Source organism: Brachycentrus maculatus, unplaced genomic scaffold, assembly GCF_059751285.1.
Source record: "Brachycentrus maculatus isolate JH-2025_06_01 unplaced genomic scaffold, ASM5975128v1 h1tg000303l, whole genome shotgun sequence".
NCBI lineage: Eukaryota > Metazoa > Arthropoda > Insecta > Trichoptera > Brachycentridae > Brachycentrus > Brachycentrus maculatus.
Window position 1 is genome coordinate 207,805 of NW_028281053.1, and position 227,538 is coordinate 435,342.

Sequence of the window (227,538 nt, forward strand, 5' to 3'; positions counted from 1 at the left end):
TACAATATAATACAATAAATATTACACTTGAAATTTAGTCTTCTGAGCTAATTTGAATAATTTTTATTAAATTTTGCACTGACATTTTTTGATGGAACTGCATTTTTGACAAATAAAATTTATGTTGAGAAAACTACACAGTTCTTGATTCATTACATGTAATAATTTTAAACCAAAATAGGTTGAAAACAAGATAAATTTCTAATAAAAAGAGTTTATTTTTTACTTTGAAAAAATAATTTAAAGTTATAAAAGTTCGAAGGTCAATTTCCTTTCATAACCAATATTTTTTTCAGGGATTTATACAATTTTACATTTCGAAAAACCGATGTAAAAACAGAATGAGTTATCAGGAAAAGTAATAAGTTAAAATAGCATTATCGAATTTTCGAGGAAATCTCCAAAGCCTCAAGCTCCAATTTTCGCTAATGCATAAACACATTCGAGGATTTATTCAATAAAAAGATACGCTCTTTCGATTTTAATGCGCACGGAAAGATAAATTCAATTTTCTAAGACAAAATTGGTTTCTTTTCGTTTCTACACGGTTCTTCTGACTTTTTACTTATCAATTATTTTTTTTAAATGGTTTGGTTAGATCAGAGGTTCCCAAACTCTTTTATCTCGTAGACCCCTTGCCTTACCTGATGTTGATTTTTATCAAATTCATTAACTTCAAATGTATTTTTGACAGCCGGTATATGTAGTATTACTCACTTTGAACCACACATGTTAGGTTTTATACATTTATATTTTAAATTCAAATTAAAGCATAGACCCCTTGCAAGTTGTCATAGACCCCTGGGGGTCGATATAGACCACTTTGGGAATCACTGGGTTAGATTATCATACCTCGAAGTAAGCAATGCTTTAATATATTGTGTAAAACTACTTAAAAACATTACTTCATGACTGTCGTACTTGTCATGAAGTAATGTTTTTGTAATTGTCATGCCACGTCATTCATTGTCAAGTCATTTAATAATATGAAAAATAACTCCTATAATTAAACAACTTTGTTTTACAACATTTTGAGTGTGTCCAAATACTTGTTCACAAAATCTGGATTATCTCCAATTACAGGAGTTATATTATATATACATCTCACCAATAGATGTCTCTAGTGAAGTTCTAGTGATTCATGGACAAGGTTTCTAAATTGGTTCATATATATAGAACTTCCAAGAATTTGAGTAGTGTGGTTGTCAATAATGGGTAGAATTGGTGAATGTTACACGTGTGTAAAGTGATCACTTAAACTAGCCTATGACGGTCGTAAGCCCCGTAAATGCCCAGACTTCCATATTCTTCTTCATCTTTGATGAGATGTCAAAAAAAAAAAAAACTTTGTTTTAACCACTTTTTTATTATAAATACACTTTAACCTACCGGTTTCGACAAGAACCTTGTCATCATCAGGGTTTATTAAATTCTAAAACATTAAAAATATTAAAATACTCATAATTAATATCATTCCCTTCCCAAAAACTTCCACAAAAATTTTTGTGGAAGTTTTTTATTCAGATTTGTTAACAAGTATTTAGACACAGTCAAAACGTTACAAATTCATTGTCATGGTATTTTTATGAAATATTGTTTTTAATTGGTATTACACAATATGATGAATGATAAGTAGAGTGTAATATTACAACACCGCAAAGTTAACAATGTTTTGAACATAATGTGTAATACTACTTAAAAATATCATTTCATGACTGGCTTGTAATGAATTGTCATGCCACGCTTTTCACTGTCGTGAAGTAGTAATTTTTAAGTGATATTACTTACACAAAGTAAACGATGAATGATAAAGAGAGTGTATTATTACCATACACCAAAATTAACATTGCTTATAATATGTATACTACTTAAAAACACTACTTCATGACTGTTATGTAATGAATTTTCACGTCAAGTCATTCATTATCATAAAGTAGTGTTTTTAAGTGGTATTACACAAAAACTGAACTATGAATGATATGAGTGTTGTATAACAATACCACAAAGTTAACAATGATTTAAATATTCACAAAATATTGTAATTATTTCTTCATTCATACAGTGATTATTCGAAAATTATTATTAATCATTTTATTTTTCATACTTATGTACAAACTTCACTTGTCTTCTAATTATAAAAAGATGAATGATAAGGAGAGTGTTATATTACCATGCCACAAAAATAACAACGTTTGTAATAAACAGAATATATACATCTCTATAAGATTCAAACTTTTGAACAATATCACCAGTTAATTATTGGTTGTTCGGAAGATATTGCTTCTTTGCAATAAGCCCGCCAAATTACTATTATTCCGCACAAACACCTTTAATTAATAAAATAATGAAAATTTCACGACTACTTCCAACCTGTAGACTACTTTTAAGTTACTAAATATAATATTAAAAATTAAAATAATCCAGTCACAGACGAAAAACTTTCTGAAAACTTATTTGAAACTCACCCCTGATATTTCATCCCCTAAAGATGGATAATAAGGCCTTAAGGTGGCAAGAGGCGACGAGGGGTGGGAACGGTCGGCAGGTTTGAAACAATTTTCACCAAATCAAGAACGGTATTCGATCAATTTTCTTATATTCTTTTATCGCCGAAATTCCCACCGCGAAATCGCTTCAGGTTTGTGTTTATTGATGTTTATTTGTATTAACATGGGTAGCAAACCTTTTTAATATGTGATTAATAGTTGACAATTATATTTTGTTTGTAAAAAGCATTGCTAATTTTTTGTTATGATAATAAAACACTGTCCTCATCATTCATCGTTCACTTTGTGTTATACCTCTCAAAATGGTGGTATGACACACAGTAAACGATGAATTTTAAGGAGATTCTTAACATAAAATCTGATCGTAAAATTGAGAAAGGTGTGTTGAGATGGTTCTAACATGTGAAATGAATGAGTGAGGAAAGAATGGTAAAAAAAATATGATCGAAAAAGGAGCAGAGGAATATTTATTTTATTATGTTAATTGAATAAGTGATGATAGAATAGTAATAGAAATTCATGGGGTAAATGTGGTTGATAATATAATAGAAACAGAACAATACTGAGAAAAACTTAACATGATGAAGATTCTAAATACTCGAAAGTGGTAAAGTCAGGACTCGCAATAATCGGCAAATATGTATGAGGAGATGCATAAATCGCCCACTCCTTTCAAGAACGTCATAAATCAAAATACTTGATTTTTCAGGAGAACGATTTTAAAGTTTAAAAATATAACACAATGTATTAAAAATAAATATCAAGCCAATTATTGAACTTTTTACTGTGCAACTGATCTTTTTTGGTAAAACCTGAAGGTTTTTTCTACATTTGAAAAATATTTAATTTATTTATAAAAATAATTAAACAATACATTTTCTTCAAAATGCACAAACAACATTTTCTGCCCTGTAGCAGGTAAATATTAAGTTAAAAATATGCCTCTTTTGCTGGGATATAGTACATTTTCTGGGCATTCCGAAAACATGCACAAGTGAAAATTGACGATTTTTGATTTATGACGTTCTTAAAAGGAGTGAGCGAAATGTCAAAGAGTAAAAAATACTACTTTAGTCATTTTCCAAGACATTTGTTTACATTCAACTGGTTCACTATCCCTGTGTAGACTTTTGATTTAAGCTTTCACAAAAGAAAACGTTTTTATTGGAAAACAAATTAAGGAAGTCGCAGAGAAAATCCTTGATAATTTAGGCGTAAATATAATAAATATAATTAATCACAATTAGGCAGTACATTAATGGAAAATCAAATACTGCGGCAGTATTATGATTCCGTTTGGTACCTACCAATACATTTTATTAGGTACTTACATATAGTACCTACATAAAACAGATCTACCACCAGATGTCGCATGCGTCGCGCTAAATAAAACAAAAGACATCAGATAGAAAAAATATAATATTCTGAACTTTCAGAATCAGATAGATAGATAGAAATATATATATATATATATATATATATATATAAATATATATATATATATATATATATATATATATATTTATATACATATATATATATATATATATATATATATATATATATATATATATATATATATATATATATATATATATATATATATATATATATATATATATATATATATATATATATATATATATATATATATTTATATATATAAATATATATATATAAATATATTTATTTATATATAAATATATATATATATATATATATATATATATATATATATATATATATATATATAAATATATATATATTTATATATATATATATATATATATATATATAAATATATATATATATATATATATATATATATATATATATATATATATATATATATATATATATATATATATATATATATATATATATATATATATAAATATATATATATATATATATATATATATATATATATATATATATATATATATATATATATATATATATATATATATATATATATATATATATATATATATATATATATATATATATATATATATATATATATATATATATATATATATATATATATATATATAAAGGGAAGTCTGACTATTTACATTTTGAAATAACGGCTAAAATTATAAGTTTAAAAACAATTCACGATCATATTTCAGGCATCTCTTGTTATGTAAAATACTTCAGAAATAATTATACATGCATTTTTTAGGTCTCTACTAAATAAACTTAAAACTTGCCGCTGCCAAGAAATCATGTGATATATATAAAACTTCCAAAACATTTGAATGTTGTCTATCATGGATAGAATGGTGAATGTTATACGTATATTAAGTGATCATTTAAGCCACCCAATAACAGATTGTAAACCCTGTAAATACTTAGTCTTTCATATTCTTCTTCATCTTCAATGAGGTATCAATATTTATAAAATTATATGTGGATAAAAACAAGATATGTGAACGAAAATTTGGACAGACTCAAAATATTGGTATAAGTTCCTTGTTATTTTTTTTTATATTTATAATAAATTATAAGATAGTTTCAACTCCGAATATCGGTGGTGGTATATGTTTCAATTTAATGCCAAAACAAGCGAAAAACTTATTTTTCTCCGATATTACCGTCTTCAAGTAAAGTTTTTTTTCCGAAGCACCCAAAAAACTACAGTGATTGATTGTATTAATATAAAGGGTACCTTTCACCGGCTGCTGGATATTAACTGTATAACAATATTAACTTAAAAATTTCTCTTTGTTTCAGGAAAAATGAAATTGAGACAACGCCCCTCGTCGGAAATTCTATAAGCCAAAATTTTTACTAACAATCGAGGAAGTTTGGAAAATTTGAACATCACGGCTTAAAAAGTTTTGAGTAAGATAATGTAAACTCCGTGTAAAAATTATGTGCTGCCAAAAATCACGTGGCGTTGAAGCGGTGGTCGTTTTTTCACAATGTTACTGAAACGCTGAAATGGTGAAATCCTGAAATGCTGAAATTACACACGGTGTGAGAGTAAACGTCATGTCGTTCGGGGAGTACTTTTTCGACAATTCTTCCTTCCCTGGTTTCGCCTGCAGGCTTCTATCTGGTAGGCTTCGATCTTGCTCCTTGGCTGGAGCAGGATTAGACTGCCTACCAGACGCCGCAGAAAACCGGAGCCTCAGTAGTACAATAGCATATCCTTCTTATTCCTGTGATCTCAACGTGGATGTCCAGAATGACACGTTTTACAATTGCAACTCTTGCTCTTCCAACTGGAACATTTCAAACTGCCTGGATAGCTTTGATCTTTCGTTCACTGGTATGGTTTTTGAATCCGCGTTGCGAACGCTTTGGTTGAGGGTCCCTCTGGATCCTGGTGAAACATGCTTTCTCTCAAGAACGTCTGATAAGCTTACAAAGCATCTTGAGTGCTTCACGAGTGGATTTCAGTACTTAAATCAGAGTTATAGGCTCAGAGACGATCTGGAGTACGTTGACAGTGAAAGTGGGTCTGTGAGTTCTATGGACAAAGTGCAGTGTGTTTGGGGAAGCCACAATTCGACTGTCGATTCTCACGTTTTGGAATACGATTGGAGCTTCTTGTTCGTGATTGTTTTCATCCTTGCTGGAGGTCTTGGGAACATCTTGGTCTGCCTGGCAGTCTGCCTCGACAGACGACTGCAGAATGTGACCAACTACTTCTTGCTCTCGCTGGCCATAGCTGATCTTTTGGTCAGCTTGTTCGTGATGCCTCTAGGAGCGATTCCTGGATTTCTAGGTGAGTGATTTTAGTTATATTTATTTAACAACGTATCCTTCCCTTCATGTATTTCCGTTTAAACCATTTAATGCTTTTGAACGAACAGTGTTCGCGGATAGCGCATGTATCGTAGAACGCACTGCATGTGTGTTTCGACTTGTTTAGGTTACATAAGAAAAACAACTAAACCGAGCTCGCTAGTTGCCATTCGGCAAGAATTATTATAACATATTAGAAATTCTTCCACAAATGACGAAATTTTATATTTTTTGTTGTTGTTTTTCTTTATTATTAGGTAAAGTAAGACGTTTTTGTAAGGTAACCTTTTTTAAATTTTTCATTGCTTCTGTTTTGTTTTTTTTTTGAACTGGACAACTTTTAAATTATACATGAGTTATTAATGCGAAGTAATCGATAGCCCAGAACAAAGTTTTCTTTAAACCCAGGTAACATTTCACGTAATTGAATATTTTGGGTAAAACATCGTATTTGTATTGAAAAAATTAGTTTTATTAGAAATAAAAATATGGTGTTTGTAAAAAAAATTGGTTATTGAAAGAAATTAATTGAAAAAAAATTTTCATAATATTTTTTCAATTTTAAAAAAATTAATTAATTAAAAAAATTAAAATTTAAAAAATGTGGGCATACAATACGTCTGGCTTTTGGCACGGCCTGGATTGTTTATTTGATAGTACACCCTTAACTAGTTCTATACGCGAGAGGGTAATATTTGTGTCGTTCTTGTAAGGAAGCAAAATATCGTAAAGTTTATTGAGTTTTTCGTAACGACGATATTAAAATCCGAAAGATGGTGACGTTTTTACGTCGAGTATTCTCTTTGTAATTTTAAACATAAGCGCGTTACGGAGGTATTTTTATTGAAATTGTTTATGGGATACTAAAAACTTACGAGTACAGTCATGTTGACGACAAATTTTGATCCGAAATTACTGTAAAAAAATAATCAGATTACAGATTACAACAACAAAATATGTTAAAACGTTTTTTGATACTTTAAGCGGAAGGCTTTTATAAGTCTACTACTACATACTACTACTAACAAAATGACGTTTCCCCTTAAGGGTAGGCAGAGAGGATAGAATGCCTAACTCTTCTGTCCTGACATACACTTCTCGCTTCCTTCACATCCATTCATCTAGTCATACGTGCCCTTTGATTACGCAGACTTTTAACACCACCGGATTTTAGGTTCTGATTGATCTGATCAGGCCAAGTCATTCTCTCGCTATCCATTCGCTCCACATGTCCATGCCAACTTGAAGAACTCTTAATATTTTCATTTATCCCTTATTCAGCCTTACATTCCTTTCTTCCCTTTTATAAGTCCTATACGGCTTTTAAGCTACCGAAACATTAAATAACAAACTAATCATCACGCCACTTCCCCGCTGGGATAAGCAGAAAAAAGAGAACGCCACCCCAATCTGTCTTTGCATACAATATACCTACGTCTCTTCCAAATTCATACATCTACTCATGCATACTAACCAATTATTCCAACTCCTGACCTTATCTCTTTCAAGTATTTGAAATACTTGATTCATCTCGATAAAGATGCAGAAACCGGGGTTTTCCAAAAATTTGAGTAGTGTGGTTGTCAATCATGAATGTTGAAAGTCACTGAACCATCCCATGACAGGTCATAAGCCTTGTAAATACCCAGACTACCATATTCTTCTTCATCCATCTTGAGACGTCAAAAAAATAATTCGTAAGTGGAGAAAATCCAGATTTGTGAACAAGTATTTGGACACACTCAAAATGTTGTAATATAACACTCGACTAATATGTGATGGAAAAGCTCTAATCTTATATATAGACAAGCGGCAGAAACGCATATCAAATTTCCGCGTGACTTTGAATTTTGATATAAATTATAATTAATTGGAATTTGTAACTGAATAAGTTCGCTAGTTTAAACAATCAGGTTTAAAGATCTTACCGTATGTCTACCACGACAGTGGTCCCCAAACTTTTTATCGCCAAGAACCGGTCGACGTTGGGTAATTTATTTAATTTATTTCTTTTAAATATGCTTCTTATGCCTATTTATTAATCCTTTTTATTGTTTTTACATATTTCCATGTATTAGTTTTGGTTATTTAAAAAAATATTTTTTGTTTCTTTATTATTTGTGTTCCAGTCTTGTTAACCTTAATCCTAAAACTAATACATCGCTCACTCCTTTCATGAACGTCATAAATCAAAATTCGTCATTTTTCAGTTGTGCATGTTTTCGGAATGCCTAGAAAATGTACTATATCCCAGCAAAAGAGGCATATTGTTAACTTGATATTTACCAGCTACAGGGCATAAAATGTTGTTTTTGCATTTTGAAGAAAAGGTATTGTTTAATTATTTTTTGAAATAAACTAAATATTTTTCAAATGGAAAAAAACTTCAGGTTTTACCTAAAAAGATCTGTTGTACAGTAAAAAGTTCAATAAGTGACTTAATATTTATTTTTAATACATTTTATTATATTCTTTAACATTAAAAACGTTCTCCTGAAAAATCAAGTATTTTGATTTATGACGTTCATGAAAGGAGTGAGCGACATGTGAAAATATAAAAACAATAAACAGGTATAATAAATAGGCATAAGAAGCATATTTAATAGAAATAAATGAGAAAAACGTGAGGTAAGAAGCATATTTAAAACAAACAAATGAGAAAATATAAAAAATGAGAAAGTAAAAAAAAAGTAAAAGCAAAATAAAGAAAATATGACTAAAGACTACATGTATATCTTTCCATAAAGTATTTTTTTAGATCATTTATTATGGATCCCCGAATGGGTTCTATTTTTATGTTTGAGAAGCAGCACTCGAACTCTTTTGAAAACAGCGACTGGTGATCTTGCACCTATCAGGGCCCATACCAATCCGCGACCCAGCGATTGGGAACCACTGTTCCACGGCACTAAGAAAACGGGCTATCTTTATAACAATTTATGTGCTTAAAGAAAAGAGATAATTTAAAACTTTGTTTGAACATTTAAAAGGTTAAGATCATCGATCCGGATCCCAAGTATGTATCTCGAAACGTAACGCTATTCGTCAGAAGTTCGTAATCTAATTCTATGTCAAATTACAAAAGACAGTCGAAAGACTAGTCAAATTTCCTGAAGAATAAATCATTCATGCGAGACTCTTCCAAGAACATAAATACAAAATGTACTTGTAAAAAAATGTTGATCGCGTTTTAAAAGAAGCACTACTCTTGTATCATATAACAGATATACATGTTTGTATGTTATATGTTTTAAAATACGATGTTATTTTCATATGAAATGAAATAACAATCGTTTTTTATACACAAATAAAATCTAAGTAAATACCAATATTTACGAAAAATGGATAGATTTTACCACAGGTGTAAGTATTTACTAAGTAAAACTTATAATTTTTGGACATCTCATTAAAGATGAAGAAGAAGAATATGGAAGTCTGGGCATTTACGGGGCTGACGACCGTCATAGGCTGGTTTAAGTGATCACCTTACACACGTGTAACATTCACCAATTCCACCCATTATTGACAACCACACTACTGAAATTCTTGGAAGTTCTATATATTTGAACCAATTTAGAAACCTTGTTCTTGAATCACAGAACTTCACTAAAGACATCTATTGGTGAGATGTAAAAAAGCTTTTCATTAAGCAGAAACTCTTATATTAGTATGTGAGATCCGAATCCTGGATTATAATCACACACATGAGAAACGCCACAAAATACCATTTTCATTTTTATTATTAAGCTTATAATTTGACCACATAATTTATTTACAACATTTTGAGTGTGTCTAAACACTTGTTCACAAAATCTGGATTATCTCCAATTAATTGGAGATAATCCAGATTTTGTGAACAAGTATTTGGACACACTCTAAATGTTGTAAGTAAAACTTACATTCAAAATAGATAGATTTTACCATGAAGTGACTGCCAAATCAATTAGTAAGACATAAAATCTTCTTTTTCACGTATTATTTTTTGACATCTCATCAAAAATGTAGGAGAATATGGAAGTCTGGGCATTTACGGGGTGCATTAACGACCGTCATAAGCTGGTTTTAGTAAACACTTTACACACGTATTCATATTCATTTCCATATTCGTCTTCATCTTTGATGAGACGTCAAAAAATAATATGAAAAATAACTCCTATAATTGGATATAATCCAGATTCGTGAACAAGTATTTGCACACACTCAAAATGTTGTTAATGTCCAATGTATTAACAGAACATTCACCATTATACCCATGATACACAGCTAAAATTTCAGAAGTTGTATGATTAAAATCTTCAATATTTTTCTTCATCTATGTTAAAATGTAAAATAATATCTTCTTTAGGCAAAGACATGCCCAAACTCGTAAACAAAGATTAAGACACACTCAAGATATTGTCAACATAACAAAATACTCGATATACTGATTTTAAAACCCTTCTGATATGTTATATCGAGGTCCTATAGTAATTTGTAGTAGGGTGTCTTGTTTATATTATATCCAATTAAATTGATTGTATTATTTGGAGCAGTCTGAAGTTAGGGATGTACAGGAGCGACAGATCTCACCCTTGGTGACATTAAATTCTGGCTTGGCAACATCTAAATTGATTAATACCTACTTAGTATACAAGACTCACCTCTACTACAAACCCTCGCCCTCCCCTAACTTCAATTTAGATCAATATCACTCACTTGAAACTATAATGGGGTAACATCATTTTGAGTGTGTCCAAATACACAAATCTGGATTGTCTCCAATTAAAGGAGTTATTTCACATCATTTAAATTGGTAGAATTGGTTTATGTTACACTTGTGTAAAGTGATCATTTAAACCAGCCTTTGACGGCAGTAAGCCCCGTAAATGCCCAGACTTCCAAATTCTTCTTCATCTATGTTGAGATGTCAAAAAATACAATAATGGGTTAAATTTCGTCGTGCTATCTGTATGCAAGGTGTTTTTTGTGTCAGCTTATAATTTGACAAGTTATTTTATTTTCATATGAGTTCACATCAGCCATTCATTGACTAATTATTACAGTATTGAAAAAATATTTCAATTTTGTCATCAGTCGCTAGTAATATAAGTACTATTCGAACGCGATATTTGCATTAACACAACATACATGTGGTTGATTCTGAACCCACTCTGTAATGTCACTTTGCACTGCCTTTCAAATATGCTGTATCCACATAATATTATGATCCTGCAAATTGCATCGTAATTCAGAACGCAGTGTGTAACATCTCAAAGAAATATATGACGATATTAAAAACAAGAATCATAGAATAAGAATTATGGTTAATAAATAAATAAAAATTTCAGAGTTTGCTTACATTTTAACTACAACACAATCAACAACAATAACGTAGAAATCCTGAAAATATATTCTTCTTCTTATTATTTTTGTAGATCCTAAGGATCTGTTTGTGCCTCCGCCTGTCGCTCTTGGGATGTTGACTCCCAGCTGTCTTTCCATCTTTTTGGAGATCTGCCTGGGAGTCTGCGTCCTTCAGGGTTTCCTTGAAGGGCGATACGTGGAAGTCTGTCTTGTAACATTCCGTTAACATGCTCATTCTAGTATCGCTTTCGTTGTCGTCCCCACCTCACGATATCCTCCGTCTTACACATGCTCCGGATTTTTGTGGTGTTTCTTACTCGGTCTCGCAATGTGTTTCCGGTTATAGATCGGGGAGTATTCATCTCGGAGGTTCGAAGTCGAGATTTTGTTCTAGAATATGCTCTTGCTTCAATCCCATAATTGGCCATCGGTCGAAAACATTTTTTTGTATATCTTCATTTTACTTTCTATTCTCACGTGTTGGTTCCTCCACACCGAGTTTCTGAGGCTTGCTAACATAGCTGTAGCCTTGTTGATTTATTTTATAAATATACAATTTTTAATTAACAAAAAATATAAGATTATTAATAATAAATTCCTAAAAAAACCAGCTCCCTGACATATGTAAAATATAACCTAGTCAGTGATCCAAAATGAATTAACTGAAAAAATGTTTAATTGAAAGATATTTGTGTTGGTGATTAGTTATGTTCCCTCTTTTTTCCTTTAAACTTGCTTCTTACCTTATTTTTTGTATGAAATATGTCTATTTACTGTACCTTTTCGTGCTTTTTGCCCTGACATTTCTCGTTTGATATAATACGTTCTTATCTGTTTTTCAGTCTTGTTAAACTTAATCTCATATCTCAAAAAAAGTAGTGGCACATTTTTTCATGGATATTTTTCTTTCTATTATAATTAACAAAATCAATCAGACTAATAACAATCTATATTTATATAATTCGTCAAAATGGTCAAAAGCTTGACATGATTTGCGGGACCTTTTTTGTTTAAAAAAAGCCCTGTTTAAATATGTAAATATGTACCCATCATTGACAACCGCACAACTCAAGTTCAATATATACGAACCAATTTCGAAACATTGTTCTTGAATCACTAAAACGTCACTAAAGACATCTATTGGTGAGATTAAAAGAAGCATTTTATTGAGCAGAAACTCTTTTATTAGTATGTGAGGTCCGAATCCTGGATTTTAATCACAAACATGAGAAACGCCAGATAATATCATTTTCATTTTTATTTTTATAGCTCACAATTTGATCAGTTAATTTATTTTACAACATTTTGTGTATGTCCCCATATACTTGTTCGCAAATCTGGATTATCTCCAATTATAGGAGTTATTTTGTGTGCGTATATGATTACGGTGTTTTGGTATTACAGCGTCGTGTAGCCAGATACTAGGAATGAGTTAATACTTTAAAGCTTTCATCTGCAAAATGTTCAGGGGGAGTTAGTTCTATGAAACTTTATCATTCGAAACGCATTATGGTATTAAAATGTACTGCAATGTTGATTAATAACTCCCTGATGTAGTATTATGAAGAATGCTCTGCGAATTTTCATATCCAACTTTGTAGAACTTTTAATATTTAATTTACAGTGCAGACTTTATTAAAATATGAATAATCCGAGTTTAATATTTAAAGTCTCGTTTAATATCACTTTTTGTGTTTATTAATTTAAACACAACTATGTAGTTTCGACGACTATGAATGTTCTCATGGGAATATATTTTTATTTAGATCATCATGTTTTTCCACAAAAGTCATATCCTTTCAAGACACGTCATAAATAAAAAAAACTTGATTTTTCAGGAGAACATTTTTAAAGTTTATAAATAAAATACAATGTATTAAAAATAAATATCAAGCCACTTTTTGAACTTTTTACTGTGCAACAGATCTTTTTAGGTAAAATCTGAAGGTTTTTTCTCCATTTGAATAATATTTTGTATATAAAAAAATAATAAAACAATACCTTTTCTTCAAAATGCAAAAACCACACTTTCTGCCCTGTAGCGGGTAAATATTAAGTTAAAAATATGCCGCTTTTGCTGGGATATAGTACATTTTCTAGGCATTCCGAAAACATGTAAAACTGAAAATTGATGTTTGATGTGTCGCCTTCTTTCGAAATCCACCAGATCCGTGTTAGTCGATTTTACAAAAAATGTAAAATTCTCCGGGTAACATTTATGTTTAAAAGATTTGTCTATCTTTAGATAAAATATAATGAAATGGAGAATTTTCTCATTTTTTTTTATTTCTTTCAGTATTTAAAAAAAAAAAACACGAGACACAAACCGATAATGACGTCAACTTAATTTTTGACCTATCTCCGCTCTCTGATTGGCCGATATGGGTCAGAAGGCTAATTCCATGAATATAGGGGAATTCGAAATACAACGCCGTTTTTAAGTATTTTTTAGCAGGGTTTCCAAGTATATAAATATTTTAAACGATAAAACCCGCAATTGGCATTCCGATAGAGTATTTATTTCAAAATTTTATAAAATTGCATCCGCCGGATTTTGAAAAGAGGCGTTAATTTTGAAAGTAGTACACATATTGCTCACTCCTTTCAAGAACGTCATAAATCAAAAATCGACAATTTTCAGTTGTGTATATTTTCGGGATGCCCAAAAAATGTACTTTATCCCAGCAAAAGCGGCATACTTTTGACTTAATATTTACCAGCTACAGGGTAGAAAGTGTTGTTTTTGTATTTTGAAGAAAAGGTATTGTTTATTTTTTTTTAATATACCGTAAAGTGGGTATACTTTGCACCATGGGTGATACTTTGCACCACCTTCTGTAAAGAAATTGTAGAGCTGGTCATCTCTGATACATGTCATTTTTCATTCTACTTTCTATTGTTTCTGATAGATGGCACTTCAATCTACTTTTTAGTTTACAGAAGTAACAGTCGGTCGCTATTGCTTCAATGCGTTTTTCCTGTCCGAACGTAAAGAAAGTTTTCTGTCTGAAAATTGTGTCCGAAAAAATCCAGTGGAATCAGTATACTGAAACTAGTTACAACAAGTGAGTGGTCTCTAAATCGTAGGTAGATAGCCCCTGCTTTTCTCAAATGCTATATTTTTTAGTTACGTTGTCAAGTTTATGTAAAAATAATATTTTTTTAAGAACTGACTTGTATTGACCACATTTGGGGTAACATTGCACCAAGTGCAAAGTATCCACAAAAGGCCATAGTTAATTAATTTGATGAAAAGTCGTAAAACGACTAATACAACTTGACATGTTTGCTAAATATCTATTGGTTTTGTGTACTTACTTAATTCCTGATGGTATATTTTTTTCAAAAATGTCAAGAACACACAAACAGCGGCCTTATGCCAGACGATACTGCGATTTTACACCGAAGAGAGTGGAGCAGTGTTTGGAGGCCATTCGAAATGGTACAATCAGTCAAAGAAAGGCTGAAGAAATTTTCAAAATCCCCAGAAGGACGATTAACTATAAGCTCAAAGGTCAGCACACAAAACCTGTGGGAAAACCTCCGATATGTGACAAGGGCGAAGAGCAATCCTTCGTAAACTGCATAGTAGACATGAGTGAGTACGGTTTCCCAGTGAGTGCTTTTAACATTCGCTACATTCTAATAGCCTTTTTGGATAGATTTGGCAGAAGAGTACGAATATTAAAGAACAACGTACCAGGCTCTGAATGGATAAGATCATTTTTGCAAAGACATAAAACCTTGACTCTTGCTAAAACTAGTCAGTTGCTTAATCGGTTGCCATTAAAAGCGTATGACGATGACGTGCGCCAGAGTTTTCAACAGTTTTTGGAAGAAAACAGATTCAACCCAAAGAATTCAGTCTTAAAACGCAGGAAAACGATACCGATAGAACCAGGCAAGAGCATTGCTCACGATCCAAATGTCGAAATGAACGTTGACGAGACACAAATGCTACCTGAACCAACTACATCAATGATCCCACCTTATATCTAGCATTAACTGATTATAGTTCACACGGAAGCTTTGAGGAAGAGGGAAAAGAACAAAAACGATGACTGAAACCAGTTATCGTATTTGTTCTTCCGTTTCATTAGGACCAGTAAAAAAGAAGGTGGGAAAATATGTCGTATTTCATTATGAAGGAGAAAAATTTCTGGGACAGATTTTGGAAATAAAGAAAGACAGAGCTGTTAAATCCATGCAGGAGAGTCTCAAATCGTGGAAGTGGCCGATGAAGGATGACTTTCTTCAATATTCTTGGAAGGATGTAGCGGGTTCCATAAAAGAACCGAAAATGCAATCTAAAAGAGGTTTCTTTACCGTCCCGGAACTTGACCATATTTAGACCTATTTTAATTTTAATTCCTATTACCTATATAGTACGATATGTTTTAATATCCACCTTTTTATTTTATATAATTTTAAACCTTCAGTATTGAAAAAAAAAACATTTTTGTTAGATTTTTCAATATATATTTTTTTGAATTTCTATCAAGTGTCTTATTTTTCCATAATTATACAATATTATAATCTGCATTTAGTGAACTGTGAGCCAAAACCCTTCATAAGGTGCAACAAAACTTGTAGGATAGCCTTTACTTTGCATAAATTTGGATTCTAGTACGAAAAGTGTAGAGAAAATATCATGGTGCAAAGTTGTACTTTACCCCGGGATACTTTGCACCAAAATATAAATATAAAAAAAAAATACAGGCAAAATAGATAAAAATTTAAAAACGTATCAGACATGTTACAGGTATATGTGTTATTACATTGCAATAGTTGAAACCTCAGAAAAAGTAAAAAACCTGATCTGAATAGACAATTTTTTGAAAAAATGCAGTATTTTGGTGCAATGTATACCCACTTTACGGTACTTAATATTTTTCAAATGGAGAAGAAAAACTTCAGGTATTACCTAAAAAGATCTGTTGCACAGTAAAAAGTTCAATAAGTGGCTAGTAATTGATTTTTAATACATTGTATTATATTTTTAAACTTTAAAAAGTTCTCCTGAAAAATCAAGTTTTTTTTATTTATGACGTTCTTTAAAGGAGTGAGCGATATGTATATAAGTTTTAAGCCAGCCATATGCCTAGTCGTAAGCCCTTTCATATCAAGAGGAACGTAAGATTTTTCATATCAAGATGAGACAACTTTAATATTGACATCTCATCCGTAGTGTAAATAATCTAGTACCTGATATAATGAAAAATATTAATGTGTTAACAATTATCACTAGTAAAGCTTTCTATTCCTTTATTTTATCTTCATTTTTAATTCTGTAATACAATGTTTTCCTACACATTCGTCTGAGGAAACGCATTTCAGTGCATTAATTACAAAATATTATATTTACAGCTTCTATATTTTATTTATTGTTTCGGCATTAACTTTGTGGTAAGACATGTTACAATGATTAAAGAAAACACTTGTTTACAACATTTTGAGTGTGTCCAAATACTTGTTCACAAAATCTGGAAAAAAAGATAAGTGAGATGTAAAGCTTCTTTACATCTTACCAATAGATGTCTCTAGTGAAGTTCTAGTGATTCATGAACAAGGTTTCTAAATTGGTTCATATATATAGAACTTCCAAGAATTTGAGTAGTGTGGTTGTCAATAATGGGTAGAATTGGCGAATGTTACACATGTGTAAAGTGATCACTTAAACCAGCCTATGACGGTCGTAAGCTCCGTAAATGCCCAGACTTCCATATTCTTCTTCATCTTTGATGAGATGTCAAAAAATAATATGAAAACACTTGTTTTTTACCACTTGAGTTTTATTATAGACTACATGTTTCAGAAGTTAAACTTCCATCATTCAGGTTTGTATAATAACATTATACAGACAGTATAATGTTATATACAGTTATTATACAGACCTGAATGATGGAAGTTTAACTTCTGAAATATATAGTCTATAATAAAACTCAAGTGGTAAAAAACAAGTGTTTTCTTTAATCATTTTTTACAGCTTCTAGTGAATGATAAATATGGCATCTACATATTTATGTACAAGTTCCAGAAAATTATGAATGCAATATTTACATTAGAAGCTATTCACGTTCGCCTTATTTGTGTAAGTGCTTCCGATATTTATCTCTGGACGCCGAACGATTTTCAAGTTGCATTTCCGTTTTCGGACGCCAGTGCGCACGTGAGCACCATTTCACATCGTTCAAAAGCCAATATAATCGCGAGATATATTTATTTATTTATTTATTCATTGAACGGCTTATGCCTTTAACATAATACATATATACAGTATCTAATATAAAATACACTAATGAACACACTAATAGAGAAACAAATAGTCTTAAACATGAAATAATAATAATTTAACAAATAGTAAGCACTGGTAAATACACGAGAGTGAAATACAACGTTTAAATTTATCCATTATAACATGGAGAAGAAATGCTGAGGCAGTACAGACTTCAAGGTGAATAACAATATATAATATATAAATCTATACTTTCAAAAGCATTGGCTAACATGGGATTTATGGAAATCTCTCTTTATTCTAACCTGCATAAAGTAAGAAATTATAGCGAAATACACAAAACCCCCCTACTACGTTGTGATAGGTACCGTATTATCGGAGAGAACATTTTGAAGGGGAAATGTTTTTAATTTGTATTTTAATTTAAGAATGACAGATTTCAGTTATTTCCGCTGGTTCAAATGTGAAAAATCAATTTAAAACATTAATCCCTTTGATCGTTTTAAAATCAATTTAAAACGTTCCCTCCGATAACGCGATACCTATCTCAACGTTATAGGGGGGTTAACTCTATTGAGACTCGACCTTTCTCGTACATATCATTCAAACATTACACAAAAGACCCCAGTTCATATTTGTATGGAAAATGTAGTACGCAGCTCGCAGTCAACACCAACTCGCCGGAAACTGAGTCATACGCGGCACGTCTGTTCCAACGCACCGTCAGGCAGCGACTGAATTCCACCATCCAATAAGCGAGAAATTATTTCCACTGCTGATTCGACCACAATCAAGTATTTGAAATACTTGATTATGCCAAGTTCTTATAGTTCTTTTTCTTCCTTTTTTAAATTTTTTCTTCAAATTTTCATTTTACCGTTATTTTCACTCATTTATTCGTCATCTCATTGGATCGAAAAAAAAACATGTTTACATCAAATTAATAACAATGCTTAGAGGTATTGTACCTACTCGTATTTCTTCTTCGTTTTCTTCTTTAGCCCTCTGTCCTCCACCGCTGGATTCAGGTCTTTTCCGTACCCTTTCATTTTTTTGGTCTGTTGCTGCTTGGAGCCAGTTTCTACCCTCCCACAGCGGCCTTGTCGTTGGACCATCTTTTTTGAGGTCTTCCAACACCCCTCTTATTCTCCATCTTAAAATTTTAGTTGTCCATCTTGTGGGGTCTTGTAACATGTCTTGCCGATTGCCATTTGAGTCTAGATGCCACTTACTTGTATGTATAGGCGTTTTTTCTTTCGATCTAAAGAGATGTGGATTAAATAAGTGGAATAGTAACAGTGAAACAAAAATTTGAGGCATACATAGCTTTATATATTTGACTGACTGTACCCGACCATGAGTTGCTGTAGCGTAAGTGTTCCTCAGGGTCCGACAAGTTTCCCTATGCCTTCCTCTACATCATCCATTTACAGTATCATCAAGACTTGATGTACGTTTGATATCCTGAGGGAAGTCGAATTATTTTGAAAACAAAATTTTGTCAGTTAAGTCATAAAATTTATCTTTAGATCGACGTAAACTTCTTATCACTGTTATTTTAAGACAACCAACTAATCCACTTTGCTCAACTTAGTGTAATTCAAGACTTTATTATCTCATTCCCATATTAGCAATCTGGTGAGAATTCAGTGAACGTACATATATGTAAATATATATACATTTATATATATATATATATATATATATATATATATATATATATATATATATATATATATATATATATATATATATATATATATATATATATATATATATATATATATATATATATATATATATATATATATATATATATATATATATATATATATATATATATATATATATATATATATATATATATATATTTTACTTAAAAAGATCTGTTGCACGGTAAAAAGTTCAATAAGTGGGTTAATATTTATTTTTAATACATTTCATTATATTTTTAAACTTTAATAACGATCTTAAGCATTATTGAGGGAAACAGTATTCCTCATTATCCATTACTTGTTGCTTCTTCAAAGGAAGAGAAAAGAAGCCAACTGTATAAAAATCTTCATTGCTAACTAACTAACTAACCATCACGCCGCTTCCCCGCAGGGGTAGGCAGAGAGAATAGAACGCCACACCACTCTGTATTTGCAAACATTCTTCGCCTCTTCCACGTTCATGCATCTATCTCCTCATACATACGCGCCGATTGTTACGACTCCTAACCTGACCACTTTAAAGTATTTGGTATACATGATCGTGCCATGTTTTTCTCGGTCTTCCTCTGCTCTTTTTTCCACTTACATTCGCCTCATAAATTTGTTTTTCTTTCCTCGCTCATTCGTTCTACATGTCCAAACCATCTCAACACACCTTTCTTAATTTTATCGATAATGCTTATCTCAGCTTTGCATTCCTTCCTTATTTCACTATTCGAACATCTATCATACATCGTTTTGCGGCACATTCTTCTGAGAGATCGCATTTCGACTGCGTTCAGTCTACTTTCATCCTTCTTTTGCCAAATCATTGCTCATAGAAAAAAATCTTTTAAGGCCATTTTTACATGAATTACATCTCTGGGCATTTTATCCCTCAAAATATCAGCCTTCTGCCTACAACTCATCGACCCTCTGTTTTACCCATTATGCTTTAAAAAAACATTAAAAGCGAATATATATTATTGGTGCATTTGATGAAAGAATTTGAAAAAAATACCCCAAATCATAATTTTTAATAAGTCTTATGAATTCATAGAATAATGAATAAAAGAAAAAGATTTAAAAAAAAAACAAGTTTAATGATGAAAAAATTATGAGAAAATCTAAGTATTTAATTATTAGTTATTGTCAAACCTTTTTCTACTATTCAAGCTAAGTTATGAAGAGAGATTGTATAGTTTTTTTTATTATTACTATATTGTTCCAGAACATACTGAAAGTTCACTCGTGACAAATTGGTGCAATACGAAAAACCTACTGTTTTTACATGAGCGATATGCCTTTTTATAAGAAATATATGAACTTGGCTAAAACCCTTCTCTCTAAAACAGAGTGGATTTCTTTGGAACAATTTTATTATACTTTATGGCTTCCACTTTCCACTCGTGAAATATACAACTTTATGTTCTACGAAACCCCAAACTTACGAACTTTCAACTTCAGTTGGATATCTGATAATTTAAAAAATTTTATTAATACAAATAAAACAAAATTCAATGAAAATTGACTTAAATCATCGAATTTCAAGGATTGAATTTCAGGATCATTTACGTATTACAGAGTAAAGAAATATAGAAGCCTATTACGGAAAACCTTAGTGATTGATTTGGCATTGACTTTTTGGAATAACGAGATAATTTAATGATAAAAATGAAGCACTTGTTAAAGACTTTTTTAGTTTATTTATGCTAATATTGAGAACTTATTTGAGAGATATTATCATCAGGTTAAAATACGGACCTCAATAAATTTGTATTTTCAATCATTGATGAGAGCATCTGTAGTTCTCCAAACTAGTCGAGCTTTCATTAATAAACTTAAAGAAGTGGTCTTTTATGTGTATATATATATATATATATATATATATATATATATATATATATATATATATATATATATATATATATATATATATATATATATATATATATATATATATATATATATATATATATATATATATATATATATATATATATATATACATATATATAATATATATGTATATATATATATAATAGATAATATAACAACTGGTCAAATTATTAGTTACAATAAAATTTCAAAATCATGTTTTAAGGCATCTCCTAGTGTGTAAACTAATTCTGGAAGATTCTTACGTACATTTCATAAAGGTCTCTGCTAAATAAAAAAACTTACTTAACTGAATGTACAGATGCTGCCCAGAACTCACACGGGAAAGGACGTATTTATCAAAGTATTTATACGAGTACAAGTTTGCAGTCTGATAAAAAATGAATACCACGTTTTTAAAACGTCTCCTAACGATTCCGTTCAATTTTACGACTTGGTTTTTTTTAATGGCAGTCTTATTTTATCCTTATTTCTAGTAATATATCAACGTTTTTATCATTTAAAACTACTTTGTTCTTTAAATATATTGACATTTTTAATTACAAAAATAGTTAATTATTAGTATCTTTCTTAAGTAAATAGTTGCATTGTTCTCTCATTTTTTCTACATAACATATATATTTTTCTTTAGGTCTATTATAGCTTTATTTTGAAAAGTCTCCTATTCTTTTTAATTTCTTTTATTGCTCAGATTAGTGAATGTTACACTTTTATAAAGTGATTTTTAAAACCAGCATGTGTTGAGATTATCAACATCATTTAAAATATTTAAAACTTATTTTTTAAAACATGGTTTTTATAATGAAAATCATACTTTTATTTATGTTTTGTATTAAAAATAATTTAATTTCATGAGAAAATTTCAAAACGTCATATTCGCTGTCTCCACAAAAGCTCGTTTTGAAATCAAGTCTCACAGATGATCGAGAGCTTTCGGCCGAGACTGAACATCACCCAAACAGACCTACATACTCGTATTATGTCGGCATACAATACTACCTAATCCAATAGCAAGGGTATTACCGGCACTCGTGTAGGTACTTGTATAAGTAGAGATACCAAATCAAACACTGAATATTAATTTATTTGTGCTTGCGTGTATTTGGCCTGATTGCGAATAAGCGCGTTTGAGTTATTAGGCGAACAGTGCGTAGAATAGTAAAGTGCGTCTTTGTGAATCAGAATTAACTAACCAATCATTCCCCGCTTCACTGCAGGGGTAGGTAGAGAGAATAGAGCCCCAATATTTCCTCAAATTCTTAGCTTTTTCATATCAATGCTCTCCTCTCAATTTTACCGTCCGGCACTACAGTTAGGGCGTTTGTCCACTACACGGATTTCACCGTCCGGCAGTCCGGTTTTGAAAAATGAAAACGACTACGACAGTTTAGCGTGATCGAATTTACGCGCAACGCGTTCACGCACCGATCAAGAGCACCGATCCGAAGAAATATGGACAAAAGCACATGCCAATCCAAGCCAATCATCGTTTTAAAACTCTAACTGACGTGCCAGACGGTAAAATTCCGTGTAATTCCTGGTAGTGGACAAGCATTTAGTTTGCAGCCATGAAACATTTTCGCTTTCTTAATTTTTATCTGGTTTTTCATTATGTTATTTGCAAGTGATTTAAGATCTAACATATCGTTAAATCTTAATTCATTAACATTATATGGATCACACTTTTTTTAAATTTTACGTTTGTAACTTTTACGCCATTTTCCTGTACGTATTTTGCCTGTACGCTTTTTCCGGTAATCCTACATATACAGGGTGGGTTGAAACCCGACCGAGTGAATTGTACGCAGGTCTATATGAAACCGATCTAACCGCCACGATATTTGATCTAGGACTTAGCAATCCCATTAAACAGGATACATCTTAATTAATTGACGCCTTATTTATTGGGCCCATAAATGCTTCATTACCATGTATTAATTACCAAAGTGAAATATTGACGGCGCTTTAAGTCAGATCAATAACTCAAAGCACAAATCAAAATAATCTATTATAGGTTTGAGTAGGATGGTATTATATATAAATATAAATGTATATATACATATATTTATATATATATATATATATATATATATATATATATATATATATATATATATATATAATATATATATATATATATATATATATATATATATATATATATATATATATATATATATATATATATATATATATATATATATATATATATATTTATATATATATATATATATATATATATATATATATATATATATATATATATATATATATATATATATATTTATATATATATATATATATATATATATATATATATATATATATATATATATATATATATATATATATATATATATATATATATATATATATATATATATATATATAAAACATTATAAGTATTTAAAAAGCATTCTCAACGTTAGCTATATACAACACTTTGCTTGTCATTCATCGTTCATTTTGTACAATACCACTCAAAAATTCAATTTAATGCCTTGTAAATGATCGGTTTGAATGACTGCTGCCTTTTGTGTGCTGGCGATTATGTTCATCTTGCCGATAGTAGAGATGATTTGCAGGAGCTGGTGACAAAGGTAATGTGTGATTCTTTGAGAAATGTTTACAAAACATAAATTATGCTTTTTGTAAGAAATAAATATAGATCTTGATGTAAAAAAGTAGTAAATGGAGAAATTTTGAAACGAGTAGACAATCTTGTATATTTTAAGTAAATTAGTTTGTAAAAATAAATAAAATGTTCATACGTACCAAATTTGCAGAAAAAGGAAACCGAGAGAACGCGAATCAAAAATAGTTGTGAATCACTCTTTTCACTTATCTCTTCCAAAAGCTAAGTTTAATCTGAAACCATAAAAACGTGAAAAATACCTAAAGACTTTTAGAGTTATGCCCCGTGCTTAGTACGTACGTAAGTTTAATGCATATATAGATAAGGGACATTAAACGTGGAGATCGAACCGTGATACAATTTTTACAGCTCAGGATATAAAATCTAGTTTTAACACTCCCCGCCTTTCAACTCAATGCAACAATATTTTCGCCCTAAAGTTACATTATACCTTAATTGAATTGATAGTAGTCCAACCCGGCGAGAATGTCGTGAGAAAATGTACAACTAAAAATGTGTAAGGGTATAACATACCCAGACTTTAACAAACTATATATATATATATATATATATATATATATATATATATATATATATATATATATATATATATATATATATATATATATATATATATATATATATATATATATATATGTATATATATATATATATGTATAAATATATATATATATATATATATATATATATATATATATATATATATATATATATATATATATATATATATATATTAACCATATCCGCTCCCTAGGTGGAGCATATGGAATCCACTAACTATCTCCAGGCTTTTCTGTCGGCTGCCAGCTCCCTTGCAACCTCCCAAGTCAGATCCGCGTCCCGAAGTTTTGACGAGAACTGCCGACGAATTGTCAGCAGTGGTCGTCCTGGGCGGCGCGAACCTGATGCCTTGTAAAAGAGGCAAGCTTGATTAAGGCTCTCAGGAGGCATGCGGAGTACATGGCCAAGCCAACTGAATCGCCTTTTCTTGACGACAGTTGTGACCAAGATTTGCTGCGTCCTACGCCTTATCTCTTCATTCCTCACAAAGTCAAACCACCGCACGCCTAAGATTCTCCGCAAACACCTATTCTCAAAGCTTAGTACACGGCTGCTCTGGGCCCTTGTAAGGTGCCATGTTAAGAGAAGGTCACGAAACACCAATCCACATTCGTGAGGCCCTCGCTCGCAAATGAAGTCACATCCTTGGAGGATCACTACTGGACTCCGAGAAGGTGAAGCTCCTACCACCAAGACAGGTCGTGACCTACATGACTCATGTATATAGGTCTTGCGAGTGAGCTTTGATACAGAGGAAGGTAACAATAGACCTAATATGGTCGCAGTGTCATAAGGGATGCAAGATCTCTTGATCTCATAAAAAAAACTTAAAAAAAATAGTAAAGGTAGGCACAGAAAGTATTTGGACACACTCAAAATATTCTTAATGAAATTTTCTTCTTTTTCCATTTTTGCTCCTTAGGTGGAGCATATGGCCAATACGAGACGTCTCCAAGTCACCCTGTCACGCGCCATCTCCTCATAATAAAATATCCGATCAAATTATAAGCTGCATGAAAATTGAAAATCATGTGTTCATGCGTTTCCAGTAAGTAAAATAGTCTGGTTTGGACCTTGCATACATTCAAATAAAAGGGTCTCTGTTAAATAAAAGCTTTCCCCTTTCCATGCCTTCGCGCGCTCCTTTCCCTAGAGCTACTAAACGCGCCAGTGTTGCTAGACACATATTTTTTGAAAATATATTCTTCTTCCTCTTCTTGGCTTAGGTAGGCCTTGTGGCCTGTTTTTAAGAGGAGTTAGCCTCCTGCGATATCGATTCCCAGGATTTCTTTGTTGGTCTGTCTGGGAGTTATCTACCCTGGGTTGGCCCTGCAATATAATATGTTGAAGGTTTGATGGTTTCATTCTCCTCACACGCGCATACAATTGTTTTCTTCGTTGCCTTCCCCACCTAATGACATCTTCGATCTCGCATATTTCTCTCATCCTGGTGTTCCTTATTCTATCTCGTTGACTCGTTTGAGGGGATCCCGAGGGGTGGGCACGAAGTGTCGGCCTCTGTCCGTACATCCTCCTCCCCCCTCATTAATTGAATAGAGCATTATTTATTTCTTTAGAAATATCTTGAAGATTTTCCTCTATGTGCAGGTGACAGAGAGTCCCTCAGGACTCTATAACTGCTGCGGGTGGATGGCGGGCTCAGATTCCAAAATAAAAATAAAAATAAAATAAAATATCTCGTTGACTCTTGCCAGATACGCTTCTTAGAATCTTTATTTCTGACACCGTTAGCGCGTTTTTTGTTACTACGGTGTCCGCTCTGCATTCGATCCCATATCGCTCACTGCTTTCAAAAACGTCATAAATAAAAAAACTTGATTTTTCAGGAGATCGTTTTTAAAGTTTAAAAATATAATAAAATGTACTAAAAATAAATATCAAGCCACTTTTCGAACTTTTTACTGTGCAACAGATCTTTTCAGGTAAAGCCTGAATGTTTTTTCTCCATTTGAAAAATATTAAGTTTATTTAAAAAAATAATAAAACAATACATATTCTTCAAAATGCAAAAACAACACTTTCTGCCCTGTTGCGGGTAAATATTAAGTTTAAAATATGCCACTGTTGCTGGGATATAGTACATTTTCTGGGCATTCCGAAAACATGCTCAATTGAAAATTGACTATTTTTTATTTATGATGTTGTTGAAAGGAGTGAGCGATATGTCACAATGGCTCGCACACAGGTTTTGTGTTTGATTTTTTTAAGGTTTTAAAAAATATTTTTGTTTTAACTAGCGTCTGGGTATGATATACCCCACTACATTCTCACCGGGTTAAGCATAACACATTGTTGTCATACAAGTAAAATGTCTATGACAACTATGTATGTGTTGGGCTGTGGTCCCGTGGGTAGTACGGCGGACTTTGAGTCAGAGATTCCGGGTTCGAACCCACTGTACCACAACCATGCCAAGTTTTCCTCAATCTTTCTCTGCTCCTATTTCTGACTTAATTCACCTCATAATTTTTTGACTGTTCTTTCTTCACTCGTTCGATGTACATTCCAAACCATCTCACACCTTTCTTAATTTCATCGATAATGGGTATCTCAGCTTTGCATTCCTCCCTTATTTCACTATTCGAGTAGCTATCATACATCTTTTGTCACACATTTTTCTGAGAGATGCATTACAGCGGCTGGTAACAATGTGAATGTTGCACTGAAATCAGTTATAGCAAATAAAAACCCATCAGTGAAAGCTAAACTTTCGTTGATAAAGCTAAAGTTTTCTAATTGTTTAAGAATGCATTCTTTACTTATTTCACCATTCAAACATGTATCACACATCGTTTTGCTGCACATTCATCTGAGAGATCGTATTTCACTTTATTTTGACTCACTTCCATGCATTGGGACTTCGTTGTACGGTGCTTTTTTAGATTTCACTGATACGCTTTTATTTGCTATAACTGATTTCATTGCACCATTCACTCTGTTCCCAGCATTTACTTTCCTTTTTATGTCTTTATCAATTTTTCCATCCCTAGAAAATAATTTAATGAGCTTTTCATCACACGCTTATCAACAACTTGACTATGGTGCCGAAAGATAAATCCATGTATAAATTATGGTAGTTGCCAATATAATAAATCTTCTCTAAGTGGAATTTATGATAAGGAATGTCAATAATACTACTACTAATATTATAGGGTGATAGACCAGTAAATGAACATTTTATTTATTTATTTTTTAATTAAAATAAATCATCTTACATATCGCTCACTCCTTTCAAGAACGTCATAAATCAAAAATCGTCAATTTTCAGTTGTACATGTTTTCATGCCCAGAAAATGTACTATATCCCAGCAAAAGAGACATATTTTTAACTTTATATTTACCCGCTACAGGGCAGAAAGTGTTGGTTTTGCGTTTTGAAGAAAAGGTATTGTTTTATTATTTTTTAAATATCGTAAATATTATTCAAATGGAGAAAAAACCTTCAGATTTTACCTAAAAAGATCTGTTGCTCAGTTCAATAAGTGGCTTGATATTTATTTTAATTGTTTAATTATTTTCTGAAATATACAAAATATTTTTCAAATATAGGAAAAACCTTCAGGTTTTACCTAAAAAGATCTGTTGCACAGTAAAAAGTTCAATAAGCGGCTTGATATTTATTTTTAATACATTGTTTTATATTTTAAAACATTAAAAGAGTTCTCCTGAAAAATCAAGTTTTTTTATTTATGACGTTCTTGAAAGGAGTGAGCGATTTAATATATTTACAATTTCAAATCTACAATTAAGTCTTCTCTGGTTTTTCCCGTCCCGAGGGCACAATTTGCAATACGTGTTTTTTTTATTATTTATTACTGCTTACTTCAGCCTTCTTCTTGTGTCCAGTATTGAACAAAGGCCTCCCTCTTGGACTTCCACAGTTCTCTGTTGGACGCAACTCTCTTCCAGTTCAGGCCCGCCACTTTCCTAATGTCACCGGACCATCTTGTCTGGAGCCTACCTGCGCTTCTACGCCCTGTTCTAGGTCTCCAGTCAAGCACCGTTCTTTGAAAACCTTTGAAAACAATGATCAATTTGTAACAAAATGGAATCAAACAAAATCAAATGCCTCATATTTTATTAATTTATTTTATTATATACAAATGAAAAAATACAATATTGTGCTCTCACTGATTTTTCCCGTACCGAGGGCACATTTTACAAAATCTTTAAAAATTTTATGTAAGGAAGTTGTTTATCCAAGCGAGTGTTTTTGCCTAGAATTTTCACTCATGAATTACATGAAATTATAGTTACTTTAAACATAAAGAGTAAATCCACTCACGAGTAGGCATAGGCTTTTAAACTTGAATCCTGAATAGGGTCATAATAAGCCGTAGCTATAGTATATTTCAGAGTCACTTTGACGTTAGGTAATTTTTTTAAAAATTGTTCATACAATCCAAATCGACATTGCCGAATGATGCTATCTATTGTAGATCTGCCCACTTCCATTTTCCACTCATGAATAGTATTAGTTTATTTAGTTTATATTTTTAATGACTTTGTATATATTAGAAGCAGGCTGTACAACTTCATAGCTTTATTCAACTTTATTCATAGTGTGCAACAATTACCAAATAAGTATATTTTATATTTATATATGATTTATGTATGAATTTTTGTTTTATAAAATAAGTAAATAAGTAAAATCGTTGACATTACGAGTAAAGTCGTAGATATAAAAATTATCTAAAATTTGCATGATAATCGAATGCGTACCAGTTATTGGCCAGGTCTCCTTCGGCACCAAATTCAACAATAATCACGACATGTGATGAAAACGTGCCTTCCCCGCCTGACCGAGATAACATCGCATATTAGATTGTAGAGGGTCCTTATCAACCCATTAGAGCGACTCACTGGAACATTATTGAATGAGACAACAGTTTCATTGTGCATTCTAATAAAGCCCTTGTCAAATATTTAACCAGGAATATCATTATAGCACGCACTAATGCGTAAACAAGCTGAAGAATAATGACTCAAATTGATATACAGGGAGTATTTTTATGAATAAAACGAATCAATTCAATAATATATAATAACAATAATTAAGTTAATACTCATGAAATGAATTAAGTCAATAACAATTAATAACAAGTTTTAAGTTAATACTCATGAAACGAATTAAGTCAATAACAATTAATAACAAGAATTAATTTAATACTCATGAAATGAATTAAGTCAATAACAATTAATAACAAGTATTAAGTTAATACTCATGAAACGAATTAAGTCAATAATAATTAATAACAAGAATTAAGTTAATACTCATGAAATGAATTAAGTCAATAACAAGAATTAAGTTAATGCTCATGAAATGAATTAAGTCAATAACAATTAATAACAAGTATTAAGTCAATACTCATGAAACGAATTAAGTCAATAATAATTAATAACAAGAATTAAGTTAATACTCATGAAATGAATTAAGTCAACAATTAATATCAAGAATCAAGTTAATACTCATGAAAAGAATTAAGTCAATAACATTTTTTTTGACATCTCAACATAGATGAAGAAGATAATGGAAGTCTGGGCATTAACCGTCATAGGCTGCTTTAAGTGATCACTCTATTCACGTGTAACATTCACTAATTCTACCTTTGATTGACAACTACACTACTGAAATTCTGAAACTTCTATATACATAGTTCAAATTCGAAACGTAGTGTTTGAATCACTAAAATTTTACTAGTGACATCTTAAGTGAGATGAAAGAAACTTTTTTATTAAGAATTTTTATTTTTTATTTTTTGTTTTCATTCGCCTTCATCTTCTCTATTTTGAATTACCTAACATGCAAGTTACTCTGGCTATGGCTTATTTAATATCGCTTATCATAGCACAACTTATGACCACGATAAGCAGTATTGCATAAGCCGTAGCTAGATTTCAGACATACATAAATAAAAACATACATACAAACATACCTGTTTATACAAAAAAAAAATAATAGGAGTATTTGTGTTTTTTATTATTTACAAAAATACTTCAATTTCATACTATTTTTGTAAGCCTAAGCAGCTCGTTATTAGAAATAGGTATAAAATTGTGGTAGAGTGGGTTCGAACCAAGAAACTCTGACTCAAGAGTCTGCGACACTAACCATGGGACCACAACCTGACCTTTAAATATTTTGAATATATATGAAGGTAAAATACACCGTAAGTGGGTTTTTTTACATTTACACACATATTTATGGGTGTATTTTACATTTTTATGCACATAAAAAAAAAACACTTCAATCACGGTTAAGTATTGTTTCTGACTACACCCCAGTGATTCCGCAAGTAGTGCTCTCCCTCTCATTCCTTGCGCCGTGTCCACCGGGCGTGAAGAGACCCGCTGCATCTGACAGCTCGAGGACTTGGAAATGCGGAGACGGAAGACAGCCAGGGGCGTAGCCAAGGCATTACAATTATAAAACAAAGCGTTTTTGAAGCGTTTTGTCGAAAATTTTAATCAAGTGGTTTATTTCCTTTTTATGCTGACTTACCTTATCGCAGGTATTACGGTCCAATTAGAGAGATTTGGAAACGTCGTCTTTCTTGTTATATCTTTTCTTGTAATTTATTAATTTAATTATGTTTTTTTTACTTAAGACGCATAAAACAAATATTGTCACATATAAAAAAAGGAATTTCCGGGATCATTTATTATACTTTCGTATTAATTTGTTTTTATTGAATATTATTATTTTTATTAATTATTACATTCATAACATTTTACCCGCCTCCGTAGTGTTATGGTCAGCACGCTCGGCTACCGTTCTGGAGGTCCCGGATTCGATTCCCAGAAGGGGGTCTAATAAATATTAGTGATTTTCTCACTCTAATATTTATTCCATATTACCCTGGACTGGTACCTGAAGCGGAGGGCTGATCACCTTTTCTTCGTGTGTTAGCGATCAAGATAACACTGCGTTAATATGATGCAGTACCCTATGCACTATTGGGGTGCTGATAAGCGTTCGAATAACATTTTGAGCGTATCCAAATACTTGTTCATAAATTTGTTATTTTTTAAATCTCAACATAGAGAAAGAAGAAAATAGAAGTCAGGGCATTTATAGGGCTTACGACAGTCATAGGCTTTATTAAGTGATCACTCTTCACACTTGTAACATCCACCAATTCTACCCATGATTGACAACCTCCCTAACTCCTTAATATGTTAATCAAACTCGTGATATAATACACGTGAGTTCATAACAGATATCCATATTGGAATAGGGAAAGCTTATATTAAGCAAAGACTCTTTCTATTTGTATGCAAGGTTGGAATCTTGAATTAAATTCACATACTGAATCCTACCCATCATTGGCAATCCCGATACTAAATTTTCGGATGTTTTAATATGTAAGACTTCCATATTCTTCTTCATTTATGTTGAGATGACTATGGAAATAACTCATTATTGAACAAATACAGGACACACTCAAAATATTTCATATGAATACACTCTTTTTAACTTTTTTTTTTAACATCGCGATCCGAAATATACAGTAAGTTAATTTTTTTAATTAAACACTTGAATATACCACTTTAATGAGTTTTTTATATAAACTAGTTTCGAAAACTTACAGATATGCATAAATTCATATAAAACGTTAATTAAAAATTTACTGTTTCAAATAACATCACCCTTATTATCTATGTTTCCTTTTACAAAAAATCTTGTTCCTTAACCCCCTCTTCCCTATATTTATTAACCTTTATATACCCCTAAATATATTTTTTGTTTGTTAGTTTTAATTTTTACCACTAGATGAAAACTTTTTAAGTTTTCGAAACAAGTCGTTTGTATAAATAAAACTCATTAAAGTGGTATATTCAAGTGTTAAATTAAAAAAATAATAATTAACATGTCATTCCACAAAGTAAATGTTGAATCAATAAATAATATAATATAGTTACAACATTCTGAGTGTGTCCAAATACTTGTTCACAAAATCTGGATTATCTCCAATTACAGGAGTTATTTTCATATAAATTTTTGACATCTCATCAAAGATTCATCTTAAGTATTTGGACACACTCAAAATGTTGTAAATAAGTTATCTGGTCAAATTATAAGCTTAATAATAAAAATGAAAATGGTATTTTCTGGCGTTTCTCATCTGTGTGATTATAATCCAGGATTCGGATCTCACATACTAATATAAGAGTTTCTGCTTAATAAACAGCTTCTTTACATCTCACCAATAGATGTCTCTAGTGAAGTTCTAGTGATTCAAGAACAAGGTTTCTAAATTGGTTCACATATATAGAACTTCCAAGAATTTGAGTTGGGTGGTTGTCAATAATGGGTAGAATTGGTGAATGTTACACGTGTGTAAAGTGATCACTGAAACCAGCCTATGACGGTCGTCAGCCCCGTAAATGCCCAGACTTCCATATTCTTCTTCATCTTTGATGAGATGTCAAAAAATTATATAATATAGTTACATGAAATATCAAAAACTTAAATGATGAATATTAATAAAAATCAAAAATACACCACTGGTGCAAGTAAGATTAATGTTTGTTGAGAGTTTTGACTCTCTTTGATTGAAAGGAGAGGTAAAATAACAATTTGAAGTATTTTTTCTCAAGGATGGAAGAATCGAAAGGGTGAAAGGTAAAATTTTTCACTTTTAACAATGAAATGAAAAGATGAAACATCACTTTTTACTTAGTATTTTTGATACAATAATAATAATAACACCATTTTATATTATTATTGCACCGACAGGCACCGTGGTGTAGTTGGTTCGTGAAACTGGCATCGTGGGTTCGATTCCCACCTTTTGCAAAAAAAATTCAGGAAAGATTTATTTTCAATTAGTCTGGGTGTTTGTGTTGAATTTTTACATTTACCTCCCCTGTCTCATACTATCCTACCTGCAGACAAGCATCAAAAAGTAAAAAATTAAATAGGTTTTGCGGGTAAAAGGTAGGCATTTAAAAAAATCCCTGGATATAAAATATTAAATAAAACAGTAGAAAATCGGTTTACACTAAGTTGCTAACCATCACGCCGCTTCCTAGCAGGGATCAGCAGAGAGAATAGAACGTCATACCACCCTGTCTTTGCAAACATTATTCGCCTCTTCCACATTCATGCATCTTCTCATACATACCCACCGATTATTTCGACTCCAGACCCGGACACTTGTCAAGTATGTGACATACCTGATGTGCCAAAATTTTTTCAGCCTTCCTCTGCTTCTTTTTCCAATTTCATTTGCCTCATAAATTGGTTTAACCCTCTTTCCTCACTCATACGTTCCACATGTCCGAACCATCAAACACACCTTTCTTAATTTTATCGATAATTCTTATCTCAGCCTTGCATTATGTTTAAGACAAATAATAAAAATATATCAATCCTTTTTACTTTTATTTTGTCGTGAGATTTTCTTTGGAAACTCTGTCGTATTTATTTTTAAGAATGCTTTCCAATATTTCTTGACAACATTTTGAGTGTGTCCAAATACTTGTTCACAAAACCTGGATTATCTCCAATTACAGGAATAATTGAATTGAGAATTCTCCTGTAATTTGAGATAATCCAGATTTTGTGAACATGTATTTGGACACACTCAAAATGTTGTAAATAAATTATCCGGTCAAATTATAAGCTTAATAATAAAAATGAAAATGGTATTTTCTGGCGTTTCTCATGTGTGGTATTATAATCCAGGATTCGGTTCTCACATACTAATTTTCTGCTTAATAAAAAGCTTCTTTACATCTCACCAATAGATGTCTCTAGTGAAGCTCTAGTGATTCAATAACAAGGTTTCTAAATTGGTTCACATGTATAGAACTTCCAAGAATTTGAGTAGTGTGGTTGTCAATAATGGGTAGAATTGGTGAATGTTACACGTGTGTAAAGTGATCACTTAAACCAGCCTATGACTGTCGTCAGCCCCGTAAATGCCCAGACTTCCATATTCTTCTTCATCTTTGATGAGATGTCAAAAAATAATATACAATATTTCTTGGTTTGAACAGCTTCTAATATACCCATTTTTTCAACATGTCCATTCAGTTGTCCTTCAAATACCGTTGAAATAAATCCATGTTTCACCCTGAAAACTTTCATATAGATATTTATTATTTACCGAAATTCAATGTTTTATTCCATTCTGTTTGAGCATTACATCATTATTTGTGCGTTCTTCGCAAATCCTTTGTGCTGTGTATTTATAACATCTATTTTAAGACTCTATATATAGAATAAAAGCCTTTAGGCAAATAATATATCCTAGGCATGAAACACAGATTTAATACGAAACGGATTGTCAAATGGCTTACAAAATAAATTAAACACGAATGTAGCTTTATTAAGAAGGTTTATCCGCCATCTTGTTTAAAAAAAGGACCAAAAATATATAAATATTTTTTTTCTGAGATGATAATTGATATCTCAATTCAATTTATATCACACAGATTTAATACGATATGGATTGTTAAATAGCTTAGAAAATAAATTAAACACAATTGTAGTTTAAATTATTTTTTGACATCTCATCAAAGATGAAGAAGAATATAGAAGTCTGGGCATTTAGGGGGTGACGACCGTCATAGGCTGGTTTAAGTGATCATTTTACACACGTGTAACATTCACCAATTCTACATTTACATCTCACCAATAAATGTCTCTAGTGTAGTTCTAGTGATTCAAGAACAAGGTTTCTAAATTGGTTCATATATATAGAACTTCCAAGAATTTGAGTAGTGTGGTTGTCAATAATGGGTAGAATTGGTGAATGTTACACGTGTGTAAAGTGATCACATAAACCAGCCTATGACGGTCCAGACTTCCATATTCTTACTTATTTATTTTTTTACAAAAATGTTAATAAAATCAGTATATAACCACTCACCGAGATTTTTACGTCTACCGGTTTCGAGACATACCCGTCTCTTCGTCAGGACAATCACTAACACAGCATGCAAACAATACTACCCTTCACCACCATAGCACCAATTACACACTCAAAACTACACAAAATGTCTAACACATGCGATTTTGGTCAACCCGAAGACCAACATGCACTATAGTTTTCAATACAGACATGCGTTACGAGCCGAGGTTAAACGTAAATTAAGTTTTGAGTGTGTAAATGGTGCTATGGTGGTGAAGGGTAGTATTGTTTGCATGCTGTGTTAGTGATTGTCCTGACGAAAAGACGGTTACGTCTCGAAACCGGTAGACGTAAAAATCTCGGTGAGTGGTTATATACTTATTTTATTAACATTTTTTTTTTAAATAAATAAGTAAAAATGACTAACCACAAAGTAAATGCTTTAAATTTTAATAATATTGAGAATATTCCATATTCTTCTTCATCTTTGATGAAATGTCAAAAAATAATATGAAAATAACCCCTGTAATTGGAGATAATCCAGATTTTGTGAACAAGTATTTGGACACACTCAAAATGTTGTAAATTTATTATGAAGGTGTATTATCGGCCATCTTTTTTAATTGATTTTTTGTTTAAATTGTTATATCAAACACAGACTTTTTTGAGTCTACTAAGTTGTATTTTATTGTTGAAAAACACATAAAAATTAATATTGTGACAACAGTTTCGCCTAGTTACGACTTTTCAAACGAATAAAGTTTTTTTTTTAAATGTGTAAGTACTGTCTACCCTCTGATTGCAAACAGCTTTATATGGTATCAAACGTTTTTGAACAATATCACTAGTCTGTTGTTGGTTGCTTGGAAGATAATGCTTTTTAACAATAAGCCCGTCATTTTACTTAATTCTTTTCTGTACATGAAGTTTAAATAAATGAACATGTCATAAAAGTCTTTGCAAATAATAAAAAAAAAATGAATTTAACCATAAGTAGTCCCGGAGATGTGCTCCAATTGAAGTAGAAATAAAGCTCTTTTTAATAGATTTACATTATCCACTGACACTTCGTGATGGAATTGCATTTTAATATATTATTAGATTAAAACCAATATTTTTAGCTTTTCCACTTTATTTTTCTTTAACCAGCGACCGAGTTTCGTCGTAACCAGGCTGATGATGTCGGTAACGGTGAAACCCAGTCGCTGGTCAAATAAAAATAAAGCGGGAAAGCTAAAAATATTGGTTTTAATCTAATAATATAAATATAGCTTCCTTGTACACAGATACTACTCGGAATATTTAAATTATCAGAAGGTTTCATTTGTGGCCAGAATCGACCCTCAAAGTTTCCCAACTCTTCGGCCAATTAAACTATCCCCGTGCGGCTAATCAAATTCATAGTTTGGACTTTGTTGCAGAAGGGACAAAACTTACACCACAAGTAAATCCCACTTTGGTACAACTTAATTAGACTTTTGTACTACAAACACAGTATATATATACGTAGGTACTCTCGAACGCCTGCTAGCAAGTAACTAAAGACTGGAAATGAACGTTTAAACCCTGAAATATAAAAAAAATGTTAACGTCTAAACAATGATGCAAATGAATATATCATAGTCATACAGGAGAAAGTGACCAAGTGCATTTTTTACAAAAACGTGATCATTGACTGTTTGATATCTTACTAGTCTAATATTGCCCTGAGAAAAATCCCAAAGGATTTTAAACTTGGAAGTATAATATATTGATTTGTTAAAAATGACTAACTGCATTAGTGTTTATTTTCTTGCCAAGCAAAAGTGACTTAAATGGCCCTCCTGAACATTTTATGTTTTGGTAGTTGGTCACTTTCTCCTGTACAACTACGATATGTATGGGTATTTCCAGGGGAAATGGGATCACTTTATATAATGATTTCATTGTTATCCACGTATCAATTAAAAAATAAACAGATCCAAGCTCATGCAAAAAGATGCATTGCGTTTTAATTACAAACCAGTAAATCCGCGATTATCTGGAATAATTGAGTTTGAATAATTTCTTTTAATATTATGCCCAAATAATACGTTTTTAAGGTATAAATAAAAGTGGTATTACACAAAGTAAACAATGGATGACAAAGAGAGTGTTAGATAAATAAACCCTTGATATGTAGATATATATATATATATATATATATATATATATATATATATATATATATATATATATATATATATATATATATATATATATATATATATATATATATATATATATATATATATATATATATAAATATAAATATAAATATATATGTTTATATTTATATATATATATATATATATATATATATATATATATATATATATATATATATATATATATATATATATATATATATATATATAAATATATATATTTATATATATATATATATATATATATATATATATATATATATATATAAATATATATATATATATATACATATACATATATATAATATATATATATATATATATATATATATATATATATATATATATATATATATATATATATATATATATATATATATATATATATATATATATATATATGTATATGTATATGTATATGTATATTCATGTACATGTACAAGTCCTTGGAGCTTTCTAGAATTCTCGTCTTTATCATACAATACATACATACATTATTTTTTGTAAAGAAAGTATCCCTTGTACTCATTACGGGCAAAACATGACATTTTCAAAAACCCGGAAGGAAATAGTTAAGCTTTTACATCCGGAAAAGTCGCGTGACGTTGCAGGGAGATCAGAAGGTACCTTGCATGATATGAAAGGACTCTTTTATTGGAATGTACCTCCTTATACAAGTACCTAATATGTAACATACGACTGTATGGAGGAAAATCGATGAAAGTTGACAGAATGACACACATTCCTATGCATAAATGTGAAAAACTGTATTCAAGATTTTTTTGTATTCTGACTTATCATGTATTGTAACTGTTGTTTTTCCTTCTTATAAAAAAATAAAAATATACATCAAAACCTCAGTTATCCGGATCGTTAAAAACATATTTTTTTTAAAGAAGAGGCTTTAAAGATTTCTTTAATAGAATTGATGTTTTTGTGGGAACCTTTAAACTTGACGGTTTTGTGATGCACTTCTTCGGCACTATATAGTGATAGAATTCAGTTCAGATTTTAGTTTTTTTAAAGCAAGATGTAACAATGTAAGATTTTTTTATTAATTAGTTATAGATATGGAAATCTTATATTTATAGGGCTTACGACTTTTCATAGGCTGGTATAAGTGATTTCTTTATACATTTGAAACGTCCACCATTCTACCCATGATTAACAACCACCTTACTCAAATTTTTGAAACTCCTACATATGTATATCATAAATCTAATGAAGCTTTATGTTTGAGTTCAGCGGCTGATATACCATGTATAGAAGTTCCAAAAATTTGAGTTGGGTGGATATCAATCATGGATAGAACGGTGAATATAACGCGTGTGAAAATAGATCAATAAACCTACCTATGACAGGTTACAAGCCCTGTTAATACCCAGACATCCATTTTCTTCATCTATGTTGAGATGTCAAAAATGTACATACTTATCTTTCTTCGTCAATTATGTTTTTTTTTGTTTTTTCAAACACTTTACCACTTATTTTTGACATCTCATCAAAGATGAAGAAGAATACCGAAGTCTGGGCATTTACGGGGCTGACGACCGTCATAGGCTGGTTTAAGTGATCACTTTACACACGTGTAACATTCACCAATTCTACCCATTATTGACAACCACACTACTCAAATTCTTGGAAGTTCTGTATATATGAACCAATTTAGAAACCTTGTTCTTGAATCACTGGAACTTCACTAGAAACATCTATTGGTGAGATGTAAAGAAGCTTTTTACTAAGCAGAAACTCTTATATTACTCTCAGATTTTGTGAACAAGTATTTGGACACACTCAAAATGTTGTAACTTTACCACTTATTAAATTATTTTTTGACATCTCATCAAAGATGAACTTAAACCAGTCTATGACGGTCGTCAGCCCCATAAATGCCCAGACTTCCATATTCTTCTTCATCTTTAATGAGATGTCAAAAAATAATATGAAAATAACTCCTGTAATCGGAGATAATTCAGATTTTGAGAACAAGTATTTGGACACACTCAAAATGTTGTAAACCACTTATTAAGTTTTATTCCATTACACGTAACCATTATAGTTTCGAAAACTACGGTTGATTTTATTAAAACTTCAAATAAATCCAGTAATGTGATATCCAATTCCTTTTTTTTAATTCATTAACTCATCATTCCACAAAGTTAATGCCGAATCAATAAAAAATATGTTTTTTGTTGATGACTATCCGGATTATTCCTTATCTGGATTACCCTTATCCCCATTTTTGATAATAGAGGTTCTACTGTTTTGAAATTCAAAGCAATGCAGCTTTTTGTATGAGCTTGGATCTGTTTATTTTTTAATTGGTCCATGGCCAACAATGAAGGCATTGTGTGAAGATATATATGATGAAGAAAAATAATTTTTCTGTCTGTTATATATAAAGTTATTTTTGTCAGATAAAGCCCATAGATGATTCTGTAAATTAAAACTGTTTAAACCATTTTTTCGGCGGTAGAATATATATTTTTCCGTGGTATTAACCCTGAGTGATTTCTATTATAAACTCACTTTTCCTTTATACAAATAGACCCGAGCTGCTCAATTCGGGAAACGTACGGCTCTCCCGAAGGAATATATCTGCAAACCAGCCTAGTTTTTGTGCAAAGGAAAACCGCCATTATTCTAATAGTCCTCTGGGATTACTTTGCCATCCTTAAAGCGGCTTTTGTTGTCTGCGGTAATATTATTATAATTTGACAGGCGCAGCGGGACACTTGGTCAGATGGGTTGGCCAGATTGGCTTGGTGGGTTCATTTCCCAACTGTTACGTAGCAGAAGAAAGATGCAGAAAATCGGCTGCAGAGGCCTCTTCCAAAAAGCTCTTATATGCTTCGCAATACTTTATTCCTTTTCCTGACCTCACATCAAAGACTTAACAAAATGACATAATTCTGACATAATTTTCAACAAATTATTTCAGGAAATGATCATTTAAAAAATGTTTAAGTGAACTAAATTTACATCATTTTGAGTGTGTCCAAATACTTGTTCACTAATCCGGATAATCTCCAATTATAAAAGTTATTTTTAATATAATTTTTTGACATCTCATATTATTATAAGTATTTGGACACACTCGAAATGTTGTAAATAAATTAACTGGTCAAATTATAAGCTTTAATAATAAAAATGATTCTGGCGTTTCTCATGTATGTGATTATAATCCAGGATTCGGACCTCACACACTAATAAAAGAGTTTCTGCTCAATAAATAGCTTCTTTTCATCTCACCAATAGATGTTTCTAGTGAAATTCTAGGGATTTAAGAACAACGATTCGAAATTGATTCATATATTTAGAATTACCAAGAATTTGAGTAATGTGGTTGTCAATAATGGGTAGAATTGGTGAATGTTACACGTGTGTGAAGTGATCACTTAAACCAGCCTATGACGGTCGTCAGCCTCGTAAATGCTCAGACTTACATATCCTTCTTTATCTTTGATGAGATGTCAAAAAATAATATGGATTAAATTTGTTTGTCTGCCTCTGTTGTATGGTAATCGGTTTGACTATCGTGCTAGGGGTCCTGGATTCAATTCCCAGGGGGTCGAAATGAATCACCAGTGATAATTTTGGGTACGACGATATATATATTTATATATATATATATATATATATATATATATATATATATATATATATATATATATATATATATATATATATATATATATATATATATATATATATATATATATATATATATATATATATATATATATATATATATATATATATATATATATATATATATATATATATATATATATATATATATATATATATATATATATATATATATATATATATATATATATATATATATATATATATATATATATATATATATATATATATATATATATATATATATATATATATATATATATATATATATATATATATATATATATATATATATATATATATATATATATATATATATATATATATATATATATATATATATATATATATATATATATATATATATATATATATATATAAATATATGTATATATATATATATATTTATATATATATATATATATATATATATATATATATATATATGTATATATATATATATGTATATATATATATATATATATATATATATATATATATATATATATATATATATATATATATATATATATATATATATATATATATATATATATATATATATATATATATATATTATATATTTATATATATATATATATGTATATGTATATATATATATATATATATATATATATATATATACATTTATATATATATATATATATATATATATATATATATATATATATATATATATATATATATATATATATATATATATATAAATAAATAAGGATATCAACATATTTCCAGACTCATCAATTAGCTTAGAAAATTAAAAATTAAATTGAACACCTTAGGTTGAAAGTTCGTTGGTATCAAGTTATAAGGTATGGACCTTAGTCGATTAGGAGTGAAAGGAAAAATGAATTAAAAAGCGATTGAATATCTAAGGGAGACGAAAAAAATCTCTGAATATTATCATCAACGCCGTCTAGAAGAAAAGTTCAAGAATTTATAAGTGTAACTTTGTAATGGATGCAGACTTAGTGCATTACTGTTTTATTTTACAAACGAAGGATTAATGGGAGTTTATACTCTCTAAAAATCGATCGAACTATCGCGAAAAACCGTCATAATGTGTATTTTTTCCGATTTTTATAGAATAGTTACTTAAATAGTCATTGATATCGATTATACAAAACATTTTGAACGTGTCTTCAGTGCGCTTTCTCCACTTAGGGGTTATTTATACATTTATTTGGACACACTCAAAATGGTGTTTTTATGTATCGTAGTCGTACAGGAGAAAGTGACCAACTACCAAAACGTAAAATGTTCAGGAGAGCCATTTAAGTCACTTTTGCTTGGCAAGAAAATAAACATCAATGCAGTTAGTCATTTGTAACAAGTCAATATGTTATACATCCAAGTTTAAAATGCTTTAGGATTTTTTCAGGGCAATATTACGCTACTAAGATATCAAATAGCCAATGATCACGTTTTTGTAAAATAATGCACTTGGTTACTTTCTTCTGTATGACTACGATATATGTATATATATATGGTATGTGTATATGAAAATACTTTTTCGATTTATTAATTATTGATCTCACAAATAGTGTGTTAGATTTATGTTTTAATTTTTAAATCAATCACAGATTTTTGAGTCTACTAAGTTGTATTTTACTAACAAAAACACAATTTATAAAAAATATTTTGACAATTAATTCGCCTAGTTATGGCATTTTCATCATTCGTAAAATAAGACTCGAAAAATCTGTGTTTGATTTAAAAATTAATACATAAATTAAAATGGATTTTGATAAATACAACGCCAAATCGATAAATAAATATACTGTGTTAGATGTTTGAAGTGTGAAACAAGGTAAGAACGCGAGGCTATATTAAGCATTATAGTTAAAAGAAAAAAAATAGGGTGTTGAGATGGTTAAGTCTTGAAGAAAGAACTAAATATATGAGGTGAATGTAGTTAGAATAGAAGTACATATACATTTAATATTAATCTATATAAATCAGGACACAACTCGATTTTTTTTTAAATAATTACATTTTTATCTCAAATCAAATCACTTTTGGAATTTGTTGTTGAATTGGGGATGGCTAGACTACTAAAAAAATAATTGGATTTCAAAATGGTTCACGCAGGTTTTAATGCGTCTAAAAGGGTGTTGTACACACCATTCAAAAATACATTGTATTTTCAGTAATTTTAGGGAATTAAGGAAAAACACGGTAACTCGAAAAAAATACACAATGAGCAGTAAATTTCGTTTCTTTTTCTTTGACGGTAATTCTCTCTCGGATGGTGTATAAGGCACCCCATCGATCAAATCGATTTCAACTTGAACGACTTAACATACGATACATACATTTTTATATGCCTGTTAATTGTATCTTTATTGGTTTATATTAAACATTTATCGCTGTGTTTTTGTTATTTGTTATATTCTTAATTGTTTTTCAGTTTTGTTAACCTTTACGTTAAAAATAAATTATGAAAGGTACTCATCGGGAATATTATATATCTCTCACTCCTTTCAAGAACGTCATAAATCAAAAAACTTGATTTCTCAGTAGAACGTTTTAAAAGTTTAAAAATATAATACAATGTATTAAAAATAAATATCAAGCCACTTACTGAACTTTAAACTATTCAACAGATCTTTTTAGGTTAAACCTGATAGTTTTTTCTACAATTGAAAAATATTTTGTTTATTTAAAAAAAATAGTTAAACAATACCTTTTCTTCAAAATGAAAAAACAACACTTTCTGCCCTGTAGGGGGTAAATATTATATTAAAAATATCCCTCTTTTGCTGGGATATAGTACATTTTCTGGGCATTTGGAAAACATGCACAACTGAAAATTAATGATTTTTGATTTATGACGTTCTTGAAAGGAGTAGGCGACGTGACTTTTATATGTCATATGTTTAAAAAAATATATTAAATAAATAAATGCGTTCGCAAAACAAGCTTAGGACAAAGGATTATTATATTTATAAGTATGTAACGTCCCAAGGACCCATCTCAAAAATTTAGAGTTAGCTTCACATACGGTGTTTGAAAATGATGCGGAATGCATCGAAACACGTGTCACAGTAGATTTTAAGAAATAATGGTATTTACTAAGTAAAACATTATTTTTTGACATCTCATCAAAGATGAAGAAGAATATGAAAGTCTGGACATTTACGGGGCTGACGACCGTCATAGGCTGGTTTAAGTGATCACTTTACACACGTGTAACAGTCACCAATTCTAACCATTATTGACAACCACACTACTCAAATTCTTGTAAATTCTATATATATGAACCAATTTTGAATCGTTGTTCTTGAATCACTAGAATTTCACTAGAGACATCTATTGGTGAGATGTAAAGAAGCTTTTTACTAAGCAGAAACTCTTATATTAGTATGTGAGGTCCAAATCCTGGATTATAATCACACAGATGAGAAACGCCGGAAAATACCATTTTCATTTTTATTATTTAAGCTTATAATTTGACCAGACAATTTAATTTGGATACACTCAAAATGTTTTAACTAAAACATTAATTAAAAAAAAGTAATAAATATAATTTAATAATATAAATTTTGCTATGAGTTATCATAAGTTATGAAATAAATTAACACTGTTAAAAAAAGTTTTCACTTACACAGTAATAAACATTGGTAGAGGAAACTCTATATACCATAAAACCTTTTTTTAAGCCAATTTTCCCAAATATCAAGTTATCGAGGTATTCTCCAACACCATCAAATCCCACCCCTTAGTATTTTCATTATTTATTTATTTTATTTAACACGGCTCTTAAGCCTGGGGTCTTAACCCTTACATTGTATTTTATATTATTTTATGGTGTTAAAGGCAGAATTGAGAAAATACAAATACAATTGCCAGTGTCTACAAAACTTAATTAGTTTTATTTTGCAATTAATCGGAACAAATTAACAACGATATTAATACAAAATTAAAGTCATGTACTAATATTATTTTAACAGTATCTGTATCTAGAATGTTGTCTGTGCCTTAGTCTAGTAAAATGGAAAAGAAAGCAAAGCGTAAGCTCACTTTTCTGATTTCTTTAAATTTCACAATGCTTGTAAAGAAATAAAAAGTATAAATTCTTAGCCTACGACAGGTTATAAGCCCTGTTAATACCTAGATTTATAATTATAATAGATTCATAATCTTCTTCATCTATTATATGTCCAAAAAATATATCCACACATATATATATATATATATATATATATATATATATATATATATATATATATATATATATATATATATATATATATATATATATATATATATATATATACATATTCATGTACATGTACAAGTCCTTGGAGCTTTCTAGAGTTCTCGTCTTTATCATACAATACATACATACATTACTTTTTGTAAAGAAAGTATCCCTTGTACTCATTACGGGCAAAACATGACATTTTCAAAAACCCGGAAGGAAATAGTTAAGCTTTATATATATATATATATATATATATATATATATATATATATATTTCTTCTATGTATTATTTATATATATATATATATATATATATATATATATATATATATATATATATATATATATATATATATATATATATATATATATATATATTTCTTCTATGTATTATTTATTGATTCGACATTAACTTTGGAATGATATGTTGATTATTTAAAATTGTCTTTGTCACCACCTGTCGGTGAAAACAATTGTGGTTTCCGAAACTACTCGTGTGAAATAAAACTCAATAAGTGGTGTTTTACGAGTGTTTTTTTTTAAATATTAATTAATGTAGATATTTGACATATTATATATCCATATTCATCATTGATTTTAAATAAGACAGGCTTTTTTTGCTTCGTAATTCTTTAGAAACGAAGTAGTGAATCTTATTTCTCCCTTAAAAATGCACTCCTTTAATCAAATGTACAATAAGAAAGGGTTTATAACTAACATATTGCAATCTACAGTTCTTTATTATATAATTAAAATGTTACTTTGTTTCAAAATCACTATATATATTTAAATATAACTTAATTATAATCTACCGGTTTCGAAGCTAACCGCTTCTTTATTAAGACTTATTAATTATTAATCAGTCTTGATAAAGAAGCGGTTAGCTTCGAAACCGGTAGACATTATAACTAAATATAATAACATAAATAAATAAATAAAAGTATTTTTAGTGATTTTGAAACAAAGTTACATTTTAATTATAAAATGTAAAATTACAAAGTTAGTGCTTCAAATATAAATTATAGTTCTTTATTACTTCCCTTACTATGAATCAATGCAACTGAAAAAGTCCTTATCTGTACTTTGCGTCAAAACCTTATCAGCTCAGCATGCCTTGGCTTCGTGTTGGCAAGTTTAATTATCAATTTCAATAGCTAAACTAACGAAAATATCGATATCAATCAATATGTTGCTTTAATCGCAGCTACATATTATAATATACGCGGATGCTTGATTTTCAACGTGTTAAGCGATAAAAGAAAGAAGTGGGAGATAGTAAAATGACTTGACATCAAAATTAGATTTATTAAACCGAGTTTTGTGTAAAAACTTGAAGCTTAATTATAAATTAATTATTATTGCAGCTAAACTAACTTAAAAAATGAAGAAATAGGGTATTGACGTTTTTTTTCTTTACCTTATATTATTTGGCATTTCACAATATATTATAATTACAAGTACAAAAAATATATATATATATAATATTAAAACAAAAAAAAGATATCACAAAGGCATGGCCTGTGTGTGGTATATATTTTATTTTAGGTTATAAAAGGGCACTGTCGAGAAAACGATACACATATTTTTAACTTAGTATTTACCCGCTACAGAGCAGAAAGTGTTGTTTTTGCATACTGAACAAAAGGTATTGCTTAATTATTTTATGAAATAAACAAAATATTTTTCAAATGGAGAAAAAATCCTTCAGGTTTTACCTTAAAAGATCTGTTGCACAGTAAAAAGTTCAATAAGTGGCTTGATATTTATTTTTAATACAATTTATTATATTCTTAAAATTTAAAAACGATCTCCTGAAAAATCAACTTTTTTTATAAATGACTTTGTTCAAAGGAGTGAGCGATATGTTTGAACATATAGCTTGAGCTATATGCGGCGTTCTTTCCTCCTTACATGCATAAACTAACTTACTACCCAAGACGTATATGTATGTAATATGTTTTAAAAATAAATAAATAAATTTCACTTTTTTTAACAAACCAATCCTTTAGTAAAGCCAATATACACGCGTTGGCGTTTATATTGATTATGCCAAAAGATTAAAATAAATAAAACGTTAGAACGACCGCCCTAGATTCCAGATAATACAGTATCTACTCAATGAATTAGGGCCACCCATTATTTTTTTGAATACTCTGAAATCTTTTGGATTATTATATTTATTTTACATAAATACTTTAAGTTTTCTATTGACATCTAATATCATGTATATTACCTTCAATAATATGTTAAATATACCTGGATTATTTAAGCCTTTACAAAATTTCAAACCCTTTTTCTGAGAAAGGTCCCTAATTAGCACAGGTAGACAGATAGTTGAAAGTTCAAAAAATAGTCCTATCTCATTTATTAGTGAAGTTTCTTGAGTTCTGGTTGTTGTTTTGTTCAGAGAGGTTATATAGTTATCGTGTCTTGTGAAAAAAACTTAATTTTTAATTTTAGTTCATAAAGTATAATTTTTTTTTGTAAACACAAGTGTTTTTTTTGAAAAGGACAAAATGGGAAAAAGTAAAGACATTTCTGAGGAAAAAAAGTCTAGTGTTATAGTGATACTGAAATTAGGAATACTATCTAATAGAGAAATTTCAAAAAAAGAAAACGTTTCTCGTCAAACAGTGGACCGAATTTCAAAATCAATAAAAAATCAGTCACCCGCCACCAGCAATCGGCGAAAGAACTGTCGTAGGATTAGAAAAACAACACCGAGGACTGATCGAAAAATCGTTCAAAGTGCCTTAGAAAACCGTAGTGCATCAGCAAAAACATTAAAAATAAAATTGGAAGAAGAGGGTATAAATATATCGGTATCAACACTGAGGCGACGTCTTTACGAAGTAAATCTAAAATGCAGGCGCCCTGTAAAAGTACCAAAATTGACACCATGAATGAAAGCGGATCGATTAAAATGGGCCAGGCTACATCGAAATTACTCGGTAGATGATTGGAAAAAGGTATTTATTTAAATTGAATTTTCAACATATCATTTTAGTAAATAAACTTATATATTTGAATTAAACTTAAATTTTCATTATTTTTCAGGTCATCTTTAGTGATGAGTGCCAGTTAGAAGCCGCGACAGAGAGCCGTCGATTCGTCAGGAGAACACCAATGGAACGTTACAATGAGGCCTGTGTGGTAAAAGTTATCAAACACCCCCCTGCAACAATGATATGGTCATGTATTATTAACAATTTACCTGGGCCGTTGTTTTTCGTGGAAGGAACAATGAACCGAAATTCCTATAAGCAGGTCCTCGAACGAATTTTATTGCCCTTCTACCATACACTCGACCCAACAGAAGGTCCATACACCTTCATGCAGGATGGGGCACCTTGCCACCGGGCTAAATCAATAATAAAAATTTTGTCTAACAAAAATCTGCCCTTGCTCCCCTGGCCTGGAAATTCTCCGGACCTTAATCCTATAGAAAACGTATGGAGCATGTTAAAAATAAGGTATACTCATTTCCAAATCCGACAGTAGACTATCTAAAAAAAAATATTCAAAAAATTTGGTCAGAAGACGAAGAAATAAAAAACATGATAAAACAGTGCATTTTAAGTATGCCAAAAAGAATTGAGGCAGTTATTTCTGCCAAAGGTGGAAATACTAAATACTAACTATATTTATATGAAAATATATGCATAATTTAAGCGTAATAAAGTTTTCATGTGTAAATAAAATTCAATTTTGTTTTATTCAAGGTTTTCTCTGAGTTATTCCTGTTTGAATTGAGAAATTGCGTGAAATTCTGCGTGGCCCTAATTCATTGAGTAGATACTGTATTTGTCAAATTTTTCCGATATTCTGACCTTCGCAACTCCCAAGGAATTGTTGGCATCCCACCAACATAGGGTGTCAAAAATTCACTTGCACATATATGTAAACTTGACCGCACATGGAACAAATGTTGCAAGAATATAGGTTATTGCATATATACACATATCGCTCACTCCTTTCAAGAACGTCATAAATCAAAAATCGTCAATTTTCAGTTTTGCGTGTTTTCGGATTGTCCAGAAAATGTACTACATCCCAGCAAAAGAGGCATATTTTTAACTTAATATTTACCCGCTACAGGGCAGAAAGTGTTGTTTTTGCATTTTGAAGAAAATGTATTGTTTAATTATTTTTTTTAATTTACTTAATATTTTTCAAATGGAGAAAAAACCTTGGGGTTTTAACTTAAAAGATCTATTTCACAGCAAAAAGTTCAATAAGTGGCTTGATATTTATTTTCAATACATTGTATTATATTTTCAAACTTTAAAAACATTCTCCTGAAAAAATCAGCTTTTTTATTTATGACGTTCTTGAAAGGAGTGAGCGATATGCAAACTAATGAATGACAAAGAAAATGGTAGCCGAAAGAGGAAGTCCTCGTTTTATAACATAATTAAAATGTATAAAATTAATTAACATTTTGTTCACCACTTTTTTTATTGATATAATTTAACCTACCGGTTTCGACAATACCTTGTCAACATCAGGGTTTATTTCAAATCAAAAACATTAAAATACTCTCACCAAAAACTTCCACACACTCCATAAAAATCCCTAGGAGTCTACTAAGTTGTATTTTATTGTCAAAAAGACACATATTCTAAGAGTTCTACAAATCAAACGCCAAATCAATAAATTCTTATATAATAGTGTATGATTTGACATTTAGTACGCAAATTACAATGGAGTTCAAATTAAACGTCAAATCAATAAATACCAATATAATAGTGTATGATTTAATATTTAGTGCATAAATTGAAATGGAGTTCTACAAATTGAACGCCAAATTAATACAAGTATCAAAATAGAAGTTAAGTTTGAGTAACACTTGTGTTTTGTATGACTTTCTTCTTCTCACAGATGACACTACGAGCTTTAGGAGACCTCTACGTATACATACCTATATATGCAAATAGGTACAGTGTTCCTGTGAATGCAGTGTTTTCTTATCTCGATATCCCAGGCACCGCTGAACGGGATAGCGGAAATATTACTGTTCAAAGTGTGTTTACTCTACCGTGCTATCGTTATTGACTGTATTTAGGGAAAAGTCTGGCAAATCCTGAGATATCTATCTACATAAACTATAGATTCATCAACAGGAAAGATGTATAGGAATAAGTATAGTTTAAAGGGTTGAACGACTGATAAAGTTAGAGAATGGAGAGTTGATGCTGGCAACAGGGTCAATGGCATACTTAAATCAATTGTTTGTTTTTGACATCTCATCATAGATGAAAAAGAATATGGAATTCTGGGCATTTAAGGGGCTTACGACCGTCATAGGCTGGTTTGAGAGATTTACTTCACTTAAGACACTTGTAACATTCTCCAATTCTACGATTCCATGATTGACAACCACACTACTCAAATTCTCGGAACTTCTATATATATGATTCAAATACAAAAAAATTGTGCTGGATCACAAGAATTTCACTCAAAACATATATGATGAGATGAGTAAAGATTTTTAACTAAGCAGAAACTCTTTCATTTGTATTTTAGGTCCGAATCCTGGATTATAAACACATACGTAAGAAACGCTGGAAAATATCCTTTTCATTTTTATTATTTTAGCATTAAGAGGTTCAATAAAAAGGCTTCATTCAAATTACCAATAGATGTCTGTAATGAAATTCTAGTGATTCAAGAACTATGTTGCGTATTTCAACCATAAGTATAAATTGAAGTTCCAAGAATTTGAGTAGTGTGGATGTTAATCATGGGTAGAATTGGTGAATGTTACACTTGTGTAAAGTGATCACTCAAACTAGCCTTTGACGGTCGTAAGCCCAGTAAATTCCCAGACTTCCATATTCTTCTCCATCTATGTTGATGTAAAAATAATATTAGAAATAGGTAACTCAAAATTGGATTTAATCCAGATTTGTGAACAAGTATTTGGACACACTCAAAATGTAAATAAATCAATTGTAGCAAACATGACTAACAGTGGAAGCTAAGCGGAAGATGGAGTCCTGGAACCAACATCATGTATTATCAAATAAAGCATTGTATGGACGAAACAGATTTTTTTTTTTTTTTACAAAAATACATTTTTGAAATACAAATAGGTAAATATACAGAACATCTTATATATAACGTTTCTACCTCTCTAATAAAGTAGATACTTGTGTTTAGAGAGGGAGTTCGTTTCACATTTATTTTTATTTTTTTTATAAACTAAGTAAATTAAAACAAAGTAAATTAAAATTAAAAATAAAAAATTAACAGGGTAAATTAAAAATTAAAAATAAACATTCTTTGGTATGGAGTCTAGGAAGGGGTGAGTCTTAAATATTTTTTAATTTTAGTTTTAAAAGTTTGATAATTTTTTATAGATTTTAAGTTTTCCGGAAGTTTATTAAAGTTTTTTTTACCTATGTACGTATAATGGTTTAACGCTGCTGTTGTTTTACATCTGTGCAAAATTAAATTATTAGAATATCTAGAGTTACTTGAATTTTGTACTTCAATTGTTTTTTCTTTAAAAGTTTGTAAGATAGCGGCTTTATTAAAAATTTCTTCAATAGTTGGTATATTAAGTTCTTCGAATACTAGTTTTGATGGGTAAGTTCTGGGCTTTTTAAGAATTTTTTTTGTAATCTTTTTTTGAAAAATAGAGAGTGATTTTAAGTTTGTCTTATAAGCTCCTCCCCAGCCTTTAATTCCATACTGCAGAATTGATTGTATTAAAGCATAATAGACTGTTTTTATAAGTTTTAGAGATAAAATATTTCTTAGTCTAATGAATACATAAATAAGTTTCCTAATTCTTTTGACCATAGTGGCTATTTGTACTTTCCAATTCAAATTACTATCAATTATAACGCCTAGATATGCCTATATCATTTCAATTGCCTTTACTAATGTTACTCCTATAGAACACCCAGGCTTTCATGAATGCGTGAACTCTTTATTTTGTCTCTAAGGGACACTCCAGCTGACCATCTAAGCATTCGTATTTCAGCAGTTTCTAGTTGCCTAGTAGGTGTTATACATCGTCCAGCATTCGAAGTACATAACAGTAACCCATAAAGGAGACATTTTTCAAATAATTTGATCCTTTCGATCGACTTGCGCACATGAATATTCATGAAATCGTGCCAGGCTATGCAAAATTTGTAATTTATGTCAAACTGCATAGATAACTCAGTTACTTGCAAAATGTCAGGGGTGTATTACCACATCGCGGTCGATATGCAATATGCGCTTTATCAGTCAATGAAATAAATCAATTTTCCAGTTCACAACATTTTGGAGCGAGCCAAAATTATTATATAGAAATCTAGGATTCTACACCTAGGGGTTATTTTTATATTTTTTAAATTATAAAAATAACCCCTAAGTAGAAAAACCTGTTTAAACGATGAAAAAGTAAACAAAGAATATAATTTATAAACTTTATAAAATTCAACAACTTTGTTTTAACCACTTTTGTATTATTAGTACACTTTAACCTACCAGTTTCGACAAGAACCTTGTCATCATCAAGGTTTATTAAATTCTAAAACATTTAAAACATTAAAATACTCATAATTAATGACATTCCCTTACCAAAAAATTAAACAAAGTTGTTTAATTTTATAAAGTTTATAAAATGTGCCACAAAGAAAAAATATCATTTATATTTGAAGCTATTTCACTAACTTTGTGATTTTCCATTGTATAATTAAAATGTAACATTATTTTAAAAACCACATTAAATATTTTATAATAACTCAAATACAATATCTACCGGTTTCGAAGCTAACCGCTTCTTTATCAAGACTGATTAATAGAAGCGAAATATTATTTAGGCTGGTCGTAAGCCCTGTAAATACTCAGATGACTTCCATATTCTTCTTCATCTATGTTGAGATATCAAAATGTGATTTTCCAGGCCTTCAGATAAAACGTTTTTATTTTTTACTTCGTAGGAAAAGTATCGTAAAACACATCGAACGAATGAATGTACGCAAAAAACGCACGCTTTGAATCCGGTATTCCCTTATCCCCTCGTTCGTAGCGTAAATAGCCCTAAACCGTAAAGAATAGCACAATAAACATACAAACTTCGGATCCGTGCTTTTTGACAATGAATATCTTCGCCGATCGACGGGAAAACAACCCTAAACAAAACTTGATTCGCTCGGCAAATCTCTGATTTCACTGGATAATGCCGGCCTTATTGAGTTATCCGTTTTTATAGGGCGCAGAATGGCGTTTCCCGGGCTGTGGCCTAACAGTGTTAGCACCAATATTTTCCGGAATGCCTTTTTAATACTTTTTTTTCTTAGATGGAAGTTGCATTATTTACAACATTTTGAGTGTGTCCAAATACTTGTTCACAAATCTGGATCATCTCCAATTATATCTCATCAAAGATGAAGAATAATATGGAAATCTGGGTATTTTTTTGTTGATTTATTTATTTATTGAACGGCTGAAGCCTTTAAGATAATACATATAATACATATATACAGCATCTAATATAAAAAATTAAAAAAATACACTAATAGAGAAACAAAAAGTCTTAAAACAAATAGTCTTATAACATAAATTCATAATAAAATAACAAGAAGTAAGCACTGGTAAATACACGTCTCCTTCAAACACTATCGGCGAGCAGCAAGAGAGATTGAAACACAACGTTTTAATTTATCCATTATAACATGGAGAAAAAATGCTGAGAAAGTACAGATTTCAAGGAGGATAACAATATATTAAATACATTTATACTTTCAAAAGCATTGGCTAACATGTGAAGCCGCAGAACCGGAGAGAACATGGCATAGTTTGCATAATGTACAAATACTGCGAATACAGATTTTTGCCTAGTACCTCTATTTACGGGGCTGACGACCGTCATAGGCTGGTTTAAGTGATCACTTTACACACGTGTAACATTCACCAATTCTACCCATTTTGACAACCACACCACTCAAATTCTTGGAAGTTCTATGTATATATATATGAACCAATTTTGAAACATTGTTCTTGAATCACTAGAACTTCACTAGAGATCTTTTGGCGATCTTTGATGAGATGTCAAAAAATAATATGAAAATAACTCCTGTAATTGGAGATAATCCAGATTTTGTGAACAAGTATTTGGACACACTCAAGATGTTGTATTTATTATTGATTATAATGCATATTATTACCTTGCTTATTACTTATAGTGTACAACGTTTACGATCATTTTATGGACTTTCGTTTATTCTAGCTAAAAACATGTTTTATTTGAATCTGTGTTGGGAACAAGAAAGATAATCTAGTGTGGACCAATCAGGATCTTGTCAGCATTTGCTCATTGCTTTGAGGAAACCACGTTGCACTCCTCAGGAGAAGCCGGACTGTTGACTGTCGTCTACAGGCCCATTCGTTCCACTAGAAGAGGATTTAGAATAAAATTTCATAAAAATGAGTTATTTCATACTCTGAATGAATGGTTTTCAACTTTCTTTAAAAATCCGCCTCCGTAGTATAATGGTCAGCACGCTCGGCTACCGTTCTGGAGGTTCCGGGTTCGATTCCCAGGGGGGGGGGCCAAATAAATATAAGTGATTTTTTCACTTTAATATTTACCCTGGACTGGTACCTGAAGCGGAGGGCTGATCACCTTTCCTTCATGTGTAAACGATCAAGATAACACTGCATGTATATTAAGCAGTGCCCTATGCACCATTGGGGTGCGGATAAGGGTTTCATTATTATTTTCTATAAAAATACATTGTTTCGCATTTTACATTTTTAGCTTAATATAATATTCCACACTTTTTTAGTATTATCTAGTTATTTCTGTTTTAAAACCCACGACTTTATGGAGTACATAGACACATATTTACAACATTTTGAGTGTGTCCAAATGCTTGTTCACAAATCTGGATTGTTTCTACAGGAGTTATGTTTCATTATATCTTTTAACATCTCAATAAAGATGAAGAAGAATATAGAAGTCTGGGCATTTACGGGGCCAAATAAATTAATAAATATAAATAAATTTTCCCCCATAAATGTCCAGACTTCAATATACCTTCTTTGTTTTGTATGTAAAAACCATTGATAACTTTGTGGTATGGTAATAAAACACTCTCATTATCATCCATTGTTTATTTTGTATAATACCACTTTTATAAGAGTGGTATTAAAAACAATGGACGATAAGGAGAGTGTTTTTTTTTCTATATAATCATCTTCATCCCCATTGAGATGTTAAAAAATAATACATAGATATTCCCACATACGTTTGGTTGTTCGTCTTCTTACGCTGGAAGGAGGTATACTAATGTATATGAAGAAGCTGCATGTGTGAGTATACATGTGAAGAAACTACCTTGAAGTAATATTTACTACTCCACTTATTCAGGCGGTAAAATTCCGAACAAAATTTATTTTTGTTTTCGAATTCCACTAGTGGCTCGAGTTAGTGAGAAAAATGTCTATTATTTCTGAGTTATTATCTATTTTGACTTTTGGGAGTAATATATTTTCAAAAGTCATTATCGTTAAAAGTTTCATGACATTTATTAAGTGAAAAAATCATAAATTTATGAGGCGAATGAAGTTGGAAAAAGAAGCAGAGAAAGACCGATGAAAACTTGGCACAATCAGGTAAGTCAAATACTTGAAAGCGGCCGGGTAAGGAGTCGTAATAATCGTCGGGTATGTATGAGGTGATACATGAATGTGGAAGAGGCGAATAATGTTTGCAAAGACAGAGTGGTTTGGCGTTCGATTCTCTCTACCTACCCCTGCGGGGAAGTGGCGTGATGGTTAGTAAGTTAGTTTTTTTTTGTCTATTTGTTTTATCATACACATAATTCTCCTTCTCCCTCTTATTCCTTATGAGGGCTGTGACCCTTATGGAAGCAATGACTCTTCTCCAGTTATCCCTTGACTGCGCTGCACGTAGCGTTCCAACCACCGAGGTGCCTGCTGCTGCCTTAACTTGATCGGTCCATCGTGTGGGGATCTTCCTCTCCCTCTCTTCTCCAGGCTACCGATCACAACCAGTCGTTCCAGGCTATCCTCGTTGCCACGCGCAACGTGTTCAAAAAACTGGAGAATCCGTCGGGTACAGACATTGGCCATCCAAACGTAGTTCCTGGTGAATGGACTCGTTGGTGCGTCTAGCTGCCAATGGAATTTCTAAGCATGCGTCGCTAACACCACATTTTGAAAACGTAAATTTTTCTTTTAAAAATATATAAATATATATATATATATATATATATATATATATATATATATATATATATATATATATATATATATATATATATATATATATATATATATATATATATATATATATATATATATATATATATATATATATATATATATATATATATATATATATATTTTTTTTTTTTTTTATTTCATATATTTAAATTTTTTAAGTATAACATAATACATTTCAAACATTTATACGTACAGAAAACTTTTATATTTAGATTCGCTGCGCCTCTCCAAAGAGACTGAGTTCTTTTGCTTTGGATAGGGACTTACACTCATGGTTTAATGTTATATAATAAATGGTAAAATAGTAATTTCATTTTTTGTATATTTTTTCAAGATTTATATGAAATAAGCTTTAATTTTTTTCTTAATAATTTTTAATTAAAAAATCTTTTAATTTTTTTAAATTTCTTTAGGGAGTTTATTGAAATATTTAATTCCTAAATATTTGAAGTTTTGTTGAAATTGTTTAGTGTTGAATTTTGGAATTTTATATTGTTACATAAAAAAGGTAGCATCAATGTCCATCAACGGTACACCCTTTGTACCTAAGTTTTCATCAATTTTCCAAACATTTTTCAGATTTCATTACCCCTATTATAATATCCTATTTCTTACGCATTTTTCACCAAACTGTTGAAACTTAAAGCATAAACTTTCACTATCCAATTATACAATTCCTTTACGCAAATTCAGTCTTTGCCTTTCAAAGACGTTTTTTACGAGAACATTTCTCGTAGTTTTTCACTCGTCCGAAGGGACAATTTCTGTTTTTTTTTTATCCTTTGAAGAGTACTAGCTTGCCTGACAACAGTAAAAAGTAATTTATTAAAAGTGTAAGCTCATTGTTCCTTCACTCATTTGAGAGGGCTGTTTCCACATATTTATGTGAAGGACCATTCCCAGGCATGGGAATAAATTACAAGTTAGTAAATTTAATTCTTCTTAATTAAAATTTGTATTTGTGATTATGTAATATATAAATATATATATATATATATATATATATATATATATATATATATATATATATATATATATATATATATATATATATATATATATATATATATATATATATATATATATATATATATATATATATATATATATATATATATATATATATATATATATATATATATATATATATATATATATATATATATATATATATATATATATGTCCGCCTCCGTAGTGTAATGGTCAGCACGCTCGGCTACCGTTTTGGAGGTCCCGGGTTCGATTCCCAAGGGGGTAAAATAGATAAGTGATTTTTTCACTGTAATGTTTATTCAATATTACCATGGACTGGTACCTGAAGCGGAGGGCTGATCACCCTCCCGTCATGTGTAAACGATAACACTACGTTTATATGACACAGTGCCCTATGCACCAATGGGGGTGCGGCTAAGGGTTTTATTATTATTATTATTATTATTATTATATATACATATATATAAATATGTATATATATAAACATTTATATATATATATATATATATATATATATATATATATATATATATATATATATATATATATATATATATATATATATATATATATATATATATATATATATATATATATACATTTATATATATATATATATATATATATATATATATATATATTTATATATATATATATATATATATATATATATATATATATATATATTCAAAACCCTTACCCGCATCTCGTGGTGCACAGGGCACTGCATCATATAAATGCATTGTTATCTTGGTCATCAACACGCGAAAGAAAGGTTATCACAGCCCTCTGCTTCAGGTACCAGTCCAGGGCAACAGAGAGTAAATATTAGAGTGAAAAAAAGAAATCATTTTTATTTATTTCACCCCCCCCCCCTTTGGAATCGAACTCGGGACCTCAAGTTCGGTAGCCAAGCGACAAAAATACATATGCATATATAAAGCGGTACACAATGGAATACTTGTACCAACCCTTTTTTTATCTATTAGCAAGTAGTTGACAAGATAAGAACGACAGTAGACTGAATGCAGTCGAAATGCGATGTGAATACAAGGTTGAGATTACCATTATTTATAAAACTAAGAATGGTGTGTTGAAATAGTATGGACACGTGGAACGAATCAGTGATGAAAGAACCGTTAAAAAAAGAAATTTTGAGACAAATGTTGTTTGAAATAGAAGCGGAAGAAGACCGAGGAAACTTTGCATAATCAAGTATTTCAAATACTTTAAAGTGGTCGGTTATGTATGAGCAGATGCATTAATGTGAAAGATGAGAAAAAGTTTTCAAAAAGCAGAATGGTGTGGCGTTTTGTTCTCTCTGCCTACCCCTACGGGAAGAGGCGTGAAAGTTATTTACCTAGTTTCTTTTTTTTGTTATTTACTTTTATTTATGTTATGTAAATATAATATGGCACCCACAGCTTAGCCAAACTGGAGTCATTTTTTTTTAAAATTTTATTAATAATAATAAATTTTGATTATTTATATGGTGCGATTTTCATAAAATACTACCTACGACTGCTTATTAAACTTTTATAAACAAAAGACATTTGTTTACAAAACTTTTGTTAACATTCTCTTTCCCCCTTCACATCAAAAATAATCACAAAACAAATCATTTTCACCGAATGTCAACTATTTTTTTACTGCCCATATCTCCGAAGAAAACATTAAATTTCATTCAACAATATTGAAATAAAAAAAAACGTGAGGATCAATACGAATCTTTCCATTTGAATCTTCCCATCTTCCTATAACATTTTTATTTTTTTGCAGGATCAAAGAAATCTTTTTTCCAAGTGTTATTACAGAAACAAACCTTGTCTTTACTGCCCTTTGACCTTTTCGGTACGGCTTTAACAGGAAAAGCATGGATATCGCACATCTTATCGACGATTCTTCAAAAGCTCACAGCGTAGAAAAAATAATATAATTCCGTAACACCTTTGCAAGCAAATTTGACGGTTATTGGAATATTTAGAGTACCCTGTAGTGCTCTAGAGATCGCATTTTTTCCAGATTATTTGAGATTAAAATTATAGCTTGGATTGCTGGAAGGGTTAAATAAATATTTAGTTAGGAACCGAAAAAAGAAAAAATCAAAGAAGAAATTTAAATTCGGTGTCCGTATGAACTTTATTTTAGAAAATAATAACTAAATAGATTTATCCCGTTTTATTTTATTTGAATAGTGACTGGGTTTCGTTTTTCGAGGTTGTTATTTGAATTTTTCTTTCGCTAATCATTTTTATAGGGCCAACCTTTTAAATAGGTAGTAATATCAAGAGTTTTACCTTATTATTATTATTTCATTTACTTGTAAAATATACACACATATTTATCATACATTCATTTGTAATTTCACAAGTATAATAATAATAATATTAAAACCCTTATCCGCACCCCAATGGTGCATAGGGCAATTTTCAAGAAATTTTCTTTATCAACTAGTCAAATAGACGTCAACAATATTTCTCTTAAACGTTTTAAAAGAAACATTACTGATGTCTATTTCATTAAGCATTACATTGCATTATTGAAAATAATTATTTCTATAGTATCTTAATAATAATAATAAAACCCTTATACGCACCCCAATGGTGCATAGGGCACTGTTTCATATAAACGCAGTGTTATCTTGATCGTTTACACATGAAGGAAAGGTGATCAGCCCCCCGCTTCAGGACCAGTCCAGGGTAATATTGAATAAATATTACTGTGAAAAAAATCACTTATATTTATTTGACCCCCCTGGGAATTGAACCCGGGACCTCCAGAACGGTAGCCGAGCGTGCTGACCATCACACTACGGAGGCGAACAGAATTTCACAATTAATATATATTTATTTACAGAGACCTACCAAGCTTTATTTTTTCTGGCCGGTGGAGTTTTTTTTACAGACATTTTTATTTATTTTTTATCTGTTTTCAATACAATACAATATGGGAGTACACACAAAAAAGAAGGAAAAAATTAAAATAAAACTATTTTACAATTTCACAATATAAACTCATCAGCATTTTCAATATGCCATATGTTCAAATATGCCATATGTTCATATTTTTATATATAATAATAATAAATAGGTGCATAGGGCACTGCGTCATATAACGCAGTGTTATCTTGATCGTTTTTACACATGAAGGAAAGGTGATCAGCCCTCCGCTTCAGGTACCAGTCCAGGGTAATATTGAATAAATATTACAGTGGAAAATCACATATATTTATTTGAACCCCCCTGGGAATCGAACCCGGTACCTACAGAACGGTAGCCGAGCGTGCTGACCATTACACTACGGAGGCAGACGAAATTTTTTATATATACTTCCATATTTATTGTTTACTTTTAGGACCGTCAACCCTTCGTTAGTAGTGTAGCAAGTGTCATAGTCGTGCACTAGAGGATTTATATAATATTTTTTGATATCTCATCAAAGATGAAGAAGAACATGGAAGAGGATTATTATAATTTTTACTAGTTTTTTGCTCAACTATGATATCCATCCACAAAATTTCACTTACTGGGAGTGACTTGATATGGTTATATACCAATTTTGTACTATCCCTTTGATAATACATAATCAGGTTTTTTTTACTATGGAACATTGCAGATTTTGTATCATTTTCAAATTTGTTTTCATAGAATGACTTTATTTTATATCTTAAAATGAAAAAAAGATAATCTTCAGAATCGGTTTAGGCAGGATAAAGGACAACTCATAAAAAGTACTCACTAGAACCCGCAGACGATTACAAAGTTTTATAATATGATAGTCACATTGCATCTCCTTTAAATAATACGTAAATAGTGCAAGCTAAGATTATTTCAATTTATTTTATAAAATGCATGCAAAAATGTGCACTTAATTCTTTCGCAAAAAGCGGTTGCGGTTTTTACAGGGAAATGCGGTCTTTTACAGGGAGTAAATGCCATCTCTCATTTGTAATTCCAACCTATTGGAGATTTTTCCAGCAATTGTGTTTTCGTGGTCGGGATAGTTTCTTTGTTCCGGTCCGCGTACTTCCGGTAGCGGTGGAAGTATCCGATTGGTTTTTCTGTTTCCAGGTTTCATTTGTATAATCCAGGTGTTCTCAATTTTTTTTGGCGAGGGAACCTTTTTGAAATATTAAATATTTTATATACCTAATTGTTTAATGAAAATCATTGAAAAATAGGTACAATATGCACTTCTTAGTTGTAAAATAATATTCAAAATAACACACAATAATTAACCCTACTATAATACAAATTACGATAGCAAAATGATCTTCTTCTTCCTGGCTACATCCCAACTTATCGTCTTTGTAGACTGCTGGGTCAGCTCTCCTCGTCCTCGGGTTATATGTCCTTCTGTCCTGGATAATGTCACCTAGGCCATGCCTTGGAATCATGTTATCTTTCTGCAGCACCCATGAATTTTTCGGTCTTCCTCTAGATATCTTTCGACAGCAAAATGATGATTCCTGAAAAAAACAATGTTCACGTCGTTCCCAAGCTCCTTGTTTTACAGCATCTTCCTAATGTCCCTTTTTTATTACTATGCGACCTCTTTAATCCAAAAAAAATTACTTTCACTTCCAAAATAATAATAAAAAATTGGCTATCGCATTTACTCCCGTTTTATTTCTATGTATGTTTATTATTTATTTATGTTTCGGCGGGTATGTATGAGGAGATGCATGAACGTGGAAGAGGCGAAGAATGTTTACAAAGACAGAGTGGTGTGGCGTTCTATTCTCTCTGCCTACCCCTGCGGGGAAGCGGCGTGATGTTTAGTTAGTTTTTTTTAGTTTTTTTTTTTATTTCAATGTCATATTTTTAACGATTGTTTAGTGACAACGTCACTCTTAGGATAGTTTAGTAATCAAGAATGAAAATTTACAAAATTATACTATGATTTTTCTGTAAATTGTGAAAATTATTTGCATATAATTAGAGGTATGAAATTGTAGTTTTTTTACGATTTCTGATTGTAGTAATATTGAAGAGTTTTATGCTACTCGTCGCGACGGAGCCCTCGTAGAGGCCTTGCAAAGTCCCAGGACATGCCAGAATACACTTTGAGAACCACTGCTTTAGTCAATTCCCAGTTGTAACTTACCACAAAATTTAATAAACCCCCTTTTCTCATTGTGTCAAATTTCATGTAAACCGCACAATACTCGTATGACTTTATTAGATATTTTTTGTCCGCTCCGTAGTGCAGTGATTGGCACATTTTGGTACCATGGAAGAAGTCTTAGTTTACATTTAAGCATTTTTTTAAGTGTGTATTAAAATGTCAAATGTTTGACTGAAACCAAGAAACCTCATAATTTAGCTACAACCATCATTTTAACCGCCACTCATAACCCTTGTGCCAAAAAACACTAAACAAACGCAATCTAATTCGTTACGTTCAACACTTTTTTCAAAGATTTTTATTGCTAGAATAATTCATGATATCGACTATCTTCATTGATACTTATCTATTTTTGTCGGTTTATGTCCAATAGTAGACCAATAAACCATACCTTATGAAAAGTTATTAAATTCAGAACCCATGTGCCAGAAAACAAAAAGCGAACGCAACCCAATTCGTTACGATCTATAAAAATTTTCAAAGACAATTACTAAAATAATTCAAGATGTCTTCTACTTTTTGAAATTGTTTAACGATTATTGACCTATTTTTAATGAATTTTAAAAGGTCATATAACGTACAAATATTTTTAAATATTAATAATTGTGTTAAAAATAGAATGAACATATGTTATATTAGTACTTTTGAATCTTGACGAAAAGTGACGATATTCCGAAATTCTGCAATTGAACCCATTCGAGCCACAGCAGGGTAGATATTGAACCCGGGCCCTCTGGCAATCGAACCCGAGACCTCCATCGCGATAGACAAGCACGCTAACCACTGCGCTACGGAGGCTGACTAACAACAGTGACGATAAAATAATCGTCAACCTATTTTGAGAGTTCGTCCGTATATCAATTAGTATAATACGGAATTCCCAAAATGTCACGTTTTAAACTTGCGCCGAAATAACTGAGTTAATTTTAATGTAAAACTTAAAAATGAAAATATATCATTTACGTGATTTATTTTTTTAAAACAATCAAATCCCGTTTTTAATGCCATTTAAGTTTTGACGACGTGACGTGGAATATTAATGACCAGTGTTATACAGGATGGCGCAAAATTAATCACCCTTTTGGAAGATGTTATAATTTTTGTAAATGGCGTAGTACGCCAATCATATTTGACATTTCGCTCACTCCTTTTAAGAACGTCATACATCAAAAATCGTTAATTTTGAGTTGTGCATGTTTTCGAAATGCCCAGAAAATGTACTATATCCCAGCAAAAGAGGCATATTTTTAACTTAGTATTTACCCGCTACAGGGCAGAAAGTGTTGTTTTTGCATTTTGAAGAAAGGGTATTGTTTAAAATTTTTTTTTTTTAATATACTTAATATTTTTTAAATGGAGAAAAAACCTTCAGGTTTTACCTGAAAAGATCTGTTGCACAGTAAAAAGTTCAATAAGTAGCTTGATATTTATTTTTAATATATTGTATTATATTTTTTTAACTTTAAAACCGTTCTCCTGAAAAATCAAGTTTTTTGATTTATGACGTTCTTGAAAGGAGTGAGCGATTTGTGAACGAGACAACTGCAGTATAAAAACAGTGGTTTTTCCAATTTTGCTTATGAATGACTTTTTTAGTCAAAAAAATTATTTAGAGCAGTGGAAATCGTTTTTGGATCTTCAAAAAAAATTGTGTTAAGTGGAAAAGATTTTTTTTCGAAAGAGAAATATTTGTGTTTTTTAAAATACTTAAATTTCATACTATTTCTGTGAGCCTAAGCGGCTAATTAATATAAATAGGTATCAAATTGACTTAAGAGTCTAAAACTCTGACTTAAGAGTCCGCGACACTAACCACGGGACCACAACCCGACACGTTATGACAAGACAAATAAATTAAATCTGTGACAAATCATGATTTGTATAGGATATTTAATATTTTGTATTGTTTTTAGGGATCAACCTTATTTATTTATTATTAACTATATTTTTTTAAGATAAATAAATTGAATATGCAAAAATTCCTTGTGCATAGTACGGCTGTCCAAACTTTAAACACAGTAAGGGACATTTTTTGTAGTACATTTTTTTTTGCATTTTTGGACTAAATAGTATCTACTTAGCCCAAAAATGCAAAAAAAAACGTAGGTACTACAAAAAAATGTCCCTTACTGTGTTTTAAGTTTGGACAGCCGAGTAAGCAAGGACAATTTTCTCAGGCTACTTATAATTATATAACATGTAAACCGATAAAGTAAAGATATGAAAATATAGTAACGTGACTTGACATCAAAATTCCATTTATAAAACTGAGTTTTGTGTAAAAACGTGGTGATACTATTTTCAACATTAATGTTGTCCTTTAAAAATCTTTAGTCGAATAGTTTTAAGGTTGTCATTATTTATGCGGTTTTGACATCTTTAACCGAATAGTGATGATTTTATATTCATTTATTTTTTGTTTTTGTTTTATATTTTTAACGATTATGTTGTCTTTCGAATTCTTTAACCGAATATTGATAATATACAATATTTAACACTAGTGTTGTTTTCAAAATATTTTAATTAAAAAGTGGTTCTATTTTCAACGTTTATATTGTTTTAAAAATCATTAACCGAATAGTGATACCATTTATTTATTATTTTATTTATTCGGAAATTGTACAGCTTACATATAAAAAAAAATGATATTAAACAATAGTTACATTAACAATAATAAACATTACATTACATTAACAAAAAATAGTTACGTTAAAAAAAAGCCAATTAAACAATTCCACATTTATGTTATAAAACTATTAAAAAACATTAAGAGATTAAACAAAAAACAAAAAAGGGTATTATATAAGATAATAGATTTAGCAGGAAGGAGAAGGAAAGGAGAGGAATTAATAAGGGTGGTTAAAGGATCTATTATTTCTAGGTAAGAAGTTTAAAAATGTATTTATAAATATATATTTATACATACATATACATACGCATACATACACACATTTATATACGTATACATACATATACACATTCATTATATGTATATACAGAAAAAATAAAATTAAAAAATTGTCATGCACCGTTCACCCCCCACCCTTAACATAACTAGGTTATTGGTGGAGAGTAAACAGAGCATGACAACTTTCAAATAACCTCTTTTTTTTATTATAGCCATACTTTTCCCGAAAATATCCATGTCATTAAATGTCTTGTTGTACGAGTCTATGATTCTATTTAGGGGTGTATTTTGTGAAAAAACCGTGTTGTATTTTCAACATTTATGTTGTTTTTAAATTTTTTTCACCAAAAAATTCATCTTTCTCGGTTAGAATATAGAAATTCACTTCGCCTTGGAGTTTCCTTCAAACTTTACTTGGTACGAAGACAAGCAGAACAGGTGTAAATGCTCAACTTGTAATTCGCATAACTTTTTCTTCTAACGCCTAACTTGCGATTCATCAAGCGGGCTGAACCCGTTTTTTGTGCGAAAAACCCTGCGTGCACGATGTTTTTTTTTTGTCATCACATGAATATCGAGTGATTCTACAAAAGTGATTAATGACATAATGAAAAACTACAAAAAATAATGTGAGCTCCTCTCCAAGCACAAGAGCTTAGTCTCTTTTTTGGAGAGCCAAAATGTAATTAGAACAACGTATTTAATAAGTACAAATGTCTTATTAATAAATAACAGTGTAGTTTTTTTTTCTAACAAAATAAAAATTAAACAATACTTATCATTTTATGTGTGTTAAAAAAAAAAAAAAAACAATTTTAGTTTTCATATTTTTAAGGTTTTTTCCAATAAAAATAAAAACAAACACTATCTCAAGGTTAAAGATGTTTCAAATTGAGATGAAATAACTGATAGTGGCGCCATCAGTTGAATTTTTTTCTAAATATATATATATATGTATATATTTATATATATACATATATATATATATATATATATATATATATATATATATATATATATATATATATATATATATATATATATATATATATATATATATATATATATATATATATATATATATTTATTTAAACTAACTAGCTAACCATCACACTGCTTCTCCACAGGGGTAGGAAGAGAGAATACAAAGCCACATATAGCCTACTCTATTAGAACATATATGAGATTCATTCCAAATATATTTATTAGGAGAGAGAGAATGAAATAACACTGAATTTGTAGAGACACAGAGCATCAAAGTATACATTCACATGTAATCTAATATACTAAATGATTACTTCTATTTCCATTCCAGACTTGTTAGTTACCAGAAATTATTTTGTCACAACGTAATCATATTACTTGAGAAAAGTCTGACCGCAAAATGCGTGCGCGTGATCCCTTAATTCGGCCTTCAATCTGGATATAAACCGGGGGCTGCTTTCAATGCGCCAACTAGGGAAGGAATGTGATGAGAAAGTTGATATTATATATGTAAATATGTATATCAGCGAAGGAAAGGGTGAATAATAAAATTTCACATGTCGCTCACTCCTTTCAACAACGTCATATATCAAAAATCGTCAATTTTCAGTTGTGCATGTTTTTGGAATGCCTAGAAAATGTACTATATCCCAGCAAAAGTTGCATATTTTTAACTTAATATTTACCCGCTACAAGGCAAAAACTGTTGTTTTTGCATTTTTAAGAAAAGGTTTTGTTTAATTATTTTTTAAAATAAATCAAATAATAATAAAAACCCTTATACGCACCAAATGGTGCATAGGTCACTGCTTCATATAAACGCAGTGTTATCTTGATCGTTTACACACGAAGGAAAGGTGATTAGCCCTCCGCTTCAGGTACCAGTCCAGGGTAATATTAAATAAATATTACAGTGAAAAAATCACTTATATTTATTTTACACCCCCCGGGAATCGAACCCAGGACCTCCAGAACGGTAGGCGAGCGTGCTGACCATTACACTACGGAGGCGGACAGTATAACTAAATAAACTAACGGACAGTATGACAAAATAAACTAAATATTTTTCAAATGGAGAACAAACCTTCAGGTTTTACATAAAAAGATCTGTTGCGCAGTAAAGAGTTCAATATGTGGCTTGATATTTATTTTTAATACCTTTTATTTATAAAATTAAACAACTTTGTTTTAACCACTTTTTTATTATTAGTACACTTTAACCTACCGGTTTTGACAAGAACCTTGTCATCATCAGGGTTAATTAAATTCTAAAATATTAAAATACTCATAATTAATTACATTCCCTTACCAAAAACTTTTAAAGTTAATAAATGTAAAACATAAAAAAATAATAAATGTAAAACAAGTTTGAAGTAAATTTTCAATATTTTACAATTTTGTTTAAACATAATGTGTCCTTTCTTGAATGTTTTTCTCAGATACTTTGTGGCACATTTTATAAACTTTATAAAATACAACAACTTTGTTTTGGTATCGGAAGGGTAATTAACTGTGAGTATTTTAATGTTTTAGAATATAATAAACCCTGATGATGACAAGGTTCTTGTCGAAACCAGTAGGTTAAAGTGTACTAATAATAAGAAAAGTGGTTAAAAAAAGTTGTTTAGTTTTATAAATTTTATAAAATGTGCCACAAAGTATCTGCGAAAAGCATTCAAGAAAAAACCTTTTATTTATATTATATTTAAACTCATAAAACCATCTCCTGAAAAATCAAGTTTTTTTATTTATCGCTCACTCCTTTCAAGAACGTCATAAATCAAAAAACTTGATTTTTCAGGAGAACGTTTTTAAAGTTTAAAAATATAATACAATATATTAAAAATAAATATCAAGGCATTTTTTTAAATTTTTTACTGTGCGACAGATCTTTTTAGGTAAAACCTGAAGGTTTTTTTCCATATTAAAAATATTTAGGATATTAAAAAAATAATTGAACCATTACCTTTTCTTCAAAATACAAAAACAACATTGTTTGCCCTAAAGCGCGTAAATATTAAATTAAAAATATGCCTCTTTTGCTGGGATATAGTACATTTTCTGGGCTTTTTGAAAACATGCACAACTGAAAATTGACGATTTTTGATATATGACGTTCTTGAAAGAAGTGAGCGATGTGACGAAGGTTCTTCGAAAAAATATTCCTTGACCTTAAACATATCACTGTCAAATTTATTCAAAAAATATACATATGTATGTACATACATAAATAAGATGTAATCGTACATATGCTTTTGATCTTTTTCCTTCCATATAGTATGTAGTGGCTATCGCGTTTGGCTTCTAGCCAAATGGTGATAATTTCTGTAACGATTTCCTCGACAAATTAATAATATTTTGAGTGTGGCTAAATACTTGTTCACAAATCTGGATTGTGGAAGAAAAATGTGAAATATCCATCACAAACGCCCAGACCTATTGAAAATAAATCTGTCTTGAATTCATTTCGCAATTGGCGGGAATCGAACCCGCGACGTTTCGTAGTCGAGCGTCTACCTAACTACGCCACAACGCCTGTCACAGAGATACTTAAAAAACTGCTTATTTTAATCGAAAAAAGCGTTATAAATATATATTTTTTCGCTGATTTATACATATTATATATGTGTCGCCTACTTTCGAAACCCGCCAGATCCAATTTTATAAGATTTTAAAATAAATACTCTATCGGAATCCCAATTGTGGGTTTTATTGTTTAAAATATTTATAGACTTGAAAACCCTGACAAAAATAATTAAAAACAGCGTTGTATTTCGAATTCCCATATATTCATGAAACTTTCCTTCTCACCCATATCGGCCAATCAGAGAGCGGGGATAGGTAAAAAAATAAGATGACGTCAATTTCGTGTTTTTTTTAATACTGAAAAAAAAACTTAAAAAATGGGAACATTCTCTATTTCATAATATTTTATCTAAAGATTGACAAATCTTTTAAAAACAAATGTTACCCGGAGAATTTCGCATTTTTTGGATAATCGACTTTCGTGGATCTGGCGGATTTTGAAAGTAGGTGACACATATGATAGATGTATAAATCTGCGCAAAAATTATCTCTGATTAAAAACCTGTTACCTAAAATATGCTTGTTGGTTCCTTTAAACATTCAATAAATTCAATAAAATTATTTTAAATAAAAAATTGGCTCCCCAAAAATTTCTAAACCGTTTTGCTACTCACGTTGGGCTCTTTTAGTCCAAAAGGTTGCCGACTCCTGCGATAGTCTGTTTGCTCGCTAGATGAAAATTTTCTCGTGAGCAAACTTTTGAAATGATGCTCATAATAATATTGAAAATACTCATAGTTTTACCCGGAAAGTGTATATCTAGGGGTGGAAGTTTAAATCTCCCAGTTTTCTCCACTGTTTCAATATCCGATTATTGCACAAGTGTCGGAAATACACTTCGCAATTTGACTTATTGTATTATTTCCGGGAAAGCTCTGCATTCAGGTCAAACTCCGTATCACCTGAACTTTTCTTAAACGGATATGAGGAACTCAAGAAGTTATCTACATATCATTTTTTGACATCTCATCAAAGATGAAGAAGAACACGGAAGTCTGGGCATTTACGGGGCTGACGACCGTCGTAGGCTGGTTTAAGGGATCACTTTACACACGTGTAACGTTCACCAATTCTACCCATTATTGACAAACCACACTACTCAAATTCTTGGGAGATATATATATTTGAACTTATTTTCGAAACACTGTTCTTGAATCACTAGAACTTCACTAGAGACATCTATTGGTGAGATATAAAGAAGCCTTTTACGAAACAGAAACTCTTATATTAGTATGTGAGGTCCGAATCCTGGATAATAATCACACACATGAGAAACGACAGAAAATACTATTTTCATTTTTATTATTAAGCTTATAATTTGACCAGATAATTTATTCACAACATTTTTATTATTCTTCATCCTTGATGAGATGTCAAAAAATAAAAATAAAAAATGAAAATAACTCCTGTAATTGGAGATAATCCAGATTTTGTGAACAAGTATTTGGACACACTCAAAATGTTGTAAGTTATCTTCTATTCAATACAATTTTAAATTATTAAAGAAAATCATTGTTTTTTACTTGAGTTTATTTAAAGGTGGAGACTGACCGGAGCATTTCGTCGTAACATAACGTCGTATCATCGCTCGCGGCGAGCATTAGCGAGCATCCGAAACTATGGATGGAGCGCTCGGCTCGGTGTACTGACTGCCTGAATGCTCGCATCGTAATCTGTTACGTTACGACGAAAAGCTCCGGTCAGTCTCCACCTTAAAACAACTAGTTTCGGAAGCTAAGCTTCCATCTTCAAGTCTAAATGTAAACTGACAGTAAATGTAAACAGTTTACATTCAGACCTGAATATGGAAGCTTAGCTGCCGAAACTAGTCTTAAATAAACTCACGTGGTAAAAAAACGAGTGTTTTCTTTGATGATTTTAACATCTTTTACTACAAAGTAACCATTAATGGAAATAAAATGCCGAAACAATAAATAATATATTTTTTTACTAATTTTCTAATTCCGTTGATGGTTTATTGTGTTGTTTTAATTGTGAATACATATTTTGTTTATTTATCGATTTGGCATTAACTTTGTAAAATAACAGTTTTTTTTCATTTTTAACGGCTGTAGCCTATTTGTTTAAAATATATTAAATACTCTATGAAAAAGTAACGTGTTTTCTCTTTTAAAGTAGGTATTTTATTGGTTAGAAAAGTACTTATCTAAACAAGGGTGAATATATAAAACAAGGAATTATGTATAAGCCCGAAATATTATAATTATTTTCGTTGATAAGGTTGATTATTTTAAAAATTAAACATTTTATAATACCACTTATTGAGGTTTATTTCATTACATACGACTAGTTTCTAAAACTATGGATGTTTTCATCCAACGGTGATTGGACCAACTAGGAAGTTGATCAAAAAGGAATATTTATAATAGATCCAGTAAATAATGATGAGGATATTTGAGGGCAGAAGGGGTACAGGGAGAATATGCTGATTCCCCAACAATAAGAGATTGATAAATGATAAGTAGGCTGAGTAGAATGTCTCTCAAAAGGCACTATAAAAATAAGAAAACAAAGAATCGAAATAATGTTTTCATAAATACCTATAAGTAAGTCATAGGCTGGTTTAAGTGATAACTTTACACACGTGTAACATTCACCGATTCCACCCATTTTTGACAACCAAACTACTCAAATCCTTTAAACCAGCCTATGACGGCCGTCAGCCCCGTAAATGCGCAGACTTTCGTATTATTCTTCATCTTTGATAAGATGTCAAAAAATAATATGAAAATAACTCTTGTAATTGGAGATAATCCAGATTTTATGAACAAGTATTTGGACACACTCAAAATGTTGTGAATAAGTAATTACATGAAATTTTAAATTTAAGTTTTACTTGGTAAATACCACTATTTCTTAAGATCTATTGTGACACGTGTTTCGATGCATTTCGAACACCATATCTGATGCGGAATGCTTCAAAACACATGTTACAATAAATTTACAATATATTTTTTAATTTAAGTAGAACTTAAATTAAAAAAATATAGATTTTACCACAACATGACTTCCGAATAAATTAATAAAATAACACTTTCTTTATCATTCATCGTTCACTTTGTATAATACCACTTTAAAACCACAAAGTTAACAATGCTTTTAATATGCGAAATAAATTAATAAAATGATTAAATTTTAATTTAAAAATAAAAATCTAAGTATCCTTGTTACAACGCAAGAGAGGTTTGCCAGTGCTTGAAGTGAAGGCGATGAATTAGTTAGAGAATTTTAGTTTGAGCTGTTTCAGTTACCTGAAAAGCGATTACTCCCTTGAGTACAAAACTAAACATGAAATTCCTGAAACATTATAATGAAAAGACTACTGTATGAAAGCGAATACTCGCTTTCGAAGTTTGCTAACCACGTTATAAAAAAAGTATTATTCATCAGATAAAACGACTGACGAGCTATTTAAATGAATAAACTATAATTGATATTAAGTTTCGGTTGTTTTTATTAAATCTTTTTTGCAACTTTATTATTTGTGTGCCAGTCCTGTTAACCTTATTACTCATTCCTTTATTTTGCCTTTGTTCCATATTTTGTTTTAACCTCTGACATCGATCGGCAACAAATTAAAAATGTTCAGAACGATATATTGCAGTGTCCGACTCCCATATTTATTCTTAATTCGTGGGACCATCAAGCCTTCGTTGTGTGTAAATCGTGTATTATTTGTATCAAAATCGAATTAGTATTGCAAGGCACTTACTTGAATTTAAAAGGTTTAATTTATTTAAAAGAAAAATATCGTTCAATTCAATCCAATTTCGCTAATGTTATATTTATTTATCGCTCCGAATCAGTGCCAATTTTCTTTCCAATGTTATTTATACAGAAAGTTTGAAGTTTTTTTAAACGGCAAAAAATGAATTGATGAGCTTTTAATTCGACTTAAACAGATGTTTTCATAATTGTTATTGTCAATAGATTCACCCAAAAAGAGATATTTTTAAAAATATAATTTATTTTGGTCCATTTCAACTATAAGTTAAGTGACTTAAGTTTTTTTTTAATTCATTGATTCGGCAGTCACTTTGTGGTAAAATCTATACATTTTAAATTTAAATTTTACTTGGTAAATACCACTATTTCCTAAAATCTTTTATCACACGTGTTTCGATGGAGGCAAATAATTAGAAAAAGCAAATAATAGGCAAATAATAGATGCGTGTTCATTTGCTAGATCTATACTAAATATTTTGTACTAATCTTTATGTTTCTGTGGTTAACTGTAATTGACTTGTTTAATGTTTATTCTTTCAATGTTTTATTTTATATATGTTGCTGTTGTTAACTCAAATAAATAAATAAAATAAAATAAAAATCAGTACAAGTACTTATTTTGTAATACTAAGTAATTTTAATGACTTGCCAAATAAAATTTATTTTAAATTCACATCGTTTTAATTTATGTGATGCGTCTGGCTCCAATTGATTTCCATTAACTCTAAAATAGTAGGGGATGATTTTGAAATACAATTATACCAGGGTTGATAATAATTGGATTTTACCTCGACCTGATCTGTTAGTGATGGGTGATCCACAAACTTAGTATTTATGTACTCGTACGAGCTAAATTTATTGTATATCTCTAAAGTGACGAAATAAGAGTTTGAAAAATAACCATAATTGTTATTTTTTGACATCGTAACATAGATGAAGAAGAATATGGAAGTCTTGGCATTTACGGGGCTTACGACCATCATAGACTGGTTTAAGTGATAAGTAAATTTACACACGTGTAACTTTCACCAATTCTAAACATGATTGACAACCACACTATTTAAATTCTTGGAAGTTCTATATTTTTGAACCAATTTTGAAACATTGTTCTTGAATCACTAGAGCTTCACTAGAGATATCTATTGGTGAGATGAAAAGATATTTTATATTCTTTTTCATCTTTATTAAAAATAAAAAAAATTATGTAAATGTTATTTTTTCGATTTATTATTAGAAAGTCGCGTTAATACCGTCCAAAATGTAATGTGTTTCTGCATTTTATTAACGATAAAAATCATGTTGGTGTATTTTACCCATTCATCTATCATCACACCCATAGTTGATTGATGTTCCAATTACTATAAAATGTACCGCAATATGCTGCATAATAATATCCGGAACTTGAAAAACGTTTTACCATACTGTAGTGTATTCATTATTTTTCATCTTTTCCTCTTCTTTTTCTTCTTCTTCTTCGTCTTCTTTTCATCTTCCTCTTCTTCAATTTAATATTATTGAATCTTCTACCTTTTTCAAAGCTATTGAGTAACGTTTCAAGTAACGCATATATGTACATACAATATCTTAAAAATATAAACAATAATCGACCCATATTTAATAATTTATTTTGTAATGGTTAACGTGTTTAGCTACCGTACTGGAGGTCCCGAGTTCGTTTGCCAGAGGGGGTTGAAAATAAATATTATTGATTTCACACTTTTTCTTCTTCTTCTTCTTCTTCTTCTTCTTGTTCTTCTTTTCTTGGTGTAGGCCTTGTGGCCTTTTTAAAGATGGATTAGCCTCCTGCGATGCCGATTTCCAGTTGTCAATCCATCTCTTTATTGTTCCACCCGGGAGTCGTTTACCATGGGGTTGGCCGTGCAATGCAATATGGAGGTGTCTGTATGGTTCCATTCTCCTCATATGCGCATATCATTGTCTCTTTCGTCGACAAATCTATCACAATCACAACTCTTTTGGTTTTAAATATTTTATTGAAATCACTTATTTTTTGAATTACCTAACGTCCAAGTGACTCTGAAATCTAGCTACGGCTTATGCAACACCGTTTATCATGTCCCTACTCAGGCTTCAACTTTAAAAGTTTCATAGCCTATGCCTACTTGTGAGTGGATTTACTCTTTATGTTTAAAGTTACTATAATTTCATGTAATTCATGAGTGAAAATTCTAGGCAAAAACACTCGCTGAAATCACTTATCAATAATCGGCTAATGGTAGTCAGGTAGTAGGTAATAGTAGACGTGGTGACGTCACGTTCGTCCGCGGTACATTTCTCTATGGTGCTCCGGTCGGGCACCGCAATAGTTTTTAAGCCCTGTAAATACCTAGACTTTCTTTTTCATCTTTATTGAGATGCCAAAAAAAAAAATAAAAAAGCGACAGATGTTTCATCTCAAGTTGAGAGACTTGTTACAGATATCTTTACTTCAAGCCCATTTATAAATTTTCTTATAATTCACCGTGGTCGTAATAAAAACCATTTAACGTTTCACTGAAACAGAAATTCTTCGAAAGTAACTTATTTAATTTTAAGCGAGCTTACTGAACCATTTTAAAATTTTCCGAATTCGACGCTAAGTCGGTATTGCAATTTATCAAAAGTTTTTCGATTCGAACCAAAAATTTCTTCCCTTACAGAAATTTTCGAACTAATGTCTTATTTAATTAATAAAACTCTCCTTCTATTTTGGGTCCCTTATTCAAACTTTCCACTGATATCTGACTAAATATGAAAGTCTGGGCATTTACAGGGCTAACGACTTGTCAATGGTTACGATCACTTTACGCACTGTGTAACAACATTCTCTGTTCTATCCTTTTTTGACAACCATAATACGCAAATTTTTGGAACTCCTATTGTTATTAATCTAATGACACTGTATATGTGAGTTCACTAGAACCATCTATGGTTTGATTTAGAAAGCTTTTTTTATCAAAGACCTTTTACTTACTATTTAAATAAATGTTTAATTTTGGTTGGTTGGAAGATATTGCTTCTTAGCAATAAGCCTGCCAATATACATATTTCTTTCCCATACATGAAGTTTAAATAAATTAATATACTCGTATATATATTGAAATCTTAATAGAAGTTGCGACAAAACGTGACCAATCCTGTGTTAAACCAATATGAAATCATTAAATCGCACCAAAACGTAACAATTTTACAAGCTAGAATTTCTGATTACTTAAAATCATTTATAATGGAAATGTAACGTTTTGGTGAGGACCTCCACATATAACCACCATTATATATCATTAAAAAGGCAATCTCTATTTCCTGCTTAAAATAAATAACGCTCGAAAAACTCGCTGGACTATTTTACGAACCTCATTAAAAAAACAATTTCTGTCAGAATTGACTGTCGAGGCAACCCGTATTGAAGGGAATTCCCTTACAACGGGCAAAGTCGAAAGGGAGATTGCCATCCCACGTAATTTTCAGTCCCACGAGATGCGAGCGGGATTTTTTCAAAACCTGTTGGTTTCAACTTTCATAAACAAACATATTCGCTAATCAAAAATATTTCATTCTGGTAATTTGGGCGTATTATGTAGATTAAAAACTAATTAAAAATTGAATTAAATTAGCTGCGCGCGGCGGTTGGTGTAAGTACTATATATTATTATTTAATAAAGTTTCAAAAAATATTAAAATTAAATTCATTTACTAGGCATTTCTTTTTATTACATTTATACAGTTATTTCTTGAATGTTTTTCGCAGATACTTTTTAGCACATTTTATAAACTTTAAAAACAAAACAACTTTGTTTTAAACATTTTTTATTGGTACACTTTTTTCAGCCGGTTTCGACAATAACCTTGTCATCCTCAGGGTTTATGTACTTATTCTAAATTATTGAAATACTCATAGTTTAAATTAGTAATAAATTAAACCCTGAACAGGTTGTTGCCAAAACTAGTTGGTTATTAAAAATGTGAGTGGATCAGAACACAAAGTATTTTTATTTCTCGAAATAATATAATGTGGTAGTCAATCATGAGTAGAAACGTGGTGAATATTTCAAACCCTTATCTGCACCCGATGGTGCATAGGGCACTGCATCGTCAATACGCAGTGTTATATTGATCGTTAACACATTAGGAAAAGGTGATCAGCCCTCCGCTTTGGCTTTAAAAATAGTATATTTAACCGCAATAGCATCGGCATCTGTTGAATTTAACGACAACACGCGTGATTCTTAACATAACTTATGGTAGACAGCGTGCTTCTAGAAAGCTGCTCAAATATCGTATAGCATTGTCAAAATCGACATATTTCATGTGTGTGGTGTTCTTTATTTTCCATTTAACCAGACTGAGCTACAGCTACTAAAAAGACGAAATTGAAAAAACTATAGCTCGTTTTTTTCATATATTGTAATTAGTCAAAAAATATTACAATATTTAAAATTGTCAAGTTGTTACTCTAGCATTTTCCGATAAATTAAACAAAGATGGCCACTTTTTCATCAAGTGTTGCCATTTAAACACTTCAACCTTTCGTAATATTAACACCCTTAATAGAAACCAGTTTGCGATTATTTTATATTCAAATTAATTAAATAAATACCTTGAATAAACATCTTTGTCACTTTGCTCTTTAATTTTATTGTTTTCTCTCAAGTCAGAATTTTACCTGTCCCAAAATGAAATACGTATAATTTTAGCAAATTAAGAGGATTACAGAGTTATCTTGAATCAAAAGATTTGTTAAATTAAATTCCAAATTTAAATTTAATAATAATATCCGTAGGTACTTTTCATTTATATTATTTTTTGACATCTCATCAAAGATGAAGAAGAATACGGAAGTCTGGGCATTTACGGGGCTGACGACCGTCATAGGCTGGATGTAAATGCCCAGACATCATATTCTTCTTCATCTTTGATGATATGTCAAAAAATAATATGAAAATTAACTTCTATAATTGGAGATAATCCAGATTTATGATCAAGTATTTGGATACACTAAAAATTTTATAATTTTTTTTATTTATTTATACATTTTTATATTTACCTTGTATCAAGAGATTTGTGAAATTAAATCCTTCTTCAAACCCTTGTCCGCACCTCGATGGTGTATAGGGCACTGCATCATATAAAAGCAATGGTATCCTGATCGTTAACACATGAAATGGTGATCAGCCCTCCGCTTCAGGTACCAGTCCAGGTTAAAATTGAATAAATATTAGAGTGAAAAATATCACTTGTATTTATTTAAACCCCCTTCTGGGAATAGAACCCGGGACTTCTAGCACGGTAGCCTTGCGTGTTAACCATTTTACTACGGATGCGGAAATCAAATTAAAAAATTACATATGAGTTCCAAATTTTTAGTATCGATGTTGTCAATCATGGTTAGAATGGTGAATGTTATACACGTATAAAGTGATAACTTAAACCATCCTTTGACGGTTCGTAAGCCTTGTGAATACCCAGACTTCTATATTCGTCTTTATCTTTATTGAGCTGTCAAAAATAAGTATTAATAAATTAATATGATACATATCGCTCACTCCTTTCAATAACGTCATAAATTTAAAATCTTGATTTTCAGGAGATCATTTTTAAAGTTTTAAAATATAATGAAATGTATTAAAAATAAATATCAAGCCACTTTTTAGGTAAAATCTGTTTTTTTTTCACCATTTGAAAAATATTAAGTTTATTTAAAAAAAAATTTAAACGAAACCATTTCTTCAAAATGCAAAAACAACACTTTTTGCCGTCTAGCAGGTAAATATTAAGTAAAAATTTGCCGCTTTTGCTAGAATATGGTACATTTTCTGGGCATTCCAAAAATTTGCACGACTGAAAATTTACGATTTTTGATATATGACGTTGTTGAAAGGATTGACCGATATGTCAAATATAATAAAGACAATAGATAAACCATATATTTCTAGATTCGTAAGTCGTTTACTATTCATAGGGCATATTCTACCATGTTCCATACATACACATGACATTTTATTGGCTAGTTACTCATTACGACGTTTGTACACGAACGCGACTAGCATTGGCAAGTGTTCTGGTAAACATTTTAGGAGAAAATTCAGGGGGATTATTATCATAATAATAGTTTCCTCGCCAATTTGGCATAGTGAATACAGTATAAAAACATAACAAATGGAAACCAAGTTTTAAATTAAATTGTCAATATTTCACAATTCGCTCACTCCTTTCAAGAACGTCATAAATCAAAAATCGTCAATTTTCAGTTATGCACGTTTTCGAAATGCCCAGAAAATATACTATATCCCAGGAAAAGAGGCATATTTCTAAATTAATATTTACCCGCTACAGGGCAGAAAGTGTTGTTTTTGCATTTTGAAGAAAAGGTATTGTTTTAATAATTTTTTTGAATACGTTAAATATTTTTCAAATGGAGAAAAAACTTTCAGGTTTTACCTAAAAAGGTTTATTGCACAGTAAAAAGTTCAATAAGTGGCTTGGTATTTATTTTTAATACATTGTATTTATTTTTAAACTTAAAAACGTTCTCCTGAAAAATTTTCCAAGTTTTTTTATTTATGACGTTCTTGAAAAGAGTAAGCGATTTGTGAAATTTAGTAATTGGAATGTTACAATTGCCCGTTTTATTTGTTATTCATTGTAAATGTATTTATGTTAATGTTCTGTTAATTTTCTAAATATATAACAATTTTTAAAAAATATTGTTTTATACCAGAGTTTTTCTCTTGTTTGTCAATCTCAAATACAAACAAACCGACAAATGTGGTTCATTGCCACATACTCGTACAAATATAATAGTATCGTTGACTTTCAAACTAGGGTAGGTACCCCGCTCGAGTCAGACGAGGTTCCGTCGTACCATTAAAATAAATAAATAAGTCGGCAAACAAATAAATGTTAAAGTTTCCGTGGATAATAAGCGGAAAATGTCGCGTAGTTGATTCGCGAATTTCAGTAAATTACGCATATCAAATCTCGGAAAATTGTCGGAAAGGCAAGAGAAAACCGCGAAATTCGCCAGGATCACAGAACATTCTGTTAATTTCGGGAAAGCCACAAGAAAAGACGTTTGTACATAAACGTGAAATTACGTTATAAACGGCTTGCTGGGAATTGTTCATAACCTTATTGAAATGGATTTGGCATAAATAATATTTCATATTATTTTTATAAAAAGAATATTATGGAAATCTGGGCATTTACGGGGCTTACGTCCGTCATCGAAACATATGTCACAATACATTTGAATGAATAGTGGTATTTACCAAATAAAAACTAATATCATCATTTTTTTATTAAAAAAACGAAGTATTTGTGTTTCTATATTATTCACGAAAATACTTCCATTTCATACTATGTCTGTGAGCCGAATTATGGTAGAGTGGGTTCGAACTGAGAACTTTTGTCTCAAGAGTTCGTGACATTAACCACGGGACCACAACCTGATACAAATGAATGTTTTTATACTTCTCAACATAAATAAAATAGAATATAGAAGTCGGGGCATTTACGGAAGTTTTGACCGTCATAGGCTGACGGTCGTAAGCCCCGAAAATCTCCAGACTTCCGAATTCTTCTTCATCTTTGTTGAGATGTTTCTGCTCAATGAAAAGCTTCTTTTCATCTCACCTATAAATGTCTATAGTCAAGTTCTAGTGATTCAAGAATAATGTTTTGAAATTGGTTCATATCTAAAGAACTTCCAATAATTTCAGTGGTGTATATGTCCACCTCCGTAGTGTAATGGTCAGCACGCTTGGTTACCGTTCTGGAGGTCACGGCTTCGATTCCCAAGGGGGGTAAAATAAATATAAGTGATATTTTCACTGTAATATTTATTCAATTTTACCATGGACTGGTACCTGAAGCGGAGGGCTGATCACTGCGTTTATATGACGCAGTGCCCTATGCACCATCGGGGTGCGGATAAGGGTTTTATTATTATTATATTATAAAGTGATCACTTAAACTAGCCTATGACGGTCGTCAGCCTCGTAAATGCCCAGACTTCCAAATTCATCTAAATCTATGGTGAGATGTCACAAATGATATAAAAAATAACTCCTATAATTTGAGATAATCCAGATTTGTGAACCAGTATTTAGACACACTCAAAATGTTGTAAGTAAAATTTAAATTGAAATTACAAAATATTTTATGTTCTTCTTCATCATTGTTGAGATATCAATAAAAAATCCTTATAGAAATAACTCCTTAGTGGAGCTTAACCCACAATTCGTAAACAAAGATTTTGACCCACAAAAAATGTAGGAAATAAAATATAATTAAAATAAAATACATTTCATTTATCGCTTACTACTTTCAACAACGTCATATATATATCAAAAAACTTAATTTTTCAGGAGATCGTTTTTAAAGTTTAAAAATATAATGAAATGTATTAAAAATAAATATCAAGCCACTTATTGAACTTTTTACTGTGCAACAGATCTTTTTAAGTAAAACCTGAATGTTTTTTCTCCATTTGAAAAATATTTAGGATATAAAAAAAAAAAATTAAACAATACCTTTTCTTCAAAATGCAAAAACAACACTTTCTGCCCTGTAGAGGGTAAATATTATGTTTCAAATATGTTTTGAATATTGAAAGCATTAACTTTGTGGATCATATTGATATATTATTTCGAGAAATAAAAATACTTTGTGTTCTGATCCACTCACATTTTTATTAACCAACTAGTTTCGGCAACAACCTGTTGCCCTCTTCAGGGTTTCATTTATTACTACTTCTAGTAATAAATGAAACCCTGAAGAGGGCAACAGGTTGTTGCCGAAACTAGTTGCTTAGTAAAAATGTGAGTGGATCAGAAAACAAAGTATTTTTATTTCTCGAAATAATATATAAATATGTCGCTTTTGCTGAGATATAGTATATTTTCAGAGCATTCCGAAAACATGTACAACTGAAAATTGAAGATTTTTGATATTTGACGTCGCTGAAAGGAGTGAGCTATATGATATATATTCTGATCTCATATTTTTTTTATAGTTTTCTCGTTTTGGTGAGGCAATGCATCACACCCCAAACTGTCAAAACTGACATTTAAAAAATGTTTTTACGTATATATTTAGAATTGGTTTTTATACGAATACACGTTTCAGGAACATTGTGAACAAGCACGCCTGTTTTATTCCTAACCTTTTCAGCCAAAATGGAAAGTTTTATCACATACGATTCAATATTTTATTAATAATAAAAAATAATAATAATAAAAAAAACTGGTTCTACCCGACCACGCGTTGTTGTAGCTCAGTCTTATTTAGTATTTATTGTAACTGCAGACAGTTGGTAGAATTCCATATTGAATTGTTAAGTAATATATCCAAATCAAAACAAGGTTTGTTGGATTGAATTCTACATTTATTTATGTATATGTTAATACGTGACGCGTTTTGTTTTGTTAGGACATTATCGTGTATTATTAGTTATAGTTTACTGTTTGATAATGTCCTAAAAAGACGAAACGCGTCACGTATTAACATATACATAAATAAATGTAGAATTCAAACCAACAAACCTTGTTTTAATTTGGATATATTACTCAACAATTATTTAGTGTTTCCCTATCAGTATTACGCAAACCTTCAGGGGTGCTCAAAGTTGCATTTACCCTTAATAACTAAACATTAATCTGGCGGACTACGCAATTAAAAACGTGAAATTTTTCAAAAGTATTTATTTAAAATAGGAACAGGTTAGATGGCATTTAAGTTTGGTTTATTAGGAATGAATGTAAGAGACATTTAACAATAAATCACTTTTCCGCACAGCTACTACATATGTCAATGTTGTGCGATCCACAAATGGCATTGTATCTACAAATATAGTTCAGTTATCCAGGGTTAAGGGGTATGCGCGGCAATTTCTTGACTGTAAACTTGACCAGTAAAATTCTCCGAACAACAATTGGTGAAATATATTTTTTATTTGTAAAAAACTAAATTACTAACCATCGTCAAATTACAAGCTTAAATTAATTGAAAATGATGTTTTCGAACGTTACTCAAGTAAGTGAATATAATCCAGGATTCGATCCTCACATACAAATGAAACAGTCTCTGCTCAATAAAAGCTTTTCTCGTCCTACCGAAGATGTCCCTAGTGAGCTCTCGCATACTGTATTTTTAATTTAATCAATATATCTAGAAGTTTCCAGAATTTGAGTAGTGTGGTATTCAATCATGGGTAAAATTGGTGAATGTTACAAGTGTGTAAAGTGATCACTTAACCAAGCCTATGACGGTCGTAAGCACTGTAAATGCCCAGACTTCTATATTTCTTCTTCTTCTATGTTGAGATGTCAAAAATAATGTAATATAACTCAGTTTGTGGTTGAATACAAGTGTTAATTTTTTAATTATCCATTATTTCATAAAGTTAACCAACCTATGACGGTCGTAAATACCCAGACTTCCATATTCTTGAGTTTGATAATGTCTTAATAAGACGAAACGCGTCATATTATCGTAAATATGTAAATAAAAGCAGAATCCAATCCAATGACCTCGTTTAATTTTGAATATATTACCCAAAAAAAATTAATGGAATTCTACCAACTGTATGCAGTTACAATAAATATTCCATATTCTTCTTTATCTATGCTGAAATATCAAAAACAATGAAATAAAACTCAATTTAATTTAATAATTTTTGTCTTACATTGAAATTTCAAACACCGGTGTGATGAGGTTAAACGGATATTACAGTATATTTTTAACCCCTAGCTACTTGGCAAGGATTACACTGCTTAGGTACTTACAATATGAGTCATCCCTTGTCAGCCTTCATAAAGGGGTAGGTTGTAGGGCCATGGGTTGACCTTTTTTTCGAATTTATCAATTCTCTCGCGTACAAGTTGACAGGTTTTGTTTAATCAAAGTTAATAAAGGTATTCTATATTACAATGGATTTATTTTTTTACCTTTTTATTGTTTCAATCCAACATTGAAGTTGTTCTCTCGCTCGCGTGATACAAATTTATACTTTCCACTTAACATTGAAAAAAAATGGATGGCAAAATTTAAATCAATAAAATGAAACAACATTTTTTATTGATTTGGGATTAAAACATGACACAATATAAAAATTAAACTCTTCAATTATTGAATTAGACCACTTTTGAGTTTATTGATGTAATAAGACTAGTTTTGAGAACATTTGCAGTTGTAAACCTCTAAATTTTCCCAATGAAAAAAAATCACAGACATCTAATAAAAACTTAAAATATTAAGCTTTAAATTTTCCAATTAAAACTCAAATCTTTCCGGTTATTCAACTCAAACACACACAGAAAAGTTTATTGTTAAGTAGGTTTGAAAACAAAATAATTACCATTTTACATTTCATTCGAACACTTATCCGCACCCCAATGGTGCATAGGGCACTGCATCATATAAATGCAGTGTTATCTTGATCGTTAACACACGAAAGAAAGGTGATCAGCCCTCCACTTCAGGTAGCAGTCCAGGGTAATATGGAATAAATATTTGAGTAAAAAAAATCACTCATATTTATTAGAACCCCCTCTGGGAATCGAACCCAGGACCTCCAGAACGGAAGCCGAGCGTGCTGACCATTACCCTACGGAGGCGGACAAAATACACATCATACATGAATAAATATTAAATCAAATTTAATGCTTTTTTTATCAATACTTTCTCGTTATTATTTTTTTTGTATTCAAATGCTGTTTTTTGCAAATGGATTTTTTAGTGATAACAAAGTAAAACTTCCAGTATCCGGCCTAATTGAGGATGAGTGTGGCCCGATTTTGTCAAATTTTAAATGTGATCCAAAAAGAAGAATATGCACCTTATCATAAAAGGCAACATAGAGGGTCGACGAGGTGTGGGTAGATGGCAGATCTCCTGGCTCCGGAATAAACGAGATTGGATGGGGATCAGGACCGTCGGGATGCTGTTTAGAGCTGTCCAAGACAAGGACAATTACTCACAAGTATAGTCGACGTCAGGGAGACCTGACATAAGACGCACAGACAGAAAAATAATATGGCAGTCTCGGTACTTACTGAACTTACTACCTGTCATTCACTGGTTCAAGTGTGTCATACGGTGTGTCATTCTTAATATGGTGTGTCATTTACCATTCTACACATGATTGACAACCACACTACTCAAATTTTTGGAAGTTGTATTTATGCTTCAATTGAAAAGTGTACTTTATCAGCAATATCTATGGTCGAAATAAGTAAGTTTTTGAAATTTTATAAAATTAAACAACTTTTATTATCAGTACACTTTAACCTAACGGTTTCGACAATAACCTTGTCATCGTCAGGGTTTATTAAATTCTAAAACATTAAAAATATAAATACTCATAATTAATTACATCCCCTTACCAAAACTTCTACACAATCCGTAAAAATCCTAAATGTCATTTTTTGTGCATTTCGTAGCAACTACAAATAACAACTACGAATGGAATCACCCAAATACGTAAAGTGGAGCACACACACAAAAACCTACTGTGCGGAATTTTTCTTTCTAGGAACAGAAATTGGAAAAATATCAAAAATAGGACTGTTAATTAAATTTAATTGATTATTTATAATGTTAAAATTTTGTTAGGTATATTTTTAATCAGCCTACTTAAAATGTTTGTAAATTCCTTCCCGAATTATTTTTGAAGACGCCTGAAAATAGCATTTCCAATTTATAAGACACCAATAAAAAATCGTGATATTAATAACTCTAAATTTCTGTTCATAAATATAGAATTTACGAACAAAAATTTTGTCAAACTCAAAATGTTGTGAAAGTCAATTCATCGTTATTCATAGGAATCTAAAAACATGTTTACATAGTAGCTAAGCACCAATTTCGTTCAAGACGAATCTACTAATTTTTCATTACCATGGTAAAACTTTGCACTCAGCCTTCTCCACCCTTGCGCTAGGGGAAGATTTATGTCGGCTAAAAAAGGTTTAAATCGATGGGACAAGGCAGGTGTTTGGGGGTAGGATAGAAATTATTATTTTCAACCCCTTCCTGCTGAGCTCTAACTACCTTCGTGCTCGTCTTTCAGTCCTCCTGAAAAATATCCGCGTGGAGCTTTCAGGATAATTCTCATTACATATTTAATTCGGATAATTTGTTATTCCAGCCTTGAAAGATCCGTCCTTTCTTGGCGCTTCTGTAATGCGCCCTTAGCATGTGTCCTTGTGGAAAATTATCTTTATTTATTGTTTCGGCATTAACTTTGTGGTAAGACATGTTACAATAATTAAAGAAAACACTTCGTTTTTTACCACTTGAGTTTAATTATAGACTACATGTTTCAGAAGCTAAACTTCCATTGCTTTCAATTTTTCCTTTGTTTTCAAACTCCGTTCCTTGACTAACCCCTTCCCCTTACTTTCCCCCTATCTTTATTTATAGAACAATTTTATATTTTATATTTTAGTTATTATACAGACCTGAATGATGGAAGTTTAGCTTCTGAAACATGTAGTCTATAATTAAACTCAAGTGGTAAAAAACGAAGTGTTTTCTTTAATTATTGAAAATTATCTTAACTTTTTCGTAATTATGTAATCACCATACATACGGTTTTTTGTTATTGCTGTTTGTATTCTTCGGTCACATTAGAAAAAAGTACTTTTTTAATGTAAGAAGAAATTTTATTTTATTAATTAATATTGTTATAAAAAATATTGTGATTCAATTCATTTACCAGACATCTCTACTTTTAGCATATTTTGATACTAGTTAAGCTGTTCTTCTCCAAAAAGAGACTAAGCTCTTGTGTTTGGAGAATGATTTACACTCATTGTTTATTGTTTATACTTATGAATGATTTAATAGTTTTCTATTCTTTTTGCGTCCGCCTCCGTAGTGTAATGGTCAGCACGCTCGACTACCGTTCTGGAGGTCTAGGGTTCGATTCCCAGGGGGGGTTAAATAAATATAAGTGATTTTTTCACTGTAATATTGATTTCATATTACCCTGGATTGGTACCTGAAGCGGAGGGCTGATCACCTTTCCTTCATGTGTAAACGATCAAGATAACACTGCGTTTATATGAAGCAGTGCCCTATGCTCCATTTGGGTGCGGATAAAGGTTTTATTATTTTCTTTTTCTTTTTATTATTTATCTTGTTTTTTTTATTAACATGTATAAAAAGGGCATTTAATTATTGATTTTTAATTTTTATATCTTCTATCTAAACCAATTTCATTGAAACTAAAAACTACGCTGTATATCAACGAAAAAAACTGATTTCAGATATTTTTTTATAATCAAAGGATTAAAGAATCTGACAAGTTTTTTATTATTTATTTTATATCATATCTTATAAAATATTAACCTTTATTTTTAAAAAAAAATCTGACCTTGAACGTGAACTATCTTAGTCAGACGAATAATTAATGAAGTTCCAAGAATTTAAGCAGTGAGGTTGTCAATCATGGGTGTAATTGGTGAATATTAAAGTAAAGTAGTAAAGTGATCACTAAAACCATCCTATGAAGGTCGTAAGCCCCGTAAATGCCCAGACATCCATATTCTTCTTCATCTATATTGAGATGTCAAAAAATAACACTCAAAATAGACAAACACATCGAGATCTTTTAGTGCACAACCATGATATACGATTTACACACGACGAAGGATTGATAGTCTCAAGAATTAACAATAAATATGGTAGTCCAACACTGCAATATATTGATCCGAACATTTTTAATTTATTGCCGACGGATGTTAGAGGTCAAAATAAAATATGGAATAAAAGGCAAAATAAAGGAATGGGTAAATGATCAAGAGTTAATTTTATGAAAATGTAAAATGTTCATATTCTTAATTTTTCTCTTTTTGTGTGTACATTAGGTTAAAATGGTTAAAAACAATAAAAATGTATTAAAAAATAACTCCACCGACAAGACACACAAGGTAGCTTGGTGGGTCTCTGCAAAATATTTTTTTAATAGGTTAAAAATTGTGATTTAAATAAATGTATACAATTTATGTTAATGTTAATAAAAATATATATATATATAAAACCCTTATCCGCACCCCAATGGTGCATAGGGCACTGCTTCATATAAACGCAGTGTTATCTTGATCGTTTACACATGAAGGAAAGGTGATCAGCCCACCGCTTCAGGTACCAGTCCAGGGTAATATTGAATAAATATTACAGTGAAAAAATCACTTTATATTTATTTGACCCCCCCCTGGGAATCGAACCCGGGACCTCCAGAACGGTAGTCGAGCGTGCTGACCATTACACTACGGAGGCGGACAAAAATATTCGTACAATTTTTTTTAATATGTTAAAAACTGTGATTTAAATAAATGTATACAATTTACGTTAATGTTAATAAAAATGTAGTAAAAAATATTCGTGTATATTTTTTGTTAAATATATACATTTATCTTACTATCCGGTTGTTGATGCCTCCTCGAAACATATGGTTAAGGTTTTATAAGGGATGTAAAAAGGTTGTTTTATAAAAATAGGTCCGAACAACAATTTACATGGGAAACCCTTTTAGATACATCTCCATACGCAAAAAAGTAGAAAAGTTTCGTTCGGGATATAAATCACGAGTTTCACTTAGTTTTTTTTAGAAACTTAACACGTGGCATCGTTCCCCACGTTCTGATACAAAAAAGTAATTGTTTTGCTAAAGTTTATTTGTAATTATTAACAAAAAGTATTAATAATATTATCTCCAAGCACATGAGCTTAGTCTCTTTATTGGAGAGAACTGCGTAAATATTTTTATGACTGTAGCAGTAGAATTGTAGAAAAAAATTAAGTTATTTATTTGGCAGTCAGTGAAGGAAATTTAAATAAATTAGAAATTACACAAAATAAAGCAAAGAGAATAGTTATTAAGAAAAATAGATATATTAATATAGAAAAATTTATAAAAGAACTAATCTGGTTATATATAAAAAGAGACTTAAATTAAATATGCTGATAAATTACATCATTTTTTTAACGATAAATTACCAAAATATTTTAAAGATAAAATAGTTTTAAACAAGAAGTGTAATGAACACATTACTAGAAATAAGGATTAAAATAAGACTGCCATTGTTGAAAAAAACCGCGTCGCAAAATTGTTTAATGTATAAGGGTTCGAAAATGTGTGATGACATGCCTGAATGTATGAAGAATGAAAAGAGTGTAAAAGAATTTAAAAATAAATGTATTGTTTACTGTAAGAAGATGTAAATATATATATGATGAAAAATATGTGTAAATAATGGTTAATATTAGTTGTAATATAAGCTTACTTAAGAAATAAAATTTAAAAAAAAAATAAAAATAAGTCACCCAGTGAAAGGATGTTTCTGCCAGTGTCAGGTATTATTTTTATTTACAAACAAAAAATAATAGAAAATAACAATTAATACAAAATTCCATACTTTAAATGCGTTTATATATATATATATATATATATATATATATATATATATATATATATATATATATATATATACATATTTTTATATATAATCTCTGAAATATAGCTATGTACTTCTTGTGATTATCTTGAATCTATTAAAATGGGTCACAAATCACAAATTTTCAATTGATTGGAAATTGTTTCCGTATCCGAAATGAGAATTTTGGTGAAAACAAAATACGATTTCGGTTTTTATTATTTTCGGATTCTTTGAATTAATCAATTTCAAAACGGGTCGCATGAAATGAATTTCTAATAATAGATAATTGCACAGACAACATTTAATTCGCGGTCCAGATAATCCCAGGTGACGCCAACCATTCCTGATTCCAGAGACAACAGAAATAAGAGAAAATTTGTGAATTATACCAAATCTTACAAATTATTATTTCACAATATTTTTGTAGCTAGCGAAATGATGGTACGCGCACTAAAGCTCTTGATATAAAATTTGAAAAAATATTTTAATTTAAATATGGATTATACGAGATACTGTGAAATATTAAACAATCATTTGTAATTTTATTTTTTTCACTTATATTTATTTGAACCCCCCTTGGGAATTGACCCCAGCACCTCCAGAACGGTAGCTAAGTGTGCTGATCATTGGGGCCAAGTGAGGGTTTGAAGAAGGAAGGTTTGAAGGAATTATTAGTATACTATGTTATTTTTTGACATCTCATCAAAGATGAAGAAGAATATGGAAGTCTGGGCATTTATATATATATATATATATATATATTTTTTTTTTTTTATTTATATATATACATATTTTTATATATAATCTCTGAAATATAGCTATGTACCTCTTGTGATCATCTTAAATCTATTAAAATGGGTCACAAATCACAAATTTTCAATTGATTGGAAATTGTTTCCGTATCCGAAATGAGAACTTCGGTGAAAACAAAATACGATTTCGGTTTTTATTATTTTCGGATTATTTGAATTAATCAATTTCAAAACGGGTCGCATAAAATGAATTTCTAATTATAGATAATTGCACAGACAATATTTAATTCGCAGTCCAGATAATCCCAGGTGACGCTAATCTTTCCTGATTGCGGAGACAATAGAAATAAGAGAAAAATTGTGAATTATTCCAAATCTTACAAATTAATATTTCACAATATTTTTGTCCCAGCGAAATGATGGTACGCGCACTAAAGCTCTTGTTATCAAATTTGAAAAAAAAAATCATTTTAATATGGATTATACGAGATACTGTGAAATATTAAACAATCATTTGTAATTTTATTTTTTTCACTTATATTTATTTGAACCCCCCTTGGGAATTGACCCCAGCACCTCCAGAACGGTAGCTAAGTGTGCTGACCATTGAGGCCAAGTGAGGGTTTGAAGAAGGAAGGTTTGAAGGAATTATTAGTATACACTATTATTTTTTGACATCTCATCAAAGATGAAGAAAAATATAAAAGTCTGAGCATTTACGGGGCTGACGACCGTCATAGGCTGGTTTGTAAAAAAAGGATATGGAAGAGGCCTATATCCAGCAGTGGAAGAAAGAATGCTAAAGAAGAAGAAGAAAATTGTTGGTTTTGGAAGTTAAGAGTTTCTAAAAGAGCTTTTCTGTCTACTACATAAAAATCGAAATCGTTGTAACAAAAAACTATTGTGTGTTTTACGATTTTATGATTGTCACAGTCGTTGTTTACGACACGGTATAATTTTCAAACAATCACTTCCATTTTCACATTACGCAACTTATGAACAAAAACATAAATATCAAATCCGTGCAAGTTTTGAAGTACAAGACGCGGTCGAATGGGAATAGAAAAAAAACATTTTTTTTATGTTTTAAGTTAAAATTCTTCGCAACTTTTTTCCAAAGTTGAAAGTTTTAGATCCTTCTTTCTACAGTCGTGAAACTTATTAATATCGAACCATTTTGTACGTTCTTGAGTGTCACGTTTTTCTGACCTCTTTTTCTTCTACTAAATACCTTTTTTTTACTTTCAATATCTTTCATGACGATTTTAAATTGTCTTCCGCACAGCAATCTTACTTTTCGTTGTTCGTTGAAAATTTTGATTCACGTTTGAAATCCGTGAAACTACCCTAAGTTAATTTTAACAAAAATTAATTTTAATAAAATTAATTAACATTGTTTTCACCACTTTTTTTATTAATACAATTTAACCTACCGGTTTCGACAATACTTTGTCATCATTAGGGTTTATTTTAAATCAAAAACATTAAAATAGTATCACCAAAAACTTCCACACACTCCACAAAAATCCTAAATGTTATTTTTTAAAATAACATTTAGGATTTTTATGGAGTGTGTGGAAATTTTTGGTGAGAGTTTGTAATGTTTTTAATGTTTTTGATTTCAAATAAACCCTGATGATGACAAGGTATTGTCGAAACCGGTAGGTTAAATTGTATTAATAAAAAAAGTGGTGAAAAAAAAACAATTTTAAAGATATTTAAAAATCCAGTAGAACTGAGATTTTAATATGATCGTGATTACTTTAACAAGTGTATAAAGTAATCACGAAAATCACCCTATGAAAGCCGTAAGCCCTGTATATATTAACACTCTTATAGACTTCTCTTCATACTCGACTTCCATTTTCCTTCTTCTTCACTTTCCTTCTTCTTCATATGTGTTGAAATGTCCAAATCTAATACAATTTTTTTTATAATTAAAATTTTGTTTTATAATCACTTTAAATAATTTATTATAACTTAATTTTAATCTCTACCGGTTTCGAAGCTAGCCGCTTCTTCATCAAGACTGATTAATACTAAAACACTATCTACTAAACAATATTCAAAATATTTTGACGGTTATGGAACGAAGCTTAGGTAGATCTGAAGTGGCTTTATTTTTGTTGACTTAAATTAGATTACTTATAAATATAAGAAATTAAAAAGGCAATTAATAATAATTTACAACTTATAAATACACAAGTAAATGATTATTTTAAAAGTCCGTTATTAAATATGTTTCAAATCACTTATCATCCCTGATCCCTTTTGACTGTGACTGCCAATCAACAAAAAAATAAAGCCACTTGAGATCTACCTAAGCTTCGTTCCCTAACAGTCAAAATATTTTGAATATTGTTTAGTAGATAGTGTTTTAGTATTAATCAGTCTTGATGAAGAAGCGGCTAGCTTCGAAACCGGTAGAGAACTACTCAAATTCTTGGAAGTTCTGTATATATGAACCAATTTAGAAACCTTGTTCTTGAATCAATAGAACTTCACTATTTCCATATTCTTCTTCATCTTTGATGAGATGTCAAAAATAATATGAAAATAACTCCTGTAATTGGAGATAATCCAGATTTTGTGAACAAGTATTTGGACACACTCAAAATGTTGTATTTCAAAACAAAGTTACACTTTAATTATAAAATGGAAAATCACAAAGTTAGTGCTTCAAATATAAATTTTACAATTTTTTTTCTTCTATCTCTTTTCTGTACCTTTATTTGTATCTACTATTCTTCTCCTGTTTATTCCTTCCATCTTTGTCCTCAATCACATCTCTTATGCTTCCTTTCTTTCTACAACATACCTTGCGATCAAAACTTACTGACTTAATTTTCTTATTTCTAGGTTACTGGCCTTTTGGGTGGGTTTGGTGTAATGTCTACGTAACCTGTGACGTCCTCGCGTGCTCGGCAAGCATCATGCACATGTGTTTCATATCATTAGGAAGGTGAGTATATCTTCTTCTTCTTCTTCTTTTTCTAGGACTAAGTCCTGTCACTCTGGTCCACTTCTGAGAGGTGGAAGACCAGCTATCCCTCCATCGTTTAGGTGGTCTTCCTGGGGGCCTGATCCCGCTTATGCTGCTGTCCGCTGCTATCCTCACCACTCGATCCAAACTCGCTCTTCCCACATGATTTCTCTAGAAACGTCTTCTTTCTCTTCCCCCATCGCACAACATCTTCAACATCGCAGATTTTTCTTATTTCTGAGTTTCTAACTCTGTCGCAAAGTGTTAGGCCTGCAATGGGTCGTAGAGTCTTCGTTTCGGATGTCCTAAAAAGGCTTTTTGCTCTCGCGGTGTCGGCTCTTGTTTCCGTGAGTATATATGCATACTAACTAACTAACCATCACGCCTCTTCCCCACGGGGGTAGGCAGTGAGACAAAAATCTCCACACCAGCTGTGTGTTCAAAAAATCATTGCCTCTTCCATTTTCCTCGTTCATCTCCTTCATTGCCTCTTCCATTCTCCTCGTAACCGCCGATTATTCCAAATTCTGACCTGACCACCTCCAAGTATTTACCGTACTTGATCATGCCAAGTTTTCTTCGGTCTTTATCTGCTTCTCACTCTTCTTCTTCTTTCTTCACTCATTCGTTCCACATGTCAACACACCTTTCTTAGTTTTATCGATAATGGTTATCTCAGCCTTGAATTCATTCTTAATATCGCCATTCGAAAATCTGACATACATAATTTTACCGCACATTTATCTGAGGGATCGCACTTCGACTGCATTCAGTCTATTTTCATCCTTATTTTGCCAACCCCGCATTTCACCATACATTAGGGTCAAAACTAAGACTCCATTATTTCTGTCAGTTTAATTTTTTACTGAAAGATTTTTATTTGTTATAGCTGAATATATTCATTTATTTATTGATTTGGCGTTTAATTTGTAGAACTCCATTTTAATTTATGTATTAATTTTAAATCAAACACAGATTTTTTGAGTCTACTAAGTTGTATTTTATTAACAAAAACACATAAAAAATTATATTGTGACAATTGTTTCGCCTTATTAGGGCATTATCAAACGAATGTCTCTTTGATAATGCCCTAACAAGGCGAAAAAATTGTCACAATATAATTTTCTATGTGTTTTTGTTAATAAAATACAACTTAGTAGACTCAAAAAATCTGTGTTTGATTTAAAATTAATACATAAATGAATATATTCACTCTGTTCCCAGCATTCATTTTCCACCAGCTCCTGCAGGTCTTTAAAAAAAATTGTTTCAAAATTATTTAATTTTTCAGATATCTGGGTATAAGAAATCCACTTCGTACTCGACACAGTGCTACAAAGAAGATGGTTGGAATAAAGGTAGCACTGGTTTGGCTTCTAAGCATGCTGGTATCCAGTTCAATCACTGTTTTAGGTGAGTTTTTCATGAAAATTTTTCACCTTTTTTTATTTATTTATTGGAAAACCAACAGAATATTTTATCAAAAATAACATAATATGAAAAAATTTAAAAAATAACATTCTAATTAGAGGTTTTCATGTTATTTTTTGACATCTCATCAAAGGTGAAGAAGAATATGGAAGTCTGGGCATTTACGGGGCTGACGACCGTCATAGGCTGGTTTAAGTGATCACTTTACACACGTGTAACATTCACCAATTCTACCCATTATTGACAACCACACTACTTAAATTCTTGGAAGTCCTATATATATGAACCAATTTAGAAACCTTGTTCTTGAATCACTAGAACTTCACTAGAGGCATCGATTGGTGAGATGTAAAGAAGCTTTTTATCAAGCAGAAACTCTTATATTAGTATGTGAGGTGCGAATCCTGGATTACATTAACATACTTGAGAAACGCTTGGGAATATCATTTTCACCTTTTAAATAATGTAAAAAAATAACTCATAATTGGATAAAAAGTATTTGGATACACTCAAAATGCTGCATAAAAAAATAATACTTTTTTTTTTTAAATCTCTAAAGAAATTAGGGTTAAACATTCAACATTTCAAATGGCTCAGGGATAGCGAAACGTGACATCATCACGTGTGACGTCATAACTGATTCAAATTCCCGAAGTCCCTAGCGGACTTGCGATGTGATTGGATAATGCGTGCTGTGGGAACACAAGTAAACAACATTGAGTTATATCACTCACTCCTTTCAACAACGTCATATTTCAAAAATCGTAAATTTTCAGTTGTGCATGTTTTCGGAATGCCCAGAAAATGTACTTTATCCCAGCAAAAGCGGCATATTTTTAACATAATATTTAAGCGCTACGGAACAGAAAGTGTTGTTTTTGCATTTTGAAGAAAAGATATTGTTTAATTATTTTTTTAAATAAACAAAATATTTTTCAAATGGAAAAAAAACTTTCAGGTTTCACCTAAAAACATCTGTTGCACAGTGAAAAGTTCAATAAGTGGCTTGATACTTATTTTTAATACATTTCATTATATTCTTAAACTATAAAAACGATATCCAGAAAAATCAAGTTTTTTGATATTTGACGTTGTTGAAAGGAGAGCGATATATCAACATGAACGGGTAATGCTGGAATACGAAGTAAATCTTAACCCTCATTTCATGACTTTTTTTATTTTAAATAAAAATAATTATTTCTATAGTATCTTAATAATAATAATAAAAACCCTTATACGCACCCCAATGGTGCATAGGGCACTGTTTCATATAAACGCAGTGTTATCTTGATCGTTTACACATGAAGGAAAGGTGATCAGCCCTCTGCTTCAGGTACCAATCCAGGTTAATATTGAATAAATATAACAGTGAAAAAATCGCTTATATTTATTTGACCCCCCCTGGGAATCGAAAATAATTACAGAACGGTAGCCGAGCGTGCTGACCATTACACTACGGAGGCGGTATAGTATAGTATCTTACTCTAAACAATAGAGGAAAAATTAATTTTCAAAAAAGGATTAAAAACTTTTTACAAGGAAAATACTATGGTTTCTAGTTGAATACCACTTTAATTTATCAGAAGGGAAGCAAGATGAAAGCGGATTACTTTTAACACAAATGTATTCAGTTCTATCAAATTACAATCAAGAAAATACTTAAGAATAATCGCGTGATTCTAATATGAGAACAATTGAAGTACGTGTCGATCTGAGGACGGGCGGCGATGAAGTGTGACGGGTTCGCTTCCGTTCGTTGCGGGCCTCGTGTAGGGAGCTCGCTATTTCACTCGATTTGAGTTGCCATAGTCGATGTGTGGGTTGCCACAATACTTTTGTATCAAATTGGCAACAACATGCAATGGTTATCCTTATGGGATATTGATATAATTTTAACACGAACCTTTGGCTATGTAACAGATTTGATACACGATGCAGCGAAGGGCTAGATTTATCTGGATTAACTTAGCATTACCCAATGCTGTTGGGTAATATTCGAAAACGGACAAAAATAATGTGGAATTGGCAGTTTACCCATATATACCTAGGTCTACCCAACACAGGCCGAGTAATATTAGGTTAGGTTAAAAAAGTTTTGTTTTATTTTAAATTTACTATACGATATGTTGTTACTCTTCTATGATTTTTTTAAAATTATAAAACGCATAAATTCAAATAAATCTTTTTTATAACAAAGAAAATATTAACATCGTGACTGAATTTGCAGCAAAAGTACATAAAACTATACTCCAAAATTATTTTAGTACAAAAATATTTGTTTTACGTTACAAATTTTACAACATTTTGAGTGTGTCCAAATACTTGTTCACAAAATCTGGATTATCTCCAATTACAGGAGCTATTTTCATATTATTTTTTGACATCTCATCAAAGATGAAGGAGAATATGGAAGTCTGGGCATTTAATATAAGAGTTTCTGCTTAATAAAAAGCTTCTTTACATTTCACCAATAGATGTCTCTAGTGAAGTTCTAGTGAATCAAGAACAAGGTTTCTGAATTGGTTCATATATATAGATCTTCCAAGAATTTGAGTAGTGTGGTTGTCAATAATGGGTAGAATTGATGAATGTTACACGTGTGTAAAGTGATCACTTAAACCAGCCTATGACGGTCGTCAGCCCCGTTTATGCCCAGACTTCCATATTCTTCTTCATCTTTGATAAGATGTCAAAAAATAATAACAAATTTTATCTGATGTATTTTTATATGTATTTGGAAAACATACACAAATTGGAAACACAGAGATCAACGAACTGGAAGTAAATAATATCATTTCCCCGCTTTATTCTCCATTTTCTTGTAGTTATATGTATATGCTTCACTCCGGAAATAGAAACCTGCAGATTTCTTAGAATCTCTCTGTATTCTTCAGTATTCAATATTCAATGGAATGAAAATTTCACAAGGGAGTTCGTTTGAACATAATGATATTATTTTATGCACCTTTTATGAATGAAATATTGCAACGTTTCAAAGTTGCATTCAAAGTAAAACATGTGTTTTTTAAATACATTTGAGATAAGCTTTTTAAATAAATCTGAACACGTAAATAAAAATTACTTAAAACCAAAACAAGTAACGTGTAACATTCACCAATTCTACCCATTATTGACAACCACGCTACTTAAATTCTTAGAAGTTCTATATATATATGAAATTTTGAAATATTATTCTTGAATCACTAGAACTTCACTAGAGACATCTATTGGTGAGATGAAAAAAACTCTTCATTGAGCAGAAACTCTTATATCCTATATAGCCTATGACGGTCGTCAGCCCCGTAAATGCCCAGACTTCCATATTCTTCTTCATCTTTGATGAGATGTCACCTCTTTTTATTATTATACGTACTTATACGAGTACGTTTACAGATTGCGAGATATTTCATTAAAATTTCTGACATACTTTTCACGATGATGGCGCATTAACTTAAGTGTTTTTTTTTCCTTTTTATGTTATTATTCAAATACACAGACCATATAATGTAATCATATTCTGACTTGTAGAGGGATTACGAAGAATGTCGTACCTCCATTTTTTAACTGCTTTAAAAAGTTTTATCCTGTTTATTTATTGATTTGGCGTTAAATTTGTAGGACTCCATTTTAATTTACGCATTAATTGTTAAAAGAAACACAGATTTTTTGTGTCTACTGAGTTGTATTTTATTTTTAAAAAATACATAAAAATTAATATCGTGACAATTCGCTCACTCCTTTCAAGAACGTCATAAATCAAAAATCGACAATTTTGAGTCGTGCATGTTTTCGTAATGCCCAGAAAATGTACTATATAACAGCAAAAGCTGCACATCTTTAACTTAATATTTACCCGCTCCAGGGCTGAAAGTGTTGTTTTTGCATTTTGAAAAAAAGGTATTGTTTAATTATTTTTTGAAATATACCAAATATTTTTCAAATGGAGAAAAAACCTTCAGGTTTTACCTAAAAAGATCTAATGCACAGTAAAAAGTTCAATAAGTGGCATGATATTTATTTTTAGTACATTGTGTTATATTTTTAAACTTTAAAAACGTTCTCCTGAAAAATTAAGTTTTTTGATTTATGACGTTCTTGAAAGGAGTGAGCAAATTGTTTCGACGTACCTAGAATATAAAGCTTTATAAGGACCGTCAGTCCATTTAATCTTCACATTCGTTTGCTAATGCCATAACTAGACGATATAATTGTCACAATATTAATTTTAATGTATTTTTAACGATAAAACACAACTTAGTAGACTCAAAAAAATCTGTGTTTGATTTTACAATTAATATATAATTTAAAATGGTTTTATCCTGTTTGGTAATCAATTTAGGTCGAAAAATATCGGTCTTTGAGAAAAAAATACGCTTTTACTATTACCACATACGTGACGATAACGACATACGTACTACATAAGAAATGACGTGTAAATTATATGAGTACTACATATATCGCTCACTCCTTTCAAGAACGTCATAAATAAAAAAAACTTGATTTTTCAGAAGAACGTTTTTAAAGTTAAAAAATATAATACGATGTTTTAAAAATAAATGTCAAGCTACTTATTGAACTTTTTACTGTGTATGTGATCTTTTTAGGTGAAACCTGAAGGTTATTTCTCCATTTGATAAATATTTAGTATATTCAAAAAAATAATTAAACAATACCTATTCTTCAAAATACAAAAACAACACTTTATGCCCTATAGCGGGTAAATATTAAGTAAAAAATATGCCGCTTTTGCTGGGATATACTACATTTTCTAAGCATTCCGAAAACATGCACAACTGAAAATTGTCGATTTTTGATTTATGACGTTCTTGAAAGGAGTGAGCGATATGTGAGTTTCAAAAAAATAAGTACACCCATACCTCGCTTTACGGCATAGATACGTTCCACGAAACTTGGCCGCAAAGCGAAAAGCCGTATAAGGAATTAATTATTTTATTACAAATTACATACAAATTCAATGGGATCGGTTCCAAATTTGTCAAATATGTAACATAGTTTATCATTCAAAATGCATCTTATCTTTTTATTTCATTTAAATCAAAATACATACATAACAAGTACAAACAATTGTTTATAAAATAATAACAGACTCCAAAAACCAACAATAGATAATCTTTAAACAAAAATTAAACAAATGTAAATAAATATAAATAAATTGTTTGGTCAAATTATAAGCTAAAACAATATACATGAAAATGATATTTTCTGGCGTTTCTCATGTATGTGATTATAATCCAGGATTTGGAGCTCACATAAGAGTTTCTCTTCAATAAAAAGCTTATTTTCATTTCACCAATAGATGTCTCTTGTGAAGTTCTAGTGATTCAATAACAATGTTTCTGAATTGGTTGATATATATATAGAACTTTCAAGAATTTGAGTAGTGTGATTGTCAATAATGGGTAGAATTGGTGAATGTTACACGTGTGTAAAGTGATCACTTAAACTAGCCTATGATGGTCGTCAGCCCCGTAAAAATACCCAGACTTCCATATTCTTCTTCATCTTTGATGAGATGTCAAAAAAATAATATGAAAAATGAAACAACTTCATGTTACATAAAATATGTATATGTATATGTACATACATGTAGTGTGGTTCTCAATCATGGATAGAATGGTGAATGTTAGGTGTGTGTCACTTCAACCAGCCTATGACGGGTCGTAAGTCCTATAAATACCGATACTTACATATTATACTCTTCTCCACCTTCGGTGACATATCAAAATGTAAAAATACTTTTCTCTTAATTTTTTTCCAGGACTTTTAAAGAAAGTAATGAAAGTCTCGTTAAAAGCATTTAAATGTCGCAACCTCGTTTTGCAGCGCGACCGTGACCTCATGGCTGGTATGTAATCTCTGTTAGCTCTAGAATATTCGCATAACTATGGGACCATTTTCAGTCCATTCTGGTCGTACTAACCGATGTTATTTACAAAGAAATGTTAGTAAATCTTTCTGATACTACATTTTCAAGTGAATCAATACTTCTTTGATGAACAGTTGCCGTATGTCTAGGACCATGTAGCTTCTAAATAGTTGAGAGGATGTGTCGAGATGCGTTTATTTATGATTCTTAAGATAAGTTTTTGGACATTGAACACTGGGTCCAACGTAGTTTTGGCATCTCCGCCCCAGCCAATAATTCCATATTAGCCATGGGAATTATCCATTCGACTAGATTTTACTCATTGTATTTTCGACTTTTACGCAGGCAATGCCTTAAAAATTCCATGGATGATAAATGAAGTTTTTATTCATAGTGTTTGCAGACAGCATGAATAGTGATGATGGAGTGCCTCGGCGGGAGGCTTGGTACACTTCACGCGCGCTTATGGAAATGCAACGTGAAATATTCGGAAACTGAGTTATTTACGACTATTAACTTGAATAAATATTTATTTTTTAACAGAAGCGCTTTAAATGAATCATCAACGATTATGAGTTTTTTTTATATTTTTTAAAAATCAAGTTTTTTTATTTTTTATATATCGTAGTCGTACAGGAGAAAGTCACCAACTAATAAAACGTAAAATGTTCAGGAGGGTCATTTTGGTCACTTTTGCTTGGCAAGAAAATAAACATCAACGCAGATAGTCATTTTTAACAAGTCAATATATAATACTTCCAAGTTTAAAATCCTTTGGGATTTTTTTCAGGGCAATATTAAGCTAGTAAGATATCAAATAGTCAATGATCACGTTTTTGTGAAAAATGCACTTGGTCACTTTCTCCAAGAATGTTAAATGTAATGCTCCTACTGAATACAAATACCCAGTGATGGGTCTAAAAAAAATTAAGAACCGGTTCGCCCTTTGCATACTATCCCCCCCCCCCCTATAAAAATAGTTTTTGTATTTATTACTTTTTTATTCTGCACATAAACAGCACATTCACATAACAACTGAGAACGCTCTAAATGCTGAAGCGTATATCTTTCACGATATTCTTTTTAATATGTGTAATAACTTTCTTTAAATGTATTTTCTCACTATTTTTTTTTATCTTTTCAATATTTTTTTCTCTTTGTGAGGTTCAAATATTTTTACAATGTGGCGGACCAAGTAGGTACATAAGTTTAAAAAAATTAGGCACCGGTTTGCTAGAACCGATGCGAACCGGCCGAATCCCACCACTGCAAATACCTCCTGCTTCATTGTTACTTACTTCACTATATGTGTATCTCCAAAAACAGCAAATATAAATAAATTGATTTATAAAAGGCATTATATAAGACTCCGATGTGTATAGTAATTATATTTTTTTTAAAGAGAAATATTAGTGTTTTTATTATTTACACAAATATTTCTATTTCATACTATTTCTGTGAGCCTAAGCGGCTCATCATTAGAAAAAGGTATCAAATTGCGGTAGAGGGGTTTGAACCAAGAAACTCTGACTTAAGAGTCCGCGACACTAACCACGGGACCACAACCCGTCACTGTGACATTTGTATTATCTGTGAACAATATTTGGACACACTCAAAATTAAAAATAAATATTAAAAAAGCATCCTTTACTTTTGATTCCAGGTGTCATGAACAAAGGTAACATAATGCCACGAGCGCAGGAGTGCGTCATCAACAACAGGATGTTCTGGGTGCTGGGGTCCCTGATCACCTTCTACGTACCGATGGTGGCCATGGTGGTTACATATGCTCTAACTGTCCAACTGCTGCGCAGGAAGGCGCGCAGACCAGACCCCGAATGCTTCAGAAGGTAAGGTCTAAAAAAATCGTAAGAATATCGACCCTTCCCAATTGATTTACTACCTTTTTCAACGGTTAAAATAATAATAAACCCGTAATACAATATAGATTTTTAATAGAGAAATTCATCACTATACGAATAATACACGAACACTTAATAAATACATGTGGAGCCGATAAACACAACTATGTTTGAAGTCCTAACAACATATTGCTCATACCCAAATTAACCAGCTGCCTGACATACATATATTTAAATAGAACCCAGTCAGGGTTCCAAAATAAATGAACTGAAGAAATACTTTATGGAAATATAGTATAGTTGTATTAGTGATAAGTTACATTTTCTCATTTTATTTCCTTGAATTTTTTTCACATTTGTATAAAACATATACAAAAATGTACTTTCAAGAACGTCATAAATCAAAAAACTTGATTTTTCAGGAGAACTTTTTTAGAGTTTAAAAATATAACAGTGTATTAAGAATAAATATCAAGCCACTTATTGAACTTTTTACTGTGCAACAGATCTTTTTAGGTAAAACCTGAAGGTTTTTTTCTCCATTTGAAAAATATTTAGTATATTTAAAAAAAAAAATTAAACAATACCTTTTCTTCAAAATGCAAAAACAAAACTTTATGCCCTGTAGCGGGTAAATATTGAGTTAAAAATATGCCGCTTTTGCTGGGATATAGTACATTTTCTGGGCATTCCGAAAACATGCACAACTGAAATGACGAATTTTTTTGTATGACGTTCTTGAAAGGAGGGAGAGCGACATGTGCAAATATCATCCTTGCATCCTTGATAGAAAAGATATATTATGTTGACATATTGTATTATATTTACTCATACCCTAAGTGCCAATACTTTAGAAAATTCCCAGAACAATTCCAAGAAAGTGTTGCCAAATAACTTGAAAAAATTACCCTACATTATTTAACCCGTAGCGAGAGTAATTCATTTTATTTTTTACACACTATTCATTTCCAGCAAACTTGCGAGTACCTGTTTAATAAGTGGTAGCACTTCTTCTTAAAGACAATAACGAGTCAGGAAAGGAATATTTGGCACATGAAAAATATTTATCATCCACGAACCCAATTATAGTTTCGAAAATCTAAAATTAGGCACACGATAAATATTTACAACGTTTTGAGTGTGTCCAAATACTTGTTCACAAAATCTGGATTATCTCCAATTACAGGAGTTATTTTCATATTATTTTTTAACATCTCATCAAAGATGAAGAAGAATATGGAAGTCTGAGCATTTACGGGGCTGACGACCGTCATCGGCTGGTTTAAGTGATCACTTTACACACGTGTAACATTCACCAATTCTACCCATTATTGACAACCACACTACTCAAATTCTTGGAAGTTCTATGTATATGAACCAATTTAGAAACCTTGTTCTTGAATCACTATAACTTCACTAGAGACATCTATTGGTGAGATGTAAAGAAGCTTTTTACTAAGCAGAAACTCTTGTATTAGTATGTGAGGTCTAAATCCTGGATTATAATCACACACATGAGAAACGCCAGAAAATACCATTTTCATTTTTATTATTTAGGCTTTTATTTTGACCAGATAATTTATTTACAACATTTTGAGTGTGTCCAAATACTTGTTCACAAAATCTGGATTATCTCCAATTACAGGAGTTATTTTCATATTATTTTTAACATCTCATCAAAGATGAAGAAGAATATGGAAGTCTGGGCATTTACGGGGCTGACGACCGTCATCGTAATATAAGAGTTTCTGCTTAGTAAAAAGCTTCTTTACATCTCACCAATAGATGTCTCTAGTGAAGTTATAGTGATTCAAGAACAAGGTTTCTAAATTGGTTCATATATATAGAACTTCCAAGAATGTGAGTAGTGTGGTTGTCAATAATGGGTAGAATTGGTGAATGTTACACCTGTGTAAAGTTATCACTTAAACCAGCCTATGACGGTCGTCAGCCCCGTAAATGCCCAGACTTCCATATTCTTCTTCATCTTTGATGAGATGTTAAAAAATAATACGATAAATATTTATCAATATCCATATAAACTCAATTATATATTTTTTTACTGACATCTCAACATATATTTTGCCTTTGTTCCATATTTTATTTTGACCTCTAACATCCGTCGGCAACAAATTAAAAATGTTCAGAACGATATATTGCAGTGTTGGACTCCCATATTTACTGTTAATTCTTGGGACTATCAAACCTTCGTTGTGTGTAAATCGTGTATCAGGTTGTGCACTAAAAGATTTCGATATTTTTGTATATTTTGAGTGTTATTTTTTAACATCTCAATATAGATGAAGAAGAATATGGGAGTCACAGCATTTACAGGGCATTTACAGGGCTTACAACCGTCATAGGCTGGTTTAAGTGATCCCTTTACACACATGTAACATTCACCAATTCTACCCTTGATGGACAACCATAATGCTCAAATTCTTGTAATTTTTAGAAGTATATTTAAATATTTTGTTCAATTTCAAAATATAGAGCTTGAATTCACTAGAATTTCACTAGAGACATCTATGGTGAGATGAAAGAAGCTTTTTTATTTATTTATTTTTATTGAGAGACTCTTTCATTCTGGATTTTATTTACATACATGAGAAGCGCTAGATAACATCCTTTCCATATTTTTTTAGTCTATAATTTGACCAGTTAATTTATTTACAACGTTTTGAGTGTGTCCAAGTACTTTCTAACAAATCTGGATTATCTTCAATTAAAAATAAAAAAAATAAACCCTTTTCCGCACCCAATGGTGCATAGGGCACTGCGTCATATAAACGCAGTGTTATCTTGATCGTTTACACATGAAGGAAAGGTGATCAGCCTTCCGCTTCAGGTACCTGTCCAGGGTAATATTGAATAAATATTACAGTGAAAAAATCACTTATATTTATTTTACCCCCCTTGGGAATCGAACCCGGGACCTCCAGAACGGTAGCCGAGCGTGCTGACCATTACACTACGAAGGCGGACTAATCTTCAATTAGACGTCCATATTTTCTTCATCTATGTCGAGATGTCAAAAAATAATATAAAAAAAACAACTCCTAATTGGAGATAATCTCGATTTGTGAACAAGTATTTGGACACACTCAATATGTTGTAACTCAATTATCCGTTTCGAGTTTCAACAACCGAAAATTTGGCACACGAAAAATATTAATCAATATCCACGAATTAAAATATCTGTTTTGAATTTTAATAAACCAACAGACACAAACACTCTTATCCGTGCAATTATCACTTGGGAGCGCGCCAAAGATTGCATTTCGGACCCATTATCTATGGAAATGTGTTTTATCTCGGCGGATATGCGAGACAGATTCACCTTATATCCATCTTCTGGAGTTATTATTTCTACACGGCGAAAAGCGCACTTTAATGGAAAAACTTTGTTTCCACCTTGAGTACAGTGCGTTTCGAAAACAAAGTACCCATAGTAATAAATCGAACGTGTTTTTTTCAACTTAAAGTTGCTAAAATGATTTTTTAATATACCCCTCACTTCTTTTAAGAACGTCATAAATCAAAACACATGATTTTTCTGGAGAACGTTTTTAAAGTTTAAAACTATAACACAATGTATTAAAAATAAATATCAAGCCACTTATTGAACTTTTTACTGTGCAACACATCTTTTTAGGTAAAACCTGAAGGTTTTTTCTCCATTTGAAAAATATTTAATAAATTTAAATAAATAATTAAATAATTCCTTTTCTTCAAAATGCCAAAACAACATTTTCTGCCCTGTAGCGGGTAAATATTAAGTAAAAAATATGCCTCTTTTGCTGGGATATAGTACATTTTCTGGGCATTCTGAAAACTGACGATTTTTGATTTATGACGTTCTTGAAAGGAGTTAGCGATACATGTATTATAGTTGCCTTAGCATTTTAAGGATTAAGACGTACAATTGTATTTTTATATATTTATTTATTTATTTATTTATTTGTTTATTTATTTCATAGATATATAAATACATTCATAGATACATATTTATTTCATAGATACATTTACTTTATGTATTACGGCTCTTTAAGCATGGCCTGTGTTGAACCGAAATACTAACATTTTAACCTTTTTTATTATTTTTTTTAATTAATAGATTATATACATTACATACAATTTAAATAAATGTTAATCAGAAAATATAAAACAACATAATTTTTTCATATTTATTTATGATTCATTCCTCTAATTTTCTTTATCAAAATTCTTTTTTTTTTTAGTAATACATAAAAACTATGAAGAAATATGTGTTTTCTTCAATATACATACTATTTTGTAAAAAATGGTAGATGTATTGAGGACAAAATAAATGGTCAGTTTGTGTATGATACGTAAGCCAAGAAGAAATGCGTTACATTTTTGATTCGTTTTAGTGTAGTGTAACAAATATTTCTCTTTTTAAAATTTAAAAAAATATATTTTGGATGATATTTTTACTTATCACACTGTACTAGTGAGGTATGTCATATGATTCGTAAAACTGTCTTACATTATTCTACATTAAATTTTGGCACACACATTTCCCATTTCATAAAACCTGCATCTCTGCATTTTGATACTGAATATGTTTTGAATATTATACAGTTTTCGTTAAATATTGTTATGTATTAATGTGGCAGAAGATGATCAGTATTAAAGCTATAATTAATTTAATCATCTGCCTCCGTAGTGTAATGGCCAGCACGTTCGACTACCGTTCTAAAGGTCCTGGGCTCGATTCCCAGAGGGGACAAATAAATATATGTGAATTTTCACCCTTATATTCATACAATATTACCCTGGACTGGAACCTGAAGCGGAGGGCTGATCACCTTTCCTTCACGTGTTAATGATTAAGATAACACTGCGTTTATATGATGCAGTGCCCTATGCACCATTGCACCCTCCATTGCGTGGTCATCACGCTCCCCTAGCGTACTGGAGGTCCCGGGTTCGATTCCAGGGGGGGGATGGGTCAAATAAGTATATATATATATATATATATATATATATATAATATTTATTAATTATTACCCTGGACTGGTACCTGAACCGGAGGGCTGATCACCTTTCCTTAATGTGTAAACGACCAAGATAACACTGCGTTTAATAATGCAGTGCCCTATGTACCATCGGGTGCGGATATGGGTTTTAAAAAGAAAAAATAAAGCTAAAAGCTTAAAGAAAAAAGCTAAAGCTTCAAATTTGATCAGTTAACTTATTTACATTTTGAGCGTGTCCAAATATTTGTTTATATTCTGGATTACCTCTAACTAGAGGTTAATTTAAAATTTAACCTCTAGTTAATCCTACATATGGTTACTAAATGTTATCATCAATATTGATGCTATTTTTATCTTTAAAAATCGCACAATTTAAAATTTTGTGACTTTATAGGGTTCGCGTAAGGGCTGGAATTTATTTCCGTTTCATATTAAAATCTCGTTTGTTTATTGTATGTATTCCAGACTGGGCGGCGGTACGGGTGGAGGGATATCGCATCACTTAGCTTGGAGAACCAGCGGTGCTCCCGACAGGTATGTTTATTAGTACTATTTTCCATGAACAACTGCAATACGGGAGTACATTTTTGCACTGTACTCGAGAAATCCGATATTTAATGTTTTTTTATTTACCTTAAACGTTTGTATTTCAATGAAAAATATTTTTGCTTCTTTTATATCGTGAATTTTTTGATTCTTCTAACCCTTATCCGCACCCAATGGTGCATAGAGCACTACATCATATTGACGCGTAATTGATCGTTACTTACATGAAGGCGAGGTGATTACTCCTGCGCTTCATGGTTAGCTACCATACTAGAGGTCCCGGGTTCGATCCCCAGGGCGGTGGTGAAAACAAATATTAGTGATTTTATACTCTAATATTTATTTAAGATTACCCTGGACCGGTCCCTGAAGACACCTTGCCTTCATGTAAGTAACGATCAAGATAACACTGCGTCAATACGATGCAGTGCCCTATGCAGCATTAGGTGCGGATAAGGGTTAGAAAGAAAATATTTTCAGATTTGTAAACTTATCATTCGTAAGTTATTAGTATAATATTGTATTTATATTTTAATATTAATATTAATATTTTTCGCATCAAAATCCACGGAATTTTATACTACTGGTATTAATAAGTTGATAGAAAGATGGGAGAAGGTTATAAGAACTGATGGAAATTGTGTAATTGATTAAATAAATAATGTAATTTTTTTTTAAAGTTTAATTTTACACGTAAAAAACGGTCATAACTTTTGCATCAACCAATATATATTTAAAAAATATATACAGTAAACTGAGATGCCCTTACGTTTCCTTTTATACATATTTTACGTATATTCAATTTTATTAGGGGGTTGAATTAATTCTCGCCGTTTTTTGTAGTATTTTGAATTGAAAATATTATTTTTTTTAAAAGTAAGAATTTATTAAAAGTATTGCCCTTCTTTCTCGACTACTTTGGCCCATCTTTCAGGAAGAAGTCGTATTTTCCTATAAAAGAAAACCTTGTCTTTTGAGGCAATCAAATTTTCAACCCATAACTCGACTTCTCGATAACTTTTGAAAATTTCTCCCGATAATCCATGCTGCATGGACCGAAACAGATGATAATCGGATGGTGCGACGTCAGGGGAGTAGGGCGGGTGTGACAGAACCTCCCAGCCAAAGGAGTTTATCTGTTCTTTTACCACTTTGGCAACATGCGGGCGCGCGTTGTCGAGCAGAATGAGAATCGACTCGTGCCTGGCTGCATATTCTGGACGTTTTTCTTCAATTGCTGTTTTCGGTTTGATCATTTGCTGCTTGTAAACCTCTGCTGTGACTGTTGGCCTGCTTTGAGAAGCTCGAAAAAAATTACTCCCTGCTGATCCCACCAAATGCAAAGCATCGTTTTTGAGCCGTGAATGTTGCGTTTTGCAATGCTGGCTTCAGCAGGGAGTGGCTGACCTGGCTGGCAGATGACTTTGCGGCGTTTGGGGTTGTCGAAGAAGATCCACTTCTCATCGCTGGTGATGACGCGATGCAAAAAAATGCAAAAAACCTTTTCTGTGATGCCGTTGCAAGAGTGAATCACACATGCAAAGTCGCCTTTCCATATCTCTCTCCTTCAGAGCATACGGGACCCAGTTTCCCTGCCGATGAACAAGGCCCATAGCCTTAATTTTGAGGCGGTTTGAGGCGGTTGAAAGTGCCACGTGGGTGTTCGAGGCAGCAGGGGACAGGAAAACAAAAAAAACGAAAGGAATCTATTTAAATCACAGAGAAATATTAATTTTTTATAAACGGCGAGAACTAATTCAACCCCCTATTAACATAACATAAATTAATATAACATATACGGTAGTTTAAAAAAAAACATTTAAAAAAATTGGCATATTTTTTAGTATGAAAAACATGTCAACAAAGAAATAATATTATACGTTTGTGAATACATATCGTCCTTAAAAAAATGGTTGACATATTATCTCAATTCCAGTAAATGTTCAGGAGACCACTTCTTCATCTGTTTCATTCCCAAAATAATATATTTCAAAAGATATGAATAAAAAAGTCATATTTTTAGTACGAGACACTAACTTGATGGAATCTAGAAGTAAATATAATAGAAGTAAGGAGCTTATAGGACAAATTTAAAATCACTCTCAATCATTCAAAAAAAAATTGCAAAAAAAATTATTAAAAAGCCCAGAACTTACCCTTCAAAATTAGTATTTGAAAAACTTAATGTTTAAAATTGACTTGACTAACCCCTTCCCCTTACTTTCCCCTCTCCTTATTTTGAGAACAATTTTATATTTTATATTTTAGTTATTATACAGACCTGAATGATGGAAGTATAACTTCTGAAACATGTAGTCTATAATAAAACTCAAGTGGTAAAAAACGAAGTGTTTTCTTTAATCATTGTAACCTTAATTCTAATAATAATTTATAAAATAATATATTGTTTCAAAATTCTTCACCTTTGCTTTCCATTTTTCCTTTGTTTTCAAACGCTGCCCTTGACTAACCCCCTCCCCCTAACTTACCCCTCTCCTTGTTTATAGAAGAATTTTATATTATATATTTTAGTTATTATTCAGACCTGACCATGGAAGCTTCCGAAACTAGTAGTCTTTAATAAAATTCAAGTGGTATAAAAACAAATGTTTCCTTAATCATTGTTCCATATATATGATCCAATTTTGAAACATTGTAAAAGATTCACTAGGATTTTCACTAGTGACATCTATTGGTGAGACGAAGAAGCTTTTTCATTGAGCAGAAACTCTAATATTTGGACCCACTCAAAATGTTGTCAATGACATTAAAGTGAGTATGTATTGTATTATCTTCCTGACAGATGTGGCGGTATGCGGGGCAGCCTTTCCCAACAGTCCATGGGATGCGGCAATGGATCCGCCATGAGCAGCACTCAGTCCAGAAGGGACCAGTCCACCCAGACTCCAGACAGCATATCGAGGGACGCGCGCAGTACGAGGCTCAAGTCTCTCAGACTGCCCCTTGTAGCTCCAAGCAACATCAACCTAAAGTAACTATCTTTATCAATCTTTTCACTAGATAACAGAATCTTGTGCCGACCAGAGATGATAATAATAATTTGGATAATTTATATAGCGCCATTTTCGTAAAATATTATCTCAAGGGCGCTTATACACACATGAATAATAGTAATAATAATAGGATGGTGATGATAATGATATACAAAAAATAAATGGATTAAAACGTCGTCAATCGGTCTCGGGCCGTCGAGTCTGAGACAAATTAAAACACCTTCCTCTTGATCCCATGGGCTGGAGAATCGCCAAGGTCGGCAGGACGCCTTCCTGAGCGATGGTCGTCACGCTGGAGGGGGCAGCTTGTTTAGCTCCTCGTCATTGTGGATGGCCAACTTCCAGCTTCCAGACTAGCACAGTTCAAACGGGACTTCACTTTTATCCTCTTTTGCCGCCCTTCCGTGATCTGACATGATGGTTTTGTCTCTGAGGTTTTCCGCTTTCGCTTTTATACGAATGGAGAGATGGCGCAAATGTCATACCCAATCTAACAAACAGAAGTCAGAACTCTTTGTCAGTCTCTCCACTGCTGGATAAAGGCCTCTTCTATTTTTTTCCAGAATTCTTACGTTTGGGCTTTTTCGATCTTCTTACTACCCGCGACAGGACAATGTCATAGGTCCATTGTTTCTGGGGCCGGCCTATTCCTCTTCGAAGAAAATTTAGTCGTCCATCTTGCATTAGACCAAGCGATTAGAAATTGCTATTGAACTAACTATTAAAATGATCAGATTGATTTAATTTTCTTTATCCATTATCCATACCATTGTCGTCATCATCATTACCCAAATTTGCAGTAATATATGTATATGTAATATGTTACTAATAATAAATGTTTACTTTTTAGATTTCTCGGTAATCGAAGCAAACGAAATACCATGTCAGCTAACGCAGTGATGACCGAACAAAAAGCGACAAAGGTTCTTGGTTTGGTGTTTTTCACATTCGTCTTCTGTTGGGCTCCCTTCTTCTTGCTGAACATCTTTTTTGCTGCTTGCCCATCCTGTGACGTCCCAGGTAAATACAAAATATCAACTTTATTATATCCTTATAAATCCTTTTGTGGCTGATGTCCTCGTGATTATGATCTTGAGGTATGTCTCTTAAACAATCAATATATGGTAGCTAAAAATCTGAGTCTAATAGGGTAATGGTCTGTGCTTTTAGCTACTATGAGAGAGCCCCCAAGTTCGATTTCCAGGGGGAGGGGGGTGACAAATAAATATTAATGATTTTTCACTGTAATAATTATTTTACATTATAGCTATACCCCACTTAACGCCACCCCTATGTACGCTGTTTCGCTATAATGCTTTTTTAATAGTGCGGTTAGGTGATTCACCGAGGGAGGGAAAAATGCAATCTTTTACTCGGGGATTTTCTAATATTGATTTGGTCGCATGTACGGTGTGTCGAATCAGATTAAACTATTACAGTCGTATGTAGGGTGTGTGCATTCTTAATGACTTTATATATATATATATATATATATATATATATATATATATATATATATATATATATATATATATATATATATATATATATATATATATATATATATATATATATATATAAAGTATATATAAATAAAGTATATATAAATAAAAAAAAAATATTATTTAAGTATATAAAATCACTAGTATGGCAGGTATCACCCAAAATTGGGTGCTTTGCCAAAAATAAACAAAAAAAAATATATATATATATATATATATATATATATATATATATATATATATATATATATATATATATATATATATATATATATATATATATATATATATATATATATATATATATTTATATATATATATATATATATATATATATATATATATATATATATATATATATATATATATATATATATATATATATATTTATATATATATATATATATATATATATATATATATATATATATATATATATATATATATATATATATATATATATATTTATATATATATATATATATATATATATATATATATATATATATATTTATATATATATATATATATATATATATATATATATATATATATATATATATATATATATATATATATATATATATATATATATATATATATATATATATATATATATATATATATATATATATGTATACACTACAATAATGTTTTGTCGTGAGAAACGCATTAGTTCTATATAAAATTGAGATATTGAACTCTGCGTACAAAAATGGCAGACAGCGTGCAAGGAAGTGTCATATTGCTTTACCATATGTGGAAAGTAGACTTCGCTTAGATCTGATTAATACAAGTAACGATCAAGATAACATTGCAATTTTAAATTTCAATTTTTTTTCAATTTCAATTTAATTAATAAAAAAATAACATATACATTACAAACAATAATACACTTTGTAATATAATGGTGACCCTATACACTATTGGGTGCTGATGAGGGGTATAAGAAGAGGAAAAAAATCGGAATTAAAACAATTAATTTGCAAAACTGATTTACTATGAAATTTCATCGTTTTCCCATAAAGTGTTTTTTTAAAGAAAAATTTTTATGTTTTTTTTTTATTATTTACAAAAATACATCACTTTTATACTATTTATGTGAGCCTAAGCGGCTCATTATTAGAAATAGGTGTCAAATTGTAGTAGAGTGGGTTCGAACCGAGAAAATTACCACGGTACCACAACCCGACACAGTTGATGTTCGTTCAAAATGGACATCATCATTTTCGATAAATTTGAACACATGATGATTTTTTTTTACTAGCTACGCAGTCAAGGAACATTGTTTTCTGAAATGTTCAAAATCTTTTACATTCAAAGCAAAGTAAAAAAAGGCTCTTACTTATTTGAATTTCTGACGTCTTCCTTTTTGATCTATACATTTTTTGTCTTACTAAACACGGAAAATTTGAACAGTTATTGGTAGAGCAACTAAGAGGTCGCAGAAGCTAATCTATCTATGTTACCCCGAAAGATCTATTTGAATTTGGGTGCCTGGTACATTGACCATAGTATTAATCTATGTTTATTTCTATGTATTTCAGAACACGTGGTTGATATCTGCCTTTGGTTGGGATACGTATCTTCTACTATCAATCCTATCATTTACACAGTGTTCAATAGAACATTCAGGGCTGCCTTCATCAGATTACTGCTGTGTCGCTGCCATAGGTACGTTCTATATAATACCTACATTATGTTATATTGCTCACTCCTTTCAACAACGTCATGTATCAAAAAACTTGATTTTTCAGGAGATCGTATTTAAAGTTCAAAAATATAGCAAAATGTTTTTAAAATAAATATCAAGCCACTTATTGAACTTTTTACTGTGCAACAGATTTTTTTAAGTAAAATCTGAAGGTTTTTACTCCATTTGAAAATATTTAGTTTATAAAAAATAATAATTAAACAATACATTTTCTTCAAAATGCAAAAACAACACTTTCTGCCCTGTAACGGGTAAATATTAAGTTGAAAATATGCCACTTTTGCTGGGATATAGTACATTTTCTGGGCATTCCGAAAACATGCACAACTGAAAATTGACGATTTTTTATTTTTGACTTTGTTGAAAGAGCGAGCGATATGTAAGCCATGTATTGTGTATCATTGAGGTTACAAGCGATTCTCAAGATATCAACAACATTGAAAGCTCCCAACTGTATTCCCAGATCTTATATAGAAGCTTTAGGCTTCCTGACAAACCTGCTTCCATCACAGATCACAGTTTCTGATTGACCCACACTAGTTTATTAATCCCTCCTTTTCCACAGATCAAAATAAAACATATTTCTTAACAAAAAGTAACAAAAATCCACTTATTCTTCTTCTGCTAGCCGTTTGTCCTACACTGCTGGATATAGACCTCTTCCGTATCCTTCCATTTTCGGTCTGTTGCTGTTTGATGTCGACAAAAAACTAATTCAAAATATATTCAAAATATTAAATATATTTTTGTAGATACTACGTAAGTACATACTGCTCACTTTGTGTGTAGCATTCACGCGCGGCTCATGTTAATTCTCGCTTTAAGACAAACGAGTATAAACCTGAGTCGTCGAATTTTAATTATTATGTTATTCATATACGCTCACATTAAATATTGTGTCAAGACTGTAAGGGTGTACTTTGAATTGAGCTACGATACTTTTGAACCATTTGACAAATTGTTATAAATTATACGCGCCTGGCGCTACTCTGCACCGGGCAAATTATTACTTTACAAACCTGACGTGTACGCTGCACCTGGTGAAATATTAGCTAAAAGCGCCTGTCGCGTACTCTTACATGGTGAAATGCTCGATTTACGCGCCTAGCGCGTACTCTTCACTGGGTGAAATGTTAACAGTACGCGTCTAGCGCGTACTCTGCGCCGGGCTAAAAGTTAGTTGTACCAACGCGTCTGGTGCATACACTGCGCTAGGCGAAATGCTAACCGTACGCGTCTAGCGCATACTCTGCATCGGGCTAAAAGTTATCTGTACCAACGCATCTGGCGCATACTCTGCACTAGGCGAAATGCTAACCGTACGCGTCTAACGCGTACTCTGCATCGGGCGAAATGTTAGCAGTACGCGCCTGGCGCGTACTCCATGTTAATTGAATTAATGTGAATCTCTCTCCAGGTCGGGGCGGGCGACCCGATACCGGTCGGGCAACGCGGGCCGCGGCGCCGCCAACATCTCCGCGCTGCCGCTGGCCATCTCGCTGCAGGGGGCGCCGCTGCTGGCGCGCACGCCCTCAAGTCCCACGCGCCGCGCGCGCGCGCAGACCACGGACGAGGACTGCTGAATATGCGCCGCTTCCGCTGGGAGCGTCCCCGCCGCCAGGGCCCGCCGGCTGCGGGCCTTGCGGTCTCGCCACTGAACCGGACCTGGCTATGAGAAATCAATGGTCAAGCGTATAAGTGTTCTAGGTGTTTCGACCTCAGATGAAACATCTATAGCTTCTGAATTAAAAATATGGATTTCTGAGCCGCCCAGAAATCAGTGTTCAGTGTTCTAGGACCTAGGTGTTTCGATCTCTGATGAAACATCTATAGTTTTTTAATGTAAAGGATGGATTTCTAAGCATACTAGAAATCAATGGTCAAGCGTCAAAACGCGTATTTTTACGAGAGGGTAACATTATTTTTTTTTTAATAAAGAGAAATATTTGTGTTTTTATTATTTACACTATTTCAATTTCATACTATTTCTGTGAGCCTAAGCGGCTCATTATTAGAAATAGGTATCAAGAAACTCGGACGTAAGAGTCCGCGACACTAACCACGGTACCACAACCCGACACTTCTATGTGACCAGTTGATTGTCAACAATTTCTTATTATTTATTGTATCAGACAGTGTTATTCACCCTACGGATGACATATCAATATTATAGGTGTCTCAGTTTGTGATGAAACGTCTATCGTCTTTTATTATATGAAAAAAGATGGAAGTCTGACCACCCCAGGGCTTACAATCTAGCATTTGGCTGTCTTAAGTAATATTTTTATACACTTGAGTAACGTTCACCATTCTGCCCATTATTATACATCAATATTGCGTTACTTTTTTAATCATGTACATATCGCTCACTCCTTTCAAGAACGTCATAAATCGAAAAACTTGATTTTTCAGGAGAACGTTTTTAAAGTTTAATAATATAATATAATGTATTAAAAATAAATATCAAGCCACTTATTGAACTTTTTACTGTGCAACAGATCTTTTCAGGTAAAACCCGAAGGTTTTTTCTCCATTTAAAAAATATTTAGCATTTTTTTAAAAATAATTAAACAATACATTTTCTTCAAAATGCAAAAACAACACTTTCTGCTGCCCTGTAGCGGGTAAATATTAAGTTGAAAATATGCCGCTTTTGCTGGGATATAGTACATTTTCTGGGCATTATGAAAACATGCACAACTCAAAATTGACGATTTTTGATTTATGACGTTCTTGAAAGGAGTGAGCGATATGCAATGGTCTCTGGTGGGTAGAATTTTTTATAGATTTGGAAGTATGGAGCATGTGGCGCCGTCAGTTGATAAGATTTGATAATATATCAGTATTATTGGTGTCTCAATTTGAGATGAAACGTTTATCTTATTTTTATGTGAAGAAAGATGAAAGTCTGAGCATTCCAGGCTTGAGTGATCACTTTGTATACTTGCCCCATCAGTTACGGAATTTGTGAAGTACATATTTGCAATACAGCTCTAAATTTGAAGCTAGAACGATAATTTTTAATTTAAGACCAAAAACCCAGCCATACTAAATACTAGTATTTTGAGTAAATAATACTTTTATTGAATCATAACATTTTGACTGTGTCCAAATACTTATAATAATACGCAAAATCTGGATTATCACCAATTACAGGAGTTATTTTCATATTATTTTTTAACATCTCATCAAAGATGAAGAAGAATATGGAAGTCTGGGCATTTACGGGGCTGACGACCGTCATAAGCTGGTTTAAGTGATCACTTTACACACGTGTAACATTCACCAATTCTACCCATTATTGACAACCACACCACTCAAATTCTTGAAAGTTCTATATATATATATGAACCAATTTTGAAACATTGTTCTTGAATCACTAGAACTTCACTAGAGACATCTATTGGTGAGATATTGGTATCGTCAGCCCCGTAAATGCCCAGACTTCCATATTCTTCTTCATCTTTGATGAAATGTCAAAAAATAATACTTTCATTTAAATTTGAATTGTACATTTCCTTGAGTGTTTTGGTAGTGGTTTGCATGATGTCCAGCTGTAAATGTGGAAATATGATAATCATTTTAAAGTAAGTGAGATAGGAATATTGTAATAATAGGAATATATCGACTTTTAATGTAACATGTACAGTGTATAGTTTATTTCTAAAGTGGTCCACGGAAACTAGAAAAAATAAAAGAGTTATTTTAGTCACCATTTTTGTAAATATAATATCTATATCATATAAAGGTTTAAAACCACTGGTGTATATTTTGAATCTTAGCAAAGGATTATACAGAATGGCTCAAAATTAGAGAGTGAATGCTGGGAACAGAGTGAATGGTGCAGTAAAATCAGTTTTAGCAAATAAAAATCTATCAGCGGAAGCTAAACTGGCAGTACACAATGGAGTTCTGGTTCCAACCCTTATGTATGGAAGCGAAGCATGGAGTTGGCAAAAGAAGGATGAAAGCAGACTGAATGCAGTCGAAATGCGATCCCTCAGACGAATGTGTGGCAAAACGATGTTTGATAGATGTTCGAATGATGAAATAAGGAAAAAATGTAAGGCTGAGATAAGCATTATCGATAAAATTAAGAAAGGTGTGTTGAGATGGTTTGGACATGTAGAGCGTATGAGTGAAGAAAGAACGGTTAAACAAATTTATGGAGCGAATGTAGTTGGAAAAAGAAGCAGAGGACGACCGAGGAAAACTTGGCACAATCAGGTATGTCAAATACTTGAAAGCGGCCGGGTCAGGAGTCGTAATAATCGTCGGGTATGTATGAGGAGATGCATGAATGTAGAAGAGGCAAAGAATGTTTGCAAAGACAGAGTGGTGTGGCGTTCGATTCTCTCTGCCTACCCCTGCGGGGAAGCGGCGTGATGGTTAGTTAGTTAGTTAGCTCAATTTTAACCACCCTATAGGAAGATGTCATAATTTTAGCAAATGGTGTCGTGCGTCAATCATATTTGTAATTTGTAAACTAGACAGCTGCAGTATACAAACAAATTAAAGATAAAACGGGCACAAATGTGTATCAAAACTGGCGACAGCCACTTGATGGATATCATCGTTTCCACTCAACAGAAAAAAAATTAAAGGTCCAAATAAATATGTTTTTCCATCACTCAATTTTTATTTTATTTTTATTTAGTACAAAAGTTATTCATAATCAAAATTGGATGATTAATTTCGCGCCACCCTGAATCTGTTTGTATACTGCAGCTGTTTAGTTCACAAATTGCTCACTCCTTTCAATAACGTCATATATCAATATTCATCAATTTTCAGTTGAACATGTATTCGGAATGTCCAGAAAATGTACTATATCCCAGCAAAAGCGGCACATTTTTATCTTAATATTTACCCGCAACAGGGCAGAAAGTGTTGTTTTTGCATTTTGAAGAAAATCACTCCTTTCAATAACATCGTATATCAAAAATTGTAAATTTTCAGTTGTGCATGTTTTCGGAATGCCCAGAAAATATTTACCCGCTACAGGGCAGAAAGTGTTGTTTTTGCATTTTGAAGAAAAAATATTATTTTATTATTTTTTTAATTTATAAAAAATAATATTTTTCAAATGGAGTAAAAACCTTCAGGTTTTACCTAAGATCTGTTGCACAGTAAAAAGTTCAATAAGTGGCTTTATTTTTAATTTTTAATACATTTTATTATATTCTTAAACATTAAAAATTATTAAAAAAGATCTCCTGAAAAATCAAGTTTTTTGATATATCGCTCACTCCTTTCAAGGACGTCATAAATCAAAAATCGTCAATTTTCAGCTGTGAATGTTTTTTGAATGCCCAGAAAATGTGCTATATCCCAGCAAAAGAGGCATATTTTTAACTTAATATTTACTCGCCACAGGGCAAAAAGTGTTGTTTTTGCATTTTGAAGAAAAGGTATTGTTTAATTTTTTTTTTTAAATGCACTAAATATTTTTAAAATGGAGAAAAAACCTTCAAGTTTTACCTAAAAAGATCTGTTGCACGGTAAAAAGTTCAATAAGTGGCTTGATATTTATTTTTAATATGCTGTGTTATATTTTTAAACTTTAAATGGTTCTCCTGAAAATCAAGTTTTTTGATTTATGACGTTGTTGAAAGGAGTGAGCGATATGACGTTGTTGAAAGGAGTGAGCGAAATGTCAAATATGATTGACGTACGACGCCTTTTGCAAAAATTATAACATCTTCCATAGGGTGATTAATTTTGTGCCACCTGTATTACGTACATTAGCAAGTCTTTATTTCACCCATATCTATATTACAAACGCCGCATACCAGCTAAGGGTTAAATATATGTACTTAATAATGTTAGATTTAGAATATTATAAATATTGATGTAAAAAAGAAATTAAAATCAATTACTTTAGTCAATATTAGACGTAAAGAAAATACATATGTACGTTTTGAAAATGTTCTTTATTTTTTTCTGAAAATCGATACTTAAGTAATTGTGAAATATTTTGAAGAATAAAAAGTATTTTCGTAAATTAGTTTTAAAATTATATCCTGTTTCGTGTACAAAGCGTTAAATATAATTAGCTAAAATATAAATGTTTAATGTAAATTAGGTGTTTTAGTAATTTATTTGTGTGTTTTTCTGTAGAAATGATTTTAACTACTATTGTATGAAATATAATATAAAAAATAAAAAAAACCTTTTTATTGTGTACATATTAAATACAAATTACGAGTATCTTTTTTGTTAAGATTGACTTATTTGAATAGAATAGTGTAACTATATTTTTTATGCAATAATATCAAACACAGAATTTACAGTATTAAATATTGCATCGAAATGATGTCATTTTAACTTTTTATTTGTAATTAAAAAAGATAATCATTAAAATTGATGTTTCTTTCTTTTCTATAAGTGTTTCTTTTTTTATAAATAAAGAAATATATATATATATATATATATATATATATATATATATATATATGTTTAAATCTAAATATTATTTTTAATTAATAGTATCTACTTTTCGTCCTTCATTTCTTTTTCCATTTTGCAGTTATATCCTTCACCACAATCTCTTTCACTGGCGACATCTGTAACCCGTCAAATTTGTACAAGAATCTGGAGAAGAGGATAGCACTCCATGCTTTCATATAATTATAATCAAAGTAACACCGTATCAATATGATCCAGTGCCCTTTGCACCATTGGACGGATAGAGAACTGTGTAAGTGTGTTTGTATGTATTGCACGCCTACCTCAAGGTAGACGGCTCCCGGGCAGACCACCAAAGAGATGGATTGACAGCTGGGAATCGACATCGCAGGAGGCTTATCCCTCCTAAAAAGAGGCCACAAGGCCTACACCAAGAAGAAAATAATAATTGAACTATTGAAGGTATAATATGGTAAGTAAATAAAACAAAAATTGTATGCGTGTATTAAAATGTATAAATAACCAAGTGTTAGAATTACAGAAAAATAATCCACATTTTATTTTTTTCGTATAAACAAGAAACGAGAGATTCTGACAAACTTAATATCCGGTGATAATCATTCCTTTCTCAACATGATCTTAACACACTTCGGACGGGAAAGGTATTTCTACTTGATTGATGCTTAAGGATGGGAAGTGTATTTTTACCTTCTGCGCCGACCTAATTTCAAAGTCAGAAAAGAAGGAGTTATTTAATATATTCATATAATTATTATGTATCAATCACTTTGTTAAGGTTAGCCAGTTATTGCCACACGATAGCTCGTGAGCTACCGGTAGGTCACCGAGGCTTTTTGGATGGCTAGCGTAGGATATTAAATTTGCCTTGTTAATTGTATTTTTTTTAAATTGTGGAGAAGAGCCATTTTTTTCACTAATTATTTTTACTCATAATTATAGCTTTATTTTTAATCACGCCTATTTTTAATAACTATTCTGTTTATAAATAAATATTTGTACGCATTTTATATTTAATTGTTAATCTGATGTTCTAATTTCTTTAAACTGATATAAAAATATTATGTATGGTACGATAAGGACCGATGATAAAAAAAAAACTATAAAGAGGGAATTCGTAAAGGCAGCTCACCAGACAAGTTCAATTTCTGAAAGTAGCTCACATCCTTATTGAGTTTGCAAACCACTAGTTTGAACTATATGTACAAAATTATCAAATCCTGTCGCCAGTGGTCCGCAGGAGTAAAAAAATACCTGTCCGAAATGTGTTAATATCTGGTGATAATCAATTCTTTCTCGACATGAACTTAGTATCCAGTGATAATCATTCCTTTCTCGACTTGATCGGCCTTCTCTTTCCCGACCAGGATTTCAGCCAGGGCCAATCCGAAGGCAAACGCAGTACCCGGACCCCTACTGGTGACAATATTCCCATCCACTACGACCTGTTGTCCCTCCACGTACGTGTACTGGCCCCCGTCCTCCATAGTGGGCTTGGTGCTGGGGTACGAGGTGAGCTTCTTGCCGATCCCGATACCGTGGGCCTTCAAGGCGGTGGGGGCTGCGCAAATAGCGGCCACAACCCTCCCCGAGGACTCCTGTTCCTTGAGGAGCTGCCCCACCGCAGAACTTCCCGCTAGCTTTTCTGAACCGCCCAGTCCTCCGGGAAGGATTACCTAAACAAATAACTTTATTATTTTCATACAGATGAATAAGAACAAAAATTCATTCAATATATATTTATTTATTTATTGGAAAACCGACAGAATATTTACAAAAATAACGAAACAAAGTAATTAAATTCCAATAACAGGTTTCTACTTAAAAACAATATTATATAAAAACTGTCCTGTAAATAAGTATAACTATATAATATTATAACTAACATTCCTTAATCAAATAGACATAAACAATATTTCTCTTAAACGTTTTTAAAGAAATATTATTGATGTCTATTTGATTAAGGATTTCATTGCAGATATTGCATACACATATATATGGAATATATATATAATATATGAAAGTGTAGCATATAGTTGGCAAAAGAAGGATGAAAGTAGACTGAATGCAGTCGAATTGCGACCTCTCAGACATACATGCGGCAAAAATATGTATGATAGATGTTCAAATGATGAAATAAGGAAAGAATGCAAGGCTGAGATAAGCATTATCGATAAAATTAAGAGAGGTGTGTTGAGTGGTTCGGACATGTGGAACGAATGAGTGAAGAAAGAACGGTAAAATAAAATTATGAAGTGAATATTGTTGGAAACGGGAGGAGTGGAAGATCAAGGAAAACTTGGCATGATCGAGTATTTCAAATACTTGAAAGTGGTCAGGAGTCAGAATAATCGGCGGGAATGTATGAGGAGATGCACATATCGCTCACTCCTCTCAAGAACGTCATAAATCAAAAATTGACAATTTTCAGTTGTGCATGTATTCGGAATGCCCAGAAGATGTACTATATCCCAGCAAAAGCGGCATATTTTTAACTTAATATTTACCCGCTATAGGGCAGAAAGTGTTGTTTTTGCATTTTGAAGAAAAGGTATTGTTTAATTATTTTTTTAAATATACTATATATTTTTCAAATGGAGAAAAAACCTTCAAGCTTTACCTGAAAAGATCTGTTGCACAGTAAGAAGTTTAATAAGTGGCTTGATATTTATTTTTAATACATTGTAGTGTATTTTTAAACTTTAAAAACGTTCCCCTGAAAAATTAAGTTTTTTGATTTATGACGTTCTTGAAAGGAGTGAGCGAGATGTGGAAGGGGCGAAGATTGATCCGAAAGACAGATTGGTGTGGTGTTATATTCTCTATAAATACCCCTGCGGAGAAGTAGCATGATATTTAGTTAGTTATCTAATACGATCTCTTTACGTATTTTATTTAATAAATGATAAAAATGCAATTGTAATTCTACATTTATTTAAATCTTTTAATTGTTATTGCAGTGACTTTGTTTTAGAGCAGTGGTTCGTAACCATGTTGGAGGTACCGAATCCCACTAGAACCCTTTAATTGGAAAAATGTATTGTTAGATTGATATATTCCTCTTAAATAATATACTATATCTATTGGATAAATGAATATATCGTATTTATGTATTAATTTTAAATCAAACACAGATTTTTTGAGTCTACCAAGTTGTATTTTATTAACAAAAAACACATAAAAAATTATATTGTGACAATTGTTTCGCCTTGTTAGGGCATTATCAAACGAATGTTTGATAATGCCCTAACAAGGCGAAACAATTGTCACAATATAATTTTTTATGTGTTTTTTGTTAATAAAATACAACTTAGTAGACTCGAAAAATCTGTGTTTGATTTAAAATTAATACATAAATTAAAATGGAGTTCTACAAATTAAACGCCAAGTCAATAAATAAATGAATATATCGTATGCCATATCATTTTTCACAATATTTGATAGATTCCTTTCAAATAATATACTAGATCTATTGGATAAATGAATGTATCGTATCTCATATCATTTTTCATAATATTTGATATATTCCTTTCAAATAATATACTAGATCTATTGGATAAATGAATATATCGTGTGTTGTATCACTTTTCATAATATCGTACAATAATTCGGGTGTATGTTTTGAGCTCCGCTGAACCCAGGAGACTGGCTCCCCGAACCCCTGGGGTTCCATCGAACCCAGGTTAAGAACCACTGTTTTAGAGGCTGATTAGTTTTTCTTTTAGATAGCTTTCAGGCGAAACAGATGAATGTAATTGTATAAATTTCTTACAGCATCATAAACTCGGGCAGAGGAAAGGGCTTGCTCCAGAGACACATCGGGCATCAGCACTACTTGTCGGGAGCACTTCACAGCGCCAGCGCCTTCCAGGCCGGCTAGTGTTACATTAACCTATAACAGTGGTCGGCAAACTTATTAGCCAAATATGCACATATTTTTGACATCTCAACATAGATGAAGAAGAATATGGAAGTCTGGGCATTTACAGGGCTTACGACCGTTATAGGCTTGATTAAGTGATCACTTTACATATGTGTAACATTCACCACCACCATAGTGTAATGGTCAGCACGCTCGGCTACCATTCTGGAGGTCCCGGGTTCGATTCCCAAGGGGGGTCAAATAAATAAAAGTAATTTTTTCACTCTAATATTTATTCAATATTACCCTAGACTGGTACCTGAAGCGAAGGGCTGATCACCTTTACTTCATGTGTTAACCATCAAGATAACACTGCGTTCATATGATGCAGTGCCCTATGCACCATTGGGGTGCGGATAAGGGTTTGAAGAAGAAGAAGAACATTCACCAATTCTACCCATGGTTGACAACCACACTACTCTTTTTGGAACTTCTATATGTATTTATCAAACTCGTGACACAGTTCATGTAAGTTTACTACAGCCATCTATGTTGGAATAGGAAAAGCTTTTATTAAGCAGACTCTTTCTATTTGTATGTAAGGTTCAAATCTTTTCCAGTTTCGAAAATTGAGTAGTGTGGTTTTTAAAAGCTTTTGCTTTTTTTAAAGTGTTTTCCATACAAAACGTAATTACAAAATTCTCATTCCCTGAATGGAGTGAAAAAAGGAAACTTTAAAGCTAGCGCAATCTGAATTTTAAATTGTGTCGGGTTGTGTTCCCGTGGTTAGTGTTGCGGACTCTTGAGTCGGAGTTTCTCGGTTCGAACCCACTCCACTACAATTTGATACCTATTTTTAAAAATGAGCCCAATAGGCTCACAAAAGTCGTATGAAATAGAACGTATTTTGTAAATAATAAAAACAAAAATATTCATCTTTTTTAATGAAAATAAAAATAAAACTGGAGTTTGTTGATTCATAAATAATTAACACCGAAAATAATTATACAACTTACACCGGCACGGCGTAGTATGTCTACTGAAATGACAGTTTCCATTTCTTCGGCTCCCTCTGCCAACAAAACTAGAGCCGTTTTCGACATGTTGAGGCTAGCTGTGGAGAAACTATTTCGCCAAGAGTATATTCCTTGATTTCTGATTGCCGAAAGCGGAGTCCGGAAGCTCAGTGTTCCTAACAATTTCTGGAACATCAAATTTGAAGGTTATCACAAATGTCACATCCGTCACATAATACTCAAATTGTTGCCATTATTTAATTTTAAAACAACAATAAGTCATTTACGTCAAGTGAGGTAAATAGATTTTATATTATAATATGTACGAGTAGTACATATCTACATGGGAAATTTGCCATAAATACATTATTCAGGAAAATAAAATATATGTTAATATTCCAATTTAATAGATCCAGATATATTACTAGGGTCTCATGAAAAAGTAAATTGTAATTAATTCAAATATTTTTTACTTATTTTATGGTTACTACATTTTTTTATTAAATCCACTTTTTCATATCTGACTTATCTACGTTATGGGTTTTGAGTTTTAAATTTGAAATTAGGGAGTTAGTTTATCAGTTATCATTATTTTTAAATAATATTACTGTCAAAAGAATCATTTAAGGAAAATTATTATTATTATAGAGAACTATTTTATCTTGAAAATTGTGATAAAGAAAACAAATTTTGTGAAAAGTCAACAACGACAACAACAAAAATGCTTATAATATTCTCTCTAACATAATGACCCCGTTTCGAAATACAAAGGTAAGAACTATTTGAAATTAAATCTGACATTTAAATATTTGACTAGTAAAAAATTACTGAGCAGCCTTACATTACAATATTATCAGGGGGGGTCGACTCGTAAACGTCAGATTGTTCAAAAAACGACCAGAAAATGACGAGACACACTAATACACTAACAAAAACACCAAAACGGGAACGAAAAATACGAGATACCAACAAGTTGTTCAAATATTTCAAATAAATATGGACAGACTATGGTTATAGACAATTTTCGATAGAAAAATAGAAATCCGTCTATGAAGAACTTCATAATATTGAGTATTATGCCAAAGTTAAAGTTAAATTTTGCGTATGAAAGTGTAGTTTTTTTTACTTAACACAACGCTCCCTTGAACTTCTGCAGCACCCCCCAAATGCAAAAAATTTAAAAACGCCTAGCCAGACTTCCAAAACGCCCACAAAGGGGCGCTGGCACCCCCGTTAAGAAACATAACTTCAGAAAGTGGTGGGCACTCCTTCCGCCCTTTTAAAATATTGTATTTTCTAGAATTTTAAATATAATATAGTAATTTGAAAATTCTATCGTTTTTGTTTTTGTTGAAAAGCCTTATATTTATACATAGTTTGAGATAATAAGTTCAAAACCACCATTACCATTACCATTTACCATTGTAAGGCTGAGTTGAGTAACCATTTTTAATCGCCTGAACTCTTTTTATAAATGTCGCGTTTTAGCCGTGACCTTTCTATTTTTGTTTACACTGAAATAAATAAATTTAGATAGTGAAATATCTTCTTTGTAATATTAATATTATAATTTTGAAAATATGTTTTACAACAAATTTCAATATAAATACCATTTAACCTGAAAAATGAATGATAAATATTTCGGCGGGTGGATTTGACATTCAGCCGCGGCGAAGTCACGCCCAGCCGGGAGCTTAGTACTTCTAGCCGTTTACGTCACTTCCGGCCGCTGGCGAATATCACTTCCAGCCATAAAAAATCGAGGTAGTTGGCGGTCTTTATATAAAATAGTTAGTCTGTGAATATTATTTTTAAAAAGTTAAGAAGGAGATGTGTGCGGTTTTCGCATTCATTTCTTATTTCATTTTGTTTCGGCGATGTGATAAGTCTAGTCATTGATAAATATACGTTTAAAAGTGTTTGAATTTAACGAATCTTTATTGTAATTCGGTTTGCCATGGCATTACTGCAAAATAGTGCGCATATTTGTTTTGGCTAGCAGGTTATTTTGACAGTGTCATTACTCAAGTTTTCGTGTCGAATTCTTTCGGTTTACTTAAATTGTGCTAGCGTTATTTGAATTATTGTTTTCGATTTGTTTATTATAAAATCGTTGAATATGGACGACGCCAGAGTTTGTCCTCTCCTTGACAACCCAGCGGAGTACGTGCCAGATACTTTGGATTTATCAAAAGATTTCGAAGCTCGGCGTTATTGGCTGAATTGTTTAGAGGACCAGATCAACAAATACGTTAATTATGCCATTCAAAGCAATCTGGAGGACCCTTCTGCTAGTATAAGAGCAGAACAATTCAAGACCTGTTATCTGGAAGCCATAGGAAAGATTCGAAAAGACCCTCTGTAAGTGAGATATTTCCTAAATCATGTTTGTAATTTAATTAATTTTTAGTCAAAAGTGTGTCGTGCAATAAAAACAGGTCAATTCTATTAAAGAATACTAAAGAACTGTAGTAAAAAATTACATATTTTAAAAATTGTTTTTTTTAAAGAAATTTTAATTATCGTCTTAAAAGAAGAATGTGTTGGTTCATGACTAAAGTGACCATACGTCCCGTTTTGAACGGGACCGTCCCGTTTTAAGAAAGCATGTCCCATTTTCCCAAAGTAAAGTTTCGGGACGTCGATATGCCCCGTTTTCAAAAAAAGAACAACACCCGGTAATAATTTTTAAAAAAGTGCAAAAAATCGACGGTAGAAAGATGTAAGAGTATCGCCTGTAGAAAGAGTCTTTTCACTGATGAATAAGTTGCGGACGACAGAAAAAACACAATTAAATTGGAGTACTTAAAGCGATGTTGTTTGTTGAGATAAATTTAAGAAAATCCTGTCGAGAATTCCATTATTTTACAACATTTTGAGTGTGTCCATATTCTTCTTCATCTTTGACGAGATGTCAAAAAATAATATGAATTCCATTCTTATTTAAAAGCAAACCCACTTAAACTTGAAAAATTGTTCATCAGAAAAATATAAATTTTTCTTTTTTTATCTTTATCAACTTACTTTTTATTTTTATTAATACATGAAATCTATGAAAAAATACATGTTTTCTTGAATATACGTACTATTGCGTAAAAATAGGAGATGTCCCGTTTTGAGAACAAAAATAAATGGTCAGTTTATTCATGACCTATCAAAAAACCAATAGCTTGCAGGGAAAAAAGTTTTAACATATCCTGTTCTATTTTTTTTTTATTTGTATATATTATTTTTTTAAATCTTGTTAAAGTCTGAGCATTTTTTAAATTTCCATTTCAATATTAAAAAATCAATCTTTTGACCTAGCAGAAAATTATTGTTTAAAATTCGAAATGCTTCATAATTAGCAGCAAAAATGGGAATATATTTTTCAGGGCTGTAAATATATAAAACGATAAAATGAAACGGTTTCATACTTTTATAGAAGTTAGAGTCACACTTTTTAAATTTGTAAATGAATTATTTTTTGTAACTGCATTCCCAATACTATCATATTTTTTTAAAGAATTAAATTATTAACCGCTTTTTTTAAACATCAAACATAAGCATGTTCTCTCCGATTCCGCGGTTTCACTTAATTACTTAATAAAAAGCTTGCCTCATCCCACCATAGGTGTCTCTAGTGAAGTCTATGGAATTCAAGAACTGTGTTTCGAGTTTTATCAATATGTCTAGAAGTTCCAAGAATTTGAATAGTGTGGTTTTCAATCATGGGTAGAATTGCTTAATGTTACGAGTGTGTTAAGTGATCACTTAAACCAGCCTATAACGGTCGTCAGCTTTGTAAATGCCCAGACTTCCACATTCTTCTTCATCTTTGATGAGATGTCAAAAAATAATATGAAAATAGCACTTTATAAATACAAAGTTATTGTTATTATTTTTAAATAAAAATATTATTCCACATGGTATATATTAAGTACAAAACGATCTCCCAGGGGGGGTCAAATAAATATAAATGATTTTTTCACTCTTATATTTATTCAATATTACCCTGGTCTGGTACCTGAAACGAAGGGCTGATCACCTTTCCTCCGTTTATTAACGATCAAGATAGCACTGCGTTTATATGATGCAGTGCCCTATGCACCATTGGGTGCAGATAAGGGTTAGAAGAAGAAGATTTTATTTGACCAGTGACCGGGTTTTGATGTTCATAAGGCTGGTCAAATGTGAGAAAAAAAATATCACCCAAAAACGAAATTATTTTTTCGCTCTTTTATTTATTCAATATTACCCTGGACCTGCAGCGGAAGGTTGATCACCTTTCCTTCATGTGTTAATATCGATCAAGATAACACTGCGTTTATATGATGCAGTGCCCTGTGCACCATCGGGTGCGCATAAGGGTTTAAAAATTTAAAAAAGAATGAACTAATATTACAGTATGTTAAATCCATTTTTCCTCAGAAGAAAAGATACCCTTTTAAGTTGATACATACATGCTTAAATTATATTTTAAGAATCTGTTTCTTCCACAACAAATCGCTCACTCCTTTCAAGAACGTCATAAATCAAAAAACTTGATTTTTGAGGAGAACGTTTTTAATGTTTAAAAATATAATATAATATTAAAAATAAATATCAAGCCACTTATTGAACTTTTTACTGTGCAACAGATCTTTTTAGGTGAAACCTGAAGGTATTTTATCCATTTGAAAAATATTTAGTAAATTTAAAAAAAATAACTAAACAATAACTTCTTTTCAAAATGCAAAAACAACACTTTCTGCCCTGTAGCGGGTAAATATTAATTTGAAAATATGCCTCTTTTGCTGGGACTTCCGGTACATTTTCTGGGCATTCCGAAAACATGCACAACTGAAAATTGTCGATTTTTGATTTATGATGTTCTTGAAAGGAGTGAGCGAAATGTGTAATGACATAAATATTAAATATATAAATATATATATATATATATATATATATATATATATATATATATATATATATATATATATGTATATATGCATAATAAAAACAATTTCAATCGACCTTTGATTCCAAGAATCAAGAACAATACAATTTAAATATAAAAATGTCATCTGCTGAAAATTTCCATGTTTTTCATTCACTTTTTACCTCATAATCTTTTTTAATCTTTGTTTTTACTTGGATAAATGTACACACACAAGCGCGCGCGCGCGCGCGCGCACACACATACACACACACACACACACACACACACACACACACACACACACACACACACACACACACACACACACACACACACACACACACACACACACACACACACACACACACACACACACACACACAAACCCAGGGTGGGTCAAATAAATATAGGTGATTTTTTCACTCTAATATTTATTCAATACTACCCTGGACTGGTACCTGAAGCGGAGAGCTGATCACCTTTGCTTCGTGTGTTAACGATCAATTTTACATCATACCAATTTGATGTGAGTGCTCTGTGCACCATTTGGCTTGTATTAGGGTAAGAAGAATGTATAAGTGCATATATATATATATATATATATATATATATATATATATATATATATATATATATATATATATATATATATATATATATATATATATATATATATATATATATATATATATATATATATACATATATATATATACATATATCGTAGTCGTACAGGAGAAAGTGACCAACTGACAAAACGTAAAATGTTCAGGAGGGCCATTTAAACGTTTTTACACTTTTGTTATCAATTAAAAACAAAGAAATAATGTATTCACGATTGTGATTATTTTTGTGTGAAAAGAGATGTTTACCAATATTGAAATGAGAAAAAAATATTTTTGAAAATTTACATCCTAAAGTTTTTAAAATTACTTAAAGCAGTAGGTATCTTTTTCCTGGCAAAAATTTAGGAAAAAATGCAGATAGTCACATTTGATTCTTAGAATGAGAACGGAAACGTTAGTTACAGATACAAAAGTTTAATTCAAAGCATTTTATTTTATTAATTTAAATTAAGAAAGAAACTTTTTTTTGGAAAATAAACTAGCTGGTAAGATAACATACATTTTTTAAATAACATAACTTTTTTTTAATAAATATACAAAAAGTAAAGAAGTATTATTCTGACTCAGATTCAGAATCTAAGTTTGGTTCTGGTGCTCTGTCCTCCAGCCCGGATTCGATTCCCAGGGGGGGTTGAAAATAAATATTAGTGATTTTACACTATAATATTTATTTCATATTACCCTGGACTGGTCCCTGAAGCGCAGGAGTGATCGTCCTGCCTTCATGTAAGTAACGATCAAGATAACACTGCATCAATACGATGCAGTGCCCTATGCACCATTAGTTGCGGATAAGGGTTAGAAGAAGATTTGAGATCTAACATATCGTCAAATCTTAATTCATGTACATTATATGGATCACTCTTTCTTGATTTTTGCATATTTTCATCAATAATTAACCCTTCTGGCCATTCGACTTTGAATTTAGTCACTTTGTTTCTCTAGAAACATTTAAATGTCAAATGTTTCATACAGAACTTTAAATAACTTCATGGCGTTGAAAATTGTTACAACAGGCAATAATGTCCAAGTGTCACTTGGTCACTTTTGCTTGTAAAGAAAATGAACATCAATGCAGTTAGTCATTTTTAACAAGTCAAAATATTACACTTCCAAGTTAAAAATCGCTCTGGGATTTTTTTCAGGCCAGTATTAAGCTAGTAAGATGTCAAATAGTTAATAATCACGTTTTTGTAAAAACTGCAGTTGGTCACTTTCTCCTGTATGACTACGATATATACATATATATATTTGTGTATATATATATATATATATATATATATATATATATATATATATATATATATATATATATATATATATATATATATATAAATATTGACATACATTCAAAATGTATCCTTACAATTTAAATTTTGCCTGTAAGGGTTATTCCTGTTGATATATTAATATAATCATAAATATGTATTTCTGTGATGTAATTGAAGACTAGATATTCATTATACTAACCTATATATCTTTAAAAATTGGAATATGTCAAACATGTATACAAATGTCACATGTGTAATACATATCTCATATGATAACACAATTTCATAATGTTTGGTCAATACTTTGTTGATGTCGTCAACTTGTGTACTTGCTTTTAGGTAGGGTAAACGGGAATATTATTGACACTGCCCTAATATTGACACTAATAATTTGGCATCTGATTACTAGATACATATCGAAATTTCGAGGAAAATGCCAACTATCATTTACTGTTGCCAAAAAACTATGTCAGGAAACAATCATTGTCTTAATGTTTCTGGTTTTTGGGTGATTTTTTTTTCTCACATTAAATTAAATAAAATCTTCTTCTTCTTCAAACCCTTATCCCCACCCAATGGTGCATAGGGCACTGCATCATACAAATGCAATGTTATCTTCATCATTAATGTAAGAAGGAAAGGTGATCAGCCCTCCGCCTCAGGTACCAGACCAGGGTAATATTGAGTAAATATTAGAGTGAAAAAATCACTTATATTTATTTGATCCCCCCCTGGGAATTGAACCCCGGACCTCCAGTACGGTAGCCGAGCGTGCTGACCATTGCACTACAGAGGTGGACAAATAAAATAGAAGTGAAAAAAGCTTTAAAGATTTATATTCAACTAACATAAACATTGCAAAAAAAAATTTAAAGCGTATACATTAAAACACATACAAAAATCGAAAATATGCAAGAACTATTGCTAAAGGTGTAGAAGAATCCCGCTTCGGAAAACCCCTTCAGACACATGGAACAGATCAATATCCAATGAGATATTGTTCAACATAGCGGTGCTCTTCCTACAGGCATAACCATCGGCAGGTTGGTCCTGTGTATAGGAATGTGAAACAATCTATGCCGACGCTGTCTTAGGTAACTATCGGGAACATACAGACCAATGTTCCGGATAATTTCAGGATTATCGATCATACATCGATTATCGATCATAAAATGTAGTTGAACCAAAAAATTTCAGTATAAAGCCTGAATCCAATTAGTCTCTTCTATTCTTCTTGGTATAGGCCTTGTGGCCTGTTTTCAAGAGGGGTTAGCCTCCTGCGATGTTGATTCCCAGCTGTCAATCCATCTCTTTAGTGGTCTGCCCGAGAGTCGCCTACTTTGGGATTAGCCGGGCAGTGCAATGTGGGAGAGTCTGGATGGTTCCATTCTCCTCAGATGCGCATACCATTATCTCCTTCGTTGCCTTCCCCACCTAACTACATCTTCGATCTCGCATATTTCCCTTATCCTGGCGTTCCTTATTCTATCTCGTGGACTCTTGCCATTTCTGACATTTTTAGCGCGTTTTTTGTGACTATGGTGTCCGCTCTGCTTTCTATCCCATATCTCATGATGGGTCTGGTCGCACACAAGTTTTATATACTTCAATCTAATTTTAATTTAATAAGTATGTTTTTTAATACTTTATATATTTTATTTATGTTTTCGGCATTCACTCTGTGGTAAGACATGATGAAATTGTAAAAGAAAAACATTTGTTTTTTTACCACTTGAGTTTATTTTATGACGACTAGTTTCGGTAGCATTGCTTCCATCTTCAGGTCTAAATGTAAATCTTCAGGTCTGAATGTTTTACATTTATACCTGAAGATGGACGCATAGCTTCCGAAACTAGTCATCATAAAATAAACTGAAGTGGTAAAAAAACAGGTGTTTTTCTTTTACAATTTTTCCTGTATATTTGTCAATGTGTAAAACAATTTATTTTACCATGCGTCTAGTCGCATAATAATAAAGCTTATATTGTGACGGCAAGATTAGTTTTGTGAAAAACTTATAAATTTTTACTCTCGGAAATATCTAAGATTACAAGAATTATCATAAATAGTGTTTTCTGAGGTTGTTTTTTTTATCTTGAAATATTACAGAGGCCTTTGAACATTTATTTATAAAACTAAGAAATGATTTTATTGACCATATGATTTAGGTGTAAGTCATTGATAATTTATTATTATTTATTCCATTAGATACTGGGTTGACATATCAATATTACAGGTGTCTCAAATTGAGATGAATATCTAAAAAAAAAAAATATGAATACATATATATATATATATATATATATATATATATATATATATATATATATATATATATATATATATATATATATATATATATATATAATAATAATAAAACCCTTATCCGCACCCCAATGGTGCATAGGGCACTGCGTCATATAAACGCAGTGTTATCTTGATCGTTTACACATGAAGGAAATGTGATCAGCCCTCCGCTTCAGGTACCAGTCCAGGGTAATATTGAATAAATATGACAGTGAAAATATCACTTATATTTATTTTACCCCCCTTGGGAATCGAACCCGGGACCTCCAGAACGGTAGCCGAGCGTGCTGACCATTACACTATGGAGGTGGAAATATATATATATATATATATATATATATATATATATATATATATATATATATATATATGTATATAAATATATTGCTTATTTCTCAACTCAACTAATGGCGCCACAATCAGCCACAATCAGCCACTCTTCCAGATCAATTTAATGCGTACTAGCATGTGAAACCACCAAATCCGAGAGATCCTTAGGGCACTTGTCCACTATCCGGAAGTACACGGAATTTTACCATCCGGCACGTCAGTTAGCGTTTTAAAACACGATTGGCTCGGATTGGCTTGTGCTTTTGTCCATATTTCTTCGGATCGGTGCTCCTCATAGCAGTGGCAGTCGGTGACTTTTTGTAAAAGGGATGCTGGACATCAAATGTTTATACTCGTACTTACTACGTATTACATATCAAATATGCACATCTAGACGCTAGCCCACGAACATGATACAATCAGCCATTTTGTAAAAAAATCACATTAAGATCGCTGTAGAAATATCAAAATATTTAAATTGAAGTATTGCTGTTTACGGATAGAAGTCATAATCTTTTTACTCTAAAATTCAAGGGATGCGGAGCATCTACAGCATGTGACGGACCGCGCCTGCTTCATAGGTGCGTGAACACATTGCGTGCAAATTCGATCACGCCAAACTGTCGTAGTCGTTTTCATTTTTCAAAAGCACCTGCCGGACGGTGAAATCCCGTGTAGTGGACAAACGCCCTTATGTCCCATAGCCTCATCAATTTTTATCAACTGAATACCCTCTTTAGCACATTCTTTTTCCAATTTTAATCTCTCCCGTTCAAAAATTGTACATACCCACACCAAATGAGGACATCCTGCGATAACATGTCATCACATTCACAAGCAGAATCTTTCTAATTCCATAATGGAAGAGGTGTTGTCGAAACGCTCCATGACCCGTAAAAATTTGAGTCAATGCAAAGTTCAATTCATGTTTTTTATGAAAATTCAAACAATTTTGTATAGACGGGAATAATTTTTTTAATTATTTTTCCCTGTTCTGCTTCTAAATATAGACTATTCCAAATATTTAACATTTTCTCTCGTATCAATTTCTTAGCAAATTCAAATCCCTAGCCGCACCCCAATGGTGCATAGGGCACTGCATCATATAAAAGCAGTGTTTTCTTGATCGTTAACACACGAGGGAAAGGTGACCAGCCCTCCGCTTCAGGTACCAGTCCAGGGTAATATTGAATAAATATTACAGTGAAAAAATCACTTATATTTATTTGACTCCCCCTGGGAATCGAACCCGGGACCTCCAGAACGGTAGCCGAGCGGGCTGACCATTACAAACTGCTTTCTTATCAAAATCAATGGGAAATCGATTCTACTCTTCTGTCTGAATGTGTGTTGTGTTAACCTTTCCGGGAGTACAAAAATTGATGTCCGACTTTCTCTGGGGAGTGGGTTCTTTTAACATGAAAAAAAAATCTTCATTAAATCGATGTATTATGAAGATAGAAATTATGTCAAAATATTTATATAAAAAAACACCTATTCGAAATATTTTTCAATTATGACAAAATTACACACAAATATCATTGCTATACAAGTTACATCATACTAACTGACAGGCGGACTTCGCCGTTCATTAACCTCCATACTCCTTTAAGGAAAATTCGCACTGACGTTCATTTACGTCCGTACTCCCGGACAGGTCAATAACCAAACCCCTCTTTTCGTTTCAGATGTTACGGAAGCCTCTCGATGCGACTGCTCTTAGATTTGAATAAATCGTGTCTCCTATCGCAGGGCTTCAATGACCTGTGGATGGACCAGAAGACCGCGGAGAATGACGCAGCCCTGAACAGGCTCAAGGGGAGATTGGACGAAATTGACGCGATCCACGATCAGGATGCCAAGTGGACGGAACTGTGCAGAGGCCTACTAGCTGGTGAGATGCTCTCTAATTTATGTATTAACACACTATCTGCGGTCGGATTCGCGCTCATAATAGAGATGAACATCTCTGAAAAGAAGTGATAACATTTAACCATACTGCATACATCGATATGAGATCAAAAGATGCCGCAAAAGTCTTGCGTAAAAATTACTTATTTACTTATTTAGCAGGAGTTATTTTTCATATTATTTTTTGACACCTCATCAAAGATGAAGATGATGAGATGTCGAAAAATAATATGAAAAATAACTCATGTGATTGGAGATAATCCAGATTTGTGAACAAGTATTTGGACACACTCAAAATGTTGTAAATTAATTAATTGGTCAAATTATAAGCTGAAATAATAATAAATGAAAATGATCTTTTCTGGCGTTTTTCATGTGTGTGATTATAATCCAGGATTCGGACCTCACATACTAATATAAGAGTTTCTGCTCAATAAAAAGCTTCTTTTCATCTCACCCATAGAATCTCTGGTGAAGTTCTAGTGATTCAAGAACAATGTTTCGAAATTCGCCTCATAAATTTGTTGAACCGTTCTTTCCTAAGTTGTGTCTTATTGTTAAAAAACACATATAAATTAATATTGTGACAATTGTTTCGCCTAATTACGGCGTTTTGTTAACGAATGTGAAGATTAAACGGACTGACGGTCTTTATATTAATCAATTAACCCTGTCCTTATAATAATCAATTGATATTAATTAACCCTGTAATTAATATCGATTCCTGATCTTATCTCGTGATTATGGTCGCCAATATTTGTGACTTGTGACAAGTGATCAAATGGTTGTGAGCAGAACTAATGTCATATTTAGCTACTCATTATTGCCATTGTTTGGAGAGAGAGAGATAAACTTAATAGTATTGGCAGATTCATTAAATTTTAATACTCCTGTTACATATAAAGACTATCCCAACAGTTAAGAAATTTGGCAACATTGCAGGTCACTTTTTCATTTCATTTCAATCACATGATATGTATGTCTGCATTGTTTATTTTAACCCTCAGATGGGCCCAATGTATCTATTTGACTTAAAAGTTTTGTTTTGTTTGTCGAAATGCAATTTCTCAGGCGAACGTGCGGCAAAACGATGTATGATAGATGTTCAAATGATTATATTAATATAAAGAAAGAATCCAAGGCTGAGATAAGTATTATCGATAAAATTAAGAAACGTGTGTTAAGTACTCTCATATTTATTTAATACTACCCTAGACTGGTACAAGAAGCGCAGGACTGATCACCTCGCCTTCATGCAATCAACTATCAAGATAACACTGCGTCGATACGATATAGCGACTTATGCCCCATCGGGTGCGGATATGGGTTAGAAGAAGATTGAAAACAGTATCAGATATTAATCATCCAAAATTATTTTTATTTTTATTATTATAAAGTGATCACTTCAACCAGTCTATGACAGGTCGTAAGCCTTGTAAAAAAAAAATACTTATAAAAAATAAAATAATTATTAACACACTTCGTATTATCTACATATCGTAGTCGTACAGGAGAAAGTGACCAACTACCAAAATGTAAAATGTTCAGGAGGGCCATTTAAATCACTTTTGCTCGGCAAAAAAATAAACACCAATGCAGTTAGTCATTTTCAACAAGTCAATATATTATACTTCCAAGTTTAAAATCCTTTGGGACTTTTTCAGGGCAATATTAAGCTAGTAAGATATCAAATAGTCAATGATCACGTTTTTGTAAAACAATGCACTTGGTCACTTTCTCCTGTATGACTACGATATAGTTAAGACCTTAACAAAGCAATTGATACATAATACTCATTTAAAAAGATTAAATATGTAATTCCTTAATTTCTGACTTTGAAATGAGACCGGCGCAGAAGGTAAAAATACCCGTCCTGTCCTTAAGCATCAATCGACCAAACGGGCAGAAATACCTTTCCCGCCCATAGTGTTTTAATATTATAGGTGTCTCAACTTGATATGAATATTTTTTTTAGATTACCTAACGTCCAAGTGACTCTGAAATCTAGCTACGGACTATGCAACACCGTTTATCATGTCCCTACTCAGGCTTAGAGTGTACGCGATTGAAAATGGCAGCCTTCAAAAGGAACTGGGAGTGCGGTTAGGACTCGCTGGGTCCGCATTTAACAGTATGAAGGCTGTCTGGAGATCGGATTTATACTCGGTGAAAACCAAATGCCGCCTATACAATGCCTGCATCGCTCCTGTTCTCTTATACGGCTGTGAAACATGGCACCTTACAAGGGCCCAGAGCAGCCGTGTACTAAGCTTTGAGAATAGGTGTTTGCGGAGAATCTTAGGCGTGCGGTGGTTTGACTTTGTGAGGAATGAAGAGATTAGGCGTAGGACGCAGCAAATCTTGGTCACAACTGTCGTCAAGAAAAGGCGATTCAGTTGGCTTGGCCATGTACTCCGCATGCCTCCTGAGAGCCTTAATCAAGCTTGCCTCTTTTACAAGGCATCAGGTTAGCGCCGCCCAGGACGACCACTGCTGACAATTCGTCGACAGTTCTCGTCAGAACTTCGGGACGCGGATCTGACTTGGGAGGATGCAAGGGAGCTGGCAGCCGACAGAAAAGCCTGGAGACAGTTTGTGGACTCCATATGCTCCACCTAGGGAGCGGATATGGTTAATAATACTCAGGCTTAAACTTTATAAGTTTCATAGCCTTTGCCTACTTATGAGTGGATTTACTCTTTATGTTTAAAGTTACTATAATTTCATGTAATTCATGAGTGAAAATTCTAGGCAAAAACACTCGCTATCTCGCTAGAGGCATGAGTTTATACATCTCATTGATTCTAAGTTAGCAGTGAAGTTACTTGGGTGTATGATTTTAATTCTTGATCTTACTCAGGTAGTGAATTTACTTATATGTCTTATATTTACATCTATTGTTCCTCTTTATATGAAAAAATATAGATTTTTTGCCTAATTTTCGCCTTCTTCTTAATGGTTCACTCTTGCTACACTGGTGTTGATTAAATATTATTTGGACTTGTAGCATTTTCCGCCACCTGCTGCCCTGAAGACGATGCGAAACATCCCTATTGTAGGTGTATCAACTTTAAATGAAACAATTATTGTTTTTATACTAACGAAAAAGTCCCAGGGCTTCTGACCCACTAAAGGGTTAAAGTCACATGATATTTGAATGAACAAATACATGAATTAATATCTCATGTTTTCCTTAGATAAGATTACAAACAAAGCTTCTTTTGTTTACAAAAAAACCACATCTTATCAACTACACAATTCACAAAACAAAAAAATATATTTGTAAAGATTACCATATTTTATCATATTTTACCACAAAGGATTAAAATGATAATTAATAATTTATAATATAATTCTATAGATCAATGACCATATTTTCATTGCAGTCCGATATTTACCTCATAATAGCATAAAACAAAATGTACTTTTTTTACACTATTTTGAGTGTGTCCAAATATTTGTTCACAAAATCTGGATTATCTCCAATTACAGGAGTTATTTTCATAGTTATCACAGGAGTTATTTTCATTTATCTGGTCAAATTATAAGCTTAAATAATAAAAATCAAAATGGTATTTTCTGGCGTTTCTCATGTGTGATTATAATCCAGGATTCGGACCTCACATACTAATATAAGAGTTTCTGCTTAATGATTATAGAATAATTCATATTATTTTTAAAAGCTTCTTTACATCTCACCAATAGATGTCTCTAGTGAAGTTCTAGTGATTCAAGAACAAGGTTTCTAAATTGACCCTCTTGGGAATCGAACCCGGGACCTCCAGCATGGCAGCCTAGCGTGCTGACCATTACACTACGGAGGCGGACGGAATATTTGTTTAGAAGAAAAAGAACCACGGTACACCAGTGTGCCGCGGCACACACTTTGCAAAAAACTAGTGGAACGGAAGGTCTGTTGATGACAGTGACAGAAAAGTGTTTTATCTGAAATAATCGATGTTATATGTTTGTTATTTTGAGAAATAAAAAGACTTTGTTTTTTGATCCACTCACTTTTTTATTAACCAACTAGTTTCGGCAACAACCTGTTGCCCTCTTCAGAGTTGAATTTATGACTAAACATATATATAAAAAAGAAAAAGTGTACAAGTTATTGGGTTTCGATAAGGAACCAATATATCAATATATCAATATGTACAATATACCAATATATCAATATATCAATGATCCACAAAGTTAATGCTTTCAATATTCAAAACATTATATGTTTGTTCCTAGGTAATATGTTTGACTGGGGGGCGCGGGCCATATCGGACATTCTGGAACAAAACTCAAACTTTGGTCTGCGGGAAGCATTGGACAAGATCCAGAGAAGACCCTGGCTGGTGGATGGATTGGATGATTGGCTCCAACGGCTTAAGGTAAGGCCATCGAACCCTCGGAATAATGTGTGGAAAATCAATGTATGACAGGGATTCACATGGACAAATCACAAAACAAAGCTGGGAGTGGTATAGTTCATTAAGGTACTGAGAATCAATATATGGACTCTGATATACTTTGCCAAACGTGTGGCCCGTCGATATACCAACAATGACGTCAATGTATTTTGGTGGTCGAGCCGGGAGAAGACCGTTCTGGAAGTCCTGGGTTCGATTCCCAGGAAGGCTAAAATGAATGTAGGTGGTTTTTCACTTGTACATATTTTTAATATTACTTGGAAATGCTATCTGAAGGACTGGGCTTATCACTTTTCCTTCATATATGATGCCCTATGCACCATCACTATTATTATTATGCACCATTGTGTGCCATAAGAGTTAGTTGACAAAAAAATACATTGTTATTTCGGTTCATAAATTCATTCATTCAAACCTTCATCTGCACCTGATGTTGCATAGGGCACTGTGTCATGTAAACGCAGTGTTATCTTGATCGTTAACACATGAAGAAAAGGTGATTAGCCCTCCGCTTCAGGTACCAGTCCAGAGTAATATTAAATAAATATTAGGGTGAAAAAATCACTTATATTTATTTCACCCCCCCTGGGAATCGAAATCGAAACCTCCAGTACGGTAGCCGAGCGTGCTAACCATTAAAAGAAAGATTATAGCTTTGAAGAATTAGCGATATAACAAATTAAAGAAATAAGGGCAAGACCGTTATTTTCGCCTGTCGCAATCGGTCCGCGTGAAATGCGTTAACAATATTCAGTAGATTAACTTATTTCACTCACTCCTTTCAAGAATGTCATAAATCAAGTTTTAAAATATAACACAATGTATTAAAAATAAATATCAAGCCACTTATAGAACTTTTTACTGTGCAACAGATCTTTTTAGGCAAAACCTGAAGGTTTTTACTCCATTTGAAAAAAATTTAGTTTATTCAAAAAAATAATTAAACCATACCTTCTCTTCAAAATTCAAAAACAACGTTTTCTGCCCTGTAGCGGGTAAATATTAAGTTAGAAATATGCCTCTTTTGCTGGGATATAGTACATTTTCTGGGCATTCCGAAAGCACGTACAACTGAAAATTGACAATTTTTGATTTATGACGTTCTTGAAAGGAGTGAGCGATCTGTGTATTTTTCTCCCCCCAGGGCGCCCCCCACAGATGCTCGGCCATATTCGTGGACAACAGCGGCGTGGACGTAATCCTGGGCGTGCTGCCCTTTGTGCGGCAGCTGCTGCGGCGCAACACGCAGGTGATCATGTGCGCCAACTCGGAGCCGGCGCTCAACGACACGACCTGCGCGGAGCTGGTCGGCATCGTGGAGCGCGCTGGCCGCGTCTGCAGCTCCTTCTCGCGGGCCAGCGAGGAGGGCCGGCTGCTCGTCATGCGCAACGGCCAGCGGGGGCCCTGCCTGGACCTGACTACTCTAGACAAAGGTAGGATCCTGAGGGTCTTTGCAAGAGATTTGTCAAATGTTCGTCATCGTATTTAAGCTCCTTTTTCTTGTAGTACATGCTCGCTAGCTTTTTACTTTTTCATCTTTTGTATGTTTTTAAGTTTTTAATTTTATTTTTTAAAAATAAAAATATTACGGGTAATAATAACTCGTAATTAGGATGCAATCGGTTTATTCAACTGGTCGCCATGACAGTACAATGACAAGTGTGTGCCACAGACTCCCCTGCCTCAATCTCATAAGGGCTAACGTAAACATTCTCCGCACCCCGCCCTGCTCCTAGCGGGCGCTTGGGGTCATAGTTTAAGTTTCATAGTTCAAGTTCAAGTTTTCTGAGAGTCAAGTATTTTTTGTATTTTATATTAACACTATTATTCTAGTTCTACTTATAAAACCTATACCCCTTATACCCTTTACTATGACTAAATTATATTGTATACCCACACACAGGCCATGCCTTTGTGGGATCTTTTTTTTTGTATTCATTTTTATATTTTATTCATATTTTTTTGTATTTGAATTTATGTTATGTAATGCAAAAGAATTTAAAATAATAAAAAATTAAATACGGAATGGTCTGAAAGGGCCCTACTTGGACCTGACCTGACAAAAGTACGATCATGAAGAGTCAGCCGACCGGCGTTTGGGAGAGAATGAATGAATCAAATGAATCCAAAGCTCTCCTAGTTCCAACCCTAATGTATGGAAGTGAATCATGGAATTTGCAAAAGAAGGATGAAAGTAGCTTCAATGTACTCGACATGCAATCTCTCATACCAATGTATGCCGAACTGCGTACAAAAATCAAATAATTGCCTGCATTCCGGCCAAATTTAGCTGGAAAATGCCCTGAAATAGATGCGTTAACACATTATCGTCAGGAGGCTTTTTCATCAACCCCGACCCTTATTAGTAAACTAATTAGGGTCATATACTAATCACGAGTAACCGCAAATCTAATTCAGATCTTTATAATGTTTTTTGGCGTCTCGCGCTCTACCAAAAATAAACAAATAGAACGCTTATAAGAGTCTCTCGCTATCTACTAACAGTATGTAAATAACTCAACATCAACCGCGTAAAAGTTAAATTATAAATACACAGTGGAACCTCTTATAATGAGCATTATTCGTTCCAGAATCCTACTCCTTAAGCGAAACGCTTGTTAAGTGAAACATTTTTTGTTTTGACTGGCGCGGAAGTCCCGGTTCACAAATTGATGTCGAGAAAAGGGGACTTGCCATTTCTCTGTAATTCGTTATGCGAAATATCACTCGTTAAATATCAAGGGAGCAAATTTTTCGTTTTTTTTTGCTTATTATGCGAATTACTTGTTATGAGAGGTTCCACTGTAGATAGATGCTACCACAAAGTGACTGCCGAATCAATCGATGAATGTTGACACACTATCTGCGGGCGGATTTGCGTTCATAATAGAGATAAAAATCTCTGAAAAGAAGTGATAACATTGAACCATACTGTATACATTGATATAAGATCAAAAGATGTCGCAAAAGTCATGCGTAAAAATAACTTACACGCAATTTACGAAGAGTCGAGTGAAAAGGTAAAATTACCCTTCCCGCAGATAGTGTGTTTAATGGCATCTCATTGTTCCAGAATTATGCACGAGCATCCGCAGCAAGAACGTGGATCTCATCATCATCGAGGGGATGGGCCGCGCCCTGCACACCAACCTGAACGCCAAGTTCAAGTGCGAGAGCTTGAAGATGGCCGTCGTGAAGAACTCCTGGCTGGCGTCGCGGCTCGGCGGCGACATATTCTCCGTCATATGCAAGTACGAGACGTGAGCCTCCGCCGCTCGCGGCATTAGCAACTCTACTTGATGGCGGACGAGCAATTTGTCTCGGTCGCGGAAACGAAATCGACGCGGCACCGGTTTGAATACGAGTACAAATTATTGGAAAATGAAACATTTGTGGTAATATTAATTGGTGCTTTTGTGGATTTATTATTTAATGTTTTGTTGAAATACACTGAACTCGCTTTTTACATGATTTCGATTCGAAATAACACAATGCAAAAGTAATCCAACATTCGTTTAGTCGTTATATCGACTCTGGTATAATTTGCCAAATGCGCTGTTTGTCAATATATCATCAATGACGCCGGTATATTTTGATAGTCAAACTGTTGTTGCCCTTATAATGTCCACTATATTTGAAATGGATCATTTTTGCAAGAAAAAATCTTAACCCTAAAATGGTTTTTTTTTTATTGTGAATTTTTACATCTTTCGCGTGTATTTGCTATTCAGTACTATGCGCAGATATATGCGGAAAGGGGCTAGGTAAATAATTTTTGGTGTTAAGTATTGTTTAAATATAATTCAGATATTACAGTAAGGAAATATTAATTTAATTTTTTGACATTCTGAATTGATTTCTATGCAAGGAAACCTATCCACTATAATTTTTCTTTATTTTTTTTGGTAACCATATTTACATGGTATCGCTTGGAATATATCTAACGTGTAAGGGAGAGTTCATTGTATTAAATTGGCTGTTTTTTATATGTTGAGTTTTTGGTTAGGAGTGCGTGTAAAGTGTGCATCAAGCTGGGCATACATTACAATAGTGCAACAAATATCAGTGTTTTGCACACATCATCTAAATTAGTGAGAACTGTCGCTTATATAGAGCATTATTTGGTAGAAGATCTTAAAACATTGTTCTCGAGAAACATTTAAAATCGTCTCTTACATACTGTTGGTAGAGAGCGGCAGATGCTTATAAGTGTTTGCTTACTTGTATTTGCTTACTTTCGATAGAGCGCGAGAGACGTTAAAGAACATTGTACAGATTGGAATTGGGTTTGCGGTTACTGGTGATTATTGTAAGTTATCCAACCGCATTCCCAGATCTGATGCAGAAGCATCTAGGCTTCCCGACAGACCTACTCTTGCAAAGCAATTTTTTGTTTTTGTTTTATGAACTAAGTTGCGAAATTTATAGAAAATGTGGAACAAAATTGTAACGCGATTTTACTGTGAATTGAAATTTAAAAGGTTTCATTATCCCTGTCATTTGTGATTAGTATACTGAGGTTCGGGCAGCAGACTGTCTGGGTATAATTACGGTCAGGGTTGAGGAGAAAACTGCCCGAGAATGTGTTAAGAGGCCGCCGGAGAGCTGACTCAGTTATTATGCAACCCTTCTGAGTTATTATGCAACCTGTGTCCATGAGTGCTCTGAATAAAGCGCCACTCATAATATACTCGGAGCGCGTAAATGCATCCTCCAGTAGCGATCGCGGAGCGCTATTTGTCTGTGAACGCAGTGAGTTTGCGGCTTTATGTGTTTACTTAAATCGCTCACTCCTTTTAACAACGTCATATATCAAAAATCAATTTTCAGTTTCAGTGCATGTTTTCGGAATGCCCAGAAAATGTACTATATCCCAGCAAAAGCGGCATATTTTTTACTTAATATTTACCCGCTACAGGGCAGAAAGTGTTGTTTTTGCATTTTGAAGAAAAGGTATTGTTTAATTATTTTTTTAAATATACTAAATATTTTTCAAATGAAGAAAAAACCTTCAGGTTGTTTTTGCATTTTGGAGAAAGAGTATTATTTGATTATTTTTTTAATTTACTAAATATTTTTCAAATGGAGTAAAAACCTTCAGGTTTTACCTAAAAAGATCTGTTGCGCAGTAAAAAGTTTAATAAGTGGCTTGATATTTATTTTTAATACATTGTATTACATTTTCAAACTTTAAAAACGTTCTCCTGAAAAATCAAGTTTTTTGATTTATGACGTTCTTGAAAGGAGTGAGCGGTATGTCTCCAACACTAGGTAACTAGGTATGATGATGTATAGAATAATTTCGGTTTATGTAAAATTTTACTACACCCAGCTCAAAAATTATCACATTATCTTCTACATTATTATTTTAATGTTTTATTTTAAGCCTCGTGATAATTGGGAAGTATTTTTATAAAGCAAAATTTGTTTGCACTTGATACTTGATGACCAAAAAACTAAATAATCGATATTTTTCTGAATGTACAATTTTAAAGTCATAATTAATCGAGCACTAATTTCTATTTCACACTGTTAGGATTTCACTGATAAAATATTTAGTAAATTCAATAGCAAACAATAAAATATTTAGTATCCAATATGACAGTAGTAGGACAGTGATGATGAACTATTTTTATTCTGTAGCGGAGTGTGTATTTATATTTTAAAAGTAACAATGTGTAATGTGTTATATCGTTCACCATTCATGTTTTGACTCTTAGTATTCAAAATACAGAAACCAATGAATTTTTGACAAAATTCAGAAAACATTTTAAGTGTAGCAAAAAATGTTTCACCAAAAAATACATATTATATGTGTATACAATATAATACACGTGATTTACCGACATTGTAAAATGAAAGATCGTCTATTCATATTCATAGATATTCACATTTTCACAAATTTTTATTTTCTACTTAACACAAAACTGTTGTACGGTTATTGCGCAACAAGTGTATCCACTTAACACAATCTTCTTTAATTTTTTTTTGTGAAGGTCGGCAATCATCATAGCAATTTTCACTTTGTCTGTATCCACTCTAAGAAGTGAGTTACTGCTACAGTGAAACCACTCTCTCAAGTTGTTAAGCCAGGATATACGCCTTCTTCCTATGCCGTATTTAACTTCCCTTTGGGCGACTGTCCACTACCCGGAATTTGACCGTCCGGCAGTCCGGTTTTGAAAAATGAAAGCGACCGCGACAGTTTAGCGTTATCGAATTTACCCGCTATGTGTTCACGCACCGTTCAAGGGCACCAATCCGAAAAAGTATGGACAAAAGCACAAGCCAATCCAAGCCAATCGTTTTAAAACGCTAACTGACGTGCCGGACGGTAAAATTCTGTGTAATCCCGTGTAGTGGACAAAGGCCCTTTACCTCGTTATATATGTTTTACTTGTATTTCTCTCCCGTCATAAAATGGCCACAGTATTCTCAAGCTTTCTTTTTTATAGTGTCTCCCTTTTCCCATGCATCTTAAAATATCTTAAGGTGGAGACTGACCGGACTGGGCATTTCGTCGTAACGTAACATGTTACGATGCGAGCATTCAGGCAGTCAGTACACCGAGCCGAGCACTCCATTCATAGAATGCTCGCTGATGCTCGCGGCGAACATCAGCGAGCATTCTATGAATGGAGTGCTCGGCTCGGTGTACTGACTGCCTGAATGCTCGCATCGTAACATGTTACGTTACGACGAAATGCTCCGGTCAGTCTCCACCCTTAGGTTCAAACCCTCTCGACCCGTGATATTTTGATCTAACACAATCAATCTGTAGTAATCTCGTAACTCTCAGTCCGTTCCTTAAATCTTCTGTAATTTGACCATTTAACAAATTAATTTTGGAGAAAACTATTTGATTATGTTTCCCGCTCAGTATGTATATACATAAAACCTTGTGTTATGTTTATTATTAGCAAAAACAAAAAGCTCAATCTTTTTTTCTAATATGTAATAAATTCAATATTACAGTTCAATTAATAAAAATATATATTATGGATGTCTGAACTGATACGGAGCATCTATTGTTTTTTTTTTTATACGAAAGAAGATCTGAGTCTGAGCATTCCAGGGCTTACGACCTGGCATTTGGCCGCCTCAAGCGATCACTTTATACTCTTGTGTAACGTTTAGGTGTGAAATTTTAGCTAATGATACTGTCATCAGTTGTAAATTTATGAAGCGTATAGCTTTCTCCAAAAAACAGGTGAGACTCATTCAGAATCAGTTTACATATTTTTTTAGGAGAGTCTGAAATAACATTTCAATTTTAGATACTTTTAATTTATAATCAGACGCTGGATTGCTACCCTACGTATGATATATCAACGAATGATAAAATACATATTGTAATTGATATTTTTAGTTACATGTATTCTTACAATTGAAGACGCATTAAAACAAACGCTTGTTCATCATCATCTCAACAAACATATTCCTCTCTTATTCCATGAATCTAAAGTGCAGGACTGATCACCCTGCCTTCATATTATCACGATCAAGTCAACACTGCGTCAATTCAATGTGGTACACAATGCATTGTGTACTACATTGGGTGCACCACACGGGTACCGATAGTGGCTAAAAGAATAAACTATATTTTCTCTACAGTTGGCAATGACTGAAAATCTTTTATTTTTATTTAATCTGTGCCATTTTGCTGTTATTTATTATTTGTCAGCAATCCTGAATGTTTGTATTAGTATAGAAAAAGGCACGGTATTCAAAACGGGTATTAAAAATATAGCAAAAATGTAAATTTTCTTTCGTTGTTGGTAATTACAAATGTAGAACCTGTCAATCTTATACATACTTGTAAACAGAAGACCTCATTTAGTCCAACTTTGGTCAGTTCAATTTCGCTATAAAGTCTTTACGCGGGAAATCATATTGAATGCTAGTCGCAAGAGTAAAATTAATTTTAAAAGACCACTTAAAAATTTATAGTAATTGTAAAGCAAATATTGTATATTTTGTTTGATTTTTGAAATATCTTACGAGTGAAAAATATGAAATAAAGAACTATTGTACAAAAATAAATTATTCAATGCCGTATGAATGTATGTTTTCTTGTAAATATTGTTACGATACTTTGTGAAAAAAATATATTGAAATATTATCTGGTATTAAAAAATATTGTTTTATTTTATTGTATTATTTAATTACGGCCCAAGTTAATTTTACCAAAAATATCAGATAGAAGACATTTAACATGGTAATTCGACATTAGCTCAGCCTCTCTTATATGCTATTCTGTATTCATAATTAATTCAATTATTACAACGAAATGCAAGTTTTGAATCTGGACCCACTCAAAGCATCACAATTTATTAGAAACCAAAGTGGATTTGATGCTTAAAAAAACCTAATAAAAGCTCATTTAACAATATTTAGAGAAAGTCTAAATTTAGTACATAAATATTGGATGTAACAAAAAAAAATATTTGCGAAAGACTTACTGCACTTAAAATACATTTTGATAATAAATGAATTAATACACTTCCAGGAATGAGAATCTTACATACATGCAAAAAACCTTTTAGCTCCAATTACTTCACATGAATTTCATTTGGTAACACTAAACGCGTATATATACATAATATAAATATACATTTACAAGATTCATAACTAGAATAGTGAATGTTATGGTGGGGGCTGACCGGAGCCACTTGGTTGTAACGTAACACGTTACGATGCGAGCATTCAGGCAGTCAGTACAGCGAGCCGAGCGCTCCATCCATAGTCGGAGCGCTCGCCGCGAGCGACGTTACGTTACGACGAAATGCTCCGGTCAGTCCCCACCTTTGCACAGTGTATAAAGTGTCACTTGAACTATTCAATGACAGGTATTTACAGAGCCTACAACCAACAATCGGAAAAGAAATTAAAAACCTTAATTTCTTTTAAAATATCAATTTAAAAAAAAATTTAGATAACTCGTTTATTACCGAAGAGTTGTTTACATTATATTATATATCAGGGCTGTCCAAAATACGGCCTGTGGGCTGCATTCGGCCTTTGGCTTATATTAGGATTGGCCCAGGATAGTGTCTTGTTTGGATAGCCCTGTTATACATCATGCATTGCTAGATGGATGGTGCATTTATGAAATACATTTTTCACCTAAATAGGATAGGCACTTTATAGTAACACACAACTTACGAGCAGGCCTGCTTGCCGCTGACAACAGAATTCACAATTATAATGTAAAAATAAACAGAACATATTCATTTCTTCTTCCCGAAGAAAGACATGATGTTTTTCGTTCCGCTAGCGGCTTTCTGCAGCTGTTTCTCTTTTACTGACAACACTGGAGTCTTGACCGGGACATTTGGTTTTGGACTGGTGAAGAATTCACTCTTGACATCGCCTGATTCTTCGATCCTTTTATTCTCCTTTTCTGTTTTAGGCTTCTTATTCTGGTCCGTGCCATTCTGTTCCGACTTGCGCTTGTTTCCAACTTTAGCTATCTCCTCTGGTTTGAATTCGAATCTGGCAAAAAGCAGCTGGCTGAGTTCATTGTCCAAGTACTCGGAAACTAGTCCGTGAGCGTACTTGAGGTAAGGCTCTAGAACAGACAGTAAATTGAGGATATGTTAGTAAAACTGCCAATAAATATCATTCTCAATATTATTAATATTTAAAGCATTTACTTTGTGGTAAGTCATTTTTACTTATTTATTTTTTAACAAAAATAAATATCAATATAGCAGTGCTCAGCACACTGACATTTTTTAACCCTTTCCACTCTGACCATTTTTTCTCATAACTGATCAGCTACTCAGATCAAAAAAATGCTACGTTTTTTTACCATTCAAATAAATATTTTGGTTCCCTAATTTTGGGACACTCTATCTGGCAATTCGTATGACCATGTTAATTAAGATTAACTGTATTTATCTGAAATATTTTTTGGTAGAATATACTTGGGAGATAGAGAAATCAGTGATTAAAGTTATACCTGTGCCGGGCCAGACATTGTGGCCCATTGAGCTGCCTACTAGAATCATACGGGCCAGAATGTCTGGCCTACAGAGTGGTAAGAGTTAAGCAAAAACTACCACGCATTTTGGTCTATTTCATAAGAGTGGATATTGATTGGAAAAAAATCGTTTTTAAAAAAAAATCAAATGTTATTTGCCATTAATTTTTAGCATAGGTATCATTTGACGTCGTATTGCCATTGCCTTTTGGCAGTTTTGTGCCATCTAGACAAAATCTGGAAAGATCGGGGTGTGAGTAACAACACCAACATAAAGCTTGTCAGGAATTTGGTCCACTTCATTTTTCTCTATGCTGCTGAAACATGGACCATAAAAGCATCAGAAAGGAGAAAAATTGACGCATTTGAAATGTGGTTTTGGAGGCGCATGCTCTGAATCCCATGGACAGCTAGACGCACCGGTGAGTCCATTCGTCAGGAATTGCACTTGGAAGGTTTGACTCTGGTCAGTGTTTGTACACGAAGGATTCTTTAATGTTTTACTTGGTAAATACCACTATATCTTAAAATCTATTGTGACACGTATTTCAATGCATTCCAAATAATTTTCAAAAACCGGTATTTAATGCGGAATGTATCGAACCACAGGCCACAATAGATTTTAAGAAACAGTGGTATTTACCAAGTAATATTTCAATTAAAAATGGATAGATATTGTGAAAAGTAACTGCCGAATCAATTGATGAGAAAGAATTTATGAAAACAGATAGTCCAAAGGTACATTTCCTTAAGTTCCACTATTACCAATACTTGTAGCCTGTGAAGAGATGATCAAAGGGTGAAGACTGACCGGAGCATTTCGTTGTAACGTAACATGTTACGATGCGAGCATTCAGGCAGTCAATACAGGGAGCCGAGCGCTCCATCCATAGTTTCGGATGCTCGGTGATGCTCGCCGCGAGCGATGTTACGACGAAATGCTCTGGTCAGTCTCCACCAAAAGACGCTGTGCTATTATGATGCTATTGACCATTTATATTTTACAGAAAAATATTTTTTTAATTGAATTAACCCATTGCACCACTAATAAAGATGACATAATTTGCTCATTTAACACATTTTTTTATTACAGTAACATTAAGACAAAATACACACAACATAAAAATCATGAAAGCATAATTTTTGTTGTTGTTCTTTAGCTTGATCACTATGATTTATGTATCATTATTTTTTTATGTGTTTTTGTTAATAAAACACAACTTGGTAGACTCAAAAAATGTGTGTTTGATTTAACATTTAATACATAAATTAAAATGGAGTTCTACAAATTAAACGCCAAATCAATAAATAAATAGATCACTATGGCTCATCCCCAGGTAATTTTGGAAGAGTGTGTTCAGGTCAGAGCTGTGAAAGTTATTGTCATTCACTTTAATGAAAAAAAAATCACTTCAATGACAAACTGGCGAATCGCCGGCTTTGAGTCGGTGACAAATTGACCTTGGCCGTAGATTGCCGGATTTGTGTTGCAATGGGTTAAAATGATGAATGAAGTAATAAAAAATGTTACCTTCATCATTCTCCCCTTCATCCTTCAGAGAACTAGTAACAAACGTGTTGGAAACAGCTCCTGACTTCACATGCAACTTGAGGTCTCTCAGAACTTTCACAAGACGTCTGACCTTTGCCTCCAACCAGATAAGGGTCTTTTCTTCATTATATTTATAAGCACAAAGATCTACTGGACCCTGAAATAAATAATTTTTTAAAAAAGGTTAATAATACATCGATATACAGGATGTTCGTTCGTCAAGTCTGTAAAGGTGTTAGAAGTCATTAGAAGCCCTTATCACCATATTTGCTTTTGTGAAAACTGCTGAGGTTTCAGACATCGCTCACTCCTTTTAAGAACGCCATAAATAAAAAATCGTCAACTTTCAGTTGTGCATGTTTTCGGAATGCCCAGAAAACGTACTATATCCCAGCAAAAGCGGCATATTTTGAACTTAATATTTACCCGCCACAGGGCAGAAAGGGTTGTTTTTGCATTTTGAAGAAAAGGTATTGTTTTTTTTTTTTTAAATATACTAAATATTTTTCAAATGGAGAAAAAACCTTCAGGTTTTACCTAAAAAGATCTGTTGCACAGTAAAAAGTTCAATAAGTGGCTTGATATTTATTTTTAATAAATTATATCATATTTTTAAATTTTAAAAACGTTCTGAAAAATCAAGTTTTTTGATTTATTACGTTCTTGAAAGGAGTGAGCGACATATCAGCGGTTTTTTATATTTTGACTTCGAACTTATACTCAAATGGCTACTTGTATCCTTTTTTCCTTACCTGAAATATGTACCGTTTTAATACAACTCTGTTTTCTTTCAACGCATTAAGAGTATATATATAGTGAACTCGTTTAAATGCAAACAGTAATGCCGCGCTTTTTTGTTTTGCGTCTTTGAAGGAATTTAAAAAGATATACAGTAAAAACACATTGTTTAAAGAAAACGCTTAACAGAGTCTTTTACATACCGTTGGTAGAGAGCGGGAGATGCTTACTTTTGGTAAAGCGCGAGATGGCAAAAAATTGTACAGTTGGGAATAAGGTTTGCGGTTACTTGTGATTGGTGTACTAAGGATTGGGCGGCAGACTGTCTGAGTATAAATAAGGTCGGGGTTTGTAAAAAACCGCCCGACAACAATGTGTTGATTGGAAAATTAATTATTTTGAATTTTTAATAAGCCAATATAAAAAAATTATGTAATTTTGTCACATTAATAATTTATAGTTGATGAAAGCAGTGAATAAAATCGGAAATTTACAACATTTTGAGTGTGTCCAAATACTTGTTCACAAATCTGGATTATCTCCAATTATAGGAGTATTTTTCATATAATTTTTTGAGGATATGACAGTCTTCAGCGCTGAGAGATGTCAAAAAATAATACGAAAATCGGAAATATTATAATATTTACTTTGCTTATAATTTTTTGCTTTTTCCTGTAATTTTATTTCAACTTGATGGAAATATTTTTTAGAATTTCAAATCACAATTCTTTTATTTAGTTTTGTATAAAAAATTGTTGGAGGGATAAGAAGTTTAAAATGTTTTTTGAATTACGTCTAAATTCAAATTATAGTTGATAAAATTAATTTGCTTTTTCTGAATGTACTATCCTATCCTTGCGGCATATTCCCAAAGTTAATTACGACCCGCTACAGATTACAATTTGGGTACATCTCAACCCATTTTCAATACTAAGCTACTATTGTAGTTGCAAACCTATACTTCTATGAGTTTGCAAGAGTTTTAAACTGCTAATATGTTTCTTGAAGAAAAATATTAATACATATACATTTAAAAGCACATTTATTTATAAAAATACCTTTAAGTCAGCAATGGGACTCAGATCGCTAACAATACAAGATAGCTTCCTTAAGTCCTTTTCTTCATCCGATGCAAGAAGTTGTTCAAGAGGAATGGCACGATTCATACATTGAGATTTCACATGCGGCAACACTGGAAACAAAACAATCATTTGAAAAGAGAATACTATAAACTATTTTTTTTTACTAACCACATGGTTTAAATAAGTACCTACCTTCATAATCAAAATAAAATAATGTTTAAAAAAGAACACTAAAAATATTTTTTTACTAGCCACGTGGTTAAAATAAGTACTGTAGAACGGGGCTATTTGAACTTTGATGTGTTACTTGAGCCCAATGCAAAAAAAAAATAGATTGTGGTATCAATCGAAGTATTGTGACAATAAGTGTCACCTGTCAGGGAAACAATGTATCATGTCGATACGTTCATTATTGTAGATCAAATACAGATTTAATTTTTTTTTTGTACTGGGCTCAAGTAATATTTCAAAGTTCAAGTAGCCCCGTTCTACGGTACTTATTTTAACCATGTGGCTAGTAAAAAAATATTTTTAGTGTTCTCTTTTCAAACATTGTTTTATAATTATTTCTACGGTACCTAACTTCTTAATCATAAAACAATGCAAAATGGAAAAGCAACATATTTGAGCCGAGTCTTTGAAATAGAAACTTAGGACATATTAGAAGTTCCTATTGTTAATTAGAAGAATTTTTTATACAAGATAATTTATCATTGTTAGTATGATGGTGGATTACAGGTCATTGAATTGAAACATTGAAAATTAGACAAAGAAGATGAAGATGATAAAGAACCAATTGACTATAAATGTGACTTAACTGCATGCAACAATAACAAAAAATAACTAATTTTTGTTATTTTTTTCTTCCAAGTCATCTGTTTTTCATTTTTTACCCAGGAATTAATAAATTAAGTAAACCTCCAAAAAACTAAGTCTGCTTCCATAGTGTAATGGTTAGCGTCTTTAGCTAGCGTGCTGGAGGTCCCGGGTTTGATTCCCAGGGGGGAAAATAAATATTAGTGATTTTACACTCTTATATTTATTGAATATTACCCTGGACTGGTCCCTGAAGCGCAGGAGTGATCGCCTTGCCTTTGTGTCAATACGATGCAGTGCCCTATGCACCATTGAGTGCGGATAAGGGTTAGAAAAGTTGGGTTGTGGTCCCGTGGTTAGTGTCGCGGACTCTTGAGTCTGAGTTTCTCGGTTCGAACCCACTCTACCACAATTTGATACCTATTTCTAATAATGAGCCGCTTAGGCTCACAGAAATAGTATTAAATTGAAGTATTTTTGTAAATAATAAAAACCCACATATTTCTCTTTTTTTTTTAAAGAAAAATTATAACAAAAAAGAATAACTGTTAATTTATCTTAGTTAACCTAGTATTGATTAGTTTTGAAGTAAAAACTGAAAAGTCAACAATACAATTAAGTTATATGGTGATTTTATTGGAATCGTTTATTTTCCCACTAATAAAAAATAATAAATAAAGGTCCTACCCCCTATTTATCCTTCATCGTCTCAATGACACAGCTCTAAAATTTAGACTTAGCTTCGCATACGGTGTTTGAAAATGATGCGGAATGCATCGAAACACATGTTACAGTAGATATTAAGAAATAGAGGTATTTACCAAGTAAAACTTAAATTTAAAAATTCATAATGAAGTCATCTTGTAAGTTATAAAATGGAAATCACAAAGGAATGAAAATCACAACGCTAGTGGTTCAAATATAGTTTTGTTTCAATTAACCTATTTGATACTATACTTTGGCAATTTTGTGACATAATGAATTCTGAACAACCACAAAACAAAATTAAGAATATATATAACTTACTTATAAAGATGGGATCAACAGGGGTGGTCATATAAATACTTCCATCTGATGTTACAGTTTCCCCTATTAGCCAAGAGCTGAAAGGTTCATCGTGAACACGTATTTCATAAAGCTTCTTTTCCGAGGCGTTTAAAATATACTTCGAGGGCTGCTGTGTTCCTGGGTGCATCAGAGTAATGATTGACGTTGATGAATTGTAAGGAAAAACTTTATCTGCGAGAGAAAATATCATATTATTCCTAACGTCATAATTTTTTAAGGTTATATTATTCCATATAGTATTGAATCAAAATTTATTTACCTTTTGATATAAATACGAAAGCATTTTCGAACTTTGATTTTCTTGATTTTGGTTTTTCATCGTCTGTATTTTCATTTTCAACAATACTGGATGAACGAGTTGCTCTCGTTGTCGACATTTTAATAATTTAAATTAATATATTTACTTCTGTTAATTTGGCCAAAATTTTGACACCCCGCCAAATACTTGTTTATAGTTTTCTTCTTCTTATTTTTATCTTTCTTTGATGGCTTTTCACTCTTGAAGTGAGTTCTAGCAACACCAAAAATCTAGCCAGTATCCAAACTTTTATTTTTATAAGAAAAGTTATAATTTGATGCAATTATGTAAATAATATTTATTTTCTTTTTGCAATATTTTAAATTGTTTACCCTTCTAGAGGACTTTTAAAAACCCACTTTTTAAGAATAGTCCATTCAAAAGAATATTATCCATGCGTATTATTTTTTAAAAAAATTATTAATTTTGCATAGGACGGGATAAAGGAAAGTTTCTATTTATAATATACACTATGGGAAGTTGGGAAGGAGATGACTGTAAAGGTAAATTGCTTCCTGCAGCTGATGCGAAGTGTTTCAACCTAATGCACTGATCAGCTGATTCCGGTCTGGTGTACAGTCCTACTCACATCTGATCGAAGTCTGATCCCTCCACGTCCCAAAGTGTCCGCCATCCAAAGACAGAAGTTGATGGCTGGATACTCGCGTCCTGGGACGGCGAGATAAGACAAACCAATCCAAGAACTCAAAGCTGATACTTTGGAGGCTTCTCTAAGCTCCTCTCCGTCAACGGACCTATAGAGGAGTTTACTCGAGTTAAGGGCAATTTTATTAGGGCGGTCCAGGGTGATCTCCCTGACCGTTATAGCCCTAAGGGCTGAAAGCATCCTGTTTTGGACAAAGTCCGTATTATACGCAACTCGACCGCCTGAAAATTCGAGTGCTGAAGTGTCCTGAATTTGATATATATTATGATCGGTACAGAGATGCGAAGCGAAGGAATTCCTAAGCCACCATCTGGCACTGCAGCATGAAAGAATGCTACTGGTATGTCTTTAGTGAGTTGTAACTACTCCCTGATTTTTTATTGCACCAAGACGTCTAGCTTGAGCATGCCACAATTGCTTCTTCCCAGAGTCAGCTGATAGAATAGGCACGGAAGAAAAACGCTTCACTCCATTATCAATCGCTGCTGGGGTTTCAGAGGTGCATGAGACAACCTTTCGAGTAGGATTCTCAGTGACTGATTCGTATGGAGAGGGCCGGTAGAGTCAAACGCCACGCCAAGATACTTCCTAGATAGAGTGTGTATTAGGACAAGGAATGACCCCACCGTCCAATCAGTGAAAGTGTCCTTACTGGTAACCTTAAATTGGCGCTTTTTAAGATTGTTTTCTATTGATAGAACTGCGTACTTGTGTGAGTTAAAGATTAAACTGAATCTCTCTGCCTGTAGCTCGAAAGCAGTTATGGCAGCCTGTAGGTCCGCTTAGGTTGTCCAAAAATTAGTACACCATCTACATAGGCAAATGACAACAGCGGCAAGCCGAGAAGGTCCACAGACATTTCTCTCGAAAGTATGGTCAAAACTCGATCAATTACCAGGGAGAAGAGGAGGGTAGACAGAGGGTCTCCGTGTCTAACTCTTCTCCGACTCTTATATATGGGGGATACATTTCACTTCATTTACTTCATTCACTTAATTTAGCCCATGAAGGCTAAATGAAGTTATGCAATTTTTGTAAAGGCGTTCAATGTATTGTGTCAATTGTCGGTGGACACCCGTTGAAGACAAAACATTTAATATTCCTTCATAAGAGACTGAGTTGTAAGCTTTACCCATATCCAGTATTGCCATGAATAGGGGCTTACTATTCTGTCTTGTTTTGTTTCTAAGATGCCAAAATTGATATATTTTCCACTCAGCCGTTGTGAAAACATCGCTAGCGGGAGTCTTTTAACCTTAATTTTTGTAACCGTTAGGTCAGGATCTTATGTAGATGCCTCATGATTACGGAAGTGATCGCTAAGGGGCAGTAGTGGCTCGGTTACCCAGTCGCACCCCTTTTGGGCACAAAAATTGTTCTGCCAGCCAAGACATAGGAAATCCACCAAGGGCTAGCACGATGTCATACAAAAGCCACATGACATCGGGTGGTACATCTCTCCAGACTCTAAGCGAGACCATGTCTGGTCCAGTCGCTGAAGTTAGCGGTACCCTATCATTCTCTACATCTGCTTGGAAAATCGATTTTCAAAATGCACTAATTTCCTCCTTCTTTTCGTAGTGGCTTGCATCTAGTCACTGGGAGAAGGGTTTGGAGGGTTCCGACATGACAGACAACCAATATCTGCGGCTTTTTTTTTTCATATTCGGCTGCAACTACCCAGAGACTCCCCGTCAAGGATGCTCTTCACGCATTGTGACATTTTTGTCTTAAACACCTTTCGTATCACGGCATATTCTTCTTTTCAGAGTTTTCTTTTTCGCCCGCATGAAAAATCGACTCTACGGGGCAGATCCAGAACATTTGTTGAAATGATTACTTGACGGAAGTAGAAATGTCCCACTTAGCTACTCAGACAAGGCTGAGAAGGATAAATCGCCGTTTACGGTATCTTTGCCGATCTATATTAAATGTTGCAAGTTGTAGTTATAGGACGATGATAACTCATTGGCCAGAGATATTTCATCATAGATTGGAATGCTCTTTGAGTATTTTCTAGGAATGCCTGTTCTGGTTATTCAATGAGAAGAGGAACATCATTCGGGGACTCTAGACGCTCCGGAGCGAGGTGTTTCAGCAGCACCCTTTTATTTAGCGACTCTTCTCTGACCCTTGATGGATTCAATGATCTGCCGCGGAAATGTTTCTGCAATATAATTATTAAGGCTTGCTCAGGTGCCTTTGACATCAATTCTCGCCATGATGCTCGATTCTTCCCCGGTGCAATGAGCTTTATTTAAAGGAATTACAATGTTTTCTTCGTGGACGACGGGGTGTTTCCTTGTCAAATGAACCTCTAATCCAATTTAAGCCCTAAAGAAATCAGCACGGACACTAAAACTAGTTCTCTACAAAATCCGCGCTACATCCATCGAATTTATGAGCGGTTTGTGACTTTGGGTCATGTGGGTAATCAGTCTATGGGATATGCCAAACGACAGACCACACACTGGCCAGGCTTGTACAGACGTTGTTGATGCCGGACCTACCTGGCTAGGCCGCGCATCGGGTTCATTTGCTGGGGGAGCGGGCCATGCGGACAGCTCACCTTCGTGAATGGAGTGTCTGAGGCTCATCGTTTGATCTGTTCCAACATGTAGTTAAGAGGGCGAAGAGCTGGCAACTGTACATTCTCTGAAAGATACCCAATTTTCTGTTTAAAAATATTCAGGGTCACAGGGTTGGTAGCAGGGTTACCACCCCACAATAAGTGTGGGACACTTGCTAGGATTCTAAAAATGAAAGGGATCTGGGCTTACTTCCGTGACAGAGATGTCTTCACTAAGTACACGACAACTGTGCTTGCACATCACTTAGGGCCCCCTAGTCTATCACCCTCAACCTCTCTTGACTCCCACTTTCTCCGGGCTTGTCACCGGCGCGACAAACATAACTTATACTTACAAATGTAAAAAGATTCAGTATAGCCATAGGTGTGGTGTATCCACGGCGTAGTTAATAATTATCAACTTTGTCGAACAGTCTAAACCGGTTGGAGAAAAAATGTACCAATAAATAAAAGAAGACACATTTTGTGGGTAGAAAAATATAGTCCATGTTATCACATATTATTGACTTCATAAAAATTATAATGAAAACAAAACTAAGGTGACAAAAACCTGACCCACACTTTTAATAGAAATGTAGCAAAATAATTAAACCACAATCACCACATTTAACAACAAAAAAATGAAGATAAAAGAATACCGATAACAATACATCTGTGTTTTAAAATTGCAGTTTTTGTTTTACTGAATTTTTTTAATCGAAAATTCAACATTCATGATTTCTCTTGTTGCATGGAAGGATTCAATTAATAGTAATTAGAAATGCTAATATATTTATTGGGAAATTACAATGAAAACATACATTCATAGCTAGACCACCTGGGGTTGCATACTTGTATTCAAACTGTCTTATACAACTTGGACACTGGTTGATTATAGGAGTCCCTTTCGGTATAGTCTTCAACAATTAGTTTTTTTTAATAAAATTAAATATCCTATAATATTTTGTACCACTATTTTTATACTTTATAACATATGCCCTGCTTCGATTCCGGATAAAGACATCAATATTCTATTTCATTCATTGTTTCAGCAGTCACTTTGTGGTGAAATCTATCCATTTTTAATTTAAGTTTTACTTAGTTAATACCAATATTTCTTAAAATCTATTATTACCTAGCCCTGACACTTAAATCGCTAAACTGTTTATCGTGTCCGTGTATAATTACTCAATTAAATACGTAAATACGTATATTAAAATCTGAATTAGGCACAAAAAAATTACAGCGCTTTTTTAATCTCACGTGAGACATCTGTTGCGGAGTAGAATAAACAAAAAGCTAAATTTTTGACGAGAACCATCATTTTAACATTCCCTGTTTTATTATTTATTTTCTTGTGAAACACAGATGTCCCTACATACCATTATTCTCCACTGAATAATTTTAGTGAAATTATAAGAATCATTAGATATGTATTATTTATAATGCATAACATTATGTGTTTCAGCACGCAAAACGCACTTTTTTTAGTTTATTCGTGGTTTACTCAAGTTATTCGAAGTCACTGATTTTTTTTTAAAGATCCAAATAACTAAGTGCGCATTTTAAATTACGGCCACACAAAAAAAATCCTGGTAACTCAAAAATTCGATGTAATTATTTATATTAATAAATATTACATCAGATAATAAAGCATATCTTGTCTAAACATGTGCATAATTTTAAATTACCGTAAATGGAATTTAATCGCTCAAAATAATTCAAATTATTACTACATTGTAAAAATAAAACTTTGATTATTATTAGGAGTCGTAACAATCGGCGGGTATGTATGAGGAGATGCATGAACGTGGAAGAGGCGAAGAATGTTTGCAAGGACAGAGTGGTGTGGCGCTCTATTCTCTCTGCCTACCCCTGCGGGTTAGAAGTAGATTATTATTTAAAAAATTATTTGCAATATTTGTAATGAAAATTATACGTTTTTTAATTTAAATATAAGAGTGAATGAAATTTCGTTAGCGGATATGTAATTTTAACAAAAATATCGCAAGTAAGTGTTATTGTATCAGTGCCATATGCACCACTGGTGCAGATAACGATTAGAATAATGTTTTTATTACGATTTCGTCTCTCAGAATTTTAAATGGCAACATTTTAACTTAGAACAACTTTTTTTGACAACTCATTCTGTATTTGAAAATGTTTTTTGTGGTTGTTCTTCTTCCCTTTTTAATTTTCGAATCTTTTGAAGGCGAAAGAAACAAAGTAGGTAGGTACCTGTTTAATGTAAAAATTAGAGGCCCCCTTCCCGTTATGCGCCGGTGGTTGAGTTATTTAAATTATATTGTTTCCCACGAAACTAAATGTTCATACATAATACATAGTTTTACATCCGCGGGATTGTTTCGTAGTTCCGCGGTCAGCGCACGCACCAGATATTAGATACGCATTTCATTATCTTCATCCTCGGCGTTGTGGGTTCGAATCCCACGGCCGACTCGATTTAAAAAATTAACTAATGTAGTCAGTAATTAAAGCAATCATAGATTCTACGAAATGTATTAATGACATGAAGGTAGGTACTTATTTTAAAAGTAAAAATAGGTACTTTCTTTCACATTAAATATGCATTTAATATATGAGCAGCAATGTTCTCGAAGCAATTCATAATTTTCGTTAGCAAAATAAAACGAGTATTGAAATAAATCAGGTAAAAATAGGTACTTTCTTGTGATATTAAATATATCATGTATGAGCGACGATGTTCTCGAAGCGATTCGTAATTTTCATTGGCAAAACAACAAAATCATTGAATGAAATCAAGTAAAAATGGTTACTTTTATGTCATATTAAATATATAAAATATGAGCTGTGACATGGCCGAGAACATTCTCGAAGCAATTCGTAATTTTCGTTAGTAAAATGATAAAAGCATTGAATGAAATCAGTTTATTAAAAAAATAGTTTTTATTAGTTATTTTGTTTATTTCTACTACTCTTCTTAACGTCGAATTAACGATTTATTTAATTGGCTAAAGTTTGCATTAAAAAAAATCATTGAAGAGACCGTAAATTTCAAAAATGTTTTTCTAACTAAAATGGAAGTATAGTTGTTCAAATTAATCTGCTTTTACTGAATTACAACAAACAAAAAATAAATAACCCCAAAGATGCGAGATTGGTGTATTGTTTGTAGGTACGAACGTATTCTACACGGACTTATTTTGTAGGATTTTTTTTTGAGGTAGGACGCTTGCCGTGCCTCCGACAAGCGGTTTGCGCGCGCGCCATTGGTCGACTCGGCCACAATTACCCCTTCCAGGCGGCATCCATCATTAGCAAGATTTTCAAATCTCTACCGTTTATTTCCCGCTCGACGCTCGCCGCGCTCGCCGCTGCGACACGAGCTCTGGACTGCCGACACGCCGCAAAGTGCCATGTGACAAAACTGTGCAGATAAAGACAAGACGTTGTGCGATAGTGCTCGATCCAGAATTGTCAATCTCTTTCGGTGGGTGCGGGTTTAGTGCATGTTCTCGTTATGTACTCATGACTAGATCCACACTCATCCAAGGAGTTGAATATGCAACAGGTGGAACGCGGAAAGTAGGAACGCCGGCTGTTTGCAGTAAGTAAAAAAAAAACTTAATCATAACTCTGTTGCCGGATGATCGCCCGCGAAATGAGCGGGCAGCGGCGGTTTCTTGGAAGTGACCGGAGAATTGGCAACGCGGCTCCTTACACTCGAGCGGCAGATGTTCGGCTACAATAAAAGACGAGACGCTCACAACTATAAAATACGTTCATTTTGGAACCCAAGCTCCTTACTGGCTTCAAATTCCGAATTATATAACACATTTTACTAATCTACTCGCCACAAGCATTTCTTTGTAAATTTCGCGTTTAATTAAGGTCAAATTGTAAGTCAATCGTTTTAAACAGTAAACATCCAATGCTTAATTATCTTTTAAAGTGGAGTAATCAACTAACATGCAGGCATCAATAAACATTTTCACTCTTAATTTACTTGCACGACAATCGACATAATTGCCGCTTCCAAGTAGTTGCCGAGAAAATAAAGCCACAATCTTGCTTGTTCTTTTTTCTACCTCGTTTCCGTAGTCGAATATACCTGGTCTGATTTTGCGCGTTTTTTTTTGACCACGCGCGTTCGTACAACAATTCTCAACAGTACATTAAAAATATGTACATTTATATTATAATCTTCCAGTTTTAAAATACATGGTACCAAAACTGTACAATTGTAAGTTTTTAAGGTAGTTTAAAACTTTATGTGAAACTAATGCTTCTTTACAACTACGCTAAAAAAATATATTTTCGTTAACTTCCTTCTATAAAATTGCCACAACAACCATAGAGATACCTATTAAAAACTTAAAATATTTAAAACTTTTCATATTACTAGCTTAAATTTAATTATTTAAGTTAATTAAACCTAGTTTTGCCGTGCGTTTTGAATTTTCATTATTACTTTGTGAAATTTCATCCTGGTGGCATTTTATTTGTTTCGAATTAGTCTACTGATGATAAAAATTCAAAATAGTATTTATAAAATAATGTTTTAAAGGTTATTTCTGAATTTATTATTCAAACGCAATACTCTTGAATGTGACGTCATGCGCAAAACTGTCGAGATTTGGTCTAGCAACAATCAGACCAGGTATAATTTAGCCGCCTTTTCTAGCTTGTAGTTTTGAAATATAATAGTGATGGGCCGCCACAGAACGCGAAACAAGCTACAATCCAAGATGGCAGGTGCAAAGGGAATCTACCATCTACCTGCCCCGAGCATCATGGATCGCTACACAAAACGTTTACTCGGCCGGCCTAGGCTCCGTGCTTTTTTTTATATACCTACATTATTCTTTTGTGTTATCGTGGGAATGGAATGCCTTAATATTCTAAGTGTTTTCGACTCCAACTACACGCAATGACGGTTTGCAACGGAAAACTGGATTTAGCTCGGATAATTATTATTGAATTTGAGGCGTCGGTAATTTTGGCGCCATTGCTTTTCGAGACTTAAGCAAAAAATGGGGCGAAAACCGTTGAAATCTGTTCAGGTAGGCACTCGCTCCTCGCAGCTATATATACCTGCCTGTTTTTTCGAATTTATTTTTAATAACGGTCGTTGTGTGGGCGGATCTTTTTCCTTATACATATTGGGATGGATTTTTTTTCCATTTTTGTATTATAAAATTTCATACGAATCCATTTTTGGACGATATTACTCTTCGAACTCTATTTTTAAACTCGTCCGAAATTAATTTTAGACGGCTGTGTAGTTTTATTTGAAACTACATTTAATACATTTGTCTCTGGCAAGGAATACGCTATAAACATTAATAAAAGAAATGCATTTTAAATAAATAAAGGGTTTTTAACTTTGAATCTATTTTAGATTTTTACTAATTCCTCCAGAAACTATTAAAATTAAGATAAAAAAATCCAGTGTATGTTTTTTGTGTAGGATAGTTTGGGCGTTTACGGGGTTTACGACCGTCATAGGCTGGTTTAAGTGATCACTTTTCACTCGTGTAACATTAGCCAATTCTACCCATGATTGACAACCACACTACTCAAATTCTTGGAACTTCTATATAGATAAATATATGTTGTTCAAATTCGAAATATAGTGCTTGAATCACTAGAATTTCACTACAGACATCTATGGTGATATGAAATAAGCTTTTTACTGAGCATTTTTAATAATATAAAAAATAACTCCTAATGGGAGAGAATACAGATTTTGTGAACAAGTATTTAGACACTCAAAATGTAAATAATTTGTCTATATTGATTCAAATCTATCAAAATTGGTTTGATTAAAAAAAATAAAGCAATCTGAGGTCATATCCGTTGCACATTTTATTAGATATGCCTGACAGATGCTATCACTATCTTTGGAGGCCTATTTCAAAGGAACGATAACACGTTGACTGCGTAGTAAAGATAATTTTAGTAATGAAAAATGTATTATTAACTTCATACTGATCTACAACCGATTTAAAAATGCCAAACCTCTAGCCGTAAAAAATAATTAGTTGATATCAATGGATCGATAACGCGTTATAAATATTACATTATAACAAATTGGTAAAAAAAGTAACTAAACTTCCTGGCAATACGGTACAACAGCCGGTTTAAAAAATGCTATAGTCGTTAGAGATTAAAGTCCAGAAGGAACTTTAAAGTGATATACACAAACATATTATTTTTTTGACATCTCATAAAAGATGAAGAAGAATATGGAAGTCTGGGCATTTACGGGGCTGATGACCGTCAGGGCTGCTTTAAGTGATCACTTTACACACGAGTAACATTCACCAATTCTACCCATTACTGACAACCACACCACTCAAATTCTTGGAAGTTCTATATATATGAACCAATTTTGAATCGTTATTCTTGAATCACTAGAACTTCACTAGAGACATCTATTAATGAGATCAAAAGAAGCTTTTTATTGAGCAGAAACTCTTTTTGATATACACAATTTATAAAATGTTCACTTAAGCCAGCCAATGCCAGTTTCCTCCATTTACATCTAATTTATCTCAATAATGATATATAATGAACATTTTGATAAATTAACTGGTCAAATTAAAAGCTTAATAAAAAAATGTTTGTGATTATAATCCAGGATTCGGACCTTTTTTTTTAAATATATATATATTTTATTTACATATATTGTATACATTTATTTAAAGAACAATATCAAACATATTTAAATTATTTTTTGCAGAGACCCCACCAAGCCACCTTGTGTGTCTTGTCGGTGGAGTTCCTTTTACATACATTTTTTATTGTTTTTATCCATTTTAACCTAGTGTACACACAAAACAGGGAGAAAAAATTAACAATATGAAGTATTTTACAATTTTCATAGAATTAACTCTTGATCATTTACCCATTCCTTTATTTTGCCTCGCATACGCATATTTAAGCTTCTTTCATCTCAACAATATGTCTCTAGTGAATTCAAGCATTACGTTTCGAATTTGAACAATATATATAGAAGTTCCAAGAATTTGAGTTGAGTTGCTATCAATCATGGGTAAATTTGGTGAATGTTACACGTGTGTAAAGTGATCACTTAAACCAGCTTATGACGGTCGTAAGCCCCGAAAATGCCCAGACTTCCATAATCTTCTTCATCTATGCTGAGATGTCAAAAAATAAGATAATTTTAATATTGAATTGTCAAAAATAATATGCAAAATAACTGTTAATTGGAGATAATCCAGAATTGTGAACAAGTATTTGTATTTGTCATGTGTTGGGTTGTGGTCCCGTGGTTAGTGTCGCGGACTCTTAAGTCAGAGTTTCTCGATTCGAACCCACTCTACCACAATTTGATACCTATTTCTAATAATGAGCCGCTTAGGCTCACAGAAATAGTATGAAATTGAAATATTTGTGTAAATAATAAAAACACAAATATTTCTCTTTATTGAATTAATAATAATAATAATAAAACCCTTATCCGCACCCCAATGGTGCATAGGGCACTGTGTCTTATAAACGCAGTGTTATCATGATCGTTTTACACATGAAGGAAAGGTGATCAGCCCTCCGCTTCAGGTACCAGTCCATGGTGATATTGAATAAATATTACAGTGAAAAAATTACTTATATTTATTTTTACCCCCCTTGGGAATCGAACCCGGGACCTCCAGAACGTTAGCCGAGCGTGCTGACCATTACACTACGGAGGCGGACAAAAAATTAATTTATTGAATAAAAAAACGCTGTTAAGGAATGATTTGTTTGAAAACATTTAAAATTTAGTTATTTCAATGAATATTTAAATATTGAATTGTCATTATATTATGACGTAAAATTTTGACGACTACGCTGATGTTTCGAAATAGCTGTCGTTACATTGTCAAACAATATACTGACTTGAATCTATAATATGTCATTATGCGTCCAAATTATTCATTCATTACACTTCCACAGGGAATTCAACAATGAGATCGTTAACCCACAGTCAGTGGTCAACGTACGGACGTCTTAAATACAAAAATATATCATGGATATAATATTTATTACAGTGTACAATTTCTATATTCCTCTTTATTCCGTCTCTTTCGCACAAATCGTTCACTCCTTTCAAGAACGTCATAAATCAAAATTGTCAATTTTCAGTTGTGCATGTTTTCAGAATGCCCAGAAAATGTACTATATCCCAGCAAAAGCGGCATATTTTTAACTGAATATTTACCCGCTACAGGGCAGAAAGTGTTGTTTTTGCATTTTGAAGAAAAGGTATTGTTTAATTATTTTTTTAAATATACTAAATATTTTTGAAATGGAGAAAAAACTTTCAGGTTTTACTTAAAAGATCTGTTGCACAGTAAAAAGTTCTATAAGTGGCTTGATATTTATTTTTAATACATTGTATTATATTTTTTAACTTTAAAAACGAAATATCAAGTTTTTTGATTTATGACGTTCTTGAAAGGAGTGAGCGAAATGTGGAATCAAATCGCGGAGCATATAACACTCTCCTTATCATTCATCGTTCACTTATTAAAGTGGTTTTACACAAAGTGAACGATGAATGATAAGGAGAGTGTTAGAAAACATATTATTTTATCATAAAGTATACAACGTGTAATATATTATGTACAAATTGGCTACGACCGTCAATAAACGGAAAATATATATACAAACATACAAATAAGTACTTACATAGAAAAAGGTTTTATGCCTACAAAAACATTGAAAATGTAAAGTGACAGCAGTTGTCAAGAATCACGCTGTCCGCCATGAGAAATGTTAAGTACCGCGTGTTTTCCTGTTACGTCCAACAGATGGCGCTGACATCACGGTCAATAAAACTGGTTTGCAAAAAAGCGTGTTTTACCTGCGAATGTTCAGCATATAAAAAATGCAACGTTGTGTCAAATTTTGAAAGCAATCGGTAAATAACTGATAAAAAATGTACATATGGTTAAATAAGGAAAGAATGCAAGGCTGATAATGATAAGAATTATCGATAAAAGTAAGAAAGGTGTGTTGAGATGGTTTTGACATGTGGAACAAATGAATGAAGAAAGAACGATAAAACAAATTCATGAGGCGAATGTAGTTGGAAAAATAAGCAGAGGAAGACCGAGGAAAAGTTGTCACGATCAGGTATGTCAAATACTTGAAAGCGGCCGGGCGAGGAGTCAGAATAATCGGCGGGCGTGTATGAGATGCATAAATGTGAAAGAGGCGAATAATGTTTGCAAAGACGGAGTGGTGTGGCGTTCTATTCTCTCTGCCTGGGAAGACAGGGGTTTTCGGCGTGATGGTTAGTTAGTTAGTTAAATAATAGAAGATTCAAAATGGTTGTTGGGCACCAAGAAACTAGAAATGAAAGTAGTTACATATTAGCATTTTTCCAACATGCATGAGAGGACAGTGGCTATGAAGATTGTTATCTGAGCGAGGGGAGATTCTGAAGCCATACATATATGTATGCATATACATAAATACGTATGTACCTATTCTGATGCCTTCGAGAAGTGGTGGTGTACGTTTCGCGTACTATGAATTGTGGAGGTCCTCACCAAAACGTTACATTTCCATTATAAGTGATTTTAAGTAATCAGGAATTCTAGCTTGTAAAATTCTTTTACGTTTTGGTGCCATTTAATGATTTCATATTGGTAAAACACGGGATTGGTCACGTTTTGTCGTAACTTTAATTAATATTTCGATAGAATGCAGTAAACTGAACAGATATGCATTTAAAGGATTTTTTTGCCAAATTGGACTTTTTGGTGAGGACCTCCACAATTGCCAAACGAACAAATAATGTCTCTATTTTTTTTATTTATTTACAAGGGTCATTTGTAAAATAAGGTTATATTGTAATAAATAATTAATTACACTGGCCAACAATGATTTTGTAACTGAAATTTTGATTGATTTGGACTTAGTTAATCGTTCTTATTCAAAGTCTATATATGGTGACAAGCTTGTATCACGTTAAATTTTGATGTTACAGTCATATTATTGTTTGTATGGACCCCATACGTTGAAACCGTAATAGTGGTTGGTATCTAGACATGCTTTAGTCTAAGGTCTAAGGGATTCAGAAAAATTATTGATAATTATGGAGTAACAGTGGAAATATATTAACTTATTAATATTGAATACGATAGCATTATATGTTTATATATTTATACATAAATAAAAAGATAAACTTTAGTCAATATCAGAATTAAAAATATTCAACTAAAAAATCTAACGTGCTACATTTTTTTGCTTTCAGCTTTGCAAAGTGCATAAAGATCAGGTATTTTCATGCCAGTTACAAAATAAAAGTTGTAAATTGTTGGACAGTGTTATTACAATACATTATCTCAGCCAATTTCTTGTAATTATTATTAAAGCTAGTAAATTCAAGTTTGAAATCTAACAATCAATTGACCGAATAAAGAGGAAAAAATTATGACAGCCAAAACCTTTCGAATTTTGTCATAACAAAACAGCATGAATTAGTCGCAGTTATACTGCGAAAAGGGTTGCCATTAACGAAGACAAATAATGCTTAATCAGTTATGATAAAGTACTTAGGGAAAGTAATTACACACTTCAACATATCACTGGCTTTTTACTCGAAGGACCGACTCATGTTGGCTCGAAAAACCGACCTAACTGGTGTAAATAGGTACTAATAGCATTAGTGATAATATCTTTCATTCAAACCCTTATCCGCACCCCAATGGTGCATAGGGCACTGCATCATATAAACGCAGTGTTATCTTGATCATTAACATGAAGGAAAGGTGATCAGCCCTCCGCTTGAGATACCAGTCCAGGGTAATATTGACTGGGAATGGGAACCCTGGGAATCGAACCCGGGACCTCCAGCACGGTAGCCGAGCGTGCTGACCATTACACTACGGAGGCGGACGGATAATATCTTTAGGATTATTAAAAAGCGTATCCAGATCTGATATTGAAATAAAATTATTGAAGTGTTTCAGATAAGATAGGTAAGTACTTTTGACTTGAGTTTTCTTTTATATATTTATTTTTATTTATGACGATGTCTAGGAATGATAAAAAGTTTAGAAACTTTTTATCTTTTCATGAGGTATTAATTAATAAGGGTCAATAAACCTAGTTAATGTCACATTGAGCATATTGGCAGGGTCAATATCGATTTACAACTAAACCATAAATGATAAATCATTTTCATGTAATTCAATAAATCGGTAGTGTAAAGACAAAGGGGTATATCTGTCAATATTTTCTTTTTCTAAGTTTGTTCCATAAAATGTCTAAAATAGTGTATTCCATAATCTAACTAACTAACTAACCATCACGCCGCTTCCCCGCAGGGGTAGGCAGAGAGAATCGAACGCCACACCACTCTGTCTTTGCAAACATTCTTTGCCTCTTCTACATTCATGCATCTCCTCATACATACCCGACGATTATTACGACTCCTGACCCGGCCGCTTTCAAGTATTTGACATACCTGATTGTGCCAAGTTTTCCTCGGTCGTCCTCTGCTTCTTTTTCCAACTACATTCGCTCCATAAATTTGTTTAACCGTTCTTTCTTCACTCATACGCTCCACATGTCCAAACCATCTCAACACACCTTTCTTAATTTTATCGATAATGCTTATCTCAGCCTTACATTTTTTCCTTATTTCATCATTCGAACATCTATCAAACATCGTTTTGCCACACATTCGTCTGAGGGATTGCATTTCGACTGCATTCAGTCTGCTTTCATCCTTCTTTTGCCAACTCCATGCTTCGCTTCCATACATAAGGGTTGGAACCAGAACTCCATTGTGTACTGCCAGTTTAGCTTCCGCTGATAGATTTTAATTTTCCATAATCTAGCAAAAGTATATAATATATTATTAGATTAAAACCAATATTTTTAGCTTTTCCACTTTATTTTTATTTGACCAGCGACCTGGTTTCGTCGTTACCGATATCATCAGACCAGTCTATGCACCATTGGGGTGCGGTAAGGGATTTATTATTATTATTATTTATACATATTTAGAATATTTTATTTTGCAGAGACCCACCAAGCCACCTTGATATATAAACATATAAATGATATTTTAATACATTTTTAAATTAATATAACTAATACATTAATATAGACACAAAAAAGAGAAAAAAATTAAGAATATAAACATTTTACAATTTTCATAAAATTAACTCTTGATCATTTACCCTTTCTTTTATTTTGCCTTTGTTCCATATTTTATTTTGACTTCTAACATCCGTCGGCAACAAATTAAAAATGTTGCAGTGTTCGACTCCCATATTTATTGTTTATTCTTGGGACTATCAAACCTTCGTTGTGTGTAAATCGTGTATCATGGTTGTGTACTAAAGGATTTCGATATTTTTGTCTAGTTTGTCAACAATATTCTACGTACCGGCAGTAATTTTAAATGTTTATATATCAAGGTACTTGTATTTATTTAAATTGCTTTGCAAGAGCAGATCTGTCAGGAAGCCTAGATGCTTCTGTATCAGATCTGGGCATGCAGTGGGACAGCTTTCAATAATATATTTATATTATTAAATATCACATGTTTTTTATTCCAATCAATGGTTTCATTCATTCTCGTTACGTTCAACAAGTGCATGCGGTAAAAATGAGTTTTATCGCGTTAGTATAGTTTGACCTCGTTATAAAACCGTCCTTTGAACAGCGGCGACAAGGTCGCGAAGGTCAGCATTCGCCCTTGGGCACCTCCAAACTGCCATCTGTGAGTAGGTACTTGGCATATGGCGGTAATCAGTAATATTTATAATTAAACATACTAACAAAAAATATATAAAATTTCCACACCCCCTGTATCCCTACCGACATCCTTTTAAAAATTTGCACTTGATTTTTTTTGTATACGCATACCGCCAACTCGATATGATTTATTTTTTCAAAAATAAATCATATTGAGTATGTACTATATCCCTGCAAAAGCGGCATATTTTTAATTTAATATTTACCCGCTACAGGGCAGAAAGTGTTGTTTTTGCATTTTGAAGAAAAGGAATTGTTTTTTTTTTTTAAATATACTAATTATTTTTCAAAAGGAAAAAAAAAACATTCTGGTTTTACCTTAAAAGATCTGTTGCACAGTAAAAAGTCCAATAAGTGGCTTGATATATTTTTTTAATACATTTTACTTTATTTTTAAACTTTCAAAACGATCTCCTGAAAATTCATGTTTTTTGAAATATGACGTCGTTGAAAGGAGTGTGCGATGTGTGCTTAATATTTATTTTAAAAAATCGTCTCTGTTGTAACTAACATTTCTTCTCAATTTAATAACACGAAATTGTGTATTTTTTTGTTAAAATTTTTTAAGCTAATTTGTTGCCATTATCCATAAATTTGTAAAAGTCATAATATGTCCTATCTGAATGTATATATTTTTAAGGTTTCGCAATGTATCTTTTTATTTATGTAAAAAATATAATAAAATTTATGTAAAGTTAAATCATCCATTTTTATTTTTATCCCTAAAAAAAGACAAAATGAACCTTTTTTAAAGATATTTTGATAATAGTGATAACAATTCCTCTCCTTTCCTTTTCCTTCCTGCAAATTCTATTTTTTTATACCATACTCTTACCCTTTTACTCCCTTCCTCACACACACACACACACACACACACACACACACACACTCCCACTCTTTTTTATTATTTTTTATCTCTTAATGTTTTAATAGTTATTATAACATAAATGTGGATATTGATATATTGTTGAATTGGCTTTATTTTTATTAATGTAACTTTTTTTGTTAATGTAATGTAATGTTTATTATTGTTAATGTAACTATTTTTTATTATATACTTTTTTAAATGCTAAACTAATTCCCGAAGTAATAAAATAAATAAATAAATAAACAATAATTTTGGATAATTTATGTAGCAATATTTTCGCAAAACACTACCTCAAGTTTCTTTCACTTTAATTGGGGAAAAGGAGATTGTGGAAAGAACTGAGCAAACAAATGCGTTTTTAGTTTTTGTTTCTAAAGATCTTCTCATTCTCACCGTTTTTAACTACTGGTGGAAGAGCATACCATGCCATCGGACCCCCAACAGCAAAGGCAAGCTCGACAAATTTAGTTTGCTGGTTGAGAGCTGGAAAGATCACTTTACCCATAGCAGTTGTAGCCGATCGAAGCGTGAGACGTCTATCAACTAATTTGTTTGGAATGTACAGCTCTTTTAGATACTCAGGAGCCTTTATGTTTTGATTTATATATGAGAAGAGAAAGATCATACTCTACTCTTTCGGGAAAGAGTAATCAATACAATGTGAATATTTTTTAACACTAAAAACTTCACGTCTAAAATTTATTCTATCGTACATATCGCTCACTCCTTTCAACAACGCCATATATCAAAAATCGTCAATTTTCAGTTGTGCATGTTTTCGGAATGCCCAGAAAATGGACTACATCCCAACAAAAGTGGCATATTTTTAACTTAATATTTACCCGCTGCAGGGCAGAAAGTGTTGTTTTTTGCATTTTGAAGAAAAGGTATTGTTTAATTATTTTTATTAAATACTTATACTAAATATTTTTCGAATGAAGAAAAAACATTCAACAAAACAAAGGAGTGAGCGATATTACAGTTGGTGATATAGATGACGATATACAATAAAATTAGTCTAAGTTCGTGGTTAATAATATTTATTCTAAAATAATAAAATGAAAATGGATATTTTCTGGCGTTTCTCATGTATGTGATTATAATCCAGTATTCGGGACCTCACATACAAATATAAGAGTTTTTGCTCAATAAAAAAGCTTCATCTCACCAATAGATATCACTAGTGAAAATTCTAGTGATTCATGAACAATGTTTCGAAATTGGATCATATATTTTATTTAGAACCTCCAAGAACTTGAGTAGTGTAATGTCGATCATGGGTAGAATTGGTGAATATTACACGTGTATAAAGTGATCACTTAAACCAGTCTAAGAAGGTCGTAAGCCCCGTAAATGCCCAGACATCCATATTCTCCTTCATTTATGTTGAGATGCCATTTTTTTTAAATAATGTTTATATTTAAGACATTCATCATTTCTTGCACTGGAATGTCCACTAACCAAATTGAACAAATTGATAATGTTAAAACATTTGTGATTCATTTTTCGTTTTAATTTATTTGCTTTTGATAAAATGCTAATGCCCTATTATTATCCCGTTGACGATCCCCGTACGCCATGAATTCAAGAACCGTGATAATCACAGTTTTACGGGGGGAACATAATGGAGCCCTACTACCTGTTACAAATTACTCGAATATCTTTCTTGTGGTCTCCTGACCCTCGCTTTCCGCTCCGCGATCTCCATAATATCACCATATTGAAAACCCTTCTCCACTTTTCCCCACGGAATTTAAATTCACTTGTATTACCCTATTACCGCGAGCTCCGGAGCGTCACGTTCCAATCCCGAAGCCCTGAAGTCCGATGTCCAGTGCCTTCTATATCAAACAACCACAATAATCGGTTTACTAGTAAGTATTAAAGTAACTATCGGTAGGTAGGTATGGCAGGATTTTTTTAACACTGCCAACCGTGGAAAAAAATACAGGTTTGTAAAAAAAACTATTTGATTTAAAAAAAATATTCGAAAGTTTTCTTACTTTTCCCATTAATGTATTTGAAAATAAACATTTGAAAGTATATACTCCTCCTGATAAGACTATTATTATTTTTGTCTAGGATGCCTTTCAAGTGAAGTGCATTCATTGGACTTCAAAACACACATATTCATATCTCCATCATCTAGGAAACTACAATAATCGAAAGATTCTCCACAACATGCAGAAAAAATATTCCTTCCTATTCTGATTTCTATATTTCAGGGTATTGCAAAAAAGAATATGGAAAAATTCATAAAGCCCGTAGCAATATAGACAGTTAAGGAAAAGCGAGCAATAGAGAGGTCTCCTAAAGTTGAAATAAAGAAGCTAACGGGGTCCTCAGATGTTTGACAATACTTATGGAAATAATGCATTATGTAAGTATAAATCAATCATACCACTTACCTACTTATCTGACCATCTTACTAGCTCGCAATCAGCGCACTAAATTTGGCGAGCATGCCTTTGCTGTTGCGGGACCGATAGCGTGGAATGCTCTTCCACTAGTAGTTAGAAAGAGTGAAAGGGAGATGATGTTTATAAAATAACTAAAAACCAATTTATTTGCTAAATCATTTCCACTATCTGCTTTTTCCCAATTCAATCACAGTGAAGCGCCTTTGAGGCTGTATTTTTACGAAAATGGCGCTAAATGAAATTCTCTAAATTTACTAATGTTATTATCCACAAACTGCTGAATCTACCTGGCAGCGCTACATCGTTTTTATTATCTAGAAGGCACTGCAGTGGTTAGAGCGGGGAGCGTTCGTATCCCCGTGTTGGGTCTGGGTAGGTACGGATAATTGAATGTTCGAGGAAATAAAAGTGCCACAAAGATCGTCCGCAGCAGAGATTGACTGATGCTAATGACTAGACGAGTTCAAGGGCAAAATTACGAGGGGCTTTTGTTAGTGTGCAACGCAGGTACGCCAACCACACGACAGGTGAGTTCTATATACAATGATACACACACATAGGCATTAAATACTTTTCTTATATTAGTCATTTTCGTAATAAGTACTCCGTCATACAGTCATCATCATCATCAAACGAGTCGGTACAGACCAAACGTGGTTATCTCCACGGCACAACACAACGAAAAATGAACTTTTAACCGCCATTTGTATTTTGTAATAAATATACGAGTAGGTACTGATACCGAGGACTATTTCACGAGATAAATATGAACGCTTGGCGGTGACAAATCTACATACAATGGTTTATTGACGGACAATATTACTATCTACCTAGCTGCGGTTCGATCCAGAATGTCGCTATTTCTATGCGTATTCACAATTACACACATGTCCATATGATTGCGAATACGTAGGTATCAATCGTTACGACTTATCTTTACCGGACTCCTCTTTCATATACATATTTCACAGTATAACAGAGATATTTCTTCCAAATATGGTCCATAAATAAATTGATACTATAATATCTGTAAAATATATTTATAATTCAAGGAAATCAATATATAAACTATTCATCATATATCAGCATTTAAATTAAGAAATAGTGGTATTTACTAAGTAAAACGCAAATTTAAAATGGATAGATTTTACCACATAGTGACTGCCGATAGTGAAAATAAATTATTCAGTTAAATTCTTCGACCTATTTACTTTCAATGAATCCAGCATGATATTTCTAGTACCCATGTTCAAAACTTTGTGCAAAAATACTGGTTTTGACCCAATTTTATAACTACTGAAGGGTTGAATCTAATGTTTTGTCCGCCTCCGTAGTATAGTGGTCAGCACGTTTAGCTACCACGCTGGAGGTACCGACTTTGATTCCCAGGACTCAAAATAATTCAAACCAATATTTATTTACTATTACCCTAGACTGGTCACCTTTCCTTTATGTATATAATTATCAAGATAACATTGCTTATATGCGATGCAGTGCCCTTTGTACCAATGGGTGCAGATTAAGGTCACTATTGGTGCCCTTAGATTAGGACTAGCTGAAAACATTATTTAAAAAATCTGTTAGAATTCTACAAAGATTGGGCTTTAAACTAGTATGTAAATGGATGTTTTTTAAGTTGAATATATACGACTTTCAAAAATTAAAACGTCTATTCTATGAACTAACACAAACGAATCTCTTTTTTAAAAACCTTACCTGCGCGAGCACACTAACATCGCTCACCCCTTCAACAACGTCATAATATATAAAAAATCGTCAATTTCAGTTGTGCATGTTTTCGGAATGCCCATAAAATGTACATCCCAGAAAAAGTGGAATATTTTTAACGGAATATATTTACCCGCTCTACAGGGCAGAAAGTGTTGTTGCATTTTGAAGAAAAGGTATTGTTTAATAAATTTTTTTAATGAACTAAATATTTTTCAAATGGAAAAAATACATTCAGGTTTTACCTAAAAAGATCTGTTGCACAGTAATAAGTTCAATAAATGGCTTGATATTTAATTTAATGAATTTTATTATTATTATTATTAATAATCTTCAAAAACGATTTCCTGAAAAATCAAGTTTTTTGATTGTTGAAAGGAGTGACGTTCTTTAAAGGAGTGAGCAATTTGTACCTACAAATCTCGGGTAGGTGTTTGTTATTTCTTTTTTAAGGGCCGAGCAATTAATATTTATTAAAAATCTTTTAATATATCTAGTTACCTAAAAGGCGCCAGGTTTTTGAAATGTTAAGATGCAATAAAATAATATAAATTAAAAGTCTTAAAGATTTCAAAAATGGTGTCTCAGAAAACTAAACAGTCTCTCTTTCATTTAAAACTCTTTGAAAGAAAACCATTGTACTTGGTCGCCAATGTACACAGCCCACTCGTTTTCTTTGTCCTTTTGATCTTTGGACCTTCTATACAAAAGTAACAACAGCAAAGTAACTTTTCTATAACTACGGGTAAAATATAAGAGGGATGTTAAAAAAGGAATTTCTAGAGACTATTTCTATTTCTCCGCCTTTTGTCCGCCTCCGTAGGGTAATGGTCAGCGCGCTCGGCTACCGTTCTGGAGGTCCCGGGTTGGATTCCCAGAGGGGGGTCTAATTAATATAAGTGATTTTTTCACTCTAATATTTATTCAATACTACCCTGGACTGGTACCTGAAGCGGAGGGCTGATCACCTTTCCTTCGTGTGTTAACGATCAAGATAACACTGCGTTTATATGAAGCAGTGCCCTATGCACCATTGGGGTGCGGATAAGGGTTTTATTATTTTTATATGTATTTCTATTTCTTGAATGGTTTTCGCGAAAAATGCGAAAAAAATTGTTTATACTGGGTAAATTGTCTCTAGTTTTTAGGAAGGTTTCCAAAGGGTTAACTGAGCACCCCTCTCTAAACGCAATCATTAAATTAGACAATAAAAAAATCTATACAATAAACTATATATTTTTATAAATAAGAAAATTTTAAATACGAAGGTATTCAAGTTCTTCACAAACTTGTCACAAAATAATAAAACCGGAGCGATGGCGCTGTATCCCATTTGTGTTTCGTGATTCTCGAATAGTGGTTCTAAACTGGATATACACTTCTTGTTAAAATCGAATAATACAAAATGGTAGGCTACATAATGGCTCGAAGCCCGAGTTTCATCTTCAATAGCTGCGTATCATTCATCATCCGTGTGTTTCCGTGACCGCGGCGCGGTAATAAAGTCCCTGCGGTTACGGATAATGCCGGCCGCAGTATTCTATCAAAGTCGTGAGCAGGGTACCTGGATTTCTACCAACTGTCATTAGGAAATGTAATATTAGTGCCGGCGCCATTACGTTATTACCGGCGGGCTGGGGCGGGGGGAGGGGGTAATGCGAAGGTCTGGCAACACCGAAGGGACGGGAATGCGTTTTTCAAATTTGGAGCGGTGAGTGTTCTTTTTCGGTCCAGTCACTGGGTCCAGTAAATCGTGTTCACACGGTACAAGGGTACCCCTCTAGCGTCCGTAGGTAGGTACTCACTACACATCATGATGCAATAAAATCGAGCGATTGGAAATCGCGGGGTGAATAGAAATTGTTGGGTAATATATCCAAAATTAAACACGGTTATTGGATTAAATTCTACTTTTATCTACATATATGTATGTTATGTGATGCGTTTCGTTTTATTAAGACATTATCAAACACACTTGTCTCTGAAGAGCAGGGCTGATCAACTTACCTGGCTTTGGTGCAATTATGTCAATTGTATACAGTGTCCTATGCACCATTGGGTGCGTTTAAGGTTAAGAAGAAGATAATGCCAGGTTTTTCCTGGTTTTAATCTTTTCCTTTATCTATTGGGTAATAATTAAGCTAACCATTTTTTTTTAATTAAACACCTGAATATACCACTTGATGTATTTTATTTATATATACGACTAGTTTCGAAAACTTACAGATGTTTTCATCTTCTGGTAAAATTAAAATTAGAATTAAAAATTTAAATTTAAATAAAACTCATCAAATGGTATATTCAAGTGTTTAATTAAAAAAAATCAACATGTCATTCCACAAAGTTAATGGCGAATCAATAAATAATATAACCATTGATTAATTTGTCCCGGAAGGTTGTGTTAAAATACAGGTTTAACGTCTCGTCCTGCAGTTACAGGTTACAGGATGGAGTTTGTCTCGTTTCTCGTTTTCCAGGAAGCAGGAGGTAGCTGGTAGCGGATCTGCGGCATTAGTCAGGAACAGGCAACACTAAACACTACGCCACGTCGGGCAGGTAGGTGCTCTCCGCAGGTCCGCCAAGGACCGGTTTGGCGAGATCGCCTTCCTCGTCTACTCCGCCTTATCTCCAGATCTCCTGGTCCTGGCTTCACTTCCTTGCTTCTCTCTCCCCACACACGTGTGTCCTAATATAACTAGCTAGACGTCTAACGAAAACAATAACGTTGAACACGTTGAACGAAAAAATGTATGGAAGTGAAACATGGAGTTGGCAAAAGAAGGATGAAAGTAGACTGAATGCAGTCGAAATGCGATCTCTCAGAAGAATGTGCGACAAAACGATGTATGATAGATGTGCGAATAGTGAAATAAGGAAGGAATGCAAAGCTGAGATAAGCATTATCGATAAAATTAAGAAAGGTGTGTTGAGATGGTTTGGACATGTAGAACGAATGAGTGAAGAAAGAACGGTAAAACGAATTTATGAGACGAATGTTAGTGGGAAAAGAAGCAGAGGAAGACCGAGAAAAATATGGCACGATCAGGTATGCCAAATACTTGAAAGTGGTCAGGTTAGGAGTCGTAACAATCGGCGGGTATGTATGAGGAGATGCATGAACGTGGAAGAGGCGAAGAGGCAAGGACAGAGTGATGTGGCGCTCTATTCTCTCTGCCTACCCCTGCGGAGAAGCGGCCTGATGGTTAGTTAGTTAGTTATAAACAAATACAGGCAACCATCCATTAAAATCGTCATTTTCTTCAATATATCACCAACACCCATGTATAAAAATTCTTGGAATCTTGATTTTTTTTATTAATGCAGAAAAATCAAGATTTCAAGAATTGTTTTTTGATTTATGACGTTCTTGAAAGGAGTGAGCGATATATCGGTTAACTTAGGAATGACGACAGGTCGCGAATGCGTTTGAAAGAATTTCGTTATGTTAAAATCGGTCGTTAAACTGCTCATAATTGGCTAATATGTCACCCATAAGGTGATCGCATTGCAAGTTGCAGGGAATGTCCTACAGCCCGTATCATCATTATCACAACTCACAACACAGCTTTAGATGTGCGAAACTGATAAGCCGAGTAACAATCTACAGTAAAACCTCGATATAATGGACAGCGAACTTCGGAGATAACGGACAAAGAATTTATTTATTCATTTAGAAATTTTACAGAACATAATAATAATAAAACCCTTATCCGCACCCCAATGGTGCATAGGGCACTGTGTCATATAAACGCAGTGTTATCTTGATCGTTTACACATGAAGGAAGGGTGATCAGCCCTCCGCTTCAGGTACCAGTCCATGGTAATATTGAATAAATATCACAGTGAAAAAAATCACTTATATTTATTTTACCCCCCTTGGGAATCGAACTCGGGGCCTCCAGAACGGTAGCCGAGTGTGCTGACCATTACACTACGGAGGCGGACATACATTTACAATAATTTAACATTATTAACAGAACATACATTTACAATAATGAATAACAAATAAAACAGGTAATTGTAACATTCCGATTACAAAATTTCACAAATGTTAAATGAATTAAAAGTAAACAGCAAGAATAAAATAAAGCAAAAGTTAAGAAGGTTAATATAATAGGCAGACTTAATTTAGAGCTAAAGTAAAAATAATAATTAAAAATAAACATCAACAGTTATAAGATGTAAAAGTTGATAAGAACAATAAAGTAAAAATAAGTGCTATAAGGCAACAGCAAAAAAAAGCATCAATACATAAAAATCTCCTATGTGAACAGACCCAGCGCTGTAAAAAAAATTTGGACACACTTAAAGTACTGTCGTATTTCTCATCTTATCAGGGATATGTGACTTTTTTTTAATCCGGTCAAATTATTGACTATTCGTCAGTTAACGAAGTTCGACTATATTATAAGCTTTTTCGTAAATTTAGAGAGTTGATTATATAAATAAATAAATAAACAGCATACTTCAAAATTGTAAACTTAATTTCATTCCTTTTTCAAAGCAGGATTACCAAAAGCAAACGCTTCGATATCAAACAGCAACGTCACTTCACGACGAGTGTCCCAAGACAGTAAATATAAATTCGTATTTGTATTGTTTTTTTTATAAAAAAGAGATATACTTAATAACATTCAAATTTGTGTTTTTTTTTAACTTTACCATTTTAAAAAGGTTAATAGATCACTTTTGCCAGAAAGTTTATTATACCGAAAAGAAAACTAATGAATATTTGCTACATACCGAATAGAAATAAAGTCAATTTATTAAAAAAAAAATGAAATGTGAAGAGAAATGTGTATTTTTATTATTTACATAAATATTTCGATTTCATACTATTTCTGTGAGCCTAAGCGGCTCATTATTAGAAATAGGTATCAAGTTTTGGTAGAGTGGATTCGAACCGAGAAACTCTGACTTAAGAGTCCGTGACACTAACCACGGGACCACAACCCGATACATTAATTTACATATAACTAAATACAGTGTTCATATTTACAAAAATTAACCTTTTTAATTTAATTTAAACTTTTTTATGTACACTTGGATGGCTTGACTCTGGCCAATATCTGTATACGACATATTCTTTAGTTCTTTGGACATGCTGCGCTTCAATGAGGATAGCCTGCAACGACTGGTTGTGATCGGTAGCCTGGATAGGAAGAGAGGGAAAGAAAGATCCCCACACGATGGACCGATGGAATGAAGGCAGCAGCAGGCACCTCGGTGGTTGGAGCGCTACGTGCAGCGCAGTCAAGGGATAACTGGAGAAGAGTCATTGCTTCCACAAGGGTCACCCTCAGTAATGAGGAATAAGACGGAGAATAACTACTGGGCGGCGTACTACTACAAGCTTGTGTTTTGGAGTGCGCTATTGCTGACCAATATATGACTGCTGTCTCCATCGTTCCGTTGGAACAAAGGCAAAATAAAGGAATGGGTGAATGAATGATCAAGAGTTAACTGTATGAAAATTGTAAAATGTTTATATTCATATTTTTTCTCTCTTTTTTGTGAGTATATTAGGTTAAAATCGTTAAAAACAAAAAAAAAATAATAAAAAAGAACTTCACCGACAAGACACAAGGGTCTCTGCAAAAAAATGTTTTAAATATGTTTAAAATTGTGATTTAAATAAATGTATACAATTTATGTTAATAAAAAAATTATATAATGGACTTTCGGCTTTAATGGACACCCCCTGTCCCCAATTCGTCCGTTATATCGAGATTTTACTATACCTCTTTCAGCGGCTATAACAGATTTTAAACTTTAATTATGAAGTGCATTGACACTAAATGGATGTTTTGATCTGCACAAGCTCTAAGGAAACGGATCTAACTGTAATTTAATTGCAACGGTTAGCAAAGGTAGTAGATTCGAGTAGGTACCTACACCAATGTGAACGTGTTTCCATTCATTCTGCGTGTAAAAACATGGATTTTACTGGGTATTGAGGAAACCGTTGGTGTTGTTTTTTAACTTGAATAAAAACAGGAACTCATGCAACAATAATTGCATTTTTTGTGTTCATAAATTAATTATAATAATACATTACAATCTCTATGTTCTGGGATGGACAAGAAAATAAATCTCGGTTTTTTAACCGTTACCGTGTGTGAATAATTAATTATCCGGGTAATTATCTGAATCTTTTACAGATAGCAGCGGTTAGACAATGTCATTTTGTTATGACCCAGAAATTTGGTACATAAAAACCAATTTTTCGCTATTTTTTAAAGTTAATAAGGCTGCGCAATACAATCAGTTGCGCAAATAAGACTTTACATTAACGCCCAATAAACGATTAATCGCAAATTAATTTTCTCTAAGCCAAGATAACATTTGACGTATTGATTTTTTGAAGGTTGTGGAAAAATAACTGTCAATATCATCTTTCCTCTATTGTCCTCTCAACTCTTTACCCGATCCAACTTCCTTTGCCTTTCTTGCTTTAATCGATTTGTGGTTCATTTAACCTGATCCAACTTCCTTTGCCTTTCTTGCTTTAATCGATTTGTGGTTCATTTAACCTGATCCAACTTCCTTTGCCTTTCTTGCTTTAATCGATTTGTGGTTCATTTAACCTGATCCAACTTCCTTTGCCTTTCTTGCTTTAATCGATTTGTGGTTCATTTAACCTGATCCAACTTCCTTTGCCTTTCTTGCTTTAATCGATTTGTGGTTCATTTAACGCCCACTATGTATTCGATAAATCGCAACTTAATTTTCTTTAAACCCAGGTAATATTTGACGTTTATGTATTAATTTTAAATCAAACACAGATTTTTTGAGTCTAATAAGTTATATTTTATTAACAAAAACACATAAAAAATTATATTGTGACAATTGTTTCGCCTTGTTAGGGCATTATCAAACCAATGTTCGAAACGACATTCGTTTGATAATGCCCTAACAAGGCGAAAGAATGTTTTTGTTAATAAAATACAACATAGTAGACTCAAAAAATCTGTGTTTGATTTAAAATTAATACATAAATTAAAATGGAGTTCTACAAATTAAACGCCAAATAAATAAATAATATTTGACGTATTTATTTTTTCCTTAAAACGCCATTTTTGTATTTAAAAAAAAATAGTTTATCTTCGAAATAAACATATTTATTTATAGTTTTGAAAAAAAATAGGTATGAACGTAAGGATTTAAAAAAAATGTACAAAAACATTTTTTAATAATAATAATAAAACCCTTATCCGCACCCCAATGGTGCATAGGGCACTGCTTCATATAAACGCAGTGTTATCTTGATCGTTTACACACGAAGGAAAGGTGATCAGCCCTCCGCTTCAGGTACCAGTCCAGGGTAATATTGAATAAATATTACAGTGAAAAAATCACTTGTATTTACTTGACCCCCCCCTGGGAATCGAACCCGGGACCTCCAGAACGGTAGCCGAGCGTGCTTTACACTACGGAGGCGGTCGAAAACATTTTTTAATTACCATATATTCTAAAAAAGTCAAATATTCCAATATGTATTCTTAAAAAATTGCTTGAGGGGATTTCCGGCTCTCAGCGCAGCCGGACATCTAATGAATGCTATTATCGAGAGTAATGTCTTAATAAAAACCAAATTTGCTCGTATGCGACATGGGATAGTTCTGGATTCACATGGAGGAGAGTTCTACCTTTTTGGTCAGTTTGTGTTTGTAAAGTTAATCATCTGAATTAACATAGTCTCAAATTCTTGTGAAATCTGAGACCGCCATCAGGTAGTGGACAGGCTCAAGTCTCAGGGTCCGATGTCTGATAGTCTTGGGCATTGGTGGCCAACCATTTTTACGCTGTTCAATATACCAATATAGGTTACTGTTCAATATTTCTATATTGTTCGGCATTAACTTTGTGGAATGACAAATCGATTTTTTTTACAATTAAACACTTGTATTGATGAGTTTTATTCCATTACATACGACTAGTAGTTTTGTCCGCCTCGGTAGTGTAATGGTCAGCGCGCTCGGCTACCGTTCTGGAGGTCCCGGGTTCGTTCCCAAGGGGGGTAAAATAAATATGAGTAGTTTTATCACTGTAATATTTATTCAATACTACCCTGGACTGGTACCTGAAGCGGAGGGCTGATCACCTTTCCTTCATGCGTAAACGATCAAGATAACACTGCGTTTATATGACGCAGTGCCCTATGCACCATTGGGGTGCGGATAAGGGTTTTATTATTATTATTACTTTCGATAACTTACAGGTGTTTTCATCTACAGGTAAAAAGTAAGACTAACGAGCAAAACGTATTTAGTTATAAATAATATATGTAGAGGTTGATAGGATAATAAATATAGGGGGGGGGGGTTAAGGAACTTTTTAAGGACTTTTTGTAAAAGGAAACATAGATAATAATGGTGACGTATTTTGAAACAGCATATTATTGATCAACGTTCAATATTTCAGTTTTGGCGTCATTGACTTCGAACAGGATTCTCAAACGAAATTAGATTTACACGACTTACAACTGATTTTAAAAAAAAATAACGTAAATGTTTGCATAAAAAATAATTAAAGTGACCTATTTTTTAGAATTTTGTATTTAATGTTTGAGGGAACACAAAAATAACAAAATAATTAGCTGGTTTTCAGCGATTCGAATATATTGTCATAAATTGAGTTGACAGTCGCTTTGTGGTAATATCTACCCATTTTTAATTTAAGTTTTACTTCGCAAATACCACTACTTTATAAAATCTATTATGACACGTATTTCGATGGATTTCGCACCATTTCAAAAAATAGTGCGGAATGCATCGAAACACATGTCACAATAGATTTCACAAAAGGGGTATTTACTTTGTAAAACTTAAATTGATGACAATAATTTATATTTTGTTGGTAATAAATGTTGTAACACGTTCGCTGCCGGGTTAGGGAAGCAATATTTCACCAAAAGCCACGTAATTTTCCATAAGTAAATTAAATGCCAAAAGTCCTTAAAACTGTATTTTTATCCAAGCCGATATGACTACACTCGCTTAACACACAATGCAGACTAATCCGAATATGAACAATATATTGAATACACATCACGCGCTGGTGCGTGATTGGCAAAGAATGAGTAAAACAAAATATTTTATTGTTTATCGTCTAACGTTATAACGTCTACGTGAGTTTGAGGTATTTTTTAAATTGGTCAAAACTATTTGGGAAGCACTGGTCAAGGGTCTAGGGTCTGTAGGACGGCTGGCTCGTCTGTCGGGACAGTGAGGCCAATTTTCCAATTGACTTGACGAGTTTGAGAGTTTTGTTCTATAATCGCGAGAGGCCAATCATATCCACCACGCGATTCAGTAATACTGAGAATTGATTTGCCTCAATCATAATGAGCAGGGCTGGCCAAACTTGTTCGTTTTATTTTATGACTTTTTGCAAACAAAAAAAAACTATGTTATCGGCGATTTAAAAAAAAAACTTGGTATATTCAACAAATAGTGGTATACACCAAGTAAAATTTTAATAAAAAAATGAGAGATATTACCACAAAGTGACAGCCGAAACAATTAATGAAAAAGCTTTCTCAATCCAACGTAGATGTCTGTTGTGAACTCATATGTACTGTGTCATGAGATTGATCATATCGCTCACTCCTTTCAAAAATGTCATAAGTATATCAAAAAACTTGATTTCTCAGGAGAACGTTTTTAAAGTTTAAAAATATAATAAATTGTATTAAAAATAAAATTTAGTATAAAAATATATATTAAAAATAAATATTAAGCCACTTATTGAACTTTTTAGTACGCAACAGATCTTTTCGGTAAGACCTGAAGGTTTTTTCTCCATTTGAAAAATATTAAGTATATTTAAAAAAATAATAAAGCAATACCTTTTCTTCTAAGTGCAAAAACAACACTTTGCCCTGTAGCGGGTAAATATTATGTTTAAAATATGCCGCTTTTGCTGGGATATAGTACATGTTCTGGGCATTCGGAAACATGCACAACTGAAAATTGACGATTTTTGATTTATGACGTTCATGAAAGAAGTGAGCGATATGTGCGAATGACTTGATGGTCTAGGAGTTCGGCTAAATAAAAGCTTTAAAAAATTAAACCTTTCTTTCATTCAGCTTAACCCTTTTTTTTTAAATTTAAATAAATGCAACATTATTTATATGTATGCAAGATGTATGTAGATTTTCAATAAATTTAGTGGTTTTCAACCATGGGTAGAATGTTGAAATTTCACACGTATGTAAAATGATTACTGAAACAGCCTATGACGGGTCATAACCCCTGTATATGCCCGGATTTCTATGTTCTTCTCCATTTATCTTGAGATGTAAAAAAAGTCGTGTTTACATTAATAAACTCAAAAATTGGTATAATACAAGTGTTTCATTTTTATATTTATGTTAGTCATCGTGTTATTCCACAAAATTAATGCCAAATCGATAAATAATAGCATTATTTTCAACGTATTTGGAACACAATCGTCTTCGCCGTATAACAAGTTTACGAGTTTATTTAGATTTTTTGTCAAAAACCCGTTAGCAAATGATTGCATGGCTCAGTAAACGAAGAAATCTACTTCTTCTGGGTTTTTCCTTTGAAAAAATACAGCAAAACCACCAAAGCGATACCATACTTAGTAGAGCTATGATAATAATAATTTTGAATAAATTTTTGTGCAATTATATTAGTCAAATTATTGTTTATATTAAGGCCCGTTAAACGATAAATCGCAACATTAAAAAAAATACTTTCAATAAAGATAAATATTTGTGTTTTTTTTTATAATTTACACAAATATTTCAATTTCATACTATTTCTGTGAGCCTTAGCGGCTCATTATTAGAAATAGGTATCAAATTGTGGTAGAGTGGGTTCGAACCGAGAAACTCTGACTTGAGAGTCCGCGACACTTACCACGGGACCACAACATTTGATGATAATTGATTTTTTTGTTTGTTTAAAACATCGTTTTTGTATTGAAAAAACAAGTTTTTCTTCGAAATAAATATATGGTTTTGAAAAGAAAAAAGTTATTGAAAGGTAGGCAGTTAAAAAAAATTATAAAAATATTTTTCAATTTATTTATTTTTTAAGACATTCTTCTTCAATGCAAACAAGATACTAGTAACATCTTTCCTTACTTTTATGTCTGTAATATCTTTAATTCCTCTATACTGGGCTACTTACTGTGAAGTTTTCTAGTTCTTAGACGGTGATCTCTAAATTATGTTAGTAAACCGAGATTTTTTTCCGTCAGGATTTTGTTCGTTACTCGAGAGTTTTATAACTCAAGATTCTACGTATTAGCATTATATTTCTAAAAAAACCGTTAGTGAATAATAAAAGATTAATGTTTTTTCACAATCAAGTTCAAATGAGCGCTAAAGACCGGGAGTCGTTATAGAGAAGTACAGTAGAACCTCGATATAAAGGAACTTCGGATATAACGGACAAAAAATCTGGTCAAATTATTTACTATTCGTCAGATAACGAAGTTCAACTACTGTATCCCCATTTTAGTGATTTAAAAAAGTTCCTTATTAAAAAAAAAACGGCAAACATAAAAAACGCAAACAAAACTTGATTCCTTTTTCTAAGCAGGATTACCGAAAGCAAGCGCGTCGATATCAAACAGTAACGTCACTTCACGACGAGTGCCCGAAGGTAATAAATATATTTTTTTGTGATATTGCTGTTTATTTATTTCTAAATACAGTATTCATATTTTCAAATAGATTTTTTTTTATTTATTTTAAGCGTATTTTTTTATAACGGACTTTCGGTTTTAACTGACATCCCCTCCCCCCAAATAGACCGTTATATCGAGGTTTTACCGTACAATACATATTATTCTTCCAATCCTTGCTAAAAACACAGGATCGTATCGACGCAGTGTTATCTTGATGGTTACATGAAGGCAACATGAAGGCAAGTTTTTAAGGGTTTCTGAGCAAACTAAGACGTATTTATTCTTTCACTTTGAACTGAACTCCACCTTTTATCAGACAGTCCAAGAAACTGACTCCTCTAAATAATAGCAATTTCTGCTAATTTTGGGACACATATATTTTTTATACTAAAAAACATATATTTTTTTAAAATTTATTTAATATGGTTGCAAAAGTTTTTAATAATTTCAATTAATTTTCTAGCCCTTTTATACTTTTACAATCTTAAAATTAATAATGCAGTTTTCTCCAATAAAGAGACTAAACTCTTGTGCTTGGAGAGGGACATAAACTTATTCTTTGTGTTGGTTGATAAAATAATTTATTTTTATTACAATTTATAAATTAAATTATTATATATTAATCATATTTAAAAAAAAGGTTTTTTTGATTAATATTAAATCTATTATTTTGAGAAATAAAGTGGTTAAAAAAAAACAAAGTCTTTTTATTTCTCAAAATAATATATCAATACGATCCACAAAGTTCAATATTCAAAACATAATAAAAAATCTATTTTTATATTACGGACTTTCAGCTTTAACGGACACCCGCTCCCCTTGATTAGTCCGTTATATCGAGGTTTTACTGTACCTATCAGCGTTTAGTCGCTAAAATAAGAACAGTGTAATATAGCTAGACGCCGAGATAAGATCTCTTCATGAGGTGAAGAGTTTTATTGATGTCAATTGACAGAAATATCCGCCGACCATCGACGGACCCATCGTAAACAAATCATTACGAATAGCGACGGATTATAATTAATGTTGCATTTTAAACGATAAATTCATTTGTCGGTTTATTCATTCTGACTTGTTGCTAGTTGCAATGCAGAGATAACTATTATACATATATTATATTTCCTTGTCTATCTTGCTCTATAAACTATTGTGGTACAGTAGAACTTCAATATAAGGGAACCCAATGGACTGAGCCAATTCTCACATTTACAAGAGTAAATAGGTTTCTCTTATATTGAGGGGTGGAGCTCTCCTTTATTGAGGGGTAGAACTACAGGACGTTAAACCAACTCTCTTTCAAAGAGATTTATCTTATATCCAGGTTTGATTGTATTACATTCACATCATATTATGTAGTAGAAAATATGATAAAATTTCATAAATATTAAACAATTAATTAAACACTATTTTTGACGACATGATGGGTAATACGACTGTAATTACACAATATTGCATACAACATTTTGGTGGTACGAATATAATATAAAATATTTCAAGAGCATGTCTGACCTCGGCTCTTAATGCATGTTTGTTCTGCAACCCCTAGTGCATGTTGGTCCTTGGGTCGACCAAAATAGCATGTGTTAAACATTTTGTGTAGTTTTAAGTGTGAGAATAGTGCTATGGTGGTGACGTGTAGTATTGTTTGCATGCTGTTGTAGTGATTGTCCTGACGAAGAGACGGGTATGTCTCAAAACCGTTAGACTTCAAAATCTCGGTAGGTGGTTAAATACTAATATTACTAAGTTTTTGTAAAAACATATAAAGGCAAAATATTTCATACACACATGATATGTATTATTACGATGTAATTTCATCATATTATACTGTAGATTGTGATGTATGAAATATTATATGTTACACTCATCGTGTCGTATGAAATACTGCCTTATTACATTGTAACCACCACAGTGCCGTGTGTAATGTTACATTCAAATCACCAAAATATTGTATGGTCCATTCGTGCTTATCCATTCGTATCGCCATTTTTGATGAGGTATTCTGCGAATCACCACAATGTCGTATTGAAGACTGAGTTATTATAATACATTCGTATCACCAAAATATTGCTTGGAATATTTATTGCGTAATTTCAATACTATCCAAATATTTTATGAGGTATTCTGTTAACACATTATTGTCGCTATACCACGAGTAGAACAAATTCTAAACAAAGTTCCTATATTTATCGTTCATAAAAATTGGTCAACGATGAATATGGAAATTCCCCTCCCGTCTCTCTTCCGTGTATTTTTATTAAATCACAAATGTAAAATTTTGTATCTGGAATGGTACAAAAACCTGTTAATCTTAATGTAAACGAATTTATGTAACTGTTCTGTAAAACTCCAAATAAAAATGTGAATTAAAAAAGAATGTTGGATTGTATGGAATATTGTAATTACATTGGTAATTTAACTCAAGTATAAAAATAAATCGATATTGAGTAAAAAAATAAGCTTAGCTTTAAGCATCTTCGCTTTCGAGCGTCGATGTGATGAATCATTATTTATCACCTTTTCAAGTCATTTATTAAGTTGAGATTACTGCTTCCAAAGCAAAACGACTAACAAGACAGGTGACAGCCGAGTGTTGAAATGTCCGCATTGAAAGAATTCAACTATAGTCAGTGTTAAAAGCGCCTCGACTCCTTGATTACTGGCATCAGTCTGCCAACGGATGTGCTGTGGTCGCGAAAAAAAGACATTACAACCGCCATTTGTCAGTAAAGTTGTTACAACATCGAGGGCAATAAACTTCCATCGGCAGCCATGTTTGACTGTTTGACGTTTGGCCGTTTCCCGCCAAAACGTTGAACCGGGCTGCGTTCGAGTGTGCTGATCGATTATTCTAAACGTCCCAACGCATTCTTCATTTTGACAGTTCTATTTGGAATATTTTTTTTAACACGCTTTATTTTTAACTCATTCCAACGAGAGGATTCCGAACACAGTAGCTATATTTCTAATACTGCTAAACTATATTTTTTTTGTTTTTACTATTTCGTCATCGATTTACAATTGTACATACATATATTGTAATGATTGAATTTACCATTATGTTTGATCTTGCAAAATGAATTCAAGAAATATTAAATTGGTCTGGGTGTTTGTAATGTATTTTTCACGTATATCTCCGCTATCCTACCTGCAGACAAGCTTCTAAAATAGGCTTTGCGGGTTATCTTAAATAAAAATAAAAATCCTTTCCATTCCGACATATTTACTCTCACAATTCATACTCGCAAATATGTCTGAGTTTTAAATATTATACAGTCGAATTTGGAATTTGGACCCGCATATAAGCGAATCCTCTTTACAAATGAGCTGGCTTAAGATTCTGTCATTTTTACATCTTCGTAAAAAAAATGCATGGATATAAAGAGAGACCTCTTTATAATAGAAAAATGTCACAGTCCATGAGGTCCCTTATATCCAGGTTTACTGTATAGGGAATATTTTTAATAGTATTGGCAAAATAACCCGGTATAAAGCGAGGATTTTTCATACCGGAGTAACTTTGCTTTTCAAAATAAATTTGATTTGAAAATGTTTACAGATCCTTTGACAGAAACCTCTTTATAAGAGGATAATGTCCCAGTCCCCTGGGGTTCCTTATATCCAGGGTTGACTGTATAGGTAATACATTATAATAGCATTAGCAAAATAACCCGTTGTAAAGCGGGGATTTTGCATACTGGGGTTAACTTTGTTTTGCAAAATTTATTTGATTTGATAATGTCTACAGATCCTTTGACACTTGAAACATACACTTCGACAAACTTATCTTTAACTTGATTGACGTGCTGTATTTTTCTTCAGAAATAGATAATAAAGAAGTTGGTTCCATTTTTACTCGATAAGTACTGCATATTCTGCTGGCATTGATCATAAGGATTTTATTTAGTATATCAGACGAATGTGTGGTAAATCTTTGTATGAATAAAATTAAAAATGAAGATATACGAAAGGAACGCGAGGCTGATATAGGATTCATGTACATATATCCTTTTTCCATCCATCCTTAAGCCACTTATTGAATTTTTTACTGTGCAACAGATCTTTTTAGGTAAAACCTGAATATTTTTTCTCCATTTGAAAAATATTTAGTATATTTAAAAAAATAATTAAACAATACCTTTTCTTCAAAATGCAAAAACAATACTTTCTGCCCTCTAGCGGGTAAATATTAAGTTAAAAATATGCCGTTTTTGCTGGGATATAGTACATTTTCTGGGCATTCCGAATACATGCACAACTGGAAATTGACGATTTTTTTATAACTGACGTTGTTGAAAGGAGTGAGCGATACAATTTAAACTTTTTAGTGCTACGTATTCACTAGCTTTAAAAAAAATACAATACTTTTTAAATATATATTTTTTATTAGCAATTTGTCTTATCCTGAATTATTGCAAACATTATTCGCCTTTTATACCATTATGCATCTTCTCATACTGTATCATACTGACCGCCTTCAAATATTTGACGTACTTGACCATGCAAAGATTTCGAATTCGCCTCATAAATTTTCTTTCACCCAGATCTACATTCATTTCTTTCAAAGACTTTAATTTTGGATTTGTCAACCAGTTTCATCAGCAAATCGCTTTCCTTGCACACATTATACACCTTTGTCACCAACGCCTGCAGGTCTTTTCTACTATCGGCAAGAAGCATAGCATCGTCAGCATACAAAAGGCAACAGACTTATTTTTTTTTAGATGGGAATTGCATTCTTATTTTTCTTCTTCTAACCCTTATCCGCACCCAATGATGCATAGGGCACTACATCGTATTGATGCAGTGTTATCTTGATAGTTACTCACATGAAGGCAAAGTGATCACTCCTGTGCTTCATGGGACCAGTCCAGGGTAATATGAAATAAATATTATAGTGATTAAAATCACTAATGTTTATTTTCAACCCTCCCTGGGAATCGAGCCCGGGACCTCCAGCATGGTAGCTAAACACGATAACTATTACACCACGGAGACAGATAACATTTATTAATGATTAAAATCACTAATGTTTATTTTCAACCCTCCTTGGGAATCGAACCCGGGACCTCCAGCATGGTAGCTAAACACGATAACTATTACACCACGGAGACAGATAACATTTATTATATAATGTACCTTGCTTATAATGTACAAGGTTTATAGATCATTTAGTGGATTTTTTTAAAAATAAATAAATATGTTTTTATTTGAATCTGTGTTGGGAACAGGAGGGATAATCTAGTGTGGGCCAATCAGGAACTTAGACAGGACTTATTTTATTTTACTTTATATCTCATAGGTCATAATAAGATCATCTTGTGGGTTTTGGTATTATTTTCAGGAGAGAAAATAAATGGATTGAGTAAACCCTCTCTAAACATTGATGGTCTATGAAATTAGATAAATTTTGCCAGCTTCAAGCAACGTGACGTTGCGTTGGGAAGGCAAAGTACATATTTAGTTCTCTTATCAGATTTTCATGACCTAAGATCATGCACTTTTATCGTTGCAGATAAGAGAGCTGTTGATAAATAATGCGCGTCTGGGAGTCATTCAGCGTTATCTCCAACACTCTCTGTATGCCATTTTAGGTACATACATTTGTTACAAATACATATCGCTCACTTCTTTCAACAACGTCATATATCAAAAAACTTGATTTTTCAGGAGATCGTTTTTAAAGTTTAAGAATATAATAAAATGTATTAAATATAAATATCAAGCCACTTATTGAACTTTTTACTGTGCACCAGATCTTTTAAGTAATACCTGAAGGTTTTTTCTCCTATAATTTTTTATGTGTTTTTGTTAATAAAATACAACTTAGTAGACTCTGTTTGATTTAAAATTAATACATAAATATCCAGTATATTTAAAAAAAAAAAATACCTTTTCTTCAAAATGCAAAAACAACACTTTCTGCCCTGTAGCGGGTAAATATTAAGTTAAAAATATGCCGCATTTGCTGGAATATAGTACATTTTCTGAGCACTCCGAAAACATGCACAACTGAAAATTGACGATTTTTGATAAATGACGTTGTTAAAAGGAGTTAGCGATATGAGCGTACTTATGATTGCCTCTAGAATTTGAACTTTTATTATATAAAATATATATTTAGATGGTCAGCTGGAGTGTCTCTTAGACACAAAATAAAGAGTTCTCGCATTCCTGGAAGTCTGGGTGTAACTGACACCAATAGTAAGGTAGAGATAAGGCAATTGAGATGGTATGGACACATAGGACGTAGAGAACATGAATGCGATCGCCATGGATCTTCCTCGAAAGACATCCAGAGAAGACCAAAAAAATCATGGATGCTACAGAAAGATACTATGATTCGAAGGCATGACCTAGGTGGCTCTGTATATGATAGAAGGACCTACAATCTGAGGACGAGGAGAGGTGACCCTAAAAATCTACAAAGAAGATAAGTTGGGATGGAGCCAGGAAGAAAAAGAAGATTTTTACGCTATTTGATAAAATCATGCAAGTAACTCAAAAAAAATAGTCGCAGCGATCGATGACCGATTTTTTTTTTATTATATCCTGGTGGATATAACGTTTAATTATTGAGTAAACAAGAGAATTTGGACAGAAGTACACAGGCACTGAACAGAAATACTAGTGATGAAAGCAACGTCCTACCAATTTTATGTAAACGGATTCCTGTATTGTCTTTCAATGACAGTGAAACATTTTTTATTCCTTTCACTTTTTTTAAAAGTATTTGAAATAAAACTAAGATACAAGAAGCGATTTTGAATCTTAATTTATAACTTTATTAAATTTTATAAAATAAAACAACTTTGTTTTAACCACTTTTTATTGGTACACTTTTTCCAGCCGGTTTCAACAAGAACCTTAACTAATTAACTATAACCTAACTATGAGTATTTCAATGTTTTAGAATTAGTACATAAACCCTGATGATGACAAGGTTCTTGTCGAAACCGGTTGGAAAAAGTGTACCAATAAAAAGTGGTTGAAACAAAGTTGTTTTATTTTATAAAGTTTACAAAATGTGCCACAAAGTATCTGCGAAAAACATTCAATAAATCATAATTTTATTTTTGTAATATCCTGAATTTATTTTCATAAAAGGAAACCAGTCTACCATATTTTTTAACGTTGCAACTTCACGTGCATCCGAAGATAGTAAATATAATTTTGTTAGTGTTTTGTATTGTTTATTTATATATAAATACAGTGGTCATATTTTTTTGAAGTTTTTTTTATTATTTTTTATTCTTAAATAACGGACTTTCGGCTTTAACGGAACCCCCCACCCCCTAATAAGTCCATTATATCGTGGTTTTACAGCATATATTTTTCTTTACTTTGCTTAGTTGAGTGGTATTCATTCTACATTAGGGGGGATTTTTTAGAAACACACCTCCCTGTATGGCGTCATGACTACCAGTATAATTGATAAGAATGATGGGTGCTACGCCGGATAATGCATTGAATTCACACGAAGTCACCCTTCACTTCGAGTACCACCATGTAAAACCATATTGTTGAATAGTTTATGAGTTGGGAACTTACAAATTATTACATTCGCAAATTAAAAGAATATTTCTTGAATGTTTTTCGCAGATCCTTTGTGGCACATTTTATAAACATTATAAAATAAAACAACTTTGTTTTAACCACTTTTTATTGGTACACTTTATCCAACCGGTTTCGAAAAGAGATCTATGCTGAGATATCAAGTAAATGTAAAAAATAACTCAATAAGAGGATATAATCCAGATTTGAGAGCAAGTATTTGGACACACTCAAAAATGTATATGACAATGAAAAAAAAACAAAATTGTGCCTACACTTTTACGGTCCCATAGCTACGCAGGATCTTAAACCAGCCTATGACGGTCGTCAGCCCCGTAAATGCCCAGACTTCCATATTCTTCTTCATCTTTGATGAGATTTCAACAAAAAAAATACCGATTGAATGCAGAATGATAAATATTTTCCGATGCCTCTATTATGTTCTTATGCTTTTCATTAATTAAGATTACATATTAAGTGTTATAGTCGTTTTGAAGTAATCATGGGAAGTTTGATTTGATACACGCGTAGGTACTAAGAGCTTCCATTCACCCCATATGCCCGCATCTGTAGACACGCGCACACTTTCATCTTAATTTTCTGTTTTTATTAACAAAATTACCCATCAACCCTCCGCGTCGCATTGTTCCCCTATCAAGCAAACCATACAGGCTGGATCGATATTAAATACATACCTACATTATATCGATATTTATGTAGGTACTAATGCCGTACTTAATTTTAACTTTTATGAGAACCGTTGTATCCTACTAGCAGATATTAGTCGGCTCAAATGTGCTAGTCTTTATTTCATTCCAAAAAATATTTTTTTATAATTAAAATGTAACTTTGTTTTAAAATCACTATAAATAAATTATTATAACTTAATTATAATGTCTACCGGTTTCGAGACATTATAATTAAGTTATAATAAAAGATTTATTTGCATTTTATTTGTAAAATGGAAAATAACAGAGTTAGTACTTCAAATATAAATTATAATATTTTTTTATTGTTATATATGTATACTCGTATATCTTCAAACCCTTATCCGCACCCAATGGTGCATAGGGCACTGCATCGTGTTGACGCAATGTTATCTTGATTGTTATTTACATGAAGGCAAGGTGATCACTCCTGCGCCTCAGTGAACAGTCCAGGGTAATATTAAATAAATATTAGAGTGTAAAATCACCAATTCTACTTTCACCTTCCCCTCTGGGAATCGAACCCGGGACCTCCAGCACGGTAGCTAAATACGCTAAGGACCGTCAGTCCATTAACTCTTCACATTCGTTTGAAATGCCATAACTAGGCGAAACAATTGTCACAATATCAATTTTAATGTGTGTGTTTTTTTTAATAAAATACAACTTAGTAGACTTAAAAATTTGTGTTTGATTTAAAAATTAATACATAAATGCGATGAGATAAATTTATTGTGAAGAAAAACTTTTAAAAACCTACTCTTATTCACTCGGTCTGTAGCTTGTAGCAGATTTTGTTATCCGTAACTGCAAGAACTGCGAATAGCAATAAAATAACAATCGTTTCGCTTCATTCACCGAACATAACTTTCTATTCTCGGATAGTCCATAACGCTCACTCCTATCAAGAACGTCATAAATCAAAAATCGTCAATTTTCAGTTGTGAATGTTTTCGGAATGCTCAGAAAATGTACTATATCCCAGCAAAAGCGTCATATTTTTAACTTAATATTTACCCGCTACCGGGCAGAAAGTGTTGTTTTTGCATTTTGAAGAAAAGGTTTTGTTTAATTTTTTTTTTTTTAATTTCCTAAATATTTTTCGAATGTTTTAAAAGGTAAAACCTTCAGGTTTTACCTAAAAAGACCTGTTGCACAGTAAAAAGTTCAGTAAAAGGCATGATATTTATTTTTAATACATTGTATTATATTTTTAAACTTTAAAATCGTTCTCCAGAAAAATCAAGTCTTTTGATTTATGACGTTCTTGAAAGGAGTGAGCGATAAGAGCAATAGCTTCGTCTAAAGCAGCTGTCGGGGAACTTTTTAACCATTACCCCTAAATATTATTGCTAACGTCAATATTACCCTTTTCCTCCATTTTGAGAAGAAGGTAATCAATGTATATTTGAAATAAAACTTATTTATTGAAATAATTAACACGAAAAATAAAATAAAAAGTTACATGAACATAGTACAAGTACAAGTATACAAGAACATAGTACAAGTACAAGTATACAAGAACAAGTACAAGTATGTCCGCCTCCGTAGTGTTATAATGGTCAGCACGCTTGGCTAACATTCTGTACGTCCCTGGTTCGATTCCAAAGGTGGGAGTTAAATAAATATGAGTGACTTTTTTTACTCTAATATTTATTCCATACTACCCTGGACTGGTAGCCGAAGCGGAGGGCTGATCGCCTTTCCTTCGTGTGTTAATTAATGATCAAGAAAACACTGTATTTATATGATGCGGTGCCCTATGCACCATTGGGGTGCGGATAAGGGTGTGAAGAAGATAAAGTGAGTACATGATAGACAAACCAAATAAAGTTCTCAAATTGGATCAAAATAAATTTCAGGTTTTCAGGTTTCCTTTTCAGTTTTTTCAGTTTTCCGCTGATTTGACACAAAATTACACAAGACCATACTGGAAATCAACCTTTTTAAAATTATATAAAACTGAAAAATGAGGCAAACTTATTTTTTTTAAATAAATTTACTTATAAATACGCGGATGCTTAAATTCTTGAGTAATTAATATTTTTTTAAATTCACAGTTTTTTAATAATTTTTTTAAGCAAAATAATAATAGGTCGGGAATCGGAATAATCGGCGGGTATGTATGAGGAGATGTATGAATGTGGAAGAGGCGAAGATTGTTTGCAGAGACAGATTTTATTACACAAAACTAGAATCTCAAATCACCGGATTCGAATTCTCGACTTAAGTGAACAAACCAAATCACCAACGTTGCCATTTAATGAATTTGGTTTTAGAATTTAAGTTTTCGGTGGAAAATGGCTTTCCATCACCCGTATTCAAAATAGTATTATGCAGTGGCGTGCACAGAGAATTAATTAGAGTAGAGGTAGGTAGTAAGGTAAGCTAGGTAGGTACTACTTAGTAAGGTTGGGTAGGCACTGGTTGCGATTTTATATGTCACGCAGATAAGCTTTTTATTTTTTTTTATATTTATTATTATTTCCACAATGTTTTCATTATTTACAGAAATATTTCAATTTCATACTATTTCTGTAAGCCTAAGTGGCTCATTATTAGAAATAGGTATCAAATTGTGTTAGAGTGGGTTCGAACCGAGAAACTCTAACTCGAGAGTCCGCGACACTAACCACGGGACCACAGCTCGACACGTAGTTATGTTAGGATAGGCTGTGCTCTTCTGTCTATATGGAATGCACGCCCCTGGTATTATGTGTATCGTAGTCGTACAGGAGAAAGTGACCAACTAACAAAACGTAAAATGTTCAGGAGGGTCATTTAAGTAACTTGCTTGGCAAAAAATAAACGTTAATGCAGTTAGTCATTTTAAACAAATCAATATATCATACTTCCAAGTTTAAAATCCTTTGCGATTTTTTCAGGACAATATTAAGCTAGTAAGATATCAAATAGTCAATGATCACGTTTTTGTAAAAAATGCACTTGGTTACTTTCTCCTGTGTGACTACGATATATTAAACCTCATTTTCTTGCAGTACGGAGGCCTGTAGTAATGGTATTTAACACGATAAAAATAAAATGTCTCTTAGCATTATTTTGCCGCTTTTTAAATTGTTTAATTATTTCGCTACGCCTCTCTGGTGACAAGCTGCGTTAATTACATGTTCCTGACATGATAATGACATCATTCATGTCAGGCAAACAAACGTAAATAAATAACACCATGGAATCCAACGGCGTAATATAATAAACCATAAATACGTAGCCATAGGTGAGTTAATTTATTACTAACGAACATAATAGCAAAGTTAGAGTGATAGAAAGATAGGTTACTGTACTTTTGATATTGATCTAATAAGATCAAGATCACATTTTATTTTTATTTTTGATACATTGTGTTATATTTTTAAACTTTAAAAACGTTCTCCTGAAAAATCAAGTTTTTTGATTTATGACGTTCTTGAAAGGAGTGAGCCATATTAGATATTAACTGTCAAACGTCTTGATAATTTGCCTCATTCGGTAATAAAATGGTAGTTCAGTGGCAACCCTGATCTATTTATTCGTTCATTGCGCAATCGAAGTCTGACTAACTAACCATCACGTCGCTTTTCCGCAGGGGTAGGCAGAGAGAATAGAACACCACACCACTCTGTCTTTGCAAACATTATTCGCCTCTTCCACGTTCATGCATCTCCTCATACATAAACGCCGATTGTTACGACTCCTAACCTGACCACTTACAAGTCGAATCGAGGTCTGTCGAAATTCATATAAAGGGTATCGAGCAAGAAGAACAATAAAAATCGTGATTGAAATTTTGTTTAACCATTGAAATTAAGAACCTACTTACTACGAAATGGGGTTAACGCCCATTTTCCATGGTAAAATCGTTTCAACTTCAGTCTCAGTTCAAACAGCATTGGTGGACGACTGAGTTTTCTAACCTTTTCCAAGCGAGTATCGAGAAAAAGCCGATACATGTATATCCCGGGCGTTTTTTTTCCAAGCACTTGTCCACTACCCGGAATTACACGGAATTTTACCATCCGGCACGTCAGTTAGCGTTTTAAAACGATGATTGGCTTGTGCTTTTGTCCATATTTCTTCGGATCGGTGCTCTTGATCGGTTGCGCGTAAATTCGATCACGCTAAACTGTCGTAGTCGTTTTCATTTTTCAAAACCGGACTGCCGGACGGTGAAATCCCGTGTAGTGGACAAACGCCCTAGCGCGGTGGAACGACGTTCAAGCACCTTTTTTCTTGGATATATATATTTTTTAATTTTCACAATCAGACTAATCAATGTTTGCGTTTACGTAATTACAATCTATATTTATACAATTCGTAATAATGACAAAATATGGTATTGTAATAAAAATATTTAAATTATATTTGAATGTATTTTTTTAGTAAAAAGCTTGAAATGAAGAGAGTTCCACAATCTTTTTTGTTTAAAAAAACCCCTGTGTATATCTATTTATAAGGAATGAGTTTCATTTATTTAATATATTATTTTATAAAACCTTCTCTAATAACTTTTAAGAAACGTCTGAAACATTACTATTTATCATTAAAATCCTAACTATCCATCAAACATCTTCCCTTAGTTTTTCCGTCTACCTCCTTCCCTAAACTCCCTTTTTCCTTTGCCCTCCTTATTATCATATTTTGTAATTCATATTTTTTTAAATGACAAATTGCAATTTTTTTTAATGTTCAAGTACCATTTACTCTCTGATTGCAAACAGCTACATATATATGGTACTAAGCGTTTTGATCAATATCTCTAGTCTATTTTTGGTTGGTTGGAAAATATTGCTTTTTAGCAATAAGTCCGCCATGTACTTATTTTCTTTTCTGCACATGAAGTTTAAATAAATAAATATGTTGTATGATAGATGTTCGAATGGTGATATAAGGTTGTATAATAGGTTTCGGTTGTAAACACTAGTTAGTATCAACTTACATGCCCCGCTGACAGTGATAGGGACTTTGAAAGCATTAGTATTTTTTTATCATTGACCGCGAAAAACTTTGCATGATTGATAAAATACCGATGTAAGATTTTTTAAATGTTTCCGAATAAAAACCAAGAGTTTCTATACCAGATCTAGAAATGTATGAGTACAAGATGCGATACATAACAGGGATACGATTTTTTTCAAATGGTTTTTTTTGTTGTAATGTAATCGTCAATCATTTTTGTGGAATGGAACCAATGGATTATTATTTTTGTATAGAAATGATGGCTTACGCTTTTAAAAATTAATTAAATCAATTATTTTAGCCTTTAATTAAATTGGCCGAGCGATTAGCTTTCAAACTAGTTTTACTCAGTTTGTCAGAAATGTTACATAATGTTCTGCCGTACTGAAAAAAGCAGTATCTGCATTCTGAGAGAACTAGAGGAGTGAGTTGTTGTAATATTTAACTCTGCTTGCTTGGTACATCACATATTATAGTAAATAAATATAACACTCTCATTATTCATCGTTCTCGTTGAGTAAAACTTTTAAAAAAGTTAGTTAAGTTCATACTAATATATATGCTGACTCCTTTCAACAACGTCGTATATCAAAAAACTTGATTTTTCAGGAGATCGTTTTTAAAGTTCAAGAATATAATGAAATGTATTAAAAATAAATATTAAGCCATTTATTGAACTTTTTACTGTGCAACAGATATTTTTAGTTAAAACCATTTTTTTGTTTTTTTTTCCATTTGAGAAATATTTAGTATATTTAAAAAAAATAATTAAACAATATCTTTTCTTCCAAATGCAAAAGCAACACTTTCTGCCCTGAAGCGGGCAAATATTAAGTTAAAAATATGCCGCTTTTGCTGGGATATAGTACATTTTCTGGGCATTCTGAAAACATGTACAACTGAAAATTGACGATTTTGATATATATGACGTTGTTGAAAGGAGTGAGCGATATTTACAATTTCTATGTCAATCATGGATAGAATTGATGAATGTTACACGTGTGTAAAGTGATCACTTAACCAAGCATATGACGGTCCTAACCCCAGACTTCCATATTATTCTTCATCTATGTTGAGATGTCAAAAAAAAGTAAAAAATAACTCCTCATTGGAGATAATCCAGATTTGTGAGTACGTATTTGGACACACTCAAAAATGTATTGTACATGACAATGAAAAAAAAAACATATAATTGTACCTACACTTTACGGTCCAACAGCTACGCAGGACCTTCGAAGATTTTTTTCTGCGGTCAGGTATTTAGGTACTCCCTGGAATTCGACAAACACGAATCCTTTTGAAATAGCCCCTGGATACTATTTTAAAGGGGGATAGAAACCGAACTAAAGAGTGCTTTTTTCACGCTACAACACCTGTACATAATAGGCCAGAAGTCCGAAAACTTTTTAGATGAAGACGTAGAAGATTGGTAAATATAAACACTGCCAAAGAATAGAATAGAAAACTGCCCAAATTTTGCATATTTGTTCCATAGCAAAGAGATGTTGTGAACCTACTCTTTTCCGTTATAGTGGTGTTTATATTATACCTTTTTTTTCAGATTATGATGTCAAACAAGCAAGGATCAGAAACCTATTCAGAGAAAAATCGCGCCTACTTTGAAAATTACTGATTAACCTAAAAGGTTGTCGATAAGGGTCTATTGTTTCAAAACTTAAAGGATTTTGTTGATGGGGAACAATAATTAAAAAAATTAGAAATTTTGTTATCAGGATGAAGAATCGTTTATAAATTTCAGAGATTCTGTTACAGGGACGAAGAATCATTTGAATGTTTTATAGATTTTGTTATACGGACGAAGAATCATTTAAATATTTCATAGATTTTTTTATGGGGATGAAGAATCATTAGAATATTTTAGAGATTTTGTTACAGGGACGAAGAATCATTTGAATATTTCATAGATTTTGTTATAAGGTTGACGAATCATTTGAAAATTTCATAAATTTTGTTATAGGGGCGAATAATTGTTTGAACGTTTCATAGATATTGTTACGAGGATGAAGAATCATTTGAATATATAAAAGTTTTTTTTTATTATGTGCAAATCATCAAAACATATATTTAGAAAAGGAATTTCAATAATCAATATACTAAGTTGGTTTGATTTTTTTTCCCAAGACTAAATACAAAATTTCATGAAATCCATGCCAAAACGTTTTGAAGCAGTAATAAAAAAGGTGGAACAACAAAGTTTGAACTGATTTTGTTGGTTTTTGATAATTGTTAGTGTTATGTACCTATGTAATTTTATTTGAAATAAATATGTGGTTTTTAAAATTATATGAGCATTTTTTACTTTTGTGCGGATAAATCGAAAATTTACAGACCAACTTTAATATTGAGAGAAAAAATTTGGTCACCAAAAGGGCACCTTTTTTGGTATATCATCTTTAAACAGTATTGTTAAATAATCTATCAAGAAATTACAATTTATTTTTTATAAAAAAACTGATATTTTCAGCCTGGAAACATTTGAGTGCTCGCTACTGTACTTTGTGGCACATTTTATTCATAAAATAGTTAGTACATTTCTCCAACCGGTTTTGAGAAAAGTGCCAAAAATAAAAGTGGTAGTTTTAGATACAAAGTTCTAGTTTTATTTATAACATTTATCTGTTAAGAAAATATCTTCGTTGGTCCAAAAGTGTTGCTCCTAAATTTCAAAGAACTCAACGGTTTTTACCTTCTACGATTATCTATTGTGGGAACAAAAAAGATGCCTGGAGTTATTATGTAGCATAATTTTGTATCGCCTTCGCCGTCACTCGCCCACCAGTGGCCGTTGCTAGAGCGAAGTGGAAATATAACAGGGCTTGTCAAGGCAAAAAATATAACGAAACGAGCAAAAAATCTATGGTAAAATTTTAATAATCGTTATTTTATTTTTTTGGAAATTATGTACTTATTTTAGATTTTGAATGCGCAAACGTACCTAGTAATTCGAGTGATGTGTGCAAGTCTAGATACACGTGCTTATTAGCACAAAAGCATATGATTATTGAGCAGTTGCTACTTAGCAGCATGTATGAACGTAGTTTGCTAGAAATAAGCATGCTAATTTTTTGCACGCTCAAAAATCGTCAGGCGTTGGATTTTCAAGCATGCTACCTGCAGCACGAGTGGAAGGGGTTTGCTTCTGAGCATCGTTGTATGTCCGCCTCCGTGGTGTAATGGTTAGCGTGTTTAGCTACCGTGCTGGAGGTCCCGGGCTCGATTCCCAGAGGGGGTAAAAATTAATATGAGTGATTTTACGGTGTAATATTTATTTAATATTACCCCGGACTGGTCACTGAAGCGAAGGAGTGATCACATTGCCTTCACGTAAGCAACGGTCAAGATAACACTGCGTCAATACGAGGCAGTGCCCTATGCACCATTGGATGCGGATGAGGATTAGAAGAAAGAAGAAGAAGAATTATTAGAAGTTTGTAAACGAGCATGCTTATTTTAAGCAAATGTACATACTTATATAGGTAGAGAACATACTCGCTGTAAGCATTCTCATAAGTACGTTTAATTAGTAGCATGTGTATTTGTTCCTATTCATTAGAAATTTCTTAAGTTGTTATTTTACATAAAATAAAATAATATTTATTTGCATGTAAAAGTAATAAAATTTAAGATCAAATAATAAATACGATAACTTCGCCATGTTTTTATTCAATTTATATTTATTCTCCTGTAAAAATATGTAGCAAATGCACCGGGGCTCAATAAAAAACCAAGACAACGATGCAATCAATACCTTTAGTAATTTATGTATTAAATGTTTAATCAAACATTAGTTTGAAGATGCATTAATTAGGCGAAACAATTGTTACAATTTTTTTTGTGTTTTACTAACAATAAAATACAATTTAGTAGACTCAAGAAATCAATGAATTCGCTGTTGAAATGTGCTCCCTCAGACGAATGTGTGGAAAATCATTGTATGACAGAATTAAAAACGAAGATATAAGAAAGGAAATTAAGGCTGAACAAGGAATGATTGAAAAGATTAGGAAGAGTTCTTTAAGTGGTATGGACATGTGGAGCGAATGGATAGCGAGAGAATGATTAAGCAAATATATGTGGCGAAAGTGAGCGGGAAAACAGCACATGGACGGCCGAAAAACACTTGGCACGATAAGATCAATCAGAACCTAAAATCTGGTGGTGTCAAAAGTCTGCGTAATCGGAGGGCATGTGTGACTAGATGTATGGATGTGAAGGAGGCGAGGAATGTACGTAAAGATAGAAGAGTCTGGCGGTCATCCTTTCTGCCTACCCCTACGGGGAAACGGCATGATGATACTAGTAGTAGTAGAAGCAAGAAATCAGTGTTTGATTTAACATTTAATCCATAATGCTCAGACGGTAGCTCACTTTAATACTCCTATACTAAGATTCCAAAACACTAGTACTGAATATGTCACTAATATAGATTTATACAATATATCGCTTCATAAATGTAAATTGGCTTTAACAAATTTATTCCTGGCCCAGAGAATGTCACGTTTTGATTGAAAATTTAGTTTATTCATGTTATTGTTTACTTTCAATATAATATTTTATTTTTATAGCATTTATTTTTTAATTATTTTATTTTTATTTTTATTCTTTATATAATATTTATAACATTTATAACATGCAAGTAGTTTAAAACAACTTGATGAATTGATGTGTTGCAATTGGTGTGTTCATTTATTCTTATTATGTAAATGGTACAATAGTACCGTATATATCAAAAATAAATAAATAAATAATTTTAAATGGAGCTCTACAAATTATACGCCAAATCTATAAATACCTTTAGTAATGGTTTACCATTACGATCATGGTTTTACTGTATTGTAGTATTTAAAAAATAGTATGTAAGTGTCCCAAAATGAGCGGAGGTTGGTAACACCTGAAGAAGTCAGTTTCTTTGTCTCGGTACTAAAAGGTAACATTCAGTTCAGAGTGGAAGAAGAAATACGTCTTGGTTTACTCAAAAAAATAGACGGATTGACCATATAGTATAATATATAATACGAAATGCCTTGGAATGCTATAATTCATGCCCAAAATCGACAACCTTTGGTTCCTTAACAAACGAAATATTAAATAATTGAGGATATACCATCTTAAAATCATTTTTGACAACTCTACATATGTAGATGAAGAAGAATATGGAAGTCTTGGTATTAATAGAGCTTACAACCTGTCGTAGGCTAGTTTGGTGATCACTTTACACACGTGCAACATTCATTCCACCCATGATTGACAACCACACTAATCAAAATTTTGGAACTCCTGCATGTATCATTAATTTCATGATAGATGTTCAAATGGTAAATAAGGAGAGAATGCAAGGCTGAGATGAGCATTATCGTTAAAATTATGAAAGGTATGTTGGGATGGTTTGGACATTTGGAACGAATGAGTGAGGAAAGAATAGTGAAACAAATTTATATGGCGATCGTAGTTGGAAATAGGAGCAGAGAAATACCGGGGAAAACTTGGCATGATCAAGTATTTCAAATACTTGAATGTGGTCAGGGCAGGAGTTGTAATAATCGGCGGGTATGTATGAGGAGATCTATGAATGTGGTAGAGGAGAAGATTGTTTTCAAAGACAGATTCGTGTGGCGTTCTATTCTCTCTTTCGGAAGCGGTCTATAAATCATCGTGTAAGCCAGGTACATCCTTGGAATAATTATTAACATCATAATAAAGAAATAAAAAAACTCCATGTAACTCTCCAATAAAAGCGAGCATTATAAAAACTTTCATTCAATACGTAGGTACCTCTTTTTTATACAGAAATTTGAATTACCTCAAATAATCAGATTCCAGCCGCAAGTTTGCTACGCTTCAGAGAACCCGTAAAGCTTATCGAATCGGGAAATTTGGAGCTTTTAAGTTTCGTATCCCTGCCATGGCCCCTCAGGTAGAGTCAGATAATCACTGCTACAAGGCCGACCTGAGCCTTATACTATGTACTACCGAAGGTACGCCATAAATTCTATGACGTAGGATAAAAATATATCCCAACTTTATTGTATTATAACATCCTACACGAGAAAACAATATTTTTTACGTGCGTGACGCTCCCCGCAAATCTGCGAGCGGGCAAAACTCGCACATAAGCAAAAAATTACCTACCATAATTGCAAAAAATCCATTGATGGGTAGAAAATTTCTACCTTTTTGCGGATGTTCGCCAATTCGAATAGTAGCTTGTCACGGCGTTCCAACGCGTCACGAACAAGTTGTTGTGTTCGTAAACGCAAAACAGAGCGCAAAGTTTCGATTTTGGCGCGGAAATCTGCGGTCGTTGACGTGCAAAAAGGCGGGAAGCGTGAAAAACACGAAAAGAAGCTAACCAACAAAGCGAATTTCTGTTTATGGCTTGTAAATATAGCTGGCCGGATTGTAAACTCCATTACAAGAACGCTCCGTTTGATATTAAATTATTCTGGCCCCTATTTACACCCGTTTGGTGCATAGAGCACAGCAACGAATCGAAACAATGTCAATTCGTTCATGATTTTATAAAGGCGTGATCAGTTCACAAACCAACGTTTTTCTCTTTCGGAATTCCAAATACATGAATTTCGTTAAAAAATTCTAAACGGGGACGATTTTCCGCTCCAAAAAGGTTTGTTTTTTTTCGGCAGTGACTTGATACGAAGTTTCAAATAGGAAAATGTTCCGCATCCGGAATATTTATGTGGGATTTGTTCATTCCGAAAGACGAAAATGCCGACGGAAAAATCACGTTTGCGTGATGGCTTAGGTATTATAATACAATACATACTAAATATACCGAATGGCTATTTTTGTTATTACAAAATCACTACAAGTTTTTGAGTGATTTTATATTTATGTATCGTTATTTTCAAAATAAAGTTTATTTTATTTTAATTTATTTTATTGTAATGAATTATATTATAATATCGTTGTAAAGATTGTTTACTTAAAATAAGGGTCTTTTTTTAAAATTAAACTTTTAGTGTGTGGTACGTAATAAAATTTGAAATGTAAGTAAATAAAATTTAGTCCCTCTCTATACCCGTAGTATGTGGTTAGAGTGCTTGGCTACTCTGCTGGAGGTACCGGGTTCAATTTCCAGGGGGGTTATAATAAATATTTTAGATTTTCCACTCAATTATTTATTTAATATGACCCTGGACTAATACCTCAAACGCAGGACTAATTACGATTCCTTTGTGTAATTAACGATAATGATAATACTGCGTTGATTCAATAGAGTTCCTTGTGCACCTTTGCGTGAGGATAAGGGCTTGGAAAACAAAAATATGGATATTATATTTTCATAGAGAGATACAGAAAGAGAAGCCAAAAAAAATCATTTCGGTTTTAAATGTGCAGTAAAAAATAATTTTATATTCAATGAAAACATTGCACAAAAGAATTAAGTTTTGCTTTGCGAGGGCATTAAACGAATAAATATTATATGCATATATAAATTATGTGTATTTAAAATATACCGGCAAAAGCCAGACTTGTATAAATACAAAATAAATATTATATCGAAACAATATTCAGAATAATTCAACGGTAATAATGCCATATATTATCAATTAACATACATATACTGTGCATGATAGTCTTCAAAAGTAATTTGAACACATTTTAATATTTAAATAATAAATTAACATATTTTTTAAAAATTGAAGAGCGAAAAAAAACGGAATAAGCAGCTAGGCTAAACAAGAATAGGTAAGTACCTGGCTAATAATTTCGGGCGGGTGAATAACCCGGTGAAAAACATCTAAGGTGGACATTAGGCATTAGATGTTGCGGCTCTCTTCCGATTGCTTGGCTCGGAGAAGATAATGCTGTGAATATAGTTGGTAGTACTATGGAAGCCACGGCTAGCTAGTGGATTGTACCAGGATAGTAGAGGACGAGCGCGGCTCTAGCAGCGAGGAGAGTGCATTGATCTTTGCACTTGAAATGGTGGCCGCTACATCTACCTACAGTGCGACCACGAAAAAGATGACTAATTTTGTTTGGATATATTTTTATATAAAGATGACTAAGTTTATACGATATTTTGGTTAGGTTGGATATATAAGAAATGAAGATCTCCTTATACATCTTCTTCAAACCCTCATCCGCACCTGATGGTGCATAGGGCACTGCATCATATAAACGCGGTGTTATCTTGATCGCTAAAACGTGAAGGAAAGGTGATCAGCCCTTCGCTTCAGGTACCAGTATAGGGTAGTGTTGAATAAATACCAGAGTGAAAAAAAAATCACTTGTATTTATTTGACCCCCCCCCCCTTGCAATCGGACCCGGAACTTCCAGAAATATTGTTACCATGTATTACCATATATAATTGTAAACTTAGCATGATCAAGTATTCCAAATACTTGAAAGTGGTCAGGTCAGGTGTCGGAATAATCGGTGGGTATGTATAAGATCTTCATTCCTCAAATGTAATGAAAAAAATGGAAGCCGAACTAGAATAGCAGATTTCATGGATTGCGTAGCAATACTAAAGTGGCAATGGTCAGGACAAGTTGTAAGAAAAGACCCCACAAGATGGACCCCTAAAATTTTAAAATGGAGATCTTGAGGGAGTAAAAGAGGTGTCGGAAGACCTCAAAAAAGATGGTTCGCTGTGGGGGGTAAAAACAGGCTGTAACAGCAACTGACCGAAGGAAATCGAGGGATACGGAAGAAGCCTATATCCAGCAGTGGAGGACAGAGGCTAAAGAAAAAGATGTTGTAAGAGGAGATGCCTGAATGTGGAAGAGACAAAGATTGTTTGCGAAGACAGATTAGTGTGGCGTTCTATTATCTCTGCCTACCCCCGCTGAGAGAGAAAAGAACACCATACCACTCTGCCTTTGCAAACATTCTTGGCCTCTTGCACATTCATCGTGCGTCTCCACACACTGACCGCTTTTAAGTATTTGACATACCTGATTATGCCATTTTTTTCGGTCTTCCTCTGCTCCTTTTTCAAACTAAATTCGTCTCATAAATTTGTTTTAAGTTTTGTTTATATATTTGTTTCCTTAAATGTATTTATAATTTATGAAACATTTGTAAATTTAAATACGGTTTTTCGATACCTGATGATATATAATATAATTCCTTAATTAATTTTGTCTTGATTGTAATTTTTAACATGGAATAAATATGGTTTCTCTGTAGATTTTGATTTTTTTCTTCACAATTTTTTCATTGCTTTTATAGAAGAATCTGACGAATTGGCGTTTACTGGGACTTTATAATTTATACTTGTTGATCTACAGGTGGTAAATTATGTAAATATTTTTAAAAAAAAGATTGACAACAATAAAACAGTTTTATTTTTAAGGTTATTTTTAAAAGGTGACGTTTTAATAAGTTTGTAATCGCCCAGTACCATAGTTGTTTATAAGCGAGCGAAATGGTTTGGATGGAAATGACGCGGCACGGAGGTGACTCCACTATCCTGACTTGCCCATACTTTGTAGCAGAGATTTACTAACTTTTATCTGATCGACGCCTGACAGATTATTATTTATTATATCGAAAAAATAATCGCGATGAAAAAAGCGGATTATCACAATTTAAGAACCAATCAAGGCTTAATATGTGGAGGTCCTCACCAAAAAGTTGCATTTCCAATATTGCACAAAAATCATTTAAATGTTAATCTGTTTTGTGTACTGTATTCTATCAAAATCTTAATTAAAATTGCGACAAAGCGTGACCAATTCTGTGTTGAACCAATATGAAATTATAAAATCACACCAAAACGTAACAATTTTACAAGCTGAAATTTCTGATTACTGAAAATAATTTACAATGGAAATTATAAATTATTTTCAGTAATCAAATAGATCGTAGTAAAATAGAACGTTTTGGTGAGGACCTCCATATAATCTTTTGACATTTAAGAAACGTCTGAGTCATTACTATCTATCATTAGAATCCTTACTGTCCATCAAACCACATCCCTTAATTTCACCCTCTACCTCCTTCCTTAAACTCCCTTTTTCCTTTGCCTTCCTTATTATCACCAATTTGTAATTTATGTTTTTTTTTAATGTTCAAGTACTATCTACCCTCAGATTACAAACAGCTATATATGGTGTCAAACGTTTTGATCAATATCACTAGTCTGTTTTTGGTTGGTCGGAAGATGTTGCTTTTTAGCAATTAGCCCGCCAATGTACTTTCTTTTCTGTACGCGAAGTTTAAATATATAAACAAATAATAATAACGATATAAATATTACGCGATTACCATGCAATAAAAACCAGTGATAATTTTAGTGACTAACCTCCAATATGCTGTGGCCAAATAAAATGCTGATGCAGTGTAGATGAAGTTGTATAGTAGTTAGTAAAGATGCAGCAACATTGAGCGTCCATGATATGCACGTATCTTCTCTCTCAGGAGTGGTGAACTGCTGCTATTTGCCACTAAAGTCCAGCTAAAGAGAAATTTCAACCAGATTATTCAAACGCAAGTACGTAACTGATCGAATATTTGCGAATTCGTTACCTAAATAGCTTTGGTTAAAAAAGTCGATTACATAAAATATGGGGTACAGAATACTGGTAACAATAATCTCCCTTGCGGTAAAGAATATTTTTAAAAAACTCGTTGAAATAAATAAACAGTTCGCTTTATGACCTTGGCTCGAATTCTAGACCAGAAATGGAATAATAATGAAAACATATTAACTTCATTATTTATAGATTTTTTCTAACGACTTTATCATTTTATAACCGGTCATCGGTCAGTTTTGTCAAAAAATCGATTATCCGAAAAGAAAATTAATGAATATTTGCAATTTATCGAATAGAAGTAAAGTCAAAATTATCTTAAATTTTTTGACATCTCAACTTAAATGAAGAAGAAAATGAAAGTCTGAGTATTTACAGGAATTACGAACTGTAATGGCTGGTTAAGTTAAGTATTTGGAGCGGATAGGGGTTAGAAGAAGGGATTCGAACCCTGCCCATTAGCAGAGAAGCCAAATGCGGCACCACTACACTACGGAGGCGGAATATCATATGTAGGTTAAATTGAAGTGTATTTTTTTAGCCAGATATCCCTGAGATGTAGCTTCACGGTTAGGCAAACCCAGTTAATCGAGAGGGGCCGCGTACCGAGGTTTGAGGACCATCGGTTGATACTCGTATTATCCACACCAGCATTAGTTCCCGTGGTATAATAACATAATTTTATATTATTATTATTTTATAATAACGTACATGGACAAACCTACATGTAAAAATCTGAATCAGTGCGCGTTACCTATCCATTATAATGTATTGTAAATATACCAGACGGTGAAAACAACATCTTAAAAGATTTATACAATTTTATAATCTTTATTTTATTTATCTTTTGGGACCTTAGTGAGATGATCATTTTCTTCTACTCATTCTAACCTATGCATTAAAATCACTAAGAAATTTTAAGTTTATATTTTTATACATATTAAAAACACAAAACTTGATTTATTAAACTGCTCATAATTTTATATTTCAATTTTCTTTCAACGCTTATTTGAAAAATCCCCAGTTGTAATTGGCCTGCGATATAATTAACTATCAGTAAAGCGTGTTTAGCTAGTGTGCTGGAGGTCCCGGGTTCGATTCCCAGGGGGGGTGAAAATAAATATTAGTGATTTTACACTGTAATATTTATTTAATATTACCCTGGACTGGTTCCTGAAGTGCGTGATCACCTTGCCTTCATGTAAGTAATGATCAAGATAACACTGCGTCAATTCGATACAGTGCCCTATGCACCATTGGGTGCGGATAAGGGTTATAAGTAAGTAAGTAAGTAAATATCGAGTCGTTTCGATCCAGTGCCCTATGCACTATTTATGCGTAAATAAATGAGGATATTATGAACATTTGCTGTTATAAATAGATATCTGATTTATACATATTGAAGATATTCGATATTCGTCAACAATAGTTCGAATGTAAAACTTTGTTTAATCTTTTGTAATAAAAGTTTAGATAGTAAATAAGTTGTGTCGGGTTGTGGTCCCGTGGTAAGTGTCACGGACTCTCAACTCAGAGTTTCTCGGTTCGAACCCACTCTACTACAATTTGATTCCTATTTCTAATAATGAGCCGCTTAGGCTTACAGAAATAGTATGAAATTAAAATATTTGCGTAAATAATAAAAACACAAAAACGTTTTTCGGAGAAGGGCGTCGTCGCGTGGACGAATGTTTAGTTATCTAGGGTTAATTTACAAAATATATTCGATATTCATCAACAAAGTTCGCATGTAAAACTTCCGGTTCCGACAGAGAACTGGTTTTGTTTATGTTGACTAGGTGGTTTGTGCCTCATCTCAATGTATCTCTTGGTACAAAGTGAAACAAAAAACACATTCGAGTTGAACCTGAATTGGTCAACAACCTTCCAAGTCAACAATACCAATATAGGGCGTTTGTGCACTACACGGAATTTTACCGTCCGGCACTTCAGTTAGCGTGATAAAACGGATGATTGGCTTGCATTGGCTTGTGCTTTTGTCCATCTTTCTTCGGATCAGTGCGTGAACACGTTGCGCGTAAATTCGATCACGCTAAAGTGTCGTAGTTTTACCGTCCGGCAGTCCGGTTTTGAAAAATAAAAGCGACTACGACAGTTTAGCGTGATCGAATTTACGCGCAACGTGTTCACGCACCGATCAAGAGCACCGATCCGAAAAAAGATGGACAAAAGCACAAGCCAATCATCCGTATTATATGCTAACTGACGTGCCGGACGGTAAAATTCCGTGTAGTGCACAAACGCCCTGTAAACTAGTATATCTCCCTACCGAGAGCCGATAACATTATTGCAAACTTTGTTCTTTTCGTCCATATAATCGTCTACTGCCGAATTTATAACCAAATTGTCAAGCAGACATCAGAAATATTACGTCTTGGCTCACCCGGAAAAAAAGCTTTTCGTTAATATTCGTCATATTTTGTCAACTTTGGAACTCAGAATTCAACTTTTTGCAAATGAAATTCAAACCATTTTATACAATAATGAATCGTTTTAAAATCAAATACAAACTGCTTCAAATCAAATTCAACCTTTTGCAAATAAATTTCAAACTGCTTCAAATTATATTAAACCTTTTTAAAAAAAATCGATATACTCACTATATTTCGCATCATGTTTAATAATTTTTTTAAATTAAAAATCAAACAATTTCATATCTTATTTAACCTTTTACATACAAATCAAATTTGATCTTTCAAAATTTAACCATTCGACAACTAGATTAATTTTTTTCTATCTTTTGACCATTCTTCTCCCTGTTGATGCGTAGGGGACTGCATAAAATCGATGCGCTCTTATCTTATTTGTCAATAACAGAAGACATGGTGAACACCAGTCCTGAGCTTCACATAAGAAACAAAAATAGAGTGAAAATTACTCACTTTTTTCACTCCCCCTGGATACCGACCTCAAGTCCTCCATTACGGTAGCCAAACGCGCTATCCACTACACTACGGAGAACAAATAAAAATTAAATAAACTTCAATAAAACATTTTATGGATGTCTGGGTATTTACAAGGCTTATGACCTATCATTGGCTGGTTTAAGGTTCACTATATACTCTGTGCAACATTCACTTTTCTGTCCATTATTTTCTTCTTCTTTAAACCCTTATCCGCACCCCAATGGTGCATAGGGCACTGCGTTATATAAACGCAGTGTTATCTTGATCTTTTACACATGAAGGAAAGGTGATCAGCCCTCCGCTTCAGGTACCAGTCCAGGGTAATGTTGAATAAATATTAGTGAAAAAAATTACTTCTATTTATTTTACCCCCCTTGGGAATCGAACCCGGGACCTCCAGAACGGTAGCCGAGCGTGCTGACCATTACACTACGGAGACTGTCCATTATTAACCTTCATAAAGTATTTTATTTATTGTTTCGTCATTCACTTTGTGGTAAGACATAATTAAATGGTATAAGAAAACACTTGTTTTTTTACCAAATGAGTATTTTAAATTAATTTTTAACGACTAATTTCGGAAGCTACAGATGCTTCCATATTCGGGTTTATATTATTTATAAATAGGTACTATATTTTAACCCGTAGATGGGACCATCTGTAGCTTTCCAAACTAGTCGTTAAAAATAAATATAACACTCAAGTAGTAAAAAACAAGTATGTTCAATTAAAGAGCAAAATTGTTTTTAAATATCCATGGATCTATAAACATAGTTTCCCTCTTTAGTTTAACATACTTTATGAAGGTCAATAATAGGTAGAATAGCAATGTTATACACTATATAAAGTGATCATTTTAACCAGCCAATGATAGGTCGTTACCTCTAGCTTCCATATTCCCATCTCAATATAAAACAAGTCCTTGATCAATGTTGAGATATTAACAAAACCTTGAGATAAAAGCTATTATTTTTTTAATTTATTAGAAAAATCTCTTTTCCCTGCGTAAGATTAATCTATAATTACATTATTGTGTAGAAAAGAAAATGCCTTTGATTAGTTAACAGCGGGATGAAATAATTTCTTATCTACATTACTTGATCTCCTTTGTGTGCATAAACCTAAAAGTAACTTTATTGTGTGAAGGAGAATTTTCCCCAAGCACAAATTAACATTTTTAATGTAGCTTCGCTCTGTGAATCCACTCCTATTTCTATTTTCTTTGTGAATTGCTCATGAAAATGAAGTTGTAATTTATTCATCAGCAATTATTTCTTTCTTTCCATCAAGCATTGCACTTAAGTAGTGGTCAGCATGATTTATAAGCCTTTTAATTTAAGACATCAATTCTTCAGCATTCTTCATGACAAATGTTGAAATATTGTATACCTACGAGCAGTGGCGTGCACAGAGCTTTGAATCAGGGTAGGCAGTAGGGTTGGGTAAAGGCGGAGACTGACCGGAGCATTTCGTCGTAACAAAACATCGTAACATCGCTCGAGGCAAGCATGTTACGTTATGACGTTACGGCATTGCTGACTGACCGCGATCAGTGCTCGCTAGTGGCCTTGTGCTCAGTGTTGCCATATGTCACACCAAAAAATCTGAATCAATAAACCAAAATCTGTATGAATCCTTGCCACATTGCATTCGTACTGTAGTTAAAATGTCGGACGACGAAGACGTGATTCTTGCTTCTGTGATTTTAATAAATTACTGCTTACTCCAAATGAAGAAAAAATAAATATACTGCCTATCCCCACACATTCCCCGCAGTTTGGGGAATTTCCCATAGATTGGCAACCCTGTATTAACCTAAAATTGCATCCGACTTCGGATGTAGCATTCAGAACGAACGGCGAGCAGCTTGGTTCGGTATACTGACTGCCTGAATGCTCGCATCGTAACATGTTACGTTACGACGAAATGCTCCGGTCAGTCTCCGCCTTAAGGATAAGGCTTAGTAGGCACTGATCGTGTTTCTATACAAAACACGAGTAATCCAGGGTAGGCACTACTTTTCTGCCCATGTAGAACGCACGCCTGTGCCTACAAGCATTGTGAAATTAACATACATATTAAAAAATGTGTGCCATCTCTTTTCTATTTAACCAGACTGAGTTACAGCATCAATAAATATGTTGGGCACAATATATTTGAGTTTATTTTTAATATACAGTGAAACCTCTATCTATCGTTTTTAAAGGGACCTATTGAAATAAACTATGAATGCGGGATAAAGAAGTCAAAACACAAGGAGATACGATCGAGTAAAGATACCGTCCCCCCAATCTGCATAACCATTAGAAGGTGGAAATTTCAAAAATACAAGTTTTAGATGTTAATAAATGTATTTATTAAAAAAAAATACAAAGTTGAACAGAACCCAAAGATCTTCAGACCTCTTCTGCTGTATCCATCACACAAGCTTTCGATAGTCTGTATCCCACACGTTGAAATATTGTCGTCGAATGTAACAAAATTCAGAAAATTAAAAAAAAAAAGTAAAAAAACAGACAAATTATATCAAACATGCAGCACAATTCAAACGATGAATGCGGTAAAATGGTGGATAGAAACGATCGATGCGATTTATTTTTGTATGTAATGAATTCGGGGTAGAAGAAATAAACGACACATCCGGGAAAACAATTATTCGAGGAACGATAGATAGAGGTTTCACTGTATTATGTTTCACATTTTTTAAGCACTTTTCAAGTACAGAGCAGGTGTAATCAGTAGTCCTATCAACAAGATTTTTAATATCTTACCTGATTAGGATCAAGATAATGCTGTATTTGTAGGATGCACTTCCCTATGCAACATTGGGTGCTGTCATTTGCTGTAATGGGAAATGGGTACACTATTTTACAAATGAAATAAAACAAACAAAAAATTAGCATAAGTGCATTTAATATATTTTCATCTAATCGAGAAAATTAATAAACAATTGACAAAATTATCATTTCTTCAGCATAAGATCAGGTTCCATCTAAATTAACACTCTCCATTAAAATTTACTATTCTTATATCGCTCACATCAACAGCGTCACATATTTAAAAAAAACTTGATTTTTCTGGAGATCATTTTTAAAGTTTAAAAATATAATTAAATGTATTAAAGATAAATACCAAGCCACTTATTGAACTATTTTCTATGCAACAGATCTTTTTAGGTAAAACCTGAATGTTTTTTCTCCATTTGAAAAATATTTAGTATATTTAAAAAAAATAATCAAACAATACCTCTTCAAAATGCAAAAACAACACTTTCTGCCCTGTTGCGGGTAAATATTAAGTTAAAAATATGCCGCTTTTGCTGGGATGTAGTACATTTTCTGGACATTCCGAAAACATGCACAACTGAAAATTGACGATTTTTGATATATGACGTTGTTGGAAGGAGTGAGCGATATGTAACTTGATGATAAGCACAAATTTGCAAAAAGAACTTCTTTTCACAATTTTTCCGTAATTTATGTTGAAAGTCGTGATGTGTGATGTAAATAATAAAATAATTTATGTTGAAAATGTGATGCGGTTCACAGCCCGAATAGTGCAGTACAAGCTCAGGATTAACAGCTCAAACACTGCAGGTGTGATGCATCCAACTTACAATAAGTACGATGTAGTTTATTAAGACAAGGAACTTGCATGCCACTGCTACATAACAATACTTATGTGTTTCTGAACAACACTTGTTACTGCGATAAAACAAGTAAATTCAAAGGACATTATTAATTGAAAAATATACATTTATATAATGACATAAAATAGCATCAAATAGCTTACTTTTACACTTAAGTTAAAAAATTTGTTCACAAAGTAGGTAATAAAAAATTGTTTGGTACATATAAGGATTGCCAGCTTAAATCCATTTTCAACTTTCGAAATTGCAAAATTGAACATTCAAAATTTTAAATTGCTTAAATCCATTTTCAACTTTCAAAATGCATTAAATCCATACAAAATTATCAAACATATAAAAGCACATATAGTTTTTTAATGGAATTTGTATTTTTGTATGAAATTTGATAGGAATAAAAGTCATGTGCGTCAAATGGTGAATTTTTTACATTATTTATAATGGGAAAATTTTGTTCAATATACATCCTGTTTGATATACATATATCCAAGGATATAGAATGTGTTAAGGACGTATACCGGGGCACCACTGTAATCATGAATTTAAAAAAGATTATTTTAGTAAAAGTAAGCATATTCACATCAAATTATTCAGGTTTTAATATTTGAAAATGTAATTTAAAGTTTAGATACTAAATATATCTTTTTATAATGTAATATTGAAAACAAAGGTATACGGCTGTCCAAACTTAAAACACAGTAAGAGTCTTTTTTTGTAGTACCTTTTTTTGCATTTTTGGACTAAGTAGAATCTACTTAGTCCAAAAATGCAAAAAAAAACGTACTACAAAAAAATGTCCCTTACTGTGTTTTGAGTTTGGACAGCCGTATAACTTTAGATTTTTTAATGTTGCTTAAAACATATTTTATGAACTGTCTTAAATAAAGTGGTTGAAATGTAAAAAGTTAACGCTGTTTGACTATTCTTTGTTACATAACACTTTGGAGATTATTTAGATATATAATTTAGAAGAAAAAAAATATTATGCTTAATTTAATAAATTACACTTACTTTAAAACAAATGTCACTTAAACCTACAGACTTATTAAACATATGTATCTTGGAATTGCACAGTTAAATTATGAGAACGCAGAACGTTCCGAGATTATATTAATTCTCAATAACAACAAAATAGAGAAGAATTTCATTTCAATGAATAAAGAACAAGCGGAAGACAATTACAAAAAACGGATTGTAGGTGTAATTTTGTGTATTTTTGCTCTGTTAATTAAATCAATAAAAAAATACTCAAAAAGACACTATCTGCAGTACATTTTTTAATATAATCTTACAGGACAAAACTAACTAACCATCGTGTCCCTTTTTATTAGTATATAATGCCACATCACTGTCTCTGGAAACATTCCTTGCCTCTTCCACATTCATGCATCTCCTCGCACATACCCGTCGATAACTCTGACTCTTGACCTATCCGTTTCCATGTATTTGATTATGGCAAGTTTTCTTCAATCTTCCTCTGCCTCTATTTCCAACTACATTTGCTTCATATATATTACCATTCTTTCCTCGCTCATTCACTCCACATGTCCAAACCGTAGCAGCCTAATAACGGCTGTATACTGTTAAGTGCATTGTATAAAGTGGCTTCACCAAACTAAGAAATGTCTGTACTTCCTGCTGTTATTTATTCATTGTATGTATTATTTATATAAGAAAATTGATTTAAGTAGTTTATATGTACATTAAAAAATAAATATTAAAGCATGGTAAATAAGATATAACATACAATTATTAAATACAAGTTATAGACATGGTTCGTTATCACATGTATTTCAATTGTTTTTTTTTTTCAAGCCCTTATCCGCACCCCAATGGTGCATAGGGCACTGCATCATACAAACGCAGTGTTATCTTGATCGTTAACACACGAAGGAAAGGTGATCAGCCCTCCGCTTCAGGTACCAGTCCAGGGTTATATGGAATAAATATAAGAGTGAAAAAATCACTAATATTTATTTGACCCCCCTGGGAATCAAACCCGGGACCTCCAGAACGGTAGCTGAGCTTGCTGACCATTACACTACGGAGGCGGACATTAGGGAATGTTTTCTAGTTTCATGTCTATATTTAGATTAGTTTAACAAGTGATTGAATGATTCCTCTATTGCAATCTAATTTGTCTAATTTGCTAACTAAATACGTTCCTAATCTATGGTGCCATCGTGCTCAAACAATATCAAACATAATGATAGGGACTGACCGGAGCCATTTGGTCGTAACATAACACGTTACGATGCGAGCATTCAGGCAGTCAGTACAGCGAGCCGAGCGCTCCATCCATAGTCGGACGCTCGCCGCGAGCGACGTTATGACAAAATGCTCCGGTCAGTTTTACCGAAATGCTCCGGTCACCTTAACTGTTATAAATATTGAAAGCATTTACTTTGTGGATCATAGTGATATATTAATTTGATAAATTAAAAGACTTTGTTTTTTTATCCACTCACATTTTTACTAACAACCAACTAGTTTCGGCAAAAATTCTGTTTATTTTTTGACTAAACATAATATAAAAAGTAAAAAAATTATATTTTATATATATATATATATATATATATATATATATATATATATATATATATATATATATATATATATATATATATATATATATATATATATATATATATATATATATATATATATATATATATATATATATATATATATATATATATATATATATATATATATATATCGTCCGCCTCCGTAGTGTAATGGTCAGCACGCTCGGCTACCGTTCTGGAGGTCCCGGGTTCGATTCCCAAGGGGGGTAAAATAAATATAAGTGATTTTTTCACTGTAATATTTATTCAATATTACCATGGACTGGTACCTGAAGCGCAAGGCTGATCACCCTTCCTTCATGTGTAAAAACGATCAAGATAACACTGCGTTTATATGACACAGTGCCCTATGCACCATTGGGGTGCGGATAAGGGTTTTACTTACTTTTACTATATATATATATATATATATATATATATATATATATATATATATATATATATATATATATATATGTTAAATCATAAATTAAACCCTAAAGAGGGCGACAGGATGTTGCCGAAACTAGTTGGTTGTTATTAAAAATGTGAGTGGATCAAAAAACAAAGTCTTTTTATTTCTCAAAATGACCCACCTTAACTTTTTAATATTTGTTTCAATGAAGATCTGTGCGAAACACCACATGCAGGGTGGCACAAAATTAATCACCCTTGTTGTAATTTTTTGCAAGCGGTGTCGTGCTTCAAATGTTTATGTATCTATATTATCTGAAAACTGTTTTTTTAAATTTAGTTTCTGACCAAATAACACATGATGATTTGTTATTTTGTATTTGTTATTAGCAGACTTGTCCGCATCTGTTTCTAGTAAGCATATACCTATATAGTGTACCTTAACCGGATCCACGCGGCTCGCATAACCGTATGTGTTTTAACAAAACATGCCCCATACGCGGCTGACATAAGCGTTTGTGTTTTTACATTGCTCCATGTTTCGAACCTCAGTTTAACTTAGAGGGATTTTTTCACAATGTGGAACTTTGGATAATATAATACGTCAATCCTTGGACTTATGACATCTGTTGAAATATCTGACTAATAATTTGTAACATCACAAGGATAAATAAAAGAACAGATCCCTGATTTTTCTTGTGGTCGGTAATTAGTCCGCGCCATAATCATGCCCTATATCTGTCTCACTCTCGACGCTACGCATCGCCAGCGGGTAAGAGTGACACACGATGCGTGCTTTCATTTATTTATGTTACGATCTAATTTGTTTATATTACGATATATTTCAAGAATAATGTGACACATGTGTATTATAGAGTACCAAAAAGGCACAATGAATCCCATTGAACGTTTTTGTTTAGGAAAATAAATAGTTTCTTAACTAAATACATCGCTCACTCCTTTCAAGAACGTCATAAATCAAAATACTTGATTTTTCAGGAGAACGTTTTTAAAGTTTAAAAATATAATACAATGTATGAGAAAAAAATATCAAGCCACTTATTGAACTTTTTACTGCGCAACAGATCTTTTTAGGTAAAACCTGAAGGTTTTTTCTCCATTTGAAAAATAATTAGTAAATTTAAAAATAAAATTAAACAATACCTTTTTGTTCAAAATGCAAAAACAACACTTTCTGCCCTGTAGCGGGTAAATATTAAGTTAAAAATATGCCACTTTTGCTGGGATATAGTACATTTTTTGGGCATTCCGAAAACATGCACAACTGAAAATCGACGATTTTTGATTTATGACGTTCTTGAAAGGAGTGAGCGACATGATAAAGGTAATCATTTAAAAAACGGCGAAATACCGCCGCGCACGGGCGTCTCTTAGGAACAAAGTGAACGCAGTTAAAAGGTTAATATATTAAATAATTAAAAGTTTAATAATTAATGAACATGTTTATAATTGACTAGAAAATTAATACTAAGTCATCTAAAAACGCTATTATGGCGCATTACGAATTTAAGAACTGAATATTCATATAAATTATGCCATTTATGAATTAAATTTCAAATCAAACACAGGTTTTTTGAGTCTACTAAGTTGTATTTTATTAAAATAAAAACATAATAATTAATATTGTGATATTTGTTTGCATGTAGTATGGCATTTTCAAACAAATGTTTGTATTTGATTTAGAAATTAATTCATAAATTAAAATGGAGTTCGATAAATTAAACGCCAAATTCGTAAATAAATTATGCCAAATTAATAGCGATACAGCTTTGGTGAAGATATCAGCAGAGATTTAAATTAAATAAAGTAAAATTTCGTGTCAGTCTTACGCAAAGAAAATATTTTTAAAACTTATATATATTAATTTTAAAGAAGAAAGTTTTTTTATATGTATTCATCTAAGATTATAAATCGTACCCCTAGAATGATTAAGTTTTTAACTTGTTTCACCATATTTCCGGGATAATTAACTTCAAAAGGAACTGGGAGTGCGATTAGGACTCGCAGGGTCCGCATTTAACAGTATGAAGGCTGTCTGGAGATTGGATTTATACTCGGTGAAGACCAAATGCCGCCTATAAAATGCCTGCATTGCTCCTGTTCTCTTATACGGCTGTGAAACATGGCACCTTACAAGGGCCCAGAGCAGCCGTGTACTAAGCTTTGAGAATAGGTGTCTGCGGAGAATTTTAGGCCTGCGGTGGTTTGACTTTGTGAGGAATGAAGAGATAAGGCGTAGGACGCAGCAAATCTTGGTCACAACTGTCATCAAGAAAAGGCGATTCAGTTGGCTTGGCCATGCACTCCGCATGCCTCCTGAGAGCCGCCATCAAGCTTGCCTCTTTTACAGGGTAACAGGTTTGCGCCGCCCAGGACGACCACTGCTGACAATTCGTCGGCAGTTCTCGTCAGAACTTCGGGACGCGGATGTGACTTGGGAGGATGCAAGGGAGCTGGCAGCCGACAGAAAAGCCTGGAGACAGTTTGTGGAATATGCTCCACCTAGGGAGCGGATATGGTTTAATATAATTTCCACAATTTTCTGATAGCTTATTCAGTTGGCTATGAATTTTTGGAAGATACTAATGTTAGATAGGTTGACATGGTTAGAAAATCGAAAATCGAACACTACAAACATATGCAGACTATACAGTAGAAAAATAAACAAGATAACTCCCTCGTAATATTTAAAAAAAATGTATAACAAGATACTATAAACCAAAAAAATAAGAAAAACATCCCTCCCTAGTACAAGAGCTCAGACTGTTTTTTGGAGAGGCTCAGCGCAGCTAAAATTATAAGATTGTATTAAGTAGAAATGTATAGAAATTGTATAAAAAATGTAACTATTATTTACTAAATAAAAAAAATAATAAAAAAAACTGTTCGTAATTTAAATACTGCAAAAATATATGTCACGACATTTACTAAGGAGAGTAATCTCAATTATCTGTTTTTGGACAGCTTTTTTTTTACAGTTTATACATTGGATAATAAAAGCAAGTAATAAATATGCATGTGTGTAATCAATCAGATCTTGTGGTCTAAGAGTGACTTTGTGGAGATAGATGATATTCTAAAACACTTTTCCTATATTCTATACTTCTTTAAATAACAATTTGCAGTTTATTCCTACCTAGATTAGGCATTTAATGCCTCAGATAAATAAGTATTTATTTAGATTAAATCGTAAACCTTCGATGCACAATTTAAAGTTCGTTATTTTGAATCTATGGCAAGAATGATCATTTTCTAACCTATAAATAATTACTCAAAAACTAAATGATAAATCCTATTTTGTACCACAATCTATTCTGAAAGTTACAAAAAAAAAGTATTTACTATATAATGGAATGCTTAAAAGAAGTGATAAAACTATGCTCTTATATTTATTTAATTGGATGAGGTGTACTAGAAATAAATCTATTTTCTTCATACTTATTTAAAACAATTAAATCTGAATACTTTGAAATTAAGTGATCCTTTGAGGATAATCATCCATTGTAAGAAATGAATTTCTTAAATGACTAATGTGCTAAAATCCGAATCACATTGCATTTAAGAGTAAAACGGCAACAGACAGTGAAGGCTCATTAATTAGAACAGTAATAATTGAAATATTACCGAAATTAACACATTGTTCTCGGGCAATTTTCTCATCACCCCGACCATAGTTAGTATACTAATTAAAGTCGTATACTAATCATAAAAATTGATGCCTTCGAAATGTGGTGTTGGAGGCGCATGCTCCAAATTCCATGGACAGCTAGACGCACCGATGAGTCCATTCGCCAGGAACTACGCTTGGATGGCTTGACTCTGGCCAATATCTGTACCCGACGGATTCTCCAGTTCTTTGGACACGTTGCGCGTGGCAACAAGAATAGCCTGGAACGACTAGTTGTGATCGGTAGCCTGGAGGGAAAGAGAGGGAGAGGGAGATCCCCACACGATGGACCGATCAAATTAAGGCAGCAGCAGGCACCTCAGTGGTTGGAGCGCTACGTGCAGCGCAGTCAAGGGATAACTGGAGAATCATTGTTTCTGCAAGGGTCACAACCTTCAGCAATGACGAATAAGAGAAGAAGAAGACTAATCATAAGTAACCCCAAACCCAATTCTGATGTTTTTTGGCATCTCTTGCACTCAAAAGTAAGCAAATATAACACTTACAAGCGTCTCCCGCTCTCTACTAACAGCTTGTAAAAGATGCTTTTAGGCGTTTCCCAAACACTGTGTTAAAAAATATTACATCTGAAAATGCAAGATTTTTCCTTTTTTCAAATTAATTGATTAGTTGTTTTGACAAAAAAAAAATCAATTACTTTTGAAGCATCTCTGTGCATCGTTAGGATATGGAATATGAGAGATTTATTAAAATTTTGGTCTCTCCAATTTCAAACTAACACGCTTTTACTGTATTTATGATGACTGTTTTGTCTACCTCCATAGTTTAGTAGTAAGCGTGCTAGGCTACCATGCTGAAGGTTCCGGGTTCAATTTCCAAGAGGGTCAAAATAAATATTAGTGATTTTATACTCTAATATTCATTTCATATTACCCTGGACTGGTCCCTGAAGCGCAGGAGTGA

At 32.4% G+C, this 227,538-nt stretch overlaps 4 protein-coding genes across 5 annotated transcripts; 2 read left to right on the plus strand and 2 right to left on the minus strand.

The window, feature by feature from the left end:
• The first annotated feature begins 5,465 nt into the window (after nucleotides 1-5,465).
• On the plus strand, nucleotides 5,466-116,092 carry LOC148304790 (5-hydroxytryptamine receptor 2C-like). Its single transcript, XM_088267681.1, has 9 exons — nucleotides 5,466-6,246; nucleotides 93,252-93,354; nucleotides 94,667-94,788; nucleotides 102,357-102,543; nucleotides 108,024-108,092; nucleotides 110,908-111,096; nucleotides 111,969-112,138; nucleotides 114,168-114,294; nucleotides 115,752-116,092. The coding sequence occupies exons 1-9, from the start codon at nucleotides 5,508-5,510 to the stop codon at nucleotides 115,915-115,917; spliced, it is 1,872 nt and encodes a 623-aa protein (XP_088123807.1). The 5' UTR covers nucleotides 5,466-5,507; the 3' UTR covers nucleotides 115,918-116,092.
• A 4,668-nt stretch (nucleotides 116,093-120,760) lies between these two features.
• LOC148304791 (protein dj-1beta-like) lies at nucleotides 120,761-125,875 on the minus strand. Its single transcript, XM_088267678.1, has 3 exons — nucleotides 125,639-125,875; nucleotides 124,533-124,652; nucleotides 120,761-122,436 (listed from the first exon to the last, which is right to left on the minus strand). Exons 1-3 carry the CDS (start codon nucleotides 125,831-125,833, stop codon nucleotides 122,068-122,070), a joined length of 684 nt encoding a protein of 227 aa, XP_088123804.1. The 5' UTR covers nucleotides 125,834-125,875; the 3' UTR covers nucleotides 120,761-122,067.
• A 1,564-nt stretch (nucleotides 125,876-127,439) lies between these two features.
• Nucleotides 127,440-145,082, plus strand: LOC148304792 (4'-phosphopantetheine phosphatase). Of its 2 annotated transcripts, none has more exons than XM_088267697.1 (5): nucleotides 127,440-127,999; nucleotides 136,762-136,967; nucleotides 141,224-141,366; nucleotides 142,550-142,838; nucleotides 144,479-145,082. In XM_088267697.1, the coding sequence occupies exons 1-5, from the start codon at nucleotides 127,758-127,760 to the stop codon at nucleotides 144,667-144,669; spliced, it is 1,071 nt and encodes a 356-aa protein (XP_088123823.1). In that variant the 5' UTR covers nucleotides 127,440-127,757; the 3' UTR covers nucleotides 144,670-145,082. The 2 variants fall into 2 exon arrangements, with proteins under 2 accessions (XP_088123823.1, XP_088123824.1); XM_088267698.1 differs by having other exon boundaries at nucleotides 127,864-127,999; nucleotides 136,826-136,967; nucleotides 144,479-144,809.
• Nucleotides 145,083-149,527: 4,445 nt separating this feature from the next.
• Nucleotides 149,528-157,109, minus strand: LOC148304793 (ribonuclease H2 subunit B). Its single transcript, XM_088267695.1, has 5 exons — nucleotides 156,906-157,109; nucleotides 156,605-156,817; nucleotides 154,739-154,872; nucleotides 152,922-153,099; nucleotides 149,528-150,976 (listed from the first exon to the last, which is right to left on the minus strand). The coding sequence occupies exons 1-5, from the start codon at nucleotides 157,021-157,023 to the stop codon at nucleotides 150,636-150,638; spliced, it is 984 nt and encodes a 327-aa protein (XP_088123821.1). The 5' UTR covers nucleotides 157,024-157,109; the 3' UTR covers nucleotides 149,528-150,635.
• Between the last annotated feature and the right edge of the window lie 70,429 nt (nucleotides 157,110-227,538).

Coding starts and splice junctions, on each gene's coding strand:
- LOC148304790 (XM_088267681.1), top strand. CDS start 5,508: ATGTCGTTCGGGGAGTACTTTTTCGACAATTCTTCCTTCCCTGGTTTC. Junction 102,544..108,023: donor GACCCCGAATGCTTCAGAAG/GTAAGGTCTAAA, acceptor TATGTATTCCAG/ACTGGGCGGCGGTACGGGTG. Junction 108,093..110,907: donor ACCAGCGGTGCTCCCGACAG/GTATGTTTATTA, acceptor TCTTCCTGACAG/ATGTGGCGGTATGCGGGGCA.
- LOC148304791 (XM_088267678.1), bottom strand. CDS start 125,833: ATGTTCCAGAAATTGTTAGGAACACTGAGCTTCCGGACTCCGCTTTCG. Junction 124,653..125,638: donor ACATACTACGCCGTGCCGGT/GTAAGTTGTATA, acceptor CCACTGTTATAG/GTTAATGTAACACTAGCCGG. Junction 122,437..124,532: donor CTGCCCGAGTTTATGATGCT/GTAAGAAATTTA, acceptor TTATTTGTTTAG/GTAATCCTTCCCGGAGGACT.
- LOC148304792 (XM_088267697.1), top strand. CDS start 127,758: ATGGACGACGCCAGAGTTTGTCCTCTCCTTGACAACCCAGCGGAGTAC. Junction 141,367..142,549: donor ATTGGCTCCAACGGCTTAAG/GTAAGGCCATCG, acceptor TTCTCCCCCCAG/GGCGCCCCCCACAGATGCTC. Junction 142,839..144,478: donor CCTGACTACTCTAGACAAAG/GTAGGATCCTGA, acceptor TCATTGTTCCAG/AATTATGCACGAGCATCCGC.
- LOC148304793 (XM_088267695.1), bottom strand. CDS start 157,023: ATGTCGACAACGAGAGCAACTCGTTCATCCAGTATTGTTGAAAATGAA. Junction 153,100..154,738: donor GTCCCATTGCTGACTTAAAG/GTATTTTTATAA, acceptor TATTTATTTCAG/GGTCCAGTAGATCTTTGTGC. Junction 150,977..152,921: donor TGAAGGGGAGAATGATGAAG/GTAACATTTTTT, acceptor TGTCTGTTCTAG/AGCCTTACCTCAAGTACGCT.